General features: G+C 36.6%; 12 protein-coding genes across 20 annotated transcripts; 5 read left to right on the forward strand and 7 right to left on the reverse strand.

The window, feature by feature from the left end:
- Positions 1–74,839: 74,839 nt before the first annotated feature.
- LOC149926406 (fat-like cadherin-related tumor suppressor homolog) lies at positions 74,840–183,484 on the reverse strand. The gene is made up of 41 exons (XM_090159486.1): positions 183,278–183,484; positions 177,529–177,680; positions 173,141–173,182; positions 171,877–171,969; positions 171,707–171,802; positions 168,137–168,280; positions 166,810–166,935; positions 166,562–166,727; positions 165,403–165,518; positions 165,147–165,336; positions 161,372–161,505; positions 160,266–160,416; positions 160,071–160,204; positions 158,669–158,974; positions 154,848–155,180; positions 150,426–150,716; positions 149,053–149,203; positions 148,296–148,441; positions 147,694–147,847; positions 142,820–142,962; positions 137,858–138,005; positions 135,857–136,005; positions 131,743–131,890; positions 123,131–123,267; positions 117,847–118,003; positions 116,446–116,585; positions 114,983–115,136; positions 111,791–111,921; positions 110,766–110,907; positions 108,468–108,604; positions 103,896–104,073; positions 103,710–103,826; positions 100,927–101,075; positions 99,224–99,406; positions 95,286–95,365; positions 94,711–94,809; positions 92,633–92,701; positions 91,564–91,779; positions 85,837–85,914; positions 85,668–85,760; positions 74,840–76,686 (listed from the first exon to the last, which is right to left on the reverse strand). Exons 1-41 carry the CDS (start codon positions 183,402–183,404, stop codon positions 76,005–76,007), a joined length of 6,582 nt encoding a protein of 2,193 aa, XP_090015612.1. The 5' UTR covers positions 183,405–183,484; the 3' UTR covers positions 74,840–76,004.
- An 8,506-nt stretch (positions 183,485–191,990) lies between these two features.
- Positions 191,991–195,088, forward strand: SMSr (Sphingomyelin synthase related). 2 transcript variants are annotated; one of them, XM_090158120.1, is made up of 9 exons: positions 191,991–192,134; positions 192,202–192,250; positions 192,320–192,511; positions 192,572–192,796; positions 192,860–192,996; positions 193,060–193,164; positions 193,912–194,029; positions 194,094–194,244; positions 194,307–195,088. In XM_090158120.1, the coding sequence occupies exons 2-9, from the start codon at positions 192,248–192,250 to the stop codon at positions 194,624–194,626; spliced, it is 1,251 nt and encodes a 416-aa protein (XP_090014246.1). In that variant the 5' UTR covers positions 191,991–192,134; positions 192,202–192,247; the 3' UTR covers positions 194,627–195,088. The 2 variants fall into 2 exon arrangements, with proteins under 2 accessions (XP_090014246.1, XP_090014247.1); XM_090158121.1 differs by having other exon boundaries at positions 191,991–192,130.
- Positions 195,089–195,624: 536 nt separating this feature from the next.
- On the reverse strand, positions 195,625–196,750 carry LOC149926408 (glutaredoxin-2, mitochondrial-like). Its single transcript, XM_090158243.1, has 4 exons — positions 196,561–196,750; positions 196,387–196,425; positions 196,094–196,317; positions 195,625–196,025 (listed from the first exon to the last, which is right to left on the reverse strand). The coding sequence occupies exons 2-4, from the start codon at positions 196,397–196,399 to the stop codon at positions 195,900–195,902; spliced, it is 363 nt and encodes a 120-aa protein (XP_090014369.1). The 5' UTR covers positions 196,400–196,425; positions 196,561–196,750; the 3' UTR covers positions 195,625–195,899.
- Positions 196,751–196,958: 208 nt separating this feature from the next.
- On the forward strand, positions 196,959–201,466 carry LOC149926409 (non-selective voltage-gated ion channel VDAC2-like). The gene is made up of 8 exons (XM_090158460.1): positions 196,959–197,116; positions 198,303–198,374; positions 198,455–198,710; positions 199,325–199,435; positions 199,977–200,093; positions 200,162–200,312; positions 200,385–200,442; positions 200,913–201,466. The coding sequence occupies exons 2-8, from the start codon at positions 198,311–198,313 to the stop codon at positions 201,002–201,004; spliced, it is 849 nt and encodes a 282-aa protein (XP_090014586.1). The 5' UTR covers positions 196,959–197,116; positions 198,303–198,310; the 3' UTR covers positions 201,005–201,466.
- Positions 201,467–202,388: 922 nt separating this feature from the next.
- LOC149926410 (uncharacterized) lies at positions 202,389–205,352 on the reverse strand. 2 transcript variants are annotated; one of them, XM_090158759.1, is made up of 12 exons: positions 205,262–205,352; positions 204,595–204,842; positions 204,420–204,524; positions 204,004–204,103; positions 203,801–203,946; positions 203,655–203,738; positions 203,433–203,592; positions 203,331–203,379; positions 203,121–203,268; positions 202,886–203,057; positions 202,741–202,824; positions 202,389–202,684 (listed from the first exon to the last, which is right to left on the reverse strand). In XM_090158759.1, exons 2-12 carry the CDS (start codon positions 204,624–204,626, stop codon positions 202,496–202,498), a joined length of 1,269 nt encoding a protein of 422 aa, XP_090014885.1. In that variant the 5' UTR covers positions 204,627–204,842; positions 205,262–205,352; the 3' UTR covers positions 202,389–202,495. The 2 variants fall into 2 exon arrangements, with proteins under 2 accessions (XP_090014885.1, XP_090014886.1); XM_090158760.1 differs by lacking the exon at positions 205,262–205,352 and having other exon boundaries at positions 202,389–202,657; positions 204,595–204,806.
- On the forward strand, positions 205,003–209,053 carry LOC149926411 (uncharacterized). 5 transcript variants are annotated; one of them, XM_090158761.1, is made up of 9 exons: positions 205,003–205,113; positions 205,471–205,534; positions 205,799–205,819; positions 205,875–205,924; positions 206,341–206,437; positions 206,805–206,977; positions 207,041–207,258; positions 207,333–207,483; positions 207,550–209,053. In XM_090158761.1, exons 1-9 carry the CDS (start codon positions 205,067–205,069, stop codon positions 207,647–207,649), a joined length of 921 nt encoding a protein of 306 aa, XP_090014887.1. In that variant the 5' UTR covers positions 205,003–205,066; the 3' UTR covers positions 207,650–209,053. The 5 variants fall into 5 exon arrangements, with proteins under 5 accessions (XP_090014887.1, XP_090014889.1, XP_090014890.1 ...); XM_090158763.1 differs by having other exon boundaries at positions 207,564–209,053; XM_090158764.1 differs by lacking the exon at positions 206,341–206,437 and adding an exon at positions 206,122–206,161 and having other exon boundaries at positions 205,902–205,924.
- Positions 209,054–209,092: 39 nt separating this feature from the next.
- Positions 209,093–217,895, reverse strand: SPARC (secreted protein, acidic, cysteine-rich). Its single transcript, XM_090158520.1, has 8 exons — positions 217,777–217,895; positions 214,125–214,210; positions 212,485–212,608; positions 212,285–212,412; positions 211,483–211,621; positions 211,207–211,414; positions 210,886–211,034; positions 209,093–209,426 (listed from the first exon to the last, which is right to left on the reverse strand). The coding sequence occupies exons 2-8, from the start codon at positions 214,194–214,196 to the stop codon at positions 209,368–209,370; spliced, it is 879 nt and encodes a 292-aa protein (XP_090014646.1). The 5' UTR covers positions 214,197–214,210; positions 217,777–217,895; the 3' UTR covers positions 209,093–209,367.
- A 7,253-nt stretch (positions 217,896–225,148) lies between these two features.
- Positions 225,149–229,258, forward strand: LOC149926413 (protein O-glucosyltransferase 2-like). Of its 3 annotated transcripts, XM_090159085.1 has the most exons (9): positions 225,149–225,967; positions 226,031–226,230; positions 226,297–226,505; positions 226,571–226,648; positions 226,893–227,187; positions 227,245–227,303; positions 227,366–227,665; positions 228,888–228,986; positions 229,051–229,258. In XM_090159085.1, the coding sequence occupies exons 1-9, from the start codon at positions 225,696–225,698 to the stop codon at positions 229,081–229,083; spliced, it is 1,545 nt and encodes a 514-aa protein (XP_090015211.1). In that variant the 5' UTR covers positions 225,149–225,695; the 3' UTR covers positions 229,084–229,258. The 3 variants fall into 3 exon arrangements, with proteins under 3 accessions (XP_090015211.1, XP_090015212.1, XP_090015210.1); XM_090159084.1 differs by having other exon boundaries at positions 225,157–225,967; positions 226,893–227,303; positions 229,051–229,257; XM_090159086.1 differs by lacking the exon at positions 227,366–227,665 and having other exon boundaries at positions 225,154–225,967; positions 226,893–227,303.
- A 3,437-nt stretch (positions 229,259–232,695) lies between these two features.
- LOC149926414 (opsin Rh3-like) lies at positions 232,696–235,462 on the reverse strand. Its single transcript, XM_090158259.1, has 4 exons — positions 235,071–235,462; positions 234,435–234,550; positions 234,354–234,368; positions 232,696–233,571 (listed from the first exon to the last, which is right to left on the reverse strand). Exons 1-4 carry the CDS (start codon positions 235,310–235,312, stop codon positions 232,796–232,798), a joined length of 1,149 nt encoding a protein of 382 aa, XP_090014385.1. The 5' UTR covers positions 235,313–235,462; the 3' UTR covers positions 232,696–232,795.
- Positions 235,463–236,764: 1,302 nt separating this feature from the next.
- LOC149926415 (uncharacterized) lies at positions 236,765–239,641 on the forward strand. Its single transcript, XM_090159154.1, has 5 exons — positions 236,765–237,309; positions 237,380–237,574; positions 238,273–238,473; positions 239,099–239,274; positions 239,356–239,641. Exons 1-4 carry the CDS (start codon positions 236,983–236,985, stop codon positions 239,231–239,233), a joined length of 858 nt encoding a protein of 285 aa, XP_090015280.1. The 5' UTR covers positions 236,765–236,982; the 3' UTR covers positions 239,234–239,274; positions 239,356–239,641.
- Positions 239,642–241,147: 1,506 nt separating this feature from the next.
- Positions 241,148–245,825, reverse strand: LOC149926416 (zinc transporter ZIP10-like). Its single transcript, XM_090158701.1, has 11 exons — positions 245,770–245,825; positions 244,391–244,842; positions 244,235–244,329; positions 243,981–244,170; positions 243,386–243,555; positions 243,136–243,318; positions 242,895–243,078; positions 241,940–242,350; positions 241,796–241,876; positions 241,536–241,723; positions 241,148–241,467 (listed from the first exon to the last, which is right to left on the reverse strand). Exons 2-11 carry the CDS (start codon positions 244,782–244,784, stop codon positions 241,327–241,329), a joined length of 2,037 nt encoding a protein of 678 aa, XP_090014827.1. The 5' UTR covers positions 244,785–244,842; positions 245,770–245,825; the 3' UTR covers positions 241,148–241,326.
- Positions 245,826–255,203: 9,378 nt separating this feature from the next.
- LOC149926417 (uncharacterized) lies at positions 255,204–259,797 on the reverse strand. The gene is made up of 2 exons (XM_090157694.1): positions 259,231–259,797; positions 255,204–255,236 (listed from the first exon to the last, which is right to left on the reverse strand). Exons 1-2 carry the CDS (start codon positions 259,795–259,797, stop codon positions 255,204–255,206), a joined length of 600 nt encoding a protein of 199 aa, XP_090013820.1.
- Positions 259,798–280,737: the final 20,940 nt, after the last annotated feature.

Raw genomic sequence — 280,737 nt, forward strand, 5'->3', positions numbered from 1 at the left:
GCTTATTTTACCGGTCAACACAGAGTGAAAAGAGAGGTGCGCTTATTTTACCGGTCAACACAGAGTGAAAAGAGAGGTTCGCTTATTTTACCGGTCAACACAGAGTGAAAAGAGAGGTGCGCTTATTTTACCGGTCAACACAGAGTGAAAAGAGAGGTGCGCTTATTTTACCTCTCAAAAAAGAGCGAAAAGAGAGGGTCACTTATTTTACCTCTCAAAAAAGAGCGAAAAGAGAGGGTCACTTATTTTACCGGTCAACACAGAGTGAAAAGAGAGGTGCGCTTATTTTACCGGTCAACACAGAGTGAAAAGAGAGGGTCACTTATTTTACCGGTCAACACAGAGCGAAAAGAGAGGAGCCCTTATTTTACCTCTCAAAAAAGAGCGAAAAGAGAGGGTCACTTATTTTACCGGTCAACACAGAGCGAAAAGAGAGGAGCCCTTATTTTACCTCTCAAAAAAGAGCGAAAAGAGAGGGTCACTTATTTTACCTCTCAAAAAAGAGCGAAAAGAGAGGGTCACTTATTTTACCGGTCAACACAGAGTGAAAAGAGAGGTGCGCTTATTTTACCGGTCAACACAGAGTGAAAAGAGAGGTGCGCTTATTTTACCGGTCAACACAGAGTGAAAAGAGAGGTGCGCTTATTTTACCGGTCAACACAGAGTGAAAAGAGAGGTGCGCTTATTTTACCGGTCAACACAGAGTGAAAAGAGAGGTGCGCTTATTTTACCGGTCAACACAGAGTGAAAAGAGAGGGTCACTTATTTTACCGGTCAACACAGAGCGAAAAGTGAGGAGCCCTTATTTTACCTCTCAAAAAAGAGCGAAAAGAGAGGGTCACTTATTTTACCGGTCAACACAGAGTGAAAAGAGAGGTGCGCTTATTTTACCGGTCAACACAGAGTGAAAAGAGAGGTGCGCTTATTTTACCGGTCAACACAGAGTGAAAAGAGAGGTGCGCTTATTTTACCGGTCAACACAGAGTGAAAAGAGAGGGTCACTTATTTTACCGGTCAACGCAGAGCGAAAAGAGAGGAGCCCTTATTTTACCTCTCAAAAAAGAGCGAAAAGAGAGGGTCACTTATTTTACCGGTCAACACAGAGTGAAAAGAGAGGTGCGCTTATTTTACCGGTCAACACAGAGTGAAAAGAGAGGTGCGCTTATTTTACCGGTCAACACAGAGTGAAAAGAGAGGTGCGCTTATTTTACCGGTCAACACAGAGTGAAAAGAGAGGGTCACTTATTTTACCGGTCAACACAGAGTGAAAAGAGAGGGTCACTTATTTTACCGGTCAACACAGAGCGAAAAGAGAGGAGCCCTTATTTTACCTCTCAAAAAAGAGCGAAAAGAGAGGGTCACTTATTTTACCGGTCAACACAGAGTGAAAAGAGAGGTGCGCTTATTTTACCGGTCAACACAGAGTGAAAAGAGAGGTGCGCTTATTTTACCGGTCAACACAGAGTGAAAAGAGAGGTGCGCTTATTTTACCGGTCAACACAGAGTGAAAAGAGAGGTGCGCTTATTTTACCGGTCAACACAGAGTGAAAAGAGAGGGTCACTTATTTTACCGGTCAACACAGAGCGAAAAGAGAGGAGCCCTTATTTTACCTCTCAAAAAAGAGCGAAAAGAGAGGGTCACTTATTTTACCGGTCAACACAGAGTGAAAAGAGAGGTGCGCTTATTTTACCGGTCAACACAGAGTGAAAAGAGAGGTGCGCTTATTTTACCGGTCAACACAGAGTGAAAAGAGAGGTGCGCTTATTTTACCGGTCAACACAGAGTGAAAAGAGAGGGTCACTTATTTTACCGGTCAACACAGAGTGAAAAGAGAGGGTCACTTATTTTACCGGTCAACACAGAGCGAAAAGAGAGGAGCCCTTATTTTACCTCTCAAAAAAGAGCGAAAAGAGAGGGTCACTTATTTTACCGGTCAACACAGAGTGAAAAGAGAGGTGCGCTTATTTTACCGGTCAACACAGAGTGAAAAGAGAGGTGCGCTTATTTTACCGGTCAACACAGAGTGAAAAGAGAGGGTCACTTATTTTACCGGTCAACACAGAGCGAAAAGAGAGGAGCCCTTATTTTACCTCTCAAAAAAGAGCGAAAAGAGAGGGTCACTTATTTTACCGGTCAACACAGAGCGAAAAGAGAGGAGCCCTTATTTTACCTCTCAAAAAAGAGCGAAAAGAGAGGGTCACTTATTTTACCGGTCAACACAGAGTGAAAAGAGAGGTGCGCTTATTTTACCGGTCAACACAGAGTGAAAAGAGAGGTGCGCTTATTTTACCGGTCAACACAGAGTGAAAAGAGAGGTGCGCTTATTTTACCGGTCAACACAGAGTGAAAAGAGAGGTGCGCTTATTTTACCGGTCAACACAGAGCGAAAAGAGAGGGTCACTTATTTTACCGGTCAACACAGAGCGAAAAGAGAGGAGCCCTTATTTTACCTCTCAAAAAAGAGCGAAAAGAGAGGGTCACTTATTTTACCGGTCAACACAGAGTGAAAAGAGAGGTGCGCTTATTTTACCGGTCAACACAGAGTGAAAAGAGAGGTGCGCTTATTTTACCGGTCAACACAGAGTGAAAAGAGAGGGTCACTTATTTTACCGGTCAACACAGAGTGAAAAGAGAGGTGCGCTTATTTTACCGGTCAACACAGAGTGAAAAGAGAGGTGCGCTTATTTTACCGGTCAACACATAGCGAAAAGAGAGGGTCACTTATTTTACCGGTCAACACAGAGTGAAAAGAGAGGTGCGCTTATTTTACCGGTCAACACAGAGTGAAAAGAGAGGGTCACTTATTTTACCGGTCAACACAGAGTGAAAAGAGAGGTGCGCTTATTTTACCTCTCAAAAAAGAGCGAAAAGAGAGGGTCACTTATTTTACCGGTCAACACAGAGTGAAAAGAGAGGGTCACTTATTTTACCGGTCAACACAGAGTGAAAAGAGAGGAGCCCTTATTTTACCTCTCAAAAAAGAGCGAAAAGAGAGGGTCACTTATTTTACCGGTCAACACAGAGTGAAAAGAGAGGTGCGCTTATTTTACCGGTCAACACAGAGTGAAAAGAGAGGGTCACTTATTTTACCGGTCAACACAGAGTGAAAAGAGAGGTGCGCTTATTTTACCGGTCAACACAGAGTGAAAAGAGAGGGTCACTTATTTTACCGGTCAACACAGAGTGAAAAGAGAGGTGCGCTTATTTTACCGGTCAACACAGAGTGAAAAGAGAGGGTCACTTATTTTACCGGTCAACACAGAGTGAAAAGAGAGGTGCGCTTATTTTACCGGTCAACACAGAGTGAAAAGAGAGGGTCACTTATTTTACCGGTCAACACAGAGTGAAAAGAGAGGTGCGCTTATTTTACCGGTCAACACAGAGTGAAAAGAGAGGGTCACATATTTTACCGGTCAACACAGAGTGAAAAGAGAGGTGCGCTTATTTTACCGGTCAACACAGAGCGAAAAGAGAGGGTCACTTATTTTACCGGTCAACACAGAGTGAAAAGAGAGGTGCGCTTATTTTACCGGTCAACACAGAGCGAAAAGAGAGGGTCACTTATTTTACCGGTCAACACAGAGTGAAAAGAGAGGTGCGCTTATTTTACCGGTCAACACAGAGTGAAAAGAGAGGGTCACTTATTTTACCGGTCAACACAGAGTGAAAAGAGAGGTGCGCTTATTTTACCGGTCAACACAGAGTGAAAAGAGAGGGTCACTTATTTTACCGGTCAACACAGAGTGAAAAGAGAGGTGCGCTTATTTTACAGCTCTAAAAAGAGCGAACAGAGAGGAGCGCCTATTTTACCGCCCAAAAAAAGAGCGAAAAGAGAGGAGCGCTTATTTTACCGGTCAACACAGAGTGAAAAGAGAGGTGCGCTTATTTTACCGGTCAACACAGAGTGAAAAGAGAGGTGCGCTTATTTTACAGCTCTAAAAAGAGCGAACAGAGAGGAGCGCCTATTTTACCGCCCAAAAAAAGAGCGAAAAGAGAGGAGCGCTTATTTTACCGGTCAACACAGAGTGAAAAGAGAGGTGCGCTTATTTTACCGGTCAACACAGAGTGAAAAGAGAGGTGCGCTTATTTTACAGCTCTAAAAAGAGCGAACAGAGAGGAGCGCCTATTTTACCGCCCAAAAAAAGAGCGAAAAGAGAGGAGCGCTTATTTTACCGGTCAACACAGAGTGAAAAGAGAGGTGCGCTTATTTTACAGCTCTAAAAAGAGCGAACAGAGATGAGCGCCTATTTTACCGCCCAAAAAAAGAGCGAAAAGAGAGGAGCGCTTATTTTACCACTTGAAAAAGAGTGAAAAGAGAGCGCTTATTTCACCGCTGAAAAAAGAGCGAACAGAGAGGAGCGCCTATTTTGGGGCTCTATAAAGAGCGAAAAGAGAGGAGCGCTTATTTTACCACTCTATAAAGAGCGAAAAGAGAGGAGCGCTTATTTTACCGCTCTATAAAGAGCGAAAAGAGAGGAGCGCTTATTTTACCGCTCTATAAAGAGCGAAAAGATAGGAGCGCTTATTTTACCGCTCAAACATGTGTGAGCGTGAGTGGATATTAGGCTAGCGAGTGCGAGCGGTGACTTAGCTGAGTGGCTCTTTGACGAAAATGCCCAACACTGGCACACAATTGACATTTTAAGGGGGATGGTAATATAGCCTTTGCATTATCGGGTTTTGCGCCACCAGAATGTAACATCTTATTTACGCTATATAGAATCAGCGTAATTTTATTGATAATTCTTCTTATATTTTGTGTATTGTATTTTATCCGTTGTGTTTGTGAATAATTACGTAATGCCTATGGTTGACCGGTTTACGACTGTATATGTATTCAACTTACAATACACCGCTGGAGATTTAAGGGGGATGGTACTATTGCCTTTGCATTAGCGGATTTCACCAACATAATAGAACCTTTTATTTGCTCTAGTAGAAATCCCTTTAATTTGTGAATAATCTATTTTTTAAATCCTATTATTATATTATATTATTTTTATTTGATGTATTATTATCTTATTATGAAAATATTATATTTATTATTAATTCTATTTTTGACCTCTTTTCGCTTGTAAAGGTATCCAACTACACGGTTAAGTAAACATTGTATAGTTATGGGCTAAGGAACGTTCATAGGGGTAGCAAGATTCCCTACCAAATATTTTCAGAGCTAGCAAATTTTAGCGATGCGGTCGAAATTTTTTTTGGAATTTTAAGTTCCACCTTAGAGTCCACATAAAACAATTGGTTTTTCATTAAATTAAGTGTATTGTACAAATTTCATTGGACGAGCCTTTACGCTGAACGTTTTACAGGCGGGGGGGGGGAGACAATTTCCGAATTTTCCCCTTCCGACGGCAGCAGGCGCTAAAGCGTCTAACCAATGAAAACTGTACGCAAGAAAATGCACGACTTTAGACGGGTTGCGTTCTCCTTGTGTGGGGTGCTGTGTTTGTTGCTACTAGGTTCACAGGGGCAGTGTTTTCCTGATTTTACCGCCGCGAGCGCGTTGGGCTCCACAAATCAGCGAGCGTTATATAACGCCTTCTTTCAAAGATATTCAAATTCGCTCTTTATATCATGTGACAGAGTAAAGCTCACTGATTGGTCGAGTGCTTCAAAAAACTGGGTTAAGAAAGTAGAGATATTTCCATATTTTTTCCGCCGTTTTCTCGTTTACCAGCAGCGCTCGCGGTGGTAGAACCCTGCAAATTTTGTCCGTGTGCACAGTCGTTTTCCCGTGCGCCAGATAAAGCTAGAGAAAATCAGGTAAACACTGCCCGTGTGAACCAGCCTTTAGGGAGCAATGAGATTTAAAAGTCGTCTCAATGTAGCCTTTTTCTCTATATACATTCCTGCCATGTATATAAATTATCGACCAAGATATAACCTAGGTAGTTTTCTTTAGTCACCACGTACACAGCTTTTAAAGGACCTACACCGTGTGTAAAATGTTATGAGATTTCTTTGTTTTAAGAATCCAAAACACGCCACGGAAATATGAAAAACTAATATTAGTTTCTTTCTAATGGAAAGCTTCTACTTGAAAATAATGTTTTTTTTTGCAAAATCAACAAATAGACAAAGTCTACAAAACTAGACGATAATATATGATAATTCCTAATAATACAGGGTGTATACTAAAAAAAGATCCAGAGCTAATAATTGAAAAGCTTTTTTCCTAGGATCAGATCGCATAGGATGATAGAAAACTCAATGACCTTGATCCATTCCCCAAGGTCATTCAAATCTATCTCGAGAACCTTTGGGCTTAGAGACTCGGTTTCAATTATAAAGGTGTGCGCCATTCCATTTTTTACTAAATGGTCCCTAAGCCAACCGATGTTAATTGGCCAATAGGAAGCTAAGAAAATAAAGACCAAAAACAAAAAAGGTTATAAATAAAAATGACCAAGATCAGGCTTAGGGGTTAATAATTGAGAGATAACTTGTGCTACGGCACCGACATTTTCAGGACACATTAACTCTGGTAAGATATTTTAGGCTATTAAAATTCGGTTGACCTTGAACCATGTCTTCAAGGTCATTCAAAGTGTATCTTGAAAACCGTTACGTTTGGAAGGTCGCTTCCAATTCGAAAAAAGTGCGCCATCCCTTCTTATATCCAAATTGACTTCAACCGACCTAATTTAAATACATTTTTATGTTGATAGTTCGACATTGAACGTTTTTTATGACCATTTTGTTTTTGACCAATTTTTATTTCTTTGGCTTCCTATTGGCCAATTTACATCGGTTTAGAGCCACTTGGACATAAAATGCGATGGCGAACACCTTTCTGATTGGAACCGAATCTCCAAGTCCAAAGGTTCTCGAGATAGATTTTGAATGACCTTGAGGACATGTCTCAACGTCATTGGGTTTTGTATTATCAAAGAACCCTAAGCGTGCTATGTGCTAGGCGATCGAAAAATATCAATATCCTAGGAAAAATAGCTTTTCTTTAGCTCTGGATCGTTTTTTAGTGGACACCCTGTATACATAGATGTATAAAAAAGTACTTCAACACAAAAACTATGTTGAGATAAGTTTTAGCGTTTTCGCGTAAGCCCGATATATCACATTGGTTGTTTGGTTCCGTAAAATCGTAAGTGCATGTAGGTGACGTTTTCCCTACTCTCGTGCCAGAGGAAAATCGATTATAATGTCCACTTATCGTCTCAACATAGTCCCTAACTACGAAATAAATATATTATTGATTCAATTAAAATCCAAAGATAATTAAACCAGAAGTAAATGAACCGAAGTTATCAGACTGCTATACTCCCCCATGTTGGAGGCGTTTTCCTTATGAAGTTACATTTTTACCTCGAATTTGAAATTTTGCACGCTCCTAGGCCGAAAAAAAGTTTTGGTTTTTATGAAACCATTATTTATACATAGAAATAGCTATACCCACAATTCCCAAGTGCAATTTATCGCGTCAAAAGGCGGGGATGGAAATTAGCTTTTATATGACTCGATTTTCTCAGAATTTTCATAAGGAAAACGCCCTCCGATTCTGAGCGCCATTTCGATAACTTCGATTCATTTACTTCTGATAAAACTAACTAAAAGTATTTTATAGTAATGTAAACTCAAAAGTTCAAAGAATTTTTTAATTTAAGTAGTTAGTCAACTTGCTGTAAAAACTCGCGAAGATTTTCAAAAGTTATACTAGACTTACTTGAGTTTTTGAGCTTAGCTTTTGGTACATCATAAAGAAAATAATTGTTTCATTTGTTTTTCATTCTTGGTTGTTAAAAATTAACTAATTAACTTTTGAGTTTTTTATCTTGTCCATCCTTTGTAGGAAGCCCTTCAATTTTATTCAGAAGATCGGCTGAAGTTTTACAAATATAGAGAGGTTAAGCGTACTCTAGAAAACGAATAGGTATAACGTGTACGAGTGTAGATGTACAGACTACACTTCTAGGCGTTCTCAATCAATATTCGTTTTCTTGAGTTCTTTAATTTAAAAAATAAATTTCGCAAAAGTTCAGTGTAAGTAAAAAAAGAAAATTTTCCGTATTTATCCGAAAAAATTTAAAAAAGTTTTCATTCCATGATTTGTCTAATAAATTGTTTGCAAATTTAAATAAAGCGGCATTTTCGCCTAAAGTCGAATCTAAAAGTAAAACTAAACTGTAGACTAGTTTAAACTGATTAACAATGTAACACTATTAATGTTTTGTAGGATGTTTACTGATATTAAACATTTTATATCGTGCTCCGTGTGAAAGGAGAAAAGATTTCGACAACTTGTTGGCCACACAAACGCTTTGGTCCGTCAAGTTTCGAAGAATGGTCGGTTTTACGATCGAGGCTTAGCTCAAATATTGAAATGTAATAATTTTGCTACACATCTTTTTGTTATACAAAACTAAATAATAATAATAATAATAATAATAATAATAATAAGCAATTTTGACATCCTGCATTTAACAGCGATACAGGGGAATTTAAACCGCGTGAAAGGTTTGTGACTAGCTCTGCCACAGATTACCACTAGCGTCCCTACACCGAAGTACTCGGAGGAAAGCCCATTTGAAAGATAGGGAGATAACTTGCAACCCCAACGCGGCAAGTGTTGTTCGGAATTATTACCCAGTGCGATATCCTGGGATCGAATCCGGTCTCCTCTTACTGCGAGGCGAAAATGCTAACCACTCAGCACCACTCTAATGCTAATATTAATGTTAAATACCTTTATTAATATTAATGTTAAATACCTTTATTAATATTAATGTTAAATACCTTTATTAATATTAATGTCAAATACCTTTATTAATATTAATGTTAAATACCTTTATTAATATTAATGTTAAATACCTTTATTAATATTAATGTTAAATACCTTTATTAATATTAATGTTAAATACCTTTATTAATATTAATGTTAAATACCTTTATTAATATTAATGTTAAATACCTTTATTGATATAAATGTTAAATACCTTTATTGATATAAATGTTAAATACCTTTATTAATATTAATGTTAAATACCTGTATTAATATTAATGTTAAATACCTTTATTAATATTAATGTTAAATACCTTTATTGATATCCATGTTATATGCCTTTATTAATATTAATGTTAAATACCTTTATTAATATTAATGTTAAATACCTTTATTGATATTAATGTTAAATACCTTTATTAATATTAATGTTAAATACCTTTATTAATATTAATGTTAAATACCTTTATTAATATTAATGTTAAATACCTTTATTGATATAAATGTTAAATACCTTTATTAATATTAATGTTAAATACCTTTATTAATATTAATGTTAAATACCTTTATTAATATTAATGTTAAATACCTTTATTAATATTAATGTTAAATACCTTTATTGATATCCATGTTATATGCCTTTATTAATATTAATGTTAAATACCTTTATTAATATAAAATGGATGTGTACGAAAACGATTCGATTTGAATGCTTGTAGCTAAGCCTCATAAAAACGGGCTGTGCTTCAAAACTTGGCCAACATGTGGAGGAAATGTTGGATCGACTGAAAAATAGGCCTTTGAGACAATGACGTAAAATTAAAACCAGAAATCCCCGTTACTTTTAAGAAAGGCATATCATTTTCCGGCTCTATTTAGAAATGCAATTTTCGATAAATCTCTTTCCTATTAAAAAAGATTTAAATAATTCGATTTAACAAGAAATATAATAACATCCTAAAAGGAAGCCCTTATTTCAAAGTTCTTTATGTATGCAAGACCTGTTCAGCAGACTAGTGAAAATGAGTTAATGCAGTCTACTTCTAAATTTTGCTTCTCTTTTAACGTCTGGTCAGTGTTATTCAACTCTTACGGCAATAAATCTAAAATATATGGAACTTCATCCTAAATTTATGACAATCAATCCTAGATATCTGGTAATAAATACTAAATATATGGCAGTAAATACTAAATATATGGCAGTAAATACTAAATATATGGCAGTAAATACTATAAATATGGCAGTAAATACTAAATATATGGCAGTAAATACTAAATATATGGCAGTAAATACTATAAATATGGCAGTAAATACTATAAACATGGCAGTAAATACTATAAACATGGCAGTAAATACTATAAACATGGTAGTAAATACTATAAACATGGCAGTAAATACTATAAATATGGCAATCGATCTTAAATATATGGCAATCGATCTTAAATAGAGGGCAATCGATATTAAATAGATGGCAATCGATCTTAAATAGATGGCAATCGATATTAAATAGATGGTAATCGATCTTAAATAGATGGCAATCGATCTTAAATAGATGGCAATCAATCTTAAATATATGGCAATCGATCTTAAATATATGGCAATCAATCTTAAATATATGGCAATCGATATTAAATAGATGGCAATCAGTTTAAAATATCTGGCAGTAAATCCTAAATATCTGGCAATAAATACTAAAAATATGGAACTTAATACTAAATATTTGGCAATCAATTTTAAACATATGGCAATCAATCTTAAATTTATGGCAATCAGTCTTAAATGTCTAGCAATAAATACTAAAAATATGACAATAAATTCTAAATACTTGGCACTAAATACTAAAAATATGACAATAAATTCTAAATACTTGGCACTAAATACTAAATATATGGCAATCAATCATAAATTTATGGCAATCAGTCTTAAATATCTGGCACTCAATCCGAAATATCTGGCAATAAATACTAAACATATGGCACTAAATACCAAACATATGGCACTAAATACTAAATATATGGCAATCAATCTTAAATTTATGGAAATCAGTCTTAAATATCTGGCAGTAAATCCTAAATAACTGGCAATAAATACTAAATACTTGGCATTAGTTCCGAAATATCTAGCAAAAATACTAAAAATATGGCATTCAATAATAAATATTTGGCAATAAATCACCATCAGTGTAAAGGTATATTCCATGCAGGTTATAGTATGCTATCAACGTTTTAACTCTTATCTCTACGTATGCCGTAATTAAATATTGATTCTCAACCGAGCGTTGAGGCGCCTTCGATTTTATCGATACGCTCCAGACAGTTAATCGTGCGAAAAACTACGAAAGATATTTTTTTATATAAAATCTCCTGGAAGGTGGATCCATTAGATCCATTAGATATTGAGTATTAAAAAACTTCAAGTAAGGACTTATTAACACGAGCCAACAGTTTTCGAGTTGAGATCGCCAAACACACAAAAAGTGGTCGATATTTCGCGTTTTAACCGGCTAAGAAAAATACTCGTAATTTAAAAAAATACAACCCTATATACTAGCATAAAATATGTCAATTTACCTTAATAAAGGAAATTTATATTTATATTATAATTTAGATTTGTACTAAAATTATTAAAGACTTACATATTTGTTATTAAGCCTCGGTCACCAAAACTGGCCGTTCTTTAAAACTTGGTCCCCCAAAGCGTTTGTGTGACCAACACGTTTCAGTGAAAAATGTTTTACAATATGTGTAGCTTTAATTCTTTAAAAAACAGCTCTGTCAATTTAAATGAATCAAAATGAAAAATAATTATATTATCATTTTGTTTGGTTCAATTAAAAGGGTATTTACGAACATTATCTGATTTTAATATTTGCAGCTTAGCCTCAGTCATAAATAAAAAGAGTGTGAGTGGCCAACACGTTGTGTAAATGTTTTTCTCAATTGGTGGATCTTAAAATTAATTTGGCGCGTGAAAATACGCCGCCATCTTACGGTATAAAAGCGGATAAATAAATAGGTCAATTCACACGGAGCAACATGTTGGCTGGTGTGAATAGGCCTCATGGAAACGCCCTAAGACACTCCTCACACATTAAAAAGTAAGTTTTATATGAAATCCTTTTGGAAATAAGGGATTTCGCTTTCGGGAAATCCCGGAAGAGCTTCTGATTCTTGGAAGGAGCTATTTCCAAATAATGGCAAAAAAACCAAAATATTCTTCTTACAAGGGCTCCGGAATTACCCATTCATGTCTAAGACTGTCGGCTTACCTCGCTCCAGAAAGGACTGTTGTCCGGGACAGAGCCATAATCGTGTTCTTGTATTATTTTTCCACTTCCGTTAACGTGTACCGCGGGTCGCACTAGAAGAGTTTCCCAACTTTAGGAGGTTATATTACGAAAGCTTGCGGATGGCGCACGTAAGCCGTACTTAATATTTCCCCCAAATTCCCCCTCTTTCATCGTATTGCACGGCAGCGACATCTAGCAAGTGTCTGCTCGACGTGTACTAGCTCTTTTTTTTTAACAGATGTCGCTAGCGTCGAGCTCAAAACAAGATGCTTAGGCTACATTTTGACACAAAAGGCGAGACTTAAATGTACCCCTCGCGTTGATTGGCTGGTTTTTAAATTTGATAAATACTTAAATTATAGTAATTTTTAGCAATATATTTTATATGGGATATTTAATTTAGGTTAAAGTTCACTAAGTTGTCCAATTATAATACTCTACAATGGTTCTCTGACGACGTTATTGTTTCGTTATTTTGAATTTTAGCTTATCGTGCTATTAATAGATGGCACCACGCTCTCCCGTAAAGTCTTTTTTCCGAAGAATCGGATAGATTTATTGGCATCTAATAATAAGGGCCTTATCAAAATTATACCGAAGTAGATTTTTTAGAAAGAAAGCATTCTATCGCATTCTTCTTGTCACGCGGTTTTGCAAACTATTTGAAATACGAAACTATTTTGCTATAACCAAAGATTTTTTGTAAATGACTTTGAGTAAAAATATCCATATTTTTAAACAAATATTTACTGAAAATATTTATATAATTTTTAAGTTATAAAAGAAAATTTTATTAATTAATTTTCTTCATAAATGGACGCCACAATTGTTTCCTTATATTTCACGAGTGTATTTTAAATTGCAATAGAGGGCACTTTTGATCAATCTACAATAACTCCCCATCCTTTTTATTATTCAGAGACGCTCGTTTCTATTACTGATATAGCGCCCTAATCTAACCTCCTAAAGTCGAATAACCCTGGAAGAAAAGAGAAAATATTTAGCTAACGTCTGAGAATTAAGTTCGGGTTCGGGTCGGTCAGAGATATAAAAAGCGAATAAGAAAGATAACATTATGACTTCTCTGAAGAGGCACGGCAGATTAACCCATTCTTGATCCAATAAACCGTTTCTTTTCGATTTCAATTCGGACTGTCTTTATAAGTCGGTTTCTATGACAACGAAATTCAGAAAATAACAAAAATTCGGTCTATATTTCCTCTCTCCACTTGTCTAGTCAAGGGATTAAAGGGAGTGATTTTATTACCAGTCTATCATTAAATATCTGCATCTGACTGGCTTAAAATTTGTCTAAACGCTTTGAGACTTTTAAAATAGAGTTAAAGTATCCAGATTATTAGATTTTGGTGGTAATATGTCTGAATATTGGGGAAAACCCCTATATTATTTCTGCAGTATAATAAACGACTAAAATGAAAAAGTTTAAAATGTTTTATTTGCGTCACCCAAAGCGGCCGATGCCACACCATATTTCAGAAGCGAGCAAAACCGCCGCATATTTCAAAAGTGGCCGAAGTCACCCCATATTTCAAAAGAGGCCGAAACCGCCCGATATTTCAAAAACGGCCAAAACCGCACCATATTTCCAAAGTGGCTGAAACCGCACCACATTTCAGAAGTGGCCGAAGTCACCCCATATTTCAAAAGAGGCCGAAACCGCCCGATATTTCAAAAACGGCCAAAACCATACCATATTTCAAAAGTGGCTGAAACCGCCCCAAATTTCCAAAGCGACCGAAATCGCCCGATATTTCAAAAGAAAATAAAAAAAAACAAATTTTCATTTTTCCACAAAAATAACCGAAAATTTCGTCGAAGCCACACAATATTCAAAAACAAAACGGCAAACCCGCCAAAAACTAGCTTATCTTTTTCGTCGCATCGCGTGGGGCTTTTGTTTTTTGTTTGAATCTTTGTTATAGGAATGGAAAATGAAAAATACTATACACAACAAAAGAAAAGGTAGGTTTGTACCAGAAGTGTATTTTAAACCCCTGAAGTGTGGAAGTATCTAACTACCGATTCCGTCGGTGGTTAAAGACGTGTAACAAAAAGGCGAATTACTGATTTAGTACTAGCATAATCTTGTAATCGATTTATAAGCAGACGCTTAGTTTGTTTACCTTGTGAAAGTAGATCCTCAGGTCGTATGCTGGTCTATATCTGATTAATGGTTTTTTTCAAGAGGGTAAATTTTCGGTCACCTCTTTTCGCTCTTACGAGAAGTGGAATTTTTACTCCTCTCCTTTCGCTCTTTTTTCGAGAGGGGGAATTTTTCCCTCTACTTTCGAGTGGGGGAATTTAAGATATCATCTTTTCGCTTTTCTTTGGAGATTGGTAATTTTCGCTCCCATCTTTTTGCTCTTCTTTTTAGAGGTGGAATTTTCGCTCCCCTCTTTTTGCTCTTCTTTTTAGAGGTGGAATTTTCGCTCCCCTCTTTTCGCTCTTCTTTCGGGAGGGGGAATTATCGCTCCCCTCTTTTTGCTCTTCTTTTTAGAGGTGGAATTTTCGCTCCCCTCTTTTCGCTCTTCTTTCGGGAGGGGAATTTTCGCTCCCTCTTTTCACTCTTCTTTCGGGAGGGGGAATTTTCGCTCCCCTCTTTTTGCTCTTCTTTTTAGAGGTGGAATTTTCGCTCCCCTCTTTTCGCTCTTCTTTCGGGAGGGGGAATTATCGCTCCCCTCTTTTTGCTCTTCTTTTTAGAGGTGGAATTTTCGCTCCCCTCTTTTCGCTCTTCTTTCGGGAGGGGAATTTTCGCTCCCTCTTTTCACTCTTCTTTCGGGAGGGGGAATTTTCGCTCCCCTCTTTTTGCTCTTCTTTTTTAGAGGTGGAATTTTCGCTCCCCTCTTTTTGCTCTTCTTTTTAGAGGTGGAATTTTCGCTCCCTCTTTTCACTCTTCTTTCGGGAGGGGGAATTTTTGCTCCCCTCTTTTTGCTCTTCTTTTTAGAGGTGGAATTTTCGCTCCCCTCTTTTCGCTCTTCTTTCGGGAGGGGGAATTATCGCTCCCCTCTTTTTGCTCTTCTTTTTAGAGGTGGAATTTTCGCTCCCCTCTTTTCGCTCTTCTTTCGGGAGGGGAATTTTCGCTCCCTCTTTTCACTCTTCTTTCGGGAGGGGGAATTTTCGCTCCCCTCTTTTTGCTCTTCTTTTTAGAGGTGGAATTTTCGCTCTCCTCTTTTCGCTCTTCTTTCGGGAGGGGAATTTTCGCTCCCCTCTTTTTGCTCTTCTTTTTAGAGGTGGAATTTTCGCTCCCCTCTTTTCGCTCTTCTTTCGGGAGGGGAATTTTCGCTCCCTCTTTTCACTCTTCTTTCGGGAGGGGGAATTTTCGCTCCCCTCTTTTTGCTCTTCTTTTTAGAGGTGGAATTTTCGCTCCCCTCTTTTCGCTCTTCTTTCGGGAGGGGGAATTATCGCTCCCCTCTTTTTGCTCTTCTTTTTAGAGGTGGAATTTTCGCTCCCCTCTTTTCGCTCTTCTTTCGGGAGGGGAATTTTCCCTCCCTCTTTTCACTCTTCTTTCGGGAGGGGGAATTTTCGCTCCCCTCTTTTTGCTCTTCTTTTTTAGAGGTGGAATTTTCGCTCCCCTCTTTTTGCTCTTCTTTTTAGAGGTGGAATTTTCGCTCCCTCTTTTCACTCTTCTTTCGGGAGGGGGAATTTTTGCTTCCCTCTTTTTGCTCTTCTTTTTAGAGGTGGAATTTTCGCTCCCCTCTTTTCGCTCTTCTTTCGGGAGGGGGAATTATCGCTCCCCTCTTTTTGCTCTTCTTTTAAGAGGTGGAATTTTCGCTCCCCTCTTTTCGCTCTTCTTTCGGGAGGGGAATTTTCGCTCCCTCTTTTCACTCTTCTTTCGGGAGGGGGAATTTTCGCTCCCCTCTTTTTGCTCTTCTTTTTAGAGGTGGAATTTTCGCTCTCCTCTTTTCGCTCTTCTTTCGGGAGGGGAATTTTCGCTCCCCTCTTTTTGCTCTTCTTTTTAGAGGTGGAATTTTCGCTCCCCTCTTTTCGCTCTTCTTTCGGGAGGGGAATTTTCGCTCCCTCTTTTCACTCTTCTTTCGGGAGGGGGAATTTTCGCTCCCCTCTTTTTGCTCTTCTTTTTAGAGGTGGAATTTTCGCTCCCCTCTTTTCGCTCTTCTTTCGGGAGGGGGAATTATCGCTCCCCTCTTTTTGCTCTTCTTTTTAGAGGTGGAATTTTCGCTCTCCTCTTTTCACTCTTCTTTCGGGAGGGGGAATTTTCGCTCCCTCTTTTCACTCTTCTTTCGGGAGGGGGAATTTTCGCTCCCCTCTTTTCGCTCTTCTTTCGGGAGGGGAATTTTCGCTCCCTCTTTTCACTCTTCTTTCGGGAGGGGGAATTTTCGCTCCCCTCTTTTTGCTCTTCTTTCGGGAGGGGGAATTTTCGCTCCCCTCTTTTTGCTCTTCTTTTTAGAGGTGGAATTTTCGCTCTCCTCTTTTCACTCTTCTTTCGGGAGGGGGAATTTTCGCTCCCTCTTTTCACTCTTCTTTCGGGAGGTGGAATTTTCGCTCCCCTCTTTTCGCTCTTCTTTCGGGAGGGGAATTTTCGCTCCCTCTTTTCACTCTTCTTTCGGGAGGGGGAATTTTCGCTCCCCTCTTTTTGCTCTTCTTTTTAGAGGTGGAATTTTCGCTCTCCTCTTTTCACTCTTCTTTCGGGAGGGGGAATTTTCGCTCCCCTCTTTTTGCTCTTCTTTTTAGAGGTGGAATTTTCGCTCTCCTCTTTTCACTCTTCTTTCGGGAGGGGGAATTTTCGCTCCCCTCTTTTTGCTCTTCTTTTTAGAGGTGGAATTTTCGCTCCCCTCTTTTCGCTCTTCTTTCGGGAGGGGGAATTATCGCTCCCCTCTTTTTGCTCTTCTTTTAAGAGGTGGAATTTTCGCTCCCCTCTTTTCGCTCTTCTTTCGGGAGGGGGAATTTTCGCTCCCCTCTTTTTGCTCTTCTTTTAAGAGGTGGAATTTTCGCTCTCCTCTTTTCACTCTTCTTTCGGGAGGGGGAATTTTCGCTCCCCTCTTTTTGCTCTTCTTTTTAGAGGTGGAATTTTCGCTCTCCTCTTTTTGCTCTTCTTTTTAGAGGTGGAATTTTCGCTCCCCTCTTTTTGCTCTTCTTTTTAGAGGTGGAATTTTCGCTCCCCTCTTTTTGCTCTTCTTTTTAGAGGTGGAATTTTCGCTCCCCTCTTTTCACTCTTCTTTTTAGAGGTGGAATTTTCGCTCTCCTCTTTTCACTCTTCTTTCGGGAGGGGGAATTTTCGCTCCCTCTTTTCACTCTTCTTTCGGGAGGGGGAATTTTCGCTCCCCTCTTTTCGCTCTTCTTTCGGGAGGGGAATTTTCGCTCCCTCTTTTCACTCTTCTTTCGGGAGGGGGAATTTTCGCTCCCCTCTTTTTGCTCTTCTTTCGGGAGGGGGAATTTTCGCTCCCCTCTTTTTGCTCTTCTTTTTAGAGGTGGAATTTTCGCTCTCCTCTTTTCACTCTTCTTTCGGGAGGGGGAATTTTCGCTCCCTCTTTTCACTCTTCTTTCGGGAGGTGGAATTTTCGCTCCCCTCTTTTCGCTCTTCTTTCGGGAGGGGAATTTTCGCTCCCTCTTTTCACTCTTCTTTCGGGAGGGGGAATTTTCGCTCCCCTCTTTTTGCTCTTCTTTTTAGAGGATGAATTTTCGCTCTCCTCATTTCACTCTTCTTTCGGGAGGGGGAATTTTCGCTCCCCTCTTTTTGCTCTTCTTTTTAGAGGTGGAATTTTCGCTCTCCTCTTTTCACTCTTCTTTCGGGAGGGGGAATTTTCGCTCCCCTCTTTTTGCTCTTCTTTTTAGAGGTGGAATTTTCGCTCCCCTCTTTTCGCTCTTCTTTCGGGAGGGGGAATTATCGCTCCCCTCTTTTTGCTCTTCTTTTAAGAGGTGGAATTTTCGCTCCCCTCTTTTCGCTCTTCTTTCGGGAGGGGGAATTTTCGCTCCCCTCTTTTTGCTCTTCTTTTAAGAGGTGGAATTTTCGCTCTCCTCTTTTCACTCTTCTTTCGGGAGGGGGAATTTTCGCTCCCCTCTTTTTGCTCTTCTTTTTAGAGGTGGAATTTTCGCTCTCCTCTTTTTGCTCTTCTTTTTAGAGGTGGAATTTTCGCTCCCCTCTTTTTGCTCTTCTTTTTAGAGGTGGAATTTTCGCTCCCCTCTTTTTGCTCTTCTTTTTAGAGGTGGAATTTTCGCTCCCCTCTTTTCGCTCTTCTTTCGGGAGGGGAATTTTCGCTCCCTCTTTTCACTCTTCTTTCGGGAGGGGGAATTTTCGCTCCCCTCTTTTTGCTCTTCTTTTTAGAGGTGGAATTTTCGCTCTCCTCTTTTCACTCTTCTTTCGGGAGGGGGAATTTTCGCTCCCCTCTTTTTGCTCTTCTTTTTAGAGGTGGAATTTTCGCTCCCCTCTTTTTGCTCTTCTTTTTAGAGGTGGAATTTTCGCTCCCCTCTATTCACTCTTCTTTCGGGAGGGGAATTTTCGCTCCCCTCTTTTTGCTCTTCTTTTTAGAGGTGGAATTTTCGCTCTCCTCTTTTTGCTCTTCTTTTTAGAGGTGGAATTTTCGCTCCCCTCTTTTTGCTCTTCTTTTTAGAGGTGGAATTTTCGCTCCCCTCTTTTTGCTCTTCTTTTTAGAGGTGGAATTTTCGCTCCCCTCTTTTCGCTCTTCTTTCGGGAGGGGAATTTTCGCTCCCTCTTTTCACTCTTCTTTCGGGAGGGGGAATTTTCACTCCCCTCTTTTTGCTCTTCTTTTTAGAGGTGGAATTTTCGCTTTCCTCTTTTCACTCTTCTTTCGGGAGGGGGAATTTTCGCTCCCCTCTTTTTGCTCTTCTTTTTAGAGGTGGAATTTTCGCTCCCCTCTTTTTGCTCTTCTTTTTAGAGGTGGAATTTTCGCTCCCCTCTATTCACTCTTCTTTCGGGAGGGGAATTTTCGCTCCCCTCTTTTTGCTCTTCTTTTTAGAGGTGGAATTTTCGCTCTCCTCTTTTTGCTCTTCTTTTTAGAGGTGGAATTTTCGCTCCCCTCTTTTTGCTCTTCTTTTTAGAGGTGGAATTTTCGCTCCCCTCTTTTTGCTCTTCTTTTTAGAGGTGGAATTTTCGCTCCCCTCTTTTCGCTCTTCTTTCGGGAGGGGAATTTTCGCTCCCTCTTTTCACTCTTCTTTCGGGAGGGGGAATTTTCACTCCCCTCTTTTTGCTCTTCTTTTTAGAGGTGGAATTTTCGCTTTCCTCTTTTCACTCTTCTTTCGGGAGGGGGAATTTTCGCTCCCCTCTTTTTGCTCTTCTTTTTAGAGGTGGAATTTTCGCTCCCCTCTTTTTGCTCTTCTTTTTAGAGGTGGAATTTTCGCTCCCCTCTATTCACTCTTCTTTCGGGAGGGGAATTTTCGCTCCCCTCTTTTTGCTCTTCTTTTTAGAGGTGGAATTTTCGCTCTCCTCTTTTTGCTCTTCTTTTTAGAGGGGGAATTTTCGCTCCCCTCTTTTTGCTCTTCTTTTTAGAGGTGGAATTTTCGCTCTCCTCTTTTTGCTCTTCTTTTTAGAGGTGGAATTTTCGCTCCCCTCTTTTTGCTCTTCTTTTTAGAGGTGGAATTTTCGCTCCCCTCTTTCTGCTCTTCTTTTTAGAGGTGGAATTTTCGCTCCCCTCTTTTCGCTCTTCTTTCGGGAGGGGAATTTTCGCTCCCTCTTTTCACTCTTCTTTCGGGAGGGGGAATTTTCGCTCCCCTCTTTTTGCTCTTCTTTTTAGAGGTGGAATTTTCGCTCTCCTCTTTTCACTCTTCTTTCGGGAGGGGGAATTTTCGCTCCCTCTTTTCACTCTTCTTTCGGGAGGGGGAATTTTCGCTCCCCTCTTTTTGCTCTTCTTTTTAGAGGTGGAATTTTCGCTCTCCTCTTTTCACTCTTCTTTCGGGAGGGGGAATTTTCGCTCCCTATTTTCGCTCTTCTTTCGGGAGGGGAATTTTCGCTCCCCTCTTTTTGCTCTTCTTTTTAGAGGTGGAATTTTCGCTCTCCTCTTTTCACTCTTCTTTCGGGAGGGGGAATTTTCGCTCCCTATTTTCGCTCTTCTTTCGGAAGGGGAATTTTCGCTCCCCTCTTTTTTCTCTTCTTTTTAGAGGTGGAATTTTCGCTCTCCTCTTTTCACTCTTCTTTCGGGAGGGGGAATTTTCGCTCCCTCTTTTCACTCTTCTTTCGGGAGGGGGAATTTTCGCTCCCCTCTTTTTGCTCTTCTTTTTAGAGGTGGAATTTTCGCTCTCCTCTTTTCACTCTTCTTTCGGGAGGGGGAATTTTCGCTCCCTCTTTTCACTCTTCTTTCGGGAGGGGGAATTTTCGCTCCCCTCTTTTTGCTCTTTTTAAGTGAGGGGGAATTGTCGCTCCAATCTTTTCGCTCTTCTTTAGGGAGGGGAATTTTCGCTCCCCCTTTTCACTCTTCTTTCGGGAGGGGGAATTTTCGCTCCCCTCTTTTTGCTCTTTTTAAGAGAGGGGGAATTGTCGCTCCAATCTTTTCGCTCTTCTTTCGGGAGGGGAATTTTCGCTCCCCTATTTTCGCTCTTCTTTCGGGAGGGGAATTTTCGCTCCCCTCTTTTCGCTCTTCTTTCGGGAGGGGAATTTTCGCTCCCCCTTTTCACTCTTCTTTCGGGAGGGGGAATTTTCGCTCCCCTCTTTTCACTCTTCTTTCGGGAGGGGGAATTTTCGCTCCCCTCTTTTTGCTCTTTTTAAGAGAGGGGGAATTGTCGCTCCAATCTTTTCGCTCTTCTTTCGGGAGGGGAATTTTCGCTCCCCCTTTTCACTCTTCTTTCGGGAGGGGGAATTTTCACTCCCCTCTTTTTGCCCTTTTTAAGAGAGGGGGAATTGTCGCTCCAATCTTTACGCTCTTCTTTCGGGAGGGGAATTTTCGCTCCCCCTTTTCACTCTTCTTTCGGGAGGGGGAATTTTCGCTCCCCTCTTTTCACTCTTCTTTCGGGAGGGGGAATTTTCGCTCCCCTCTTTTCACTCTTCTTTCGGGAGGGGTAATTTTCGCTCCCCTCTTTTCACTCTTCTTTCGGGAGGGGGAATTTTCGCTCCCCTCTTTTTGCTCTTTTTAAGAGAGGGGGAATTGTCGCTCCAATCTTTTCGCTCTTCTTTCGGGAGGGGAATTTTCGCTCCCCCTTTTCACTCTTCTTTCGGGAGGGGGAATTTTCGCTCCCCTCTTTTCACTCTTCTTTCGGGAGGGGGAATTTTCGCTCCCCTCTTTTCACTCTTCTTTCGGGAGGGGGAATTTTCGCTCCCCTCTTTTCACTCTTCTTTCGGGAGGGGGAATTTTCGCTCCCCTCTTTTCACTCTTCTTTCGGGAGGGGTAATTTTCGCTCCAATCTTTTCGCTCTTCTTTCGGGAGGGGAATTTTCGCTCCCCCTTTTCACTCTTCTTTCGGGAGGGGGAATTTTCGCTCCCCTCTTTTTGCTTTTTTTAAGAGAGGGGGAATTGTCGCTCCAATCTTTTCGCTCTTCTTTCGGGAGGGGAATTTTCGCTCCCCCTTTTCACTCTTCTTTCGGGAGGGGGAATTTTCGCTCCCCTCTTTTTGCTCTTTTAAAGAGAGGGGGAATTGTCGCTCCAATCTTTTAGCTCTTCTTTCGGGAGGGGAATTTTCGCTCCCCCTTTTCACTCTTCTTTCGGGAGGGGGAATTTTCGCTCCCCTCTTTTTGCTCTTTTTAAGAGAGGGGGAATTGTCGCTCCAATCTTTTCGCTCTTCTTTCGGGAGGGGAATTTTCGCTCCCCCTTTTCACTCTTCTTTCGGGAGGGGGAATTTTCGCTCCCCTCTTTTTGCTCTTTTTAAGAGAGGGGGAATTGTCGCTCCAATCTTTTCGCTCTTCTTTTTAGAGGTGGAATTTTCGCTCTCCTCTTTTTGCTCTTCTTTTTAGAGGGGGAATTTTCGCTCCCCTCTTTTTGCTCTTCTTTTTAGAGGTGGAATTTTCGCTCTCCTCTTTTTGCTCTTCTTTTTAGAGGTGGAATTTTCGCTCCCCTCTTTTTGCTCTTCTTTTTAGAGGTGGAATTTTCGCTCCCCTCTTTCTGCTCTTCTTTTTAGAGGTGGAATTTTCGCTCCCCTCTTTTCGCTCTTCTTTCGGGAGGGGAATTTTCGCTCCCTCTTTTCACTCTTCTTTCGGGAGGGGGAATTTTCGCTCCCCTCTTTTTGCTCTTCTTTTTAGAGGTGGAATTTTCGCTCTCCTCTTTTCACTCTTCTTTCGGGAGGGGGAATTTTCGCTCCCTCTTTTCACTCTTCTTTCGGGAGGGGGAATTTTCGCTCCCCTCTTTTTGCTCTTCTTTTTAGAGGTGGAATTTTCGCTCTCCTCTTTTCACTCTTCTTTCGGGAGGGGGAATTTTCGCTCCCTATTTTCGCTCTTCTTTCGGGAGGGGAATTTTCGCTCCCCTCTTTTTGCTCTTCTTTTTAGAGGTGGAATTTTCGCTCTCCTCTTTTCACTCTTCTTTCGGGAGGGGGAATTTTCGCTCCCTATTTTCGCTCTTCTTTCGGAAGGGGAATTTTCGCTCCCCTCTTTTTTCTCTTCTTTTTAGAGGTGGAATTTTCGCTCTCCTCTTTTCGCTCTTCTTTCGGGAGGGGAATTTTCGCTCCCCTCTTTTCGCTCTTCTTTCGGGAGGGGAATTTTCGCTCCCCCTTTTCACTCTTCTTTCGGGAGGGGGAATTTTCGCTCCCCTCTTTTCACTCTTCTTTCGGGAGGGGGAATTTTCGCTCCCCTCTTTTTGCTCTTTTTAAGAGAGGGGGAATTGTCGCTCCAATCTTTTCGCTCTTCTTTCGGGAGGGGAATTTTCGCTCCCCCTTTTCACTCTTCTTTCGGGAGGGGGAATTTTCACTCCCCTCTTTTTGCCCTTTTTAAGAGAGGGGGAATTGTCGCTCCAATCTTTACGCTCTTCTTTCGGGAGGGGAATTTTCGCTCCCCCTTTTCACTCTTCTTTCGGGAGGGGGAATTTTCGCTCCCCTCTTTTCACTCTTCTTTCGGGAGGGGGAATTTTCGCTCCCCTCTTTTCACTCTTCTTTCGGGAGGGGTAATTTTCGCTCCCCTCTTTTCACTCTTCTTTCGGGAGGGGGAATTTTCGCTCCCCTCTTTTTGCTCTTTTTAAGAGAGGGGGAATTGTCGCTCCAATCTTTTCGCTCTTCTTTCGGGAGGGGAATTTTCGCTCCCCCTTTTCACTCTTCTTTCGGGAGGGGGAATTTTCGCTCCCCTCTTTTCACTCTTCTTTCGGGAGGGGGAATTTTCGCTCCCCTCTTTTCACTCTTCTTTCGGGAGGGGGAATTTTCGCTCCCCTCTTTTCACTCTTCTTTCGGGAGGGGGAATTTTCGCTCCCCTCTTTTCACTCTTCTTTCGGGAGGGGTAATTTTCGCTCCAATATTTTCGCTCTTCTTTCGGGAGGGGAATTTTCGCTCCCCCTTTTCACTCTTCTTTCGGGAGGGGGAATTTTCGCTCCCCTCTTCTTGCTTTTTTTAAGAGAGGGGGAATTGTCGCTCCAATCTTTTCGCTCTTCTTTCGGGAGGGGAATTTTCGCTCCCCCTTTTCACTCTTCTTTCGGGAGGGGGAATTTTCGCTCCCCTCTTTTTGCTCTTTTAAAGAGAGGGGGAATTGTCGCTCCAATCTTTTAGCTCTTCTTTCGGGAGGGGAATTTTCGCTCCCCCTTTTCACTCTTCTTTCGGGAGGGGGAATTTTCGCTCCCCTCTTTTTGCTCTTTTTAAGAGAGGGGGAATTGTCGCTCCAATCTTTTCGCTCTTCTTTCGGGAGGGGAATTTTCGCTCCCCCTTTTCACTCTTCTTTCGGGAGGGGGAATTTTCGCTCCCCTCTTTTTGATCTTTTTAAGAGAGGGGGAATTGTCGCTCCAATCTTTACGCTCTTCTTTCGGGAGGGGAATTTTCGCTCCCCCTTTTCACTCTTCTTTCGGGAGGGGAATTTTCGCTCCCCCTTTTCACTCTTCTTTCGGGAGGGGGAATTTTCGCTCCCCTCTTTTTGCTCTTTTTAAGAGAGGGGGAATTGTCGCTCCAATCTTTTAGCTCTTCTTTCGGGAGGGGAATTTTCGCTCCCCCTTTTCACTCTTCTTTCGGGAGGGGGAATTTTCGCTCCCCTCTTTTTGCTCTTTTTAAGAGAGGGGGAATTGTCGCTCCAATCTTTTCGCTCTTCTTTCGGGAGGGGAATTTTCGCTCCCCCTTTTCACTCTTCTTTCGGGAGGGGGAATTTTCGCTCCCCTCTTTTTGATCTTTTTAAGAGAGGGGGAATTGTCGCTCCAATCTTTACGCTCTTCTTTCGGGAGGGGAATTTTCGCTCCCCCTTTTCACTCTTCTTTCGGGAGGGGAATTTTCGCTCCCCCTTTTCACTCTTCTTTCTCGAGGGGGAATTTTCGCTCCCCTCTTTTTGCTCTTTTTAAGAGAGGGGGAATTGTCGCTCCAATCTTTTCGCTCTTCTTTCGGGAGGGGAATTTTCGCTCCCCCTTTTCACTCTTCTTTCTCGAGGGGGAATTTTCGCTCCCCTCTTTTTGCTCTTTTTAAGAGAGGGGGAATTGTCGCTCCAATCTTTTCGCTCTTCTTTCGGGAGGGGAATTTTCGCTCCCTTCTTTTCACTCTTATTTCGGGAGGGGGAATTTTCGATCCCCTCGTTTTGCTTTTCTTTCGGGAGGGGGAATTTTCACTCCCCTCTTTTTGCTCTTTTTAAGAGAGGGGGAATTTTCGCTCCAATCTTTTCGCTCTTCTTTCGGGAGGGGGAATTTTCGATCCCCTCTTTTTGCTCTTCTTTCGAGAGGTGGAATTTTCGCTACTCTATTTTCACTCGTTTTAAGAGATGAGGAAGTTTTCGCTCCCCTCTTTTCACACTTCTTTCTAGAGGTAGAATTTTCGCTCCCCTCATTTTGCTCTTCTTTTGAGAGGGGGAATTTCCCTCTTTTCACTTTTCTCTTGAGATTGGGAATTTTCGCTCCCCTCTTTTCGCTCTTCTCTCGAGAAGGGTAATTTTCGCTTCTGTCGTTTCACTCTTCTTTCGAGAGGCGGAATTTTCGACCTTCGGGTTTCACTCTACTTTCGATAGGGGAAATTTTCGCTCCTCTTTTAATAACTCTTTTCCATTTTGTGCTATTGGAAAAGATAATTTAGCTCTCTATTTCACAGTAGACAAAACCGCTCAAAATGAGAGGAGCGCAAGCGTCACTGGTTTTGGGGGCTACCATTTTATTTTCCTAATCCTCTAATCTGCCATTAAAATACAGACTTTGCCGCTGCGGTTTTATTTTATTTTATTATTTAACTTTTGTTGTTTTACGTCATAGATGGACAATTTGTAATAAATCTAGAAAAAGAATTTCAATCATTATTTTGTGATCAATCCACTTGAGGGAAGATATTTGCGGTACGAGTCTGAACTAAAGAGTATAGAAAGCACTTTGTTTGGTTATGATTTTACTACATCCTAATTAGGCTTGGATAAAAGTGACTATGTGTATGTCCTGCTTTAATTATTATTCCCAAATTGCCACGATAGTTTTGTAATGCATACGCTAGAGGTCGGGGATGATTAACTTTTATTCAATAGATAAATCTCTCAAAATTATTCGTAAAATGTTTTGATCAAGTAATTTATATTTCTGTATTATCCGATTAATTTTTTGATAAATTTGTAAAATTAATCGAAAAAACGACGTTTTTTTCGTTCAAAACTCAAATTTTACGAATAATACATGTTTTTTAATCATTTTCCGAAATATTAAGCGGTAAATTTCTTTGTTTACATTTTTTCCCCAAAAAAATCAATTTAATCATGGATAATGATTAACCGTTACCGACCTCTAGCATACGCACTTTCTGTTGTATATAAATCCGTTGACACACCATTTGTCAGTATCTTTTGACGTTTATGTCCACCGTCGTATTTCAAACGTAATACCAACCACACTGCGCTGCAACAATATCCCTCGCGTCCGTACTCTTAGAGTCCTACGTGAAGACTGGAATGTACTGCAACGGCTTCCACTGAGACCGCGCTTCAACTCTTACCAATGAGAGATTTACCGACTTCTCTTCGGGCCGCGCTCTACTATAAGAGGGTGAGCCGGACCAGTAAGATGAATATTGGAGAATAATCCGACGACTCTCACTACGACCACCAACATGTGCATCAGATTTGTAGCCCGGTGTACTGCAAACAGAGTGCACACCACCGGAGGTCCTCATCATAAAGCTCTAGGCCAGCATCCACAGCCGGTCAGGTGACAGAACAGCCAAGGCAGTGAGAGAATCCTACCACTGACGGTTGCACCTTCGACGCAAGCCGCTCAACCCAGCAGAAGGTGCAACAATGGGGTGACCAACCCCTCAGGCATTCAGCCCGAAACCCTATTCGCCTCGTACTATTACCTGCATAGTTTATAATTTAAAAACCCATTAAAATAAGCAATCGTAAATAGTCCCGCTGTGGGCGCCACGTACCCTCAAATATATTTCAATTTTAATACAGGACAAAGGCGCGGAATTCGAATCAATACTGAGAAAAATGTTTTTTTTTCGCGTTTCTACAAAATAAAAAATAAGAAAGGAATTTCCCCTGACCGAAAAATTCTTTTTGGCCCAAAATATAGCGTTTTATGACGGTTTCCACAGCTAGTAATAAAAGTTGGCCCTACTGGCAGTAATATAGGAAGATACTCTGTATGGAGAATATTTTCGTGGTCTCATGAAAACAGAGGATGGAATTTCTATTAAGCCTTTGCATAGATGAGGTAGTAGGTAGGTGGCATTTCCCAAAATTGGCAATGGCCAAAAAAATCGCTCAACAAGATTCTACGACACGTTGAACATCGGTTTCAACGGAAATAAATTTTCAGAAAACGGTTGCTTCTCCGTTAAATCTTATTGAACGCAGCCTTAAATTGTCGTCAAAACCATTGAGTTGCATTTCATGGCTGGGGGAACTTTCTTGAAATCACGTACAAACCGAAACAGTTATCATTAGTCGGTGGCGTCATCTATCGCAAGTCAGCGGTGATAATAATATAAGCTAGTGGCGCTATCTTCAGCTAGGGGTGAACAGAGTATGAGCTGACGATATTAAAAAAAATGTATTATGTTAAAGATAGGTGACTAATGATAGATGTGAGCGTCGATACATGATTTCCAGAAATTGTTCCTCGTGACCCCAACCTCAGCGGATAAAATTGGGTAATATTTCAATCGCTAAACCTTCTAACAATATCACAAGTCATTAACTACAGTTCACTGGTATTTATCTATAAATCTATAAACAATGAGACACATAACGAATTTAATTTCAATATCAATACTCTATATGATCTTCGAAAAAAAATTGCCTTTTAATAACCCAATCAAAACTAAGTAATAGAATAAATTCCATTTTTCATAAAGGTGTAAATCTGTTTAACTCGCTACAAATAGACCACATAAAAACTCTAGCAAGCTTTAAAAAGATCTCGAGAGATTTCGTTCTAAATTTTATATAAATGAAAACACGTAACTGCTACTGTTGTTTATTAAATAACGCTACCACTGTAATACTTTGATCTGTCCTTTTTTGGATTTATGATTTTTTTTTACATAATTTATTTTGTATTTTTTTTTATTTAAGTTAATCTTATTTTTCTTTTTTTTTTTTGCTTGTATGTTTGTTTACTAAAATTGTTAATAATATTATTTATTTCTGGTCAATATGTATCTCGATCGTGCTGTCATCTTAAGCCTACTACAGTATAAATTTTAATTAAAAATAGTTTAAAATCTATTCATACACTATCGTTTACTTTCTAGCAAAGCAGTCGTTGAGGTTATTGAGTTCATCTTCTCTATATACGCGAATTTATTTAACATGGAAATTCGATTGAAGAAATAACCTTTTTTATTTGATTCAGCGTGCTATTTAAAAAACTTCCTTTGCAAGGATCGATTTAATTTAAAATCTTTTCCAGAATATATAGTGTATATTTCTACTGTCGGAATAATGACTATGTTTAGACGATTTTGAGCGTTGTTCCCAATCCCTGTCATACTCGAAGAGTAAGCTCCCTCCCCCTTTTGGTCAATCAAATCAACCCGGTATCTCATTAGTTTATAAAAGATGACGTTCTGCGACGCGACGACGCGACTAAAGCTCATGTCGCTGACGTTTTCCCTTCCTTCTAGGGTTGGGGTGGGGGGAATTAGACCATGATGCCCAACATCGTTATTTCCACCTAGGAGCAACAAACCGGGGATAATGGTTCTAGAACAAACACAAGGAGAACGCAGCTAGCCTTTAAACACGCTAACGCAGTGTTGTGTACAAATTTCATTGGACGAACCTTTACGCTGAACGTTTTACGGATATGAGGAAGACAATTTCCGGATTTTCCGCTTCCGACGGCAGCAGGCGCTAGAGCGTCTAACCAATGATAACTGTACGCAAGAAAATGCACGACTTTTGACGGGTTGCATTCTCCTTGTGTGGGGTGCTGTGTTTGTTGAATATCTCAAAGTACAAATAAATTCTTTCTTGGTATTTTATTTCGTCGAAAGCTTCGTATTTAGAGGATAATATTTACATAAAGAACTGCACTCGCTGTAAATTATTTTCATTGTACTCTTACGCAGTCTAATCCCGCCACATTGAAAAAAGACAATATCGGATTGGTATTATTATTTTTTTAAAGGTCCTTTTTGAAAGCGGTTTTATTGCTTTCAACCGATTCTCAGATACCAGTTATATGAACCGGGAAAATTATTAGATAACAGTTTATCTATTATGCTCAAATACTATTAGATCAGATAGTTTAAACCGAAACTAATCTGAAATCATTGTAAACCGATAGATATAAGGTTCCAAATTTCTCACAGTAATTGATTTTACATATCCAGCAATTAAATTATTTTAAAAATTTATATCACTTTTGGTTTTGATTTGCTTCCATATATTTACTAAATGTATAAGTCAGGCAGGCAGTTCAGCTAATTGAATCTATTGAGATGAATTATAATGAAGCAGTTCAGATTGGTCACTTGGGATACAATTCGATATCAAATTGCTGCATGAGTGAAGATCAACCTTCTCTGACTAACTGATTATCTTAAGGGGGAAGACTACAGTAACCATTGTCTACTTTCGCGCTATTTCAAACTGGATTCTTTTAATTTTGCATTTTCGCTTAAAAAATTAATATCTAAGTGTAGAACAGCCTCTTGTTTAGTGACTAAAATAATTTTTACAATTTTAAATTTAAAAGTAATTACGTTATTACGTTTTAATTCGGACCCCCGGAGCTAAACAATTTGGGCAAGTGCCCAAACTACCCTTTAGTTAGGACCTTATATCTCGTTAACTATTAATATTAGAATTATCAAAATTATTTTAAGCACTGGAGGAAGGTTCAGCCTAATAAGAAAAATATGATTCAATCATGTAATTGTTAAAACAGAAACGTTCAGCTTGAACGAAAAGTGGCTTCCCCCTTAAGATATCAGAAAATAAGTACCTGAGTAACCTGAAGCTACTACATACTTTTCATCCTAATAATTAATCAACAACGCACCTAGAGTCCTAGTGGACAAAACATTAATTTCGTGGATCCACAATTGAACGATCTATACTTGCTAGGTGGCAATATTCTCGGTTAGGTAGGCTTTTGTTGTACTCAGCGCCATCTAGCGAATTTAGAATAACAAAGGGAAAGGATGAATGGCTTTTTACAAAACAAATTCTTCTTCACAAGGCGGAAACGTGTTGCGGTGATTCTTCAGTAAACATTTCTGAAGACTCTGTTGTTTCGTGTTCAAGCACTCTTTTCCGCTTTGCGCAATGTTTCTTTTTGTTCTTTGGTAAACATCCCAAGTTTCTTTGACTTTTCAAACTGTCGAAGTTGCCGTGACCCAACGTAAATTATCTCTTTTACAACGTTGTTCGCTTGTTGACTTGTCGGAGTTTTCCCGGTGCTTTTTAGAGACGCAATCGCGCTTGTTTCCTAATGAACTGACCGAACTAAGCTTCGAGGATAGTTTACTGATAAAATTGTGAAAACTTTTACGCGGGTTAATTTGCTTCGAAAACTTCCGACAAAGTTAAAACACAAATGTTTTAGTAGTTAGGTCTCGTAATTATTATAGAATTTCGAGTTTCTTTATTTTAATTAAACGAATTTGTAATTTGATTTGATATTTTAAAACTACAACGAGGTTAGGAAATATTCGCGGTACATTATCGAATATCAAATCGACTATTCAACTTTCGAAATACTCGAACTTGATTTCACAATACAGCGGCCAAACTTTTCATACAGACTATAGAGCTAGTTCAGCAGGACTAAAAACTTTTGTTATTCTTTGGCTTAAGAGAATTCAGCTTATGTCCTGTCTTTATATGAATATTTTAGAGACGTACCTTTAAGGAGTTGTAGGAGGGACCCTAGGTGTTGAAGTATGTTTGGGGTTAAGAATATTTTCATGATCTAAGTTTCTTTTTCAACCCGTGGATTTGTCACTAGTATTTTGCTTATTTGCCATCATACATTTATTACAAAAATCATTTAAAATAAGAAAAAACGGCTTGAAAAGCTGGAACTAGTGAAGCCTAGGCTAGCAACTACGCTACTCCTAAAAATCGACTGCTCTCAATTTCTTACGGGTTTGCCAGATAAAGATTTTTCTCTCACACGAAAAACCGGCCAAACTTTCACCTCCTCCGAACTCAAAAGGGGGAAAGCACACCACACAGTTTTTATAGAACGCTCTATTGCGTAAAACCAAATTTATGAATATAATCGGCGTTTTAATCATGTATTCGGTTGAGTATGGTAGCTGGTAAAGGCTTTATTTTTATCTCATTAACGGTGATCGCAGATTTAGCTGTAATTTAAAACTATATTATGCGAATGATTAGTACTTGGTAATATTCGTATAGCACAAATTCCCTTAACCCTCTGTTAAACCACCCCTTGAGTTTCAAGTTGCCTAAGGTTCCGCCAGAACCTCCCCTTGAATATCGAACGCCAAATGTCATATTGTGTTTCGTTTTGCAGGCCAAAATGGAACCCCTAAAACCGGGGCGTTCGGAGTAAAGTCGAAGGCTCAAAACTACACCATTTTAAACATGGGTTAGTTAAACTTTATCAGACAACTCACATCACAAGTCCTTCCAAAATCGGAGGCCTAAAATCTATTATTTAAAATAAGGACGTTACAATTTGAATTGAATTGAATTCATTTTCGACCGTATCCTGGGAAATCATTCGATTCGATTCGCGATTCGAAAGTCACTACTGGTTCGATAATCAATTTGACCATTAAATTCATTCGATTTCGATTTGACCGTTAAATTAATTCGATTTCGATTCGACCGTTCAATTAATTCGATTTCGATTCGACCGTTCAATTAATTCGATTTCGATTCGACCGTTCAATAAATTCGATTTCAATTCGACCGTTAAATTAATTCGATTTAGATTCGACCATTAAATTCGTTCGATTTCGATTCGACCATTATATTCATTCGATTTCGATTCGACCATTAAATTCATTCGATTTCGATTCGACCATTAAATTCATTTGATTTTGATTTGACTATTTTGATTTATTTTATGTTATACTCGGGCTTCTTTCTACTTCCAATTTTATTCGATTTGATATCCGAATTTCTCGATTCACATGGCCCTAATTTAATATATCGATCTTGATGAATCTTCGGCGGCTGGAGGTAGATTACAATTTCTAAATTTAGTACCATGTTTTCCCTCTTGAGACATACGACCGTTATTATATTAATCTCAACCCTATTTAAAATTTAATTACATTTTGATTGAGCTTGTGTACACGTTATATTAAAATAATTTAAATCTAAGTCAAAACACAACACTCCGCATTGTGCCGAAGCAATCAAAATACACCTGACTATGTAAAATGTAAATAATATAATTTGTAGCATAAGCCACATAACAACAATAAGTATGGCACTTCCTATTGTTTTAATGCTAATTTTCTTAACGAACGTTTTATCAACTTTTAAACTCTCGCCTAACTCCGACTTGGACTAAACTGAAACTTAACAACTAAACTGTATATATTTCCCCTTGGTCATATTAAGACACTAGGACTGAGCTCAACGTTAATTGCGCTAAAGCTCCAAAAATCAGTTCGTTGATATTTTTTTGCAAATTGCCATACTTAATGTTAATATATATATATTTATGTTCGGAGGAAAGTAAAATAAGCTATCGGTACTACAAAATTATCACCCACTTATGCAGAGCACTGCGGTGAAATATTTGGTCCCAGGGTCAAATTAAGTCATCAAGGGCCTTCTGATTGATATTTTCTTTTTTAACTTACAGTCACCGAAACAGTAAATACGGTTTCCTAATTACAGTAATGTGTGGTTTAACTGGTTGAACAATACTTAATAGTGTAGCTTACAGCTTTCTGTGGTTTTTGAAGAAAACATGCATCTACTTTTAAAATTAAAAAAGTGCGGTTTTTAAGATAGTTGATACTGTAATAAAAACAGTAAGAAACACTATTTTGCTGTTTCACTGCAGCTGCACAGAAACAACTATGTTTAGAATCTAAACATTTTTCTAAACACGAAAATGCAACGGAGTTTTGAACACGTAGAAAACCTGAACATGTTTAGCCCTTAAACGTTTAAGTAGTGAACATGTTTAGTTGTTTATCTGTTTAGTCCTTAAATGTGTTGTTTGCCTAATGTTTAGAGGTTTAACATGTATGTTTAAAAAGAAACGTTTAGCATGAAACATTTAGCTTTTCAACATTTGAAATTTAAAATGTTTAGATTTATACGTTTAGCTTTTCAACATTTTAAATTTAAAATGTTTAGCTTAATACGTTTAGGTTTGCAAAATTGCAATAAAAAACAATATTTGTATTTTTTTTAAGATTGCGGCTATTGATAACTATAATTAGTATTATATGATAATGTTTATTGTTTAGCTACAAAGGTCAATTTACCACTCGTTTCTGGTTTATAAGGTTAAGAGGAACCACCTATGAACTGCATTGCAAAGTTTAACACTGGTTTATTAGGCTTATAGGATTACACGTATAGTAATTGCTACTCTCACTAAAAATTGTAAGTTTTCCTAATAACTTAAATAGATATTGTTGCTAGTTTAATAATTTTTACCATATATTTTCAATTAAATGGGGGAATTGTTTGACGTGATATCTTGAAGCATTACCGTTAACTGAAATAATAATAATAATAATCAGCGAGGCTAATACCCAAGGCACCACTTTAGGCCCAAGTCATAGAGCGACATTTATTGTCTTTAAACAGGTGGCCGGTTTACAATGCGTAGGAGGGTGGCGGCAAGCCCTTCAAGCCACGCGAGCCAACAGCTCCCTACACTTACTATTACCGTTAACCTCCACAAGTTTTTATAAAAGGAGAAACCGAAGAGCTTGGGGGAACCCCTTTAATAATTTAAAATGTGTAAAGTTTGTCTCCTTCCATATCTAAAAAATGTATTTCAAAATTAACGATAAATTATTTCAAAATATTAAATGACACATTCTTCAGAGACAAGATTTATAACAAAATTAGTCTAGGTTAATTTTTAAATTAATATCTACACTCTTAGAAAAAAGGGTTTTGGGAGGGTTTTTCCTAGAACTCCCGGGTTCTTTGTAGAACTTTAATGAGTTTTTAGTCATCGAAGAGGTGGCTTATACAACCTTAGGGTTTTATTTTTATCCTTTGGGTTTAGCATATAACCTTCGGGTTTTATCTTGGCTACACTGAGAGAAATTCCTGTAGTTTTTACAGTGGTTTTTTTACAGTTTTGAATTGTAAATAACTTTTACAGTGTTTTTCTGTAAGAAAGAAAAACAGGAAAGTCGTTTTTACCGTAATACAATGAACGTCTGTAAATCTTACCAATGGGACTGTTATTTTCACTAAATTGTGTAAGAATTACAGAACTTTTTCTGTTATCTTTAATCCACAGTTTTATACTGTTAATATCACATAATTATTTTACAGATGGACTGTATTGTTTACTAGATAAGTACTGTAAAAAATACAGCTCCATTTTTTTCTTCGTCAAAGCGTTTTTTTTTCTGTAGATTTTACGGAAACATTGCAGGCACTAATTATTTATATATATTTATTTGACTTGTGAAATAAAATGATTTCGAACTTATTCGGAAGTTATGGCTATTTATTATAAGAGGGGCGCCACTTCCTTTTAAAATTCTTTTGGTTGCCTTAAAGAAGTACTTTTTAAAATAAATTTATTGGCACAAAATTCTATATTTAGCGCAAATAATTTAAAGTATATATGTAATCTAAGTTTAATAAGTACTTCAGGGGGAACAAAAATGGGGCGAGGGAACGATCCTTGATTGTTAGGAAACCCTAGTATGATTAACATCAAATCTGTACCTTTGGCAGTATAAAACTTAAAATCGTTAAATAATAATTAAATTTTTAGACATGATTATTAGGACGTTTTATAGTATACCACTCAAAAAGTATTTATCCGTAATTTTACAGTGGGAAATCGGCCAACTTTACATGCAATGTTTGTTAATAAATGAAACCCAATTTCATTCTTGACCAATACTCGCAGTCACTGTCAGCTTACCTGTAAGTCTATTTGTAAAGGGTATGAGACCGTTCCCTCCCCGCGTTCACTAGTCTCAGATAACACACAAACACAGCGCGTAACATTTGTACTTTTTTAATACGTTTTGTAATTTGTAATACGAAAATACGTTTTGGTTTTATTTATTCGTATTTAGTACGTTTTAAAAATGTATGATATAAAAATACGTTTTGTTAGTTTTTGGCATATATTTAGTACTTTTTTAACACTTCAGTATCCCTTTAATTTATTTTTTTTTAAATTCAAACTTCGCGCCAAATTTAAAAAACAACGAAAATTTGTTACATAGATGGCGCACTAAGCGGAAATCGAAAAGTACGTTTTTCCAAAAAAAATACTTGGAAAGTACGTTTTGTGATTGGAGGAAGTACGTTCAAAAAACGGCCGGAACAACACGTTTTTTAAATATTTTCTCGGTAAGACGTTAACATAGTAAAAGCATCTCCTTCGGTTCCATTCGGCTGATAAAACGGTAAGTAATTTATTATTCTATTAGTCCCTTTAGTTCATATGAATACGAATATAAATTATATAATCTACTATAACAAATTAACTTTGGTTTTTCTTTGTATTTCTAAATAAATTTAAAAAAAATCGCGTGCCGGTATCGAAGATTTTTATACATCAAAAGCAATGATCTAAATTTACGGCTGGCTTGGATATACTACGTTAGTACATGATATAGAAAACAAAAATTTTAATTTTATTATGTAAGAATAAGACCTATAGTGCCGATTAGATCAGATACTGTTTTTACACTCACCGCCAAGTAAAACCTGATATTATTTCACAAAAATATACCAAATGGTCTTTAGAATTCTATACGATTTCATAGAAAGTTTTGTACGACGGATTATAAAATAGTGTTAAATGTTTCTAAATTTAGTTATAAAGGCATGTTGCTATAGTGGGTGAAATATCTATCCCCCTTATGAAGTGAAGACACACCCCCCTAATTCGTTTTTTGTTCCATTATCTCGAGCTTAAAGGAAAAGTCCAGGATGGTTTATTTGAAAGATCATGTTTAAACATACTAAAAAATACAAGCCTTATCTTATCTTTTTTAATGACGATAAATTAATTTTTAAACGAGCCAGGAAGAAAGGGGGTGGGGAGAAAGTCTGGAAATTTAGTTTGTTTTTAGTTTTTTATATATGGTAATAATATTTATATACTTTATATTTTGTTCTTGAGTTAATATATTACGTAAAATGGTCTACATGGCTAGTTTAATAATATTGATTTTTTTTTGTAGATGCATCGCAAGGATCGTCCCAGAAAATCGCACCGATGTTAATACAAAAGTCACATTTCTGACCCAAATTTTTTTTCAGTTTGAGTGGATGTGATTATAGAAATGAAAAATAAAATGGATTTTGTAACAAAAATTTAAAAACCAAATAAAACTTTCAGTATAGTATACTCGTTGTATTTATATAAGAACAAACAATTATTAACAGAATATAAATCAGTGAAATTAAAACAGCTCAAAGCTGTGAAATGTACTATAGTTCTGAAAAAACGTAAGAAAAAAACACAAACACATGTAAGAAATGCAAATAAAAACAAAATTTATAACTGTATCAGTAAAAACCACAGAATAACAACACAAATAAAAACAATAAAATTTACAGTTGTTTCTGTCAAAAACACAGAATACCAACACAAATTAACACTAAAATTTACAATTGTTTCTGTCATAATCACAGAATACCAATACGATAAAGACACTCAAATGTGCATTTGTTTCTGTAAAAAAAAAAAACAGAACACCTACACAGATATAAATGGTACAATTTACAGTTGATACTGTAAAAAATACAGAATACCTACACAAATATAAATAGTTAAATATACAGTTGATACTGTAAAAATACAGGTTTGAAAAACAGAAGCCCACAGTAAAATCTGTAGTTGATACTGTAAGAAATACAGGTTTGAAAAACAGAAGCCCACAGTAAAATCTGCAGTTGATACTGTAAGAAATACGGGTTTAAAAAACAGAAGCCCAAAGTAAAATCTGCAGTTGATACTGTAAGAAATACAGGTTTGAAAAACAGAAGTACACATTAAAATCTACAGAACATTTTCTGTAATTTGGAAAAAACGGCACATCGGCTTATTATACAGTACTTTTCTGAAAACTCTACTAGCAGTCTTAACAGTAAAATTTACAGAAGTTTTCTGGCATCACGTGCTGCCAGAAATTTTCTGTAATTTTAGCAGAATTTTTTCTCTCAGTGTACAAAGGGTTTTATTTGGACCAGGTAGGGTTTTTTATAACACGTAGGGTTTTTGTTTGACCATGTAGGGTTTTCGTTTGACCGCGTAGGGTGTTTGTTGACCACGTAGGGTGTTTGTTGACCACGTACGGTGTTTGTTGACCGCGGAAGGGGGTGTTTGTTGACCAATAATGGGTTTATTCTAGATCTTCAAATATTTAATATTTGAACCTTTGGGTATCTCAACAACTTAATGCTATTTATTGTTGAAGTTTAATCTAGATCTTAATCAAGTTTCCATTTGACCCTTAAAGTCGAATTGACACCACCCTAAAATTGACTAAAAATCATTTAAATGGATAGAGGACTTCCGAAAATGGTTATACAAAAATTTCATGTTCATATTTCCAGTATTTGATTTATTATTAACAACCAAATTTCGTGTTTTATCCCCCCCTACCCCGACTACCGCTTGGTGGAACCTACCCGCCGGGCCATCTTGTGAACGAAATATTAATTTCCCCGGTTTTATCGTTTTTCGGGCGGAACTGTCGTCTGCTACGACATTCTCCTTGGCTATTTAACCGAGTTATATTCGTAGATTGTAGTTTATCGTGTTTTTAAAATGCCTTACACGCCGCACTTTCTCAAGTTTTTTGCCGCTTCAATGGGTGGTAGATAAAACCTAGGAAAGATATGAGACCAACCTTTGAGGCTACTAGATGGAACCTTGAAGGAGGTAGTTAAATTTGTGGATGGATTGAAATAGAACCCATGACGGGACTAGGTAAAACCTTAAAGGTGCTACGGAGGATTAACTAAGCACCTAGGTTGGAGTTACATAGAACTTTCTATAGTTCCAATATAACCTAAAAGGGTTGTTGATAAAACCGAAAGAAGATGTATGAAAAACTCCTGACGGTACAAGATAAATGCCTTAAATGGAAGATAATCAAACCCCTGGCCGTGCCAAATGAAACCTCAAAACAAGGGCCATACATAACACCTTTACGGGTTGAAAATAAGGGACATCGGTAAAAAACCCTTTTTCCGGTTACATAACACCAATTTTTCTAAGAGTGTACGAGTGTTTTGAAATGGTTTATGCCACCAGCAGATCGGTAAATAATTCCATTAACAAAATTTAGGTCTTGCATATATAAATTCAAACTTATTAGCTAACTAACTAACTAGTTGATACCTCCGCTACATAGTTAGTAAATTAAATAATAAAAGTTTTTAAATGGTTATTAAATTTATAATTTTTTTATTGGATAAATGACATACCAATTAAATTATTAGGTTAGAATATGACTTAAACACCAGTTTGTAGTGAATATTTTAAAAATTGTTAATAGTAATTAAAATATATCCGAATATATTCCACGTTAAATCAAATTTCACAAATGAAAATTAACTCATATATCGTTGGATAACTATTTATTAAACAATAAGTTCGTCGAAACTCGTATTAGATAACTACTATACCAAATATTTAAGTATTTTATCTATGATATTTTTATGTTCATATCTCAAAAGTGGACTGGTTTCATGAGTGTCGTGCATGAGCTTTAACTTTTAGGAGTTGTGTGATAGCATAAGTAACATAAGTATGGCTTTGAAATATTTTGATGAATTATAGTCTGTCGCGGAATTATTGTGTACTAAAAGTTTTCACAAGAGGAAATAGTTCTTTTTATAAAATAACCTAGGCCATCTGTTTGAAATGTTGCCTCCCCGCTTCAGCTGTAGATCCGTTTTCTCTCCCACTAAAGAGCTTATGAACTCATTCTTAGGCATTGGCTGAACTATTCCAGGGCAACATTTCAACAAGTTAGGCAAGCGTAAAGACATTTTATAGAATCAACTATTGGTCCTCGTTGAAAAAAGTACTGTGAAACTAAAGTGATAGAGGTAAATGAGAACAAAAACCACTTAAGCCTCAAAGTTTAAAATACCTATTATAAGAAACGATGTGATGATTTATAATAGTTAATTCAATGTTCCAATTCTTTAATTTATCGGAGTGAGCCAGATAAGCTTCCTTTTAGGATCAAAATTGTAAATTTGTTAGTGACCGCATCATGAAAAAACGACTATCACTTTAATTCTGATTTTCTTTCTGGACATCGAGATCAACAGTGACCAAGGCTTGGGTGATAATAAAACAATTCCAACAAGTTAACTGAGGACTTAAATATGTGAGTTCTGAGACCGCATATGTGAATACCATAACGAGATATTAAAAAAATCATAGGAAGCTCCGAAAATTATAAATTGCCGTTTTGTTTGCATTGTTATTAACTAGGCGGAGTGGTTAGCACTTTCGCCTCGTAGAAGAGGAGCCGGGTTCGATCCCAGCTTGTGGCACTTGGTGAAAACTCAGAACAAGTCCTTCTGCGTTGAGTTTGATATAAAATCAAAAAATTACTTGGTCACATTCTCTTTTGGCTCTAATCGGATATAAATTAAAAAAATTACTTGGTCACATTCTCTTTTGGATCTAATCGGATATAAATTCAAAAAATTACTTCGTCACATTCTCTTTTGGATCTAATCGGATATAAATTCAAAAATTTACTTCGTCACATTCTCTTTTGGATCTAATCGGATATAAATTCAAAAAATTACTTCGTCACATTCTCTTTTGGCCCTAATCGGATATAAAAGCACAAAACTGCAAGTTCTCTCCCTACTTCTTTACGGAGTTTTACCCCAAGCTCTTCGGTTTCCCCTTCTATAAAAACTTGTAGAGGTTAACGGTAATAGTTAGTGTAGGGAGCTGTTGGCTCGCGTGGCATTTTCAAAATTTATGACTATTCCTGTTTTACACTAATATATAAATGCCTCAATTCGACCGTGTTTAACCCTTTTAATTATAGTAAACTAGCCAAATATTTTTCTAGAACAACCCATATTTTAGATACGCCATTTGCACGAACTGAAAACGAAATGAACTCCATATTTTGTAAATCAGTTAAATTGTTTAACACGATTAATCCTCCAACTAATATAAGCCTAAATAGCTATAAACATTGTATTCGCGACTACTTAACTAGCCATCTTCAAGGTTTAAATATAACTATAATTACGAAGCCATAAGTATGTACAAATATGTTGGAAAAATTAACATTATTATTATTTTTATTATTATTATTATTACTATATACTTATGTTGATGGCTATAAAAATTATCTTATTTGGAAACTAACATCACTTTTTAAGAATTTATGCTCAAAATTAATTGAAATTTGTGCAGGATAATTATTATGAATATAGATTCTAAATAATAAAATTTCAATTATTAACTGGCTTAGAAATAAAAGTAAGTGACGAACTGTCTAACGGTTTTTAAATTCCTCAAATTAATATCTGTTTGAAAGATTCACAAACCAGAAAATAAATATTCATTTTTAGCGTCAAGATTTAAATTAATGTTAATTTTTTAAGTTAGAATAAAATGGTGAGTGTCGTTTATATCTTTTAAAAATAGACAATTTGTGGAAGACTGTTTATTTTTTAAAAACCTTTTTATAGACTAAAACTTTATATTTTACAAAAACTGTTCTAACGAGCTAATATTACTTGACAGTAGTGCTCGGAATTGTTTATTCTTTATCCACAAATTTTCCGATTTATTTAAAAAACGTTGGTAAAAAGAATATCATTTTAACTTATTTAATTATATTTTTAACGCAACCAAGCATTTATTTGAATGAAAGTGGTATTTATTTAAATAATTGTTTGTTTTGTTTAAATAATAGGCTTATTCACTTTCGATTTTTATTCAACTATTGGTTATTTAAATAAATATTATTTAAATATCGCCGAGCTTATTTTATTCATGGATAAAAATTAATCGAATGCCGAGCACTACTTGACAGTAAAAGTATTCCTACTAAAGGTCACATATCAATGGAAAGCCCAACATTACTCTCTAGAAAACGGTAATGTCCATTAACTAGAGGTAAGAATACTATTTGTATTTATAAAATTAAATTATTAAGCCGGACTGAATTAAGTGATTGTCTAATAATTTTACTACGATGCATTTATCTATAAGTTATTTAATTATAGGCAAATACTTTTCAGATGTTTTAATATATAATTTTTATGGTTTTTTTTCGAGTAGTAATCAGTCCGGTTAAGACAAACATAGAAAACAGGCTGGGAAAACTATTTTCTGTGAACACTGCATTTAATAGCCGTTATAAATAAAATAAATATTAAATATTTAAAAGAATATTTAAATATTAAATATTATTTTCATAAAAAAAATTAAGCATCCCTTCTCATTTAGGTATGCGGCCGAAATCAATCAAGTAAACAATAAATCTTCCAAACACCATTTCAGTGGAATCGGAGCGGTTCATGACGAGCTGGATATTGATTTTTAAAATGCTGATCGTATAAATTTGTATTTTCAACGAAGGAAATAAAATTACATCGAAAAAGGGTATATTTGTCATTGCCTGTTTGATTTTGTTTAGCTGAAAGCTAAAATGTATATTTGTCGGTGCTGGTTTCATTTTGTTTAGCTGAAAGCTAAAGTTAAATTTCCTACCCTAAAATAGTTTAATATCAACAAAAAGTATTTAAAAAACCGCACTTATGAAATATGGGCATAACCTTAATTATAAGTCTGACCATAAAAAACGTTCAAGATAATTATAATCCACAACATTTATCCTTACATTCAATAATGTGTAGCATACGCAAGGTCTTTCCGTTAAAAAAACCAGCAAAAGAACCGATTTCTACGTTATTGTATCGTATCACATACATTTACTAATACTTTAATAGAACAGCAAGAGTTCTGGTGATAACATGTTTTTACCATATTAATTACGTCTAATATGAAGGTTAAAAAAACAGCAAATATAACCATTGTCAGACCACGGACAGTAAATTAAGAGGACAAGTTTTCGATACCCGTTCACAGTGCATTTTATTTATCCCCCGTATCAATCAGCTCGAGAGACTCCCAGGGAGTCTTGCAAGGTCGTTTGTACCCCGTGATCTTAAAATTTCAAAATGACAATCTAATGCGGTTGATATCATTACGTAATTTTTTGCTCTTTATATTTTAGTAATTTTTAATTTTGTTTTTTTAATTCAATAAAAACTATCAACTGATATTTAGTATATCATATTTAATCTATAAAAACGTGAAAAAATCCCTTTTGGCGTAAAAATGTACTTCGTGTTTATCTTTTTTCTTTATTCGAACCGTATCGTCCACTCTTAGCGACACTTGTTTTTTTTCAAATAACCTTGGACGACTCCCTTAGTGTGATTGGTTTACGGGGGCTAAAAACCAGGCTTTTTACCGATCCTCTAAAATCTACTATCCATGGTCAGACAGTATATTTCTATAGTGTTTAAGCAGTAGATACTGCTTTTTATTTAACAAGAAACGCGACAATAAACAATATAGCAAAGACGATTGTGAAATTAACGGCCGTTGCTAACTTTTAATTTCACAGCATGCTACTGGCATCTATGCTGACCGCAGCTTACTGTAAAATTTACTGCAATATTTCTCTATGTGCCTTTGCAGAGCCCTCTTGTGAAGAAACTCCGCGAATAAACAAAATAACACAATTAGACTTGAAATGGGCGAAAGTGAACTTAGTCTACCCCTGCCACCCACCGGAAGTAATGGCTCGCGGGAAATAACCTTCAGCGTCCGACAGAGAGCGGAAGAGAGAAACCGGAAAGCGAAATCCGAGACTCGCAATTTCCTCTATCTCTATGTCGTTGGCGTGAATAATCTGTCAGTACAAAGGATGAGGTGAGACCTCCTTTCGGCTGAAGAAATGAAATCCAAGGATGTGGTATCCTTGGATACGTCCCTTAAGAACCTTCTTTGGGTTGCCATGATGACGAAGTTAGCTCAAAATCGATTAAAAATTGTTGAAATAGAATAGACTCATTTCTACTTCTGAAGAATGATTGTGTTGAGATGATCTGTATCGTTGCTCCAAAACCCCTTTTTGCTCTTGAGACGATATTGATCGTTGCTCCAAAACCCCTTATTGCTCTTGAGACGATTTTTATTGTTGCCCCAAACCTCTTTTTGCTCTTGAGATGATCTGTATCGTTGCTCCAAACCCCTTTTTGCTCTTGAGACGATATTTATCGTTGCCCCAAACCCCGTTTTGCTCTTGAGACGATATGTATCGTTGCTCCCAAACCCCTTTTGGCTCTCGAGACGATTTTGATCGTTGCTCCCAAACCCCTTTTTGCTCTTGAGATGATTTTTATCGTTGCTCCAAAACCCCTTTTTGCTCTTGAGATGATCTGTATCGTTGCTCCAAACCCCTTTTTGCTCTTGAGACGATATTTATCGTTGCCCCAAACCCCGTTTTGCTCTTGAGACGATATTTATCGTTGCCCCAAACCCCGTTTTGCTCTTGAGACGATATGTATCGTTGCTCCCAAACCCCTTTTGGCTCTCGAGACGATTTTGATCGTTGCTCCCAAACCCCTTTTTGCTCTTGAGATGATTTTTATCGTTGCTCCAAAACCCCTTTTTGCTCTTGAGGCGATTTTGATCGTTGCTCCAAACCCCTTTTTGCTCTTGAGACGATATTTATCGTTGCCCCAAACCCCGTTTTGCTCTTGAGACGATATGTATCGTTGCTCCCAAACCCCTTTTGGCTCTCGAGACGATTTTGATCGTTGCTCCCAAACCCCTTTTTGCTCTTGAGATGATTTTTATCGTTGCTCCAAAACCCCTTTTTGCTCTTGAGACGATTTTGATCGTTGCTCCAAACCCCTTTTTGCTCTTGAGACGATATTTATCGTTGCCCCAAACCCCGTTTTGCTCTTGAGACGATATGTATCGTTGCTCCCAAACCCCTTTTGGCTCTCGAGACGATTTTGATCGTTGCTCCCAAACCCCTTTTTGCTCTTGAGATGATTTTTATCGTTGCTCGAAAACCCCTTTTTGCTCTTGAGACGATTTTGATCGTTGCTCCAAACCCCTTTTTGCTCTTGAGACGATATTTATCGTTGCCCCAAACCCCGTTTTGCTCTTGAGACGATATGTATCGTTGCTCCCAAACCCCTTTTGGCTCTCGAGACGATTTTGATCGTTGCTCCCAAACCCCTTTTTGCTCTTGAGATGATTTTTATCGTTGCTCCAAAACCCCTTTTTGCTCTTGAGACGATTTTGATCGTTGCTCCAAACCCCTTTTTGCTCTTGAGACGATATTTATCGTTGCCCCAAACCCCGTTTTGCTCTTGAGACGATATGTATCGTTGCTCCCAAACCCCTTTTGGCTCTCGAGACGATTTTGATCGTTGCTCCAAACCCCTTTTTGCTCTTGAGACGATATTTATCGTTGCTCCAAACCCCTTTTTGCTCTTGAGACGATATTTATCGTTGCCCCAAACCCCGTTTTGCTCTTGAGACGATATGTATCGTTGCTCCCAAACCCCTTTTGGCTCTCGAGACGATTTTGATCGTTGCTCCCAAACCCCTTTTTGCTCTTGAGATGATTTTTATCGTTGCTCCAAAACCCCTTTTTGCTCTTGAGACGATTTTGATCGTTGCTCCAAACCCCTTTTTGCTCTTGAGACGATATTTATCGTTGCCCCAAACCCCGTTTTGCTCTTGAGACGATATGTATCGTTGCTCCCAAACCCCTTTTGGCTCTCGAGACGATTTTGATCGTTGCTCCCAAACCCCTTTTTGCTCTTGAGATGATTTTTATCGTTGCTCCAAAACCCCTTTTTGCTCTTGAGACGATTTTGATCGTTGCTCCAAACCCCTTTTTGCTCTTGAGACGATATTTATCGTTGCCCCAAACCCCGTTTTGCTCTTGAGACGATATGTATCGTTGCTCCCAAACCCCTTTTGGCTCTCGAGACGATTTTGATCGTTGCCCCAAACCCCGTTTTGCTCTTGAGACGATATGTATCGTTGCTCCCAAACCCCTTTTGGCTCTCGAGACGATTTTGATCGTTGCTCCCAAACCCCTTTTTGCTCTTAAGACGATTTCTATCGTTGCTCCCAAACCCCTTTTGCCTCCTGTGGCAATTTGATCGTTGCGCCCAAACCCCTTTTTGCTCGTGAGACGATTTGTTTCGTTGCTCCCTAACCCCTTTTTGATCTTGAGACGATTTTGATCGTTGTTCCCAAACCCCTTTTGCCTCTTGAGACGATTTCTATCGTTGCTCCCAAACCCCTTTTTGCTCTTTAGATATTTCATTCGTTGCTCCCAAACCCCTTTTTGCTCTTTAGATATTTTTAACGTTGCTCCCAAACCCCTTTTTGCTCTTAAGATATTTTTATCGTTGCTCCCAAACCCCTTTTTGCTCTTGAGATATCTTTATCGTTGCTCCCAAACCCCTTTTTGCTCTTTAGATATTTCATTCGTTGCTCCCAAACCCCTTTTTGCTCTTTAGATATTTTTAACGTTGCTCCCAAACCCCTTTTTGCTCTTTAGATATTTTTAACGTTGCTCCCAAACCCCTTTTTGCTCTTAAGATATTTCATTCGTTGCTCCCAAACCCCTTTTTGCTCTTAAGATATTTTTATCGTTGCTCCCAAACCCCTTTTTGCTCTTTAGATATTTCATTCGTTGCTCCCAAACCCCTTTTTGCTCTTTAGATATTTTTAACGTTGCTCCCAAACCCCTTTTTGCTCTTAAGATATTTTTATCGTTGCTCCCAAACCCATTTTTGCTCTTGAGATATCTTTATCGTTGCTCCCAAACCCCTTTTTGCTCTTTAGATATTTCATTCGTTGCTCCCAAACCCCTTTTTGCTCTTTAGATATTTCATTCGTTGCTCCCAAACCCCTTTTTGCTCTTTAGATATTTTTAACGTTGCTCCCAAACCCCTTTTTGCTCTTAAGATATTTTTATCGTTGCTCCCAAACCCCTTTTTGCTCTTGAGATATCTTTATCGTTGCTCCCAAACCCCTTTTTGCTCTTTAGATATTTCATTCGTTGCTCCCAAACCCCTTTTTGCTCTTTAGATATTTCATTCGTTGCTCCCAAACCCCTTTTTGCTCTTTAGATATTTTTAACGTTGCTCCCAAACCCCTTTTTGCTCTTAAGATATTTTTATCGTTGCTCCCAAACCCCTTTTTGCTCTTTAGATATTTCATTCGTTGCTCCCAAACCCCTTTTTGCTCTTAAGATATTTTTATCGTTGCTCCCAAACCCCTTTTTGCTCTTTAGATATTTCATTCGTTGCTCCCAAACCCCTTTTTGCTCTTTAGATATTTTTAACGTTGCTCCCAAACCCCTTTTTGCTCTTAAGATATTTTTATCGTTGCTCCCAAACCCCTTTTTGCTCTTGAGATATCTTTATCGTTGCTCCCAAACCCCTTTTTGCTCTTTAGATATTTCATTCGTTGCTCCCAAACCCCTTTTTGCTCTTAAGATATTTTTATCGTTGCTCCCAAACCCCTTTTTGCTCTTTAGATATTTCATTCGTTGCTCCCAAACCCCTTTTTGCTCTTTAGATATTTTTAACGTTGCTCCCAAACCCCTTTTTGCTCTTAAGATATTTTTATCGTTGCTCCCAAACCCCTTTTTGCTCTTGAGATATCTTTATCGTTGCTCCCAAACCCCTTTTTGCTCTTTAGATATTTCATTCGTTGCTCCCAAACCCCTTTTTGCTCTTTAGATATTTTTAACGTTGCTCCCAAACCCCTTTTTGCTCTTAAGATATTTTTATCGTTGCTCCCAAACCCCTTTTTGCTCTTGAGATATCTTTATCGTTGCTCCCAAACCCCTTTTTGCTCTTTAGATATTTCATTCGTTGCTCCCAAACCCCTTTTTGCTCTTTAGATATTTCATTCGTTGCTCCCAAACCCCTTTTTGCTCTTTAGATATTTTTAACGTTGCTCCCAAACCCCTTTTTGCTCTTGAGATATCTTTATCGTTGCTCCCAAACCCCTTTTTGCTCTTTAGATATTTCATTCGTTGCTCCCAAACCCCTTTTTGCTCTTTAGATATTTCATTCGTTGCTCCCAAACCCCTTTTTGCTCTTTAGATATTTTTAACGTTGCTCCCAAACCCCTTTTTGCTCTTAAGATATTTTTATCGTTGCTCCCAAACCCCTTTTTGATCTTGAGATATCTTTATCGTTGCTCCCAAACCCCTTTTTGCTCTTTAGATATTTCATTCGTTGCTCCCAAACCCCTTTTTGCTCTTTAGATATTTCATTCGTTGCTCCCAAACCCCTTTTTGCTCTTTAGATATTTTTAACGTTGCTCCCAAACCCCTTTTTGCTCTTAAGATATTTTTATCGTTGCTCCCAAACCCCTTTTTGCTCTTGAGATATCTTTATCGTTGCTCCCAAACCCCTTTTTGCTCTTTAGATATTTCATTCGTTGCTCCCAAACCCCTTTTTGCTCTTTAGATATTTCATTCGTTGCTCCCAAACCCCTTTTTGCTCTTTAGATATTTTTAACGTTGCTCCCAAACCCCTTTTTGCTCTTAAGATATTTCATTCGTTGCTCCCAAACCCCTTTTTGCTCTTTAGATATTTTTAACGTTGCTCCCAAACCCCTTTTTGCTCTTAAGATATTTTTATCGTTGCTCCCAAACCCCTTTTTGCTCTTGAGATATCTTTATCGTTGCTCCCAAACCCCTTTTTGCTCTTTAGATATTTCATTCGTTGCTCCCAAACCCCTTTTTGCTCTTTAGATATTTCATTCGTTGCTCCCAAACCCCTTTTTGCTCTTTAGATATTTTGATCGTTGCTCCCAAACCCCTTTTTGCTCTTAAGATATTTTTATCGTTGCTCCCAAACCCCTTTTTGATCTTGAGACGATTTATAAAAGGTTAATCCAAATATTGCTCTGAACAAATTCGACAGTAAATTTCATAGTTATATCAAAAATAAACAAAACATTCTGCTACTAAAAACCAAATAACAGAGAAACTGAAACCATATATTACCTAAATCAAATACTTTTCGGCAGTTAGCAAAATGAAAAGTTAACGATCTTTCTATGAAGCTATTTTGTATAGTAAATATTTACTAACTGCCTGTAGAAAATATGGAACAAAACAAAGGATAAAGGTATTTACTCAAATACGCTCATAGCGGGAAACATTAAAAGTACTTGTTTGAGTAGAAAAACAGCAGAAGAAAAAGATTTATACTTTCGTCTAAGATCTTTATTAAATACTTCTGATTATACTTATAATAGGTAGTTTAAGGATAAACACGAAATAGATTAAAAGTAAACTGACACGAAATTGGTCGACGGTTAAGTAAACGACGTTTCTGTTCAATATTTTCCACTTTCCCAATTAAGAGCACCTTATTAACTTACTACTGTTTCCTTTGTAACTCTTCTTTTTCTAAAACTTCGACTACTATGCATTATTATACTACACTTCGATCTTAGCTTATTAAGTTTCCACACTTGTTTTATACTAAGCTAATACGAAAGAATAATACAAACAACGAAGAAACTTATTATTAATTTTCAGAAAAAAAGTTTTGTATTTGAGGTCATTTGTTTTCTTGATGTTCAAAATATACTACACTTTGATCTTAACCAAACTCTGAAGAGGCTCATTATTAGTTTTCAGAAAACATTTTGTATATGAAGTTTCTTTGTGTTTTATGCGAATATAGACTTCACTTGGATTTTATCCCAAATGACAAATATGAAATATGAAATAAATTATGTTCATTTTAAGAAGTCATCTACTTTGTTAATCCAAAAACATACTACACTTTGATCTTATACATAACCACGAAGAATCTCATTTTTAAATTAAATAAAGTATGTTCATTTTAAGAAGTTATCTCCTTTGTTGATCCGAAAGATACTACACTTCGATCTTATTCCAAACGACAAAGAATCTTATTTTTAAATTACATAAAGTATGTTCATTTTGAAGGGGAACGGTCAAGCTTTAACCAGTTAGATAGCCCTATAGCCCATTAAAAACTAAAATTTATGGCGAAAACCGCATCAAAAAATATTGAGTGGTTAATTTTTAATAAAATAAAGAATTTTCGGGAAATCGAAAAGCGCGCGTACGCCGCGACATGTTGTCAGAATTTATAGCCCGCTGTACCGGTAAAATCAAGAAACCACACCAGCGGAGGCCTATCATCAGAATGCCCTACGCCAGCGTCCACAAGCCCGGACAGGTGACAAAACCCTGCGCCGCGACACCTGCTGAGAAGTCGGTGAGACAGAAAAACAACGTAAAAGCGCGCGCTGCTGAAGACTCGAAAAATATGTTTCGCACGCGCGGCGCGTTCCAGTTATAAGAGACCTAAGCCTAAATTGCCCGATTTTAAAAGTTTGGATAGTTCGCAAATCGCTCATACGCGGGTTAGGGGCGCTGGCGGCAGCCCCTAAGATGGCGGCGAAAATTCAAACCCAAACACCGGGCGTTATTTTTCGTTTCAACTTTTTGAGCCAAAAGCTTTTTTTTTCACGACAAAAAAAAGGTACGTGTTAATATATTGAACGTCTTGTTAATCTTTTGATACGGAAATAAGGCCATATTTGGAAAAGCTTGGCCGTTCCCCTTTAAGAAGTCATCTACTTTGTTGATCCGAAAAGATAATACACTTTGATATTAGCGACACGATTAACAAGCTTATTACTAAATTTCCATACTTGATTTATACGAAGTTATCTCTTTTGTTGATATGCAAAAGATACTACACTTTGATCTTATATCAAACGATGAAGAGATTTATTATTAAATTTAAAATATTCTTTTTCAGTCAAACATTGTTTTGATGTGAAAAGATAACCAAATTATGAGTAAACGTATAATTAAATTTCAATAACATTGATTTATACAAAGATTTTCATGAGTAATTATCCATACACTATTTAATTAAGGCACACGCGTAGTAATACATTTACAGCTGTGATGCGGAGTAATTACTTATTGATAACCAAACTAAAAAAGGCATTAAAGGTATGAGCAATAAGATAATAAATATTTAAATGTTTAAAAGATATATTGAGATGAAATTAAATACATAAATGGTGTTTGCATGGGTCGATGACAGAACAATGCTATTGGTAGTATACGCATATATGAAACTTTTGAAAAAATATTTGTACCTTTATTACCGAATTTTTTCAGTTTGAAGATTGGATACTGCAAAAGATCATTCTATAAAATACTACTTATGTGGTTATTTGATTTTGTGTATAGAGAGGCTGAAGGCTAGGCCCGATTTTTCATGAACCAGAGAGGCTCATAAAAGAATTCTTTGGCAAATCTACCAACCTAGTTGTCTGGATAAATAGTGGATTTTTTATCATAATCCTACTCATTTAACGTTTATAGTTTTATACAAACCATTATAAATAGTTAATTAACTATATCTCATTGATTTTGTAAATAGTTCAGTTAAGGACTTACTATATTTTGAAATATTCTATTTTCATGTAGGCTACCTTAGCTATATTTTTAAAATCGACTTTACGGAGGATACCAATCTAATGGGAATGAGCATAAGCAGAATACTTGAAACTAAATTATAACTGTTTGCAAGTATAACTGAAATAACGCTAGGTGTTCTTGGTGAAAGTGTTTGGCCGGCTGAGATAGGAATTTATAGAAAGGTCTATTATTTACTGATATAGAGTAATTTCTTTTCACTCTGTATTGAAAATATTATGTATTTCATACTGGACTGTTTCCTTACTTATTATCATGAATATATCTAGCTATGAATATCCAACCCTACGATATAGCCCTTCTATCATGTCGATTTGATTTGGGTGGCAACTTTCGAGACCAGTGAAGCGTTTTCAGTCAATCAGGAGACTGAAGGAAATGACGGCATGCTCCTCACTCGGTTGGAGCAGATGTGATTGATCACGTGACTAGATAAGCCCCACCTAAATTTTAGTGGGAGGTTAGAGAGGCTATTGCTATTGTATATTCATAGCTAGATATATTCATGTTATTATTCAAAAGGGAATGATATGAATATTTTTATCAAAAAATAGATACTATAAATACTTCTGATATTATTTAATTTTGAAATTTACGACACTTCTTATTTAAAATAATTTCAAAACAACTTGATTACGCCAGTTTTCTTGAGTCATCTCCGATAAAATTGATGGTAATATTCGAGTGCTCTTAAAGCAAAATCTTATCTTAACCTACTTTTTCTGCAGATATTTATCAATTTGCGAGCAAAACTTTTGTTAATGCCATCGAACTATAAGTAACGTTTAGCCCATAATGTCTTTGCTTTTAAGAGAAAACTCAAAATCCGATTATTTAAACTATACAAAGTCGGCAAGTCCCATAAAAATTTAATAGCTATTCTTGCAAAAATTGTTTAACTTTATTTTCCAGGTTAGAAGACATTAAGGACCAATTTACGAATAGAGTTGAGTCGGTGTTGGGTCGATGTCAGGTTAGCCTGTACTTATAATAATAAAGGACACCCGGTGCTTTATTTTAAAGGTATAATCAGAAGTAAATAAGTACACTTTTACAGAGAAGTGCTGGTAATGTTATTCGATTAAATCATGTATCTTTGAGGTTCCCACTGATTTCTCGAAATGCATTTTGGAAGAAAAAATAGTAGCTAGTTACATTAAATAGAAATTTTTAGTAATGTTAATTTTCAGGAAAAATAAAATGCGGAAAATTTTCCGAATTGCTGAAAATTTTCCAGAAATCGGAAAAATAAAATATAAATTACTTTTTAAGGGTTTTTAATATTTTTAACTTTTTATAGATATAAAATGTCTATTAACAGTAAACATACTACAAAACATGAATAGTGTTACATTGTTAATCAGTTTAAACTAGTCTAGAGGTTTAGTTTTACTTTTAGATTCGAAAAAATTAGGCGAAAATGCCACTTCATTTAAATTTGCAAATAATATATTAGACTAATCATGGAATTAAAACGTTTTTTAATTTTTTTCGGAAAAATACGGAAAATTTCCCGGGGAAAAGGGCTCGGTCATTATCCGGAAAATTTTCCGACTTACAACACTAGTAATTTTTACATGAAAATAATTTCAAATGAAAATATAGCTCTATAAATAAGCGCATACCCTAAAACACACCCTCTCATACTCTGTAGCGAAATTCGTCTGCTTGAATATTCCAAATATGTTTACGTTTTGTGATTAAAATTATCCGCAGAGTATCTTTTACATTTTGCACCATTCGGCGGAGTAATAAACGCGGGTAATTTTCGGTGTATTCTTCCACGTTTTGGCGGATAAATAGTCCCCTTTCGTAACCCGCCTCGATCCCGTGAAGGTGCGCGTTTTATCTTTACGCGTTATCGACGGTTACTTCTCTCTTAAATGCTATATTATATATTTCTGGTATCATTGTATTATTTTGGGTGAAGTCACATCGGTGTTTGGTAAAAGGGGCGTGTCTTTCTATTTCAAAAGCGCTACCGTTAGCTTGTAATGAGCGATTTAATTACAATAATTTGGATCTTCGAACGCGTTCAGCGTGTAATTGAGCGTCGTGGGCTTTTATAATTATCGGTAAGAAAGCCTTCACAGAGGGCGACACGTACCGTCATAAGGCCACTTTGGCCTCTCTTCCTGTAAGGGGCCAATTTCGGGCGAGATCAATTAGCGGGAGATGATTTGAGTTTAATGTCGCTGCAAATTGATGTTCAGAGCGTTGTCGATTCGTGCCTTCGCTACTAAGCATTGGGAACCAATTTGAAGCCTGTCTCCGTAAAATGATCAATTGTTTGGTTGGCGTTAATTTACGCGACTGGATGTAATTCAGGGGGTTTTGTTACGCGTCGTTCTAGGCTCAGACCACGTATTCCCAATGGGACTCGTACGCTTCGTTAAAAATAGTCGTGACCTTACGATAGAGGATAAACTTTGGTGGAGTCATCGTTTATCCGTTAATGAAAACTTTTTAAAGGTTCCTTTTAAATATTATTATTTAAAATATATAATTATTATTATGAAATATTATTATTTAAAATATATAATTATTATTATGAAATATTATTATTTAAAATATATAATTATTATTATGAAATATTATTATTTAAAATATATAATTATTATTATGAAACATTATTATTTAAAATGTATAATTATTATTCTGAAATATTATTATTTAAAATATTTAATTATTATTATGAAATATTATTATTTAAAATATATAATTATTATTATGAAATATTATTATTTAAAATATATAATTATTATTATTAAATATTATTATTTAAAATATATAATAATTATTATTAAATATTATTATTTAAAATATATAATTATTATTATTAAATATTATTATTTAAAATATATAATTATTATTATTAAATATTATTATTTAAAATGTATAATTATTATTATTAAATATTATTATTTAAAATGTATAATTATTATTATGAAATATTATTATTTAAAATATATAATTATTATTATGAAATATTATTATTTAAAATGTATAATTATTATTATTAAATATTATTATTTAAAATGTATAATTATTATTATGAAATATTATTATTTAAAATTTATAATTATTATTCTGAAATATTATTATTTAAAATATTTAATTATTATTATGAAATATTATTATTTAAAATATATAATTATTAATATGAAATATTATTATTTAAAATATATAATTATTATTATGAAATATTATTATTCAAAATATATAATTATTATTATGAAATATTATTTTATAAAATATATAATTATTATTATTAAATATTATTATTTAAAATGTATAATTATTATTATGAAATATTATTATTTAAAATGTATAATTATTATTATTAAATATTATTATTTAAAATATATAATTATTATTATTAAATATTATTATTTAAAATATATAATAATTATTATTAAATATTATTATTTAAAATATATAATTATTATTATTAAATATTATTATTTAAAATATATAATTATTATTATTAAATATTATTATTTAAAATATATAATTATTATTATTAAATATTATTATTTAAAATGGAGGTAAGTGTGATCAGGGGGAAAGTGTGATCACCCCTTATTATTTCCCCAAATATTATTATAACAAAATATTTGATGAATGGATATTGAAATATACTTAATTATACACATTTTGTATATTTTCAATATTAATTTAAATTAAATTTAGTTTTTAAAAATTTTAGTTGAAAAAATGTTATACTCTTCTACTCGTGTTTAGAGATTTTATGCCCATAAGAAAATTTCTGCAATTTTTTTCCTAACTGATAAATCGTTTTTATATTTTGGTATTTTGTAGTATGCTTAACCTTTTACCTGCTAGGAAAATTTGGTGTTTTTGCTAATATTTTGAGATTTTCAAAATTTAATCTGAAAAAAGTCTTTCAAAATTTGCGGTGCGGGGTAAGCGTGACAACACGAAGATATTATTTTACAGCTACGAAAAAAATATAGCTTTATTGGGACATCATATTTATCCGCTGTATGCAATTTCATTGCGATTGATCAAGGATTTCACAAGATCACAATTAACTAACCTCCCTGATTTTTGGGGTAAGTGTGACCACACGAAGATATTATTTTATATCTACGAAAAAAATGTAGCTTTATTGGGACACCATTTTTAACCTCTGTAATTCTGTATGCAAATTCTTTGCGATTGGTGAAGGATCACAATTACGCCACCCCCCTATAACACTTGCCCGCATTTTGGTATCACAGTTAAATTAAATAATTAATATTTATATCACTATTTAATTGATATTATATTTGATTGCGTGGTTGTGTAGGATAAAGTGGCCGTATTAATGGTACCAATTCTTAAGAGGGTGCTATTTTTAGTTACGAGTAATTTCAATTAAACGCCCAAAAATATTTTGATCACACTTACCTCCATTGACCATTTATAATTATTATTATTAAATATTATTATTTAAAATATGTAACTATTATTATTAAATATTATTATTTAAAATATGTAACTATTATTATTAAATATTATTATTTAAAATATTTAACTATTATTATTAAATATTATTATTTAAAATATGTAATTATTATTATTAAATATTATTATTTAAAATATGTAATTATTATTATTAAATATTATTATTAATATATTATTCAAACATTTAGTCTATGAACTAAAAATATTATTCAAACATTTAGTGTATAAACTAAATATATTATTCAAACATTTAGTGTATAAACTAAATTTATTATTCAAACATTTAGTGTATAAACTAAAAATATTATTCAAACATTTAGTGTATAAACTAAATATTTTTATTAAATATATTACTCTAACATTTAGTGAATAAACTAAATATTATTATTAAATATATTACTCAAACATTTAGTGTATAAATTAAATATTATAATTAAATATATTACTCGAACATTTAGTGTATAAACTAAATATTACTATTAAATATATTATTCAAACACATAGTGTATAAACTAAATATTATTGTTAAATATATTATTCAAACATATAGTGTATAAACTAAATATTATTATTAAATATATTATTCAAACATATAGTGTATAAACTAAATATTATTATTAAATATATTATTCAAACATATAGTGTATAAACTAAATATTATTATTATATATATTATTCAAACATATAGTGTATAAACTAAATATTATTATTAAATATATTATTCAAACATATAGTGTATAAACTAAATATTATTATTAAATATATTATTCAAACATATAGTGTATAAACTAAATATTATTATTAAATATATTATTCAAACATATAGTGTATAAACTAAATATTATTATTAAATATATTATTCAAACATATAGTGTATAAACTAAATATTATTATTAAATATATTATTCAAACATATAGTGTATAAACTAAATATTATTATTAAATATATTATTCAAACATATAGTGTATAAACTAAATATTATTATTAAATATATTATTCAAACATATAGTGTATAAACTAAATATTAGTTTAATAAGAAATTCCAAACCTTTTATTAATAATAATTCATACAATATTTAAGTTTAAATATTTTATATAAATTGTGATATTGTTTTATTCACAATAATTTGTTAAAATAATTTTCTAAATAAATATTAGTTTAATAAGAACCTTCAAGGCTTTTTTGTTCATAATTCGTAAAATATTTTATATATTAAATAAATTGTAATTTACTAAACACCTGCATAGCTAATAGAAACTGATAACAGATGTCACATCATTCGACTTTTAAAATAAAATATCCACGTAGGATGTAGTTTGCCCATCGACAAATAGTAGTAGTTGGTCGATGGTTTGCCTATGATCCACGCATCAACAAACTACTACAGGACTAGTATTACCTAGAAGGCCAAAAATATTTAATATTAGTTAAACTATGGTTTAAAGTTAAGTATTAAGTAAATTTAATTTTTTCCAGGCTGTTTTCCCCTTTTAAAAATTCCAGCTCCGTTTCCATGGAGGCTGCCATCTTGTACCGAATTTTTAAATTCCAAAAACTACACTGGGTGGCGTTGCGCGTTGTCATAAAATTGGCCGTGACAGTATTTGGACCAAAATGTATAGGCTTATATTACATAGTCCTGGGTAGTATTTTGTCGATGGTTTCAATTGGTTTGCCCATGATCCGCGTTTATTCAACGATAATTTCGCTATAGCAGCATATAATATCCTGTTGTTTATAAGTAGTCTGGAAAGCAGATTGCAATTGGGAAATATACAAATGGTTTATGAAACTAAAGATTAATATAAATTTCGGGTTTAATTTAAAATTATTTTATTTTTAAAGTCCTGTTCACACAAGCAACATTTTTATCGAACTTCGTGTGTGTTCAGTTTTCATCTGAAGTACGTCAAACATATCTCACGTTAAAGGGTCGTAGAATCGTTTAAATAATAATAATTTTTTTTTAATAATAATCAGCTAGGCTAAAGTAATCTAGCGACTTTTAATGCCTTAACCAGGTGGCCGGGTTACAATGCGTAGGAGGGTGGTGGCAAGCCCTTCCTGCCACGTGAGCCAACAGCCCCCTACACCCACTATTACCGTTAACCTCAGCAAGTTTTTATTAGTCTCCAAACAGTCGAACTGTAAAATCCCAAAATAAGTTTGGTCGAGTCCAAGGTCATGAGTTGCGGAAAGGGATAAGCTATATAAAATTATTATTTTTCAAGTTATTCTTACAAAATGGTTTTTCCTACTACAAAATATTAAATAATAATATTTAATAATATTAAATTAATAAAAGTATTTAATTGTGTGTAACTAAATGTGTAAGGAAATACTTTGATTAAAATATTTGGAGCTAAAGGCTATAGGCCTTAAATCAGTCAGTCTTCAAATCTAATCCAACGAGTCGCAAACTGTTTTGCTAACAAGGAGAGTACCCGAGGTGTTTATTTCCGATTTTGTTCAAAGTCGGCCATAATGTAGACCTATATGAGGTATGAAATTTCCCAAAAGGAGACGTCGCACTACCCATTCGTTTTGCCATGGCAACCGAAAATGTTTTTGACCACTTTAAACTAAAAAATCTCCATTTAAAAAAGCATGGGATTTTTTCGGTTTTACCTACGAAAATTTAAAAAAAAAATTAAAATCATGAAATGGGTAATTTGGACTACATTTAGGAAAATTTAATCAAGTTTGGGTAAATTGGAACATTTTTGGGTTAAAATTGTAACAATCTTTGGGTAAAATAAGGAAAAAATCTTATTTTTGTTATAAGTGGTCAAAAACATTTTCGGTTGCCATGGCAAAACGAATGGGTAGTGCGACGTCTCCTTTTGGGAAATTTTATACCTCATATAGGTCTACATTACGGCCGACTTTGAACAAAATCGGAAATAAACACCTTGGGTACTCTCCTTTGTAAGTGTGAATGGTGAACATATATTTACACAACGTCAACTCATTTGTTGGCCAAGGTTTTGTCACCAAGGCTTATTTTCAAATATGTTTATCTAATAATATTTGTACACATATTTTCGATTGAACAAAATTAAATGATAATATGAATATAAAATACCTTTATTAAAATAATTTGACATATTTTATATTAGTAGAAGTACTTTATTAAGAATAAAGTAATTTCATTTGTCGAATAACGTTCAAAATCTCGACAACTCTACGACGTGCAGAGTGTAAACGCTAATAGTGAGTGTATTGAGCTGTTTGCTCTTAAGCAAATAAACCCTGCCACCGAGGATAAAGGCATTAGAAGTCGCAAGATGACTTGGCCCTAGAGTGGTGGCTGGGGTCCAAATATTGGCTAGTGTGAATAGGCTCTCATTTCTTTTGTTGCATTGCCACATTTATTTTTATCCTTTGATATTTGTTCAGTTTAAATAAATATTTGGAAAAACGGTCGACTGAAGAAAAATAACATTAAGCCCGAAGGAGGTTTTTTGAAGTTCACATTGGCTTCCTTCTATTCTTCAAATGCTTCTTGTTTTGACAGAATGAAAGGCTCGGATGATCTTGTACGGTCTCCATTACAGGCTTCGGGATATGGTAGAGAAAACGATGCTCTAAACCTAATTCGAAACAATGTAGCATCGATAGTTACAACAAACACATAAAACTTTTACGGAGAACCCGAAGATTTCGCAAAATTCAGTACACGAATGGTATCATAAGTATATAATTACAGTTATTACATAGGAATATAACATAAATGTATAATTAGAGGCTATCATAATTATAACCATAAGGATATCATAATTATAACCCTAAGGATATCATAATTATAAACATTATGAAATCATTATTATAAACATAATGATATCATTATTATAAACGTATGATGGAATCATTATTATAAACGTATGATGATATTATAATTATAAACATGAAATGAAATGATTTTATTTACAGTGCATATCAACAGCGCAGAATGCCCCAACTAGGATATACACTTTGGAATAGGTTACAAAACATTTTGTGTACATAAAACGAAATTTAAACAACACAGTATTGCAGGAGAGATAATGATATCATAATTATAAACGTATGATGATATCATAATTATAAACATAATGATATCATAATTATAAACGTATGATGATATCATAATTATAAATGTATGATTATATCATAATTATAAACGTATGATGATATCATAATTATAAACGTATGATGATATCATAATTATAAACGTATGATGATATCAGAATTATAAACGTATGATGAATTAAATAGCCCTCGAGCTAATTAAGCTTTGATATAGTAAGATAAAATGCTTACGGGAGTTGTTTTCATACTGAAAGGGACCACCACTGATTTAGCAGGATTTATTGGTAAATTGTTAACTGAGCACCAAGTCGATATCGTGTTGAGATCGCGTTGAAGTGAGTGACAATCTGCTTAGGTATTAATAGTCCGACAGACCTTGCTGTCGTCAAGAAATTTGAGATATTTAGATTGAATTGGAAGTCATATATACATATTGAAAAGTAGGGGGCCTTGTGAAAAACCCTAAATTCTAAACATCTGATGAAAATATAATTCTAAACATCTGATGATAATGTAGGTCTAAGCATCTGATGATAATATAATTCTAAACATCTGATGATAATGTAAGTCTAAGCATCTGATGATAATATAATTCTAAACATCTGATGATAATGTAAGTCTAAGCATCTGATGAAAATATAATTCTAAACATCTGATGATAATGTAAGTCTAAGCATCTGATGATAATATAATTCTAAAGATATGATGATATTTACCAATACTTTTGTTGGTTAGCAATCGTGACCTTATTTAAGAAATGTGCCTCCAATAGACGCTTTGCAGAGGCTTACACTGTTAAAAATAAAGATTTATAAAACGACTAAAATTGGACTTTTAATTAATTACTATAAAAGGTTCAATACTTTATTTTAGACCCATTTTACTCTTTCATGAGTAATAGAATACCTTTTGGCGAATTGAAATGGAATTAGCCCTAAGACTAGAATTTATCCAGTCTTTGTAGTTAAGGTATAAAAAAGGCATGGTCTTACATTTAGTATTTTTGAATACCCATTGAATTCCCTTAAACGAAGAAAAAATTATGTGGACCAACTTCGAGACTAGTATTTGAATACTACGTTATTTAATTTTTGAATATTTTCTTTAAATATTGGAATATTTAACAATAGTTAAGTCTTTAAAAAAATTACTACAGATTTTAAATATAGGATAGGGGATATTGATTAAGGTGTTAAACTATACGTATAGCGGTACCGAAGAATTTTCGTTATATCTTTATCAAACATCAAAATACTTAAAGGCCTAGGTTTTCTTCTGCCTGTCCCCCTTTATATTAGGCCAACATGTTCAGCGGTTGGCCTACCACCAGGGTATTTGTGCTCCACTAAGTTAATTTAAAGGGGGACAGGCAGAAAAAAACCTAGGAGTATAAATGATATTTTACGTTTTGCAACCAATTTATTTTCCCTCCTTTCAGGGACGTTCATTGGGCTATTTCCCCTGCGCGAAAATCAGCTTCATCTGACCACGTTATTGGTTAATATATTAAGTCGTATTGAATAATTAAAAAAATTAAACTAAATAAGTGCCTATAAAGGACTGAAAATAGAGTTTATGAAGGAAAATTGATTACAATAGTGTAAAATATTTCCACAAAGGGACAGAATGGTCTTAAATATTGGAGAAAGTTTTAACCACTTTAGAGGTCTAAAATGAAACCTTTATTTCTAAAAGTATTTTTTCTCCAAATAGGCTCTTTGTAGATGCTTAATTGGTATATTAATAGACGCTTTGTCGAGGCCTAATTTGTCTTGAAATAGACGCTCCTTAGAGGATTAATTTGCATCTTAATAGACGATTTTCAGATACTTAATGTGTCTTTATTTGTCTTGAAATAGAACCACTGTAGAGGCTTAATTGGTCTAAAAATTGACCCTCTGTAGAGGCTTAATTGGTCTAAAAATTGACCATCTGTAGAGGCTTAATTGGTCTAAAAATTGACCCTCTGTAGAGGCTTAATTTGTCTAAAAATAGACACTCCTTAGAGGCTTAATTTGTCTCCAAATGGACGCCTTGTTCCAAATCTACGCTCAATAAAATCACTCCAACACGGACTTGCCCCCATCACTAGCATGCTTCCAAAAACCCAGAGGTTGATTAAGCCAATTAGAGGCCCCTGGTGGGTAAAAATTTCGAGACCCAAGGAGATTCGGGGCAGCTCAGGTCCGCCAGCCGCTTAATCCGACCCTGCAAAAAACCATGAAAACGAAACTCCTAGTTTTGTCAATATAAAGAGAAACCAGAGACCAACGACCTCTTGAACGTCCAGTCGCGGTAGTACAAACTTTTAAATATTTGGCTTTGATGGAATTTATTTGAAGCATCTATTCCGGGAGAAGGCATTGAATTGAAATTTCTATTACACACTTCGGTGTAACATTTCTTATTGGACGGCAGACGAAACCAAAATCAGAACGGCTTTTTCTGGTCGTGTTTACTCTATGATTGCACTCGATCAAAAACAGCCTAAGCCTCGGTTGGGACTTATAACGGAACACACTAAATCGCTCCTTCGGGAGATTACATTTTATGGACCCGGGTTTTCTCTACGACAAAGAATTTATTGATTTATCGGGTTTCCATCCCACAAACTCTGACGTTCACTAAGCCGACACTGCATTATACGGGTATTTTTGCCAGTTCAAAAGTTTACTTTTCAAACTGTTGTCTTAACTGAGATTTAGTTGAACTACCGTCTACGATACAATTATTAATGGGGCGGAACAAGTAAGTATTGTCTACATAGTTTCATTTTTAAAAGTGGATGTGGTGACATATATGTTTAACAGATGATGCGATGAGATACTACATTTTGATCTTAGCCAAACAGAGAAGAATCTTATTATTAAATTTGAGAAAATGAATTTTATTCCAAGTCATCTATTTTGTTGATCCGAGCTAAATGACGAAGAAGCTTATTATTCGATTTCAAATAAATTGTTTTATAGGAAGTCAACTATTTTGTTGATGTGAAAAGATACTACACTTTTATCTTAGCCAAATGACGACGAAACTTAATATTAAATTTGATAAAACTATTTTATCTATTTTGATTATGTGAAACAATACTACACTTTTATCTTAGCCAAATGACGACGAAACTTAATATTAAATTTGATAAAACTATTTTATCTATTTTGATTATGTGAAACAATACTACCCTTTAATCTTAGGCAAACGACAATTTTTGAAATTTCAAAAATGTTATTTTATACGAAGACATATTTCGTGTATGTGAAAAGATACTACACTTTGATCTTAACCGAACAACGACGAAACTTATTATTAAATTTGATAAAACTATTATCTATTTTGATTATGTGAAACAATACTACACTTTTATCTTAGCCAAATGACGACGAAACTTAATATTAAATTTGATAAAACTATTTTATCTATTTTGATTATGTGAAACAATACTACACTTTGATCTTAGGCAAACGACAATTTTTGAAATTTCAAAAATGTTATTTTATACGAAGACATATTTTGTGTATGTGAAAAGATACTACACTTTGATCTTAACTGAACAACGACGAAACTTATTATTAAATTTGATAAAACTATTTTATCTATTTTGATTATGTGAAACAATACTACACTTTGATCTTAGCCAAATGACGACGAAACTTAATATTAAATTTTATAAAACTATTTTATCTATTTTGATTATGTGAAACAATACTACACTTTGATCTTAGCCAAACGACAATTTTTGAAATTTCAAAAATGTTATTTTATGCGAAAGCATATTTTGTGTATGTGAAACAATACTACACTTTGATCTTAACCAAACGACGACGAAACTTAATATAAAATTTGATAAAACTATTTTATCTATTTTGATTATGTGAAACAATACTACCCTTTAATCTTAGGCAAACGACAATTTTTGAAATTTCAAAAATTTTATTTTATACGAAGACATATTTTGTGTATGTGAAAAGATACTACACTTTGATCTTAACCGAACAACGACGAAACTTATTATTAAATTTGATAAAACTATTATCTATTTTGATTATGTGAAACAATACTTCACTTTGAACATAATCAAACGGTGACGAAATCTAATATTAATTTAAAAAAAATTATTTTATAGAAGTGATCTATTTTGTTTATGTGAAACAATGCTACACTTTGATCTAAGCAAAACGACCATGAAGCAATTTTTTAAATTACAAAAATGTTATTTTACACGAAGACATATTATGGCTTACGGTGACGATATTTAAAGTCCAATATGCTAACTTTATTAAAGGAAAATTTTTGAAGACACTTACATTTTCATATTTATTATTTAAAAACAATATTTCTACTACGCTTTCATCTTATCCAAATGATGAAGAAGCTATTTATGAATCTTCAAATAATTTTTACCTCTCCGAGGGGACTTTGTACCCTAGGAGGGGTTATACAACCACCGTGTCTGTCTGTCTGTCTGTCTGTGGGTCTGTCTGCCAGGCCTGCGAACGCGTTCGCATTTTCGGGGCAAAGGGTAATCACTGCGTACGCAGTTTCTTAGAATCGGGGAAAAGGTTTTTCCAAAAGCGCCCTCTTTTTGTCATTGGGTGTAGTATAATTTTTTATACGGCCGGGATTTGAACCTGAGCCCTCTTGAACGACAGGTGAGCTTCACTGATAATTAAAAACTCTTCCGAGGAGAGGTATATTTTGGCTTGCCAACTTGTTTTTTTTATGATGTCAAATATTTTGTACAAATCAAAATATCTACACAAATGTTTTATAACAAAGATTATAGTATTTATCGCTATGAAATTTATTAAGAATATTTTCCGTAAGGAAATAGCTTTTGGAATAAAGTGCGATTTAATCTACATATTTCGACGATGCAGTTAGTAATTTCCTTTGGGTGTTAGCTAAAAGCTTGAATAGGCATCATTTTCTGAGGGAACTAATTTTGAATTTTCATAAAACTCTCTCAATAATCCGTCTATATTTTGTGAAGACCTTTTTGGTGTTTGGCTCCCCTTTGATGTTGTAAATATCTTCAGATAAGCGTAATTACTGGAAACTTAACCGTATTAATTAAGGATAATGCATTCGCAAACTAGCTTCAAATTAAGTATGATGAATCTAATAAGGTTTATTTGGTCGTTTTCCGTGACTGCCTACGCGTATGTAAATTAAACATTATGCATTATAAAGAGAAGACTTTTATCAATTTTGTTTTTAAAATCTTACCAAGAATATAATTAATTTAATTATTTATACCATAAGTAACATAATACCCCTAAGTATGACATTAGGAAAATGTTCTACTACATCCTTTCTTCACAGTGACGTCAAAAATGTTTCGAAATAGCGCCACTCGTTAGCGGCGGCATGAACTAATCTAACCCAACTCATTTAGTTTACGAATATTTTATTACAATTTCTTCCAAATTTTTGCTATTTTAATTTGAATATACTTGTATTTTGTACCTGGATGAATGCCTGGTTTTGTCCGCTGTGATCAAAATAAAAATGACTTGATGAATTAAAATGTAAGAATTAACCTTTTTCAAACTTCTGGAATAACTTTTACAATTGCTAATTACGCAATAAAAATATTTTTTTTCAGTTCAAACTTTGAAAATGACCCTAATAATATTAAGTATTTAGGTATAATTTTCCGATAGAGTTAGGCCTAATAAGCCGCCTACCATAACGGCCATTTCATTTCTTACATTTCGTACCTCATAATATTTTGTAGCGCTATATGATTGGCTAAATTTGAAGTTTGACTCCTTTTCGATGACCAAAAAAAAATCAAATCCTTAAGAGTATTAAACTTCCGGGCTACAGAGCTGCTATAGTCGTTTTTCTGATTTATCGTTGGTGAAGAAAGGATATCGTAATAAAAAATGCACGAGCAAGGCTACAAGTGTCATACTACATACTTAGGGGTATTATGTTACTTATGTTAGGGTGAGCGCGACTACGTGCATTGTGGTCGAATTTTTCCCCGACACGAGAGGGGTAAAACCCCAGTTTTTCGGCTAAAATTACACACCGTGTTGAATTGATTTTTTAACATATTTACTAAAAATAAATGTATTCCTGAGATAACTCTCAATTATAAGGAGGTTCAGTGGCGTAACTAGGGTAAATGTCGCCTATAGCAAGCAAAGAAATCGCGCCTTGTCTGCAAGGGCGTATTTAAGGGGGTTTGGGACCAGGGGAGTTAAAAATGACGTGTTACCATACGCACTGGGGGTTTCTACTTGGGAGAAAGGCGATTAATGAATAGTATAAGCAAAACAATAGATAATCTTATTATCTCTTGTATTGATGTCAGACCAACATGTGATATTTCTTGAAGAGGCTAAAACGTTTACTGAAGATATACACTTTTTAAAAAATCTTTCTGAATTTTTTCATACTACTTTTTTTGATTTTGGCCAATTTGCACTCTTCTCAAAGTGGCGCCCATGGCATGTGCCATGTCTGCCATACCCTAGTTACGCCACTGAGGAGGTTAACGATAATAGTGAGTGTGGCATGAAGGGCTTGTAGCCACCCTCCAACGCAATATAACCAAGTCACCTGTATTAAGGGCATTAAAAGTCGCTAGCTAACTTGGGCCTAACGTGATGCCTTGGGTATTAGCCTAGCGGATTAATTAGTTTGTGCACTCAGAGTTTTAACAGTAGCGGCTATAAGTTTCCGTACTTTCACAATACTTTGTCAACGTTTCGTCAAGCTAATTTTATAATTTTCCTATGACCAAAAGTGTATGATTATAATCCACGAGTTAATAATTACTAATAGCAGGAATTCATACCTCTACTTGGAATGCTTATCCCGGCAGATTTTCGTCTCGATGTGGCTGACGGTTTTTTTGACGTCATATGTTTACTTAACAAACCACTATGTGAGAGGGGAGCGCGCGCAGAGGGCATTTTTTTATCTGGTAGGCGGGGCCAAAGCCGTCAGAGATAATTTTCCGGAAAATTAAAATGCGGAAAAATTTCCAGAAAATGTTCTGGAAAATTTTCCGCAAATCGGAATAATAAAAAAACTGAACCATAAATTACTTTTTAAGGGTTTCTAATATTTAAATCTTTTTATCGATATAAAATGTCAAATATCAATAAACATACTGCAAAACATTAATAGTGTTACATTGTTAATCAGTTTAAAATAGTCTAGAGGTAGTATTTACCAAGTTATCAGTGGAGTGTACCCCTCCTATTGCTAGGACTCATAAATTCATAACAAAAAAGGGAGCGTCCATTAATTACGTGAGGTGGTTTTGGGGATTTTTCGACCCCCCCTCTCCCCTTGGTGAGATGTCGTGAGATTTGGCTTGACCCCCTCCCTCCCCCCTAATATCACGTGAGATTTTTCAAAGTGTGTATTTTTGGTGTAAATACGTTAATCTGTGTTTGATTGCGTTGGATTTATTAAAAAAAAACATAATTTGCTTAATTATTTATATTTAAGACTAGTTAAGACTAGTATTTTAGACAGAACGTAGTCTAGAATCACAGTGAGAAAATCGAACAATAAAATACTTAACTTTTAACTTTTAAGTATTAAGGAACTACTAAAATTCGTAAATGAATATTCATTCTATTTCAGTCCACGGGGACTCATGTGTGGTCTCAAGAGTGACTACTGGAACCAACATGTCCCTGTGATTTACAGAAAAATGATCTGCTCCTTCAACCTCGCTCTGATTTAGCCACTTTAAACCGTTGTCGCTTGCACACAGAAGCTCACTAACTCGGCGTGTCACACTCCGTGAAGATCACACTTTGCACGCTGGTGCAGGTGGTGCTCTGCAGCTCTTGTGACGGATAAAAAGTAGATACCGCATGTACTGCAGTATCTCTTTTTCAAATCACCACGTACACTTGGGCAATAGAGGTCATAGGGCATGCTGATGAAGGTGTGTAAGGGTTGAATTACTTAATTTAACCCAGTTTTAACGCAATTTTAGACTTTTTCTTGCGGAAAAAAATTACGTGATATTGGCCGAAATCCACCTTCTCCTCCACGTGAGATTGGATGAGATTCAGCTTGATCCCCTCCCTCCCCTAAACGCCCCACGTAATTTATGGACGCTCCGAAAACTTAGACATTAAAAATTACCATAAAAGTATTGGAGCCGGTTTGAAACACTCGGAGCTGGAGCCGCGGCTCCAGGTCCGAGTCCGGCCTTCACCGGAGCTGACTGGAGCCGATAGGGTTTAAGTCGGGGCCGGAGCCGTATTGGAGCGGGAGCCGGAGCTGGAGCCGGAGCCATGCGGAGCACTATTCATAAAGTTGATGATGAGTTTTTCGTCACGGAGGTCGAAGTGACGTAATTTACTATATTTTAAAATAAAAACCCAACTAAATTCTGTGGAAAACTGTTCTGTAAAAATCAAAAATGAAATAAAAATTTCGATCCGTCAAAAATGGCAATGCGCACGTGGAGAAAGGGCGGATATCGAAATATCAAACTATCGATTGTGTAATTTCAATTTCAAGTAGTGTGTCAGAATTTATAGCCCGGTGTTCCTAGTAAAAAAAACCACATCACCGGAGGTCTATCATCATAGTGCCCTACGCCAGCGTCCACAAGCCCGGACAGGTGACAAATCTAGCATGGTTAGTAGTACCCTACTACTGATGGTCTCACCCACTCATCAAGACAAAAGGCGCAGCAATGGGCCGACCAACTCGCCACTTCGCACACAGCAGTGGGATTAAGAGTGGATGCTATAGCAACTCCAGCCGACACCCTACCTACGTAGGTAGAGAGCCATTACCTTCAGAAAGAGCTCCTAAAGGGGAACGACGGGCACACAGCGGTCCACATAACAATTTTAAGTAGTGGCAGTATGTTACGCTATATCCTGTATTTTAGTCCAATCATAAACTAAATGCTTAAGTGGACGTAAAATATCGGTTTATTTTTAGTGCCCAAGACTTAAATTGGTACCATCGACCGTATGTCGAAACATTTCAATAAAATCACTTACGTTGGCATTACAGACCTCCACGATTTTCAATTTGACCAATACTATCGATAGCAACATTTGTCATTTTTGATTGTTACGGAATAGCCTTCCAGGTGCGCAATTAAAAGTTCAATGATTGAAACACGACCCAGGTTTCGGTAGCCTTCAAGGTACCATAATACCATTAACTTTTATTTGTGCACCAGAACATTTCGTTGTGTTTTTAGTCTAAAACATATTATTTGGCGCAAGTTTAAGCTAATCTTCAATTTCGACGTAATTTACGTCAAATCCCACGAACAACGTTTCATTAGAGAAAATGCTTTTATGGGATGATTTTGAGTGATTACGTTACTAGGTGTTAAAGTCTTCCATCTGTTCTTACCAAGTTGTTGAGGACACTGATGAACATTGCTCCTGGGTGGATAGTCAACCACCCAGTTGAAATCAAATAGACCATTCTATAAAATACTACTTATGTGGTTATTTACTTTTGTGTATAGAGAGGCTGAAGGTTGGACCCGATTTTTCATAAACCAGGGAGGCTCAAAAAAGGATAATCTGGAAAACCTGCCAACCTGGTTGTCTGGATAAATACTGTATGTTTTATCAAAATCCTACTCATTTAACGGTTATAGTTTTATACAAACCATTATAAATAGTTAATTATATATAGTTTATTGATTTTGTAAATAGTTCAGTTAAGGACTTACTATATTTTAAAATATAATATCTTAACATAGGCTACCTTAGCTATATTTCGAAAATCCACTTTATGGGTCTTCAGAAATTACCAATCAAATAGGAATGAGCATAAGCCAAAATTTTAATACCAAAGAATTAATAAAATTACATGTCCTGCAAGAGTAGCCTGTAAGCCTGTAGTCTTTGTGAAAATATTTGGCCTGTTTAGCTAGGAATTTGTAGGAAGGTCTATTACACGCACTATTTTTCTTACGCTTACAAAAACATTAAAAAAGTCTATTAGAAATGAGCACAAGTAGGGATAATCACCAAGAATAATCTTTTGCCTAAAATAGCACTATGTATACTTCGTTTGACCTGGTTAGCTAGGAATTAATAAAGAGGTCTATTGAATTAGTTCATTTAATGAGTGAGAAACGTTTTACACCAACTAAGCAGAAGGTGGCGTTACACAACGCTAGTAGGTTTCCCCGTCTCTATTTAATAAAGGCACGCGGCGCATGCTCTGCTTAAGCAAAAATTCACTTACTTGGTCCATGGATAGTAGATTTTAGAGGATCAGTAAAAAGCCTGGTTTTTAGCCCCCGTAAACCAATCACACTAAGGGAGTCGTCCAAGGTTATTTGAAAAAAAAACAAGTATCGCTAAGAGTGGACGATACTGTTCGAAAAAAGAAAAAAGATAAACACGAAGTACATTTTTACGCCAAAAGGTATTTTTTCACGTTTTTAGTTCCACATCGAGATATATATATCGAAGTGGGACTATTGCTATGGACGGATTGTCGTTAAGTGTTGTTGTTTGTGTGAGTGTTTGTGTGTTTGTTGTGGAAAAGCGACGACACGGTAGATGGAGCTGCGAAAAATAATTTATTATTATATTTTATATTGCTGGCCTGGCCGGGGCACGAACACAGACAGCCGCTCGCGGCGTAATCGCTAAATCCCACGGCCGACCAACCTTGCCACGCCGTCTTGTATAACCATTCGCTTGAAATTTTACCCTTGAACAGTTTTTTTCTTCCATTGGGGGCGGGGCGAAATTTTGCGTTTATTCAAAAGCGGGGCAAGTAGATTGTGAACTAATAGTGCCCGTAAAGGCAGGAGAGCGCTGACGGTGCAGTCTGCGGATCGGACTGAGGATTTGCGGACAGCCATATTCCGTTCTGTTTTCGAATCACATAGGCTTTTTCGCCCGTCAATTTTCTCCCTCGCCCCTGAATCGCGAGGCCCCGCTGACGGTGCGGTCTGCGGGTCGGACTGGGGATTTGCGGACAACCATATTCCGTTCTCTTTTCGTATCACATAGGCTTTTTCGCCCGTCAATTTTCTCCCTCGCCCCTGAATCGCGAGGCTCCGCTGACGGTGCGGTCTGCGGGTCGGACTGGGGATTTGCGGACAACCATATTCCGTTCTCTTTTCGTATCACATAGGCTTTTTCGCCCGTCAATTTTCTCCCTCGCCCCTGAATCGCGAGGCTTCGCTGACGGTGCGGTCTGCGGGTCGGACTGGGGATTTGCGGACAACCATATTCCGTTCTCTTTTCGTATCACATAGGCTTTTTCCCCCATCAATTTTCTCCCTCGCCCCTGAATCGCGAGGCTCCGCTGACGGTGCGGTCTGCGGGTCGGACTGGGGATTTGCGGACAACCATATTCCGTTCTCTTTTCGTATCACATAGGCTTTTTCGCCCGTCAATTTTCTCCCTCGCCCCTGAATCGCGAGGCCCCGCTGACGGTGCGGTCTGCGGGTCGGACTGGGGATTTGCGGACAACCATATTCCGTTCTCTTTTCGTATCACATAGGCTTTTTCGCCCGTCAATTTTCTCCCTCACCCCTGAATCGCGAGGCTCCGCTGACGGTGCGGTCTGCGGGTCGGACTGGGGATTTGCGGACAACCATATTCCGTTCTCTTTTCGTATCACATAGGCTTTTTCGCCCGTCAATTTTCTCCCTCGCCCCTGAATCGCGAGGCCCCGCTGACGGTGCGGTCTGCGGGTCGGACTGGGGATTTGCGGACAACCATATTCCGTTCTCTTTTCGTATCACATAGGCTTTTTCGCCCGTCAATTTTCTCCCTCGCCCCTGAATCGCGAGGCTCCGCTGACGGTGCGGTCTGCGGGTCGGACTGGGGATTTGCGGACAACCATATTCCGTTCTCTTTTCGTATCACATAGGCTTTTTCGCCCGTCAATTTTCTCCCTCGCCCCTGAATCGCGAGGCCCCGCTGACGGTGCGGTCTGCGGGTCGGACTGGGGATTTGCGGACAACCATATTCCGTTCTCTTTTCGTATCACATAGGCTTTTTCGCCCGTCAATTTTCTCCCTCGCCCCTGAATCGCGAGGCCCCGCTGACGGTGCGGTCTGCGGGTCGGACTGGGGATAATAAGTGTGGCACTTTCTTATCGAAACCGTGTTTGGTCAGAAGTAATAAATGTGGCACTTTCTTATCGAAACCGTGTATGGTCAGAAGTAATAAATAAGTGTGTCACTTTCTTATCGAAACCGTGTATGGTCAGAAGTAATAAGTGTGGCACTTTCTTATGGAAACCGTGTATGGTCAGAAGTAATAAATAAGTGTGGCACTTTCTTATCGAAACCGTGTATGGTCAGAAGAAATAAATAAGTGTGGCACTTTCTTATCGAAACCGTGTATGGTCAGAAGTAATAAATAAGTGTGGCACTTTCTTATCGAAACCGTGTATGGTCAGAAGAAATAAATAAGTGTGGCACTTTCTTATCGAAACCGTGTATGGTCAGAAGTAATAAATAAGTGTGGCACTTTCTTATCGAAACCGTGTATGGTCAGAAGAAATAAATAAGTGTGGCACTTTCTTATCGAAACCGTGTATGGTCAGAAGTAATAAATAAGTGTGGCACTTTCTTATGGAAACCGTGTATGGTCAGAAGTAATAAATAAGTGTGGCACTTTCTTATCGAAACCGTGTATGGTCAGAAGTAATAAATAAGTGTGGCACTTTCTTATCGAAACCGTGTATGGTCAGAAGTAATAAATAAGTGTGGCACTTTCTTATTAAAGGGAGAGTGACCGAAAAAAAAACAGTTGGTCTCATTCGATAGAACTCTTTAACGCGCACGCAGTGCCGTTAATTTCCGCCCCCTCCGACCAACCCCCTTAAAGGGAGAGTTACCGGGAAAAAAAGTTGATTTCATGAGGGTGGGCGGTGGCCACTCTTTAACATAGGATGGTGAATTTTATTTCAAACAATAGGAAATCACATGGGCCCAACAGATTTTTTATTAGTTTGCCCACCCGGGTCAGCTGATGGTGGGCGGCATCCACTCTGTAACTTAGGGTGGCAATTTATTTATAAAAAGATAATAAATCACGTAGCCTCATTAGCTTTTGTATTAGTTTGCCTACCTGTGTCTACTAAGGGTGTATATATTTGTCCACTCTAATACACTGATGTGGAACTAATATTACGGCCTGGGCCGACTTGTTATAGATTAAATATGATATACTAAATATCAGTTGATAGTTTTTATTGAATTAAAAAACCAAAATTAAAAATTACTAAAATATAAAGCGCAAAAAATTACCGCATTAGATTGTCATTTTGAAATTTTAAGATCACGTGGTACAAACGACCTTGCAAGAGTAGCAAGACTCCCTCGGAGTCTCTCGAGCTGATTGAAAAGCGGGGAGAAATAAAATGCACTGTGGAAGGGTATCGAAAACATGTCCTCTTGTTACCTTTAATAGTAATTGGAAAACCCGCTTCCAAACATATCCTTTTCAGGGCAACCACGAAAGAAACCACTTTATTTCAACAGACTGATCAATACTACTGCTCAACCCTAAGTAATTACAAAGCTTACGAATTACTCTTACCAGTGGCGTCGCTAGGGTGTTTTAGGCGGCGCTTGAGCCACCTGTCAAATTTCTGAAGCGCCACCTAAAATTTCCGAGAAGCGCCACCTAAAATTCCCAATTTTTCCAATTCACTTGTCGAAAAGTTTCTTTGAACTTAAAAATGGGCATCAAAAATTTAATTTTTCATAGTCGGCCTCAATATTTCAACTTTAAAAACCTTTTTGGGAGCTCCCCCCCTTCCCCATATCACTCACTATAGGACGCCCCTGACCAGTGCTAATGGCTTAAGCGCCACCAGTTTGGAAATCCTGGTGACGCCACTGACTCTTAAAAATTGTAATTCGTAAATTTACTTGTTTAGGGTTTCGATATTTTTGGCTTTCTGTTTATTATCGACTTTTCTACCTTTTCTCGTGTTTCGGCAGTTTTTGCATTGCAGTCCAAAGGTGGTTGGAAACGCAGACCCTATTGTTGTGTCCTAGTGTCTTGAATAGAAAGTCAGTGGGCTAAAATGTCGTTCCCCTATCTGGTGAAGACGCACATCCTTAACGTCATAGCATCGTCATCCCTTAAGGGGCCACGGAACAGACGACGTTATGACGTCAGGGATGACAGTTTTCTTAAATGACCTTCTATAAAGTACCCTCACTAGCACCCACGTCACTCTTTCACAAGTCTACGCATGCCCATTTATCGTCCATATATTTTGACCGTTTTACGTCTTTTATAAATGTGCGAGTTAGATAGTTCCCTAAAATGAAGTTTATTATAAACGTTTGACTGTATTTATTTGTTACGCGCTAGAGCCATGACCAAAAGTGAATACATAGTTTTCTTTCTTTTAAATCGTTTGAACTTTGGGTTTCGATGGGTTAAAAACCCTGAGATAACAGCTTTGTCCAAAAACAGTTTCTGCTTAAATTTCCAATAATTTACGTGCAAAAGTCGACGAAAGCTTTAAAAATTCACAAATAGATAAAACAAAAAAATTGAAAATTCCTTTATGACTTATTCATATTATGGCTTAAAACTGTATATATTACGTCACAGCTAAGCAATATTTATACATAATATCAGAAGTATATAAAAATTTCTTACGAGAAGTATCCATTATCCATTAGGGATATTACCTGTAGAGGTTAATGGAAATAGTGAGTGTAGGGAGCTGTTGGCTCGCCACCACCCTCCTAGGCAATTTAGACCGGTCACCAGTGCCGTATTTCCACCTAGGCCAACCTAGGCCGTGGCCTAGGGGCCCATCTTTGGAAGGGGCCCTCCAGTGACCGTAATTAAAGTATTCGAAGGCATAAATCTATAATATCAATCGTAATTTATATTAGAGAAATTCCTAGGTAGAAGATTTTGTTTTAAAATTACCAAAATTTCTGCCTGGCAGTTTACGGACGCAGCCTTAAATCGCAATGTTGCATAATTATCGCGTATTTAGTCGACGATTGTTAAGAGCTTTTATTTAGTAATATAAACGTAGAGCTCAAACTTCTACGATGACTTGGGCCTAAGGTGGGTGGATATTATTATTATTATTATTAATAAATAAAAAATGTACCTTCGAAGGATCTAGGCACGTTAAAATGGTATCGATATTCCAGTCCAAGCGTCCAAGAATACACGGCATTTATCTAACAATGTAAAATATTAAATTGTGATTAAATGTAAAATATAATAAGTAGAAGTATTGACTTATTTAAAAAAATAATATTTTATCTATGAAATTGTTTTAGAACAAAATGAAAAGAGACTTAAAACGGTTTTAAAATTCACAATTTATTTATTTAAAAAATGTTCCTCCTTCTTGTACTATATTGATAAATTTCTCGTTCACTAATTTTTCTTCCGAAACGAATTTTGGAAACATAACGGGGACCTACAAAGGAACACATTTTCATTATGGGCAATCTTTAGGAAATGGCGGATTCGACTTGTAAGCCATCACGCCCTTGAAATTGGTGATTTCGACCTTCAAAATGTCTATTTCTAAAATAAACCAAAAATAACTTGAATAAACAGGGCGATACCCATCGTGAAAATGTTAATCTCGACTTTCCACTTCGACTTTCAAATTGGAATTTTGAACAGCCCTGCATTGGTAGTATATGGAGATAGATACTTCTCTAAAAGATGGATATTATTTACTTCTGATAATATCAAAACAGATTCTCGAAGCAAAAGAAAATAGAAGTGCCCTTATCTACATTTTCTTCATTTCGGTGACTGCTTACAGGAAAATGGTTTTTTTCCTTCTGAAAAATAGGTGTCAGGTGAAACAATACGACCTATATTGCGGTGCGCATAACCAGCTGAAGATCAAAGCGAACGATAAGTCCCTTCCCCGTCCACCCTAAGACTCATCTTTTATTCACAATATTGCCCAGATACGGTTTTGTTTGATGCTATGGAAATACCGCTTGCATTATTGAATTAGTAAAAAACGCATTGTATTTTTTTTGTTTATCCGGGGAATTTTGACGTTGAAGAAATAGTAAATCACACTGTTTGCTTTTTAAGTTTATTATTATAAAGATTTTACCTTTAGATATTTATGAAAATAATTTACATTATTTATCTGAAAAAACGACAATATACTTTTTATACATCTCTCTTCGACTCGAGTATTTGCCCACCTATTAATTTAGAGAACATTGATTTTCTTTAAGTTTTAAACATGGTCGGCAAGTTCTAAAATCTTTAAAACAAAGGTTTCATCATTTTTAGAAAATATTCAAAGGAATTTCGTGAATTTTTTAACGGGGTTAAATATATCTAAAACAAATGTTTCAAATGTATTTCAAAAATTCTAATTTCTATAAAAAGAATTTCGTTAATTTTAGAGTCGATAAGATTTAAAGCATTTAAAATTGATTTCAAATACATTAATTTAACTTTATTTTTTATTTTTTAGCAGTATTGGTGAGTTATAAACAAAATATTTATAACAAATGTTTAATACGTGTTTTAAACAGTTTAAAAATATTTTAAAATATTCAGAAATGTTCTAATTCAAATTTTATTTCTACGCAAAGTATGGAGAGGCGTTTGAAACAAGATATTTTGGTTTTAAACAATGTAAAGTGTTTTAAGCCAAAAAACCAAAAATGTATTAAGCAAAAATAACGAAAAGTGTTTTAAGCCAAAAAAATTGAAAAGTGTTTTAAGCCAAACCATTGAAAAGTGTTTTAAGCCAAACCATTGAAAAGTGTTTTAAGCCAAACCATTGAAAAGTGTTTTAAGCAATAACAATAAAGTGTTTTAAGTAATAACAATAAAAATTTGTTTTATACTCTGATTTTAAGGTCAATTTCAAAGGCTGCAACTGAGTCTACTTTGTTCCTAATTGAAACTATTAAATATATCAAATCCAGAAACATTCAGTATTTTTACAAATTTAACTTCTGTCTTATAAAAATGCATATCTTTAATTTTTAGTTAAGGTAATATTATTAAGGCTTCTTTAAATTTAAAAATTTCGGAAAATAAATATTTTCTGTTGTAGGGCAGAGCAGCTGACCTTGTTTAAAAATTGTCTTTCTGAAATACTTTCAAATATACCTATCTAAAATTAATTTTTTGTCTAGCGGGGTTTACTCGTTTTCAATGTCGTTACACAGAGTTCTTCATCAGTCTGAAAAAAGTCTTTTTCTAACAACGTGACCAAAAATTACGGAATGACTTCGGTTCTGTCGCTGAACGTGACAACGGATTTGCGTTGAGGTATTTGGGCCATTTTTCGAATCATAGCTTCCTCCTCGTCGTCCGATATGTCTTCCTCGACGTGGATTTCAATGTGCTTCCGGTGAACGTGGGGAGTTCCGCCTGGTTCCCCCGTGTCCACGTCTTCGTCGTCTATCAGGTCGTCGTTGAAGGCTTCCGGAACTTCCGGTCCCGCCTTGGACGTCTCCTCCTCGATATCCAACCCGAAACTGTCCTCGCGCGTCACACCTATCCGGGAACTACTTGGCGCCGCTTCCACTTCCGTCGGGTAGTCGGGTTCCACGTCGTCCACCCGGTTCGTGTCGGGCACTTTCAGTTGGTTTTCAGTCGGTAGCGGTACTCGTAACAAGGCTTCCTTTTTGCCTTTGTCCTCCCGTTCCAAAGGAGACGGCGCTTCCTCGATGGTCTCCATCAATTGCGGATGCTGAGGTGACGCGTCCATGGTCGCTGGTGAGGCGTACAACGTGGCGGGAGGTAAGTCCAATTGCTTCTTTCGTACTTCGGCCACTTCGACGCTTGGCACGTCGTTGCTCACTCTTTTAAGTTCGTCCTCGTGGCTGAGGGTCGTCACCTCTTCTTTGAGCAGTTTGGTTTCGCTCAATGCTGGTAAGCTTCGGTGCGGTTCCGAGCTGCGATGATAAAATAAGAAACAATGTCAACTCAAATCGAGTAAGATAATATAACAGTCAAGCGCTATAGAGAGAGAGTGTGTTTCAAACTTAGCCTCGCTATTCCGTTGCGCTATCAATCAAAGTCAAAAGCACGTTTTGCCTCAGAGAACACTCTAGCGCAGCGTATCTTTACGCCGTCTTGTCCGGAATGTGATGGACGACGTGCGAAAGTCGGAACTCCGCAATTTATCGCTTTATTTGGCGCTTGACCGTTCGGCTGACACCAAAATGTAATCGGAAAACAAAGAAATTGTATCCCCGTTCCTTTCCCCGAGTGGACAACGTTTACAAGCGAGTTTGTTCAGCCATTATGCAAAATCTCTACCGCGGCTAATAGGCGAAACTATAAAGTCCAGGGGGGGCTGAAAAGATGGTAGTCACGTGATTTTGTGGAGAACTGCAGCGCCATCTATCCTAACAATGGTATAAATTTGGATCGATTCATCTAAATTATATAATTATTATTTAAAACATTTTGAAATAGAAGGCTGTAAGTTAATTAGCTGTCTGCCGTATCTGGAAGGAATAATTTTTTCTTTACCGTCGCACGGCCAACTATGAACACGAGTTACGGAATCGAAGTTGGCTGTGAAATGGTAGTCACGTGATTTTGTTTTCCCATTTTAACAAGTTGTTTAAGACCAAATTTACTTTATAGTTTCGCCTATTGTTCAGTGGTTATCCTTATTAAGTATGTCCACAATTTGGCACTTTTCTCGGGGTTACTTCTATCAGACGTATATAATCTTCCGCTTACGAGATAAGTGTCCATCTCTTTCTACTGCTTATTTTTTTTAAATATAGCTTTTAAAAAACCAAATTAAAGGCTACATTTTGAACCGTGTTACACATCTGCGATTTGAAAAGAGATCCAAAACCGGAAAAAAGTGGAAAAACCTCTTCAGGCTAAATTAATCATTGATATATCTATTAAGTGACTAATTTGGTCATTGCAAATACGAGAGATGAAAAAAGGCCAGAAGAAGAGTGAATAGAATAAAGAATATACTACTTTTATTATTTATTTTTTATTGAATTTTGCCACTAGAGGTGGAAAAAACCATGGAAGTACGATTTTCCACACGGTTTTTAACAGGAAAACAATAGGTGGAAAAAACCGCGAAAAAATCTAGTTTTTTCCACCCTTGGCAAAATTGTGCCAACCCTGTAATTAGCAGTAACCCAAAGTAAACTAAACAAATGTTAATTCCGTAGATTTACGATATTTAAAATAGACCAATGAATAGGCAGGAAGGGTATCACCTTAAAAGATGGGGGTGTTTATGAAAACAAACTTGGATAATTCTAATTGCCTATTCGTTAAAGAATTAAATTCTTTACAGATGTCAGTCTTAGCTACAAACGGAAATTCCTACAACAGCATCGGATAATCCTAACATTTGTTCCAAAACGAGAGACACCAAAAAGATTAAATTTCCAAAAACAAATATTTTAAAAACCTATTTTGTAATTTTAAAAATTAATAGTTTTGGAAAATATTTATGGTTTCTAGTTTTTACAGTTAAATCTAATTTCAATGCTTATTACCAGAAGAAAATATGGGAAGTAGATTATTTGGGAATTGGGATATTTCGAATTTTCTAAACCCGGGGGTCAAGAGAGTTTGGGATATTTCGAATTTTCTAAACCCGGGGGTAAAGAGAATTTGGGATATTTCGAATTTTCTAAACCCGGGGATAAAGATAATTCGGGATTTTAACGCGCATTAACTCAAGAGAGACGTCTGAAGAGATAGTAAGTAGTTCTTGTATTAAATTTATTCATTTTAAGTTATTAACGGTTTCATTAAATTAAAATTGGTACTAGCAGATCCAAAAGCAGACTCCAAAAATGGTATTTCTACAAGTCGTCAGACTGTTACAGGGGTGTCGGCTCTTCAAAACCTTCCCACTCGCTGAACTATTTTCAACTTCTCCTGATTGGCTAGATTAAAATTTTAGGGGTGGTAGGAGATTTGACTATTGTTATTCCGAGCTATGAGACGACTAGCATGGCTCAAAGCTTCACTAATCTACTTCCCCTAGTTGCTTCTGGCTTTATCGAATAACTACAAAACAATTAAAAAAGGTAGTGAAGTTGTTAATTTTCAGGTAAATTTTCCGAATTGCGGAATTGTTCCGCAAATCAGAAAAATAAAAAATTGAAACATAAATTACTTTTTAAGGGTTTTTAATGTTTTTAACTTTTTATCGATATTGTTAATCAGTTTAAACTAGTCTAGATGTTTAGTTTTACTTTTAGATACGAAAAAATGTGGCGAAAATGCCGCTTTATTTCAATTTGGAAACTATATATTAGACTAATCATGGAATTAAAACTTTTTGATTTTTTTGCGGGAAAAATACGGAACATTTTCCGGAAAAAAAGGCCTCAGTCTTTAATTTAATTAAGTTTTAATTTAATGAAAAGAAGCCACCAATGGTCTTTGAATTACGAATAAAATTAAAACAATTAAGATTTAAGTCTAAATTCTTAAACCACCTCGAAGGCATATTCTACCGAAGTTTAAAATTAAAGTTTCAATTAGCATTGTTTTACCTCATTTGTAAGTTAGTTTACTTACTTTTTAAAATAAGGTACACGACACCCAAATTAAACATCTTAAGAGACCTAATTTTTGCATAAATGCGACGTTAATATAACACGCGATTCCACCACGGTAATCAGTAAATCCTTGTCTAATTAAAACTCATCCCGCAAGCTATATTTCGCTCATTTGATTCAATTAAGTACCAGGTAAAAGCTTTCCTTAACGAGATACGCTACAAACTTGAAGGTCCAACAACCTTTAGGCTCGAAAACTCGCGATTTGCGTAAATTAATTAACAACCTCAAGAATGGGGATTTCAATTAATATAACCGCTACGAATTATCCGGTTCGTAATTAATCTTGTACAAATCTCACCTACATTTCATATAGTCCAATAAATGAGGAACACTGTAGGTACTAGACTATCCAGATTTCAGGTATTTGGCGAAACGCGCACTTTGCAGTCGTTTATTCGACGCTGTCCGTATCTTTAGAGGCCTCGCGTGAAAATCCGCCAGCGCTGGAGTCTAAAGACAATTGGCAAGACATAAACCGTTTGTCTTATCACGTGATGGTACAGGCGCTCTCCGTTTAGTACTTTGAAAAATGGCCCTCACGCTTTTTTGGGATAAGATAGATGAGAGTCTAAACCCCCGTTATTAGGGCCCACTTTACGGCGTCTTATCACGGTGTGTCGAAATCACTATAGCTGGCTTCCTTCCAAGCCAATCTATAAGCTGCCTATAATCTGAAAAAAGAACTCTAATGGTGCTGGCTAGCCAAAATCCAACGAACCAAATTATGGTTTTTCATAAATTGTGCCTGATTGGCGAGAACTCGATGAGCCCCGTTTAATAGAAATCTTCAAGAACACGTCGCGCAGCGTATCTTTACGCCGTCTTGTCCGGAATGTGATTGACGACGTGCGAAAGTCGGAACTCCGCAATTTATCGCTTTATTTGGCGCTTGACCGTTCGGCTGACACCAAAATGTAATCGGAAAACAAAGAAATTGTATCCCCGTTCCTTTCCCCGAGTGGACAACGTTTACAAGCGAGTTTGTTCAGCCATTATGCAAAATCTCTACCGCGGCTAATAGGCGAAACTATAAAGTCCAGGGGGGGCTGAAAAGATGGTAGTCACGTGATTTTGTGGAGAACTGCAGCGCCATCTATCCTAACAATGGTTTAAATTTGGATCGATTCATCTAAATTATAAATTATTATTTAAAACATTTTGAAATAGAAGGCTGTAAGTTAATTAGCTGTCTGCCGTATCTGGAAGGAATAATTTTTTCTTTACCGTCGCACGGCCAACTATGAACACGAGTTACCGAATCGAAGTTGGCTGTGAAATGGTAGTCACGTGATTTTGTTTTCCCATTTTAACAAGTTGGTTAAGACCAAATTTACTTTATAGTTTCGCCTATTGTATAGTGGTTATCCTAATTAAGTATAAGCTTCGAGCTTAGGAAATATAGCGCCATCTGCCTTAATATCCGTCAACTAAATATTTGAATAGCAGACGACTTAAGAATTTAAATTTTTTTTCTGTTGAAAGTTTCAGCTGTTGTGCAGAGAGAATTTTGAACGAGCAGACAGCTTTCATATATTCAATTTAAAACTGGGTCGGTAGGCGGCGATACTTGTAACCATAATTTAAACTAAGCACGAAGTGTAATAGACCATTCTATAAAATACTACTTATGTGGTTATTTGATTTTGTGTATAGAGAGGCATAATCAAATTCCTACTCATTTAATGGTAATTATAAATACTTAATTAACTATATCTCATTAATTTCGTAAATAGTTCAGTTAAGGACGCACTATATTTTGAAATATACTATCTTCACTTAGGATACCTTAGCTATATTTTGAAAATCCACTTTATGGGTGACGCTTCAGAAATTACCAAAAATACCAATCAAATAGGAATGAGCATAAGCCAAAATTTTAATACCAAAGAATAAATAAGATTACAAGTCCTGCAAAAGTAGCGTTTTGTTGTCTTTGTGAAAAAATTTGGCCTGTTTAGCTAGGAATTTGTAGAAAGGTCTATTACACGCACTATTTTCTTCCGAAACGTATTTGGAAAAATAAACACGAGCCAGCGAGGGGACATGCTTCAAGTAAATAATAGTATGGGGATATAAATACTTCTTTCTTAAGATAAATATTTATTTCTGATGTTTCCTATCGTTGAAGAACAGAATTGCTAATCTACATTATGCAACAGATAAATGTCAACATCTTTAAAGGAAGTATACACATCCATACTTATCATAATTTATGGTGGCTCTCCTAATTTCCAAATTTTACCACCAGGCTTAACTGAAGCTTGGAGTAAATGGTGCTGGTGTTAGCAGAACATATTTCCATTTTGAATATAATCCATTTAAAATATTCCAGGGCATATTTTAATTCATAGTTTTACCAAGAATGTATTGAAGTTACTAAGAAAATTGGACTACAGGATTCTGATTCCCATCCTCGCAGCCTTTGTAGCTTAAATTCGTCTGCTTTCTCATTCAAGTTTGCTATATGGTATGACCTTGAATGCGCCTTAAATGCAGACGAACTTTCTCCACAAAAGCTGTGAGGATGGTACCAGGGGTTAATGCTATGCTGAAAAATTCTTAGTAACTTCAATACATTCTTGGTTTTACCGTATTGGGGTAGTTCGGAACTTCCCATTTAATTTTGGTTTTATTATGGCCAATTTTGTTAGTTCTAAATTTCGATTTTCATATAGAGGTCTAGTCATTTGGGTAATTATAAATTATGACTTTTTTCTATAGAAGGCATTTTGCGCACATGCTATTGGGTGATTCTAATTTTTTTTCATAAAAGGTATTTGGAGCACGAGCATTTTGGGTAATTCAAAATTTTAGTTTTTTCTATGGAAAGCATTTGGCGCACAGCCATATTGGGTAATTCTAAATTTCGGTTTCTTCTATAGAAGGCGTTTGGCGCACAGGTATTTTGGGTAATTCTAAATTGTGGTTTCCTATAGAAGGCATTTGGAGCATGAGCATTTTGGGTAATTCTAAATTTCGTTTTTTCTTTAGAAGGCGTTTGGCGCATACGCATTTTGTGTAATTCTAAATTGTGGTTTTCTATAGAAGGCATTTGGCACACAGCCATTTTGGATGATTATAAATTTTGGATTTTCAATAGAAGGCGTTTAGAGCACGAGCATTTTGTGTAATTTTAAATTTCGATTTATTTCTATGGAAAGTATTTGGCGCTCAGCCATTTTGGATAATTATAAATTTCGTTTTTTCAATAGTAAGGCATTTGGAGCACGAACATTTTGTGTACTTAAGCAAAAAACTTGAAATATTATTTATCACGATGGTGAGCGAACAGTTCGTTTATTATGAGGTCGAACCAAAATTAAACATTTAGTAGAAACCAAAGCAAACGTTTATTATCGGCATAACGGAAGAGGGGTTTGTTTCGTAAACATATTGGCACGCTTTAAATTTGTGATACGATACCCTAAAGCTATTCTGGGAACGCTTTTAATAATTTAACTCTAGTGAAACGTTCAAAGTTTTAAATCCATCAGCGGTCCCAAGACGAAACCTAGTAAACGCCAATTTTGAAATTTTAGAGTTAATAGTAAATTGAAGTATAGATGCGAGTCGCAGTGGCGTAGGCAGTTGGAGCACGGGATGGGGGGGCAAACGTATCGTTGTAAGTTAATTTTCTCGACTTCCCCCCCCCCATTCGAACCATATTCCACTGGTTAATTTTACACCTTTTGTATGAGAATGGCAGTAATTACCAAATTCCTTCTCGTAAGAAATAACATAACTCTATATAAAAAACTGAAAGGGAGTAATAAATGGTGGATCTTCAAATTTCTCATTTCCACCACCAGGCTTAACCAGCTAGAGGTGTAATTGGAGCTAGTTACGTTAAAAACAAGTGCGATATACCAGACGATTTGTCTATTTAGTTCATATTCCCTTTAAACAAAAGCAACATAAGACCAAAATATTTTAAATTTAAAAATGAGTTCATACTCCCTTTAAATATTACTATTAACATAAGTGTATTATTATATTCTATAAATGCGTTAGTTAGTCGAAAGAGGCTATATATCGCTTGACGTAGAATTGACGTCATACCAAAAAAGATAAGCGACGTTAAAGGAGAGAAATATACCTTGACACGGTTTACCACGACGATGAGGCAACATAGAGCGCTTGATGACTTAGTTCGAAGTCCATAAAAAATTTTAAATGACTATCAGCATAAGTAACATAATACCAATAAAAAAGACAATTACCAATTTACAGAGTTATTACGCAATCAAGGATTAGTTCTCAGCATAAAGCCCCCTCGTGTCTAAATATGGCGAAAGATACTAAATTACCAAGGACGATAATATACTTCTCAGTTCGGTTGCAAGTCCAAGTGTAAGTGTTAAAAAGGATAGGTAATAAAATTAGAATAAAAACTATAGGCAAAAGTTGGCTCGCGTGGCATTAGTGCTCAGCATTCGATTAATTTTTATCCATGAATAAAATAAGCTCGGCGATATTTAAATAATATTTATTTAAATAACCAATAGTTGATAAAAATTGTAAAATGTTTAAATAATCGAAAGTGAATAAGCCTATTATTTAAATAAAACAAACAATTATTTAAATAAATGCCACTTTTATTCAAATAAATGCTTGGTTGCGTAAGAAAACATAATTAAATAAGTTAAAATGATATTCTTTTTACCAACGTTTTTTAAATAAATGGGAAAATTTGTGGATAATGAATAAACAATTCCGAGCACTACGTGGCATGCAGGGCTTGCCACCACCCTCCTACGCATTGTAACCCGGCCACCTGAATTAATGGCTTTAAAAGTCGCTTGATGACTTAGGCCTAAGGTGGTGCCTTGGGTATTAGCCTAGCTGATTATTATTATTATTAGTTAGTGTAAGGTGCTGTTGGCTAGCGTGGCATGAAGGGCTTACCACCACCCTCCTACGCATCCTAACCAGACCACTGGTAATTGGCTTTACAAGTGGCTAGTTGACTTGGGCCTATGGTGGTGTATCATAATAATAATCAGCTAGGCTAATAGCCAAGGCACCACCCTAGGCCCAAGTCATCTAGCAACTAATTTATATTACGTTACTGATGATTTGGGTAAAAATTGAGACCTTAAAGACTATGAACAGTTGTACATGTATGAAAAATAATTATGAACTTATTCTATTTAGATATTTTTACGTCAATTTATCCGCAATTTCTATTGTAAAGTTACGATACTATGTAGCAATACGATGGATAATAGGATGTGTACTATGGCGTAGGTGTTATCTGAAAAGTTTGGCGCGTTAAATAATGGGACATTTTAAACAATGACGGTGTAGCGAAGTTTACGATCTTAATTGAAGGAATTTTTCCTCCGTGTTCTTATTGGCGCTGTTTCAAATTTGGAAATTTCTCTGGCGTTGTTAGAAATACTCCCTGCATAATTGAGTCTCGTCGAAGTTAATTTCCAGTGAAATTAAAAATAATCGCCAATTTTAACCAAATTACAAATTGGGGACTTGGGGACTGTTGACATTTTGTCAGAGTTCACTGGCCCTTTTACAAACTATTAACTTTTATTTTATTACTTAAGTGCGTTAAACAAATTCATTTACGTCTGAAACGTTTTAATGTAGATTAAAAATTCCTTAACAAATTTTGTATATACATTTCGAAGAATGCCTTAAGAGTTACTTCGATATTTTTAGGTCTTTAGCCGTTGGATACTTCTAAAGATAATTCTTTAGAAAGAGTTATTTTAAATTGTTTCTACAGTTAATAGGTTATTCAAAAGGTGTTATAAAACAAATTACTTTAAAAAACGACCCTTATTATAGAAATTGACTATCGAAACAACTAAGAATTATCTTTCTAGAGTATTAATTTGGTAATTTCTTAAAGAACCAATTAATTGCCCTAATCATTCTAATGGGAAAGATTTCAAACAATGTTAGGATAAATAATTTCATAATATATTAATAACATAAGTCAATAATAATTATGCAATAAGTCATCGGATATATAAAATAGATTACGTGAGACAACGGGGCAAGTGAACGCAAAACAGTGAAACACTCTTTGAGTTAAAATGTTGCGTATATTAAAGACTTGTGGTAATAATTAAGCCTTTTCATTGTACACAGCGCCACATAGTGGCCAACGTGATAAGTGAATAAACTGCTGGAATTTCCTCTGTTAAGCAGACGATTTATAAGTATAAAAGGCAAAGCGTCTGCTTATCAGACAAAATATCTAGCATAATATAAGCTTCACGCGTTGACCGTGGCTCTTTATGATCTGAAAAATCTAATTGAACTAGCGCAATGCGGCAAAATAGACTTACGTCTCGTTAAGTAGAAATCCTACGTTATCGTACGACGAGGATCTAGTGGATTTATCGTAACTTCCATTTAAAGATCCGTTGTTAATAGCCCTCCTAAGAAAGAAACGACGTAAAATGTGTTTCATAACATTATCGGCGTTGTAAAAACCGTCATAACGATAATCCTTACCTTGAAACGGGCGGCGTAAGCTTCGAGCGGGAGTCGTTTTCGTCCACTTTATTCCTTATCTTGTCTAGCAAACTAGGCCTGTTATCAAACGAGAGAAATTAAGAAAATGATGCCCGTAATTATTCTCTTTGTCAATGTGATATAACTAGGCGAATTCCTCGGTTAATTAACGACAATATAAAGTACTTTCTAAAGCGTACTTCCGAAATGAATATTAGCCAGACGCGTGATTAGTCGAGCGGACTGGGAAAACGGTTTTGAGGACGCGTGGAGATAATTCTTCGTCGAGTGTTGAGTGTGGGCGTTCAAAGACAGGTTCTCTAACGCATTCTAATTCGACGCGAGGCCGGCCCACCGTCTTTGTGATATCACAGACAGATACAAACTCAGCCTGAGGTCTACCCCCGAAAGTAATCGGAATTCGAGATATCTGTCTTACACGTAAATGTGCCAAAAGGGGGGAAACGCGCCTACACCGTTTGCCGCGTGCCGGATAAATCTAGTTTTTTCAGAGGGTTAAACCATAAGTGTATAACCTTTTTTCGTTGGAAAATATTTCTTTCGACCAGTAACAAGCGCCCCCTGTACCCCTGGTTAGGCTTCTGTTTACGAGATAAGTGTTATGCTAAAATTATTCACTAGCGACAGGTACCTTTGCAGGCTTCCGCTGATTTTTCATAAAAGGTTAACATATTGTACACTAACTTTATAATAATAATAATTAGCTAGTCTAATACCCTTGGCACCACCTTAGGCCTAAGTCATCAAGCGACGTTTAAAGCCAGTAATTGAGGTGGCCAGGTTACAATGCGTAGGAGGGTGGTGGCAAGCCCTACAAGCCACGCGAGCCGACAGCTCCCTACACTAACTATTACCGTTAACCTCTATAAGTTATTTTTTTTTAAATGAAGAGCTCGGGGAAAAACCCCCTTAACCAGTGGGGAGACACCTTGCAAACTCAACGCAGAAAGAGTTGTTCCGAGTTTTCACTCAGTGCCACAAGCTGGGATCGAACCCGGCTCCTTTTGCTGCGAGGCGAAAGTGCTAACCACTCCGCCACCCCAGAGTTTATTAAATTATTACATCGACAAAAATGTGGTTTTTATCCTACATTTTACGTCGATAGGCTAGTCAAAGAGTGACGTCATCAGAGTCAGAAAGTCGCCCCCTAGTGAAGAGCTATCAAAGCTAAAATGGGGCCTAAACCCGAAATAGGGTTTGTATCGCGAATAACTCACAGTTATAGATGTGGTTGAGAAGAATAAAGAGTGTCATACTTATAACAAAATTTTATATACTTATGCGTATACTTGTACACTCTTCAATCTAACTGTCACGGATATATTTTGGGTTGATTTTTATAATTGGCTTGTTACCTTATAGCCAGGCATTTTTTCCCGGATTGTATTTCATCCCCTGCCGTATCGCGTCGCTTTCGTAATAAAGAGTTATTGATCTGGAATTCCTAAGAAAGTGTTGGATTTCTCAACTGGCTTTTAATACTTCTACGCGTATGGATAAGAAAGGGGTTAAGTACGCCTACAGAAAACGTGTACAATATGGGGCTTCTTCAAAGCATTTTATTAGCCTAACGTCTGCTACTTGTGTTATCGTAGAAGAGAAAATGCGTTCCTTTAAAAATGGAATAATTTATCAATATTTTCCCGACGTAAGCTTTCATTTTCTATTTTAAAGCGTTTTAAAATTCCCTTAGCATTGGTCTCCAATCGCAAACGATTAGGGGAGATTTCAATTCCGGAAGTATAGTTCGCAAAGTCGCTACCGGGTGGCGCTATTGAGGAAGATTTTTTACTCCGACTACGCTGAAGATGGCGCTACGTAATAAAAGTTCGCGATGCACACTCCGTGGCACGTGTTAATTGGAACGTGCCTCTGAGCATGCGTCAAGCACCGATATTAAATAGAAGAGTGTTCTGTAGCTTAGTGGTAGTAAAAATAATCTTCATTTTGGAAAATATGTAGCAAAACCCCAGTGTCATACTTATGTTTTCTTTGTTACTTATGGTATTACGAGTAGTCTGTAACTAATAGCTGCACATTGTAACGTTTGTTAAATAACTTTAATTATATAAGTCTTGCAGCCTCTTCCTGGGTGTTAAACAAAGAAATTATAATCATTAGCGAAATTTATCTGCTCTCTGTTTGCGTTTAGCGTACCGTGCTTAACCGCTTTATTTTCCTACGGTATGTTTACAACATTTCTCTTGTGCTTAAAATAGGTTTTGGTAATTTGAGTAGAATACTTAATGAGATATAATGTCATAATTCAGGGCTATAGTTTCGCGATAATACAGATCCGTTAAATCGCTTTTACTAAACTAACAATTAAATTAGAAGCAAGCACTAAGGGAGTGTATTTTCAATGGGTGACCCTGTAAAAATTGGACGTGGAAAGTAACTAAAATTAAAATATTTATCAAAGATCTCAAGCTCCTGATAAAAAATCACATAGTTAATTTACATAGAAAACTCGCTTACAAGTTTTTAGATAAAATTTAAGTCTGTGTTACATATTATTGCTGAAAAAATGGATTGTTAATATTATTTCTACACACTACGAGAACGACTTTAAATTGGACAGAAAACATTTAATCAACAGTCCGTCAATTGCGAGGTCGTTGTTGCACAAATAGAATTGTTTTTTTAGAAGATACGAATGCACTGGTTCAACCTTAGTTCCAAAACCAGGTTTCTCAAAGTTTATCAAAAATTATTTAAATTTAAAAGTGGTAAAACATCGATAAGTTTGAAAGTTACGGGTACTGTTCCATATTTTTTGCATAAACAAATCGTCACCTGAGAGACAAAATCATGCAACTAAAAAAAACATTTTGACAAAAACTACGTTTTTAGATTTATTTAAATAATAATTGCAATATTTATCTAATAATTGCAATATTTATCTAATAATTGCAATATTTATCTAATAATTGCAATATTTATCTAATAAGTGCAATATTTATCTAATGATTGCAATATTTATCTAATAATTGCAATATTTATCTAATAATTGCAATATTTATCTAATAATCGCAATATTTATCTAATAATTGCAATATTTATCTAATAATCGCAATATTTATCTAATAATCGCAATATTTATCTAATAATCGCAATATTTATCTAATAATTGCAATATTTATCTAATAATCGCAATATTTATCTAATAATTGCAATATTTATCTAATAATTGCAATATTTATCTAATAATTGCAATATTTATCTAATAATTGCAATATTTATCTAATAATTGCAATATTTATCTAATAATTGCAATATTTATCTAATAATTGCAATATTTATCTAATAATTGCAATATTTATCTAATAATTGCAATATTTATCTAATAATTGCAATATTTATCTAATAATTGCAATATTTATCTAATAATTGCAATATTTATCTAATAATTGCAATATTTATCTAATAATTGCAATATTTATCTAATAATTGCAATATTTATCTAATAATTGCAATATTTATCTAATAATTGCAATATTTATCTAATAATTGCAATATTTATCTAATAATTGCAATATTTATCTAATAATTGCAATATTTATCTAATAATTGCAATATTTATCTAATAATTGCAATATTTATCTAATAATTGCAATATTTATCTAATAATTGCAATATTTATCTAATAATTGCAATATTTATCTAATAATTGCAATATTTATCTAATAATTGCAATATTTATCTAATAATTGCAATATTTATCTAATAATTGCAATATTTATCTAATAATTGCAATATTTATCTAATAATTGCAATATTTATCTAATAATTGCAATATTTATCTAATAATTGCAATATACTAAAACGAAGTTTACTTGAAAATTAAGTAATGAGTCAGTCTAATGGTAAAATACTCTTTTCAAAATCACGTATCTCGACTTGCTTGACTTTTTCTCTAAGGCAAACTTAGCCAACCAAATTCTTAAAAAACGTAAAAGCAAACTCACGTAAATCGAGTTACCTCAATAATCTCTAAGATAAAATAAAATGTATACTTTTATCTTTAAGAGAAATTTGAAAGAAAAACTAAGATATCAAATAAGAGTCAAACTGTAAAAAAAAGTTGTAAGCGTATCTAACGTTATTTTTTAATAAATTTCTGATATTTCGAAATTTATCTCGTGGTTCAGAAACTAAAATGAAAGTAATTGCTTGGAAACTGATCGAGTATTGGGTCTCGCAGCGTGATCCTTTTAATCGGTTTTTTGCAACGTTGCATTGGGTTATAAATGGGGTTAGCCCACGTAAGAGCGAGCGGCATTCTCTTCAGTGGACATCGATAGATTCTTGTCGGCCAAAAGAGGTTAAGTGCCCTCAGCGGGTGAGAGGCAATAAAAACCCGGAATGGTATATCACTAGGAAAAAGAAAGCTCGACTGGAATGAAATTTATGCTCTCACGGATAAACCTCCCTTTAATTTCGTCGTCTGTAATCTATTTCCTCTCGAGTAGAGCATGTTTGCCAGATAACTTGTTTACCCCCAAATTTGGGCTTATTTAATTATAGTGTGCTTGGGAAAAATAACTAGTTACTGTTAAAATTTAAATTGTATATAATTTCTTGCGTGCGTATACTTTCTTGTGTGCGTGTATACTTTCTTGTGTGCGTGTATACTTTCTTGTGTGCGTGTATACTTTCTTGTGTGCGTGTATACTTTCTTGTGTGCGTGTATACTTTCTTGTGTGCGTGTATACTTTCTTGTGTGCGTGTATACTTTCTTGTGTGCGTGTATACTTTCTTGTGTGCGTGTATACTTTCTTGTGTGCGTGTATACTTTCTTGTGTGCGTGTATACTTTCTTGTGTGCTGTTTTAAACATTTCAGACGAGATACTTCATACTTCGTTTAGTAAACCAAAGTTTAAACTTTTTTTTTGAAACCCGATTTTATAATCTTCGTCTGAAAAGAAGAATAGATGTTATGTGACGCCATGGTTACTGCTGCAGCGACTGACGTCACAGTATGGAAATGTCACAACTCCTATGCCAATTGCCGATTAATTAGTGCGCGTTTTTCGGAGAGAAATAGCAGTATACGTTGTTTTACTGGCCTGCATAATGGAGCTCCCGTATCGAAGTTAGTGAGAACTAAAAGCAACAAACACAAGGAGAACGCAGCTAGCCTTTAAACACGCTAACGCAGTGTTGTGTACAAATTTCATTGGATGAACCTTTACGCTAAACGGTTTACGGGCGGGGGGAAGACAATTTCCGAATTTTCCCCTTCCGACGGCAGCAGGGGCTAAGGCGTCTAACCAATGAAAAGTGCACGCAAGAAAATGCACGACTTTAGACGGGTTGCGTTCTCCTTGTGTGGGGTGCTGTGTTTGTTGCTCCTAGGTGATAATACTATTTCAGGCCAATGAAAGAAGGGTGGAAGCCGGTACCAATTATTCGGGACCCGCGCAGTCTGGGGCCCCGGGTCTGTACGAAAAATAGGAACGACTCCCCAAATACTCGCTTTCCAAAGGTTCGGGGTCGCTCTAGAAGACCCCTAACTTTAATTAATTCGATACGGGCGGTTTAAAGTCCGTTTTCAGGCGGGAACCGCTAACTTGATCTGGCAACGTGGTGTCAAGGTTCATTCTCCTTGGAACTCTAAAGACAGTGACTCGAGCCTTGATTTACGAGGAGCCCGTTTAAGAGAAATTGAATGGGGGAATTAAAAGTTTCTCTCCGTTACTGACTTGTATTTCCTGAGGGCGAAAAAGCCGAGGATGACCATCAGGAAGAGAGCCACTAGAACGGAGAGCACGGCCACGGCAGCCACGAGCCCACCGTTGTCTCCTTCCTTGTAGACATCTCGATATTCCACCAGTTTTTCTCCCGGAACGGGATCCGCGAATGGCGCCGTTTCGAATTCCCCGATACTTTCGCTGATGGTCTCGTCTTTCGTTTCTTTCCTGCCACAATAATGCGCCGCGTTATTTATTTCAAGGACGTCCCAAGAATGTATTGAGGTTAACGGAGAATAACTAGTAGTCAGCCTGACAAGTGAGCCTCCTATCTTAATTTATTTTAGTAGTCACTGACTAGTGGCGGTATAAAAACCAGATGGACAGCCAACATTTTGCTCTACCCGTCAGAATTAAAATAGGAGTTTATTATCACTTGAGTTACGTGACCTTGGCCGATCACAATTTTTTCACGACTTAGAGCCTAGTTTAAAATATTTTCATTGATAATATCATCAAATGACGCGTTAATTTGAGATGGATATTCTGAATCACAACTTGTATGACGTGCAGTGGACTCTCAGGACTACAAGCGTGTTGTGATATTCGTCATTATTTATGAATAAATTGACTAGTGAGCCACCAGATTTCGATTAATTTTAGAAGTCAGAGCATTTATTTTAGCAGTCAAATGCCTCAGCTATAGCATTTCAATTCAAATAAATATTTGAGAAACTATAATTAAATGTTCGTTGATTAATTATAAGTATTTAAAAAATACGTTTCTTTAAAATTCGCACGTGTAGAAACGAAACAAAAACTATAAAGGTCCAAGCTAGCTTGTAAAATTTTAAATTAGGCTGCATCTCAGTAATGCGATGTAGTTGGGGAAAACCCATAAGTACCAAGCGCGCCATCTATTTGCCACTTTTTCTTTAGCCAAACGCTTCTATGGTAGAATTGCTAAGTGATCAAACCATCTCTCTACAACTCTGACAGGAGGCTGTCTCCGTATTATCCATTAACTTCATACATTCTTGTTCGTTCATTTTGTAAGGATGCGCGTAAATTTGTCTCTTACTTGAAAACGTCGTGTGTCATCGGCGTATGATCGTCTTCGCGCTGGAAAACGACCACGGCGAAGTTGGCTCTGAAATGAACGGTATTAAATATGAAGAAGTAATTAAGTGGCAGGACGGAAAGGAATTCGTCCACAATTCACCACTTGTATCTACTATCGACAAAACGGAAGGCTTAGTATGTAATTTCCTTTTCTCCGAAATAGTCGCTGCTTTCGAAATATTGCGCTAGATAGCGCAACAATATATATTGAAATGGCATAACACTTTGAGGGTTTCGCCATAAACTATTAAATTAGGGCTCTGAAGATAAATACAATGACGTTTAAAAACAGAGGTGGGCGCGCTCTGAGCTCCTAAGAGTGCGAGAGCTATTATTGAGCGCGAGATCCACTCTCCGGCAAAAAAAAAATAGAAGAGCGTGAGCGCGAGCTCCACTCTCGGGCCAAAAAAAGAGAAGAGCGCGAGCGTGAGCTCCACTCTCGGGCAAAAAAAGAGAAGAGCGCGAGCGCCGCCATCGAGCTCAATATTAAAGAGCACGAGCTCGGAAAATTTGGTTTTTGCCCATCTCTGTTTATAAAGGAATGCTTTACTTTTGCCATCGTGGCGACATCTCCCGTTGCGTATTTTAGTCGTTAGAGTATTTTTAAATACACAAATTTTGTATTTATTTTAATAAAAAACTGAAAATGAAAAGAATCGTGTTTTTATCGCCAAAATAAAGTTTTAAAGAGATTAAAAAAAAAAATTACAATTTTTCAGTCTCGTCAGCGTGAGGATTCGAACCCGCGACCTACCATTTGCTAATTGGAACTGCCCGCTATTGGCCTTTCCATAAAATATTTAAACATGCTTTCACTGTTTTTTCTAAGTCACACACCACCAATTTCGGTAAGATTAAACAATAAGTTGATTGTACTTTTGGCATTTTGCGGTAAGATTTCTCCAAATATTTTACACGGAGCTCGGGTTAGCATAGTGACATCGGAGTTCCAACTAATTTTAATTTATTTTCGATACTAATTAAATGAATTATTATTGCAATACTCATATCAACTCTGTGAAAGTATTGTTAATACTTAGATACTTATTAGCTAGAATTTTATGATAAATAACAATCTTTACCTGTGACTGTCAATGAAATATTAAACCTTAGTTAACAAGGCTATAAACTGATAAACATTATCAAAACCGTACTAAATGCATCGTTATTTTAATTATTTGAATCCTCTTCTGTCGTTAAGTAAACGAAATACTTTTATACTTTAAACATTTGATATAACAAATTTAACAATATCACTCGGATTAATTTTAATCCGCCGTGTTTTGTAAATACTTACACTCGGTAGCAGATCACATACCGAGCTCAAGAGTCGAGCGAGAGTAAAAACAAGGCGTAATATATATAACGTTGATCTAAATCATCCTTACAAAAATAGTTTTCCTTCCCCATCTTACCGTAACGAACATTTTATGGAAAGGTCTAATAAATATAATATGGACAGTTTCCTAGTGTTGTGTAGCGCCATCTTAATCGTAAAAATCTTCCTCATTAAATTGCACCATGGTGGAACTCTGTTGTTATTCGATTTGACTAATAGCGTTTTCCCTTTGATTGCTCGAGATTCGCTCCGAATCTGTCTCTGACGTCATAGATCACGCCCTAATCGACTCGAGTAAAACCGCAAATGGAACCTTAAATTACCATATTCCCGCACTTTGTTGTTTTTCGTCTGCTAGGAATTTGAATTTTCGCGTCTTGGTCTGCCATTTTGTCAAAAAGTCTAAAATGAACACGCTAAAATTTGCTCCGATATCGATCTCGATCCGTTGATCTGTCAAAATCGGCAGATCGGTTTCGGGCGATCTCGAAGCACCCTAGATCTGGAAATGGAACACGCGAAACTTGATCGGAGCAGATCCGAGCACGCAAATGGAACATAAAATGTTGATCAGAGTGATCTTGAGCGCTCGAGAGCAGTCAAATGGAAAACGCTATGAGCTTTCATACTCCCACCTCACGCAGGAAGGGGTGAATTAAAGACTTCTGGGCTAACTAACAATTTGGCAAATATCTTACGTCTTTTGGCTTTCCGCGTAGAACAGAACTCTGGATTCAGTTTCCGTTTCGTAGTAGCTCAGCAAAAGTACCTTGAATCCCGTGGCGTTCCTGAGATCACTATAAAACACACACAAACGAATCATTACAGCATTGTCTCTTCATCGGTGTTAAGGGGGAAGAATACAGTAAAAGCCTCTTTTTCGTTCAAGCTGAACGTTTCTGTTTTAACAATTACATAATTGAATTATATTTTTCTTATTAGGCTGAACCTCCCTCTAGTTCATAAAATAATTTTGATAATTATTATATTAATAGTTAACAAGATATACGGTCCTAACTAAAGAGTAGTTTGGGCGCTTGCCCAAATTGTTTAGCTCAGGGGGTCCGAATTAAAACGTAATAACTTAATTACTTTTAAATTTAAAATTGTCAAAATTATTCTAAGCACTAAACAAGAGGCTGTTCTACACTTAAATATTAATTTTATTAGTTCAAATACAAAATTAAAAGAGTTCAGCTTGAAATAGCGCGAAAGTAGACAATGGCCACTGTAGTCTTCCCCCTTAAAATCGTAAACAGCAAATCGCTCTTACTCTTCGAGTCTGGTAAAGTTCAAGTCCGGTTTGGTCTTCGCCGTGAACACAATGGTTTCTTCTTTGAGCAGCCTGATAATCTACATACATTTGGTGGTTATAGCTTAAAGGTTAAAACCAAGAACCAATTTATTATAACTGAGAACGTACGATTGGGCGGTATCAATAAGTTATATTAACTTATATTTAAAATATCAGCGCCATCTGACGAGAAATATTATAATCTCGTTTTATAATGGTCTTTGTTGAGATAATCCCTAACAAATAATTTCTTTAGCAAATCTAAAGTGCCTTTCAGAACTCTATAGAGACTTCACGGAGCTCTACAGCCTTTAGAGTGTTCTACATATCTCTCTAGAAAACATTTGCAGAGAAAGAAATAGTTTCTTTAGATAATACCTAAGTTCTTTTATATTTGTATTGTAAAGCAAATACGTTAAGTAAATTGTCCAATTCTAATAGTTTAAATCGTTAAATGCAGCCTTAAATAAAGTTACATAAACCTAATTAGCTGTTAAATAGATCTATTCCCTAATAATAGGTTAAAACTATTCGTAAGTCCTGAACCATTCGATGAGTCTTCGCGCAAACTATTCGTCGAAAAAAACTGTTCAAGCAGTACCATCAAGAACCAAAGGCTGAGCTCTCTTAAATTCGTCTGAAATTGTTTTTTAGACTAGTCAACACGTGCTTTTAAAGGGAATATAACCTGCAAAGCAATCTTTATGGAGACCTCTTCAATTTTTCAAATTTTCCTGTACAGTGGCGCCAAACATTTTTAAAGCCAAAGGCAAGAGTGGCCAGAGCTGCAAACGTTGGTGTTCCACACCAAATACCTGAGGTTATATTCCCTTTAAGATGGAATTCAATCTATTCGTACAACAAGTTCTGAACTGTCCGGGACGTTTTGGTGACGTCATAGCTTAGTCCAAATCAGTTCTTTGAACGGTTCCGGACTTACAAATAGTTTTCACCTTATGTATGATAAATGTTCTTTCCAGATGGCATTATAGGGTTGGGTGGCAAAATTGTTTTTTCGTTTAGAAAGAGGCTTAGGTAAGACCCGAAAGTTCTCAGTAGTCCTAAGTACGTTCTTTCAAAAGTGCGTAATATATATCTTACAAGATAGGTATCCATCTAAGCCATTATAATGAAACATGTATTTTCACAGGCTCGAAGCAGATTGCAATGGGCCCTTTCATTTTTAATACCGATAGTACTCCGCGAATGAAGGATAAACTAAACCGTATAGGAATGTTTTCCTTTTAATAAACCTTATTTTTCCGATGTAATAGTTTTAGCCAGAATATACTAATTTAATATTTGTGGGGAATTACTCTGTTGAGACCTAAAACTTAGTATTCCGACGCGGCATGAGCCCACGTCTGTCAGTTTTGGGTAGTATTTTAAATACATTTTTAGTATTTCGTATTTTATTTTAAGTAGTTTTTTGATAAAGTATTTAGTATTTTATTTTATATACTTTTTGATCAAATCTTCTTAAATATTTGAGAGTAAGTGTTAAGGGCTATGGTTAATTTTAAATTTAAATTATTGGTGATTTTGTATAAGGTAATGTTACGCATATTTTGCTTTATAATCACACGTTCATACTTTAAGAAGAAATTTACTGACCAATAATCATTTCGAGCAATTATTCTTACTTAAAACATATGCTCCTAAATAGAGTATTTTGTATTTTAAATAGGGATGCACCGATATATCGGTATATTTTTCTAATATCGGTAACGGCCAATATCGGCTTAAGCGAAGCCGATGTTGGCCGATACCGGTATTAGAAAAACACTTTCAGAAAAACATTTCAAAATAAGAAAATTCTCGATAACATTTTTTTTGATTGGTCTCGCCACGTACGCCAGACTTCAGAAGCTAGATCATACCTTTTTTAGACCGGGGGTTACGAGTGTAAACAAAGAAAAACCAACGATATTCGATTTGTGATAGAAAATATGTATTACGTAAAATGAAAAGAAACATATTCGGATATGCTCTTGCAAACGTTTTTCATGAAAATTTTGAATAAAATGGTATAACAGTGCACTGAACCAAAGAGTATAAAACTACGTAACCTAGAGATATAATGACGGTCGAAAGCAGTAAAGGAAGTTGTAGCAACCGGGGGGGGAAGTCACTCAGTGAATTTGCACTTCAAATTTCGGAACCGCAGCGCCACTACGGCAGTTTTAAGAGTCAATCATTTTGATTTAGTTCAACATTCTTGAAAATTCCTTAAGGAATTGGTTACCTTTAGGACTTGGCAACGTTAGAGAACAAACGCCTTTTTCTTCACTTTTTGAAAATAAACACCGAAACAACGAATCCACAAATTCTAACTAAAAAAAATCACGAAACAGTAACCAATTACTGTCACTTTTTTGAATTGACAGATATTAGACAATTAAATATCCAAAATGCCAAATTTAGCACCTCCGCAACACCGTAACTGCCATTTTTCTCCGGTTTTATTATTTATTGTACTAAATACTGCCGTAGTGGCGCTGCGGTACCGAAATTTGAAGTGCAAATTCACTGAGTGCCTTCTCCCCCGGTTGCTACAACTTCCTTTACTGCTTTCGACCGTCATTATATCTCTAGGTTACGTAGTTTTTATACTCTTTGACTGAACCGTCTTTTACAATGATTTTATCATATACACTACTGTTATGATAGATAACTTTGTTCATATCGACCACTATTACCGCCGATACATCGGCTGTACCGATATCGGTGCATCCCTAATTTTAAAATACTAAAATAAAGCATTTTCTTTCAATTGTTTTTCCAAAGAATATTTAGAATTTTTTTAAATACTTATACTAACAAGTATTAGTATTTTAATTAAATACTGAGAACGAAGTATTTCACCCAAAACTGACGCCTGTGACGTTTTTCTTATCCCTCTCGAGCCAATATAGTTATTATCTCAACTCGGGGGATTGGTAGACCTTCAAAACTGATCAACTTTTGATCAATTTGAGGTCAAAATGCCATGTTATTTTCAATGGGAAAATTTAATATTTTGTGTTGTCAAAAACATTTTTCGTTGCCATGGCAAAACGGTTGCCCATTGAATAAATTCCCTTTAGGATTTTTCATGATACATGAAGAGCCACCAATCCCCCGAGTTTGAACAAAATCGGTGGGTCACACTTCGGGATGTCTCCTTGTAAGTATAACTAAATAGATTTATTAAGTAACTGTATAATATATTTAGCTCTACATTATATTTTTAGTCCGAAACGTGTTTTGAAAAATCATCGGGACTTGCGAAGGTGCGTGTTTCAAGGAGATTGATATTCTCGTAAGATATACATTATATCACAAGTAACATAATAACAAAAAGTATGACAATTAACGAGATTTACAACAAAACTGATTTTCATAGCTATTGCGCAATCAAGATGTTTTGTCAGCACAGAGCCCTCTAGTGTCTTAAATACGCGAGATAGATAGACGAAACATTAGGCTTAAATTATAAAAATTAAAAAAGTTTTTCTCGGCACCACGAGCTCATGTTTTTATCACGCGTAATTCGCACGCGGGTTTCAAAACAAAGCCAAAGTCCCTCGCGACTCCAGAACGTGCTCTCCGATATTAGGCTTAAATTTTTATCAAAAAGTAGTCATGGAAAACGGTAAGTCGCGAGTCCAAGTCACAGCTTGAATTAAGAGTGTATCAGTGCCGAAAAAAGGTTCGGTTAGAAAATTAGCATTAAAGCAATAGGAAGTGTCATACTTATTGTTATTATGTTACTTATGATTTTATTAGGTTTCAGTGTATGTATATATATATATATATATATATATATATATATATATATATATATATATATATATATATATATATATATATATATATATATATATATATTATTATGATATATATATGATATTATTAGGTTTCTGTTGGAATAGTACCTCCACTTCCAACTCGGTTTTCAAGCCTCGATCTACGCTGGCAACCACTATCAATTTGAATCGTCTGACCTCCGTTTTCGTCACGTCTTTTTTGGGAAACAGCGTGCCGCTTTTCTCGTCAATGGCGAAGAACTCATTCGTCTCGCTCAGCGTAAACTTGAGCGGGCCTTCCTTCGATTGAGCCTGTGCAAAGGGGTCCAAATAAATCGATGCATTTGGCTTTATACCTTGGTACGATATTTTCCGAGGGGTCGGACATTTGTACAAAATCCCGTACACTTCTCCGACGAAATCGCGAAATCTCATGAAATCGCGAAATCTCTGACAAAATCCCGAGATCTTTGACGAAATCGCAAAATCTCTAACGAAATCGCAAAATCACAGAGATTTCGAAATCCCGTACGCTTTTTTTTGGGAATGTCCGACCCCTCGATATTTTCCCCATTCATTTTCTGGTTGGAAAAAAGCCATTAACGCGTCCAGAAACTGAGATCGCTTAAAGAGAGTATAACCTTTCCACAAATTTGGGACAATACATAATTCCCTCCCCTCGTTATTCTAACCACGTGTTAAACGTAGTGAGAATTGAGAAATACCGTGTTTTTTGAGGAATTATCCCACTGAAAGTATCCCCGCTTACGTGGTGCCGTAATTTCTTATATCTACTAGAACGTCTTTCATGAATCTAAAACCACGTACCTCATTATTAAGAAATTATATTTTAATAAATATCCAAACTATAATGGCAATAATTAATTTATAGCTCGGATATTGTTGTTTAGATGTTAATTAAGGGTGCATTTAAAAAATAAACACTAAATAATAAAATAATAAAGGTTCCAAGTGATAAAACCTCTTAGGGGCTGGCACGCATCCTCTAATAGAAGAATTGGGTGTTTCTACTATCGTTCTAGACTAGCGCCATGAGCAAGAAAAGAGAGAAGCTATGGCGCACCCTACCAAACAAGGAGGCCTCTACTCCCTTTAAGCCTAGTTTTCATTGGACATAGCGTTCCAGAGATCGTAAACGCTTGTATTAGGTTTGGCGGAAAATCCATTAACGAATATTAATATTAATATTAGATATTTTCGGAAATTAATAAATTGTTTTGCCAAGGCTTACCTGCAAATGTTAGATTTCCAAATTTATTTAACCTTTCATAATTTATTGCTAATAATTATTAATTTTATAGTTATAATTTTAATAAATAAATATTAAAACGTTCGAATTTTCTTATACCTTTATTTTTGCAAGCAAAATGGCTTTTTAATGTGCCTTTTAAACTATTTAGTAGTCTGCATCGCTGCCCAAAATTTAATGTCAAAGTTAAAAATATCCCGAAATGTATTCAGAAACAATAAATAAAAATAATTGAACGTTTCGGGTTACGTTAATGCGTTTCCGCCGTTTAAAAAACTACCGCAGCGACACCTCAAGGACCGACTTCAAACTAAAGAATTTTATTAGAGAAAGGTAAAAAATGGCTTCTAAAAACACTTAGCTACGCTATCATTAAAATGGGGTTTGCTTATTGGTTGACGGTGAACGTAGGATATTTTACGACGTAAAACGTTAAAACCTTTTCAGTTCATTTTTCAATCGTGTACCTTTGCGTTTACGTTTCAATATTTTTTCCGTACGTGTGCTGAAGGCTTTAAGGTTTCAAACTTTAACCCAAAGCCAAGTAAGAACTGAGCTTTACCTTGATATTGATGACGTAATCGCTGAGACTGGCGGTGGGCAAGAAGACTTTGAGTAAGGGCGAGGGTTCCAGGAAGACAGGAGTTTGCGACTTGGCCACGATGATCAACGCTTGGCTTTCCTTGTCGATATCCGGGATTTCTTCCAAGTCTTCGAGTAAAGAAAAATGGACATTGATTAAAAAGGGGTTGCATCGTTTGAGTCTAGCGCCAAAAAGTGGACGTCGCCAGTTTGATCAAACCAAGAACGGAAACACTGCCATCATGGTTATTTGTATATTTGTACTCACAAGGAGACGACCCGAGGTATAACGCAACAATTTTGTTGAAACTCGGGGATTTGGTAGAGCTTCATGTTACTTGAAAAACCCTAAAGGGAAATGTCTCCGTAGGCAACCGTTTGGCCATTGCAAACAAAAATGATTCGAAATTGATTAAATTTGTTACAGGGGGTACCCATAAAATTGGTCAGATTCCCATGTTATATTCAAAGGGAAAATTTCCATTTTGTGTGGTCAAAAACATTTTTGGTTGTCATGGCCAAACGGTTGCCTATGGAGACATTTCCCTTAAGGGTTTTTCAAGTAACATGAACGTCAACTAAACCCCCGTATTTATATAAAATTTTACGGCGTAATTGATAAAATTGTTTTTTGGCTTTGACAAAATTGTTTTTTGGCTTTGACTAAATCGCCACTCAGAAGGTTTATATTTTTAACATAGCTAAGGTACCCTACGTGATGTGAGTATATTTCGAAATATAACAATATTATAGATGGAATATTTACACAAGAAATATGAGATATCACTGTTTCAGTGTACACAATGTTGTCTTTAAAAATTTTAACGATAAATGAGTAACGTTTCGTACTCATCTCTAAGTAATTCAAAACTAGACCAAACTTCGCCGATATTACTCAAAAGGGGGGAAAGTGTGTCAGTACGGTATAATGTTTAATGAAAGCTTGTCGCCCAGTAAAAAGAGTGGTTGGGAGAGGGGGTTAAAAATATTTATCCGCCCCAGCGCCGCCGAGTGAGGCGTTTTAGAAAGTATGTCTACGGCGAGGGGGAAAGAACTCGCTGAAAATGTGTACACCAGATTACAAATTTCAAGAGATTACTTAAAAAATTACAGATTACCAAAAGTTACGCGGGATTACATATTTCGAGTAATCCAAATAATATTATTAGATATTATTATGAGATTACGCGAGATTACTGAAGATTACTAGAGATTACTAGAGATTACGCGACATTACTGGAGATTACTGATATTATGCGAGATTACTGAAGATTACTAGAGATTACGCGACATTACTGGAGACTACTGAGATTACGAGATATTACTGAAGATTACTAGAGATTACGCGAAATTACTGGAGATTACTGATATTACGCGACATTACTGGAGATTACTGAGATTACGCGACATTACTGGAGATTACTGATGTACGCGAGATTACTGAAGATTACTAGAGATTACGCGACATTACTGGAGATTACTGATGTACGCGAGATTACTGAAGATTACTAGAGATTACGCGACATTACTGGAGATTACTGATGTACGCGAGATTACTGAAGATTACTAGAGATTACGCGACATTACTGATGTACGCGAGATTACTGAAGATTACTAGAGATTACGCGACATTACTGGAGATTACTGATGTACGCGAGATTACTGAAGATTACTAGAGATTACGCGACATTACTGGAGATTACTGATGTACGCGAGATTACTGAAGATTACTAGAGATTACGCGACATTACTGGAGATTACTGATGTACGCGAGATTACTGAAGATTACTAGAGATTACGCGACATTACTGGAGATTACTGATATTTCGCGATATTACTAGAGATTAATTAAGATTACTGATATTTCATTTGATTCATGATGATTACTGGATATTTCGTTTGATTCATTATGATTACTGGATATTTCGTTTGATTCATTATGATTACTGGATATTACTGATATTACGCGAGATTCAAAGATATTACGTAATCGCAATTCATTATGATTACTTGATAATTATTACTGATATTACACGAGATTCAAAGAGATTATGTCATCGCAATTCATTATGATTACTGGATAATTATTACTGATATTACACGAGATTCAAAGAGATTACGTCATCGCAATTCATTATGATTACTAGAGATTACTGATTACGGATTTTACCTGAGATTATATTGGAATTACGGATTTTACTCGAGATAATTATGGAATTAGAGATATTACTATTTTCTCCTGGAATTACCGAGGGATTACGTAACGAGTGTACACCAGATTACTCAAGTTATTTCCCCCTCGGCCTAAGGGCGAGTAAATCGAAGAGATAAAATCGCGCCAGACCATAGACTAAATATATCGTTGCTAGTACTATTCCATCTAGTAGGCTATGTAGTCTATTGTGAGACTAGCTCTCGGTAAATATTTTAAGGGCGCAAAGGTAGAGTTGACACACTTTTGTATCTTGCTAGGTGATAGGGAAATGGTCAGAGTCGTAGCTAGGGGCTGGCCAGACGGGCGGCTGCCATGGGCGTAACCTTCAAAGAGGCGCACTTTGCAGACCCACAGCCTGTAGGCTACTTTAATTAATTACACTTTCAAAGTTATTGTGTCATTTCTCTTCCTAGAAAATAAGTATTGGGGGGCGCAAAATTCAAATCTTGCCAGAGGCGCTCATGACCCTAGCTACGACGCTGGAAATGGTGCCAATGGAGATTTGGCGAATCCACCGTTTGGGAGCGAAACAAAGTCTGTATATTTACCAAAATAGTAAGGAACGGTACTCGGTACCGCGTGAACCTGTAAGAAATACAAAGACTTATCCAAATTTGTGGCATCCGTGTTCAGACGAAGCTCTCCTGTTTCGCTAAGTGTGAAATCTAAACATTAAAAGTTTTGATATGTTCATATCATTTTTCTTTTAAGATTCAGTTTGGTTCCTTCGGTACCTTTCTGCGTTCCGATCAGCATATATTTGACTGAAATGCCAGGCGGATTCATCGCGGCTAAATTCAATTTCGAGTTGGCCAGCGCGTTATCTGGAATTTGAACTTTATAAACAGACCGCGTGAAGAGAGACGGCTGCACCTGTCCGTTTCCGGAGCATTTTCCGACGTGGAAAGTCACCTGCGAAAACAAACATTTTTTAATATCCTATCACTCAAGTCGGGTGCGAAAAAAATATTTTTAATCTCTCGCAGTTTTTTCTTTAGATTATCGATTCAGCCTAAATATTAATTCCAATTGGCCTCAGGAGAATCTTCTCTCGGTACAATCGAGAACGCAAAAAAATAATTAAGAACTATGTACGATAATATTATCCCATGCTGCCATACTTCTCAGAATGGAAACGCCTTAAAAATCTGTCTATAGCGCCATCTGGAAAATTAAAAAGTGGGATATTTTTCCACGTTTTGATTGACGATTCAAAAACGGAAAGATAATTTTTTAATTTGCATTCGCTAACTGAAGTGTTATACTTCCTAATTATAAAATTATAATAATAACAATCAATAATAATAATAAATTATAATTTGTAGACTCAATATTTCACAAACTAAATGAAAATGTAGGCACTAGAGGGCGCCAGTCAATTCCTTGAGTTTGGAAAATATAACTTCATGGTGACAGGCTGCTGCTACATTCAATATTTTCATAGTTCGTAGCTACTTCTACGCTTTCTTGGTAAAATTGATAATTTTGATTTAAATGCAGGAAAGGTCAAGCTCTCATCATTGGGAGTTAAGAGCGCCAGAGAGCTTCAAAGTGTGGCCTACTAGCCCCTGGAAGTAGGCTGCAACAAGTGCAAAACCAAGCAGCAGGGAAATGCGAACATTAAGGTTTTTTGTTCGTGTGATAGGTAAAAAAAACTTTGTAAACAAATCTAGCCTATCTAGGTAACCAGCGTCAAACAGTAAACTTAAACAGTATTTAAAGTCCGTGCTGCTTCATTTTGGGCTTGTTGTAGCCTACTTCCAGGGGATAGTAGGCCACACTTTGAAGCTCTCTGGCGATCTTTTAACTCGTCGTAGGAAAATGGGAAACAAACAGGCATACTTCTCAACTCACCCCCTACAGTTCCTTAAAGGGAAAATAACCTGCAAAGCAGTCTTTATGGAAGACCCCATGATTTTTCAAATTACTGGCGCCAACACAAAATGTGGACGGCCTTGTGAGGACGACCAGCAATCCCCCAACGGGTGGTTGTCATACTTCCGCCACGGGTGTCCCGTCCCTATTCCCAAGCTTACCCCCGTTGACCAGTGGCATTTACACATATCTCACCCCTGATTAATAAATTAATTGCCTCATGTATACTAAAAAAATTTCCATTTGGGGTTAGCTATATAGTATGGTGACGACCTACCAAGCCATGCCCTTTCATTGATAACCCATCAAGTAGTACACATTTTTTTAAAGGTCCAATAAGATACATCGCTTAGTTTAAAAATAACTCGAGCTTAGGTCGGCCATTTTATTACTAATTGTTGATTATTGATGGACTACAAAATAAAACCAATTAGGTCAGAACAATAAGGCTAAAAATGTGTCAGCGGTAGAAGAAGGGGGAGCTTCAGAAAGCGACTGGAGCGAAAAGATTGCTGTCCGTCGGAAGCCAAAGGAGTTGGGGGAAAGGGGGAGCTTCAGAAAGCGACTGGAGGGAAAAGATTGCTGTCCGTCGGAAGCCAAAGGAGTTGGGGGAAAGGGGGAGCTTCGGAAAGCGACTGGAGGGAAAAGATTGCTGTCCGTCGGAAGCCAAAGGAGTTGGGGGAAAGGGGGAGCTTCGGAAAGCGACTGGAGGGAAAAGATTGCTGTCCGTCGGAAGCCAAAGGAGTTGGGGGAAAGGGGGAGCTTCAGAAAGCGACTGGAGGGAAAAGATTGCTGTCCGTCGGAAGCCAAAGGAGTTGGGGGAAAGGGGGAGCTTCGGAAAGCGACTCGAGAGAAAAGATTGCTGTCCGTCGGATGCCAAAGGAGTTGGGGGAAAGGGGGAGCTTCGGAAAGCGACTTGAGAGGAAAGATTTCTGTCCGTCGGAAGCCAACGGAGTTGGGGGAAAGGGGGAGCTTCGGAAAGCGACTCGAGAGAAAAGATTGCTGTCCGTCGGAAGCCAAAGGAGTTGGGAGAAAGGGGGAGCTTCAAAAAGCGACTGGAGCGAAAAGATTGCTGTCCGTCGGAAGCCAAAGGAGTTGGGGGAAAGGTGGAGCTTCGGAAAGCGACTGGAGGGAAAAGACTGCTGTCCGTCGGAAGCCAAAGGAGTTGGGGGATAGGGGGAGCTTCAGAAAGCGACTGGAGGGAAAAGCTTGCTGTCCGTCGGAAGCCAAAGGAGATGGGGGAAAGGGGGAGCTTCGGAAAGCGACTGGAGGGAAAAGATTGCTGTCCGTCGGAAGCCAAAGGAGTTGGGGGAAAGGGGGAGCTTCAGAAAGCGACTGGAGGGAAAAGATTGCTGTCCGTCGGAAGCCAAAGGAGTTGGGGGGAAGGGGGAGCTTCGGAAAGCGACTCGAGAGAAAAGATTGCTGTCCGTCGGAAGCCAAAGGAGTTGGGGGAAAGGGGGAGCTTCGGAAAGCGACTTGAGAGGAAAGATTTCTGTCCGTCGGAAGCCAAAGGAGTTGGGGGAAAGGGGGAGCTTCGGAAAGCGACTCGAAAGAAAAGATTGCTGTCCGTCGGAAGCCAAAGGAGTTGGGAGAAAGGGGGAGCTTCAAAAAGCGACTGGAGGGAAAAGATTGCTGTCCGTCGGAAGCCAAAGGAGTTGGGAGAAAAGGGGAGCTTCAGAAAGCGACTGGAGCGAAAAGATTGCTGTCCGTCGGAAGCCAAAGGAGTTGGGGGAAAGGGGGAGCTTCAGAAAGCGACTGGAGGGAAAAGATTGCTGTCCGTCGGAAGCCAAAGTAGTTGGGAAAAAGGGGGAGCTTCAAAAAGCGACTGGAGGGAAAAGATTGCTGTCCGTCGGAAGCCAAAGGAGTTGGGGGAAAGGGGGAGCTTCGGAAAGCGACTGGAGGGAAAAGATTGCTGTCCGTCGGAAGCCAAAGGAGTTGGGGGAAAGGGGGAGCTTCAGAAAGCGACTGGAGGGAAAAGATTGCTGTCCGTCGGAAGCCAAAGGAGTTGGGGGAAAGGGGGAGCTTCGGAAAGCGACTCGAGAGAAAAGATTGCTGTCCGTCGGAAGCCAAAGGAGTTGGGGGAAAGGGGGAGCTTCGGAAAGCGACTTGAGAGGAAAGATTTCTGTCCGTCGGTAGCCAAAGGAGTTGGGGGAAAGGGGGAGCTTCGGAAAGCGACTCGAGAGAAAAGATTGCTGTCCGTCGGAAGCCAAAGGAGTTGGGAGAAAGAGGGAGCTTCAAAAAGCGACTGGAGGGAAAAGATTGCTGTCCGTCGGAAGCCAAAGGAGTTGGGAAAAAAGGGGAGCTTCAGAAAGCGACTGGAGCGAAAAGATTGCTGTCCGTCGGAAGCCAAAGGAGTTGGGGGAAAGGGGGAGCTTCAGAAAGCGACTGGAGGGAAAAGATTGCTGTCCGTCGGAAGCCAAAGTAGTTGGGAAAAAGGGGGAGCTTCAAAAAGCGACTGGAGGGAAAAGATTGCTGTCCGTCGGAAGCCAAAGGAGTTGGGGGAAAGGGGGAGCTTCAGAAAGCGACTGGAGGGAAAAGATTGCTGTCCGTCGGAAGCCAAAGGAGTTGGGGGAAAGGGGGAGCTTCAGAAAGTGACTGGAGGGAAAAGACTGCTGTCCGTCGGAAGCCAAAGGAGTTGGGGGAAAGGGGGAGCTTCGGAAAGCGACTGGAGGGAAAAGATTGCTGTCCGTCGGAAGCCAAAGGAGTTGGGGGAAAGGGGGAGCTTCAGAAAGCGACTGGAGGGAAAAGATTGCTGTCCGTCGGAAGCCAAAGGAGTTGGGGGAAAGGGGGAGCTTCAGAAAGCGACTCGAGAGAAAAGATTGCTGTCCGTCGGAAGCCAAAGGATTTGGGGGAAAGGGGGAGCTCAGAAAGCGACTCGAGATAAAAGATTGCGGTATTAACACATAGGTCAAGTTTCAAATAAGATAAGCAATAGCAGGGTACAGATATTTCCGATTTTTATTTTGTTTTATCTTTGCCAAATAAATAGTAATCTTTGGTAAACTAAATTATTTCTCCCGCTTTTCTTTCTCTACTTGGGTTTAATTAATCTAAGCCTAATTAACCACTGGATTTGCAGCTCGCTCCGCTCAAGTCTTTGTTGAAAATGCCGTTTTCGGTTTTTGCGACGACCTAGTAAATACTATAGAATTTTTCATTTGCTCATTTTTTTTACTGTAAGCCTTCTTCCACGAAATTATTTGGTTCTTTTAGTTATAAATAAGCCAGAATTATTTTTTTCGGCGGTGGCCCTACCTGATCAAAACTAATTTTTTTCGGGGATAGCTTAACCCCGAAAACCCCCGATATTTTTCACCGAGCAAGACCCCGACTTATTTTTTTGCTTAACCCCGACCCCGACTTAATTTTGACCCCGTACGAACGCTAACTTCCTCTCAAGATAAATATAATAAACTTTCGATCTAACTTACCGTAATGCTGTCCACTATGGGAGGGGTCGTATGTGAAGTGGCCTTGATCCGTATAACGTACTCCGCGCCCTCTTTCAACTCTTTAATAACAATCACTTCTTTTCTGGTTTCATTCACTTTGAAAAATTCCTCTCCGCCTATTTTAATAAAACCAAGTAGGAAATTATTATGAAAGGACCAATAACTGTCATTCGAAAGTGAATATAGCGGGTGCTGCTTTTCCCCTTGAACCAGTAAGTACTTCCCCGTAACACGCCGGTGTATTGTAGGTTCGAGGAAATACACTGTGCCGTGAGTGGGAATTAATTTTCAATGCTCAGGGAGTGGGATTTATACAGGGGAGCCAGTGGTGATATGAAGGGGAATAGCTATTCGACGCAGACGTTGGACGATACACCAGGGGCTAAAATAAGGATTTTTTAAAACTGCCCAAAATAATTACGGCGAGCGATCCACTTTATACAAACTAAACCCCAAAACATTATTTCAATGAATTATAAAAGCAGTTGGAAGTTGGAACCTGGGAATTATTTTATTTTTTACCGCCAGAACTGCCCAAAAATTCCAGAACTGCCCACTATTTTAGGCCCTGCGATACACCCAGCCTGAAGTACCTTGAGGGGGAATCAATATTGGTCGCTCAAAGAGGGGGGAAATTAGACAGAGCCTGAGGTGCCATGAGGGGGAATGAATATTCGTCGCGCACAGAGGGGGGGAATTAGACAGAGCCTGAGGTGCCATGAGGGGGAATGAATATTGGTCGTGCAGAGAGGGGGGAAATTAGACAGAGCCTTAGGTGCCATGAGGGGGAATGAATATTGGTCGCACACAGAGGGGGGGGAATTAGACAGAGCCTGAGGTGCCATGAGGGGGAATGAATATTCGACGCGCACAGAGGGGTAAAATTAGACAGAGCCTGAGGTGCCAAGAGGGGGAATGAATATTCGACGCGCACAGAGGGGGGAAATTAGACAGAGCCTGAGGTGCCATTAGGGGGAATGAATATTCGTCGCGCACAGAGGGGGGGAATTAGACAGAGCCTGAGGTGCCATGAGGGGGAATGAATATTGGTCGTGCAGAGAGGGGGGAAATTAGACAGAGCCTTAGGTGCCATGAGGGAGAATGAATATTGGTCGCACACAGAGGGGGGGGGAATTAGACAGAGCCTGAGGTGCCATGAGGGGGAATGAATATTCGACGCGCACAGAGGGGTAAAATTAGACAGAGCCTGAGGTGCCAAGAGGGGGACTGAATATTCGACGCGCACAGAGGGGGGAAATTAGACAGAGCCTGAGGTGCCACGAGGGGGAATGAATATTCGACGCGCACAGAGGGGGGAAATAAGACAGAGCCTGAGAGCCATGAGGGGGAATGAATATTCGACGCGCACAGAGGGAGGAAATTAGCCAGAACCAGAGGAGCCATGAGGGGGGAATGAATATTCGACGCGCACAGAGGGAGGAAATTAGTCAGAGCCAGAGGTGCCATGAGGGGGAATGAATATTCGACGCGCACATAGGGAGGAAATTAGCCAGAACCAGAGGAGCCATGAGGGGGGAATGAATATTCGACGCGCACAGAGGGAGGAAATTAGTCAGAGCCAGAGGTGCCATGAGGGGGGAATGAATATTCGACGCGCACAGAGGGAGGAAATTAGTCAGAGCCAGAGGTGCCATGAGGGGGAATGAATATTCGACGCGCACAGAGGGGGGACTTACATCCTGAGTCAGAGGCTCCTTGAGTGGAATGAATATTGGACGTGCAAATAAGGGGTAAATATACAAGGAGCCAGAGGTGCCATGAGGGGGAATAAATATTTAACGCGCGGAGGGGATAGCTTACACACCGAGCCAAAAGAGGTTTCACGGGGGAAATTAATTTTGGACGCCAAAGGCTTGGGACTGAGACGCCGAGCCTGAGGCACCTTGAGGGGGAATTCCCACGAATATATTTGACGCGCGATAGAAGAACCTTTTTTGGCCAGTCAGAGACTAGGTTCCACCTTCGTTCGGTAATAATGTTTACATCCAAACCTCGCAATACCCCCTCGTGATATGGAAAGCGGAAGCTAGTCATAGGATCAACGCCGCACCCTGTATTTTCGTCAGCAAAAATCATAAATCTGCCTTCTGCTTATAAGCACTGACGTTTCTTATTGCCAAAAATGGGATCAATTTGCGTGTCTAGGGACGCCCCCTCGCCTTTTAACCCATCAGTGCCATCCTGGAGTTGCAATAGGATCGGACGAAATATAGCCGTTATAAACGAAAAAAAAACCCTGGATATATCCAGATTTACCCTGTATTTCAAAGGTGGCATCCCGGTTGGTTTTGAGTTCCAAAACGGCGGTTCCTGGCGGCGTCGAAGGCGCAACTTCGATAGACTGATCCCTCGTTGTAAAAAGCAGGCATATCTCCGAAGCTACGGCTTGAAATATGACCTGTTAGAAAACCGACGAAAGAAAAAAGGCATTTCTTTAGAAATCGCGTATTTTCTTTGGCTTTTTTTTATTTTTGCTTCCTAAGGAACGAATTTTCCCGTCTATTCATCAAATATATCAGGTCCTGAATTTCTATGGAAGTTCGCAACCGCGGGTTTTCTATTTTTAAGGAAAGCCACCGGTTTTTCCTTAGGCATGCCTCAAGACATCAGATATTTTTGTAATCTGAGAGTATTGTGTAACTTCAACTTTAGTAATATGGTAATTTGAAATTAAAAACAATTTTAATAAACAAACAAATTTTTGCCATAATTATTAGATTTGTGTATAATATGAATTACGAAAATATTATCTAATGATAACCAGAAGTAAATAATTCATCTATTTATGTCCGGCGTTCATTTAGATAGGGGTGTAGGGTATTAGAAGTTCGTAGGTTTGGCCATGGCTCCCATGTTTATATACATTTTTTAACTATAGGAAAACGTTTGGGTGATGTGCTATGACGTCATAGTGCCAAGTCCCTATTCAACTTTGTATTTCGTCTATGAAACGCGACTGGATTGTGGGTAAAATTTAAATGTACCTGATAAAATGTTTGGAGCGTAATAGTCACTCTGACTTGTTTATTTGTTTATAATTGTATTTGTATTTGTATTTATATTTATCGTAATTTTATTTTTGTGTGCGTTTTCCTGCCTTTAGTTTTGCTTTTGCACGATAGGTAGCGCCATGGAATGCGTAGATTTCTAATCAAACTTAAGCTTTACGGGAATTGCTACAGATTTAGCTCGTCCGCGATGAAACGGTAGTGAAATACCACTGCTATCTGGATGAATACTTCCTCGTAAGTGACGCGTAATATACTTTTGATATAAAGTACCTTAGTTATATCCTGATGTTTATCTTGGGTGGCTTTAACTTCTAAAACGTATGTTTGACCCGCGACCAATGGATCCGACAATTTGACCTCTCCAGTCGTATCATTCAGTTTGAAAAATTGCGAAGGTCCTCCTATCAGTAAACGAGAAAAAAGGTTAAATACATTGTATAAAATCTAAAACGGATTTCTTTCTAGTTGTGGATAATGAATGTGTTGGCACGATTTTAACCTTTGCTCCCAATCTCCCCTTCATGCTCGAACCACAATCTCCTTCCCCCTTAAGAAATTTATTCAGCCCGGTGTATCATTGGTTCCCCAACACTGACGTGATTGATGCGCACGCCTGTGACGTTTTTCCTCCCCCCCCCCAACCCATTCGTGCCAACAGAAAACTCGACCCTGATACCCGTGGACAGTGATGGGCACCGCTCCTCTTATTGTGAACGCTATTGTTATTATGAAAGAAATTGAGCGTCAAATTTTTTTTTTAAAAGAGCGCGAAACGAAAATGAGAGGAGCGCCAAATTCTGCGCTCAAAAAAAACGAAAAGAGAGAAGCGCCAATTTTACCACTCAAAGAAACGAAAAGAGAGGAGCACCGATTTAACCGCTCAAAAAAGAGCGAAAAGAGAGGAGCGCTTATTTTACCGCTCTTAAAAGAGAAAAGAGAGGAGCGCTTATTTTACCGCTCAAAAAACGAAAAGAGAGGAGCGCTTATTTCACCGCTGAAAAAAGAGCGAACAGAGAGGAGCACTTATTTTACCGCTCTTAAAAGAGAAAAGAGAGGAGCGCTTATTTTACCGCTCAAAAAAATGAAAAGAGAGGAGCGCTTATTTCACCGCTGAAAAAAGAGCGAAAAGAGAGGAGCACTTATTTTACCGCTCTTAAAAGAGAAAAGAGAGGAGCACTTATTTTACCGCTCTTAAAAGAGAAAAGAAAGGAGCGCTTATTTTACCGCTCAAAAAAACGAAAAGAGAGGAGCGCCTATTTCACCGCTGAAAAAAGAGCGAACAGAGAGGAGCGCTTATTTTACCGCTCTATAAAGAGCGAAAAGAGAGGAGCGCTTATTTTACCGTTCTATGAAGAGAGAAAAGAGAGGAGCGCTTATTTTACCGCACAAAAAAAGCGAAAAGAGAGGAGTGCTTATTTTACCGTTCTAAAAAGAGCGAAAAGAGAGGAGCGCTTATTTTACCGTTCTAAAAAGAGCGAAAAGAGATGAGCGCCGATTTTACCGCTCAAAAATTCGTGAGCGTGAGCGGATATTATGCTAGCGCAGCGGTTCCCAATTTTATTGTGCTATGGAACCCTCAATTATCGACCTAATTCTGGCGGAACCCCAACTCATTTTTTTTACTCATCTTAAACTCTTGACACAAACAAAGATGGCCGCGCTGCGAATTCTCGGAACCCCTGTGACCCTTTTACGGAACCCCAGGGTTCCGCGGAACACCTTTTGGGAACCACTGTGCTAGCGAGTGCGAGCGTTGAGTGAGCTGAGTGGCTCTTTGACGAAAATGCCCAACACTGCCACGGATCTTTTCAACATACTTATTCTCTCTAAGTATAAATAAATAAATTCTTGGTAAAAGTAAGTAAAATAAATTGCATCAAAGATTATCTTTTGTGGAGATCTTAAATCGATCCCGAACGGAGATTGATATTAAACGACTTTTTAGTTTAATTTAAAAATTGTCCTTTTTCCCCAGACACAAATGTCATTGACCTTTCCACCCGCGGTTCGGATTTCTATTCTTTTTTTATTTTGACAAATGAAACTTAAGATGAACTTTTGATTATTTTTATTTCTGACAAAAATTCCAAAAGAACATCCAAGTTCTTCTAAACCAAATCTCCGCAGGGTGCCAAATGTTTACGGAGTAATAAATATTGAAAGCTTTCCAATATATGAACAACAGGGAACGTTCCTCTAATATATTATTTCGAAAGATTTTTGACGTTACGAGTGTGCCATTTTTCCGTATTCTTGATAAACGTTCTTCCCATCGAACGCTTGGGCACCCTCACCAAATTCAATCTCACCTCAAAAGTGGCTCCTACTAAAAATACGTCTTTAAAGAGAGACCTTGTGAATGTCACGATTTATGTCCTTGCCGTTTTTTGCCAGATTAATTATTTTTTTTTAAATAAAGCTACGATAGGTATTATCAATTTTGTTTAGAGAAAGGTTTTTATTAATAGAGTAGTATCGGCGTGACGTATGTCGACGTCACCCATGCTTTTTCCTATAGATAAAAAACTGTCCTCAATTATGAAATACATTTTTGTGAAAATGGAGTAAGAAAATTCCATGGGGCTTGTTTTATTTTGTGAAAACAATTTAAAATCTGTTCAGATAACATTTCTAATTTAGACCCTTAAAGGCCTAGGTTTTCTTCTGCCTGTTTTCCTTTAAGTTTACTTCCCGCCGCGCAAATATCCTGGTGGTAGGCCAACGTGTTTTGGCAGAAGAAAACCTAGGCCTTTAAGTGTTTTATACCTTGTTACTTCAAATTAGCTTTTTTAGTCATACTTATTCAATATTATTAATTAGCACTTCTAAACATATTAAAAATTTAATTTTTTAATTTCTTTATTTTGCGGTCGAGATATGATTGACTTTTGCCTCTGGTTGGAGGCAATTTATTTGAGCGTTACTCTAACAATGCAGCGCGATGCCGACGGAGCCCTTACCCCATCTGGTTGAAGAAAACGTTACTTAACATTTAAGAGTAAAAATAAAATAAAATTATATTTAACTAAGCTCACTTCCCTTAGAAACGTTTCTATTCCTAAGACTATATGCTTATAATGACCTGTCACATATATATTTCGTATTGTAAATTAGTACTTGGAGCTATTTTTAAAATTACCAAACATTTTTTTCGGATTTCAAACTAATTCAACACGCCTTTGTCTAGACAGGGGTGTGGTTTTTCTTTCAGGGTGTTCTCTGTTGACCCGAATACATTCTGGTTTCGGATATTAGACACTTATGGAACAAAATTACAAACTTATGAAACGAGTAATGTAATATTTGCTATTCTAGAAAATCTCACTAATTAGCAGCTAAGTGAACAGCTCGTTATTTCTTTTAAAGTTAACCAGTTATTTTGATCCTAAACGCTCCATTCTGCTCGAAAATGAGCCCAGCTTGCCCAGCACCGCGTTATCCAGAACTTCGAACGACACGAACCTGTAATTTGGAAAATGGCGTTTTTTCCTCCAATAGTTTCAACGCTGAAAATTGTTTCTCCAACTTCTTTGCATTCTACAACGGCCACTTCGTATCGTGATTTAGTGAATATTGCGGTGAACGTTCTTTTGACCTCCACACCATAAAAGTGAACCTGGGCGAGATGAAAAAGGCGTGAAAGGTGATTTGACCACTTATATCGCAAAGGCTGGTTTTCATCAGTGCTAAAACGACGCAACGGTGAGAGTGGACTACAAAATTTTAGCGAGCGTAATAATGAATTTTTCTGTACGCGCGTAGAATCGTTCGTTCCAAAGTTGAGATTCCCGTCGATACGCCCGCTAATGGCAGCTAAGCATTAGCCTTAAGTTTAGTTTCCACTAGCGCACGCGTCATAGTGTGTTTTTCAGCTTTGGCAAGAAAAAAGGCTTTTAAGGTTGTAATAAAAATAACATTATGACGGGAGCTAGTGGAAATTAAGCATTCACCCTAAAGTTTAGTTTCCACTAGTGCGCGTAACGGTGCGATTCTGAGCTTTGACACGAAAAAAGGTTTTTGACAGTGTAACAGAAATAATAATATGACGGGAACTAGTGGAAATGAAGCATTAGACCTAAAGCTTAGTTTCCACTAGCGCGCGTGATGGTGTGATTCTGAGTTTTGACACGAAAAAAGGTTTTTGACAGTGTAATAGAAATAACATTATGACGGGAGCTAGTGGAAATTAAGCATTCACCCTAAAGTTTAGTTTCCACTAGTGCGCGTAACGAAGCGATTCTGAGCTTTGACACAAAAAAGGTTTTTGACAGTGTAACAGAAATAATAATATGACGGGAACTAGTGGAAATGAAGCTTAGTTTCCACTAGCGCGCGTAATGGTGCGATTCTGAGCTTTGACACGAAAAAAGGTTTTTGACAGTGTAATAGAAATAACTTTATGACGGGAGCTAGTGGAAATGAAGCATTAGACCTAAAGCTTAGTGTCCACTAGCGCTCGTAATAGTGCAATTCTGAACTTTGGCACGAACAGAGGTTTTTAAGCGTGGAATAGAATAGTGGGAACTAAGCTTTAAAGGGCCACATCATAATTTGAAAATTTCATTCCGGATTTTAGATAGCTCCTCCTCTTCTGTACTTTTCAATAGCTGATGCGACAAATTATATTGTCTTTTAAACCACCGCATTTTCAGAGACTAGCGGGTCAATCTAGCGATTCGGTGGCCCTTTCTCTAGCTTCAAGTCACTCAACTTCGACACGTACATGTATTTATGCACGTAATGAAAAATAAATTATACCGTGCGCTAGTAGAAACTAAGCTTTAAGAAAAAAAACTCATTTTATGCTTGGTTTCCACTAGCGCGTGTAACGGTGCGTCACCCAACTTTAGAATGTACGAGCGTTTTTGCCTAAGCGAAAAGCAGCCTTTGTTGTCGATTAGGGGGAATGGCGCTGGCCATCTTACCGTCGTTACGTCGGTTAGTGCTTCTGGCTCGCTAACCGAAGCCGTGATTTGCAGGTCGTAGCTTTTATCAACTTGCAGCGCTTGCTTCAATGAGACTCCTCCATTTGGATCCACGTCAAAATAGGTTCTGTCTTTTCCACCTTGCGAAAAGATAATTGTGCTATTTACTTTCTTATTTATACATTGAAGCCCTTACTATATTTCAATTTATTTTCACGAATTTACAGGGTGTATAAAGTGTTTAGTAAATCTGGCAGTCGTATTAATGAGCGTAAGGACAGCATTTTAACTTCAAATCACCAATTCATACTCTCACAAAGAGGGTAAATTTTTGGAAAGAAAGTCTGCTTATGGGCGCCTACAGATTTTTAACCCTAAAGAGCACTCAACAACCGCTGCGCTCCTAGTGGACAAAACTATATTCGTTGATCCATTATGGAAAATCCTACTTCATATTACCTTTAATTTCGAATATGTTGAATTTCATTTACCATGGTTTTTAATTGATTTAAAATAATAACACTTTAAGACGACGGATACTTCATGGTAGTAATTTTATTTTAAAAACACTTACATCTATAGGATGTAGAATTTCAAATGGGAATCCTTTAAGCGCTTGAAAAGGGTCTCCGGCCCGAAAGCTCGCAAAGTGTTTTTAAAATAAAATTACTACCATGAAGTATCCGTCGTCGTAAAGTGTTATTATTTTAAACCTTTAATTTATTTTAGAACCATATGCTCCTGAAGCCTACTTTTCACCCTAAAAGTCAATCAACAGCACCCCTAGTGGCCAAAACGTAAAAATCATACTCCTTTTAATTGGTTTAAGTGCTTAAAGAGAGTATAACCTTTCCAGGAATTTGTGGCAATACATAATTCCTTCACCTCGTTTTTCTAACCACGTGTTAATCGCAGTGAGAAATACGGTAGTTTTTGAGGAATTATCCCACTGAAAGTATCCACGCTTTCGTAGTGCTGTAATTTCTTATATCTACTAGAACGTCTTTCATGAATCTAAAACCACGTACCTCATTATTAAGAAATTATATTTGAATAAATATCCAAACTATAATGAAAATAATTAATTGATAGCTCGGGTATTGTTGTTTAGATGTTAATTAAGGGTACATTACAAAATATACACTAAAAAGGAAATAATAAAGGTTTCAAGTGAGAAAACCTCATCAGGGCGGGCACGCTTCCTCTAATAGAAGGATTGGGTGTTTCTACTATCGTTCTACACCAGCGCCATGAGCGAGAAAAGAGAGAAGCTATGGCGCACCCTACTCTTGTAAAAGCATTGCAACAGAGTGGGGCAATGCTGACATTCGGGGGATTCCCTTTACCGTTTCTAGCCACAAGTCAACTATAATTAGCTTTTCAGTCATCGATAGTCATTACCTGTCGCTGAATAGCTAATTTTCCAGTCAGGTTTCGTTTGTACTTGAGGTTTGAAGAAGACCGCGGTAATCTCCGTGTCGACCGGAACATCAACATGGCTGACATCCCTTTGGAAGATCGTCGTGAAGGATCTCTCGAGATCCACTTCAAACAGGAGCTGAAGCGGAAAGAACAAATATAATAAGATTATATTACACCTTCAGTAAAAAGAAACCACCCTTGAAGCGACTAAGGCCTATTTGTCATTCATTTTCGAAGTATTCTGGCTCTAGGTTCCTATATTTTTAGCCCATCTCATCCATCACGTATAAGTGCTTTTTAAAGGCTACCCCCGAAATCGGTGCGGGGGGAAATGAGACCCTAATTAAGGGAGCCGTCCTATCTGGAGGCGGGGCTGAATGACCTTCCTGAGATTCCTGTCATCGATATTCTAAAGGATGACACACGAAGATATTCTTGGTGTGAATAAGGCCCGTGATTTCGTTGAAAGTTGCGTTTTAGTTTATTATAATCGTCTCGTCTCTGAGAGGTGGTTGGTAGGCCTGTACATTTTCAAGATATTAGCGGAAGTTTATTATTTATTTTCGTACATTTTCAAGATATTAGCAGAAGTATAATATTTATTTTTTTAATTTTCAAGATATTAGCAAAGGTAATATACTAATTTTCGTACCTTTTCAAGATATTAGCAGAAGTATATTATTTACTTTAGTAATTTTCCAGATATTAGCAGAAGTATATTATTTACTTTAGTAATTTTCCAGATATTAGCAGAAGTATATTATTTACTTTAGTAATTTTCCAGATATTAGCCAAAATATATTATTTATTTTCGTACATTTTCAAGATATTAGCAGAAGTATATTATTTACTTAAGTAATTTTCCAGATATTAGCAGAAGTATATTATTTATTTTCTTACATTTTCAAGATATTAGCAGAAGTATATTATTTACTTAAGTAATTTTCCAGATATTAGCAGAAGTATATTATTTATTTTCTTACATTTTCAAGATATTAGCAGAAGTATATTATTTACTTTAGTAATTTTCCAGATATTAGCAGAAGTATATTATTTATTTTCTTACATTTTCAAGATATTAGCAGAAGTATATTATTTATTTTCTTACATTTTTAAGATATTAGCAGAAGTATATTATTTACTTTAGTAATTTTCCAGATATTAGCAGAAGTATATTATTTACTTTAGTAATTTTCCAGATATTAGCAGAAGTATATTATTTACTTTAGTAATTTTCCAGATATTAGCAGAAGTATATTATTTACTTTAGTAATTTTCCAGATATTAGCAGAAGTATATTATTTACTTTAGTAATTTTCCAGATATTAGCAGAAGTATATTATTTACTTTAGTAATTTTCCAGATATTAGCAGAAGTATATTATTTACTTTAGTAATTTTCCAGATATTAGCAGAAGTATATTATTTACTTTAGTAATTTTCGAGATATTAGCAGAAGTATATTATTTACTTTAGTAATTTTCCAGATATTAGCAGAAGTATATTATTTATTTTCGTACATTTTCAAGATATTAGCAGAAGTATATTGTTTACTTTAGTAATTTTCCAGATATTAGCAGAAGTATATTATTTATTTTCTTACATTTTCAAGATATTAGCAGAAGTATATTATTTATTTTCTTACATTTTCAAGATATTAGCAGAAGTATATTATTTATTTTCTTACATTTTCAAGATATTAGCAGAAGTATATTATTTACTTTAGTAATTTTCCAGATATTAGCAGAAGTATATTATTTACTTTAGTAATTTTCCAGATATTAGCAGAAGTATATTATTTACTTTAGTAATTTTCCAGATATTAGCAGAAGTATATTATTTACTTTAGTAATTTTCCAGATATTAGCAGAAGTATATTATTTACTTTAGTAATTTTCCAGATATTAGCAGAAGTATATTATTTACTTTAGTAATTTTCCAGATATTAGCAGAAGTATATTATTTACTTTAGTAATTTTCCAGATATTAGCAGAAGTATATTATTTACTTTAGTAATTTTCCAGATATTAGCAGAAGTATATTATTTACTTTAGTAATTTTCCAGATATTAGCAGAAGTATATTATTTACTTTAGTAATTTTCGAGATATTAGCAGAAGTATATTATTTACTTTAGTAATTTTCCAGATATTAGCAGAAGTATATTATTTATTTTCGTACATTTTCAAGATATTAGCAGAAGTATATTGTTTACTTTAGTAATTTTCCAGATATTAGCAGAAGTATATTATTTATTTTCTTACATTTTCAAGATATTAACAGAAGTATATTATTTATTTTCTTACATTTTCAAGATATTAGCAGAAGTATATTATTTACTTTAGTGATTTTCCAGATATTAGCAGAAGTATATTATTTATTTTCTTACATTTTCAAGATATTAGCAGAAATATAGTTTACTTTAGTAATTTTCCAGATATTAGCCAAAATATATTATTTATTTTCGTACATTTTCCAGATATTAGCAGAAGTATATTATTTACTTTAGTAATTTTCCAGATATTAGCAGAAGTATATATTATAACCTTTAAAGAGAAGTATCCATCTCCTTATACTGCGAATGTTATTCTTTTGAAAATATGGCTTATAATTATTCAGACATCCTGATGCAAATAATGTATCATTATAGTCCACATGGATACTTCTATAATAACAGATATATAATAAACTTGTAATATCAAGAATAGTTTTAAGGGCACTCGACTCGAGACTTGATCGAGTACTCGACTCTAATCGAGTAATCGCACACCCGTACATCTTCCGATACGATTGAAGTATACGCTGGTGACGGTTTTCCTTGCCCCCTCTTGTGACGTTGGAAAACTAGACCATGATGTCTGTGGATAGTCATTTCCCCGAAGTACAAATAAATATATTCTTCGCTCTATTCAACGAAAACACTCGATTTTTTCCTATTATAAAACGCCATCTATTATCCGTCGTAAAAGCTATTTTTATCATTCCATTCTTAATCAGGGAAAATTTCGAATTATAATTTGGTTCGTTCAACTTTAATTCAAGCTGAACTTTAATTGAAGCTTAAACGTCAATCCAAGGGGTAGGGCACAGGATGGCGGAAACATTTTGACATAATAAATTATCGAGGGGTCGGACATTTACCAAAATCCCGTACACTTTGTCTAAAATCGCAAAATCTTTTAACTCTCTCTATGGTAAATTAACATTGAAGTCCCAAAATCACTTCAAAACGCTTCAAAAAGTAATAATAAAATCGCCAAAATCTCTACGAAATCCCGAAATCCCGTACAAAATAATGGAAAGTGTCCGACCCCTCGTAAATTATTGTAATTCTAAAGGGGATAGCCTTTAAATTATTGTACAACGAATAAATATTTTTATTATTATATTACTATACAGATGGCGATACTGTGCCAAAACTAAGCACCGCCCACGTTTTACTTCTCAGACCGAGAACTGACCGACTCTTACGTTTCCGGCAATCCTAACTATGTTATCGGTCCAACTCGGACTGCAATGTAGACGCTCTGAATCTACGGAAGTTACATATTTGCGCCATATAGCAAAGAATAAATAAGAAAACCTTTCGAGCGCGACAAACGAGCCTCCATATAAAACAGCAAAAGCTCTTCCGTAAGGGCTGCTTTTTCACCAGAATACATACGACACGATGTCCATGGTCAACGCAAAAAAACTATAAAGCTTAGTTTCCACTAGCGTGCGTCATAATGTATTTTCTGTACACGAATAAAAAAGGTAATACGTGTCGAATATGAGATTTGCCCCGTTAAGCTAGTTAATGGAAACTGAGCAAAAATATATATTGTTCATGCTCCTAGTAGCGAGAAAAAATGCTTAAAATTCACTTCCGTTAAAAGGATTTTCATTTTTCACGTCGATCTGTTCTATTTCCTCTTGGAAACCCTCTGATTTTGAACTAGCTATTTTATAAACTAAAGTGAATGCATATCGAACTATTTAATTTTGCTTTCAACATCACGACACAGAGATTTATTATAATGCTTTTGTCACGCGCTAGAAACTCTGTCGTTGCTCGTAGGATTGTTGAAGTTAAAATATGACGTAGGCTGGAATCCATACCTCAACTTGGAATGCTTATCGGGGCAGATTTTCGTCTCGGTATGGCTGACTGTTTTTTTTTTGACGTCATTATAGCCACGGTCACACTAGAGCTTAAAACCCAGTTTAGGTCGGTTTGAATACGTGTTTTGACCGCCGACGGTAATTCTTGGTTCACACGTGCGAAATCGCTTCACCCCGGTTCGTTTATAGCCAAGGCTTAATGTCATTTCAAATTATGAGCAGAATTATGAAAATAGTAAAATGTATTCCATGTAATCATGTTTACTATAAATACAGTAATATTATTTGACATTATTTAGAATTTTATTCCCATTATTTTTGAAATTATGAGCAATTTGACTTCTCCGCCTTGTCGTTTTGAAAGCGATTCTAAGCGAACCGACTTTGACGAGTTGCTTCCCGAACCAACACGAAGCGATTTTTCACGCTAGTTTTGAAAACTAGTTATCTAAAACGAAGCGATTTTAGGGCTTATGTTAACTTAAGAAACAACAACGTGAGACGGGAGCAAGCAGAGGGGATTTTATCTCTCGTAGCCGTCAGAGTGATCTTACCAAACGCGATACGGCAGGATAAGCATTCCAAGTAGAGGTATGGATTCCTGACGTAGGGGATAACATTTTCTCCCTAAGTCCCCTTAATAAAATCAAATAGAGTTAATTAATATGGCGGCGTATTTGACCTTTTGAAAAATGAAAACCAGAATTTAAGCCTAACGGAGATTGTTAGTATCGACGCTCGCCATTTGGGCGTATTTAACCTTTGTAAAAATTAAAATCAGACTTAAGCCTAACGGAGATTTTTGGCGTCGACGGTCGCCATGGCGGCGTATATATTTGACCTAAGGGTTGGTGTTAACTAAGACAAAATTCCTAAGACGGCGACCGATGACGCAAAAAAAATTATATTAGTCCCAACTGAGAATTTTGGAACGACGCGACGTTCGCCATTGCGCCGAATTTTCCCTAGTGAAAACGAGCCCTAAATCGGTAGCTAAATAAATTCCCGCGGGTATATGAAGCTCCAAAACTTGTAACTCTTCGGGGCAAAAGTTTCTATCCCCCCCCCCATAAGTGTGTGGGAGATGATGGACAGTTTCGGGGTGGCGTCTTCCCACCTCGGACCCCATCCTCCCCTTTCTCCGTCTTCGATCAATCTTACTTGGGCGGTGACACTTTTTTTCGGGTCTTCGGTCGATTCTACCAGGACGTCGAGGTGGTAGTAGACCAGGTTCAGATCTTCCTTCAGAGATATCTGCCCGTTTTCTTTACCCACGATGAACTTGTCTGCATCGCCACCTGCCAAGAAGCGCGAATCAATATATTAGCTCTTTTATATGCTAATGATATATTATTGATGAGGGATATGCTACAGCTATTGGCAATTTGAGGAGAGTTTCGCTATCTCGTGAAGACGTTTAATGCTTCAATCGACTATCATTAGAAGCTACTTTGTTCCAGAAGTATATAAGTCATCTCTTACGAGATAAGTATTTTGTCTCTGACCAAAGAAGTACTTTGTCTCTTACGAGAAAAGTAATTCGTCTCTTACGAGAGAATTATTTCGTCTCTTACTAGAGAAGTATTTCGTCTCTTACGAGAGAAGTATTTCGTCTCTTACGAGAGAAGTATTTCGTCTCTTACGAGAGAAGTATTTCGTCTCTTACGAGAGAAGTATTTCGTCTCTTACGAGAGAAGTATTTCGTCTCTTACGAGAGAAGTATTTCGTCTCTTACGAGAGACGTATTTCGTCTCTTACGAGAGAAGTATTCGTCTCTTACGAAAGAAGTATTTCGTCTCTTACGAGAGACGTATTTCGTCTCTTACGAGAGAAGTATTTCGTCTCTTACGAGAGAAGTATTTCGTCTCTTACGAGAGAAGTATTCGTCTCTCACAAGAAAAGTATTCGTCACTTACAAGAGAAGTATTTCGTCTCTTACGAGAGACGTATTTCGTCTCTTACGAGAGAAGTATTTCGTCTCTTACGAGAGAAGTATTCGTCTCTCACAAAAGAAGTATTCGTCTCTCACAAGAAAAGTATTCGTCACTTACAAGAGAAGTATTTCGTCTCTTACGAGAGAAGTATTTCGTCTCTTACGAGAGAAGTATTTCGTCTCTTACGAGAGAAGTATTCGTCTCTCACAAAAGAAGTATTCGTCTCTCACAAGAAAAGTATTCGTCACTTACAAGAGAAGTATTTCGTCTCTTACGAGAGACGTATTTCGTCTCTTACGAGAGAAGTATTTCGTCTCTTACGAAAGAAGTATTTCGTCTCTTACGAGAGAAGTATTTCGTCTCTTACGAGAGAAGTATTCGTCTCTCACAAAAGAAGTATTCGTCTCTCACAAGAAAAGTATTCGTCACTTACAAGAGAAGTATTTCGTCTCTGACGAAGGAAATATTCATCTCTTACGAGATAAGTATTCATCTCCATATACTGCTAACGTTATACGCTTGAAACATGTACCCGTGCAAGCTCCCGTTAATTTTTCAAAATACGTTTTGGTAGAAAACATCATATATGTATTTTTTAAGACTATCACATCGAGAAAATGTGATTTATAAATCAGTCATTATTGTTAGTCAATGCAATTTAAAACAATCATAATTAGGCGGAGTAGCACATGCAGTAAATTTTCATCCGAATTAGGGTGTATGCTTCCGCGGTTTGCCAAGAAATTCGAGCCGATAGAAAATTGATCGAGTTTTATGTCGTAGGTATACTCCTTTCGTAACAGATTTTTATAAAGCTTTGTTGTTACGCTTTACATTTAACCACTGCTATTTTATCTTGATGTATTTGCAGCCTTGGAGTGTATATATTTGGTAATTTCCTGGCAATACTAATTTAACCATAAATAATATAATATCCATAAGTATGACACTGATCGATTTGGGTTAATATGATAGTCTGTCACGGATTCACTACGTAAGCGGAAGTTACGAAACAGGAAACCCGTCACAATCTACTCTCTTCGTTGGCGAAATTACTACCAGGTTAGTGTGATGGTGGTTAATATTTAACGTTAAACGAGTTCAGATCTTAAATTCGAAAATAGCTACTTTCTAACAATCCTAATCAATAATTCATCATTATTTTTCAAGAGGAAACGTGGTTTTTACGGTTAAAAGCGTTTCAATTCTCAAATCCTTCAAATATGATGTCGTTTTAGATGTCTTGGGCCCCGTTAATAATAATCAGCTAGGCTAATGAAAAAGATCCAAGTCAATTGTCATCGAGCGACCTTTAATGTCGGTGGCCCGGTTACAGAGTAATGATCTATATATAGTCAATGGCGAAACAGATTATCATAAAAAATAGTGTCAGATAAATAGGAAGTTTCATACATTATTATTACGTTACTTATGATGTAACCAAAAGTTTGCACTGATAATCTTGAAATGTACACTTCTTCAGTTTTGCTTCAAGCTTCAAACTGCTTATATACGATAAAATTGCAAATAAAATTTATGGTAATTCTTATTTATACAGCGTGTTTTTCTTTGTTCGGACAAGTGATTTATTTACGAAAAACTACATAAGGTAGAAATTTGAAATTTTTGTGGTTAAGTAAATGCACCGGGATACATTGATTGGTTAAATTTAATTGTTTTCTGAAAATATTTTCAAACTTTTAGAAAAATTATTTTATTTACGACTAGGTGCTAGATCAATTTTGGTCAATTGAAAATTTGTAGAGCATTGATCATATGAAACCTACGAATTCTTTCGGTTCGATGAAAAAATTGACATGTAGGGCAAGGTATGTAGGGAATAGAGCGCTTGACTAAAATAGCATTTGTTAAAATAGCGTTTTCAAAAGCGCGTTTTTCAAAACAGCATTTTGTTGCAACGGCGCTTTGTTAAAACAGCGGTTGTTGAAATAGCGTTTCTCAATACCGCGGTTTGTCGAAAGAGCGTTTTGTTTAGTCAGCGTTTTTTGGTTAAGCGTTTTTCAGTAGAGCGGTTTGTCAAAACAGCTTTTTCTCAAATTAGCGATTTTGAAACAGCGGTTTTGGTCAAGGCAGCGGTTTCTTAAAATTTATATGAATTGACGATGGAAAATGTATAACATACATATGAACTTCAGGGGTTAGGTTAGGTTAGGTTAGGTAAGTTTGCAATACTAACTATCGGCAGAAACCATTAGGTAATGAAATTTGCCGAAATTCCAGAAAAATATGTATTACAATAGGCCTATATTAATAGTGCTATAGAAAGCAGCGCCGTTTTGGGAAACGCTGTTTCGACAAAATACGGTTTTGAGAACCGCCGCTATGACAAAGCGCCGTTTGAACAAGTTGTTGTTTTGGGAAACGCTGTATAAAGAAACGCTGTTATGACAAAGCGCCGTTTGAACAATTTGTTGTTTTGGGAAACGCTGTATAAAGAAACGATGTTATGACAAAGCGCCGTTTGAACAGTTTGTTGTTTTGGGAAACGCTGTATTGGGAAACGCTGTATAAAGAAACGCTGTGATGACAAAGCGCCGTTTGAACAATTTGTTGTTTTGGGAAACGCTGTATAAAGAAACGCTGTTATGACAAAGCGCCGTTTGAACAATTGGTTGTTTTAGGAAACGCTGTATAAAGAAACGCTGTTATGACAAAGCGCCGTTTGAACAATTTGTTGTTTTGGGAAACGCTGTATAAAGAAACGCCGTTATGACAAAGTGCTATTTTGACAAAACGCTGATTTGAAAAACGCTGTTTTGGAAAATGCTGATTAAACAAATGTTGTTTAGGAAAGCGCTGTAGTCCCTACAAATCGTAGGGCAACCCAAAATAAACTTTGTGATCATGGGAATCGACGGAAACCTCCAATTAAGGAATCACTGAACTAGTTTTTAAAAAATGTAAATGCCACACGCAAAATAATTTGCACGTTCAAAAAGAGTAGTCCGGTCTTATTTAAACAATAATTTATTTCAAACACACTAAATAACTGTTAACAAAGTGGGTTCAATTATACCCCCATCGGCTGCAACGAAAGCTTGAGCTCGGACAATCATATCATCAAATCATCATTTTTGGTGTTACTTCTTAACAAGCAATTTCAATTCTCCGGCGAAGTTCGGCTCTCGTTTCAATAGGCCTTTCCATAAAATATTTCTACGCGCTTGCACTGTTTTTTCTACTTCACCCACTACCAATTTCGCTAAAACTAAACAAAAATTTGGCTGTACTTTTGTCATTTTCCGGTAAGATTTCTCCAAACATTTTACACGGAGCTCAGGCTAGGCTTAGTGAGTTCGGAGTTCAAACTGATTTTAATTTAGTTTTGATACTAATTAAATGAAATATTATGGCAATACACGTATTAACTCTGTGAAAGTATTGTTAATACTTAGATATTTATTAGCTATTATTTCACGATAAACAACAATCTTTACCTGATACTGTGGCTGTCAATGAAATGTTAAGCCTTAGTTCACAAGGCTATAAACATTAACTGTAAACTGTTAAACATCATCGAAACCGTGCAAAATTTTTCGTTATTTTAAAATCCTCTACTTTTATGACTAGTTAAGTAAATAAAATACTTTTATACTTTAAACATTTGACATAACAAATTTAACAATATCACTTGTATTAATTTTAATCCGCCATGTTTTGTAAATACTTACACTCGGTAGCAGACGACATACCGAGCTCAAGAGTCGAGCGAGGGCAAAAACAAGGAGTAATATATATAACGTTGATCTAAATCATCCTTGATAAAACAGTTTTCCTTCCCCATCTTACCGTAACGAACATTTTATGGAAAGACCTATAGGAATTGCGTAAACCCTTTCTTAGATAACCCCCCCCCCCCCAGAAAGAAGTCTAGCGGTGTCAGTCTGTCAGATAGGGAGACCTCGCAGGCCAAAGAACTGGACCATTCTTGGATTTCGGCCACCTTCACCAAAGGACCGGGCAACAATTTCCGCCTTGAATCTCCGCTCTTGAATAACGAACCATAACTCCAAAGATTGACGATCTCGATGATGTTAAACAAAAAGTGACTTCCATTTAAATAACAAAAATGTACGTTTGCTTTAACTATTTATGTCAAAAAAATCCTTTTCCAAGGTTTTTAAAGGCTATATAACGTTCGCAACAAAAAAGGTTATCGAAATTTTAGATGAGTAAGCTATGCTTTCGTAATTTAGTGCATCAAACAAGTTTATTTTGGGTTGCCCAACTGGTCACGTTTTTCAGTGAAAAAAAGGTCTTTTCCCATCGAACTAAAGGTATTCGTTGGTTTCAGATGATTCTCAATTGACAAAATTGGTCTAGCACCTAGTGGTAAATAAATAATTTTTCTGGAAGTTGGAAAATATTTTCAGAAAACGATGAAATTTCACCAAATAATGTCCCCCTGGTGTAATTATTTAACCATAAAATTTACAATTTCAGCCTTAAGTAGTTTTCGTAAAAAATCATTTGTCTGAACAGAAAAAGCACCCTGTATATAGCTCGGTTTATATATATCTACTTGCTGAAATACGTCCTATCTTGGTCAAAAAGCAGCTGGAGGTGCTTATAAACTCCCGTACACGCGCCTGAACGTTATACATTCAATTTTCGTAAAAGGTAAAACGTGCGAATTCGCCTGAAAACGTGGGCCCTAAATTCCTATTACGGATGAATGTAAAATCGTGACGAGAATGTACAAATTGGCCTTTCTTTCGACCGCTTTTTGAGATCTCGAACCGTAGCATGGTCCGACCTTATTTCAATTACATTTTCTATCAACCGAAGTCCATAATAAATCCACTCCTAGGGGAAGTCTGCAAGCTCCTATACACTAACCTATTATCAATTAAAATCACAATCTATTTAATAACGTTTAAAGATAAGATTTAACTGGCGGTTGTTGATTAAGATATATTTATTTTTAATTTTTGTTTATTTTTAATTTCTTATATTTGTTTATTTAACAAGCGTTTAGATGGACCATAAACATTATGTATATTTTTACTGTATAATAAATTTATTTTTGTTTTTAAATGTCGTTGTAAAAGCAGTATCTATTTCTTTCAATGTTTTGGTGACATCGAACAAAAATTGTATTTGGAGAAAACTTTAAAACACGTTATAATGTACAATATTATAATTATAATATTGTTTTATTACAAAAATAAACTTATTTTAGACTTTTTCCATTACGAATAATGATCGAGGGCTCCGACATTGGCCAATTTTGCGTACGGGACTTTGAATCTCAAAAGTGATTACAGAAATCAGAAATTTATTTTGATATTTCAGAACACGATTTTCGTGTTGATTACTGGTTTTTACACACAATCCCTAAGGGCCCACATTACTTTCCAAGAATTAGGCTTAGAAGGACTAGGGATATGTCAAATCGAAAGCACATATATCATGGTAGCCTGTTCTAAATTTTGTAAATCTGAGCCCAAGAATTAATCATTTTTCAACATTAGTGTTTTTTCGCGATTTTCGACTTTAAATCTACATACTTTTTTACATTAAGATCGACTTGATTGAAAATAATTTTTTTACTCACTTTTGAACTACGATTTCGGTTGCATTAAGAAATTTTAATTTTAAGTGAGATTTCTAGCTAATTCCCGGGACCCCAAAGCCCGCGTACGCACTTTTGTCAGATTTGAATTTCGTACCAATTGATACAGGCGCCATCTAACTCCAAAAAACATTGGCGTTTTGATACCATATTTCTGGGCATGTGCGAGTACTCGATTTCGTTCGAGTACTCGCACATGCCCAGAAAAAAAAGATTTTCGAGCTTCGAGCCGAGTACTCGGCTCGAAGCTCGAAAATCTTTTTTTGAAAAGCCCGAAAATGGTTCGAGCCTCAAATCGAGGCCTAGGCTTAAATTTCGAGTACTCGAAACTATTATTCTTACCAAGGCACTACTCGCGAGTCGCGAGCTTGTAAAAATGGCGGGAAAAGCTACAAAATTCTATAGTCCCGCCTTAAGATTTCTTATTGGGTGAGGTACAAGTCCTAGTTGTTTCTGATTGGTCACCAATTTTAAATGTAGAAAACGAAACTAAAACCGTAAGTTGCATTACGTATAGTGCCCTAGCTGTTTATTCTTAGTTTTTTGGCGGTTCATCAGTCCACTATTTTATTGTTGTAATCCCTTGTATGGCCAGTTATTAATTTAGACTTCTCAAATATGGCTTCAAATAAACGTAAAAGCTCTGGCAGTAATTATTCTTTTATTGAAGAAATAGTAGAACCTAGTGATGAAAGTGAAGATTCTAGTTTAAATGATTCTTCTGATCAAAGTACAAGCTCAGATGAAATACAGCCCAGTGGCTCACAAGATACAATCAGATATTGAAAAATAATAGTTGTTACTAGTTATTTCTAGTCAATAAATATAGTTTATTTTTGAAAAATGTTTTACTTAATAAACCCAATTGTTCAGAGCCTTTTTAAGCTAAATCTATCACGGAGTACTCGAAACCCCTTTCATAAAGCTAGGTCTTAGTAATTATTCAAGTACTCGGAACCCTCTTTTTAAGCTAAGCCTAATTCTTCGAGTACTCGAAACCACATTTTAAGCTATGCCTAAAAGCTCGAAAGCTCGGTAAGATTTTAAAGCTCGATACTCGAAAAGTGAAATTTTTAATACTCGAAGCTCGACTCGAAACCCAAAAATCAAGGCTCGCACATGCCTATTTATTTCCAAAACCAGGTAACTTTAAAAATGCAGTTTGACTAAAAATTAAATTAAATTAATGTATTCGTGGTTCACTACCTTATTTACAAAACCAGGTAACTGGAAAAATTCATTTTCGATAAAATTCCTCTTCGGTTTATTAAGTTAATGTACAGATGATTGGAAATTTGTTAAAATTTAAATTCAATATTTAAAATATAGTTAATACATTGGGCTAGAGATTGGGGGGGGGGGAGTTTGTATGCCATTGACATCTTGTTTAGACTGATTTTGAGAATTTAGAACTTATTTTCGCCCAGATTTCGGGATTTTCAAGTTGATTTCAAGTTTTCTAAAATCATTTTTCTCTATAGTGTACGGGATTTGTACGAATGCCGGACCCCTCATAGTCCAAGAGCCCATGACAAAATAAGCATGTGATAAGGTACACGGTGGGTCAATATATTTTTAAATTAGGTTAGTGATTTGTAACAAAGAACTGTTGGTCTTACGGGTCAAAGTGGGGGCTTTCCGGAAATACGAAACACGTGACGTCACTTCCGGTGACCTTGAAAATTGATATGAACTGATATTGGTATCATTCGATTGGTCGCAATGTGCTCTTACCATTATTTTGGTCATGGGCTCTTGGACTGTGGGGTGGCGGAGTGGTTAGCACTTTCGCCTCGCAGCAAGAGGAGCCGGGTTCGATCCCAGCTTGTGGCACTGGGTGAAAACTCGGAACAACTCCTTCCGCGTTGAGTTTGCAAGTTCTCTCCCCACTGGTTTAAGGGGTTTTCCCCCGAGCTCTTCGGTTTCCCCTTCCATAAAAACTTGTTGAGGTTAACGGTAATAGTTAGTGTAGGGAGCTGTTGGCTCGATCACGTGGCATGCAGGGCTTGCCACCACCCTCCTACGCAGTGTAACCCGGCCACCTGAATTAAAAGGCTTCAAAAGTCGCTTGATGACTTAGGCCTAGGGTGGTGCCTTGGGTATTAGCCTAGCTGATTATTATTATTATTATTATAACGATTCTAAATTTCCATGGCCATTATTGTAAAAAATGAATTTTTAGGGGTAGTGGCCTTAGCGAGCTATTTCACGGCACGACTTGTTTCGCGGCGTGAAAAATATACCTTTGGCTTGGTAAGTGGATTTCTCCTTTGCTCGGATTTCAAATACGATATCGCCTTTCTTCTTGTCCGCTGGAACCTTGACCAAGTGGGCGGCCTGCTCCAGGTCTAGCAAGCCACAGTCTTCGGAGTCCACCAATTCGAAGAGGACCTGTTCAGGGAAAACGAAACGGAAGTGGCCGTGGATAAGTAGCGGAAATGTATCCGGTCCTCTTCCATTTCAGATGGAGACAAAATTAATAGGAAAACGTTACGTCCCTTAACGCGGCTCCAGCACCGAAACTTTGCATCTTACCATAAGTCTGTAACATCGTTCCGTAAGTCTGGGGCGATACACTCTGCGCCTCTAGCCACCCAACGGCCACTTAAAGGGAAACGGTCAAGCTTTAACCAGTTAGATACCCCTATAGCCCATTAAAAACTAAAATGTATGGCGAAAACCACATCAAAAAATATTAAGTGGTTTATTTTTAATAAAATAAAGAAATTTCGGGAAATTGAAAAGCGGGCGTCCGCCGCGACACCTGGTGACGAATCGGTGAGACAGAAAACCAACGTAAAAGCGCGCGCTGCTGAACCCGCGAAAGATTGGTTTTGCACGCGCGGCGCGTTCCAGTTATAAGAGACTTAAGCCTAAATTGCGCGATTTTAAAAGTTAGGATCATTCTCTCTAAGTATAGAAATTCCGGGTCTCGGTCGGGTATCTTAGTCTGGGTTTCGTGACGTCAGAGCTTGTATAGAGAGCAAACTCCAGAGATAATTTTTTTTTAATATTTCGGCGGAGGCGCCACCGAGTGGTCAAGACGGCAACTAAAGGGGTGTTTATTGAACAAAACTCTACCCTTGGATCTGAAACTGACCTTGAACAAATATGGTACAGGTTTTTTGGGGGAGAAATTCGATGAACCAACCCCCAAAATTTCTCTCTCTCGGGCCCTCGAGACACGTTTCAGACGTGAAACGTACCATAAGAGATGTAAGAAACGTTACATTCGGCAGTATAAATTCAGAGTGAAGTTGAGGTGATACACAGTATAGGACGGTTATAAAGGGCTGCCAGACTGACAAAGACTCTAGTCATAGGTAACATAGCGTTTTCCCTTTTGTCTACTTAGAGAGAATGATCCACTTATGACGAGACCTAAGCCTAAATTGCGCGATTTTAAAAGTTAGGATAGTTCGCAAATCGCTCACTAAGGTGTTGCTGGCGCTGGCGATACGCCTTAAGATGGCGGCGAAAATTCAAACCCAAATACTTGGCGTTATTTTGCGTTTCAACTTTTTAGGCCAAAAACTATTTTTTCAAGACAAAATAAAGTACGTGAAAGTATATTGAACGTCTTGTTGATATTTTGATACGCAAATAAGGCGATATTTGGAAAAGCTTGGACGTTCACCTTTAAGCGTATCTATTTATTGGCCCTTAGCATCGTGCATGTCCTGGTCGTTGCCCCATTTACCCATACGTAAAGTCGACCCTACCGTAAGTCTGTCAGTTAATGGAGTGACGCAAAGTTGACGTTATACTACAAAAATCATTGCCATCATCATTGTAAAATTTAATTATTAATATAATTGCGTCAGTTAGTCGGAAAAACTACTGATAGCTATGCGCGGAGTGAGGCAAAATTTATGTAACATTCAAATAATCGATCGCAAGTACCTTGTAGGAACAAAAGGGGGAGTAGCGATCGGGTGGTGATTTTGGTTTCACCTGTAGGTTCACAGCCGCCAAAGCTACGCATCCCCCCCCCACTTCCGTAATCTGGGTTACTTACACTTCGCGCCATCTGTGTGGGAATAAAGCAAATATCCACGAATTCGACATTTTTCTTATCTCATAACGGTAATAGTTAGTGTAGGGAGCTTTTGTTGCGCGTGGCATGAAGGGCTGGCCACCAACCTCCTACGCATTGTAACCCGGCCACCTGTTTAAGGCATTAAAAGTCGCTAGATGATTTGGGCTTCAGGTGGTGCCTTGGGTATTAGCCTAGCTAATGACAACGAGGCAAACTCACAATGACGTAACCCGGAAGGTCACCAAAATATGGGGTTTTTCTAGAAGAAGAACTCAGGGAACTGACACACTTACTTGGAACGTAATTATAAACTTATGGCGGCACCTAAGCAATTGATAGTACCAACGAGTTTCGGTCGCTGGTTACGGAAGTGAACTTATATACGTTGAAGGCGAAAGGTACAGCGTCTTGGCAGTATTGTGTTCAGCATTTATAAATTTCCCCTTAAAATTAGTCACGCATCAAATAATAGGTTAGGTCCCAAGTTACTGTCATAAACAATTTTGGCAATGAGGGATTATTGAATTGCTGTTACCAGGGACGAAATTTCAAGGTCACCAAAGCAAATATTCCAACCATCTATCTTTCAATAAGGTCGTGAAAAATATATTGTAGATTTCAGCAACTGTAAATTCCAATCATAACAGACGAAATTTTGTAATTACATCTTATATTTTGCTTGGATTCCCGAAATCTTTCTTAATTAATTAAGTGATTAATTAATATAGTGACGGTTGTAAAATCTAGCAATTTTTAACATTTCACGTAACTCTATTGATATAATTCCTCATTACCATTTGAATGTAATATGTAAGAGTTGCATTCACATCCAACATTTTTACCCAGAAGCGACTTTAGAGGGATCATGATTTCGTGTACATTTATATACAAACACAACCAAACGTTACAACGTTAGCTAGATGATACAATCACGTTAGTAGACATGAAAAAATTTACTTGAAATGAATATTATTGGAAGAAGTAAATGATATTAGAAGAAACGTATGATGTTAGTAGAAATAAGTAATGTTAATTTAAATGAATAATGTGAGGAGAAATGTATGTTAATAGAAATGAATAATCTTAATTGGAACGGAAATGTTGTTAATAGAAATGAATAATGAATTGGTTAACGGTAATAGAGAGTGTAGGGAGCAGTTAGCTCGCGTGGCATAAAGGGCTTGCGACCACCCTCCTACGCAATTTAAACCGTCCACTGGTAATTGGCTTCATAAATTACTAGTTAGCTTATAGGCCTGCGTCGTTTCTTGGGTATTAGATTAGCTGATTATTATTATTATTATTAATAGAAAAAACTATGTAGACAGAAATGATGTTAGTAGAAATAAGTTATGTTAATAAACTTTAACAGAAATTATGTTAAATAGAAATGATTGTTAATAGTAATGAATATTGTTAATTAACATAAGTTAATAACGTTAATAGAATATAAATAAATATAAGTAAATAATAATTATGTTAACCGAAATGATGTTAAATAGAAATGATTGTTAATAGAAATGAATTATGTTAGTATAAATTTATCATCTTAATAGAAATGAAGGTAGGATAAATTATCATGTTAATAGAAATTAAAAATGTTAATAGAAAATAATTGTATCAACAGAAATGATGTTAGTAGGAATTTTTCATCTTAATAGAAATGAAGGTGGGAAAATTTTTTCATCTTAATAGAAGTGAAGGTAGTATACATTTATCATGTTAAGAGAAATGAAAAATGTTAATAGAAAAGATATGTATCAACAGAAATGCTGTTAGTAGGAATGATGTTAGTAGAAATTTTTCATCTTAATAGAAATGAAGGTAGGATACATTTATCATGTTAAGAGAAATGAAAAATGTTAATAGAAAAGATATGTATCAACAGAAATGCTGTTAGTAGGAATGATGTTAGTAGGAATTTTTCATCTTAATAGAAATGAAGGTAGGATACATTTATCATGTTAAAAGAAATGAAAAATGTGAATAGAAAAGAATTGTGTCAACAGAAATGTTGTTAGTAGAAATGATGTTAGTAAAAACGAAAAATCGGCAAGCGTAAAGTTCCAATAAAAACTTTCGACGTGCGTGAAAAATCTATTTCTCAAAAATGAACGCAATGTGCGGATCGGAATTTGAGCGAAAGTGGAGTGTGACTCGTGTTCGACGACATTGCGGGAAGCGGATTATTTTCTAGTCGGATGTTTTGGAACTGGAACGAAAAGCGACACAAAGCCGCGTTCTTTCCGGCGTGGAAGGGGAGAAATCTTTTATGGAAACATTGATCGAAAATAGAATAGCAAGTGGTACGTAGCGACCTGGATGTTGTCGTAAAACCCTTCCGAGGTGTTGGCTGCCAGAACGAGCCCGAAATTTCTTTCAGCGTTGATATCCAATCGCTCTTTTAAGCGGATCTCCACCGTCGCGCCATTCTCTGCCTTTTCCACTGAGAAGAATTCTTCGCCCTCTTTTGTGAAATCGGAAGAGAAAGATAAATTGAGAGGATGAAATCGAATTCCTAAATGCGTACAGGGTGATTGCGGTTACGTTCCATTTTCTCATACGGCGCTTTTAAAGAAAGTATCACCTTTTCAGGAATTTGGGGCAAAAAATAATTCCCTCCCCTCATTTTTCTAACCACGTGTAGTGTAAAATACAGATTTTTTGAGGAGTTATCCTATTAAAAATATCCATTTTATAATGCTGTAATAGGCACTTAAATAAACCCCTCTCTGACTGTCTTGCCCCCCTGTTGAGAAATGCTGCCAGATCTATGAATAGAAAATTATCAGCTTTGGCAGTATAGCGAGAAACCATATACACACCAGTTATATGTTGAGTCGCAGCAGCACAAGCTATATAATCGGCTATGAATGATCTTTTATTGAAAGGACTCTTTATTATATCTACTAGAACATGTTTCGTGAATCTAAAACCACGTACCTCATTATTAAGAAATTATATTTAAATAAATATCCAAACTATAGTGGAAATAATTAATTCATAGCTCGGATATTGTTGTTTATATGTTAATTAAGGGTGCACTGAAAAATTATACACTAAAAAGGAAATAATAAAGGTTTCAAGTGATAAAACCTCTTCAGGGCGGGCACGCTTCCTCTAATAGAAGAATTGGGGGGTTCTACACTAGCGCCATAAGCGAGAAAAGAGAGAAGCTATGGCGCACCCTACCAAACAAGGAGGGTTCTACTCCCTTTAAGTAAAGGTGCTTTTTGTTTTTTTTTATTGCTACTGGGGGTTTTCGATTGCTATTCTATTTTTAAACTAGAATCAAAAGTATATAATATACTCTTACGAGATAAGTATTCGTCTTCCTGTCTCGCGAATGTTATTTACTCAAAACATTTACCTACGCGGGCTGCCGTTGATTTTTCAGAAAAAACGTTTGGGGAAAAACCGTATTAATTTTTTAATACTATTTCATCGATAAAATATGGTATATTTATAAGTAAATATCCCTGTGCGGTGCATCTTTGAACGAAGTAATAGACTCGATATATTTTGAGCCGTAATCAAACCTTCTGACCGAATTTCACGTAGCTTCCCCCCCTTCCGTAACTTGTGTCTCGATCTCTCGAGCCACTTAAAGGGCCACAAAATCATTAGCTTAATTCTGTTCTGGGTTCCTAATGATATTCTTTCAAGGTGAAATGACATTAATGGCATATTATTTTATATATTTAATTAAATAGATAATTTATTAAATTATCTGTAAAATATTTATAATTAATATAAAATTCACAAAAGTTTTTTAACTATATATTTTACCACTAAATTTTAACTTTAGTGGCTTGATGATACAGTAGGGTAGTGCTACCAATTATTCAAGTAGTTATTTTCAAAAATCTGAAGGTAATTAGTTAGTCAGGTTTTTATATTTCCCTCACCCAGCAAATTGATCGTAAATTGTTACTGATTAATTATCTCAACCGAACTGAACAGATCTGCTATAATTAATATCATCACATTACATTATCTGAACAGTTATCTGACTTATACTTTTAGTGTATATAAATAATCTTCTTGAAAGCAAACCGAAATTAATATTTTCAAGGAATTTAATCGAGAGAAATGTTAAATCGATAAATGTAAGGCGTCTGAAATCATTCTATTAGTTTCGGGTTCAAAATGTGTTTGAATTTTGAACAATATCATCTGATCTGATAAAATCTGAGCGAAAAATGCGGATAATCTGATATCGTAATTATTAACTCTGTTACCTGGGAAAGGTTTGGCTCAAATAAAATCACCCTGTACGCCATCCTGGAAATATATTAAAGCAAAATATCAAAACTCACTTTCGATAGTAACTTGAGCTTCTTTGTAACAGCTCAGACTGTAAAGTAGATCGCCCTTTTTAGCGCATTCTTTCACATCAACTTGGTACGATGCCTTTTCGAAGAGCGGGGTCAAAGGCCGATCCACGTCTACCACGTGAAAGACAACCTGGAGTAATTGGACCGGGCGTTAAAAGTAATACTTTCTATGATTTACTTTTAAGTGTACGTATTGCCAGAAGTAAATAAAAAAGCTTACGGGAAAAGTATCCATCTCACTACACTGCTAATGTTATTTACTAGGGATGCAACGGATAACCGGAACCGGAACCGGAACCGAGTAAATTCTAGGAACCGTAACCGAAACCGGAACCGATAATATAAAAATTTGATAACCGTATCCGGAACCGGAACCGATATTTGTAAAATAATGATAACCGAAACCGGAACCGGAACCGAGTTTTTCATTATTTTAAACGGTTCTACAACTTTATTTATCAACATTTAACGCATGTTGAAATTTAGTAATTAAACTTCCTAATTGACTATTAGTTTTTCATATAAGCTCATCTTTATCCTATCTCAGATAACTCAATGTGGGTTTCAACGTAACTGGCAACTGACACACCCTTACGTATTCCCAATTGAAAATGGGCTCGTCCTCCAAATGTTTGCTTTAAAAACTGGCATCATCCGGAAATCCACGATAGTTTTAGTTTTATTTTCTTCAGTCGGAAAACTCGACACAATTTCACAAATGTAGAAAAGGCCACAAAAAATATTTGTCGTCTACTGCTACTAGTGTGCCTTCCGAGCAATTATTTAGTGGGGCAATGGGCAAGCATAACGGCAGAAAAGCCAGTGGCGTAAATAACGCCTCGGTAGAGTCCGCAATGTGGGGGGGGGGGCTTCCATCGAGGGCCCCCCAAATTGCCTATGGGACTGTGTACAGTCCAACCGCGCGAGGCCTCTAGTTTTTTTCTCTTGTCAGCTCAAGTTAATGTTTTACTTGCTTCAAATATTTCGTTATGTTTCAACAGGTGCGCCCAAAACTTTATAAATACAACCACAATAACCGTCGCATAAATATAGTTTTTGTCTAGAAAATTTAAAATTTCAATTTATTCATTTGCTTACATTTCACAAATGACAATGCTTATTGAACGAAATAATATGGACTCCATTTAGAACGATATACTCAACTGAAATCAAAACTAGTCATAGAAATCTCGTCTTTATATTTTTCAATGAAATGTCGAGGCAGGGGCGTAGGAACCAGGGGGACAATACCCCTCCCTAGAATCTTGCTGGGAGGGGCAACTGATGTTATTGCCCCTTCAGCTTTTTGATCAGTTGAAATATTCAAAAGCTCAAATTCTCAATTTAAAAGCATATAAAGCTTATAAAAGCTCAACTGTGTCTTTTCCCGCCAATTTACATAGTAGTTAAACAGTAACACTTGCATTCGGTGAAGCTACACTCCTTTAAAAATTCAAAACCATTATCATTTTATTATTGTGGATTTGTGTATCTTAAATTCATAAACGACTCTAAAGACTAAAATACACTTCGTATGATAACTGTTGTTACTGTGAATGCCTTAATGACATTCGCGCCCGATTTCTCACTCTACATCGGGGGCTTAGCTCCTAGACCCCCATTTCGTTTCTCTTTGCCCCCTCCAACTTCTAAAACGTTCCTACGCCCCTGAAATGAGGAGCGGAAGGGAAGGCAATGTCTCCCCAAAACTTGAAAGTACATCATTTCCACCCCCCCCCCCCCCATCTTGAAACGGTGAAACCGTGGGAATTTTCAAACAGATGATTTCATTTTTACCCTACTGTATTGAATAAACAAATAACGCGCTTACGTAAGTTCCCTACGAGAGAATAGTAGCAATATTTTTTTAATTATTTTACATTAAGTCATCTAGATCGTGATTCTGGTCGGACTTGGGAGTTTGAACTCCAGACTTGCAAGTTCTACCAGAACCTTTGTTATAATGCTCCAGACGCTGATTGCCGGGATTTATCTTAATCGTTTCACTAAGGGCTTAAAGCCATTTTTAAGCGTTTTATATATTTAAATCTAATTGTAGAAGGCGATACATGTTAGCCCAAACTCTAGATGGCGATAATCGCGACTCGGCCCTAAAAGGGACCCCAAAAACAGTTTCGCGGGAGGACCCCGAACCCATTGCTACGTCACTGAGAAAGCTACTATTTTTTAAATATAATTTATCAAAAACCAATTTTATTATCTAAATAAATAAATGTGGTATATTTTATTTCTCTTTAACTTCATTTCAATGGCTTGTGTATTCAACTTTAATTAATACTAAACACACTGGAACCGTATAGGAACCGTTTAGGAACCGGAACCGATCGGTTCTAAATGTTGAGAACCGGAACCGAAACCGGAACCGATAAATTGAAAATTTTAGAACTGGAACCGGAACCGGAACCGATAAAGCAAAAATTTAGGAACCGGAACCGGATCCGGAAACGAGATAGTCCAAAAAAGTGGAACCGTTGCATCCCTATTATTTACTCGTAGCTCGTACCTTCGTAGGCTCCCTCTGATTTGCGATATACAGCATATTGAGACTTTTTAAAACTATTGCATTGTCAAAATAAAGTTTACAGGGGCGGAGGAACGTTCTAGAAGATTGAGGGGGCAAAGATAAACGAAAAGGGGTCTGGAGAATTAGTTTTTAATTTTTAATGGAGTGTAGCTCCTCCGATTGCATGTGTACTTTTTACTACTATGCAAATTGGCGGGAAAAGTCTGAAATTTAAACACAGATTTATATGCTTTTAAAATGTGAATTGGAGCAATTTGAATATTTCAACTGACCAAAACGTTGGAGGGGCAATAACATTCTAGAGAGGGGCATTTCCCCCCTACCTCCCCCTCCATGGTTCCTACGCACATGATAGTTTCTATAATCTATATAAGTAAATATCTCCACCGAATGTAATGGCTACGTTCAGCGGGACTCAGCGGACTCAGCGCTGAGGTCAGCGCTGAGCGTTGAGCTTACTGTACGCTTTTTTGAACTTCCGGTTTCTACGTCATGTTGCTCAACGAAGTCAGCGGTCGGAGGAACAGGTTTTTCCGTTGCTCATCGGTGTCGTGACGTCATTCGACAAAGTTAAGGGGGGGTAGCAGACGATATTTTGTTCGTTAAGTCAGCGAACTATGAAATCGTACAACAACTTTTAGATTTTTGTGACGTAGCGTTGATTAAAAGAACTCAACGATAACTCAGCGGTTTTTCTCCGTTGATAGTTGTTGAACGCAGCCAATATTTACATTTTGCATCGTTAAGCTGTTGTAAATATCATTGGAATAGCTAAGGTTGTTTTATTTGGGGATGAAATGGGGGAGGTGTTAGCCAAAGGCTTCGGACTTCGAAACTTAAAAGAGGTTGCTATTTATATTTCATCAAATGAAGGTTTCAAACTCCAGAAACGTCGGTGAGGGCCGCCCCTTCTACCCCCCAGGCTACGGCCTTGTTTGGAAACGGTTTCAATCCTGCGAAGGTATTAAGGTAGACGTTTCATTTTAATAGCCTACACTCTCAGAAATAAGGGTGTTAAAAGGTGTTAAGAAAGTGTTTCACCTCGCTCACACCGTTTTAACACTTCCAAAAGGGAGCTACTTTTTAAGGGTGTAAAAATAGTGTGACTTAACACTATATAAATGTTTAAATGAGATAACACCATTTAAACACAATTAGATGAGTCGAACCCTAATTCAACACCTTTACCAAACAATTAAAACCATTTTAAGCACTCTCCACAGTTAGTGAAAGAAAATATATCTAATAACATGTAATATTACACCTTCAACAGTGTGTAAACGTACTTTTAATCAGTTATGACGCATCTTCTAAGCGTTAAATCATACCATTAAAAGTATTAAATTTACTCCCTTTTTTAGAGTTAAATACTACTTTTAAATGTGTTAATACGCCCTTTTTAAAAGTTAAATCACACTTTTAAAAGTGTTAATAGGCCTACGCCCTTTTTAAGAATTAAATATAGCATCTTTAAAGGTGCAAATAGGCCCTTTTGTTAGAGTTAAATAACACCTTTAAAAGTGTGATTTAACGCTTACAAGGTGCAAAATGACTCTTTAAAGGTGCGTTATTACGCGGTTATTGGAAATTTTTTGTGCCACAAACTGGGAATAGTGTTTAAAAAGTGTCTATTGTAAATGTGTTATTACGGAGATTGATAGCACTGAAAAGTGGGTAATAAAACAGCCTTAACACTGTCAAATTTCGACTCATCAAAAAGTGTGCAAATGGTGTAAAAACGGTTTCTTAAAGGGAGTATAACCTTTTCAGGAATTTGGGCCCATACATAATTCCCTCCCCTAATTTTCAAACCACATGTTATACGTAGTGTGAAATACAGTGGTTTTTGAAGAATTATCCCACTAAAAGTTTCCTAGCTTTGGTAGTGCTTTCATTTATCATAACGACTAGAACGACTTTCGTGAATCTAAAACCACGTACCTCATTATTAAGAAATTATATTTTAATAAATACCCAAACTATAATGAAATTAATTAATTTATACCTTGGATATTGTTGTTTATATGTTAATGAAGGGTGCATTTAATAAATTAACACTAAATAAGAAACAATAAAGGTTTCAAGTGAGAAAACCTCTTCAGGGCGGGCACGCTTCCTCTAATTGAAGAATTGGGTGTTTCTGCTATCGTTCTAGACTAGGGCCATGAGCGGGAAAAGAGAGAAGCTATGGCGCACCCGACCAAACAAGGAGGGCTCTACTCCCTTTAAAGTGTAGTCGGTTACTTTTCTCGTAAGACATACATTATCAACTTCCGTCACTCGCAGAGTCTCTAGCGTGACAGGTCAGCGACTCTCGCTAGCCCAGCCACCCCGAGTGGTATTTGTATGGACTGTCAACTGCACTCATTTGACCCGTTTTGAAGGGTTTGATCGCTAACCTTGACGACGTCCTTTATTTCCTGGGAGATCGCTGTAAGTTGGATGGAGTAGATTTTCTCCGGGCTGTGGAGGATACTTTGCGCCAACAGCAGGGACTGCGTGCTTGAGTCTATCTTGAATTTCTCTCGATCGACGCTGCCATCTATCGTTTCCAAAGAAGAGTGTGTAAATATTAGTTTCGTATGGCCCTAACCCGAGAGTGGGAGGATGCAAAGAGCCGGTTCACGTATTAGGTCAACCGAAAGTAATCGAAACTACCCTCCTACCTAGTAATCTCGGAGCAACAAACACAATACAAGGAGAACGCAGCTAGCTTTTAAACACGCTAACGCAGTGTTGTGGACAAATTTCATTGGACGAGCCGTTACGATGAGCGTTTTACGGGCGGGAGGGAAGATAATTTCCGAATTTTCCCCTTCCGACGGCAGCAGGCGCTAAAGCGTCTAACCAATGAAAACTGTACGCGAGAAAATGCACGACTTTTGAAGGTTCGCGTTCTCCTTGTGTGGAGTGCTGTCACTGCTGTGTTTGTTGCTCCTAGCTGGTAACCAAGAGTAATATATGGAAATAGCCCACCCGCTAAATTACCTAACATATACTCAAATCCTCCTCAATTAACGTCATCAACCTTAAAATTATCCCTTTTCTTTCAAAACTTTGCCTATTTATTTTTGTTTTACCTCGAGAAAACTATTAACAAGAAGGCCTAGTCACAATGTTAGTTTCACATTGAACATTTTTACGATTTATGTTCGTGTATAAATATAAAATTATTTTGCGAGATGATAAGGTTTTAATCAAAACAACAGAAACACGCTAGTCAACCCATGGACTAATTAACAACAGGGACGGCCCAGATCTATAACATTTTCCTATAAAGACCCCAAAAAAAGTGTTAACGCGTTCAGCAGCGTTGCCAGGCAAATATTTTTAATCCTAGTGATTCAAACGTCATCAACTGGAAACTGATTTTTAACGGTTTTAACGGTTGTGATTTGAATTTTCAGATTTGTTGTTTACAATGGAAACCCCAAATGTCTCTCATAACCATCCATGTTATCACGTTAAATAACTATAATTATAGTTATTATTTTAGTATAATCGGTATAGTTAAATGATACGTTTTCCACCTCCGATTCTAAAATAGATTCGAAATTATTCATCACAAAAAAGGTAAACAACTATTAAGCCTTGGTACAATCATTTATATTTACGAATAATATTATATTATGATAATAATAATTACCGTAACAAATTTGGGAATTGCTTCCAGACGGTAAGCAGAATATTTTACTGTATGTACGATCGGAAAAGCTCGCCATTCTAAATTTTTACGACTGTTAATAGACCCATGATAAAAGTTGGGGGGCCGAAAATTAACATTTTTAACTGGCAACTCAGCATTTGGACGGAACATTCGTTTCCTTACTTCCGCCTGTATATTTCAATGGCGGTCACGTAGCTCAGAACGTCACAAACCGGATTTTCCGTCCAGAGGTCTCACTTAAGCCTCGTCTGCGGCCCCTCTTTTGTTATGGGTCTATTTAAAAGACTAATGTCTTTTAAATTCCAAGCATTCCAAGGAAGCTTCTTTCCCTATTTTACTCCCCTCGGTTATTTTGAATCACCAGCCTGTACAAGCATTTCCTGTTATGCCCACGAGTACCGCTAGAGTGCGTCGATGCTTGTTCTTTTTACTTTATTCCAGTGCCGGACCGTCCCTGTTGTTAATTAGTCCATGTATGAATTAATCTAAGCGTTTAGATATAAGCTGTTGCGCGTGTTCCTGTGGTTCCGATTAATCATTTACCCAATTGCAAAGTCTCACAGCGATGTCTCAAACTGGAAAAGAAAAACGTCAAAGATACGCTAAGCCTTTGCAAAAAGAAAATTGGTTATCAGAACAACTCTCAAACTAGATACAAACTCTCAGCGTGATGTCTGAAATTTCAACTATCCCCGTAGCTCGAGATTGACGCTACCTAACTAAAAATACAATTTCCAATTAAATTGAGCTTCAATTCAGAAATACGTCTAGGGTTTTTTTAAATGCATTTTGAAAATGCAAACTACAAAATATCATTTTGCATTTTGAGCTAGAAAAAGTATTTTGCATTTTGGTGGGTTTGATGTGTGGAAAACATTTTCAAAATGATTTTACTCTGGTACCATCATCGCAGCTCTTGTAGAGAAAGTTCGTCTGCTATTTACTTCCAAGTAATCATAGATGGCAATACTCAGTTACTCACTTACTTAGAAGCAGACGAACATTCGTACAGTGCCACCGCTTTATTTCCCAGGCTGGCTGCGAGGATGGATATTAGTAATTACTAATTAATTAGTAATTAAATATTAATTAATTAGTAATTAAATATTAATTAATTAGTAATTAAATATTAATTAAATATTAATTACTTATTAATTAATTACTTATTAATTAATTACTTATTAATTAATTACTTATTAATTAATTACTTATTAATTAGTAATTAATTAATTACTTATTAATTAATTACTTATTAATTAATTACTTATTTATTAATTACTTATTAATTAGTAATTAATTAGTAATTATTAATTACTTTTTAATTAATTAATTATTACTAATTACTAATTACTAATTAATTATTAATTATTAATTAATTAATTATTACTAATTACTAATTAATTATTAATTATTAATTAATTAATTATTACTAATTACTAATTAATTATTAATTAATTAATTATTACTAATTACTAATTAATAATTAATTAATAATTAATTAATAGTTCTTCGTTATTTAAAAGTATATACTAAAATAATTTTTACAAATATTAGTCTTACATTAAACACTTTAAAATATTGATATAAATTTATATGCGACTGCAGATTATCTCTTTTTAAACGGACACTCAAAATATTTCATTGTCATATTTCTAGTTTTTTAATATTACTACTAAATATTGCTCCTTAAAGTGTTGGTTGCACGAAAAATCGATAGTAATAAAAACGAATGAATGCGGGCTTGTTTTGAAGCCCAGGACGTTTTCTTTCCGAAAATGTCATTGTCGAAACAAATTTCCAAGCCTAAGTGTATTAACTTTGAGTCCGAAACTGACCTTTTTCGCTCCCCAAAATACTGAAATTTTCGGCGAATTTTCTCCTCCGTAGCACGAGCAATTTGGGGCAAATCAAAGCTGTAGTTTTATTCCTAAAATAGAAGGAACTGAAGTGGAGGGATTCTGTTTACTTGTAGAAGTTTTCAAACCAGACGTTTTTAATCATAATATTAGGCTTATTATCGAAATAAAAAATATTTTTTTTACGCGCGCGCTACGCGGCGCGCGCGACCCGACGTTTTAAGAAGAATTTACAAGGAGCCTTCGGTTTCATATCGTTTTTCTACTACGTAGGCTTGTGTATGCCTATTTCAATTACTACTGCGTAGGACTTTTTCCTGGGTGTTAAATCAACCTGCTTTTAATCCCAGATGTAAAGAAATGTATTACAGACAATTAGCCAATGATACGCTTCGCATTTTCTGACGTCATGGGTGCCGAGAAGTCTGGAAATTCGCCGAAAAACTCGATTTCCACCATTTCGACTTCTTTTTATAATAATACAAAGACCACGTAACCGATTTTGATGAAATTTTCTGTACTTGCTATAAAATGTTTGCTCTTTCTAATGAACCATTAATTAGCCATAGCTAAAATTTCGTGCAACCAACACTTTAAGATAACACTCAAATTACTATCGCAAAATATACATTATTTAACCATTTTATCGATAAGAAATTCCGTAATACATAAAATCTAGGTAAACACATTCTTAATTTTCGAGCCAAATTATTTTCCACACTAAATAACCTCGGTTCTATTCCGTTTAACGTAACTAGCGCCAATTTGTTGAAGTTTATACTCCATTTAACGCATTAATAATTTAATAACTTCAACTTGATATGGTACGTTCTGACAACTTAATCAATTTGACAGTAGAGACGTTAAGCCCGCGTTCGAAAACCTGTAGAGGAAACTTGTAGGCATGTAGACGTCGCTTTGGACCTACAAATTTCCCCGTTGACGTTTTCGAGGGGTGTCTTAACCTGTCTGTTACCTTATCGCCTACGGCTAGCTCTATTCCCGCTAAAATATAGTATATGAACTAAGTTTGAGGAAGATAGTTGGGAAATCAAAGCTCCCCGTCTCATCGACACGATAGACCGATTCTCAAATTGCTTAAAGGGAAACAAACAATTAAAACGAAACCCTTAAGAGGTTTGCAATTTATGCTTTAAATTATACTAGATTTCAAACGTATTGGAGGGAAGATACAAAAATACTGAATTATTACGAAAAAATAAAAAATTTCAAGAACTTTAAATTTTCTACGTTGTTTTGATAAGACAGGTATGATCTTAAAACAATTATTACATCGAAAACGTGCTAAAATCATGTTAAATCGTTGTCTATCCATGGATAATATCCACAAATAAACAGTTAACCAAAATATTTACGATTAATCGAAATTTTGTCAGTTAATGTATCTGTTACGCAGAGCTCTTTCTCGAAAATATACTAAAATCTTATAATAAAAAATCACTATTGTAAACCGGGAGATATCGACCTTGAAAACAGTGATCTCGACCTTCAAAATGCTCATCTCGAAAATACACTAAAATCTTATAAACAGGGAGATCTCGAACTACCTTCAAATATCGATCTTTTAAATAGAAAATTTGATAAGACTTCGAGTATTTAAGAATCTGCCTGTAATGGCATGTGCATATTGGTCTTATAGGATTAAACGGCCCCGCAATAGTGGCTGCCCCATAGATCTCGTCACTGGCTCGAGCTGCACCCCCGAAGCGAAAGAAGAAGGAACGCTTACCATCGGTGATTTGTAATCGGACTCCGTCTAGCAGAACATCCGGCACGAAAACCTCCTTCTCTTTTGGCGTCCTTTTCGCCAGGTCCAAGTGAAAAATTGATTTGGAGAAAATGGGTGTGAATGGTCGCTTACTCTCCACCACCATCAAGCTGACCTACAAAATCGTTCACTTCCTTTTAGACGACGCTTTTCTAGTTTCCAGACTAAGGTGTGTGTGTGGGTGTCGCGGACAAAGTGTCTTAAGGGGACATACGGCTTAGGCCAGGCGCTCACTGCCCTTCGTAACGTCTCCGTCCTAGCTTTCACAAGCCTTTGCATCGTAACGGAGACAACGCCTTGTGGAAGGCAGGACGGATACGAAACGGAGAGCCAGTGGGCGCCTAGCCTTAGGTTTAAGCGGTCTTTTGTTTATTCCTTCTAGAGATAGGTAGGTGTCTTAGACAAGACCCATTTATCACCCACCCACCCCGCTTATGGTCAAAAGAGATGATTTTCCCAGGCTCGTTTGGGTCATCAATTTGGTTTTCTTTTAAGCGAGTATAAAATGTCTTGAAAATACTAAATGTGTCGATCTACGTATAAAGATTTAGCTTGGTTTTTACCTTTGTGGTATCCTCTCTGGATTGGGCAAATCCCGCGATAGTTATCACGAATTCACTAGTCTGACGGTCCACTAAACCCTGTAGAGTAATGATTCCCGTGTCTTCGTTCAAGCTGAATTTATCCTTGCTCGTTTCCGGATAAACACCTGCAATTCGATACATTTTAATTAAAATCTTTTTAAAGAAATTTTTACACGTCGAAGAGTATTCTATTGTTGAGATTTTTGTGCAAACATTCAATAATTATAATCAGCTATGCTAATACCCAAGTCATCAAGCGACTTTTAATGTCTTTATCCCAGGTGTCCGAGGTTTTTTTTTATATACACAGAATCATTTATATGGGGCCCACACCTATGAGTGCGCCACTGATCAGAAGAATATGATATATATCGTACGAGAGTAGTGACCATATACAGGGTGTTTCAATGGGTTATGTAAAATTTTTCAGGAGTTGTAGGGGGTGATTCGAGTAGCATGCCTTTTTTTTCCCATTTTCCTACGATGAGTTAAAAGAGCGACCGAGAGCTTCAAAGTGTGGCCTACTAACCCCTGGAAGTAGGCTGCAACAAGCGCCAAACCAAGCAGCAGGGAAATGAGATCATTAAGGTTTGGGTTCGTGTGATAGGTAATAAAGGACTTTTTAAACAAATCGAGATAACCAGCGTAAAAAAGTAAACTTAAACAGTATTTAAAGTAACATAACGACGAAAATTAGTGCCTAAAAATTATAAATGTAATTATATTTCTTAATTACTTTTTATCTTCATTTTGACATCCTTAACTTCGGTTTCAATTTTGAAAATTTCTTCTTCAACTTTGGTGTCCGACATCAAATCAATTCTAAAGTGGTTTTTCGAAAATAAAGGCTCTGGAATTTTCCGAGGTTTAATTACTCTAATTTCTACCTGCCAATGAATTACAATTAGAATCGGCATAATAAATAATAAAATACTACCATAAGTAACGTAAAACCCATAAGTATGAAATTTCCTATTGGTTTAATGCAAAATTTCTCACCGAACTTTCTTTCGAAACTGACACTCTGGCCCAGCTCGGACTGGGACTTGTCACCGAACTGACAACGAACCGACCCGAGGTGTAACGCACCGATTTTGTTGAAACTCGGGGGTTTGGTAGATCTTCATGTTACTTGAAAAATCCTAAAGGGAAATGTCTGAATGGGCAATCGCTTTGCCATGGCAACCAAAAAGGTTTCTGACAACACAAAATGAAAATTTTCCCATTTAATATAACATTAAAATTGGTCAGATTCTCATGTTATTTTCAATGGGAAAATTTCCATTTTGTGTTGTCAAAATAATTTTTGGTTGTCATGGCAAAACGGTTGCCTATCGAGGCATTTCCCTTTAGGGTTTTTCTAGTAACATGCAGGTCTACCAAATCCCCGAGTTTGAACATAATCGATGTGTTACACCTCGGGTCGTCTCCTTGTGAGTAGTATCATAAGTGGCATAATTACCCTAAGTGTGCCAATAAGAGCCTTTCCCATAGAAATTCATCAATGAGAGCTTGTTCTACACGGACCAAAGAAACGTAGGACACGCGAATTAAGATCTAGTACCCTATGTGGTCTTTGTAATGTTCCCGCCAATTTCGTCCCCGAATAAGTGACGTAAATTTCGTCACTGGAAAAAAAGATGTCATTTACGTCATTTCCGTTAAACAAGGTATCATTGTAAAATTTATCTTACTGACACACTTAGGGTAATTATGCCACTTATGGTAGAATCAATAATATATTGATTCTGGGACTATATTATTGTCTTGGCTAATATTATTTGGCTTTGGGCATATTTATACACTAGAGGAATTGTTTTTGATTCGAAGATCTATTTGGTCCGAGTTTCCCGTTTTAATTTTATTCTCGAAGACCTATTGGTCTGAGTATTTAGTAAGTTTTATCATTACTTTAAATTTGTTAGGGTTTAGCTTTTTTGCCGCCTTTTTATTATGGACGTTTCTACCTTTCCGCGTATTTTAACTAGAGTGATCTGTGCCGAATGAAAAATTGATTCAGGCAATAGCTCCGAAAATTAGTTCGGTCATAATTTTTACAAAGTATCATACTAATTGTTACTTATGATATTACAAATGTAAAAAGAATACTTCGGTAGAGTCGTATCTCTCTTCGAACGTTCCCTTAATCTTGAGTTTATAAATGTCTTTTTCAAAATCACCTATTAGCGTGACCACACCGTTAGATTGGTTCAATTTAAATATCTTTTGAACATTGTCTCCGACATTATCCAAATATTCGAAGGTCATTGATTTAAAGTTTGTTTCTAGCTCCAACACGACCTCGTTTTTGCCGTGATCCGAACTGATTTCAACTATTTGGCGTTTTACTTTGAATAACGGTGTTGGTTTGACCATAGGTTCGACGATTTGTATCGTAACCTACACGCGAAAATTATAATTTGTTAGTGCAACCAAAAGTGTATAATATATCTCTTAGAGAGAAGTTTCAATATTAGAGATTTACAGCAACCCATTTCTAGACGTAAACGCGAACTTCTAAGTCTCTTCCCGATGTTCAAGTAAAAATTTCGTTCAGCAAAAATGGTTTAATTTTTTTACGTGAAATACAGCGCCATCTATGCTTCAACATCTTTCTTGATTTGAAAAAAATGGTGTGAAGGTCACGATGCCATATGCACCCAATAAAACTTCGTTTAGGAAAAAAAGTAATACGCAATATTTTGTTTGCTGTACGATTAAAATAAATGAACTTTGTTTCACTCGTCGTCTGCAAATGCCGGAGTCCCAACGTCAGATAAATTTCTAGGATCTGGCGTAGACGTTCGCGTTTACGCCTAGAAATGGGTTACTGTAACTGTCTATCAATGTTAATTGATTCAAACGTGTACCTTCTAAAGAAAAAATAGCGCGACTAAAATTATCTGTGATGGTAATTTCTAAAACCTTTTCATAGAAAAAGTAGGGTTTCTAAATAATTAAATTTCGCTAATACACGCGGCAAATTTGGCATCGTGATGAGGTGTATGCAACACTCTTTAAAAAAATGGTTCATTTTCAAACCTTGAAGGGTTTTTTCTTGTCTCATATTTAACACCTTAACAGGTTTATAAAGGATGCAATTCTATATATTATATTGCATTTTTCCTTTTGGGGTGTTTATTTACACTGTTTGGGGTGCTTTTGTCTTCCGTTTTGGTCCTTTTATTACACCGTTTGTGATATTAAACTTAACTACTCCCTTTAGGGTACAAGACTACTCCTTTTTGGTATATAAGACTACTCCTTTTAGGGTACAAAACGACTCCTTTTCGGGTACAAGACTACTCCTTTTTGGGTATAAGACTACTCCTTTTTGGGTATAAAACTACTCCTTTTAGGGTACTAAACGACCCCGTTTAGGGTACAAAACTACTCCTTTTAGGGTACTAAACGACTCCGATTAGGGTACTAAACGACCCCGTTTAGGGTACAAAACTACTCCTTTTAGGGTACTAAACTACTCCTTTTAGGGTACTAAACGACTCCTTTTAGGGTACTAAACGACCCCGTTTAGGGTACAAAACTACTCCTTTTAGGGTACTAAACTACTCCTTTTAGGGTACTAAACGACTCCTTTTAGGGTACTAAACGACCCGTTTAGGGTACAAAACTACTCTTTTAGGGTACTAAACGACTCCGATTAGGGTACTAAGCGACTCCGATTAGGGTACTAAGCGACTCCGTTTAGGGTATAAAACTACTCCTTTTAGGGTACTAAACGACTCCGATTAGGGTACTAAGCGACTCCGTTTATGGTACAAGACTACTCCTTTTCGGGTACAAAACTACTCCTTTTCGGGTAAAAGACTACTCCTTTTAGGGTACTAAACGACTCCTTTTAGGGTACTAAACGACCCCGTTTAGGGTACAAAACTACTCCTTTTAGGGTACTAAACTACTCCTTTTAGGGTACTAAACGACTCCTTTTAGGGTACTAAACGACCCCGTTTAGGGTACAAAACTACTCCTTTTAGGGTACTAAACTACTCCTTTTAGGGTACTAAACGACTCCTTTTAGGGTACTAAACGACCCGTTTAGGGTACAAAACTACTCCTTTTAGGGTACTAAACGACCCGTTTAGGGTACAAAACTACTCCTTTTAGGGTACTAAACGACCCGTTTAGGGTACAAAACTACTCCTTTTAGGGTACTAAACGACTCCGATTAGGGTACTAAGCGACACCGTTTAGGGTATAAAACTACTCCTTTTAGGGTACTAAACGACTCCGATTAGGGTACTAAGCGACTCCGTTTATGGTACAAGACTACTCCTTTTCGGGTACAAAACTACTCCTTTTCGGGTAAAAGACTACTCCTTTTAGGGTACTAAACGACTCCTTTTAGGGTACTAAACGACCCCGTTTAGGGTACAAAACTACTCCTTTTAGGGTACTAAACTACTCCTTTTAGGGTACTAAACGACTCCTTTTAGGGTACTAAACGACCCCGTTTAGGGTACAAAACTACTCCTTTTAGGGTACTAAACTACTCCTTTTAGGGTACTAAACGACTCCTTTTAGGGTACTAAACGACCCGTTTAGGGTACAAAACTACTCCTTTTAGGGTACTAAACGACTGCGATTAGGGTACTAAGCGACTCCGTTTAGGGTATAAAACTACTCCTTTTAGGGTACTAAACGACTCCGATTAGGGTACTAAGCGACTCCGTTTATGGTACAAGACTACTCCTTTTCGGGTACAAAACTACTCCTTTTCGGGTAAAAGACTACTCCTTTTAGGGTACTAAACGACTCCTTTTAGGGTACTAAACGACCCCGTTTAGGGTACAAAACTACTCCTTTTAGGGTACTAAACTACTCCTTTTAGGGTACTAAACGACTCCTTTTAGGGTACTAAACGACCCCGTTTAGGGTACAAAACTACTCCTTTTAGGGTACTAAACTACTCCTTTTAGGGTACTAAACGACTCCTTTTAGGGTACTAAACGACCCGTTTAGGGTACAAAACTACTCCTTTTAGGGTACTAAACGACTCCTTTTAGGGTACTAAACGACTCCGATTAGGGTACTAAGCGACTCCGTTTAGGGTATAAAACTACTCCTTTTAGGGTACTAAACGACTCCGATTAGGGTACTAAGCGACTCCGTTTATGGTACAAGACTACTCCTTTTCGGGTACAAAACTACTCCTTTTAGGGTACTAAACGACTCCTTTTAGGGTACTAAACGACCCCGTTTAGGGTACAAAACTACTCCTTTTAGGGTACTAAACTACTCGTTTTAGGGTACTAAACGACTCCTTTTAGGGTACTAAACGACCCGTTTAGGGTACAAAACTACTCCTTTTAGGGTACTAAACGACTCCGATTAGGGTACTAAGCGACTCCGTTTAGGGTATAAAACTACTCCTTTTAGGGTACTAAACGACTCCGATTAGGGTACTAAGCGACTCCGTTTAGGGTATAAAACTACTCCTTTTAGGGTACTAAACGACTCCGATTAGGGTACTAAGCGACTCCGTTTATGGTACAAGACTACTCCTTTTAGGGCACTAAACGACTTCTTTTAGGGTACTAAACGACTCCTTTTAGGGTACTAAACGACCCCGTTTAGGGTACAAAACTACTCCTTTTAGGGTACTAAACGACTCCTTTTAGGGCACTAAACGACTCCTTTTAGGGTACTAAACGACCCCGTTTAGGGTACTAAACGACTCCTTTTAGGGTACTAAACGACCCCGTTTAGGGTACTAAGCGACTCCGTTTAGGGTATAAAACTACTCCTTTTAGGGTACTAAACGACTCCGATTAGGGTACTAAGCGACTCCGTTTATGGTACAAGACTACTCCTTTTAGGGCACTAAACGACTCCTTTTAGGGTACTAAACGACCCCGTTTAGGGTACTAAACGACTCCTTTTAGGGTACTAAACGACCCCGTTTAGGGTACAAAACTACTCCGTTTAGGGTACAAAACTACTCCTTTTAGGGCACTAAACGACTCCTTTTAGGGTACTAAACGACTCCTTTTAGGGTACTAAACGACTCCGTTTAGGGTACAAAACTACTCCTTTTAGGGTACTAAACGACTCCGATTAGGGTACTAAACGACCCCGTTTAGGGTACAAAACTACTCCTTTTAGGGTATTAAACGACTCCCTTCAGGGTGTTACACTATTCCCTTAAGGGTTCGACAATACACCCTTTAAAGTGTTAAACTACTCCCTTTAAGGTACTAAATTACTGCCTTAAGGGAGCTACACCATACCGGTTGTTAAATCATTCTACATACGGTGTAATATAGCACCGTTTATACACCTTTTCAGGTTTTAAATTTGGGACAAAAAAACCTTGAATGATTAACCCTAAAGAGTGGTTTTTATATATTTTATTCCCTAAATATACCATTAAAAACCCTTTTTTTAAGAGTGTACCGCGGTAAGACCGTGAAATATCTCCCATTGAACCAGTAAAGGTACACGTTTCATTTTAACAGCCAAGACGCGTACTTCTTTGACGAAATGTTTACTTGTTTGAAAAGAAGACCTTACCTCGATTTCTTCCGATCTTTTTTCTAAAGTTAAGGTTTCGGCTTCAGAAGCTCCCACGTACAATCCAACAATAACTAATTCGTAGTTTTTCGCATCTTTCCCTAAATCTCCAGTGAGTTTGACCACTCCTTTGTTCTTATCCAGGGTAAAAATATTTTTTAAATTTGGGTCCATATTGTTCGAATACTGGAAGGTCATTGAAGATGGGAAATTGGTCTCTAATGTCAACACGTCCGTGTCTTTATTTCGATCCGAACTAATTTGTACTATTTGTGACTGTCTTTTGAACAATGGCAATGGCTTTTCTTTGGGTTTGATGATTTTTATTGTAACCTTAAAACGAAAATTCACATTTTAAGTGGAAATTATACCAGAAGTTAATGAAAAGAAGTGATCAGATGCATTGTTCCTACGCGCCACCAAGAAGGTATTTTATTATACTTACGAGGGGAGTACCGGAGGTGTTTATTGCCAATTTTGGTCCAAGTCGGGCGTAATATGAGGTATGAAATTTCCCAAAAGGAGGCGTTGCACTACCCATTCGATTTGCTATGACAACCGAAAATGTTTTTGACCATTTAAAACAAAAATAATAAATAAAAAGTAAATTAATTTTCCTTATTGTAGCCAAAAAATGTTCCAATTTACCAAAATGTAATTAAATTTACTTAAATGTGGTTTGAATTACCCATTTCGTAATTTTCAAATATTTTAAACCGAGAAATTCCCATGTTTTTTTTTAAATGGAGATTTTTTTGGTTTTAAATGATCCAAAACATTTTCGGTTGCCATGGCAAATCGAGTGAGTAGTGCAACGTCTCCTTTTGGGAAATTTCATACCTCATATAGGTCTACATTACGCCCAACTTTGAACAAAATCGTCAATAAACACCTCGGGTACTCCCTTTGTTAGTTAGGTATAGGGGTCGAATATCCCATGGCACTAGAAAGGTAAGGAAAAACGCCACCGGGTGGCGCTTCAAAGGTTTAGGGAATCATTGAGATATCGAGCTGATTTGATTTTTTTAAGGGAAAAGGCTTAATTTTCGAGAATGAGGATAATAGGCCTTTCTATAAAGTAGCATTTGCGTTATTGTTTTGATGTTACTACTGCGTCAAGGGTGACGTATTAATGACGTTTTTCTACGAAAAGCCCAGGGGAGGGTCAAAATTCTTAGAAGGAATTCTTCTCTTGAGAAGAGTTCTTCGCGAGAATTTTTCCCACCGTAAGAACTCGCTAGAAAGCGTCAAATGTAAAAAGATTCTTCTAAAGATGGCGGCTTACGAGAATGCCACGAACGTTGTAAACTAAGCCTTTGGCAATACATATTTTTTACACGATTTAACTACAATTATATATGAAGGAAGAAAACATTTTATTTTTAATTTAAAAGGAAATATTTCATCGGAAATTAACTTAACATTCGGTTTTCTCTTAAATTCATTTTCACCCACAAAAATATCATAATGTTTATTTTCTTCATCATCTAAACTGATAAGAATATTAGCTGCCATTTTTATTTATAATTTCCCCTTTTTTGACCAAGATTACGTCACTTCCTATGAGAAGGACCGTCAAAATTTTGAGAAGTGAGAATTATCACTATCAAAGGAAGAATTCTTCAAATTATGTAAAATCAACGATTTGGGTACATTTGTTCGAATTTCATTCGTCCGAACGGTGGTACAAATGTCCGAATGATCATTTGTCCGAATGCCGGAAAGCAGGATCGTATGTCCGAAAACGTATTTCATTTGCCCGAAAAATTTATCACAACTTTTGTTGGTGATTTAGTCGTTCAATTTATGTTAACTTTACTGGCGAATTTCATTTGTTCGAATAATCATTTGTCCGTTTTTTCGAACATTAGGAATTGGTTGTTTTTTTTAAATATTGTTATTATAAGAAAATAGTAACATTAACGTGAACCTAACCTAACCTAACCTAAAATATCCACAACATTCAACGCAATTCCCACTTACTATATCGGCCAAAGGAAAAATGGACATAATAGGATAAAATTATTAGACATTATAAAAAATCCGGACCAAAAAAAACAGCAATAATAAATACTAATTTAGCGACAGAATTCGGACAAGTGATGCTACCGATTCGGACGAATGAAACAAACAAGTTGTCCAATTCGAACAATTGAAACATTTGTTAATTCGGCGGTTCGGTCGATTGAAATTCGAACATTTGTTAATTCGGCGGTTCGGTCGATTGAAATTCGAACATTTGTTCCACCGTTCGGACGATTGAAATTCGAACAAATGTACCTACCCCAAATCAACGAGGAACCCTGTTTTTAAGTATAAACTGAACTTCTACGTATTTCGTGACGAATGAGTTACATAAAAACAAGTTCAGCGAACGTAGCTTTTTTTATGGAAAGGCCTATTGGGACCAAGGCTATAAAAAGTCTATACATAGTCATTCTCCCGATTAATATATTTATATCTACAAGTTTAACCACGTTTAACTGAATCTATGGTTGGTTATCGCTAGTTACGGTAATAAATAAATCGTAGAGGGTGTTACAGCTAGGAGCAAAGAACACAGCACCCCACACAAGGAGAACGCAATCCGTCAAAAGTCGCGCATTTTCATGTGTACATTATTAATTGGTTATACGCATTAGCGCCTGCTGCCGTCAGAAGGGGAAAATTCCGAAATAGTTGATTTTATAAAATAAAAAGTGGTCTTGCCCAACTTGTTAAAATGTGGCTTTTACGTCACAAGACATAGCTTTATTAGTATATTTTGCGCACGAGCGATTTGCACGCGCCTTAGAAAAAGCTATATTCCTCTGGCGACTGTAGCGCGCGCTAGTAGGCTTGTGAAAGTAAGACACTGTGACGTAAGAGCAACATTTAAATCAGAAGGCCACGTTAGTTTATAAAAAGAACTATTGTCTTCCCCCTTTCCGTAAAACATTCAGCGTAAAGGTTCGTCCAATGAATTTTTAACACAACACCGCGTTAGCGTGTTTAAAGGCTAGCTGCGTTCTCCTTGTGTTTGTTGCCCCTAGGTGTTACTAAGTTAGTAGAAGATTTTTCAATTTAGTTCATATTCCCTCTAAACGCCTGCCGCAGAGAGAATCCCAAGCTTAGGAACCAGGGCCGTCTTAAGACCTTTTCGGGCCATGGGCTAAATTATTTCTTAAGACCTTTGCGATCCCCAATGGTCAGCCTTTGTATGTCCGTTTTCTAAACTCAACTACACAATAATCAAACCAAAGCTTTTAATTTCAAAAGTATAACATAGTCCTACTGAAAATAAGATTTTTACTGACAGTGACTCACTGTTTGGTTTTAGAAGTTGTTGGTACCGTATGATTCGCGATGTGGCAATGAGTCAAATTACTTTAGACGTAACTAAAAGATACATAATATTAAATGAGTATAAATAATATTTTATTAACTAATCGCTTATCCCTAGAATAGAGGCGGTATGGATGGCCTTTCCGGGGCCCCCAAACTGGCTGGAGGCCCTGGGCTGTAGCCCACTTAGCCCATGCCTTAAGACGGCCCTGTTAGGAACGTCTTTTCATTAACTTCTGCCAGGAATCCATACCTCTACTAGGAATGCTTATCGCGGCAGATTTTCGTCTCGATGTGGCTGACGGTTTTCTTTTTTTTTGACGTCACTATGTTAACTTAACAAACAACAATGTGAGAGGGGAGCGCGCGCAGAGGAGATTTTTTCCCTCGTAGTCGTCAGACTGATCTCATCATACGCGAGACGGCAAGATAAGCATTCCAAGTAGAGATATGGATTCCCGCTTCTGCTTATACTGGTTCCAAATACAAGAACTTACCTTGGTTTTTTCCGTTCTTTTTTCCGACTTCAAGAATCCGGAAATAAATAAGTCGCAACTGTCACCGACCTTCTCTAAACTGCCCGTCAGTTGGACCACTCCGCTGTTCTTATCCAGACTGAAAATATTTTTGATATTTTCGTCCATTTCGTCCGAATACTCGAAAGTCGCCAATGATTGGAAATTGGTTTCTAAAGCGAACAAATCCTCATTTTTTGCCTGATCTGCCGAAATTTGTACAACTTTTCTTTGCGTTTGGAACAGAGGTAACGGTTTCAGTTTCGGTGTCACTACTCTGATGTCAATCTAGTATTATGAAAAACGTTCAATATATATATATATATATATATATATATATTTATACAATTTGAAAAGTAAGTATAGTTTTGCATACAACCCTATTAGGGAAAAATGTACGTTATGGAATGGGGTAGCTGTAGTGGAAACACCTTCCCTATAGAGTGGTATGTACTTTAGCGCAAGTGGCGGCTCCAAAACAAACCACTTTAATGATTTTTTGTCGTACACCGAAAACGGCTCCGTAAATTATCGCCCCTTTTGGTTTTAATTAAAATATTTTAATTAAATTTAATATAAGTTAATTAATTTTAATACACTAGTTTTTATAAAATAATCTTTATTGGTACATTTTTATTAATTTTAATAAATCAATTTAAATTGATAAATATTAAATAATTAATTTTAATTAATTAATTTGGATTGATAACTTTCGATTGATAAATTTGGATTGATTAATTTTAATTTTAATTGATTAATTTTAATTTTAATTGATTAATTTTAATTTTAATTGATTAATTTTAATTTTAATCGATTAATTTTAATTTTAATTGATTAATTTCAATTTTAATTGATTAATTTTAATTGATTAATTTTGATTGATTAATTTAATTGATTAATTTTAATTGATTAATTTTAATTGATTAATTTTAATTGATTAATTTTAATTGGCTAATTTTAATTGATTCATTTTAATTGATTCATTTTAATTGGCTAATTTTAAATGATTAATTTTAATTGTTTAATTTTAATTGACTAATTTTAATTGACTAATTTTAATTGACTAATTTTAATTGATTAATTTTCATTTTCATTGATTAACTACTGGTAATTTTTGTAAATATGACTAGCAGCATAAGTAACATAATAAATAAGAGTATGACACCTTGCTAAATAATTTGCTACATCCTTCCTTAGTAACTTAGAAATAGCTACACTATCCCATTCTCGTCTATGATTTTTTTGAAACTCTGCACTCCCGCCTGCCTTCATACTAGGTTTAACTCACTGGCGACATCAATGGAGCCGTCGCGTTACTACACTAGAGCCGCCAATTGCCTTAAACGCTTAAGGAGTAAGCCGCACTGAAGAATATATAACGTACTTTCGTAGTATCAATATCATCATTTAAGGTCGCTTCTATTGAAAAACTATAATCAGTTTTTTCCGGTTTTTTCGCAAGCGATATTTTCCCGGTGCTCTTATCGAAAACTAAATCGTCGGAATCCGGAGATAGTTCTGAAAACAATTTCATTAATTAATAAATAATTAATTATATTCGATAATTAGCAGGTCTTACCTATTTTGGTGTACGTAACTCCAACTTCCAACGGAGTTAACTCGAAAATGGGTTCATTAAGAACGGTATCACTCCAAATATCCAAATTATAATTTTTTCTCGCGAATAATGGTTTTTGTATGGTTTTCACGGTCACCACTTCAAACGTGAGCTAATTCGGTTACAAGTTTCATTAATATTAACTCGGTATTAACTTTGATTCGATTTAATTATGTAGGTTTAAGGATGGAACCATAGGGTATATTCCCGTTGGATAGAATTCTATTGGCTCGAATTCCCGATGGATCGAATCAAAAAATATACTTTCCCAATTGATCGAATTCTAATTTCGCAATCCCTTTGGGTCGAATCCCATTTATTCGAAATTCGATATAATGCAAAGGTCAATAAAGAAAGCAATATAAAATTGAAATCTGTCTATTTCGTTAGGTTAGGTTAGGTTAGGTTAGGTAAAGGTTAGGTTAGGTTAGGTTAGGTTAGGTTAGGTTAGGTTAGGTTAGGTTAGGTAAGGTAAGGTTAGGTTAGGTTAGGTTAGGTTAGGTTAGGTTAGGTTAGGTTAGGTTAGGTTAGGTTAGGTTAGGTTTCATGCTTTCACTTGTGAGCAAACAAAATGTCGGTCGAATGGGACAGTCGGTCGAATGAGAACCGACCCAATGGACCAAAAACAACCATAGTTGTTAATAAGTATGTGAAAAAAGTATGACCTTTAATCGGTAACTCATATTCCTCAAGAAAGGTAACGAGAGACGAATATATCAAATGACACGAAGAAAAGTTTCATGACCCTCTAAAGTCCTTCATTTGGTATTAACGCAATCCCAATTAGGCTTAGTTTTTAGCTACTTTTCCCAATTATTTTATTTTATTTTTTTGGCATGTTTCGAAGATGACACCACATATAGCTGAAACATCTTCAATTACCCATTATTTTTAGAGGACCCTTCCCAATCTTGCTAGCAGCCTCTGGACTGGGTCCAAGGAAAAGATTCGCTCGGTTGAGTTGAAATTAATTGGAAAATCGATTAGAACGCGTCCCCCAAAAGTTTCCGCGAAATATTTGGAAATATGTCGACCAAAAAAGGCGTTCGAGAGAAGGCTCTTCTTACTTGAATCTTGCTGGAAGTGGCGGTCAATTTTCCTTCTCTCCTAACATTGATTTCCGTTTCCAAAGTCTTCGTGGATTCGGGAATTTCACGTGCCAAGTAAATAGTGTCTTTTTCCAGACGGAGGAGATCGTTTGCTAAAAATAGAACGAAAGTGAGAGAAGGAAACCAGAAAACGACCACGCTTTAGATCCATCGATATATTTGACCTTAGTTTTCGCTTCTAAAATGATGAAATTGGTCGGAAAATGTGCCTTTAAACAACGAAAGGTCTTTCCGAAACTATAGGTGGAAACAGAAGTACATATAATGTATATCTTTATCAGAGGTGACTTTACCCCCAATTTACAAGATTGCAATTTTGAAGGTCAAGATCATTTCTATATTAACTATAACTAGTTTTATGATAAGATTTTAGTTTATTTTCGAGATAAATATTTTGGATATTTTAAATATCTACATTTTCAAGGTCAAGATAGTTAGTTTCAAGGTCAAGATAGTTAGTTTCAAGGTCAAGATAGTTAGTTTCAAGGTCAAGATAGTTAGTTTCAAGTTCAAGATAGTTAATTTCAAGGTCAATATAGTTAGTTTCAAGGCCAGATATTAAGTTTCAAGGTCAAGATATTTAGTTTAAATGTCAAGATAGTTAGTTTCAATGTCAAGATATTTAGTTTCAAGGTCAAGATAGTTAGTTTAAATGTCAAGATAGTTAGTTTCAATGTCAAGATATTTAGTTTCAAGGTCAAGATATTTAGTTTCAAGGTCAAGATAGTTAGTTTAAATGTCAAGATAGTTAGTTTCAATGTCAATATATTTAGTTTCAAGGTCAATATAGTTAGTTCCAATGTCACGATATTTAGTTTCAAGGTCAATATAGTAGGTTTCAAGGTCAATATAGTAGGTTTCAAGGCCAAAATAGTTAGTTTCAAGGTCAATATAGTAGGTTTCAAGGCCAAAATAGTTAGTTTCAAGGTCAAGATAGTTAGTTTCAAGGTCAAGATAGTTAGTTTCAAGGTCGAAATCTCAATTTGGGCACGACTCCCAAGAATGCATCTATATCTCAAAATATGTACCTTCGGAGAAACGTGCACCGAATCACGACCAGGGTTGGACATAAGGCACTTGTCACGGCATTTGACTACTAAAATAAATGCTCTGACTAGTAAAATTAATCGAAATCTGGTGGCTCACTAGTCAATTTGACTAGTGAAAAATTTACCTAAATATTCATAAACAGGCCCGGACTGGCCATAGGGCAGATCGGGCAAATGCCCGATGGGCCGGTGTGGTCAAAGGGCCGTGAGGCCATCTAGCCAGCATGACAATGTAGTGTTTTTGTGGGAAGTAGGGGCCGACGTTTCTAAAATGCCCGGGCCGGTTTTAGGTCCCAGTCCGGACCTGTTCATAAATAATGGTGAATATGGCGTATCATAAATTCATCATTCATCAATCCCATTACATTTAAAACAAATAGTGAGCGGCCAATGTCATGTAACTCAAGTGATAATAAATTCCTATTTGAATTCTGCCGGGTAAAGCTAAATGTTGGCTGTCCTTCTTGTTTTTATACCCCATTTTTACCCCCACTAGTCAGTGAGTTCTAAAATAAATTAAGATAGGAGGCTCACTAGTCAGGCTGACTACTAAAAGAAATATCCTTATGTCCAACCCTGATCAGATGTTTAAACTCAGGGAATTAGTAGACCTTACCGTAACTTGAAAATTATTAATATGAAAAGTTAGGCTGGACTATCGTTTTGCCATGGAAACCGAAAATGTTTAGAAAACACAAAATAAACGTTTTTCTACGTGATTTGCATGGGAAAAAAAATTAAAAAACTAAAATTTTTAAAAAATATAAAAAATTGTAATTTTTTTAATTTTTGGGTATTAGAGACTATTTTTGGGTGAATGCGACCAAATTATGGTAAATTCCAATCCATTAAAGTAAGTTCAAGTAATTGTGAATAAATGTTATTAAAAGTAATACAATTCAATTGACTAAATTGGACAAAGCTTAATCAGTTGTATAAATACTAGAAAATTAAGAAAAAAATGAATATAAATCAAGGATAATACGCATTAAATTCGGTGAGATAAAGTTAGGTAAATGGCGACTTATTTGGGTTTATTCGACAAAATTGGACCAAGTCGACTAAGCAGTGAAAATATGGTAAGCTCGATAAATGCAAATAAATTATGTAATATCGAAAAAGGTGGATAAATTTAAACTAATTTGGGCAAATTCGAATACATTGGCGAAAATATGAAAAAAGTAAGATAAATTCGAGATAAATAGGCAAGACCCAGTACAGTTGGCTAATCGCTAACTAATTGGGGTACTTTTCAATTAGATCTGGGGTATTTTAATTAATTTTTGGAAAATGCATTGCATTTGCGAACTGCGAATTTATACTGTAGAGCTGAAATCCAATGAAATAGTTGATGTTAATTAATCAGGTAACCCAAATACGTCGCAATTAACCTAATTTTATTTTACCGAATTTAACTCGTATTTTCTTTAATATATTAATATTTTTCTTTATTTACCAGTATTTACACAATTGATAAAACTTTGTCCAATTTAGTCGAACGAACCAAACATTATTTAGATTTATCTTACTTAACTTACTGAATTTTACTCGTATTCAACTCAAATTATTCGAATTTACCAGAATTTTCAGTACTTTTCGGTTTTTACCAATTTTTTGAACTTGGTCCAATTTAGTCAAAATTACTTAAATAAAATTGGATTTTGTTACTATTAATAACATGTATTCCCAAATACTTAATTGTTTTGAATTTACCCTAGTCTGCTCGGATTTACCCAACGACAGGCCGGTTAATTCACCCAAAAATAGTATCTATTACACAAAAAGTCAAAAAAACAATTTTAATTTCATTGTTTTAACACATATGATTTTCCCATGCTAAATCCCATAGAGAAAATTGTTGTCAAAAACATTTTCGGTTGCCATGGCCAAAAGATAGCCAGGCTTAGCTTTTCCCATTGGGAAATTCCAAGTTACGTGGTCTACTAATTCCTAGAATTTAAACAAAAGCAGTGGGTTACACCTCGGGGCGTCTCCTTGTAAGTACTTTACTAGTATTATATACTTCTAATTTTACCATACGTTGTTCACGGTGTCGCAATAACTATGGAATTATTATTCAAAATCTTATCAGTTTTCGAAGCCTTCTCGATAATGTTTTATCAAAAGTGTTATTTTGAATATCCTTTAATATAATTTTAAAACGGGTAACTAATTAAAGCTAGTGTTCGGAATTGTTTATTCATTATCCACAAATTTTCCGATTTATTTAAAAAACGTTGGGAAAAAGAATATCATTTTAACTTATTTAATTATGTTTTTTTACGCAACCAAGAATGTATTTGAATAAATGTGGTATTTATTTAAATAATTGTTAGTTTTATTTAAATAATAGGCTTATTCACTATCGATTATTTAAACATTTTACAATTTTTATTCAACTATTGGTAATTTAAATAAATATTATTTAAATATAGCCGAGCTTATTTTATTCATGGATAAAAATTAATCGACTGCCGAACACTAATTAGAGCGATAAATTACCAAGGGCGTATCCAGGATTTTATTTCAGGGGGGGTTTGAGGGAAAGTTTCAAGGGGGGGGAGTGCTGACGGAAGTTTCACTGTTTTTTATTAGGCACCCCCCCCCCGGTCATCAGCATTTCGGGGGGGGTTGAACCCCCAAACCCCCCCCCCCCCTTAAATACGCCCATGTAAATTACTCACGCTTCGATAAAGTGACAATCTCGTTTTTATATTTTTCGACAATTTCGAGCTGGTAAAGTTTGTCGTTTGGTTTTGATCTTCGAAGAATTTGGATTCGTTGTTGAAAATACAACTCTTTCGGAGCTGGTAGGTGAATTTGGAAGGTAATCGCTGCCAAAGCCCATTTGTTTTTATTGTCAATTTGAGTCGCCTGCAAATGTTTCAAATCACATTATAACGTCTTTACACTCGATGATAGAGCCTCGACATGTTGTACCTTTATCAGTAAACTGACAGATTTCTGCTCGAAAAATGTCTTATCCACTTTACGCAGAGATAAATTTTGGTCAGCGTCAATTGTGAAATATTCAGCCCATTTAGGATTTTCTCCATCTACGTTAACAATTTATTATCAATATATCATAACATATTAATGTAATGTGTGTACATTTTAATTTTAAATGTCCATAAAAACTTGTCTAGGTTAACGGTAATAGTTAGTGTAGGGAGCTGTTGACTCGATCGCGTGGCTTTGCCACCACCCTCCTACGCATTGTAACCCGGCCACCTGAATTAAGGGCTTCAAAAGTCGCATGATGACTTAGGCCTAAGGTGGTGCCTTGGGTATTAGCCTAGCTGATTATTATTATGATTATTATATACAGGATGTTTCAAAAGGTTATGCAAACATTTTAAGGAGTTGTAGGGAGTGAGTTGAGAGGTATGCCTGTTTTCCCCATTTTCCTACGATGAGTTAAAAGAGCGCCAGAACTAAAATTTGACGTGGAACACTTTTATAAGTGAAACCATTTTTGTATCTTTAATGATTTTCGAGATAAATTTTAAATGACCTTGAAGACGTGGTTCAAGGTCATTAAAATTTTCCGTTTCAAATGTCCCCTTGCACGATTTACGCGACCTAAAAATTTCAAATACGTACTAAAATCAAATTTTTGATTATTAGAACTGTATCGATATTTTGTTTACACGCTATCAAAAGTAGCATAAGACGCAAAAGTGTGTCAGCTGTACCTTCGCAACTATTAAAATTTCTAGTGAGACCTAGTCACACTATAGGCTACATAACCTACTAGTTGGAATTGTACTAGCAACATTATAATTAGTCTACCGTAGACATACGTTCTAAAACGCCTCACTCGGCGGCGCTGGAGTACCTCGATTTTCATGACGTATTTTCCAACCCCCTTCATTTTCCTTTTTTACTTTGCGGTAAACCCTCACTAACTACTATACCGTTCTGACATACTTTTGGGTCTTATGCTACTTTTGACGCTATAAACAATTCATAACGATTTTTACTAAACATTTGATCAGTGACCTTTAATCTTTACCCACAAACTAATAGGACAGAAACGAAGTCGGTTCACTGTCTGAGCATATTTCTAACTCAATTATAGGCTCACGATTGTACGTACCACGGGGTGAGACCAATTCGTACGTTAGTTTCTGGTTGATTTGAATATCTTGATCAAAAGCGTGTATTTTTGTTCTCGGTCTTAGTTTCTTAATTTCGTATCTGCTTCCAATATCAGTGCCCACAGTCGTAGACTTATCTTCCTTGACCAAAATGACGCCATTCAGCTGCGTTATACAAAAAAAAAAACAAAAAAGCATCAAATCGAAACCACCTTTCTCAACGGTACACCTTGTTTTTATCCATTACGTCTTCCTCGAAGTACAGGTCACCGTTATAATTTTGTTCTTCGAAAACAGGATCTAACATGTCAAGAGGAGTCACTTTGATTGTGACAGTTGCTTCTGATGTTAGCGCGCCTGATGGTGAGTTATCCTGCGAAAACAAACAATTTTTTAGGTGGCCGTAGTTTTTATTTTTTATAGGTAGCGATTCGCCAATTGCGTACAGAAAAACAAACATCGATAGCGAAGACCTTAGAGGTTCAATTTTAATGATTTAATTTACGCTAGACGGCGCTAATTAAAATCTTTTGGCGGGGAGGGAACAAATATTTACTTATTTATTACAAAAACCACTTCTAACACTATTTTCGAACGATATTTTTTTAAAACCAAAAGTTCAACTCGCGGGAAAAAAAAGTCGACTTAAAAAGAAATATGAAAAAAAAATATTAATGATTTTTACCGCCATTTACCAAGATGGCTGAAGTAAAATAAAGTTTTTAGGTGTACGTGAAAATTTTGATTTATTATATTTTATGACGTTTTAATAATAACATACAAATTATACACCTTGTTTTACGCTACATTTTAAGCTCTATATCAAAGCATTCGGTTTGGTAGAACTCGAATTAGCCGTTTTTTGAATTATTTTGGTGCCCATTTTCTAAGATGGCGAAAATATAATCAACGGGTGAATGTGGGAGATCTCACTGTACTAAAATATATCAAAAACCTTTCTAAATATTTCAATTTGACTAATTTTGGTCTGAAGTTCCTGAATTAACTGATGGCACCATCTTCTAAGATTTCAAAATCTACCTCTAATGGCGTCACCTCCGCGAAAGGATCTTCTCCCTTGACAATAGGCCTTTCTATAAAGTAACATTGGCCATCTTGTTTTGCGCTGCTGCTGCGTCACGGGTGACGTATCGATGACGTTTTATTACGAAAAGCCCTGGACATAAGCGAGGCACCCTGTTTTGAAGCATAAACTGAACTGAACTGAACTTCTACGTATTTCGTGACGAATGAGCTACATAAAAACAAGTTCAGCCAGCGTAGCTTATTTTATAGGCTTCGTGCGTAGGTGAAATTTTAGTCTTAAGTATCGCCGCCTACCGACCGAATTTTAAATTTAATATATGAAAGATGTCTGCTCGTTCCAAATTATCTCTGCGCAACAGCTGAAAGTTCAACCGAAAAACAGAGACATTAAAAATCGTCTGCTATTTCTTCACATATTTAGTTGACGGATAATAAGGCAGATGGCGCTATATTTCCTAAGCTCGAAGGCTATAGAGAGGCCTATTGTGTATCGGTCTATTTTCTAAAGATGTAAAAATGTAATTTACCGTGGCGAAGAGCGTCAAAGTGTAGTGACCATTCTTTGGCATGATATTAACGTTTTGCGTTTGAAGCTGAACTTTTATTGTTCGAACCTTCGAAGTACTTATGTCTTCTTGTACCAATTTGAAAGCGTCGTTTTCATTTCCCGCCTATTGTCGTACGAAATTGATTACTTATTTATTTCCTTTGGCGGTAAACGCCACTAGGAGTCGGACATTTGGAATAAAACGCACGGGATTTGTAAATCCAATGCATCATAAAAATCACAGATTTGTGCATTTTGATATTGGTTTTTTCTTCTATTTTGTCGATTTTTCAAAAATTTACCGTTGAAATACGCGGATTTATATTTTTTGGTAAATTTGCACATTTTTCTTTTGCATTTCGTGAATTTTCCTCAAATATTTTCCGGATTCGGGGATTTTTCTAAAAGCCAACTGTATTAAAAAAAACAAACTTAAGTTTTCAAAAAATACAATTCTATTTTTTCAAAATTCCAAGTGTATTTTTTCAAAAACCCAACTGTATTTTGAAATCAAATCCAACTGTATTTTTTCAAAAATCAACCTGTATTTAAAAAAAAAAAACATTTTTTTTTAAACCAATCCAACTGTATTTTTTAAATAAATCCGAATGTATTTTAAAACAAATTCAACTATATTTAAAAAAAAAAACCGCATTTTTTGTAAAAAACAAAGGATTTGCATTTTTTCGTGAATTTGTGGATTATTTTTCGGTTTTATGGAATTCTGATATGGGAATATTTATCGGTATTTGTGGATTTTTCAAAAATCCATCCGTATTTGTGTGTGAATTTTTCTGTGAGTGTACGCTAAAGTAAATATTGGGGAGAAAGTCTTGCACTGCCCCCTTCTTGTAGCTTCCACTGTGGTTGCTAGGCTTTTAAACGGACTGGAGAACATTTGAATCAGAAAGCCTTTTTCTTAAAAAATAGTGCTCCTCTAGAGGCTTCTGGGTAGGTATTTGAAGCGAGTGATTTTCTTCGTGGCATCCGCTTCGTTTGTCCAGTACTCGCGGGTCGACTGTGTTGTGTAGATTCGTTTCATTGTTTATAGTACATTTTATTTTTTAGCTTATTATAAGTATTAACATACGTAACATAATTATCCATAAGTATGCCACTAGCTCTATTTCTTCACTAACGGTTTGTTTCACAGATATTGCGTCATCCGTACCCTACGTCATATTTGACGTCATGGAATCTCAAATGCCGATTATGCTGTCGCTCAATTAGCTCTACGTCTGATAAACCGACGGCCATTATTTTAGTAAACAAACCGGTTTGAAAAACCAAGGCTTACGAGCTAAAATGAACTACAATATATTGTCAAGTGCGGTTAATGCAATTAATAAAGTTTTCGGAGACTCAAGTTCTAAAATAAATTTGCATTGTCAAATAAAAGAAACAGGTTTATTCAAAAAATTGTTGAAATTCAGGTTGAGTTTTTCTGTGGCATCTACAAGATTGGAGTCTTCGCAGATTCTTTTGAGCCTAGGCCTAACTCTTCTAGGCTTGGTATGGGTTTTAATAAAGCTGGTAGAATTGACGGATTTTGAAATGACGTTTTAGCGCGCGACACTACAGGTACATGTCTTGGGCACACAGCCTTCTTTGCGTGCTTTTTTTGATCATAACATGTAGAGGTATTTTCACGCGCAAAATGAATTTTAAAAGCCGTCAATATCCCACTTCGACGACTTGTTCCATTTTCTGAAACCGATCTCTGAACCGAACCGTATTGGTCATTTTTCTTTTTCTAAACTACTCATTATTTAACTTCATCCGCACAAACCGAGCGACTTTATAAATTTCAATAAAGCTACATTGGGATGAATAAAGTTCCGACGCAAAAAATTCCTTCTCAATTTTGAGGTTTTCCATTGATTTAAATAAATATGTTAGTAGCCAATAGTGTGACTCCCAAAATTACTAGGATTAATAAAAAGGTTAAAATCTAACGTAGTTCACCTTTTTACTGGTTCGTGGTGAAACAAATAGCATATGTAACATAATCACTCATATGTAGGCCATAAAAGTATTTTCGTTAAAGGGAATATAACCTGCAAAGCCATCTTTATGGAAAACCCCTTCAATATTTCAAATTTCCCTGCACAGTGGCGCCAAACATTTCTAATGCCAAAGGCAAGAGCGGCCAAAGCTGCAAGCGTTGGTGTTCCACACCAAATACCTGAGGTTATATTCCGTTTAATGAAACCTTGTTCACGGGATATGACGTAAATTACGTCACTTACAATTCCGTGACGAAATACGCGTCATCAACTTTACTGATGGGAAACGGAAGTTAGTGAGAATTCCTCGCGCGTTTCTGGCTTTGCCCATGTCAAGTTTAGCTCGAGTCTCGCGATCACGAGATTTTGTTTCCTTGGTAACCTTTCAACAGCACAAGGATTATAAGCATTTTGGCATTATTGGGTCCGCTTAATGTATGTTCCGCGTGAAACAAGGTCTCATTGAATTTTTTTCAATGGAAATGTTATACAGTGGCATACTTATGAGTAATTATGATACATATGGTATTAAAATTACACGAAAAAAAACCGCTTCCACCGTTTTCTCTTAAGGTATCACAACTTGATTTTAAATCTTCATCCAATATAAAAAAAATCATCATTATAGTTATCCAATAGTAATTCTACACTTAAGCCTTGGCTAGCCATTTCCAAGATGAAAATCACGTTTTCCCTAGTAAGAACTGTATAATGTAATTTTTTAACTACTTAGAAATTTAGTATTGCCTGAAAAAAAGCCCAAAAAGAACGGAACAATTTTTCTGAGGCGGAGTACAATGTTTTAAAAAAATCGCTGTAAACCGAGGGGCAGGTCACTTCCTTGATTAACGACGCACCCCTACAAAGATTGAATCCAATTTAACCGTGATTATTTTGCCTAAATTTGATTTAATCACGATTATGTTGATTACATCACTTTAAATCATGTTCAGAATTTTTAAATCTGATTTAATAATGTTTAAATGATTAAATCGGATTTAAATGATTAAATCATGATTAAAAAGATTAAATCATGATTAAAAAGATTAGATCATGATTAGACTGCTTAAATCACGTTTAATCATGGTTCGAATGTTTACATCTGATTTAATCATGATTGAATGATTAAATATGATTGAAATGATAAAATCTGATTAAAATGATAAAATCTGATTAAAATGATTAAATCCTGAATAAAAAGATTAGATCATGATTAGAATAATTAAATCACGTTTAAATTGTGTTTAGATTGATTAAATCGTGATTAGATTTTATAATCTCGATTAAATTTTTTAATCTTGATCACCCTGATTTAATCACTATTATCCTGATTAAATCATTTTACTATGATTAAGACGCACCCAAAATAGAAGTGATCTGCCCCTCGCTGTAAACACGACTGGGGGATGGAAGCAAATTCTTGAAAATATTTTTGCCCCTCAAATAAGTCTTCGCGCTAAACGACCCAAGTCCAAGACTTTCTCCCAAATATTTACTTTTGGTTTACGTGAGTTTTTTTAATGTCCGACCCGTCGAAACACAACCTTTATGGACACTACGACTTTGGAATCTTCGGCATCCGTGGTATCTCGATCGGTGACAATTATAATCAGCTCCAAAATGACACCAGGCGGCATTATCTGTGCAAAATTGTAAATCATTACTCTAGTTATTCCGCGATAATAGCAGTTTACGCGACTCAAAAATAGTTTACTTGCAAGACTGTCGTTTCGTAGTTACTGCTGTCGAAAGTCGGCGTCTGATCGTTGACTGAAGTGATTCGCAGAATAACAATGGAGGTTGTACCCTTCGTAACGATTTTATTCATTATATATAAATATATATAGATAATAGATATATATATATATATATATATATATATATATATATATATATATATTTCGTCGTGACGTAAATAAGGTATCAATTATAAGTAAATATCTCGATCATTGAATTGGGAATAGACTAGTACCGCTAGAATGACAATTTCAATCTGCCTTTCGCGACACAAATTTTTCAAAATTAAGAACTCTATCATTTGTCGGTGGCGCCATCCGCTGTTGGCGGTGGGAACTATATACTATACAATTGAATTAATAGTACTAATGTCCTTTGAAAGTGATAGATGGCGCCACCCGTATAATGATAGAGTTGACGGCAGTGCCTCGACTCGAAATTTCAGAATTTGTTTCGCGAAACCACGACTCTCGAACGCGCTTATGTCATTCTAGCGGTACTATTCCCAATTCAATGTTATGGTTATACTCGATTCATATGAAATCGATGTATCATATTTATAAGCGAAATTATATTATATAATAAAAAAGTCTATTATAATTCTAAAAGTCCCAAATAATTCTAAAAATTACCAAATAATTCTAAAAATTTCGTAATCATTCTAAAATGCCAATTTCGTAATCATTCTAAAATGCCATAATAATTATAAAACTCTATTCGCGACTGAAAACTATCACTACGCCCCCTTTAGTTCGCCATTGAAACCTAGATAGATCGCGGCTTTTTGTATATTTGACTTTATAAATAATGATACTTGCATTTTGATATAATTTTTACATCGTTTGCTTATATTTTGATAAGTTTATTTAAGAATAGCCGCTCTTTTGAGTTTTTAATTTTTCTGTAGCAGACGCTAGATCATAGGCGCAACCTCGGAGAAGCAAGCGCCGTTACGCCACCTAAACTCGTTTCGGACACGAATAATAATCCTAAAAATCCTTTAATATATAATAAAAAATTCTAAACACTCTATAATAATATAATAAAAAATTCTTAACATTCTATAATAATATAATAAAAAATTCTTAACATTCTATAATAATATGAAAAAATTCTTAACATTCTATAAGGATATAATAAAAAATTCTATAATAATATAATAAACATTCTATATAATAATATTGGCAAAGAAACCTGATAATTCTGTAATAATATAAGATAATATTATAAAAATAACATACCTCGCAATCTATACTGATACTTATACTAGTTACCGCTGTCTCCTGGCGAATAAAAATATTTGTTTTAAATACATGTTCACCCCAAGGACATTCTATTACCGGGATGGATAACTGAATTGAGTCGCCTATGTTAATACCTTTCTCCTTGTTTGTCTAAAAATCTGGTAGCTCTGTACCTTTTTTTATCCGTGCTGAACCACGGCCAACTTTTATCACGCGCTGTTCGCGCTAAAGCGGCCTACCTATTCGTCGAAATTCCGTGAGCGAGAATTTTCCCGCTATAACGAGCGTGGCGCTGAACTCATACAGTTTTTTATATTGGCTTCAATGCAAACCGGGTGTTATTAACGCATCTTATACGCTTAATTTAAAATATCACATAAATATCGGCAACTTTGGCAATTCAATGGTAATAATACTTGTTACTTTATTAATATTTACAAGTTTTGTCCAAGTTAATTGCGTAAAAATGACAATAATCCAATTTTCATATATGAATAAGTTTAAATTCCCCGCCTTTAGTCTGTATAAAGAAAACTATTCTGAACAAAATATTCCGATAGATACAGATATCTTTTGCTCGTAGGTTCACATAAAAACTTCAACGAATGGGTTGGCCGCTGTAGCGCGAACAGCGCGTGATCAAAGTTGGCCGTGTCTGAAGAAGCCTGAAAGGGGAGTCGATGTAGACCATAGACATAATAAATCCTATAATAAAAAGGAAAATTCCCCTTTGTGTATACAACATTTATTTTTAAAATCTTCAAAATTTAGAAAATAGGACGACTAGTTTCGCCAGCCCATTCGGGGGCTTTATCAGGTCGAAATTCAGCGTCATTTTCGCAGTTATTTATATATATCTCTACTCCGTTAGGTTTTTTTTTAGTAAAAAGTAAAGTATCAATGTAACTAACATTGTATCAAAAAGCAGTAAAAAACCAAGTATCAAAGTAACAAACAGCGTATCAGAATTCAGAAAGCAGTTAAGTGTCAAAACAACGTATCCTATTTATTATGTCTATGATGTAGACTAACAAAATGGCGGAGCCGAGGGTTAAATAAGAGCGCTAGCAGTCTTTGTTGGGAATTCCTTTGATTTTCGCTAACTAAAGAGATGTTACGATTGTAAAGATCACAAATTCTAATTTTTTAAATTTCTAAACACGCTCTCGAAAAATTGACGTCACGGTTTGTTTACATCGTCTCCCTTAGACTCTGAATGTGCGAAAAATGATGCATAGAAAACCAAGACATTTAAGGCGCCATTTATTCGAGACTGTCTCTCGTCCTGGTCATAGAATGTCCATGTTAACTTAAAGTAACGACTTTGTTTCACGCCAAAACGCCATTTCATCTTACTATGTACGCCCTCCATTCTACATCACCTGCAGGGGCAGTGCTATTGCGAAACGCCAACCATATTCAGGGCCGGACTTAGAGATCCTGCGCCCATAGGCAGATAAGGAGTCTGGGCCCTCTTTTCACCCGCTGCATTTACTCTTATTCCTGGAACTAGGCTGTGCCTGAATTTCCCTGATCCAGCGTAGAAATCTGAGCTCTACGGTTATATTGCTAAATAAAAGCTCGTAACAATCGTCGACTAAATGTGCAATAATTATGTAACATTGCGATTTAAGGCTGCGTCCGTAAACTGCCAGGTAGAAATTTTGGTAATTTTAAAACAAAATCTTCTACCTAGGAATTTCTCCAATATAAATTACGATTGATATTATAGATTTATGCCTTCGAATACAGTAATAACGGTCACTGGAGGGCCCCTTCCAAGTATGGGCCCCTAGGCCACGGCCTAGGTTGGCCTAGGTGGAAATACGGCACTGACCATATTCCTACAGACCAGAAATACATTCATGTATTTCTGTACAGACTTCTAGAGGGCTCTCCCAGACTCCTCCTTTAGTGTATGAAGGAGCGAAGGTTTGGAGAGATTTTAAATATGGGTGGTGTTACTCATATTGGTAAAAATTATACATATTGTAATCTAAGAGCAACAAACACACCCCACACTCGTACATGTACATTTATCATTGGCTAGACGATTTAGCGCCTGCCACCGTTGGAAAGTAAAAGGTCAGTATATGTCTCCCTCCGCCCGTAAAATTCTTTGCCAAAAGGCTTATCCAATGAAAATTGTACGCCAGATTAGGGCTAGGGCGTGTAAAGGCTAGCTGCGTTATAATTGTCAGTTTGTTGCTCCTAGCTGCAATAACGATATCCCCTTGACAGTGGTGTAGTCCTAAAGAAAAAGAACCGGGGCACTACCATAGAAATAGAAATGAGACTAGAACCACTGCGCTATCCGATAATCTCAAGGAAGCTAGAAGGCTGCCATGAGAGTGGAATCGCTACTAATCCACGCAGGAGTGCCCCATCTATTAAAAAAAAATTTAAACTTTAAATGTTTTTAATAGATGGCGTGCTCCCACAAAGAATACTGGCGATTCCACTCTCATGGCAGCCTTCTAAAAAAACTCACAGAGTTTACTAGAGTCAGTCTAGAAACAGCTGTTACTGTTACCAAAGTGACATAATGGTATTATACAGTAGGTAGATGGCGATAGCATCTCCACAGAACGACGAAAAATCAAAAAATACACTAACTTTGACCAATGCTACTTAGTTCCTCCGTTCCTCACTACGAGGCGTTATTTGTTGGTTTTAACTTCCTTCCCTCCCTAAGGCATACTTTCCCTTCTAAACCTCCCAACTTGTATTTCGCTCGTAACAATTATTAAGAAATAGTTCCGATTGACACACTTTTGGTAATTATGTCACTTTTGCTGTTACGGTAACCGGACGCTTAAACACACTAGAGTGACGGGGTTTATATGAAGGCTTGCAGTAAAGTAGGAAACGTGAAGAAAAATTAGTAAATTGATAAAAGGTACTAAAAATCTGTATTGTTAATGAACAAAGAATTTATATTAACTAGTGAGCATGTCGCAGTGCCAATGATTTACGAAATAGAAGCATGGCGCGCCCAAGCAAGATGGAAAAAAGAGGCAGGGCGCGCCCAGGAAAAACGGAAAAACCAAGGCGGGGCGGGGCCCTGCCTCTGAAAAAAGCACCGGGGCGGCGCCCTGGCCCGACTACACCACTGCTCCTTGATTGCGTAAATATCCCATTTATAATATTGCTTTATTGTGAAATATACTCCCTTTCATGTAGATCACCTTAGCTGATTAAACTAATTAACTACGAAACAACCAAATAAAGAGAGTAGAAGTATGTTATTTGTATAAATTTAAACATTTAAGTATCCACGAATGTAACAATAATCAGTTTGGCTAAAATCCAAGGCACCACCTTAGGCCCAAGTCTGCCAGCGACTCTTAACAGTGGCGTAGCCAGGGGTTGTACGACAGTGGAGTAGCCAGAGGGGACATAGACTAATAAATTTTTATACCCCCGTACCGTATAGCCAGAGGGGACAGGGGGTACGTACAAATCGTTTATTTTTAACCTCTTTTTTCCATGGTGTCCCCCTCCCACCCGAAATCCTGACTACGCCACTAACGTTTAATGCTTTTATTTCAGGTAACCGGGTGTACACCAGTGGCGTAGACAAGGGGAGGGTTTCCATGTCCAAACCCCTCCCCCTTGGGTGTAACTATGTCTTTACTAAACTTTCACCGCCTTGTCGCCCCTCTCAGGTATTTTACATAGTTTGAACCCCTCCCTGGAAGGATTTCTGGCTACGCCACTGATGTACACTAACTATTACCGTTAACCTCAACAAGTTATTATGGAAAGGGGGATCGAACCCGGCTCGTCTTGCTGCGAAGGGAAAGTGTTAACCACCTATTTATTTATAATTGGGTAGAAGGTGGGACATAAAAGTACCCATCGCGTTGATTGGCTCGTTTTTAAATTTTACAAAAACTTAAATAATACTAATTTATTGCAATTTATTTTATATGGGTTATAATTTAGTTTAAAGTCCACTAATTAGATATTAAGTTGTCTAATTATTATACTCTACAATGGTTCTCTGACGACGATATTGTTTCGCTATTTTGAATCTTAGCTTCCTGTGCAAATAATAGCTGGCACCACGCTCTCCAGTAAAGTCGTTTTTTTTTTCGACGAATGGGATAGATTCATTGGCATCTCTAATAACAAGGACCTTATCATAATACAGGTGGCAATGATAGAGCCGACAGTTGCTTTAATCATACCATTCTTTGTCTATGCTTTAATGCTAACTTCCCGACGGAACCTGTTTTCAACACTGACATTACCGTCAAACTCCAGCTTGGACTCGCACTCGAACTGATTAGCGTGTTATCATCCTTGGTAGTAGGCGGGGCCTACATTATGGCGTGAAACAAAGTCTAAACCCTGAAAAAAAAAACGTTTTGAAGTCTTACCCCATCCGGTAGGTCGTGCAGACTTTTTATAATTTCAAAATTGATGGTCTCCTTAACTGTAACCTTAAAGTATTCTAGAAACATTTCGTCTTTTGGAAATGTAATCCCTTCAAATCCAGCTGAAGCCGTGTTTTTCGTCTTTATGATGGTTCCTAATCCAACAAATAAACAGCTAATTTTGTAATCAATAAAATACCAGGGTCGCTGGAAAGCCAAAACTACGTAACACCATGAATATATCTAGCTATGAATATACAATAGCAATAGCCTCTCTAACCTCCCGCTAAAATTTGGGTTGGGCTTATCCAGTCACGTGATCAATAACGTCTGCTCCGACCGAGTGAGGAGCATGCCGTCATTTCCTTCAGTCTCCTGATTGGCTGAAAACGCGTCACTGGTCTCGAAAGTTGCCACCCAAATCAAATCGACATGATAGAAGGGCTATATCGTAGGGTTGGATATTCATAGCTAGATATATTCATGGTAACATGAATTTCGTGTTTCCTGCTTTAAAGGATAACTCTTCAGCAGAGTTACTGCTTTAAGAGGTTTTAAAATTCTATCGCATATAGTTCGGGGAAAATGTACTAGCTCGAGTTTCGAGTATCGAGTCTTTTAAAAATGTACTCGCCCGAGTCCTGGAGAAAATGTACTCGCTCGAGTCTCGAGTCCTGGAATAAATGTTCTCGCTCGAGTCTCGAGTCCCGGAGAAAATGTACTCGCTCGAGTCTCGAGTCCTGGAATAAATGTTCTCGCTCGAGTCTCGAGTCCCGGAGAAAATGTACTCGCTCGAGTCTCGAGTCCTGGAATAAATGTTCTCGCTCGAGTCTCGAGTCCCGGAGAAAATGTACTCGCTCGAGTCTCGAGTCCTGGAATAAAAGATCTCGCTCGAGTCTCGAGTCCTGGAATAAATGTTCTCGCTCGAGACACGAGTCCTGGAGAAAATGTACTCGCTCGAGTCTCGAGTCCTGGAATAAATGTTCTCGCTCGAGTCTCGAGTCCCGGAGAAGATGTACTCGCTCGAGTCTCGAGTCCTGGAATAAATGTTCTCACTCGAGTCTCGAGTCCCGGAGAAAATGTACTCGCTCGAGTCTCGAGTCCTGGAATAAATGTTCTCGCTCGAGTCTCGAGTCCCGGAGAAAATGTACTCGCTCGAGTCTCGAGTCCTGGAATAAAAGATCTCGCTCGAGTCTCGAGTCCTGGAATAAATGTTCTCGCTCGAGTCTCGAGTCCTGGAGAAAATGTACTCGCTCGAGTCTCGAGTCCTGGAATAAATGTTCTCGCTCGAGTCTCGAGTCCCGGAGAAAATGTACTCGCTCGAGTCTCGAGTCCTGGAATAAATGTTCTCGCTCGAGTCTCGAGTCCCGGAGAAAATGTACTCGCTCGAGTCTCGAGTCCTGGAATAAAAGATCTCGCTCGAGTCTCGAGTCCTGGAATAAATGTTCTCGCTCGAGTCTCGAGTCCTGCAGAAAATGTACTCGCTCGAGTCTCGAGTCCTGGAATAAATGTTCTCGCTCGAGTCTCGAGTCCTGGAGAAAATGTACTCGCTCGAGTCTCGAGTCCTGGAATAAATGTTCTCGCTCGAGTCTCGAGTCCCGGAGAAAATGTACTCGCTCGAGTCTCGAGTCCTGGAATAAATGTTCTCGCTCGAGTCTCGAGTCCCGGAGAAAATGTACTCGCTCGAGTCTCGAGTCCTGGAATAAATGTTCTCGCTCGAGACACGAGACCTGGAGAAAATGTACTCGCTCGAGACACGAGTCCTGGAGAAAATGTACTCGCTCGAGTCTCGAGTCCTGGAATAAATGTTCTCGCTCGAGTCTCGAGTCCCGGAGAAAATGTACTCGCTCGAGTCTCGAGTCCTGGAATAAATGTTCTCGCTCGAGGCTCGAGTCCCGGAGAAAATGTACTCGCTCGAGTCTCGAGTCCTGGAATAAATGTTCTCGCTCGAGACACGAGACCTGGAGAAAATGTACTCGCTCGAGACACGAGTCCTGGAGAAAATGTACTCGCTCGAGTCTCGAGTCCTGGAATAAATGTTCTCGCTCGAGTCTCGAGTCCCGGAGAAAATGTACTCGCTCGAGTCTCGAGTCCTGGAATAAAAGATCTCGCTCGAGTCTCGAGTCCTGGAATAAATGTTCTCGCTCGAGACACGAGTCCTGGAGAAAATGTACTCGCTCGAGTCTCGAGTCCTGGAATAAATGTTCTCGCTCGAGTCTCGAGTCCTGCAGAAAATGTACTCGCTCGAGTCTCGAGTCCTGGAATAAAAGATCTCGCTCGAGTCTCGAGTCCTGGAATAAATGTTCTCGCTCGAGACACGAGTCCTGCAGAAAATGTACTCGCTCGAGTCTCGAGTCCTGGAATAAAAGATCTCGCTCGAGTCTCGAGTCCTGGAATAAATGTTCTCGCTCGAGACACGAGTCCCGGAGAAAATGTACTCGCTCGAGTCTCGAGTCCTGGAATAAATGTTCTCGCTCGAGTCTCGAGTCCCGGAGAAAATGTACTCGCTCGAGTCTCGAGTCCTGGAATAAAAGATCTCGCTCGAGTCTCGAGTCCTGGAATAAATGTTCTCGCTCGAGTCTCGAGTCCTGCAGAAAACGTACTCGCTCGAGTCTCGAGTCCTGGAATAAAAGATCTCGCTCGAGTCTCGAGTCCTGGAATAAATGTTCTCGCTCGAGACACGAGTCCTGCAGAAAATGTACTCGCTCGAGTCTTGAGTCCTGGAATAAATGTTCTCGCTCGAGACACGAGACCTGTAGAAAATGTACTCGCTCGAGTCTCGAGTCCTGGAGAAAATGTACTCGCTCGAGTCTCGAGTCCTGGAATAAATGTTCTCGCTCGAGTCTCGAGTCCTGCAGAAAATGTACTCGCTCGAGTCTCGAGTCCTGGAATAAAAGATCTCGCTCGAGTCTCGAGTCCTGGAATAAATGTTCTCGCTCGAGACACGAGTCCTGCAGAAAATGTACTCGCTCGAGTCTCGAGTCCTGGAATAAAAGATCTCGCTCGAGTCTCGAATCCTGGAATAAATGTTCTCGCTCGAGACACGAGTCCTGCAGAAAATGTACTCGCTCGAGTCTCGAGTCCTGGAATAAATGTTCTCGCTCGAGTCTCGAGTCCCGGAGAAAATGTACTCGCTCGAGTCTCGAGTCCTGGAATAAATGTTCTCGCTCGAGACACGAGACCTGTAGAAAATGTACTCGCTCGAGTCTCGAGTCCTGGAGAAAATGTACTCGCTCGAGTCTCGAGTCCTGGAATAAAAGATCTCGCTCGAGTCTCGAGTCCTGGAATAAATGTTCTCGCTCGAGTCTCGAGTCCCGGAGAAAATGTACTCGCTCGAGTCTCGAGTCCTGGAATAAAAGATCTCGCTCGAGTCTCGAGTCCTGGAATAAATGTTCTCGCTCGAGACACGAGACCTGTAGAAAATGTACTCGCTCGAGTCTCGAGTCCTGGAGAAAATGTACTCGCTCGAGTCTCGAGTCCTGGAATAAATGTTCTCGCTCGAGTCTCGAGTCCCGGAGAAAATGTACTCGCTCGAGTCTCGAGTCCTGGAATAAAAGATCTCGCTCGAGTCTCGAGTCCTGGAATAAATGTTCTCGCTCGAGACACGAGTCCTGCAGAAAATGTACTCGCTCGAGTCTCGAGTCCTGGAATAAATGTTCTCGCTCGAGTCTCGAGTCCCGGAGAAAATGTACTCGCTCGAGTCTCGAGTCCTGGAATAAAAGATCTCGCTCGAGTCTCGAGTCCTGGAATAAATGTTCTCGCTCGAGACACGAGTCCTGCAGAAAATGTACTCGCTCGAGTCTCGAGTCCTGGAATAAATGTTCTCGCTCGAGTCTCGAGTCCCGGAGAAAATGTACTCGCTCGAGTCTCGAGTCCTGGAATAAAAGATCTCGCTCGAGTCTCGAGTCCTGGAATAAATGTTATCGCTCGAGACACGAGACCTGTAGAAAATGTACTCGCTCGAGTCTCGAGTCCTGGAGAAAATGTACTCGCTCGAGTCTCGAGTCCTGGAATAAAAGATCTCGCTCGAGTCTCGAGTCCTGGAATAAATGTTCTCGCTCGAGACACGAGACCTGTAGAAAATGTACTCGCTCGAGTCTCGAGTCCTGGAGAAAATGTACTCGCTCGAGTCTCGAGTCCTGGAATAAAAGATCTCGCTCGAGTCTCGAGTCCTGGAATAAATGTTCTCGCTCGAGACACGAGACCTGTAGAAAATGTACTCGCTTGAGTCTCGAGTCCTGGAGAAAATGTACTCGCTCGAGTCTCGAGTCCTGGAATAAATGTTCTCGCTCGAGACACGAGTCCTGCAGAAAATGTACTCGCTCGAGTCTCGAGTCCTGGAATAAATGTTCTCGCTCGAGACACGAGACCTGTAGAAAATGTACTCGCTCGAGTCTCGAGTCCTGGAGAAAATGTACTCGCTCGAGTCTCGATTCCTGGAATAAAAGATCTCGCTCGAGACACGAGTCCTGGAGAAAATGTACTCACTCGAGTCTCGAGTCCTGGAATAAATGTTTCGATTTATTTGATCTATATGCAGTTTAAAATAAAAATCAACTAAATTTACTTTTGATTATTACTAAATAATTACCTTTAATAAATGATTACAACGAAATGTTATGTTATTATAACGGAACTATAATAATTTTTGTTTTCTACGCATTTGACAAAAATAATAAATTGAACAAAATTTATTAATACTCAACTATTAATTTATAAGATTTTTTAATTTAAAGCTGTACTATTTGCACCAAAAAACCTCCTCGCGGAGACTTGGGGGGGGGGGGGTGCATTTCACCCTGTTTGACAGACCGGCCCTGAGTTACATTAAAGCAGATAGAAATCGGTATGCAAAAATAGTGACACCATAATTTTGTTAATTTAGAACATTTCGCAGAACGTTTAATTAGAAATAACTCAGGTCACAAATTCGGCTTTGTACGATGTTTCATTTGTTTGGTTACCATTATTTCATATATTCAAAATTAGCTGTCAAATACTTCATGACACATATCAAAGTAATTTAAATATGTGCAAAATATGTGTTCGAGATTTTATCTTGAAATAGCGTAGCATGTCGTAACAAATATTTCATGACACAGAGTCAAATTAAAAGTCAAGACTCACCACGAAACGTAAAACATTGAATTGTACATATATATATATGCGTAATATTTCATACACGTCGACATGAAAAATCTTGGGTCAGAGGTTAAAGGGAATGTAACCTGCAAAGCAATATTTATGAAAGACCCCTTCAATTTTTCAAATTTCCCAGCACAGTGGCGCCAAACATTTCTAAAGCCAAAGGCAAGAGCGGCCAGAGCTGCAAACGTTGGTGTTCCACACCAAATACCTGTGGTTATATTCCCTTTAAATCTTAAACTTTTTCACGACACGCGCCACATTACATTGCATTCGACCTCTGTATAAAATATCATGCATATTGACCAAGTAGATGTTGAGATATTTAATTGACATTACAAACCCCCACTGAACACCATCTCTAAAACTCTACTAAAACCAAATATGTATTATCATTACTTATTGTTCATTCAAAAAAGTGTATCAAAATAATTATATTTAAATATTGGCTCTAAGCCTCGGTCACAAACAACCAACTATATTTGGTTATGAAAGCTGTTTATGTGCCTAAACTACGTGCTGGTCAACAATTTTTTTCAATAATGAAATTAGGTTTTTAGAATAAAATATTTTCTTCTTATCCACGATTTCAAGAACTTTAACTTACCGACTTCACTATCTTCTCTCACAGTAAATTCAGTTTGGCCGGGTGTTTTGCAAATGTCTATTTGAGCATTTGCCCCAAAAGCACAGAACAATGTCACCCATAAGACGTAGCTCACTGCGTTACACATTTTTTAAAATTAAAGATTCAGTTTAATTTTCGTCGTTGACTTTCTGGTTCATGTTTCAAAGCGAAGTTGCTTCCCATCGAAAGAGTTTGACGTCTAAAATGGTAAGGGCATTTTGGATAAGAATTCGACTAAAACACCGTGACACAAAACCCGATAAGATATAAAGACTTCATAAGCATATTGTTTTATTATGATTAAAATACATAAAAGCATATAATGTCAATGTGATAAGGTTTTTTCTTTATCAAAATACCATTGCAGAATAACCTGTACAAGATTAGTTATAGCACATTCTCTTTGACTACGGAATTATTTTCAATTCTTCTAATCTTTATTAACCAGATAAAATGAAATTCCTTGTGTATTGGCCACCATCCTCCAATTGCCCAAGCATTTTTTCCGCCATTGTGCCCTATCAGTATTTCATTTCCCTTTAAGATCTCGCTTTTCTTCATTTTGAAATTTCGCGGTTGTTTCTTCAGTTTTTGAGAATAGTGCGCCATCTACTATTTATTTATTTATTTATTTATTTATTTATTTATTTATTTATTTAGAGAGGTTATCTCATTGAATATTAATCTAGAGGTCAATCAAAACGTCGGATTTCAGTATTTCGTGAAACAAGTTTTTAAAAAATAAGAATACTGCCGTTTGGTCCCATAGACGATAAAACTTTATCATTCTACCTGTGGCGCCGTCTATCTCTCAATGGTTCGTTCAAAAAAGATGCGATTTCCGGCAAAAGGTTTTTTCTTTCATAAATGATGGATGGCGCCACGGGTCATATGATAACGTTTTCTCGTCATTTTAGAGGAGACGGCACCAATGTTCGTAAATCGTGCAGGCTCTAACTTGTAAGTGAGACGGCACATACGTAATTTTCAAAAACTTGTTTCGCGGGGAGCAGATTTTATTGGATCTCTAGATTAATATTCCCAACTCAATGGGTTATCTACAAAGCCGCGGGATTAAAAATGAACAGAATATAAATTATTTAAAAAAAAATAAAAAAAAATAATGAGATCCATACAAATAACTAAAAAAGCAAAGCCAACATTAAGAAAACAATGAACAAACGAGAGAAAAAAATTATAATTATGAGATCATGACCAGGCAGATAAATGTTTACATAATAAATAGCAGAATTTGTGATAATTAGATTGCATAACAATATTAGCTGCCAAAGCATTCCAATCAGTAATGACACTATGAGAAAAAGAATTTAGTCGCGTTGTAGAGGCGGCGCGCGGTTTATACCATTTTAAAGAATGGCCACGAGTACGGGAATTTATTTGAGGGGTGAAAAACTTATTAAAGTTAAGATCCAAATTATTGTAAAATAATTTATGTAGCAGACAAAGGTTATTTATTTTATGACGCGAGTCAACAGGCTGAATTCCAAGGGATTTTAAACGAGAAGGGGCAGGCAAATTTTGCAATTTAGTAACAAGTTTAGTTACGCGATTTTGTGACTTTTGTAGGGCAGATAGGTACGTAGTTAAATGAGGGGTGACAATAGGGGAACAATAATCGAGAATAGGGAGCGTGAGGGAATTGTAAAGTTGCTTAATTAAACGTGGGGAACGAAAGTTTAAGTTACGGCGAATGAACCCGGCAATAGTCGATAGACGTTTGGTAACCTTATTAGTGTGCGTAGAGAATAGTTGATCTTATAAAATGTCTTTACGCTTGCCCAACTTGTTGAAATGTTGCCCTGGAATAGTTCAACCAATGCTTAAGAATGAGTTCATAAACTCTTTAGTGGGAGAGAAAACGGATCCACAGCTGAAGCGGGGAGGCAACATTTCAACAAGATGGCCAAGGTTATTTTATAAAAAGAACTATTTGAGGCACGGATCGACAATAATACCTAAATCCCTCTCAGAGAGGGAAGAAGAGAGTGGGATACCCTTAATGTAATACGTGAAGGTGGGGTTCTTACGACCTAGGTGGAGGACAGGACACTTCTTAACATTAAAGGAGAGACCACTGGAATCGGCCCAGCCATCCACCGCTTTTAAGTCTTTCTTGAGCGAGTGACAATCCGAAGAATACTTGATTTTATGGAAAAGCTTAGTGTCATCAGCGAAAAGCAATACCGAAGCGATCGACACAACAGCAGGCAAAGAGTTAATAAATATGTTAAAAAGCAAGGGAACAAGAACAGCACTCCAAGAAGAGGCTTGACCCTGCAGAATAACTGTCTGCTTACGACCAGAAAGGTAGTTGGAAAGCCAAGATAAGGCTTCGCCCCGAATACCAGCAGAGTGTAGGGCCTCGAGAAGGTAGTCGTGTGGAATGGAATCAAAGGCCTTGGCGAAATCTAGGAAGATGACATCCATACTAAACCCTTCATCAATCCAATGAGACCAAGTGTTACTGGCCTGCAATAAGATCGTGAGGCAAGACCGCTTATTGAGAAAACCGTGTTGCGAGGGAGAAAAGAAATTGTTGGCGCCGAGGAAGGAAGTAATTTGAGCATGAGCGAGTTGTTCGTTAAATTTAGGCACCTGGTCTAAGTTACTAATAGGGCGATAAGTAGATGGATCAGCCCTGGAACCATGCACTTTTGTGAATGGGGTAGCATCCTTGCTGGAAGAAGGAAGTTCACAATTGGCCAAAGAACGAGAAATTAAAAGGTATAAGGGAAAAGAAAGGACACCAGTATGCTGCTTGAGAAGAAAAGGGTGGATACCGTCAGGGCCAGGAGATTTACTGGTTTTGATTTTAAGTAAAAGAAGAATGTCAGATGGTTCGCGAGTGAATTTCGATAGAGTGAGGGCAGTAGCAGAGACGTTATTAGTAGGCAATGGATTAGTAGGTAATGGATAAGCAGGTACACCAATAGACCTAACAGTGGAGGCAAAAAAATCGTTGAGAACTGAGGCCGCCTCAATCACGGAAGTGGTAAAAGTACCGTCAGAATTTTTGAGCTTGGAAATGGGAGATCTGGTAGCGTGGAAAAGGTTAATGTGTGACCAGAAGGCTTTCGGATTGTTCGCGGATATTGTAAGTTAACGCAGCCTCAAATTTCCTACGGGCCAAACGATATTGTTTAAGGAGGTTATCTAACACCTACGGGGAAGCACCCCGCCTTTTGGATTTAAGAAGTCTGGACCAAGCAGCAGACTTAAAATCTCTACTACGAACAGTGTGAGGGTCAGGCATATCGGCACGGGGGGCCTACGTAACGGGACAAAATGAATAATACCAAAAGATAAATCATTCAGAAAAGCCAACCAAGAGGTAGATATATCGGCAGAGTCAATTACAATAGACCAGTCAACCTGGGAAAGGTAGTTAAAGAAGGAGGGGTAGTCACCTTTTTAAAAATTAGGCCTAGGGGTAAAGACGGGAGAAGGACCAAACAGCTGCACATTAAAAACAACTAAGGCATGATCACTTTTACCAAGAGCTGCCGACAAATCAATTTCAGGATCAAATGCAAGGGAAATATCTGAGGTTAGAACTAAATCAAGCACATTATCCTTACAAAATTGGCCTCCATTTCTAGTAGAGATAATTATTAGTAATACAATCAATAACAGACTTAGTAAACCGACAGGATGATGTGGGAGTTAAAGAGGGCCAAAAGATGTAAGAGTACTTAAAATCACCCAAAAGTAAAATGGAAATTTTTTCTTCAGACTGTAAGAATATACCGAATTAACAAAAGTACATAAAAGATCGTGATTATTGTTACATAGAGAGCACCACCGCCACATAGTTGCTGGAACCCCGAACTTGGCGAAAGAGGGAGTATCCCGAAATTCTATGTTCAGCATCAGAGTGATCTGGGCCCCACTGAGTTTCAGTAATTGCCACAAAAACTGGATTATGCACCTTTAGCAGGTGGGAAAGTTGAAAATGTTTGTAGACAGAAGTAGGCCCTTGGGCATTAGTGAGAAGAGCCGTGGAAGAGGTGAGGGTAGGGCACATGCATGGACTGGGGACGCGGGGGAAACACAACTGCAGGTAGTAGAGGAGGAAGGCAGTGCAAATAAGTAGAAGAACTGGGCCGGTATGAAGGGGCATGCACATTAAGAGTGCATAGACCAGTTCCGATAGGGCTGCGGGCCTTGCGCAAGGAAAAGGTCATCACGTGACCGGGGTGGGGGACCACAATTGAATTGATGATAAACAGCTGGGAAAGGTGAAAATGATTAGGACTAGGAGGCTGGGTAGACCCGGAAGAGTTTCCAAGTAAAGGAGGATGCAAATGAGGGGGAGACATGTGCACTAGGAGAATTGAGCACCGTGGGATTCTGCACGAAAGAGGGAATGCGGTTGTCTTGCCACGGGGAAATAGATAGAGGGCTACGCTTAGTAGCCAAAAGCGAACGCGAGTAATCATGTTTAGGCGCACGCTTACTAATCTAATTCTGATTAAACAAAAGTCGCTTTAAAGATGTCAAGAAATCAGCGTTGGCGGCGAGCTAAATTTGGCCATTTAATCTTAGGCGAAATAGAATTTTAGTTCACCGATGGCGTAACTTTCGTTGCCAGCCAAACGAAAAGCATGGGCCAAAGGCAGGGTTCTTTAAAAGTTGTAATCGGACCACGCGACAAAATTTCAAAAATCGTTCTAGTTTGTTATCCGATTTCTATGGCAGTAGCCAGCGTTAGAAAAGGCCGTAAGCTCAGATTCTAGGATAGGAATTTAAAAAAATCTCAGTTTGATGAGTCTCAATGTCCGATACAATGGTGGGAATTTTAGAGATCTGGTTGCGGTGAACCGTGAGCTCAGAAGATTGGGCATCAACCTAATATAAAAGCTCTTGTGACACAGGAGTAATTGTAGAAACCGAGCAGAGTTTAGCATTAAGAGTTTCTAGCTCAGTTGCGTGTGAGAGCAGAGTCCCCAGAAGGAGAGATGAGACCATTGTCACTAAAATTTTTTCTTTAGAAGCAATGTTTCACTTCGTAGAACACAAAACTTGCAGTCTAGAACGGCTTGATCCTGAACAAATACTATCCAAGCAGAACATGATTCACAACATTGAAAAACTAGTTTCGTCGCAATATTAGAAACGTGAACATGAAGTGGGCCTTGGCCATAGAAATCTCATAGGTAACTAGAATGCTGCCGTGTAACTGGCAAATGGACCAAACGTCGTGGCAGACGATAGCCAAATCTCAGCCAATCAGAGCTCAAAGAGTAGTTCTGCCAAGAATTTAATGTCACCAGAGAGAATGACGTCACCTAGCTCCCGCGATAGTAGTTGAACCAAAGAGGATTATTATCCTCCTTGGCGGAACCACTCTACGGCCTCTCATTGGCTGAAGGTTCAAAACGAACTGGCGACAAGCTCGGCCGTAGGCGGCAGCATTCTAGTTACCTATGAGATTTCTATGGCCTTGGCTACTGGAATCATTAGCGTCTTTTACACCCGTGACGGCCGAAAAAAAAACGAAAATTTACGAGTGAATTTGAAATATAAAACAACTTAGAAATTAGCCGAAAAACCTCAGAAAATAAGCTCAGTTAGTTGTGAACAAGACTATCGACCACAGATTTATTATGACAAACCCTGATTATGCATTACGTACGTGGCTTTAGATGTGCATGCTACATTGTGGATTTCTATTCTCAACTGAAAACTATCACTATGTCATCTTTCGGCGTTTGTTGAAAGATGGCGTAGTGATAGTTTTCAGTTCAATAAGCCTGTCTATAAGATTATCCAAAGGATTAGTATGTCTCTTAAGGAAATATATTTATCATGGACATTCGCAAAGCGACGTCATCAAGGAGGGGAAACAGCCTATCTAGCGATATCAACCATAGAAATCTTATAGGAGTATAAGATTTCTATGATATCAACGCTCTCTCGAGCCACGCTTTATTTAATTGTGCGTTTTCTGGCACGTTCAACTTAGATCTGTTCTCACTACCATAGAAATAGAAATTAGACTAGAAGCACGATTGGATTGGGTGGGGACGTACCAGATAGAAGGCTGCCATCAGAGTGGAATCGCGATAGTCGCGCCATCTCATAGTAACAATTTAAACTAAATAAGTAAATATGGTCACGTGGAATAACATAAAACAGATCGTAAGAAACGTATTAAAAACTTTTTTTATTTATCTGACATTATATTAAGTTATTTAAACAACTTTAGGAAAATCATAAAAATCTCAAGAATCTATTATATCTACCGTGTCACCCTTAAATTCCCACGTTAACATTGCACAATCATTGTAAGTCTGAAATACCACAAATCATCACAGTTAATAACTAAATTTTAATTATTTTAGTGTGGTTTAGAATATGCCTACATGAGATTCCAAAATCTTGGTTTCACCTAGGAGCAACAAACACAACACCCCACACAAGGAGAACGCAACCCGTCAAAAGTCGTGGATCTTCTTGCGTACGTTTTTCATTGGCTAGACGCATTAGCGCCTGCTGCCGTCGGAAGGTTATAATTCTTAAATTGTCTTCCCCCCCCCCGCACGTAAAACGTTCAGAGTAAAGGCTCGTGACGCTCGTCCAATGAAATTCGTACACAACCCTTCGTTAGCGTGTTTAAAGGCTAGCGGCGTTCTCCTTGTGTTTGTTGCTCCTAGCTTTCAGTGTCTTTTAAACTATCATCAGTATTAGCATATGTAACATAATTACTCATAAGTATGCCTCTGTATCACATTTCCATTGAAAAAAATTCAATGAGACCTTGTTTCACGCGGAACATACATTAAGCGGACCCAAAATGCAAAAATGCTTAAAATACTTGCGCTATTGAAAAGGTTACCATGGAAATGAAATCATGTGATCGCGAGGCACGAACTAAACTTGACATGGGCAAAGCCAGAATTTTCACTAACTTCCGTTTCCCATCAGAAAAGTTGATGACGTGAATTTCGTCACGGAGTTGTAAGTGACGTAATTTACGTCATATCCCGTGAACAAGGTTTCATTAACGAAAATGCTTTTATGGCATACTTATGAGTGATTATGTTACATATGGTATTAGTCAAGTCAAATTGAGTGGTTTCCGGTAGTTCACTTTTTCCGTAAGTTTTCTGAAATAACCTCGGATAAATAGGGAAACTAAATTACAATTACCAAAATCAATAAATATGCATACTCTAGAAGATATAAATATGCTTTGTTCTGGAATAGATATTTTTGGGAGCTCTTTCAAATTCTTGTTTTAGTAAAGAATTATTCATATTTCAGTTAGTTTTTTATTTCAGAATGTATAGGGTAATTTTTACTTACTTACTTTCAAATGGTGCCTTCCATTTTGAAAGTAAATTTCATCCGGCAGAAAATGTTTACTACACACAAAGTCATATGAAGTAGGCCTAATTGAAGATGGAATCCAATTTTCGCGATTTACCGCTAAAACCCATTTCCTAGTAATTCAGCATTTCTCAGAGGAAATCTTAGTGTAAAAAAATCTCTTATTCCGAAATTATTATAAAATATTTACTATAATATTACATACTTATGAAATTATATTTTATTTCTTTCCCAGATCTCTCTTTACAATGTGAAAAAGGGCAGTTTGTAACCATTTTTGCGGATATGCTTTTAGACGCAAAAGTTTAAACACGAAAAGACCGCCGCTGCGCACGACGTGATGCGCAGTGGATCGCCTTTTTTTATCCCTCTTCGAAATTCGCGTCGTAGCCATGGCGACAGTGTTTAATGCGTTTGTCAGATGGCGCGTACATCGCGATTCCACCCTAATGTCTGCCTTCTAGCTCGCCTGTTTCCCTTGGGATTGGCGGAAAGGGCAGTGCTTCTAGTCTAATTTCTATTTCTATGCTCACTACACTCGGTGAGTTGGCCGTGTTTCTGGCAACCCTGACATGTGTTTGTTGTCTAATCCATAGAAATCTCATAGGTAACTAGAATGCTGCCGCCTACAGCCGAGCTTGACGCCAGTTCGCCTTGAACCTTCAGCCAATGAGAGGCCGTAGAGTGGTTCCGCCAAGGAGGATAATAATCCTCCTTGGATCCGCTACTATAGCGGGAGATAGGTGACGTCATTCTCTCTTGTGACATTAAATTCTTGGCAGAACCACTCTTTGAGCTCTGATTGGCTGAGATCTGGCTATCGTCTGCCACGGCGTTTGGCCCATTTGCCAGTTACACGGCAGCATTCTAGTTACCTATGAGATTTCTATGGTCTAATCAAGGAGGATAGGAAGGGAGGCGAAGTAGGAGGGATGAACGCGCCAGCATCCTTGTTAGAAGTTTAGCGCTAAACTTCTTACAGGGATGCTAGCGCATTCATCCCTCCTACTTCGCCTCCCTTCCTATCCTCCTTGGTCTATTGACCAGTCAGACCATTGAATTGGGAATAGTACTGCTAGAATTACATAGGTGCGTTCGGGAGTCGTGGTTTCGCGAAACAAATTCTGAAATTTTGATTCGGCGGACTCAAGCCGCAACTCTATCATTATACCGTGGCGCCATCTATCACTTTCAAGGTGGAATATTGGGAAAAGTCATTTTCATACGATATAGTTCCCACCGCTAACAGCGGATGGCACCACCGACAAATGATAGAGTTCCCAATTTTTAAAAATTTGTTTCGCGGAAGGTAGATTTAAATTGTAATTCTAGCGGTACTATTCCCAATTCAATGAGTAAGACTTGACGCTTGGCCCATGCTTGACGTGTAAGATGGGCCTTTCAATTTTAAATTTTGGCATTTACAAAATCGTATACTTTGCGCTATTGAATTCCTAAAATTATATTTAAGCAAAACATGTATGTATTCGGGACTCAATAAGTGCATAGCACTTTCTCTTCCTGATAAATATAATTATTATTATAACAAGGATGTGAAGAATTTTGCCTAGAATTTATTTCTCTTTTCGGTCTAGGATGGTATGTATTATCTGTAAATTGACTTTTATTAATTAATGCAAAATTTAACTTGGGTATTTCTTTTTCTAGGTTCGTGATAAAAATGCAAAAAAATCCATTGCTAAAGTTGAAGATTGGACTGTGCAAAACGTAAGCCAGTGGCTGGAAAAAAATGGGTTTCGGAAGTACAAAAAATTATTCTGCGAAATTCATGAAATTGATGGAGTTGCTTTATTGGCTATTAACGAACACGATCTTAAGGCGCCTCCAATTGAATTAAAGGTTTATTCTACTTAACACTAAAAAAAGATTAAAATTTATACTTAATTAAATTATAAATAGGTCTTAGGAGATATTAAAAGATTGTCACTCGCTATTCGGGAGCTACAATTTAAAAGTCAAATTGTATCCTCGCCAAATGCATTTGCAGTTGATGGACCGATTTCACATCATCATTCGCACATATTGAATAAAAAACGCCAGAAAAACTACAATAGTGATTCTTCAGAATACGGAACGAGTGACGCTAGTGCAGAAGATAGTTACAGCTCTGGTAAACACAAAGAGGTAATTTAATAAAATAAAAGTTTTATGTTATTTGCACCTCCAACATAATCTGTATTTTCACAGTTAAAACCTGAAGTCTGGAAAACTTTAGTCGCTTTGTTTTATTTTGTGACTGTAACATGGATTACAGCTATTGTGATGGTTATTGTTCACGATAGAGTCCCTGATATGAGAACCTATCCACCACTTCCCGATATCTTGTGAGTTATTTATTAGACACAGAGTTTTAGGTAATTTTAAATTAAATGCTTTTTCATTCGTAGTCTAGATAATGTACCCCTCATTCCATGGGCGTTTGCAATGTGTGAACTATCTGGCCTCGTTCTATTTCTTAGTTGGTTTTCGATACTCATCCTTCATAAACATAGGTATGTTGCCTTAATTTTCCTTCAAACAAGCAATTAGTTCTTTTTTATTGCGTACTTTAACCTCTTCATGGTCATAGATAAGTTTTTAATCTTGTGTATACACTTTTTCTCATTATCTATGAGCAAACTGTGTCAAGAGTTTGTAGTGGCATTGAAGTTTGGAAATTATCAATTTTTGGGGATTTTTCCACAGTTTTGTGTTTGCTCAATTTATATCATACAAAATACATATATTTCAACAACAAAATTACATATTGTAAATGTACATTCACAACAAATTTTAATGTATATAATAAATCGTAGCTAGAAATTCCTATACTGCAAATATTATTTCTTTTTCAAAATGAATTTCATAAGAAAAAAATAAAGACAAAATGAGTTATAATAGAGACTGTTGAAAACTATTACATCACAAAAATGTGGTTCATAATTTAGTAAATATCACCTTATTTTGAGCCATGATGCAGTTTATGCTTCTGCGGTAATGAGGGGTAACACCCATTGACTCCTGCCCCGAGATACTTGTTTAATGGATATCTACTTGTGAAAGATATATTATACATTGCGCTATTCACCAATTTCAAGTTTTTAACACATTCTGTTAATTTGAAGAGGTTAAATTAGAAATAAATTTTCAAGTTTCCTTAATTTTAGGCTAGTGATTGCCGTAGTTTGAATGTAGAATGTAAATTAACCTTAGAAATCTTTTTTTGTTTTGTTTCTTTTTTATATTGTCCAAAACATAAGATTCATTCTACTACGTCGTATGTTTGCGCTTTTTGGATCAGTTTTTCTTCTTAGATGTGTCACGATGCTAATAACCTCGCTTTCCGTTCCTGGCAAACACTTGCAATGCAAAGCCCGAGTACGTTAAAAGCTATATTCTATCTTTCAACTTTAACAATAACCATAACCTTAATGCTCCTTAGCCGTATGGGAACTGGAAAGACAAAATTTTACAGGCATTCATAATATGGCAAGGGGGAGGGATGTCGATTCAAGGAGTGCGGACCTGCGGTGATTACATGTTTAGCGGTCATACTGTAGCTCTAACGCTACTAAATTTCTTCATCACAGAATGTAAGACAACCGTTTAAAGCTTTTCTCATTAACAAAACCTAAACGAATGATAAATTTTCCAGACACTCCAAGAAGAATGTATTATTTGCATACGTTCACTTGGGTATTCAACCTTTTTGGAATATTTTTCATACTAGCAGCTCACGAACATTACTCGATTGATGTTTTTATCGCTTTCTACATATCAACTCGACTCTTTCTGTACTATCATACCTTGGCTAACAACCGCGCCCTTTTGCAAGAGGACAATAAGCGAACCCGTATTTGGTTCCCGCTGTTTTATTTCTTCGAATCGGGGGTTGATGGCATAGTGCCAAACGAATACGAGTGGCCCTTAAAAATTCCCAAATTTATTAAGAAATTTGCTCCAAAATCTAGTTGATTATACAAATAGTCCCGTATAACTTTGTTCAAGTAGTTATAACCAAGACATATTATTTTTTTAATAGTTAAATGAATTGGTTAGCATTGCTCATTTTGTATTATGGAAGTAAATTGGCTTTACATTCCTTATTTAATTGGAAAATTATAGTGATCTCATTTTCCTTTAAATAGGCCATTCTCATTTAAGAATAAGTATGGCAGCAGCCGTTTTTAGTCATGCCAACTTAAACTCTCTCTCAAATATTGTTATTATTTAATTTTTTTTTGTTAAAATATTTGACCATTATTTCAGTACTCTGGCTTAACATTATGGTTCCCAATTTTCCATAACTGCCATGAAAATGAAATAGTAAAATATCAGTTGAAAACTTAAAAAAAGCTTGAGGTTAGAAAGCTTGTAAAATTTATCAAAGTACAGTGCTACAATACTTTTCCAAGGCGTGTATTTTATATTACATAAAAATTGCTTCTGTGATAAAATCATAAATGTTATATTTTCCAAGACTTAAATATATAAAACTTATGCGTGTAATTTTTCTATCAACTTTTTTGCAACTAGGCATCACAACTTTTGTCTATGAATGAAATGTAAATTTGAGTATACTATTTACTTTCAGGATTTGCGTATCTTAATAAATTACTTTAAAAATTTTATCTAATAGGCGCTTAAATAAACATCCTTCAAGGAAATCACCAAGAAGTAATATTTATGATAGCCAGGACTTGCAAGTTCTGTTTATATAGTGCTTGTTAATTTTATAATGGAAACTTTTCACTGTAAACAGAATGACTTGTTTTTGCTAAGTTTTATTATGTCAAAAAAAGCTACCTGGTTAAAAGGGGATACCTTTTGCATACCATGCAGGTGAAAAGTTTCCATTAGTTTAACAAGTACTTTATAAATAGTGACTTGCAGGTCCTGGCTCTCAGAAATATTACTTCTAGGCAATTTCTTTGAAGATGTTTTATTGAAGCATCTATTAAAGGAAATGAAAGTTGGAATCCTCACCAAATTTTTATTATCTTTAAAAGCTATTATTTACAAATATTCTTAAAATTGGAATAAGCCAAAATGAAATGGCTTTTAATTACAATTTGCCACAGTTCGTAAAAATACGGCGTTAGTTTAAAATGAAAAAAGAGTGGATTTTGGTCTTTCATAGTGAAAAAATAGTTCAGCAAATAGCAATGCCACTGCAACGTATTTTAAAAGTGTTCGTTTAAAGTCAGTGTTGAGAAAACATTTTTTTATAATACTGAAAGAGATATCTTCATAAATCCATCTTTTGCACCGCGTCACAACTCAAAATTAGTTCACGCAATTTGTTTTCTTCAAATAATTTTTTGGTTTCTGTTCCACCACCAATGCACTGTCCATTTATGAAAACGCGGGGTACCTTTCAAATTAAAAGAGATTTATCAATTATAAAGCTAACTTTGCAAATAATGTTAAAAATCTTTTTACAGTGCGTGCGCCAGTCATGTCCTTCAGTGCATCTTGAATTTCCATTCCGTCTTGCCTACTGTCCAACTCTATGGCTTTATAAGCTACTTTTAACTCTTCAAATACTTCTTTGGCCATTTTGCAATAAGGGCAGAATGATTTTGAAAATATCACAATGCAATTTTGCTTGATAACACTTTGAATAAATAAGAATACTGGAGAATCTGGATTTATCGGTTTTGTACCTGTGTAAAATTTAAATTTTAAAACGTGATTGTGTACTTTAAAATCTATATACTTATGATCGTACTCACCAGCTGAACCCATTTTAACAAATGAATTATCGAAAATCGCTAAAACCACGAAAAGATAAAAACCCGTTAATTTAAAAGCGATCATGAAACATGAATAATGTATCCAAATAATTCGCACGCGATTAAAAATACTGGGCTTCGTAATAATCAAAAGCTTTAGCGAAAAACCCGTACCTCACGATTTCACTTCCGATGAAAATTTACAGCACACTTTCGCCTTTTTTTTTCTGGGGTTAGGGGGTCAGTTGGATTGGTCGCGTGGGTAAAAATTATTTCACCGACAAGTTATCATCATAGTATTTGGATGCTTTGCAGGGTTTTGAGTGCCGCTCCTTTACTTTTATCTTTGATTTTATATGGCGTTAGATCGAGGCGTGGCGTGACTCTGACGTAATAAGGTCGTACGGTTAACGCCGGTTTCGTCACAATAAGCGAATACTTTTGGCTTGCCTTGGAGTAGCTTACGGCCAATTTCGATCTTTACATTCGAAGAGGCTGAACGATAAGAGTTGCTATTGGTGTAGTTCCGGCATAGAGTATAGAAGAAGCTTCTTCTATACTCTATGGTTCCGGAGAGCGTAGGGCAGTCTAATAGTTTCAACTAGATTCGTGTGCAAGAGAGGTTTTTTCCTCGAGCGTGATTTTACATTTACGGACCCCTCCAAGGAGAATAGCCAGAAGAACGTGGTCATTTTCACCCTTTGGGTCAAAGTTCATTCCATTTAAATAGGTGAATTAACTTTTAATATTTCTCATTTTATTAAGTAATTTTAGTGTATATTTTGTTGGTCGGGATTTGGGTAAGACAATTCTATTCCGGGTTATTTGGTCTTGCCAAAAGTTGGCTTCGTACATTGGGCAAGGCCCTCAGTAGGGTAGTTGTTTTTGGGCCTACTTTTACCTTATTTTCCTATCCAGTTAAAAAAATTAGGTCTAACCGTGTAATACGAACCAATCGTTTATCTAAATAAAAGTAAGATCTCTGAATATATAGTTTGGTAACCATTTCGAAGGTGTGGTGAAAGTTGACCTTGAGGAGTAAGAAAATTAAATGCCAATGACCTTAAACTGACAAAGCATCTTGATCAAATTACTTTATGCATTATAGGAAAAGGTTTTTCAGTTTTATTGTCATTAATGTTGATTGGTGGGAGGGGCTTTAAATATTTCTTAGATTTATAACTTGGTAACTGATACGCCTGGTACTTTTAATGTGCTTTATAATGAATGGAATGACCTACACGATCTTTCACTTCCTTGATTTTTAATTTATATATTTATGGGTATTTTTATTGTCATGAATCTTGTGCTGTAGTTTAATAAAACTACAATGCTTTTAAGTGAATGACCATGCCAGTTTTATGTAAAATTTAATTAGTGGCATTTTCTGCTTAACTGAGGGCGTAGTCACTGTAATAATAAGGAATTATCTAGATTTTGCAACCATAATAAAATTGGTTTGGTTTCTAAATTTTGGTTGTTGTTAGAAATCTTACAAAAATAATTAATTTAAGAAATTTAGAGAAAACCTTAGTTAGCTTAAATGAATGTCTTTGCAAATTTTTTTCAACGAGAAGAATCCACCAACAGTCATTGAATTATGATGGTAATAGGACCATTAATTTTAATTAGAAAAATGTAGTACAGAGGCAGAATATGCCTTCAAGAGGTGGTTACAAAATTAACCGCCTCAAAAGTATATTCTGCCAAAGTACTGGGTTTTTTCTTATTAACGGTCCTATAGAGAAGTATAGCTCTGTAGCTTTAGACTATGGCCGCCATTTTGAGGGCAGTTTTTTATCTATAGGAAAAAGCATGGGTGACGTCGACATATGTCACGCCGATATTACTCTATTACCATTGTTTTACTTCACTAAGTCTGTTCAAAATAGTAATTTTTTAAATATTTTTCTTAGTTGTTGCAATGGCACCACCATCTTATTCAGACTTGGGAAAACAAGCTAAGGACTTGTTTAACAAAAACTACCGTAAGAATTTTTTCTTTGGGGCTCCTAAAACGTCTTTCAATATTATATTTGCTAATTGGCAAGATACATATATTAACTAGATTTTGGCTTGGTGAAATTGGACTGCAAAACTAAAACACCTTCTGGGGTTGAGTTCACTATTAATGGAACTTCGCACAACGATACAGGGAGAGTCAATGGCTCACTTGAAACAAAATACAAAGTTAGCGAGTATGGGATGACTTTGAAGGAAAAATGGAATACCGATAACACAATAGCTACTGAAATTTCGGTTGAAGATCAACTAGTCAAAGGTTTGAAGTTGGCATTCGATGCCACCTTCGCTCCTCAGAGCGGGTAAGCTGTTTCCTAATTAATAGACAGGGAATGAAAATCCTCTTTTTTTGGGATAACTGAAGCTACTTTACAGGGTTGGCAGATTTAAATCATGTGAGTTTAATTTAAAAAAATTATGATTTTATAGCCAAATGACAAAAAAATTTAAGTTGAATTACCAATACCAGCTAATTAAATTAGGAAAAAATTACAACCCTGTTACATTATTGGAAGGTAGTTAATAACCCTACAGTGTGTAGTTTTTATATTTTATAACGTTAGTTGGAGTAATATATGTGGTACATTTTGGAGCGTAGAAAAGTATTGTGAACCTGCAAAAGTACACGTTTCAAGTTGGTTTAGAGTGATTATTTATCACTTATTTTATTTCTGTTTTAACAAAATTTTTGTGTGGTGAAAAATTACAATATCAAATGTCAATCTGCGCAGGAAATTAGTATTTTCATTTTCCTCTATTTTGCGTTATATTTTGGCAACTATTTTCAAAAAGGTTAAAGGGTTGGGGAGGGGAGTCCTTCTACCGCACGTTTAGATAAAAAATTATCAGTTTCATGGAGAGGTCAAAGGAAAAAGAAAAGAGAGTCATTCTCCGTGGCATTTGCTTTTAATTCTAGAAAAAAAACTGGAACTGCAAAGAGTTCTTACAAGCTTGATCATATCAATTTGAACACTGATGTTGATTTTGATTATGCTGGTCCTATTATCCACGGCGCTGGAGTTATCCAGTTAGTATTATTTTCTCTATAGTATTAGCATAAAATTTATAATTATTTTTTCGTGTCAGTTCCTCATTTTTCAGGTGTAAAACTGTTACTGAGACCCAAATCATTAGGCCCTTGCTTCATTCTTAAATTGGCAGCTTTCATAATTCGTTTTGCATGTGAAATACCTCTGTTATGGTCAACAATGCAGTTAAATTTGGCTGATAGCTTAAGACATGCAGTGTCGATCTCAAAAGCATCATTTCAAATTCAGTTTATATATGTGAAAGCTGTACCTTTGAAATTGTATATTTGACGCTTCAGAGGCGATTACATTTTAGGGTATGATGACAAATCTAAGTCAGTTAATTTTTAATCGGTAATATCCTGAATTAAAGGCCTTAAAAAAATCGCTGGCTGACTTGGTCTCAATTTGGTAACTTGCATATTAGCGTAGCTGATTATTATTTAAACTAACTGACACTTAGCGAAAATAATTGTAGACTTATAATATAGTTAAGTCTTCATAAGTCAATTGTGAAGGAAAATGGTTTTATTTCTACAGCTACCAGGGGTGGTTAGCCGGAGCTCAGCTCTCTTTCGACACTGGTAAGAGTAAGCTTACCAAGAGCAATTTTGCTGTTGGTTACCAAACACCTGAATTTGTTCTACACACAAATGTGTAAGTTTATTGGTAATTTTCTAAGCTTTTTTACTATTTTAAAACAAAAAAATTCACACGGGCTTTAGAAATGATGGCCAAGAGTTTGGTGGCTCAATTTATCAGAAAGTAAATGACAAACTAGAAACTGGTATTCTCTTAAATTGGACTGCTGGAAGCAACGCCACAAGATTTGGGTTGGGGTGCATTTACAAGCTCGACAAATCCTCCTCTGTTAGGGTAAGAAATTTTATAGGCTTTTCTTCAAATACGGTTTTGGAAATATTATATCTTGCTTATTATTAATTATAGGCTAAAGTTAACAACTCGAGCCAGATTGGATTAGGATTCTCTCATAGGCTAAGAGATGGTAAAATTAAATGCTGAATACATCTTTAGATTAAACAATTAGGGATTTTCATTGAGAAACCACAATTATAGGGACAAGGCACTTGACGCCATTTTGAGGGAGGGAAACGTCACGACATCGTACCGTTATAGCTAATTTCGCGCGCTTTTCCCCCAGTGGGTGGATTTTCAGGAGTGTGAGATAGAGCGTAGTGACGTTCTACCTCCCCCAACTGCCTTGTCCCTATGTTTACCATAAATCTGAGGTCCCTTATATCAGGTTAAAAGTGAAAAAGGTTTAGGTTGAAAATATTGATTAATAGTCAGAAGAAAAATATTAAGTAAAATATTTTCCAAAAGGTTTTATTAAATTTTGGGCAATTTTTTTAATTGGCAGGTTTCAAAAATTGAAAATCCAATTGTTTTCTATTCATCAGTCAATTTAGAATTTATGCATTGATGTTCTTTAATTCTACTATTTATTTTTTGAAGGTGTTCAACTGACACTATCAGCTCTAATTGAAGGCAAGAATATCAACCAGGGGGGTCATAAATTAGGTCTGGGATTGGACCTGGAGGCGTAAAAGTGTTGGTTCACGCATACTTATAGAGAAGGAGTTTATCCGTTAATAATATTCCCCATGAAACAAATTCAATTCTTTAGCCATGTTTCTAGTTCTTCAGTCGATCCTTTCTCTTTAATTTTTTCCTCTTTTCCTCGTGATTGCATTCAAGTGAAAAATTTCTGTAAATTAGGTTCTTGTTTTGAAAAAAATATTGAAGCTTACTCAACAAAGGGAATGTCTGTGTCGAGAGTATTGTAGGTTTTTTTGGAAATATGATACTTAGAGTTAGTCGGATACAGACTGTTTCCAAGTTCCCAGTTGATATCGCAGCTATATTGATATAATGAACACTATCTTTAGGTTTAAGCTAAATTTGATTTGTTTTTGGAAGGAGGGAATTGCCACTGTTCTTAAGTAAATGGCATTTTCTTTGTAGCGATATTTAAAATTGAAAGTAAAAAGGAAAAACAGTTGACTGTATTTTTTATCATTCTTCCATTTCCTACTTCGTAGAGATCATATGAGGGGATATTTTAATCGGGGATGGGGAGAGAAACTTATTGAGGGCCATTAAATTACTGGTAAAATACATTCTAAATATTTTATCCTTAAATAATACTTTTAATTTCAAATGACCAGATTCTTTTTCTACCAGAAGAAGAAGAATATAGGTCTGTGCGAGTACTTGATCAGCATCAAGTACCCGTTGAGTTTTGAGGTCAAATACTCTTAACTCTAATAAGAAAATTGTAAATACTCTTCAATTGTAGAGTATCAGAAATTTGCCTTAATCAGGTACTCTAATAAACCACCTGTAAAACTCGCCGAATGGTTTTCCTGCCGACAATATTCGGGTACTCTACAATAATTTTTGTCATAGCCAGTCACCTGTGTAGGAAAATGGAAATAAATCCAAACGAACATCCCTTTATTATAAGTTTTTTTTTAGTTTTGGTTTTGAGAGCTTAGAATTATCTCTGCTGCGAGTGCCTGAGTAATGTTCTTTAGTTTAGCGTTTTGTAAATCATTTTTAACTTGTTAGTTGTTACCTAACATCCATTTAAGTAGTAACTAGTAGGCTAATTTAAATTTTTCTTAATTACTCGCTTACCTGAATAGAACTCTTCGATTAATCAAGTACCCGAACGATTTTTTCTGCTAGAGTACCTGAACAGGTTTTTCTGACTACTTGACTAGTCGAACAAGGAAAATTTTGAAATAATCGAATACTCTACAACACAATTCGATCAAAATATTACCAGACTCCACTACCCGATTCAAAATTTATTAATACTCGAAAAGTTTGTAAATTTTGGGAAACTACTCTATATATTTATCTAGTCTGGGTTATGATTCTTCTTCTAATAAGCAAACAATTTATCACTTTTACTATCAGAATGACTTTAATATCTCATAGATACGGGTTAAACTCTTTGAAGTTGACTCTCGGAGAATATATTTTCTAGTATTTGTACATTATCTTACAAGTAATGCGAAGTTCAATCGTTTTCATTGAAGATTCTGAAAATGTAAACGCGAATTGGCCATCTTGGCCAAGGCACTTGATCTTGGACTTTTCAAGTTAATCGCTGGAATAGGTTCTTCTCTGATTGTATTATTTCTGAACCTCCCTGTTCCTGGTCTTGAGCTGGTGACAATTTGTTTGCCAATCTGGGATGCGATACCAAACCTTATAGTCTATAAATTCAAACATTAGATACACCGATGCTTCTAAAAATTGTTGGTTTCCTTACTTTGTTGGTGTTAAAAGTGGGAAATTCTAAATTGTGTGAGAAATCTTGGGTGGGCGATGATATATCGGGAAGAATAGATTTATTCTGAAATATATTTTAGCTTTGAACTCTTAAAAAATTCAAGAAAAAAATTATTACGACTTACATTTACATGGTCTTGGAAAAAATAAGTTGAATCTGGAGTTATTGGTGATAATTTAGGTACAGCCATTTTAGATAGGCGTTTGGAATTATTATAAAGGGAATTTCTACGATTTTCACGCAATCCTGAGATGCTAGATGATGGACGATATTGAGGTACAATTGAACCCGTTGATCTAGGTAAGATAAGTATTTTTCTTATGATAAAATAATAAAATTTATAGTCTAAGGTTTCTTACTTAATTTTCCTATCTTGCAAAACTTTACTGGAAATGGTCAAAATGCCTTGTAGTGGTTGAGATAATGGTGATACTGGTGGAAGGAACTGTCTGCTTTCGTCAGCTGTCAGTGGACGCAAGCTTCGTTTGATTCTTGGAACTGCAGAATCTAAATAATGTGAGAACTGTTGTTTATCTTCCTTAGAGTAGAATTCCTATAGGGTTTCTTACATGGTCTGACTGTGTTGGCGTTATTTAGAACACTCTGCCAATTTTGAACCTTTAAAATAATTTTTTACTATTTTAAAGCTAGGATTAATTTATTTTCCTTACTTTTGTCATTAACCTCTTCACTAACTCATCTAAAACCTTTTCTTTGAGCATACAAATATCCCATTCGTTTGATTTTTTGAAATTTTCTTCCAAATTAGTTTCGTTTAATAACAATTTTGTGCTTAGCTCATTGTCTTGTGCTAATATTTCTTCATGGAATCTGAAATACATTTTATACTGTATGTAAAATCTGGTAATATACAAGTTTGCATCACAACTTACAAATCCACTGAACCTTTTTGCGATTCACTTTGTTCATGCAACTCGTAACAGTTGTAACTGTCTTTTGGATTTTTTCCAACTATTCTATTGGGAGATATATGTGTCAAAGATACATTTTTTAGCTAATTAAAGTTTAAGAGTCAAACCTTAAGTGAGGAAACTCTTTGGCCCAAATCTTACAATCTTCTATTATTTCTTCACCAACAATTGTTGGGTATTTATCCTCATACAAATAGTCATCTATTGCTTCTAAAACTTCTTTCAATTTTCCACTATTAGCTGTGTCTATGTCCTAAATAGAAGACAATCAAAAAAACAATTTTCCAATAATATCAATTTATTAATTTACCTCTTCCCATGAGCAAGAACTATTGGATCTATCCGTATTTTCGGATACATCTGATAGCAGTGAACCAAAACTAGCTTCTCTTTGCATTGATATTTTATGGCTATGGTTTGAATAATGATATTCAATCTATTTAATTCTTAATTCATTCTTATCAATAATGCTAAATTATATAGATTTTGGTTGATTTCTTATACTTAAATTTTTTTTTAAATTTAAGCCCTTATGCAATTTTACAGTCATAACACAGCTGCATACGAACGCAAAGTTACCAATTTGCTAAGGTTTTTAAATGTAAGAATTGTCTTGATATTTATAAATGTAGCTTCTAAAGCTATAATATTTATTTAAGATTTTAGAATAGAAGATAAATATTTATGTACTGATTCTTTATCTTGATATGCAATTAAGCCACTTACTTAATGTGACTTGGCTTTTGTACCAAATTGAAGCTAATGGCTTTTTCTGTTTCTTCATCAGGATGGGGAGGGATAAATTTAAGGTGATTATCCACCGTTGTTTGTCTGTTAATGAGCAAAATAGGTAATTAACTCACCTAGGCAATTTCTTTAAAATTAAGCGAATTAATCTTACGTGTCGAGTTTACGTATTATCCTTCTGCTCATTTTATTTTTTTTAATTTATCATTAAACTTTCCATAATATTTTGTTAGACATAATCACGGTTAGTTTCCATGACACCATCGTGATAGTGTGTAATGAGATTTTTGGTTGACATATTGCTCAGTTCCACTCTGTTTATTCGAAGCAGGGGCAGAATAATCAATATCCCTTAGGTGGGTTGCATGGAGCAGCTGCAGTTCCAGGGAGAGGGCAGGCTGACTAAATAATAGGACTGTCACAAAAGTCACCAGGGCTGAGAGGGGGGCCCCTTTATTTAAAGGGAAAGCTTATTCTGTCCAGGGAGAGCATCATAATGATTCAGAGGCTCCGTTGCTTCAGGGCATCCCAAAGGGGCCTCCAATAGGCCTCGAGTAAGTTATTTACTATGGACCTTTTTAGTTAATTCAATAAATTACTCAAAAATGATCGACGCTATATAAGCTATGGGGCAGTTTTTAAGTTGTTGCTGTGGTTGCAAAAGCTTTCAAAAGTAAGCAATCTTTTAAATTTTGTTCTGTCAAGCCTTGGCTTAAAACTATAAGTTAACAAACTTCACAATATATAAAATTTAAGGGTTTTTAGAGCTTTTTTTAACTTTAATATTGTTTTGTTAAGATTAATATTAATTTTACATTTACCTGTTTATAAGACTTCTTACATATTTGTTTTCCTAAGATTTCGTTTATCAGTTATGATAAAGGGGAAGTTATCTTTATTCTTATCGGAGCTCGAATCTTGTTTCGTACAAAGAGCTTAACAAATGTCTTAATTTTCACCTAACCAAAATGTCGCTAAAGGAATATGTTGAAAATATTGTTCCTTATTGCTCCTACATTTTGCCGTTTAGATGTTGGAGTGTATGTAACTATTCAAATAGAAGAACTAGATTTGAATCTGGGAGCCTTGTTGAAGTAAATTTTCTTTCAATCTTAAACTGTGTAATTATGAACAAGATATACCTATCATTAGCTATCTAATCAATTAGACCCGAAATCATAATGCTACAGTCTTTCAAATGGTTTGGTAATTATTAGGAGATAATTTAAAAATTGATCGTAGCATGTAATTGTAGCAATGTAGATGTTGAAAGTTTTTAGATATTATAAAATTGTAATATATTGGGTCTTGAACAAATGTGAAGCTAGATTGTAAAAATGATACTTCGTATTTTTCAGTTTGAAACCTTGATTGATGAGGTAATATAAATGGCATAAGGGCTACTTTAAATTTAATTGATTAGTTCAAATTAAGGTTGAGTCGATTGAAATTCTGTTTCAGGTAGAATATAGGCAACCAACTAGGTAAGCTAGTAAAAAATCACATAGTTGGTTTAATTCAAAGAAAACTGCATGGCATGAAAATTTTATTTTCATTTCATTAAATCGGCACGTTAAGCTTCTATAAATTTTTTATAATCTTTCGTTTAATTTATTCTATCAGCTATTTATTTAAAAACTGAACGGGAATTTTTTCAAAATATTCCAACCTTTCCTTTTAGTATTTCATCTTGGCTAAGTCTGAGACGGAATAGGAATAAGGTACGTTCGTAACCTTCAACACAAATTCTAATTCTATCCAATGGCAAAAACTACTTTTTCCATTTTTTACACACTCGCTTAGCTTAAAAAGAAAATCGGGATTTTCATGTTAGCAGTTTTTTTCACATTTTTTGTTTTTCTATACACTTTTTGTTTTTGTCGCAACATTTTTGTTTTAGTATTTTAACCAAGCGTGAAAAAGAACTCCTTAAAGTCAAAGAGTTTGAGCTTCTCCATAATGAGCAAGTTTTAAATGATGCAGAAATTGACAAACAGGTAGCTCAATTAAGAGTATTATTTGTTTTTTTTCCTTACAAACTTCCATTGTTTTTATATATATTTTCATATGCATCTTGATTTTTAAGCACTAAATTGACTGTAGCTTTTGTTAGTTTTTTATTCTTGGTTCCTTATTTGCATAATTTTTATCATTGCATTGGCATTCACATTTTTTAGCATGTTTTTAATGATCTGTTTCAGAAATAACACACTTACACTAGCTTATTTGAAGGGCCTACAAAATACAAAATTTGAAGTGAATTTGAGGTTGACTAATGAGACATTTAACATAGCAATTTGAATTTTGTTACATTTTACGTAAATTTTTCTCCCATTATCTAATTAGTAATGTATGTTTTTGCAGTTGGCTCAACAGGAGGAAGCATTAGAGTTAGAGGAAGAAGCGGCAATTGAAGCCAGGAGGGAAGCTGCTAGAGTGGCTCGTATTGTACAGTCTCCTGAGATCATCGATCCAGCCAAGCTAGCTTTCACCACTAACCCTAATGCTTGGGTCACCTCAGAAAATGAAAACGAATGGTAAGGTTACAGGTTTTTTTATTCATTTTAGGACTGGCAACTGAAATTCAAAATGGTTTGTAGGGCTGAATGTATTCCCTCTCGCCAGCAGGCCAGGTTTATGGATATAAACAACGGCCTTAAAAATTCAACGAATCCTAATGACGTAGAATATCATTCCAAATACCCAAACTTAAATTTCAAACTAGAACAACCCGCACAAAGTAGTAACGGTGTCCTTAGGGAGACCACCAATAGCACTCCACCTTCTTCCATTGATCTCGAATGGGAAAACGAAGAGGGTAAAGTAGTTATCACAACAATTTTTTACTTTTGAACAGCAAAATGTTTCAATTAACACTCGTTAAAAACTTAGGATTGACACCACCAACTAATATAGCTGCTTCCATAACTGACGATGATGATTTAACGTCGATGGCAATCACGTCAACTCCTAGCAATGTTTCTAGACGATCTACCCCATTATCTAATGGCAATGAATTAGAATGGGATGGAGATTTTCACAGGTCAGTTTCGACCTTGTTTGAGATAGTGACATTAAAAATTTATCCATTGAAATACGGTTATTTTAGCACCGAAATTACAGATTTGGACACAGAAACGGAACAGCTCATTTCTGAAATTGAAATGATGACATCAAAAGCCTTATCCGAGACTGACCCTGAAAGATGACAGTAAGGTCGTTGGTGTTTTAGGTAACAGTTTGTAGGCATATATTATCACAAAATGAGGAGTTTAGAGTACGGAAAAGGAAGTATTTAAGATGAAAGATTGCGACAGATCAACATTGACACATCATTATTAGGGGCCTTGGACTTTAACCAAAAACTTTGATTTAAAAAAAAGTGAACGCCCCTCTTACGTTTACATCACTAACATCGAGCACAATATCATCGATTACGCTTCAAAAATATGGCTCAGGCAGACTTAATGACTCTACCTTTTGCCTAAATGTAATTTTAAATTGGCTCACCGAAAGCGAAGAAAGTCTTTCATAATTTGTATAGGTGTACAATAATGTATCATAGAAGGATAAATTGTTCTTTTGTAAAAGGTTGTGTACACTAGGATAATTATCTTCCATTTTTGAAATCGTACAGCTTGTCAGAGCATATCCCTAGTCATTAGTTTCTAAGCTGAATTTCAAAACTAGTGCGTGAGAGATAAGAATGTTTTTATATTAGATGAATAGATGTGCTTTCAGTTTTTCAAACCATTTTAGTTTTTTTTAGCATTTCAAAAACTCAATCCTATATTCTGTTTAAATCACCCCATTACTAAACTTTGTTTTAAAAGTTTGAAATTATCAAAAGTAAAATTTAATAAGACTCAAAAATACGGGCACAAAGTTCTAAAATTTAGTATAAATAATCGTATTGTGGATTATTTTAAATAAGCAATTTAGTAAAAGAAAATAAAACAAAATTTTAGAATTTCAGTAATAAAATGCCCTCAAATATAATTAATAATAATAATTCCGCAATATTAGGTAATGTCATTAAAAAAATCATTGTATAAAAAAACTGCATATTCTAATTTTATACACAGAGCTCTATATATAAATATATCAAAAATTATGAAATGTTATTTTGCGGAGTATTAACTTGGGTCTGCAAATATTTATGGAGAAAAATTAACTTGGAAAGTGTTAGACGCTGCCTTTACAAAAAAAAAGTAATTAATAAATTAAAAAGCTTTGTCACTTTGGTCGCAATATTTTTGTGATTAACTCAATGTGGTAGGAACAGCGGATAAAAAGTGCCCATTTTTTAGGAGTGGAACTAGTCAGTTGATTTGGTCTCGTGAAATTCTAAAGCTGTTTGAAATAAGTTTTGTAATTTGAGTCTCGCAGATCGAAGGAATGTACGACAACTGTGCCAATGATTTGGAAATGATCTTGAAAATCAGTTTAAATAAGGTTTTCTGTTAATGCCCAGGACTTAGAAGAAAAAATATTCTAAGTTGTTCGTAATATCAGTAAATTTCTAATTTAGTGTCAGATATATATATAAAAAACCAATTGCAGCGGAATATTTTTCATACTGTGGAACATAAAAACATTTCAATTTAACAGATGGGAGTGTGTTATGATCAAAACACAATAAAAACTAACAATTTTGATGTCAAAAAGAATCTTTATTGTTTTTCCTCCATTAGTGGCAGTGTTTTTTCTCAAATGAATATAAAAATGTAGGGAAGGTATTAAGTTTGAAGCAAACAACTTTTGAAAAATGTGTGTAAACACTTTTTTTTTGGCAATCTTGCACATTTTATTCTTAAGTTGCAGTTCTTAAAGCACTAACCCGATTTCTCATAAAGGCACGTTGAAAAAATATTACATTAATAGTTTCATTGGGCGGCGGTATAACATGGGTTTTTGTATTAATATTTTAGGAAGATCTGGTTTTAAAGCTTCCTCTATATTTTATACACTTGTCTTCGATTTCATCTGAAAGTGTTTTTTTTTCGGAAAATGCCGATTAGATTTTTAATTTTATTCTGGGGACGCAGGGTTAAAAACGTAGAAAATATAAAAGAGGAATAACAACTCTAGCTTCGGCAAGGCTTAAAAAGGTATATCGAGGTTCTAAGGCACGCCCATAGAAAACTCATAGGTAACTAGAATGCTGCCGTGTAACTGGCAAATTTCCCAAACGCCGTGGCAGACGAAGCCAGATCTCAGCCAATCAGAGCTCAAAGAGCGGTTCTGCCAAGAATTTAATAGCTGAAAACTATTCGTGAGTTCTGAACCGTTAAGAGAACGGCCTAGGACTGAGCTGTAACTTCACGCAAAAGTTCTGGATAGTTCAGAACTTTTGTACGAATAGTTGTGATTCGTACGATTTGACGTACGCAGCCCGATGTGCAGACGAATTTTAGAGATTTCAACCTTGAGTTCCGGCCAGTACTTGCTCTTGAGCAGGTACCATTTAGAACGGTTCAACAAGAGGTTCTTGTCTGCGAATAGTTTGCATTTGGGTAGTTCTAGAATTTTTTTTGCCGAATAGTGCGCATGGGGACTGGTTGAACGGTTCCAGAACCCACGAATAGTTTTCAGCTAATGTCACCGGAGAGAATGACGTCACCTATCTCCCGCTATAGTAACGGAACCAAGGAGGATTATTATCCTTCTTGGCGGAACCACTCTACGGTCTCTCATTGGCTGAAGGTTCAAGGCGAACTGGCGTCAAGCTCGGCCGTATAGTATAGTCACGTTTTATATAGTGCTTGTTAAAATAATGGAAACTTTTCTCCTGTAAACAAAACGTCGTGTTTTTTCTAAGCCTTAATACGTCAAAAAAGCTACGAAGTTAAAAGGTAACGCTTGTTACATACCGTTCAGGTGAAAAATTTCCATTATTTTAACAAGCACTATATAAAACGTGACTTGCAGGTCCTGGCTCTGGGCAATATTACTTCTTGGCGATTTTCTTGAAATTGTTTTATTGAAGCGTCTATTTAATTAAACAGCACGATGAACTAGGCTTAGTCATCAATTCGCTATTTTTAATGAACCGAAAAAGAAACAAGATGATGTAATCCGCAGTCGATGAAATATGGATCCCTGCTAGGTTTAGTCCCTTTTGTTTGCGCGTAAGACCCCAACCTCCGCAACCAACCACTTAGCAACCAAAATGTCAAAAGCCATAGGGAAAGTGGCAGATATACTTCCGATTATATTCCCTTTTAATCGTTTAGACTTTAGGTACTCCTCTTCCGTCACGATACTCAGGCATACATTTTTACATCCCACAACACTTAATTATGTAGACCCACCCTCAAAATTAAAACGATTCCGTGACCCCTTTAAGTCATGACAATACCGGAGGTTACAAAACCTACAGTGCTCCGAGACGATAAATCCGTGAGTTTCTATTCCTCTTTTAAATTTTTTATATAAAACTTACTTTCTTCCAAGCCCAAACACTGGCCCCATTCAACTAAGCTTATGACGTGATCGTCATTTGCGTCACATCCGTCAAGGAATGGTGCTATACAGTGTTCCATGGCCAAAAGTGGTGCCCTGATTGGAAAAAGTTCATGACGGGACACGGACCTGTTGTTTGGTAAACAAACGTGGTTTAGAGATACATTTTATACTTCCGGTTTAATGACGAGGTAATGAGAAACTTTCGCCATTAGTGGAATTTCCGTGTTAAAGGTCTTCTAAGCTGACAGCACCTTTTTATTTCATTAGTAATTTGTTTCTTATGTCCCAATTCAATTACCTATCATGAGGATGAGTGTCCAAATCGCAGAATTTCCAGATGACGGCGTTGATCCATTTTTTATCCATTTTTTCAGCTTCCTTTTCGAGATGTATGAAGGCTTCATCGAGTTCTGCTCGTCTGGCCAAATCCTGCATAACGTTGAAGAGCCACTCCCTCATTCTTCTAGGAAAGTCATTCATCTCGTCCTCGGCACATTGAGGTATGTCTGTGGGTGTGAGAAAACGTATCATGCATCGAATTTCGTACGAAACGTTAACGTTAATTGGAACTTACCCCGGCATACGCCGTAGTAATTTACATGATGGTGTTCATATTTCTTGTTTTGGCAATCGCTTGATCCCTCATTGCATAGACACCTCATACGATATACGTGGCAATCGCTGTCGAACGTTTCATTGTGATTTGTGCATACCTATCAAATACATAATTTATTTCGCATTCGTTATCCTTCCTATTTTCCTAATGCCTTCGAACTCTGGCGTCGACATGATTACTACACAAACGCCTTTCTCAACAATAGCGTAGCCAGGATTTTGTTCAGCGGGGGGGAGGGGAGGGTTTACAATGGAAATAAATCAAATCAAACAATTGTAGCCAAGCCACTGCTTCACGACGTTCTAATGTCTTTGCCAAGTCATCGCAATTTCGATTACTTTGCAAACGCCTTCGAACTATCGCGACGTCCTTATTATTTTGCAAACACTTTCGAGCTCACGCGACGTTCTTATTATTTTGCAAACGAATTCGAACTATCGCGACGTCCTTATTATTTTGCAAACACTTTCGAGCTCACACGACTTCCTTATTATTTTGTAAACGACTTCCTTATTATTTTGCAAACGCCGTCGAACTATCGCGACTTCCTTATTTTTTTTTGCAAAAGTCTTCGAACTATAGCGATATAACTATTTTGCAAACGCTTTCGAACTATAACGATGTAACTTTTATTTGGCCAACGCCTTCGAACTCTCGCGTCGTCCTTATTATTTTGCAAACGCCTTCGAACTCTCGCGGTCTTCCTATTATTTTTCAAACGCCTTCGAACTCTCGCGATGTGTACTACTTTAGAACTTGCCTTTCTCCTGTCGTCAACTTCATCGGTACAAGATTTGACGCATTGGCACTCTCCTTCCTGCTTGTCGTTCACGACGCACTCCTTCCCAGCACCACAGTGCACCTTAGCACAAGGGTCACTCGCTGGTTCTATCAAAATGACAAATAATAAAAAAGTAATTAGACCATCGCACTTCTGCAAATAAACTTTACATCTGATACCTTTCTTTTCTACTTTTTCCTCCTTGATATCATTTTCATTCTCTTTGGTGTCATCATCTTCGGCTATGAGATCCAACTCGTCTCGCGGTGTCTCCTCTTTCTTAATATGCTTCTTTCGGTTGTGCTGCCACATTAACGAAACCCAAAATTAGGGGCCCGATGGCAAAAATATATTATTTTTACCAGAAGTTTATAATATATCTATTATAAGAAGTATTCATCTTGAGATATTTACTTAATCGATTTATTTATTTATTTACCGACAGGGCCGTCTTGACCTTTCAGGCGCAATGGTAGAGATGGGCCAGTTTACCGATGTCGCAATGTACAGGGTGTTTGAGAAATCTGTATAGTAAATTTGAGGTGTTATAAGGGTTGAGTAATGATGTACGACTGTATTGGTCGCAATTCTCTGTGACGAATTGGAGAAGCGCTAGTGTGTTTCAAAGTTTGACCTAAAACGCCTAAAAAGTAGGCTACCGCACGAACGCAAGAACCCAAATTAGGAAAGCCAATTTTAGGGGTAGTAGGAAAATTTTACTCTACAAAGTATGAAAAACAAAATAGTGTGCGAAACATTAGTTTTATTAGTTTCGCACACGATTTTGTTTTTCATACTTTGTAGAGTAAAACTTTCCTACTACTCCTAAAATTGGTTTTCATAATTTTTGTTCTTGTGTTCGTGCGGTAGCCTACTTTTTAGGCGTTTTAGGCCTTTTTAGGTCAAACTTTGAAACACACTAGCACTTCTCCAATTCGTCACAGAGAATTGCGACCAAAGACAGTCAAACATCATTACTCAAATTCACTGTACTGATGTCTGAAACACCCTGTATATGATGTGTTTCAACCCGCACTATTTTTTAGTCCGAAACGTATTTTGGAAAATCAATGGGATATCCTGCAAAGGTACTTGTTTAAAGCATAGACAAAAGCTTCTCCATGACAGTCATCCTCTCCAAAACTAGTCTTCTCAACGTAACCCTCCACTACTAGAGCCACCTTTTGTTGAAAAAACTGAATTGGGTACAGCTTACGTCACGGATTTTTTATGTATTTTTAGTCCAACGAATATTAATCATCAAAACAAGCCGGATATTTTATCCAATTCCGGTCTATCCCCTTCTTCTCCCCCAAGTGGAAGGTTACGTTGAGGATAGGACAATTTTAGAACGGGCAGCGTTGCCAGACGTATGATAATTATCGTACACGTCGATAATTTCGAGATAAGTTTTGGGACTTTTTAATTTTAATTGCGTACTATATAGTACGCACTTTTCGCGTACGATAATGTACGATAATATTTTTAATTGGCTGAAAACCAGTTAAAACCGCGGCTTTTAAACATAAGTTTTCAATCGGTCTTACTTTTAAGTATTATTAAGTTTAACGTCACTATTTCACACACAATTTAGATCTACCACCAGTTTTCAGGCATACGATAATTTTTTCTGAGATCGATAAGTTTTGGGCTCTGGAACGATAATTTGTGTCTCAGGAACTGGCAACGCTGAGTACGGGCAAAAGGGATAGCTGCTATCCTGGAAAATATTTTGTCTGATTCAAACAGTAAAGTAGATGGATTCTTATCTCCTAAGATTATATTATAAACTTCTGCTTTTATTTATAATTATAATTACCCTGCTTTTGGACGTCGCTAGGTCTGCGACCAGAAAAACGACCACAAATAGCAGCAAGTACGAAAGCTTCATGATTTGAAGCGGAACTGTATGTAAGAATCAAGGAAACGAAAAATTAACGTAATTTAATCCGTCACCGCACTCTCATCTTATCGTTATTTATTTGGCGATCTATTAGGTCCTTGATTTAAAGTTCCTTGAAAGATACGTATTCGGAAATGTAACTCAATACCGTTGTTTATAAACCGCAATCGCGATTTTTCAAATTCTTGATTCTCTTTTTAGGCATCTTTAGATATGTTGGGGCCTCTTAGAATAAACATCTAATGTTTGGCTGGTTGAAATTGGCCTCATAAAGCAGACACATTAAAGGGAATGTAAAGTGTTTTCATTTAGAAGGTTTAGAGATAAATAAATTCTATCCTTTCATGGCGTCTAGCACGTGACAACCGAAAACGTGGTGCCATCTCTAGATTCATCGCGGAACTATTTTTCAGAAAGACTTTTGATTCTAGAAAGGGTCGTCTTCTAAATGGTGATTTAGCAACGAATCTAGAGTTGGCACAGGACAGTGTAATCACACCTTTTCGTCTACTATAATATAATTTTACACTTGGCTTAATAACTGTCATCTATATGAAAGAAGAAATAGCCGAAGTCCTTTGGATTTGAATTTTGAGGGTAACCCTACACGTGTTTTCGGGTGTAGGAAGGTACTCCCAATTCACGTGACGGAAGGGAATGGTATTCGATCAGACTTTTTCAAACGTTCCTGTAAATTTTTCTAGGATGAAACTTTTAAAACTCGGCCGGCGATACTTCTGACCGAATAGACGCTTAAATCGAGGGGCTGATCACTCCACGTAATCGGTGTACAGAGCCGTACCTTTGACTGTACTAATGGGACTACGCGTAATCTTTGAAGTCCCTGCCTTTGACAGTGGTAGTCTAAGCGTAATCTGGTGTACAGACTTTCTAAGAGTGGTTAGCCCCTCGGCTTAAATAAAACCTGTTCAGCGATTTGCCTAGAAGTAGTAATATAAAGAGCGAGGACATAGTAGAGTTCGACGCCGCCGCTGTTCACGCCGCTACGCCGACTTTTCCCTTATGTTCGGCGCGCCGCCGCTTCTTCTGCGCTACGCCGTACTATTTTCCAATTTTTTTTTTAAATCCCAGGGCTCTTACTCTAGTCATTATAATTATTGTTCAATAAATGATTTCTAGCAGAAATTCTATGAAAGAGTATAAATAAATATATTTTAGTTTCTGGTCTCTCTTGGTGTATTATATTTTTTACATTGTTCGTGGGCCAATTTAATGATTTCGCTGCAGTGGTGAATACAGAAAAACTCAAAGGGGCGCGAAATAACATTTTGAGATGAGTGTAATAACATCAAATCACATGCAAATCTTATTCCCCCCCCCCCCACTGCATCCGCCACTGTTACGCCGGCAAGCGCCCCCGCCGCTGGTTAAATTATACTTACGCCGCCGCCGTTGAAAATTTGTCGACTCTAGGACATAGTTGTAAAAGTCTTTTATTTTAAAGGGCTAGCGGCTTAATATTTCCATATAGAAGGGCTCGGTCAATTTCGCACCCGCCTCCTGAAAACAATGCGCGTGCGCTATCAACTTTAACCTTACTAATAAAACTAACATAAACACCTGACTAATTTTATTCAGTGACTCGCGCATGCGCGTAGGGGAGGGAAGATCAAGAGTGGCATTTATTGAAGCACCTATTGAAACTAGGTACGAAGTCTATACTACCATAGGAGTTTTCCAAAGTTACGCAGTGACTGTGAGTCGTTTAGTAGAATCATTCTTCTTCGAACGAATAATTTGCAACTAAAGGCTGCTACCTAGGAGCATATGTAGCATAATCACTCATAAGTATGCCATAAAAGCATTTTCTTTAATGAAACCTTGTTCACGGGATAAGACGTAAATTACGTCACTTACAACTCCGTGACGAAATACGCGTCATCAACTTTACTGATGGGAAACGGAATCTAGTGATAATTCCTCGCGCGTTCCTGGCTTTGCCCATGTCAAGTTTAGCTTGTGCCTCGCGATCACGTGATTTCATTTCCATGGTAACCTTTTCAATAGCGCAAGGATTATAAGCATTTTTGCATTTTTGGGTCCGCTTAATGTATGTTCCGCGTGAAACAAGGTCTCATAGAATTTTTTTCAATGGAAATATTATACAGAGGCATACTTATGAGTAATTATGTTACATATGCTAGGAGCAACAAACACAAGGAGAACGCAGCTAGCCTTTAAACACACTAACGAAGGGTTGTGTACGAATTTCATAGCGCTAATAGCGATGAAAATGTTCATTTCGTGGATAAAGTCCCACTTTTATACTCCTTTAAATGTTTGTCTGATTAAAATAGGCCCCAAACCGAGGGGTCGGACATTTACCAAAATCCCGTACACTTTGTCTAAATCGCAAAATCTTTTAACTCTCGCTATGGTAAATTAACATTGAAATCCCAAAATCACTTCAAAAAGTAATGATAAAATCGCCAAAATCTCTACAAAATCCCGAAATCCCGTACAAAATAATGGCAAGTGTCCGACCCCTCGCCCCAAACGCAGACATATTAAAACGTTATTGTCATTGAAGGCTCTTTAAATCTACTTGACGCAAAACGAGGTCTTTCTGGTAGTAGCTTTTTAATTTTTTGCCACTTGAAGTGTGCACTTGGCCGTACTTTTGACGGCAAAAACGCGTCATAACTTAACAAATATCGCGTTCGGTATTCCATTTCTCAGTTTAAGATTACTATCAAAACCTTAAATACAGTTAGCCCCTTTGAAAGCGTCTAAATTAAGAACCGTACGGGGTCACGGTCGTTAAATTATGATGTCCTCATGGCCCGAAACGTTTACGCATTTCAACTAATTGGCGTATCCATGTGTGCGAATACTTTCAGAGACAATTATTCACTTTCTATAATCTTAACTCTCGTATCGAGCAAGTTCTGTGTTATTTTATTAACAGCAAAAAAATTTCTTAATGTAAACCATCTGAAGGATATGTTTAAAGATGAAAGAGAAGGGTGAGACGCCAGGGTAGATGTCATCCATCCATAAATGGGAATTATTTATTTTTTTATCGTCCCCGATTTTCTACCCAAGCAACAGCAGCTGTGAAAAGGGTTTTTCAAACTAAAAAGGCGTGGGCTGAAAAACTTCGAATAACGTTTCTAGCTTCGAGCAGAATCAGCGAAACTGTTTTGCCTACTCCCAAAAAATAACCAAACCTACGCGAATAAGCAGAGGCAAAAATGGATTAGATTTGGAATGACGTCGATTTTGATTTATTTGGAGATAATGTGGTTATACAATTTTATAAATATTCTTGAAACGATTTCGATTTAACTTTTGTTTAATTGTCGTCCGAATTGAAATTCCGTAACTTTTAAGAAGTTTCAGACTGGACTCGAAACATTTCCAAAAAAACTAAACTTGGAAATTAGATTCGAAATTGGCGAGATGTTCTGTAATGTTAGCTCATCGTTTTTTCAATAATTTTAAAGTTCGTTTCCATTTGTTCTTAACTCGTATTATGATCAAATCCGAGTTATTTGAGTGACCAAGTGTTAGTCAGTAGTTCGAACGAGAAAATGTAAAAACTCACCCAACCAGTTGAAGTCCTTCCTTGTTGGCTGCCTCGTCTGCTCTTGCTTGTCTGAGGGATGGGTCCCCGAGTCGTGACTGCTTCCCCTTCCCGCCGATTCCACCCTCCCGCTTCCCAAGCTTCTTCTGATATTTATTCCAAAGCACACGTTTTCTCTGGCATCATACGTGAACCCCCCAGCTTTGGGTATCTTTCCCACCCTCTTAAAGAAAATATGTACAAGTTCTCCTTCGTCGGCCTCTGCATTATTTTATACGAAACCCCCCACCTTACGCGAGCCCCAAATCTTCGGGGGTCAAGTTGTGCTTCGGATTTTTAATTCGCGGTAAAAAGCGCGGGCGTTGGCTTCGAATCTCCGATTTCGACTTTACTCCTCCCCCCCCCCCGGTGCTCCTCCCCCCCCCCCCCCCGGTGCTCGTAACGCCATAAAATGAAGCTTAAAAGAACGAACCGCGAAAGTATACATCTTATAATAAGGCATTCAAATTTCAGTTCCTTGTATAGCCTTAGAATTATTTCGTTAGATACATAAGTCTATGATATTTTTTCCATAAGTATAACACTTCCTATTCTTCATATGCTAAATGTTTTGGGAACGTCTTGCGACACCGTCTCTGTAGCGTAAAGATACCTGTTGCATAAACCAAGGGGATTTTAAATTTGAAGTGTGTGATCATGAGATTGGTTTTCGTGTCCAAAGCCTTTTTCGACCCATCCTAAACTTTAAATAGTGTGAGCCCCCCCCCCCATGGCGAATATCTGGAGCAGGCGCGTAGGAACGTTTTGGATTAAGGGGGGTAGAGCTTGGATGCTAAATTTGGCGCCCCCTCATCGGCCGGCTTTTTGCGCCCCTACTAAATCAATTTGGAGCCCTTTTCAAACCAATTTGGCGCCCCTTTAAAATTTCAAGGGGGGTACATTGTACCCCTGTACCCCCCGTTCCTACGCCACTGATCTGGAGATGGCTCTGCGTGTGGGCTTTCATTCAAATTTGCGACCATAACTGTCACCCTATCACCACTATTAAACGATAGAATACTTCATAGTAGTTAATTATTCAGTCTAAACAGATACCTAAAAAATTCTGGCTTTGTCATGACCTAGTAGGTTGATATTTATGATTATGCTAAACATTTTCTCATTTAAGTCGGCCAATGTCCAAGAGACCTACTTATTTAAACATTGTTATAGACTTTTGATTCATGGCTCCCCACCGGAAACTGTCTTCTCAGGTCACCACCGAAAAATGCTATTCTCGGGACTATAGTTTAAACCGGAAAAGCTATTTACGGGACTCCATAGTCTCCAACGGAAAAGCTATTTACGGGACTCCATAGTCTCCAACGGAAAAGCTATTTACGGGACTCCATAGTCTCCAACGGAAAAGCTATTTACGGGACTCTAGTCTCCAACGGAAGAGCTATTTACGGGACTCTAGTCTCCACCGGGAAAAGGTAGTCTCGGGACTCTAGAGCCACGTTCACACTAGAGCCTAAAACCCAGTTTAGGTCGGTTTGTATTCCAGTTTTGACCGCCTACGATAATTCTTAGTTCACACGTGCGAAATCGCATCACCCTTTTTCGCTTATAGCCAAGGCTTAACGCCATTTCAAATTATGACTATAATTTTGAAAATACTAAAATGTATCCCCAAACAATTAGTTAATCATGTTTACTATACATATAGTAATATTATTGGACATTATTTAGAATTTTAACCCCATTATTTTTGAAAATACGAGCAATTTTACTTCCCCGCCTTGTCGTTTTGAAAGCGATTCTAAGCGAACTGACTTGGACGAGTTGCTTCCCGAACCAACACGAAGCGATTTCTCACGTTGGTTTTAAATAGGGATGCACCGATATGGGTACAGCCGATATATCGGCCGGCCGATATTAACAAAGTTACCTATCACAATATTATGCTTTTTTGTTTACTCTCGTAACCACCTGTTAAAAAATGATATGATCTAAGGCTTTTGGAGTCTAAAAACCACTTATGATTCCTGACTGTTTTGGACGCGAATAATTATTTCCTACAACAGCGATCAAAAAGAAACACTAGAAAATGTTTTTCTAATACCAGAAATATCGGCTAATATCGGCCTCGCTTAAGCCGATATTGGCCGATACCGATATTTGAAAAATTAGCCGATATATCGGTGCATCCCTAGTTTTAAAAACCAGTTATCTAAACGAAGCGAATTTAGGGGTAAGTGTGAACGTAGCTTAGTTTCCCCCGGAAAAGGTAGTCTTGGGACTCTAGTCTCCAACGGAAAAGGTATCTCAACTTGAAGATCAGGTCTAAGGTCTCTAGTTTCAGTAGCTGCTACACACCCCTTTTCGCCCCAAACTTTACCTATCTCAATTACCTTGCGGGGTGTCTAGTCCAGTCTAGTCTAGTCTAGTCGAAGAGATTGGAGAATTGGGGAAAACTAAACTTGGATGCTCCCAGTGTATTGGTCTCCTGTCTCCACCTCAGAAATCGTAAATCTACTATCTCATAGATCGGAACATGTAATAAATAAAATTCGGTGTGTTTTATTTTGTCTTCAGTCTATTCTGGAAGATTTAGTTTCCGGTCTCCCAGGTCTTCAATCTCTACAGTTCTCATAAGTATTTTTGCGTCACAGGCCGGATATGGAATCCGGAGGCCGCATCCTCTCTCAGAAATATAATATTCTTCTGACATTAGTAATTATTTTGAGGAAACTCTTGTCCTCTCCTAATTATTTTACAGCGAAACTTAATTGCGCTTTGTTTTACATTTGTGGAGGGATACGTAGCTAAGATTATGATCTAGGTGTGGGGTCCTTCCTTCCCCGCCTAATTATTGAGGGGGGCGTAATTTTCCGGCCTCTGTTTTCTACCCTGGAAAAAGTAAGAACAGATGGGTGGGTTGTCATAATAGCCGCAACGTTTAGAATTCCACGTCACTTATTTATTTTTGAGGCAGCGTAGCGGCGCTCCAAGCTTAGGGCACGATGTTGAGTCTCTAGCCCCCGTGCAATGTGATTTTTGCTCTTTGAAACTCAGCCAAAATTTGTCGATCTACGACTGATGGATTATGCATTTCTTAATTTCCTAACCGTTGTTAAACTAAAGTTCAAGTCAACATTATTACCACGGTCAGAGTTGACACTTTTTGGATTATTTACAATAAAAATCAGATCAGTCGTAAATTATATGTAAATCGATTTTATTTCATTGGAAAAGATTAATTATTTAAAAATTAAAGAAATTAAGTCTGATTGATGGATACTTTTCATTTATCGATTACTCAATCTAAAATTAAATTAAATTACTCAATCTAAAATTAAATTAAATTACTCAATCTAAAATTAAATTAAATTACTCAATCTAAAATTAAATTAAATTACTCAATCTAAAATTAAATTAAATTACTCAATCTAAAATTAAATTAAATTACTCAATCTAAAATTAAATTAAATTACTCAATCTAAAATTAAATTAAATTACTCAATCTAAAATTAAATTAAATTACTCAATCTAAAATCAAATTAAATTACTCAATCTAAAATCAAATTAAATTACTCAATCTAAACTTAAATTAAATTACTCAATCTAAAATTAAATTAAGTTACTTAATCTAAAATTAAATTAAATTACTCAATCTAAAATTAAATTAAATTACTCAATCTAAAATTAAATTAAATTACTCAATCTAAAATTAAATTAAATTACTCAATCTAAAATTAAATTAAATTACTCAATCTAAAATTAAATTTATTACTCAATCTAAAATTAAATTACTCAACCTAAAATTAAATTTATTACTCAATCTAAAATTAAATTTAATTACTCTATAACCTAAAATTAAATTAAATCTAAAATTAAACTTAATTACTCTATTACCTAAAATTAAATTTATTACTCTATAACCTAAAATTAAATTGAATGTAAATTAAATTTAATTACTCTATAACCTAAAATTAAATTAAATCTAAAATTAAACTTAATTACTCTATTACCTAAAATTAAATTACCGTATAATCTCTAAAATTAAATTACCGTATAATCTCTAAAATTAAATTACCGTATAATCTCTAAAATTAAATTACCGTATAATCTCTAAAATTAAATTACCGTATAATCTCTAAAATTAAATTACCGTATAATCTCTAAAATTAAATTACCGTATAACCTCTAAAATTAAATTACCGTATAATCTCTAAAATTAAATTACCGTATAATCTCTAAAATTAAATTACCGTATAACCTCTAAAATTAAATTACCGTATAATCTCTAAAATTAAATTACCGTATAATCTCTAAAATTAAATTATCTGAATAAATTAAATTACCCTATAATATCTAAAATTAAATAATTTTTATAAATTAAATTACCCTATAGCCTCTAAAATTAAATTATCTGTATAAATTAAATTACCTTATAATCTCTAAAATTAAATTTAATTACCCTATAGCCTCTAAAATTAAATTATCTGTATAAATTAAATTACCTTATAATCTCTAAAATTAAATTTAATTACCCTATAATCTAAAACTAAATTATCACAATAAATTAAAATTATAATTTAATTACCCTATAATCTAAAACTAAATTATCACAATAAATTAAAATTATAATTTAATTACTATATAATCTAAAATGTAATTACTAAATTAAAATTATAATTTAATTACCCTATAATCTAAAACTAAATTATCACAATAAATTAAAATTATAATTTAATTACCCTATAATCTAAAACTAAATTATCACAATAAATTAAAATTATAATTTAATTACTATATAATCTAAAATGTAATTACTAAATTAAAATTATAATTTAATTACTAAATTAAAATTATAAATTAATTACTATATAATCTAAAATTTAATTACTATATAATCTAAAATTTAATTACTATATAATCTAAAATTTAATTACTATATAATCTAAAATTTAATTACTATATAATCTAAAATTTAATTACTATATAATCTAAAATTTAATTACTATATAATCTAAAATTTAATTACTATATAATCTAAAATTCAATTACTATATAATCTAAAATTTAATTACTATATAATCTAAAATTCAATTACTATATAATCTAAAATTCAATTACTATCTAATCTAAAATTTAATTAATATATAATCTAAAATTTAATTAATATATAATCTAAAATTTAATTAATATATAATCTAAAATTTAATTAATATATAATCTCAAATTTAATTAATATATAATCTAAAATTTAATTAATATATAATCTCAAATTTAATTACTATATAATCTAAAATTTAATTACTATATAATCTAAAATTTAATTACTATATAATCTAAAATTTAATTACTATATAATCTAAAATTACATTTTAATTAAATTTAATCAATTTATAATCTAAAATTACATATTAATTAAATTTAATCAATTTATAATCTAAAATTACATATTAATTAAATGTAATCAATTTATAATCTAAAATTACATATTAATTAAATTTAATCAATTTATAATCTAAAATTACATTACATTTTTAATTAAATTTTACGATTTAATATTTGTGATCGCTAAGATTTCCTTTTAATAGGAATGGTTTAAAACCTATTTTATCCCAATTTTTCTACTATGTGATTTGATTATTTTTAAATCACTATTTAAATCGGCCAACCCTGGTTACCACACCGAAAGCTTGCCTAGCTGATTATTATTATTATTAAAGCCAAAAATAACACTAATATTTTATGATTTCTAAGAATTAATCTCGAAACAGTTTTGATTTTGATTTTTTGAACGTCGATAGTCCGTGACTATTATTTTGATTATAAATCGTATTTGAAAGAGGGTTTTCAGTTCTATGGTGCTAGTTTAGCAAATGGTGGTTTTCATGGCTTGGTTCCAACTAAAAATAAGAAAATGAACATCATAGAGGCTTCCTTCTTCTTCCTAGTATAAACAAACTTGGAAAAATAGAGGCGCTAATACCCGGAAGTTTCCAAATGGGTTTAATAGACCCTGTATATTTATATGTACAATTTGAAGACGCGGTTTTTAATTAGCCGTGAAATTTCGCCATGGGTACGACTCAATTTCAATTTAGGAAGAATTCGAAGAACGTAAGCGATTAAATGAAAACGCCATCTCCGTGTTTTGAAAAAGGATAATGTTGTATCATATTTCACTGCAAATAAAGTTAAAAACTATGGTAGGAATAGCGCAAAGGTCAAAGTAATTTCGGATTTAAGACAGACAACGAGTTCGCCCTCATAAGTCACAACTTGGGTTTAGGTTTCGAGCCAAAGCGCTGTAACACATTTGGGCCCGCATCTGCCATCTATTGTTGTTACTCGCTAGAACAAATTTTGTAACTTATAGGAAATATTAATATCGTTCATTGAAGAATTGATTTGAAACATAATTTATATTATGAAATTCTTTAGTTACTATTTGGGTCGAACAAATATGTATCATAGACGGAAACGACCATTAATTTCTTCCAGTGATACTTGATGGTTTGTTTTTACACTGCTCAAGATGTCTTTTAGCACCCCCCCCCCCTTGAGATTTTTCTGTATCCGCTACCAGTGGCGGCGCTAGGGGGTAGGCCAGGTAGGCCACTGCCTACCTTAAAATTTTGAGGGGCCCAAAAATCATCCTATAAGAGGCCCCAAATTGTCCCAAGAGATAAAATTATTTATAAATAACAATGAAACAATTGTCGATAATGTATTTAGAAATTTTTGAGTTATCTCCTAGTAAATAAAACCAGTTCTGTTATATTTGAACTCGTTTTACTGTTGTTAGAACTTTTTTGTTCGTCATGTACATCACTACTTTATTTTATTGAAGCATTTCGTTGAGAAAAGGGGGGTCCCGGGTCGGGGGCCCATTTATTTGGTTTGCCTACCCTCGCGAAAATTCCTGGCGCCGCCACTGTCCGCTACTGATTTATTCATATACAGTTGAATTGACGGCTTTTAAAATTCTTTTTGCACGTGAAAATACCTCTACATGTTATGGTCAAAAAAGCACGCAAAGAAGGCTGTGTGCCCAAGACATGTACCGGTAGTGTCGCGCGCTAAAACGTCATTTCAAAATCCGTCAATATGAATAAATTCATTGTTTCACAGCTAATGCGAAGATACTACACTTTGATCTTATCCCAACGACGACGAAGCTAACTAATAAACTTTAAAAAATATACATTTTATCAGACGAACTTCTCTTTTGAACAAAACAAAATATTTTAGAGTTGCATATCTGCACATAAATTAATTTAAGTTTTTAAAAATTGTTACAAAACTACAACACAAAAAAGGTATATCAAAGGATGTCTCGCTAAACTTTCACGTTTTCTAAACATATCTTAGTTATCAGTTTATCACGTCAAAATGAAACACCCAAAAATGTAATAAATTAATTTTTATATAATACCATACTAAAAACGAACAAAAATAAGTTAGAAACATGACTGGTGAGTGGTGAAGCATCTCCGAGCCTCCGAGGGTCAAAATGTTTCCTGTGGTGAAATTTTGGGGGGGGGGGATCTCTATGTTTCGTACCAAAGAATTTGGTCGTACCCGTTCGCGCGATGGGGAAGAACTAAATTCTTTGGGAAGAGGGAACTGGCGCTTTTATCTTTGTTGAATGGGAGGGAGAGACTAGAAAACTGATGATAAAAATTACCGTGACGCGAAAGCTTTCCACTTCAGCGGAGAAGATTCTGCTCAAGACGTCTTAGAATTTTTGAAGAAAGCGATGTAAGGGTACTTTTCGCGAGAGAAAGTTTAAGTTGAGATGCTAGTTTTTCCAGGGCGCCGTGTTGGCCTCGTTTATCTGGTCACTTCTTTTTAACGGGTATGAGTATGGAAATGATTATCGCGCTGAAGACATTCCGTTTTGTTACTTATAATAGTACGTAGAATACGTTTCTTTCATCAAAATGTTTATTGTTTTGAAAGCTTCGGTCGCGTTGTTAGCCCTTGGTCTTGTCATTTTGGCCGAAAATGAAAGTTTGGACGCGGGAGCCGCTGGAAAAAGCCGAAAATGTCAAACGGATTGCGGCCCGACCGATTCCAAAGTACCCGTCTCGGTGTCTTCCCCCGTGAAAGTGTCACCCGAAAATTCCATTGTGTTCGGACCCGGTTTAAAACCGCACTTCACTGTCCCGGCTCGGTATTTTTTCGTTCAACTTGTTGATGATTTTGGAAACAAGTAGGTTTAATTAATTTAGCCGGTTTAAAGGTCATACATTTAAAAAAATAACATATTTTGTAGCCTCACTAAATCTCCATTGGGAGAACTGAAAGCCAAAATAACCCAACTGGGCAAAGAAACTCATATTTGGAGCCAAATACTTAATCGAAAAGATGGTACTTACATAATTAGATTTAAACTCTTCCAACCCATGAATGGGTTCAAAATTAACGTAACTTACGATGGACTTTCTGTTGGAAAATCACCGTACGTAATTGAAGGTGTGTTATTTTGTTAGATAATTATGAATTTAGAGGTTAACTCTAAATACTTTTCCTTTATTAAAGGGGTTCAAAACCACGAGCTTTGCTTCTGTCCTAAGCCGTTCAAAGAATGGTTGGATACGATAAACTGCTCGACGAATTACAGTCAAATTGAAAAAGATTTGAGCATATTTAATAACGTGGATATGGATTTAGTTTTGGAGGATGCCAAAAAAAGATTCAACATTCCAGGAGCTTACAGCTTTTGTCATTATAGCATTATTGACAATCGTGTAGGTCTTTTTGGTCTTTTTAAAGTACCACTAGTACTTTCATTGAAGAAACTATCATTTTGTAGCTGTACAAAAAGTGTTATGGCCAGTATGTGGGTTTCAGTATGTTCATGGAGGAAACCATATTGTCCCTAGCCCGAAAGGTGATTTTATATATAATTTAACAAATTATTTTGGCCAGATTTGCACAATTTCCAAAAAAGGTCTAAAATAGCTTTATCACTCTCGTGGGCTATTTTTGTCCAATTTTTGGGCCAAAATAGCATACCCCTCTAACAGTGGGATTTTTGGGCCAAAATAGTCTGAAGCTAATTTCGCCCAAAAATCGGGCCAAAATAGACACGGCCATAATTTAATGGCAAAATATAATAAAGACAATTTTTGTAGACACTTCTACCCGATGTAGAGTTCCTTTCAAATCTCGGAGATTGGCCGTTAGAAAATAAAGCCAGTCACGAAAAACCAATTCCAATCTTCAGTTGGTGTGGCTCAAAAACTACCAAAGATATTGCAATGCCAACATACGATTTGACGGAATCATCTCTAGAAATGATGGGGAGAGTTATGTTAGACGTCTTATCGGTGCAGGGTAATTCGCCATTAACGTGGGATGACAAAATAGAGCAAGGATTCTGGCGAGGAAGAGATAGCCGCGTTGAAAGACTAGACTTAGTTGCGTTGGGTAGGAAGAATCCTGATCTAATCAACGCCTCGCTCACCAATTTCTTCTTCTTCCAAGATAAAATTAAAGAGTACGGACCCAAGGCCACTCACATATCTTTTTTTGATTTCTTCAAGGTAATTTGTAATAATTTCGTGTTAAATTTGGATAGTAATAATTAACCATTTATTATTTCTAGTACAAATATCAAATCAATATCGATGGCACAGTAGCCGCCTATCGTTTTCCATATTTATTAGCCGGTGATAGTGTCGTACTTAAACAAGACTCTGATTATTACGAGCATTTTTATGAGCAGCTTCAACCCATGGTTCATTACGTACCATTTAAAAGGGATCTTTCTGATCTTGTGGAGAAGCTTCAATGGGTTAAAAATCACGATACAGAAGCTCGACAAATTGCTCAAAATGCTCGAAATTTTGTTAATGAAAACTTACTGCCACCCCAAGTATTTTGTTACTATACTCATCTACTTAAGGTAATTTTTTAGGGAGTATTGTTGACTGATATTGTAAATCAATCGATACTGATTTTTTACTGATATGGCAAATCAATGGCAATACGAATTATCAACCTATATTTACTGATATTGATTATTTAACATAGGCAAAATCGGCTGCTAAACCTGATATGCTATGGGGAAGTTTAAAGTTGAAATGGCAACAGAATCGTTCAAATGTTTCAATAAATGCTGAATTATAATTGCTTGATCTATTATCACGAGCTTCATGGTTGAATTTTTAAAATGATTTTGAGGCCCTTTAAACATTATAAACTATCACAACCCAAGCGCCATCTATTTGAAACTCGGACTCGGAATACGTAATTTTATTACTCGCACGGGTACCCGATTCCCACGAAAAGGGTACATAATTACCCGGCGAGTCTAATATTACCTTGGAGGAATAAAACAAGTATACAGGAGTTGCGGAGAGCTGCGAAATCGGTTTCGTCAGGACCGTGAACGCGCGCGAGACGGAGGGGTTCAAACGCGACTAGCGCCAACTGCATACGGAATTTTTAAACTATTCTCATTTTATAGCATTGTTTTCGCGTCGTCTGGTTTGTTTTATTCCTCCAAACAAATACGAGTCATTTTGGAAAAAGGCGCAAGGAATTTAGAAATGTTTCAAAACAAACCAGACGACGCGAAAACAATGATATAAAATGAGAATAGTTGCAAAATTCCGTATGCAGTTGGCGCTAGTCGCGTTTGAACCCCTCCGTCTCGCGCGAGTTCACGGTCACTGACGAAACCGATTTCGCAGCTCTCCGCAACTCCTGTATACTTGTTTTATTCCTCCTCGGCGAGTCCATTATTATTGGGCAAGATTATTTAAACAGCGGCAAATAAATTTCAGACGAATTGGCCACGATAACTTAGGACTCGAATTGAACTCGATAAAAATTAGGACTCGAATTGCACTCGTTAAAAACATTCCGGACTCGTATTGGACTCGAAAGCTTTAAACCTAATTCTTTAGGACTCGAAGACTCGATCAAGTCCTTAATATTTGGACTCGAGGACTCGCGAGTCCAAGTTTCTAAGACTCGAGACTCGACTCGAATTTCAAAAAACAGGACTCGCACACCCTTAGTAAAAATCGGTATCGGTAGTTTTACCGATTATCCTATATCCAAGAATATCGGTTTATGCCCGTCATTAGTTGGGAATTAAATTGAACTCTTTAACTTCCAAGGAGTTTTCTACAAGACTGATAAAGCCAGTTGCAAAGAGAGATGATATGGAAGAGGTACCTCAGCCTGCTGGGAAAACCGAGTGCATTTGTGATCAAAATGTAGGTTTAACTTAAAAATTTTGGGTAATTTGAGAAAGCTAATGGATTTTTCAATTTTCTTTAGCCCACCAAAAATCGTCAAAGTGACGAGTTATAAAATAGCTTTTTTTCTACTGAATAATTTTACCAATGATTATCAACGTTCCTTTTTATACAAGCGACTATGTACTTAAAATATGTGTACTTGTTTTATTACTGAACATATATTCTTGTTTCCCAGTATTATACTCATTAAGCGCTTTGAAATTTGTTTGCAATAAAATGTTATATTTATGCAAATATTTTTAATATTTTTCCTGACGAGGATACCCTAACACAAATCAAAATATGTAATAATATACATTTTTTATACACATGAATATAGCTTCACTACGATGCGGCTGTCGGAGGGGCAAAACGCTATAAACGACATTCCCCAATAGAGCAGGGGCGTATTTACCATTAGGAGGAGTAGGCACGTGCCTAGGGCGCCAAAATTTATGAAGCCCCATGGTCGAAATACTTAACTTCCCCTACTTAGCGAACCAGACCGTTATACAATGCCAAGTGGCGCCAAATGTTTCTGTGCATAGAGCCACCGAAAGGGTTAATCCGGCCCTGCAATAGAGTAATATAAAACAATAATAATAATCAGCTAGGCTAATACCAAAGGCACCACCTTAGGTCCAAGTCATCTAGCGACTTATAATGCCTTTAAACAGGACGCCGGGTTACAATGCGTAGGAGGGTGGTGGCAAGCCCTACAAGCCACGCGAGCCAACAGCTCCCTACACTTACAATTATCGTTAACCTCCAAAAGTTTCACACTTATATTGGTGCTTGGATTAATTAATTAATCCAAGATAGGTGTATATGAATAAATTCATGCTCTACCTATCTTTAGTGCTTAAAGGGTCAAAGACTCATTTTAATTTTGTGTTCCTGGGGATACATAACCCTAGAAATACTACTAGCGTTGAATGAGAACCAATCTGCTGGCCCACACGACGTGTTGCTCCCCGTTCATAGAAGTATGCAACCATCACACCTATACACAAGGCTGGTGTACGTTCAAACCCGTCTAACTATAGACCAATTGTAAAAATAGCCATATTTCCCGTGTTGCAGAACGGCTTGCGGGTGGCCCTCTTCGATCTTTCCTAGACGATACCAACTTCCACCATCCTGCTCAACATGGTTTCCGCTCTCAACGATCATGTACATCGAACTTACTGTCCGCTACAAATGATTGGTCCTCCTGGTTTAACGATGGAAAGCCAGTTGACGCAGGAAACTATATAGGTATACACTTGGAATGTCTAAGAAATATTTTTACGGCCGTGATGAAGCTCGTAGAAACGGGCGTGTCTTAAAGGGGGAAAACTTACGAGAAAACTCTCGCGCCTCGCTACCCTAATTCGACGAAAACTCGTCATTAAGCCTAGTCATGGTTATTATATTATTAGCTTACCTGAAATTAGGTATCACTACACTTCTTTCGCGAAGAACATAATAATTACTTCAAAATATTAAGTACGATAAGAAATTGAGGTTTTTAAATCCATTGTTTTATAAGCCTTTTTTGCGCGGGAAGATCGTCTATTTGTTACCATGACGACGCATTCTTTTGGCGTCAAACCTCGAGCCAATCAATTTGAAATGTCATGTTACACTTGACGTAGTTAAGCCCCGCCTTTTCTCGACGCGCGTTCGTATCACCGTCCCAATGGAACCTTAGACATTCCAAGTGTTGACGTAATATACCTCGATCTTAGTAAGGCTTTTGACACCATCCCTCACCATGTTAGTAAGATTTATAGCCGGGTGATCCTGGGATCAAGCCCTTTTCACCAGAGGTCATCATCATTATGCCCTTCAGAAATGGCTCCGAAAGGTGAATGACGGGTACACTGCAACCCAGCGCAACCCGGCACAGCTGGAACCGGTGCCCCGGTGTGACTCCAAAAGTCTGGCAAGCAAGGGACCCTCTCCGGTAGCCTGTGCCGAAACCCAGTTTCCAGGTATTGTACACTGTGACCCCTTAGGGTCCACCCTCCCTCACCAGGGTGTTTTTGATGCACTTACGGTTGCTGTAATGCCTGGAAATGGCTTACGAACTTCATTGCAGAAAGACGACAGGCTGTTAATTGTCCTGCAGGGCTGCACGTCTGACTCACCCTCGCCTAATAGTGGGGTCCGCCAGGGTAGTGTCCTTGATCCGATACTTTTTCAATATTTATAGATACCCTGCCAGGTGTCATCCACAACTCCCACCCCTATCTATTTGCGGATGACAACAAAATTGACCATCCAAGCCCTGCAGCGAGACTTAGATGCAGCTGCCTTATGGGCAACTGATCATGGTATGAAGACCAACGTCTTGAATAGCGGAGTCAACCATTTGGGACGAAGAAACCATCGCTATAACTACACTGTTGATGGAAATACTCTACCAGTCCATCAACTCTAGCCATCAAACGACTAAAAATGTTAAAAAAATTTACTCATTCACGGACTTAACCAGACTGTCCTTCTTCAGGTCCCAGAAACTCAGGTGCACCCTCTACTAATCAATTGTACTTCCACAAATTAATAATGCTTCTGAGCTATTAGATCAAACCCAGTTTGACAATATAAACAATTATCTATTGTTTAATTCTACTTTATACTCTCCATTGCTAAGCTTTAAAATTATTATTACTGGTTTGTATTAAACAAATACTACTGTACTCCGTTAGTTTCCACATAACTTATTTTCTAGCTAAGCAATCTATTTGATGATAAATAAATAAATGTTTTTGGAAGCGAGAAATGGTATACATGAGTCACGTGAGAGAAGAGGAGGAGCTTCGTGAAATCCGATTAGAATGTTTCAAACGATTCTGCGAACCTTTTACCGAAATCTAAGGGAGTCTGCGAAGGTACATGCTTCAATCTAAAATGTAGTTATACCTCTCTGGAGAATGTTGAAGCGATTTACAGATTTTATCCCAATATACCTCATGGTCTATCTGTATACTTTACGCTTAAAAGTCAATCTAATCGGAGTGGTACTTCATGGGTATTTCTGTTTCTACCCACCATTATTCTCTCGCCTACGCTAACACGCGCTACGATTTTTTTTAACGTAAAATCTTGGACATAATTACCGCCAATATTCCTATAAGCTACTGGTAAACCGGGTTTGCAGAAATGTGAAATTCGTTGATCCATCATAAACATGGAAGTTCGTGCCATAGAAATCTCATAGGTAACTAGAATGCTGCCGCCTACGGCCGAGCTTGTCGCCAGTTCGTTTTGAACCTTCAGCCAATGAGAGGCCGTAGAGTGGTTCCGCCAAGGAGGATAATAATCCTCCTTGGTTCCGCTACTATCGCGGGATTCGCGGGAGCTAGGTGACGTCATTCTCTCTGGTGACATTAAATTCTTGGCAGAACCACTCTTTGAGCTCTGATTGGCTGAGATCTGGCTATCGTCTGCCACGGCGTTTGGTCCCATTGCCAGTTACACGGCAGCATTCTAGTTACCTATGAGATTTCTATGGTTCGTGCTCCCTTTAAAGGACAACACCGCCATTTGATTTATAGAAGTTTCTGCGCAAGCTCTGGAAATAGGGCAGAATGTGATAGGTCAGATCCCGCTATCACGAGGTCCAGAAAGGGAGGATCTTGATGATTTTCACGTCAATTTTTCAAACGGCTGTTTTGCTTAAAATTAAACCATACCAAAGTATTTGAACATAATTTTTTATTTATTTCCAATTGGACACACTTTCCTTGAATATTATTTATATAAACAAGTCTAAAAATGCCCAACTAAAATTAGGGTATTTACTCCTTCGTTTCCTTGGTAACCGATATCTCGGTTTTGGAGCTCGACAAGGAGATATTCTCGTGAATGGGCTCGTTAATACACAACCAGGGTAATTTCCTCTGAACTTCCAATCGGAATTTCGGGTGATTGATAGCGTAGACAAAGGGATCGAAGCAGGCGGAGGCCTTGATGGTCATGGCGGGAACCATGGAGATTAGCGGCGAGATCATTTTGGACGACTTGGGGGTGAAAGCACCGATAAAAGCCACCAGGATGTACGGGACCCAAGAAATGAGGAACAGCACGATAATTTGGAACGCCACCTTCGCCACTTTCACTTCCGCCTTGCTGTCGGCCTGCGCTTGATTCCCTCGAAGACTTTCCACGTTCATTTTCCTGGCCTGTTCCTTCAACTGGTTTTCGTTGTTGCGAACTGTCTGAAAGATCTTGTAGTAGCAGAAGACAGTGGCGCAAATGGGAATGAACCAACAGAAAAACCAAATGCAAAGGATATAAGAGCGACCGTTGATGTCATGCTGGAAGAAGTCGGCGGTGCAACTAGTCAGGTACCCTTCGGGGACGAAGCGATTCCACAGACGCATCGCTGGTAGAATGGCGAACGGCGTGATATAGAGCGTAGCGAACATTATCATTAGAAATGCTTTCTTGTGGGTCATCTTGCTGGAGGCGAAAGAACCGGATATGACCTTGTATCGATCGTAAGAGATCATGGCGTTGCAAAAGGCCGATCCTAAGCCGGAGTAAACCCCCAGAGCGCCGTAGATGTCGCAACCTTTGAAAACACTTACGTTATTTAATGCGATAATCATGAGTCATGAGTTAATAATTTTTCATATACTTGTGACACCTCTGCGTGTTCCGTTTTTAGTGAGAGCCATTTCTAGAATGACCACATTTTTTGTGGACTTCTAACTAAGCCATTAAACCTAATACGTGCTCTTTGCCTCTTCGTCAAACTGAGCGCGTGCAATAAATCGTGCGTAATTTTCTCCTTAGAGGGGCTTGTTTTTTTTGGGTATGACGTTAATTTCACGTCACTCCACACGTAGTCACCAAAAATTATTTTGACTAATCAGCCCTTTCAATTTATAGAGAGCCAACTAGTAGCCAACGCGAGAAGCTTTTTAATTTTTGGATTTCAATCTGCTTAGCAGACAATATACACTTAAATAAATCCTGCTCAGTGAATTGCCTATAGTACAATTATAATACAGATAGTCAGGACATACTTGTAAAAGAGTTATATTTTAAAGCGCCCGCTGCTTAATATTTCAATATAGAAATATTTTGCACGCGCCTCATGAAAGAAAAAAAATGCAAGTGCGCTATCAACTTTAGCCTTATAAATAAAACTAACATAAACACTTGACTATTTTATGCGCGTAGGGGGGAAGTAATAAATAGCGGCATTTATTGAAACACCTAATACCATTTTTAAAACTCAAATGAACTTATCGCGTTATGTGGTTTTATGTAAACTGAAAAGTTTAATTGACACTCTTATGGAATATAATTATAAACTTATGATTATATAGTAAACGTATAAGTTATTACCGAGTTGTCCAAACACTGAAATAAAAAAAACCAAATTGCTTTAGTCTTATGATCATTTTCCAGCGTTAATGCACTTATCACCTGGTCCCAGATGGTAGGAATTGTAAATGAAAATCGGCGTTTTGGCCATCATTAAGAAATCCGTCACCGCCAAGGTCACTACGAACATGTTTGCCGGAGTCCTCAATGATTTGCACCTAACGAAATAATTTAAAACTAAGAGTCATATCTACCGAAACACTATATCTAGGTACAGAAATCCATACCTCTACCTGGAATGTTTATCCTGCCGTATCGCGTATGGTAAGATCACTCTGACGGCTTTGGCCCCACCTACGAGATAAAAAATCCGCTGCGCGCGCTCCCCTCTCAGTGTTCTCACCAGTGGTGGCGTAAGAAGGCTGGGTGCCGGGGGCGGCAATGTTTTGTGACACCCCCCAGGACCCAAAAAACATTCTTCAAGTTTAATCGTTTTGATTTGCACCCTCCCCCCTCGAGCTTCTCCGATGGAACCCCTGGCTACCCTGGTACCCGGGGCGGTCCGCCCCCCTCTCACCCCTTACGCCGCCACTGGTTCTCACGTTGTTGTTTTTTAAGTTAACATAGTGACGTCAAAAAAACCGTCAGCCACATCAAGACGAAAATCTGACGCGATAAACATTCCAAGTAGAGGTATGGATTCCTGCTAGCTATGATGGATGTTGTAAGATTACTCACGTTCCGAAAACATAGATTACGATGGAATTACCCACAACAGCAACGGACATCAATCCAATGTAGATAGTCCCCAGCATGTATTGGATGTAAGGTTCGGGATTTTCGAATTGGTTCCAATAACCGTTTATTAAGATTTCGTTGTTGCCTTTCCATCCTACGAGCTCTTCAGGGTTCCTCTCTACCAGGGCGGCCGTTTCCGCTACAAAGGTGGAATAGTTGGCGTTCCCAGTCCTCATTTCCATCGCGATAACTTAGCTTATTTCCCCTGTTTAAAAGGGACAAATCCTCAAGTTGAATACTTAAAACTTGAAACGAAAATGGGTCTGGTCGTCCGTGGTCTGCAACTTTCGTACCATCCGAAGATAGTACTACTAGATTTCAGATTCGCGCGGCCCCGATAAAGTGTTCTAAGGTTGCCCATAAGCCTCCCTTATATATACCATGGTCCCTTTTGTGGAAATAAATATTGGAGGTCAACTCGGATGACCCGCTAACAAGATTACTGAAATCCGACTTCTCCGTGAAATTGCGGATTAATTCTGGGTTTCGGATGCTAATAAAATTAAAATGATAACGGCGCTCAATTCCCGCTCGTGTCTGGGTCAAAATGTCAAGCTGACACATCAAAATTCATCCCTCTACTCTTTCCTTGAATAGTGATTTAGCCTTACGCTATTTTCTAATACTCTGTAACCGGGAAATTATTTCTTGGAATATATACATTGCCACTGAGCTAGGAATGCGCCCAAAGAAACAGGCGGGGCTTAATTTACGTCGAATATAAGACGTCACGCGTATTTTGAATGGTATTGGCTGGCTGCCGTCGCTAAGATGCCGCTGCAACATCAGAAAAAAATTAAGACGCTCACTCGGAAAATTAACTTACCAGAAAATGGATTTAAAATCCGGATGAAACTGGTATTTAGATTGTTAAAAATATAGTAAATGAGGTAAGTGAACTTGAATTCGGGATAAACGTAATGTCGAATCGATGCCACGTTTTGCGAATTATGGCGTTAGCAAAAATCTCAGCTGAAAACCACGCCCTTTTTAGGAAAACCACCTATGGGTCCGACATTCGCAAAAATCACGAACACTCTAGAGAAAAATTATATTAGATATCTTGAAATCAACATGAAAATCCCGAAATCTGTTCCAAAATCTCGTAATCATCGTTAAAAACCAGAAATCAACACGAAAATTGTGCTCTGAAATCTCAAAATCAGTTTCTATAATTAATTTCTGAAATTACTTTGAGATTAAAAATCCCGTACGCAATATTGCAAATGTCGGACCCCCCGAAAACCAGTCTCCCTTAGACCATCTATTTATTTATATATTTAACTGCCATAACAAGCTTTAAATGCAAATTCAGTGTCAGATAATCGATAATGCGACTTATGGTTTTAATTTTTGTACGATATGATTCGGGGAGGTCACATTTATATTGGATTTTTTAGTATTTAATTAAATGCAGCGCCAAAAGGTCTTCGGTCACTTGCAGACCGATATAAGTCTTATTAACTTATGATATCACTACAAATTGTGTGCATAGTTTTATCGAAAAGAGGATAGTTATAAATAAATTATTTATTGATCTACTTAATAAGTAAATGTTACAGAAAAGATTGTATGAACTGAAATCATCAGCCTTTTTTTAATAAAAAAAAGGAGGTTTATTTTTAGTAAAAATGGATAGTCGTTTGGGAAGCCGGAGATGAGATTATTTTAACCAATTGGAAACCGGCAAAGCCATTTAAAGCCCAAGTTGGAATTTGATACGTCGCAACGTGCTTGGCTTTCCGCTGGTCCTCCTCGTATCTTTTTAGAGCTTGCATTCCCGCAATTTATCGACCACGCTTCGCTTTCCTGGAATTTTTATATCAAACTCTTCGTTTTATATCGTGTACTAATGAGTAATGCGGCGAAAGAAAGCGTGAAGGAAACGACCAGCGGCGGGGAAGCCGCGAAAAAAGAGGAACCGGTGGTAGAAGCCAAGGCCGGGGCAGATGCCTCAGGGACTCCCACCATCACCATCCATGAAGCTCAAGAGGTTGACCCCGATCTACCCTTGGACATAACCAATAGTCCAAATGTTTCCAATGATGCCAAAACTAACGCGATTGAAGAAAATCAAGTCCACAACGCCAATACTGGAGCTCCAAAATTTGCCATTCTTTTATCTTGGAATTTGGGCTATTTTAAGACGTCTGTCGGCCTACTAAGACTGCTTTTTATGGTATAACGTTTACAATAAGTCAATTATCATTATTCCTATTTGAAATTTCTATTATTTTCCTTATAATTAGTTATGCTGTATTCTGAGCTTAGTATGTCTGGCAAATGCAGGTACTGATGACATAGATGTCTTGGAATTATCGGCTTTTAGCAGAATTCGTTTTCACATATTTTGTTGCATCTTGGTGCTCCTTGTTAGCACCTTAATCTACATCCTAGAAATAACGTCTTTGAAGAATTCTTTGCCAATCAATTGGTACCTGGCGGTAAATAATTATCATTATTGATTTTATCATTTTCATAATAGATTAACTGTTAATAAAAAGCATGATACTAAAACCTAACATTTTGTTTTCAGTAAATGTTTTTACGTTGTAGGATGTAGTTCCTTGCATGTTGCAGATTGATTTGAACAATGCACGGAAATGCATGACAAAATCTTTATAAGCTGTACAGTCATGTAGGTATTATACTATTATTCTTAGGTATGTCATTAGTATTTTTTATTGATAACATTAGGTGGTTTTTTTTTCGCCTGTTCTGGGTTTTTTGAGCAGGTTAAAAAGTGTAGCTATATGACATCATTTTACTTCAATTCTGTCTTGACGAAAAAAACGAGTTGGAGTAAGAAGGGAGAGGTTAAAGGTTATTTACAAAAGGTTTGCCTCATGTGAAGATGTCTAAACGAGTCATGTTTTCGTTTAAGCAGACGACAAAGCTAGATTGCTCCCTCTACACATGCTCTACACCTCCTTTCGAGGAGGAGTAAAAAGTGTAACCTTAGAGCTCTGGAACAAGCGAACAAAATTCGGGACAGGGTAAATCTTACCCCGAGAACAGGCGAATAAAACGTTTTAGGGTAAAAAGTTTACACTTTTTGTCCCCGGACAAGCGGAAAAAAACCACCTTTTGTAGTACATGTTTTTTCTTTACTAGCATTGGCACATTATCATTTATTTTTCAGGATATATTTTCAACTTTCATCCTTGGAACACTATGCATTGTCACTTCCACTCTGCTACTACATGCTGGTAGGGTCACGTTTGATGATGACGATGATGAGGATGGAGACACGGATGATGACGACGATAACATTAAAGATATTCTTCACAACACTGATGAATTGATGCCTGGATGGTCCAGAGCTTTACTGGCATTAGCTGCTGTAAGATCAGTTTTTTAAATCTTATTTTAGTAGGGTTAATGTTTTGGCCATCGATATCAACTATTGTTATAATTTAACTAGCATTTTATTAAATAAAAATTGATTCTCATTGATGTAAAAGTAAATCTAAGTAGTGGGCCTCTTAAAAAGTACTTAAAACAACCATTGTAATATTAAATACTTTTTGGTCTAAAACTAAATTTTACAAGGGGTAATGGCATAGGAAGCTAAAATTATATTTAATTATAATTAAACAATTTAATATCTAATTAGTGGACTTTAACCTAAATTATATATCCCATATAAAATATATTGCTAAAAATTACTATAATTTAAGTGTTTGTCAAATTTAAGAACAAGCCAAGCAACACGAGGGGTTCTTTTGGGTCAAAATGAAGCTTGAGCATCTTGTTTTGAGCTCGACGCTAGCGACATCTGTTAAAAAAAGAGCTAGTACACGTCAGCTGACACTTGCCTTAAACATACCCCAATATTCCAATTATTTTTAAATAATATATGGTAGCAGAAGTTGGCAATAAACCCCCTTCTGAGATGCTTTTTATAAAATTATGATTGTTTTTAAATTTTCTATTTAAAAGTGTTTTCTTGTTCATTTTATACATAGGTTTTTGGATATTTTGCAACATTAGTGTCCGTTTTTCTGATTGTCTTCAAATGCTTCAACCGTCAAGGAACTTCGACATCCACAAAGCATCCAACCCAAGTGCAGGAGGAAATTATGATGTCAGGAACGAGTTAGCTTATATTATACAAATTTTAAATTTTATGGGAAAGATTAAGGTAATGTTTTGTTATTTATTTCGGTATTGGGAACGTGTTGATCCATTTAAGAATGGCTTTTAAAGAAAGTGGTTTTTACAGATTTATAAGCCTAAAAATCTACCGTATACTCTTGGCATCGTCTTTTTTATGCAAAACAAAAACCAACCAACGATAATATAGTTGTAAAAGCAAAATCCAATTTTTTATACGATCATTCTTACATAATTTTAGTAACTTTTATGGGTGTTCCTATCCCTCCCAACCCGTCGATAATGTGAATGATAAATGTGATCTCTGCCGCAAAGTTTTAAGGATTGTTATATCAAAGTATTATTTGGCTCAAATTTTTAAAATCAAATGAAAAATAAAATATATATATTAGAGACCTATTCTTGAAAGTTTAGGTGGTTAAAACTAACTCCTGCATTATTTATTTTGCAATAAACCTGTACAAATTTTTGTAGAAAGGGGATATTTTTACTTATACAAAACTAGGCCAATTTTAATTTATTTTTGGTCTAATATAATTTTATAGTGATGGGTAAAAACCGCTATTATATCGGAAAATTATCTAGTCTTTCTTCGATGGGCATTCAGAAATTTCAGATCCATCTGATTGGAAGCGTGACGCCAAAACCGGAAATTGTAAAAACCCCTACAACAACTTTTTTTCATCAGATGCCTTTTTTTTGAGTTTTTAAAAGCACCCCTGGGCTGCTTTGTTAAGTTTTTCATCAAAAATGATATAAAAAGAAAATTTAATATCGGTATTGGAATCTGTTAAATTACAATATTGGACGAAGAAAGTATTTTTACAATGACTATATTGAGACGATCCGCAGGCATCCTGGTGGAATTTTCTTTCTTTTGGCTGAAAGGGGGGAATGAATAACGTCACCAGCATGTGCTTCAATCGCTGTGTAAAGTGGAACCTAGGAACCAATGAGAGTTTAGGGGGAAGGGCTTTACTTTTATTTAAAGAGCACAACATCCATCGGTGCTAGGAGGTCTCCAAAGGAAAACGATATTAGAGAATACCAGAGTTGGTTATTTTTTGCATTGCTCTCATTCTGTCTATGCATAAATAAATTCATTGTTGATTGGTAGGTATGTGCAAACCTTGATTTTTGGGGTTTGAGCCGAGCTTCGAGTATGAAAAATTACACTTTTCAAGTATCGAGCAGAGCTTTAACTTTCTATCCAGCTTTCAGGATTAGTTTAAAAAGGTGTTTCAAGTACACGAATAATTAAGCTTAGCTATATTTCATCAGAACTTATAGAACTTGTACTTTCATCAGATGAGGAATCATTTAAACTAGAATCTTCACTTTCATCACTAGGCTCTACTATTTCTTCATTAAAAGAATATTTACTGCCATTTGTGAAGTCTAAATTCAAAACTGACAATACAAGGGATTACAACAAGAAAATAGTGGACTGATAAACTGCCAAACTGACAAATAACAGCTAAGGCACCCTACGTTATGTAAGCCAAACTGACAAATAACAGCTAAGGCACCCTACGTTATGTAAGCCAAACTGACAAATAACAGCTAAGGCACCCTACGTTATGTAACCCAAGGTTTTGGTTTAGTTTTCTACATTTAAAATTGGTGACCAATCAGAAACAACTAGGACTTGTACCTCACCCAATAAGAGATCTTAATAGGGACCTAAGGGAAGTTTTTTAGTAGCTTTTCCCCCCATTTTTAATGTCCCTAGTAAGAATAAGTTTCGAGTACTTGAGAGTTAAGCTGCAATTTGAGGCTCAAACCATTTTCGAGCTTCGAGGTGAGTACTCACACATGCCTATTGATTGGACAAAAACAAAGGTGCCATTCAATCAGTCAAAATTTTTAATCAAAAATTATACTGTTAAAAAAGGTACAATTAGTAGATTTTTTTCTATCTACAATAAATTAACCTAAAATGTATATTGACTTAATACAAACCAACAAAAAAATTAGTAAAGCTTAGGTTTTTTCTTTCAATATTTTAACATAAGACTTAGTAAAACACGGCAAAGTCAAGTTGTAAGAACTAGAAAAGTTGCTTCCTTGGCATCTTTTTTTAACTTAACAAATGTCTGAGATCGTGCTCGTAAATGGCAATAACCAACATAATACTAATTCCACTTGATATCCCTAAAGCTTGCAAAAGTAAATGTGAAAGTCCGCTAGATTCTTCTTCTTGAGTAGTTAGTTCGGGCAGCTATTAGGTTAAAAATAAACCAATTAGACAAAAATATCTACATTTCCCAATTGAAATTTTGTTATTACCATATCGACCAAAGCTATATATAGAAACATTCCAGCAGCCCCAGCAAAAATCCAAAGCGTTGCGGTTCCAACATTTCCTAATAGGACACCTACAATCATTCCAACGAAGCACAAGATGGACGAGAGGCCATTGTAGATTAAAGCTTGCTTAACCGACATTCCTGCTTTAATAAGCATTGCAAAGTCGCCTGCCAAAAGAGAATAAGACATTTTAATTGTCTGGTAAGTAACATTTTATAGTTTACACAATATTATAATACCAAGTTCGTGAGGCAATTCGTGGCAAAAAACTGCTATAGTTGTACTTATTCCGCTTGATAAACCAGCCGCAAAAGCTGCACCTGGAAATTATACTTGGATAGTTCGTCACTTTGGTAGAGGAATTTTTATAAAAGAGTTCTTACCTATGGCTAATCCATCACAGAAATTATGTAGGCTATCTCCCATTATCACCATCCAGGCAACGGACGAAATTGTCCCAGAGCCATTTCCAGGCGTAGTTAAGTGGCTGTGGTGGTGGTGGTGGTGATGATGATGGCTGTGGTGGAAATGTAAACTACTGGCACTTCCTCCAGCCACATTTCCATGCACCGCTATCATCAAAGAACTCCGATCCTTTCCATTTTTCTTCATCACAAGCGTTTCGTTAGCACCACTGTCATCTAGTTTCCCCGATTTGCTAGTAAGACTAGCGGAGAAGGCTTTGGTCGGTAGTTCATCCATCAGATCACTTTCTTTTTCACCCAGAATTTCAGAATCACTGGCCGAACGGTATTCAGATTTCATGTTGTCTTCTTTGGTGGATTCATTTAGTTCTGGGGAAAAATTATAAATTTTGTTTTATCATGATGCAAACTCTGCTTGTAAACAGACATTCATAATAAACACCATTCAGGGAAGAAGTATTTAACTACACATTTTCCGTGTAACATTTTTGGCAAGCTGACTCTTTGATGTGCACATTTTAAAAGATCAAAAATTAGCATGTCAATAAATTATTAATTTTCCATTTTCTTAGCACTTACATCATTCTCAAAATAATCCGAAATCAGGCTGATGAAAAAGGAAGGATCGACATTTTTCAAGGGAAGACTATTATGCCATTCTAATGATTGCTTTAGTCATTGCCATAAAAAAAGGATGTATCTACTAAAATAGGGAGTTAGATACTTCTCTCAAAAAGGGTTTACTATTAACTTCCGTAATAAGCTACTGCATTATTATTTAGATCAAAGTACAGTTAATTTTTCGTACTAAATATTGTGTCTGGGTTATTTATTAATATTGATTAGTGCTGCTTTTCCAAAGTGTAACTAGCGTGGCCTTTTTTGTTAGTACGAAAACTATTTAAATTTATACTTTGCATATCTTCCATTTCTAACTGGTCGAAATTAAATCCATATGAACCATGTTTGTGATGAGATAATTTCTCCCCCACAGTTCGACTCTGTTCAGCATCAATTTTGTGAATAGCTTGGGTTTTCCTTGGCACTTTCTCCGGTTTCCTAGCAACACTTTTGGGCAAAGAGTCTTTTCTTTCACCCTAGGACAAAATTCTATTAGATTAATTGTTCAATCGCAGCTACACTTACAAATTTACCACATTTTTTTTGTAACAAGAGCTAATTCTAGTTAACAATCTTTCAGCTAAATAGAAGGCATAAATTCCCAATAAGGCAACGAGTCCACGCCACATGTGAGATTCAGTTTCAGAGTGATCGCCGTGACCATTTCCGTGACTAGAACTGCCTTGATGATCGTGATGATTTAAACCTGCCATAGCCTATAAAATGAGGTACAAATTAAAATCTGAACCTTAATAATATTGGTTTAAATGTCTTTATTCGTACGTGGGGTAAGAGGTGAAGTAGCGAGTCGCCTGATAGACTGCCAATAGCTAAACCAACTAGAAATTGTAGGACAGATTGGTAGAAAACCCTTTGAATTAAGGGCACCATTGCAACGCTAAATAAACCACACAAACTGATGATTATCACTGCCCCAATAGCAAACAGCCACACTTGGAAAAATAAAATAAATGTCAAAATATATTATAAAACCATCATAGTTAAAAAAAGAATCCATAATGCTACTTAGAATGATAATGCAGTAATCTTTCTATACCATTGTGGCAGAACTTTGTGGATTTAAAGAGCTGCGGATCGAAGGGTGGGACCCATCTTAATATGCGAATAAAATAAAATTCATAAAAATTTAAAAAAATAAGTTAATCAAGAGTTTCATAAATACATTTTGTGGCGCGTTTTTTACTTTTTCAAAAGCCAATTTAAAGTTTAGAACTTTGATATCATAAAATTTTACACTATTTAGCAATAACTCACAATTGTCAGTGTTTTGAGACAAAATACTAACGGCAATAAGGGCAGATCTTAATTCCATGTAGCATTATCATTACGGATGTTAATCAGTTAATGGTAGAACTACCTTCAACTCCAGGTTGTTTATATATAATCTGAGCATGATCTTGTTCATGGTCATGATCCTTGTTAATTAAACAATTACTATGATCTAAATCAAAAATAATTGCAGGGCAAATATACATGAAATCGTTGGAGGTTAAGGTTGGTCTCTGAGCTAGTTTATAATTGTACAATGTTTCGGTGGCTGAAAGACACTGCGTTCAGAAAAAAAATGTTATTAAAATCTAGAAAAAAGGATTTATCTAAAAGTTTACGTACCTTATTTTTGGAATTCAATTTCAACAACTGAGATTCGTTAAATTCTCCTGATGTCATTTCATTTAACAAGTTAAATAATTCTTTTTGGTGAGAATCTAACCATAAAATTTCAATATTAACACCAATATAAATGATTTTATTAAGGTAAAATTTTACCTCTATCTACATGAGAAATTTCATCATGATTGTGGCTTTCATGGGGTAAAGGCTGCCCTAAATTATCACCATCATCGAGCTTTGTTGCAACTTCATCGTGTTCGTTCTTTTCATGATGATGATGCTCGTGATCTTCGTGATGTTTCTCTAATTCTAGAGCCGAAAATACTTTAACTAATCCTACATTGTGCAGTAATTCTTGAAAACCATCAAAGTTCATTGATCCATTATTGCCGTATTTTAAAAATATGTGCTTTAAAAATATCAGCTCATCCGTAATATTGATAGAATTAAATTTCTCCACATCTTCAGTATGCTTTGATGCGCAACAACTGCATTTCAAAAGCCCCACTAATATACAAACGCAAAAAATTCGAGAGACGCAAAAACACATCGCAAAAAGTGTAGAAAAGTCACTTTTAGACTTGCATCTAAGACTGTTTTTCGTTTTGCTATAACAATAAAAAAATGTGTTCCTTATTAAATATATGGGTCAAGACATTGTGATACGTGGCTTTAGTAAAAGAGACAATTGTCAATGCGATTTAAAAGATATACACTTAACTTGACAACTACGTAAATTTAAAGTAGTAGTAGGTTTAAACAACTTTCAAGGTTTATTTGTTTAGTGAATTTACTTATGCTCAAAGCACGTACCTACCAGTGTATTGGTACAAGTGGAATGATTAATTTTGTTTTAAAAAGCTTGTATCACTCAAAATTAAATAAACTATACAGAATTAGGTTTCACTAACTTACATTGTTTATGATTAGTGGTGTTAGCACTCCGAAATCACACGGAGATATTTTATACTCTACTTTTGCACTTTAATCATGATTTATTTGAAAATATTTCATAGAAAATAAAGCCAAGGCTTAGTGTGAAATGCGTAAAAGTAGCATTTAAGAATAATTTGCATAAAGTTATGATTGCAATATAGTTCTATAATCCATCAGCTAATTTCCATATTAAAACTACTTCAAGCGTTTCATTTGGTTTAAATAATTCAATCACCTCTATCCAGTTTTCACTGTCTCTAAATATTATTACACCGATTACTGAGAAGGTTGACAACGCGGGTTGATCGCGCGCATTTCCTAAGCGGTTGAACAATAGACATGTCAGATCTATGGGTTAAAATGGTTGAACCATAGACAGTAGATATCCTAAATCTACTGTCTATGGTTGAACCTTGGATCCCATGGGTGCGTAAAAATTCTGAGAAGGAATTCTTCTCTTGAGAAAAGTTTTTCGTGGAAATTTTTATCTCCGTGAGAACTCGCTAAAAAGCGTCAAAATTATGGACCGAAACGACTCAACGAGTTTAGGTGGCGTAGCGGCCTTAGCTGTTTCTCCCAGTAAAAAAATATTTACGAACCTTGAGCCTAGAGATCTTTCAAGCTTGAGCTTCTCCGAGGTAGCGCCCAGCGTTGCCAGCTCATGAAGCTCAAATTATTGTCTCCTGCTTAAAAATTATACTAAAAGTCACCAACAGATGGTGTCTAAAGACTACGGCCTGCGGAAAGGTCAAGCACTTAGTACTAAAATGCTAAGAGAATTGCGCTCATGGTCACGTGCCTTCCTCTGTTTCTGCTAGGTGTCAATTCCGTATTTTATGTTAGGCTTAGACGCCCCGAAATTTATCTAGACCTTTATGTACATTTTTATATCTATGGCTGCCGCCATAGAGGAATAGCCCTGGAGTGGTATTGATAGTTCTGATTGGGGTAAGCACTGACATTCCTCTTCAGAAATCGCGTAAAGGGGGATGTAGAAACGGGGTGGTATGTCGAGGTAGACTTTTATCTATTCATATATTCCAACAAAGGCAGCGCGATCATGGCGTGATCTACCGGTTAGGGTTTGAATTCTTTAAAAAGTCTACCTCGACTTTCCCCCCCTTTCCCCCCCGCCTCGAACTGGCACTAAGCTGTCGGATTTAGCGTCTTCTTTCCTTTCCCCTCCTCTACTATTCTTCCATGCTGCCGCCTACGGCCGAGCTTGTCGCCAGTTCGTTTTGAACTTTCAGCCAAGGATCCTATACGTTAGAAGGATAGGTAGCCTTCCGGCCAGCCCGTGTTTTCAAAACGCCGGCAGCGCCGTCGATATTAAGAGAGCCTCTAAACGTGGGACGTCTTGTTTCTATTCACTCAAGGATAAATTTTGACGTTGCTTCCTCCATGTTTTGTCCTTGACGGAATCTAAAGACGGATTCTCTATCGCGCATGCCCCACCGATGGCGCTGCAATTTTTCGTCCCTCGCCTCATATCCTTCTAACATATAGGATCCTTGCTTCAGCCAATGAGAGGCCGTAGAGTGGTTCCGCCAAGGAGGATAATAATCCTCCTTGGTTCCGCTACTATCGCTAGGTGACGTCATTTTCTGGTGACATTAAATTCTTGGCAGAACCACTCTTTGAGCTCTAATTGGCTGAGATCTGGCTATCGTCTGCCACGGCGTTTGGTCCATTTGCCAGTTACACGGCAGCATTGTAATTACCTTTCTCCTGGATAGCAAGTTTTTGGTGTTAGCTATACCGACTATTGTAAGAACTTCTAAAATTTTAGGATCTCATATGTTCCTTAATTTGATTAAATTTTATTTGTAATTAAAGTTTTGGGAAAGACAACGCTATACTTAAGTTAATATTCGGTATTAATTTGAAAGATACCGATTCAAATAAATAAAACACTGCTAATAAATAATATAAGTGTTTTATACCAAAATTATATATTATTTAGTTTTTAAAGTCAGAAAAATTTATTTTAGATATATTTCTGCATAATATAATTAATATATATTTTTTAATGTGTATGAGACGCTTGATAACAGTCAGACCGTCTGTTGGGCCGACTACTATATGAACTTTTAACATGTTACAATAAAAGCTGCAACATTTTTCCTAATTTGAGTAACTTTTAATTGTAATGCATATTTTATATTAAATAAATTTATTTGAGAAAGATTTATCTATAATAATTAATATTGTTATTATTTATAATGTGTGTGAGACATAATCTTGGAAGAGAGAAGGGTTTATTTTTATTATTATTCAAGGAAGAAAGGGCTGATTTGAGTCTGAGAAGACCGCGAGCCCGGTGAAGACACCATCTGTTTAAGTAGGGCGAGATATGTGTAAAGGCCACGCCAACGGGGGGATACGTGAGGACAGGGCTGGGGACACCCGTGGCGGAAGCATTCCGACCACCCGTTGGGGGATTGGTGGTCGTCCTCACACGGATATCCAAAAACTCTGCCTCCCGGACGCCTGGGATTACAGGAGTGAGCCACTACTCCCGGCCAGAGAAGGGGTTCCTGGAGGGGAAAATATGAAAACCATAGCTCGGGACGTTTTTTTTTGGTCGGACTCTCGTTAAATGTTGCCACCATTGAGGGGAATTTGGAACTATATTATTATTTTTTTCCTATTTGACCTTGACCAACAACACAGATCGCGACTAATAGCAAGCTTTTTAGGATGTTGATCGGAATGTTTTATACACTTTTTGATAACGTTATAAACTTAAATTGGAAGATGAAATATTTTTAAAGTCGGTTGTTTATCAAGAGCATAATTACTCCTGTATTTCCATTTTTGTTTACTTCAAATTAAAAAAAAACTGGTTGCTCATCACGCGTAACATCAATAGCCTCAATTGGTTTTTGAGATGGATATGGATATGGGTTTTCTTGGGTTGGGCCTCGTTAATCAATTAAATGCAAATTGCAAACATAATGATGTTTTTTTAAAGTTGATGCAGTAATGGAGTTTCGGTTAATAGTAAACATCCATTTTTGGGTGAGCTCTAATTTAGCATTTCTCTTTCCGGGTGTAGGTACTGGAGAAACAGTAGCGGCGCCAGGATTTTTAGGGAGGTAGGCCAACCATTTGGAGGCCCCCAAATTATGGTGGCCCATCCACCACAATTTTTTCAAATCCATCCACGTAGATTATTTAATATTTTTAAGCAATTTTTGGGTAAAATGGGTACGCGATGAAAAAATTAGAACTAATATCACTTAACAAATGAGTGGTTATTTACTTATTTCTACGACTGAATTCAAGTCTATCAATTTACATTCATTCCTTCGGTACTTCGCGTGTACATCCCATACATCAGAACTTACAACTTTACGAAAATGACTGTACATAGCTAGTAAGTTTCAGAACCATTTATTTGTAAAGATAAAATTAAAGATACAATTTGGATATAGTAGCGCTCACCACAAATTAAAACTAAAAAATACACTACTGTCAAAGAAAAGTTACTCGAACCTTTGAAAGGAAAAAAAAAACAGCAGCGTCGTTAAGCAACTCACTCGCATTGAATATTGAAAAATTAATAAATAAATTATTTCGCAAACAGATTACAGAATTTAGAGTGCTAGCTTAGTGGCAGTTGATGCGTTTTTAAAAGTTAGTGACGTCACAGCCGTAGCTTCCGTAATGGTTGTCATGAAAACTCGCGTTTTTTCTCAATAGACGTTTAACATTGGTGATGTCACAGGGTTTCAAGCTGCTGGCACTCTATACGAAGAAAAAATCCTATCTTGAAGATGTGATGAGAAATGTTGATGGGTCATTAGAAAATGACGGTTTGCCAACAGGTCAAGCACAAAATCATAGTCCAAATGACGAAGAAAGCAGCAATAGTAGATCATCGACCGATAGCGATAGAAGCAATACTTCAAATGACGAAATTGATTCTGCTACTGATAATGATGTTGTCTTTAATGTTCCTGAAGTTAGAGCTAATTTGTCAAGTCCAGACGACACAGATGATAGGGATTCCAAATACCAACTTAAAGTATTTCTTAGATCACTTATTTTTGGTAAGGGTCTTTTTTAACTAGCTTTATTAATTTAATTTAATGCTTCTAAATGGTTTTAGTTTGGTGAAGTGATCTAACTGGCTTAGATGATTCTAATTTTTTTTCATCTCTTCAATATGCTCTTCTCTAATAGGAAATTGTTTTTTATCATAAAGCCTGGTTTGGTGAATGTTTTTTTATTATTATCAAGCCTAGTTTGGTGCAGAGATCTTTTCTTTTTATTATTATTATTATTATTATTATTATTATTATTATTATTAATATCTGTTTTTGTTTTTTCTTATATTTGCTTAAATTTATTAATGGGTTATTTAGCATAGTTTTATAAATGCGTTCTATCCTTACGCTACTTGTATAATAAGATTATTAAATAAAAGCAATAATTCGTGCTTTTATTTAATAATCTTATTATGGGTTATTTAGATTAACTGCAATTTTATGAGTACGCTTTGCACTAGATCATTTTAAAACAGATTATATCTTTTATCAATTAAATTTAACTTGTTTATGAAGGATAAGGATAATCACTTAACCTTAATTGTATTACGCAATAAATAATTTTCCTAAAGGATAAATTGTAAAATTTTAAAACTAGGTCAAAAGTATAAAATTTAAGCTATAAAAACACGATCTAAAGTTTTTTTCCAGGAGAAATCTAAAATCATGCTGACTGGTGATTTCTATCTGGAGCCTGTAGTTACTTCACCACGTTCGTTAAAATATCTATCTCTCTGAGTAGTAAGAAATTTCAATCTTTTTAAAAAACAAAGTATTTGTACAAGATTAGAAGAGTATTGTCTATATAACGTCTTTCTCAAATCTAAAATTTTAATCGAGCCATATGGTTTAAAGGTCCCTTTTTAGACCTACGTATAAACTAGACCCCTTATTATTTATTACGCCCTATTCTTCAAGAATTGGGCAAACACAGACAATTTGTTCGTTTTGCGTGCAAGATAAAACTTTTGAATGTGGTCATCCGGGAATCGCGTACGATGGACTATTGTTTCACAGCAAAGAGATGTTATGCGGTTGGTTTAGCTACAAAATTCTACGAATGTGCAACAAATATATGAGACTTTTCCGTAATGCAAACCAAATTTCGTGTTGGAAAAAAAAAAACAATTTAAAAACTTTCAGTTCGAACTTCACCTACTAGACCAAATTCAACATGTTGGCTCTGTCCAAAATAAAGTTCGCTCCGTTTTAATCAATTCAGATGTTCTTGAGATGTATTCTTTAGAGGCGATTAAAACCAAAAATAGTGTTTTTGTCCGCGCAATTATGCAACAGCAAGATAATTTTTTTATATTGTTTATTTTAACAGATTAATTAATATTTATAAATTCTAGCCCAAATTTCAAACCCGATACATCAGTTTGTAGAAAAACAAAAAATTAACTTCTACGGATTGACGTAATTATAATTATTTTTAATTATATCCTTATAATATTTTTAACATTGTAATTTTTTTATATATTCAGCCTTTATATTTTCTTTATCCCTTTTATTAATTCTTTATTGATTGTTAATTTATTTTGTTAGTTTATAATATTTTTAGTTTTATTTGATGTATAATATTTATTGTATTGTTTATTATTTTTTAAAATAATTTATTGTTTGTATAGAATATAATGATTATTAAACAATATAATAACTAATTGTATTTTATTTTTTACAAAACAAGTTTAGCATTGTTTAAAGATAAAGGTTTGCAATCTATTTACTATTAAAATTTTAAAAAAATGAAAAACAAATGTGTGATCAAAAGTAAATAAGCGTAAGTAATTTTTTTATCGGTGGGGGTCAGGCATGATCGCTTATATCTCGGCTCGATCGTGTCCAAACTTGTCTGATAGACCGAAGCTTAGGGGTTGGGATCAAGCATCAAGGTCAAAGGTCATCTTCAAGGTAAAATTTGAGATCAAACCAAAATATGTTTTTCGACCTTTCCTGTGGCTGTGGGGGGGGGGGGGTGTTTTTGAGGTTTTTGACGTAATTTTGGCGGCCATCTTGGAAAAACGTCGTTTAAATATGATCCAACTCTACTTCAGTTTCCACTTGATTATATTCACCGTGTGTGCCTTGGTGTTACTAGGCGCTTACTAAATTAGTGGGTGAAGAATGGCAAATTTAACGTTCGATTGAGCAGCCATTTAACCAACTCGATATCAACTAGACTTCAGAAATACCGACACTTCATTCCAAGGGATTTTAGCCGAAAGCCTCGATCACTTAAATTTATTGACAGATGGAAAGCCACCGAGCTGAGGCAGTTCCTTTTGTATACAGGCCCAGTAGCGATAAAAGGCATTCAATCTGACGAAGTATACAAACACTTCTTTTTGCGTAGCTGTGTTATCAATATTTTAGCAAATGTTGAACTTTTTGACCAATATTCGGAATATGCGGATTCACTATTGAGAGAGTTTGTTATAGCTTCATCAGAAATATACGGGAAACAGTTTGTTGTTTTGAATGTGCACGCTCTTTGCCATTTAGCTGCAGATGTTCAAAAGTTTGGGCCTTTGGATTCTTTTAGTGCTTTCCCATTCGAAAACTATTTACAATATATAAAGAAGAAAATCAGAGGAACAAACAAACCGTTACAGCAACTCGTAAAACGTTTAAGTGAAAACCCATTGCCACCACAACATGAGTCAAAAGCCAAAAACAAAAGTAATTTAAGACAACCGCTAAAAGGATTTGACCCCGATGTTCCGATAAATGCCTCATTTTACAAAAACGGTCATTTTTCTGTTTCATTGAGTCAAGGCGACAATTGTTTTAAGTTGACCTCAGGTGAGGTTATAGTTGTTAAAACAGTTTGAGTTTATTTGATCGAATTGCATTTGATCGAACGAAATTTGATCGAAAGCTACTGTAGGGTAAAACTACAAGTTTTTGGGAGTAAATCGAAAAGGCAACATCTAGTCAGAAGGAGATACAGTAGACTCTATGAATAATAATTATTTCTTTAAACTGTACTAAATAAAAATAACCATAGTACTTCTCCATAATAAGAAACTAAAACAAACAACAGAAATATGTCTGAGCGCAGTGATGTAGAAAACAAAATATTATCTCGGACATAATTAATTGAAAGACCTATTAAAAAAACGAACTCTGTACCTAATTTTTAGCAATAGAAGGGCCGTGAACGTGGTCAGACCCTTCGTATACAACGGTGCATACGCGCCTACGGCGCGCGTACATCAATCTAACCTAACCTAACCTGACCCTATTTATATATATCAAAAACAACGGGCCGTTATCATCGATGTCATAAAAAATCCATCATATAGTGTATAAAGTAAAATTATCTTCATCTTTGTGGCTTAATACAGTTAAAGCAATGAATTATTCCATCATTATTCCTTCTGCACTTAAGCAATTAATTATTCCATCATTATTTCTTCTGCACTTCATATTGACATTCGGTAAAATAAAAACATACCAACTGGTACTATAAATACTTTTGAATTCGATCAAATAGTATTCGATCATTTGAAGGTTCGATCTTATGAAACAAATGACAAATGGGATTCGATCAATTGGAATTTCGATCAATTGCAACGTATAATGATCGACTGTCGATCACATATTTTTCGATCAAATGGACCAACACCGTTAAAATATTTATAAACAAAACTTGGAAGTGTTTGTACGTGCTAATTTGTGTTTATTTCGTAAAGAGATTTATGAATACCCATTAAAATCGTCTGTATTGGGAATTTTTGAAGGGGAAATTTCTCGAGCTACCAATGTTTATCCATTGTCTATGTTAAATCCAAAATGTGCCAATTCAGAAAAGACACGTCCCTGAAAAACATACCCCGTGGATGACAACTAACAGAAATCAACAAATACATATTCGAGAAAAGATAAAAACAAAAAGTAAAAACGCAGCTACGGGTCATTACTTTATCGAGTCATATAGGAAGCAGAGAAATCTGGTTACGAATTTAATCCAAAAGGCAAAAATAACTACTTTAAAGATAACGCGAGGAAGGAAAAAGGCACCAAACATTTCTGGAGAATTCTTAAGCCACACTTGAAATTAGAAAATAAAAAGATAATCAATAAAATATTACACGACAATAATTTATCATCGGACCCTCAAGATATAGTAAATGACATGAGCGATTATTTTATTGGAATGGCTGAACAACGACTGTCTACCATGAATTATAATATTCCATTAAACAACGATTACAGTGGTAAAAATAATGATGGATGTAATAGAGCAGGCTTAAATAGTTTTACTCAAATAACAGAAGACGATGTTTTTAAAGTCCTTAAAAGCATTAAAACAAATAAAGCTACCGGAATGGATGGTCTATTCCAGGACCCATACTATTATAAAAAACCTAGCAGCACCTATTGCAAAATTTGTAACAGACCTCATAAACCTCTCCTTTTCGAGTGGAGTCTTTCCGGATGAATGGAAGATTTCAAAAATAGTACCAGTGTATAAAAATGGAGATGACAGTGACCCATCAAACTACCGCCCTATTAATGTACTGGCAACTTTATCCACAACATGTGAAAGAATAGCTTATACGGACATATACCAATATTTAGAATCAACGGGTGGCTTTTATGAAAATTAGTCTGGTTTTAGAAAGGGTTTTTCTACTACTTCATCCATTTTTAACATATATGATCATTTAGAAAAAGGTCGATATGTAATCATAACTTTTATAGATCTCTCAAAAGCATTCGATACAGTTCAACACCATCTCTTATTAGAAACACTGAAAAATGCCGGGATTGATGGGAAAGTACTATCGTGGCTTCGGTCGTATCTGAGTGACACAAATAGTCACGCATAATGGGTTCTCATCAAAACCAATGAATGTAAAGCACGGAGTACCTCAAGGCAGTGTCATGGGTCCTTTATTATTTAATGCATATACAGCTGACCTACAGAAATCACTTGAAAACTCCCTGGCAAATGAATATGCAGATGATAACGCAATATTAGGAGCGGACGAAAATCTTCAGGTTGCAATAAGGAATATGGAAAAAGACCTAAATAATATAAGCATTAAACTCCTTACAAAAGGACTTTGTTTAAATAAATCTAAGACAAATTTCATAATCTTTAGTCCAAATAGAGAAATGAAAAAATTGCATCAGAAATTGCCAGGGTACAATCAAGAGAACAAGCTCATTCAAATATCTGGGTCTCTGGATGGATGAGAATTTAACCAAGGATTCTATATTTTTAGAAGGATAGGAAGTGACTAGGTTCTCCTGTATAAACGGCCTGGCGGGAAGAGCGTGGAGTTTTACAAAAGAGTGACGTCACTTTTACCGCTTTTACTCACCCCCAAGGCCAAATCACTCAACGGCGAAATGGGCTTTGACGCCTTCACGGTAGCGATATTTGACCTTGGCTGGGTAATTTTTGGAAGGAGCTACTGCGCAGTCACGCGTTTTCTTCCCGGCGCGAAAGCGCCATCACTTCCTATCCTTCTAAAAATATAGAATCCTTGATTTTACATGGGCCCCACATATTGACTACACTGTAAAGAAAATTAAGACCAGACTATGGTTATTAAGACCACTACAAAACTCACTATCCACTGAGACTCTTAGAATGTTATATAAAGTACTAATTAAACCAATACTGGATTATGGAAATATATTCTACGAAACAGCCAAAAAATCCACAAAAAAATAGATTACAAAGCCTATTTAAAATGATAGTAAAACTTATCGCAAAAAAATCAAAATATTCTTCCTTGTCAGAAGCTATCGAAATAGCGAATGTAACAAATTTGCAACAAAATTACGAATTAAACTTACTTCTCTTTATATTTAAAGTTAGGCAAGAAAAAGCCCCGCCGTGCATTTTGAAGTGGTATAAAGCAAAACATATTAATGATTCTGGACTAGCTACCCGGGGTCAAAGAAATAATTTCCATGTAAAAAAAATTGGAAAATTTTGGGAAAAAAGTGTAAAGAGAAATTCAGTTACTATGTGGAATAAGATGAACGATGAACTAAAAAGTATAAATTCATACAAAGATTTAAAAAATAAAATAAATGTTTTAATATGTAAAAACCAGGAAGTGCTCAATTGAGCCATAATTTTGTTCCCACCCCTAAATTATGTTTTAAATTAATGGACGGTGGACCCTTTTGTAAACAAGTGTAAAACTTAAAAGGTGTTCCAATAAAAAGCATTTTATTATGATTATTATTATGTTTAGCTCTTCCTACTGGTAGTCAAAATGAAAGTTATGTTTACATTTTTCCTAGCCTAGATGCTTATAGCTGCTTATATAGCTATACAATTTTAATTCAAAAAGGTTTTGAAGACTTTTAGAAAAGATAATTTGAGCTTACCGAGGACCGAGTTATTGATTGAAAGAGTTAATGTAGAATAAGTAATAGTTAAATTCTCGTAATTATTTTTTTGCTTTATTGGTTAATTATTGTAGAGTAACAGCCGATACCATAGTTTCGTATTCTCAGAATTATTTGTATAAAGAATCTTCAGAAATTCACAAACTTGACTGCAGTCCAAAATTGTGCTTTTGGGTTGTAAAAGTTATCGGTACTAAGCTCAAATTGTTTTTGATGTTCGCAGTGGTTTCATTTTTAAAAGAAAAAACTGTAGAAGTCGTGGAACTTATTTGGTGCATTGCTGAAAATAAATTTTTATGGCCTCCGACATCGGGAAAGTGCGACATATCAAAAATTATTAAAGATTGTAAGCCACCAGGTGAAAAGTGGAAAGTATATGGCCGCAAAATTCTCTATAGGGCTCGGGGTTTTCTGATCATTTCGATCGAAAAATTCAGTGAACTATAAATAATCGGACAATTTACAGATAATTTTCCGAATAAATGTCTCGCACGTTTCTCCGATGACATTTTAGTTCAAATAAATTTCATATTGTTTAGCTGATTAAGTTTTTATGTATATAAATATAACTGGTTTTTTAAACATAATAAGTTTATCATTTCCTATGTTTTCGAAAATATATTTTACCCGAAAAACCACGAAGAGCTTTAGCTATTTAATTTTGTAACTATTATTATATTTTTTAGATAAACCAAACAGATTATAGGTTCGTAATAGAAAGAAATTGAACATATTTTCGAGAAAATAAAACATCGTCTTTTTGAACAGATTTTACCGTCATTAATTAATCAAAAATATTTTTCAAATCAAATAGAAAGAATGCTATTTTAAACGAACAACAAAACATATGTAATTATCCAAATTCTGTATTACTCGACTAAATTTATTTCAAATAAATTGAATAAGTCGGGTAATAATAATCTAAATTCAATATTCTTCGGCTCAAAGCATATAACATAAATTCCAATTAGAAAGGCTAGAAATGAAATAAGATGTATGTACTTTGACACATTTCCCTTAAATATTGGGTTATGAAAACGAAGTCTTTGTCTTTGGAGACATTAGAACTTTCTACAGTTTTAAATACTGAACACCCACCAAATTAATGAAGCAGGTGTCGTGTTAAAGTGGCTGAACTGGTCTGGAAGATCTGCAGACCTGAAAATTAGAGACCCTATCATATCCTAGGGCCTGGAGTCAAATATAAATGTATCGAGAGGGTGGGCATCTGTACTTGTACCGGTTGAAGAAACCAGATGGTACTTGTACCGGTTGAAGAAACCAGATGGTACTTGTACCGGTTGAAGAAACCAGATGGTACTTGTACCGGGTGAAGAAACCAGATGGTACTTGTACCGGTTGAAGAAACCAGATGGTACTTGTACCGGTTGAAGAAACCAGATGGTACTTGTACCGGGTGAAGAAACCAGGTGGTACTTGTACCGGTTAAAGAAACCAGGTGGTACTTGTACCGGTTAAAGAAACCAGGTGGTACTTGTACCGGTTAAAGAAACCAGGTGGTACTTGTACCGGTTAAAGAAACCAGGTGGTACTTGTACCGGTTAAAGAAACCAGATGGTACTTGTACCGGTTGAAGAAACCAGATGGTACTTGTACCGGGTGAAGAAACCAGGTGGTACTTGTACCGGTTAAAGAAACCAGGTGGTACTTGTACCGGTTAAAGAAACCAGGTGGTACTTGTACCGGTTAAAGAAACCAGGTGGTACTTGTACCGGTTAAAGAAACCAGGTGGTACTTGTACCGGTTGAAGAAACCAGATGGTACTTGTACCGGTTGAAGAAACCAGATGGTACTTGTACCGGTTGAAGAAACCAGGTGGTACTTGTACCGGTTAAAGAAACCAGGTGGTACTTGTACCGGTTGAAGAAACCAGATGGTACTTGTACCGGTTGAAGAAAAAAGATGGTACTTGTACCGGTTGAAGAAACCAGGTGGTACTTGTACCGGTAAACCAGGTGGTACTTGTACCGGTTAAAGAAACCAGGTGGTACTTGTACCGGTAAACCAGGTGGTACTTGTACCGGTTAAAGAAACCAGGTGGTACTTGTACCGGTTAAAGAAACCAGATGGTACTTGTACCGGTTGAAGAAAAAAGATGGTACTTGTACCGGTTGAAGAAACCAGATGGTACTTGTACCGGTTGAAGAAACCAGATGGTACTTGTACCGGTTGAAGAAAAAAGATGGTACTTGTACCGGTTGAAGAAACCAGGTGGTACTTGTACCGGTTGAAGAAACCAGGTGGTACTTGTACCGGTTAAAGAAACCAGGTGGTACTTGTACCGGTTAAAGAAACCAGGTGGTACTTGTACCGGTTAAAGAAACCAGGTGGTACTTGTACCGGTTGAAGAAACCAGATGGTACTTGTACCGGTTGAAGAAACTAGATGGTACTTGTACCGGTTGAAGAAAAAAAAATGGTACTTGTACCGGTTGAAGAAACCAGGTGGTACTTGTACCGGTAAACCAGGTGGTACTTGTACCGGTTAAAGAAACCAGGTGGTACTTGTACCGGTAAACCAGGTGGTACTTGTACCGGTTAAAGAAACCAGGTGGTACTTGTACCGGTTAAAGAAACCAGGTGGTACTTGTACCGGTTAAAGAAACCAGGTGGTACTTGTACCGGTTGAAGAAACCAGATGGTACTTGTACCGGTTGAAGAAACCAGATGGTACTTGTACCGGTTGAAGAAACCAGATGGTACTTGTACCGGTTGAAGAAAAAAGATGGTACTTGTACCGGTTGAAGAAACCAGGTGGTACTTGTACCGGTTAAAGAAACCAGGTGGTACTTGTACCGGTTAAAGAAACCAGGTGGTACTTGTACCGGTTGAAGAAACCAGATGGTACTTGTACCGGTTGAAGAAACCAGATGGTACTTGTACCGGTTGAAGAAACCAGGTGGTACTTGTACCGGTTGAAGAAACCAGATGGTACTTGTACCGGTTGAAGAAAACAGGTGGTACTTGTACCGGTAAACCAGGTGGTACTTGTACCGGTTGAAGAAACCAGATGGTACTTGTACCGGTTGAAGAAACCAGGTGGTACTTGTACCGGTTGAAGAAACCAGATGGTACTTGTACCGGTTGAAGAAACCAGATGGTACTTGTACCGGTTGAAGAAAACAGGTGGTACTTGTACCGGTAAACCAGGTGGTACTTGTACCGGTTAAAGAAACCAGGTGGTATTTGTACCGGTAAACCAGGTGGTACTTGTACCGGTTAAAGAAACCAGGTGGTACTTGTACCGGTTAAAGAAACCAGGTGGTACTTGTACCGGTTGAAGAAACCAGATGGTACTTGTACCGGTTGAAGAAACCAGATGGTACTTGTACCGGTTGAAGAAACCAGGTGGTACTTGTACCGGTTGAAGAAACCAGGTGGTACTTGTACCGGTAAACCAGGTGGTACTTGTACCGGTTAAAGAAACCAGGTGGTACTTGTACCGGTTAAAGAAACCAGATGGTACTTGTACCGGTTGAAGAAAACAGGTGGTACTTGTACCGGTAAACCAGGTGGTACTTGTACCGGTTGAAGAAACCAGGTGGTACTTGTACCGGTTGAAGAAACCAGGTGGTACTAGTATATAGTATATAATATCGGCTCGTACAACTCCAATCATGTCAATAACACCTTCTTGGGCAAATTTTGCACGTTTCTTAAATCCGTCGTTATCGGAAAATTCGTCAAATTTCCCGGCTTTGTCTTTATAGAATAGAGACGCGGTTAAGAAACTATCCTTGGCTGGCCCACCATATGTCAAGAGCGTTTGAATCATACTCTTGTAAGGATACTGTTGAGGGCATGATGTAACTGATCTGTCACCTAATGATACGTGAACTTCGCTAAAGAGACTATGTAAAAACAAATTTTCCGGACCGATTTTGTCCGCAGGAGTTGTGGTTTTAGATACAGCGTCGTAAATATCGGGTTTTGGTAGAGTTCCATCTGCTTTCACAATTTTCACTTGAACTTGAAGTAAAGTATTTTTCCAATCAATGTAAGTCTCCGAGTTTCCAGCGATATTAAAGATAATTGCTTGGTTTTCATTTATGTTCGATGTTGGATTATATTCATCCCATTGACTTCCTATTATACCAGTTTGAGTATAAGATACGTGAAATAAATCAAGTTCCGAGCTAATGCTGTTCTGCGAACTGGGGTGAGCTAGAGACATTGTTCAATGATGATGATTACGAGAATATATCAGACTGAAGCAGAGAACGTCTTTTCTTCTTCGTGGTTCGAACTGAACTGATGATGGGAGACGTTTTACGTTTCCTTTTACGTCCATTTCCACTAACGACGTAAGTTTACTCACTGCTTCGGCGGCTCTTCTTAAGGTTTCTTTCCCCACCTCTTTCCCCCGAGATTTTAACGCGTCTTTAATAGACACACCACTCGAGACGTCGGAAGCAATTTTTGCTCCGGTATTTAAAAATTTTCGACCAAGGAATGTGGCACCCTTTTTGAGTAAAGGCATGGCCGACCGAAATGCCGAGGCTAATATATTTCCAAGACCATATCCTCTTTGCACGGCTACTCCACGGTATACCGGAATTGATCCGTGTCCAATTTGATTTAAGTAATAGTTATTATAATCGTTTACAGAAACGTGATCCAGATTACGTGGAGACATGTTTCTCCTTTGACCCGCTAACCACAAATGAACAGAAGAAAGATTTTACACCTGATTTTATAGATAAGTCCATGTTCTTCGGGGTCTAAAATGAAGAGTGACGTGAACTTTTCCTCGTTCGAAATGTACAGGCTGACCCTTTTCACTCATAATATTAATTTCAATGGTTTGAAAATTGTTATGCGCAATAGGCATATAATGTGGTCGTGAAAACTCTTTCTCAACAGTATCTCCATCTTTTCCTTGAATACTTATAATACGTAATAAGGGAACATCTGAATCTCCAACCGATCGACTTTGTATAATGTCCGAGTATATGAACAGAGAATGTAACCCAGCGTCCATATCACAGCTAAAAGGTGCCGTCGTGGAAGTCACTAGAGTTACGTCTTTGCCTGGAGTTCTCGTGAATCCTAATATGATGGCGATTTCATGTGGTATGTAAACTTGGTTCATTTCATATAGTTCAACAATTACACGACGGTTTGGTTTGTTGTAATATAACTTGACTCTAGAGCTAATATTTCGCCCGTCATCATCAGTAGTCATTATTTCCAGTAAATCTTCAACTCCGTAATATCCTGGTGGTATTACTATATTAACGAAATCCATTACCTTGTTGAAATTTTCTATGTCAGTGTGTTTTCTCGGTGTCTTAGGTGTTTTAGTCTTTGATTCTTCTAAGGAATCCGGTAGAGAGATAGTTTTCCAAATTCGAACTACACACTCTTCTTGAACGTTATTCCAAGTTCTTGGGTAACTGATTTCAGCAAGTCCAACCTCATACGCTCCCTCAAGTTTCATTGGTTCCGGTAAATACGTTCTAATCTTGCTTATAGTATTGTTTTTGAAATAGCGTATAGAAGAGTCGGACGGTAACGTGATATAGAAACTCATAATGTGACGATTTCTTGCACCCAAGAGTCAAAATCTGGACCGTAACCACGCCAACGTACTAGTAGTTCTTTAGTTCCGTCTGGTTTTGTTCTTTTCCTTAGAACTTTTTCGATTTTAAATAAGCAGTTTTCGAGGTCTTTCCCGATTTTCTGTATTTCCTCCTTGTAGAACACACCCGAAATGAGCTCAGTTTTCAAATCCTCCAGCTTATATACCGGAGGGTCTCTTGGTATGCACTGCACTACTTTGAATATTTCCTCGGTATAATTGGCTTTGTAACCCTTTTCAAACGTGGTTTTATTCTTGCTTATACGAACCAAGTCACCTATTTCAAAAGGGGATGAAACGGGAGGGGAAAAATTTACTTTCCCGTATAAATTTTGCCACACTTGTTTCGAATTTTCATTCTTCACTTCAACGGGTTTCCATTTAATAGATTTGTGGTAGTTGTTATTATAAGCTTCCAATAAATCCGGTAATACGTCGATATATTTGTGCGTATCTTTCTCCGTAAAATATCGGTACATTCGAGACTTCAGTGTTCGATTGAATCGGTCTATAATACTAGATTTTACTTCGGAGTGCGTTGCGAAAAACTTGATTCCTCTACGTTTTAATTCACCTTGAACTTCTTTGCATAGAAACTCATTACCATGATCAGTCTGTACAACCTTCGGCTGTCGACCTGATTCTAAAATAGATTTGAATGACCCAGCAAACACAAACACGTCCTATGGACATCCGATAGACGTCACACTCGGATCTTGCCTTCGTCCGTAGGACATCCCAAAATCCGGGGTTGACGTCGGTTGGACGTTAAAGGACGTCCAAATGTCCGGTTTGTCTATAGCCGTAGTACGTCCCGGGGACGAGTTTTCGGACATCCAACGGCAATTACGGCGGTCGTCCCCTGGATGTCTTTCTATAAAACCTAGAGATGTCTTTAGGCCTTTAATTTGGTTCAATCATGGCTCAATAGGGATGAAACTAGGACGTTCATTGGATATCGTATTCTGAACAAATAATTTAAAAAGCCAAACTTGATATTAAAATATTATTCAAAACATTAAAATACAAGATAATGGAAAAAATCCAGCAACAAGTGTACAATTTGATTGTAATAACACGAACTCTGCAAGTATTAGCAGTTAACATATAAATTACAAAACTTGTATAGTTATTTAATTTTTATATAACAAAATAAATTTCGAACTAAACAATTAAAAAATTAAATAACCTTCCTTATACAAATGTAAAAAAACAATAAAATTAATTTTAAAATCAGAAGCAAAATAAAACTAAGCCATTTAATACTATTCCTTAAAAAAAATTAAGACTATCGGATGAAAAATGTACTCTAGAAATTACTGTTTCTCGAAGCTTAATTTTAATATTTATCCAAATCTTACTTTTGGAATTAAAATTTAACTATATAAAATATCACAGTATAAAATAAAGCTTTAGGCGAACCGTTCAGTGAGAGTAATGAATAATTAACTTAAAAAGTTAAATTGAAAAATGTACAGGTCCAAAATGAACTTTAAAAACAGCGAACCTTCCCTAACATTCGGAGAATTACACGCAAATCTTACTTTTGGAATTCCAAATTCAATATACAAAATATAACAAAATGAAATAAAGCTTTAGGCGAACCACTCAGTGAGAGTGATGAATAATAAACTTAAAAAGTTAAATTGAAACATGTACAGGTCCAAAATGAACTTTAAAAACAGCGAACCTTCCCTAACATTCGGAGAATTCAATGCAAATCTTACTTTTGGAATTCCAAATTCAATATACAAAATATAACAAAATGAAATAATGCTTTAGGCGAACCACTCAGTGAGAGTAATGAATAATAAACTTAAAAAGTTAAATTGAAACATGTACAGGTCCAAAATGAATAGACTTTGATCAAACATTATTTTCTTCCTACCTCTGTAAAAGACACATTAAAAAAATAGAGTTAAAATCATTAAAAAAATCAAACAGTTTTTTAATAAAATACTTACTCTTTTGATATATTATCAGCAATACTAGAGATTACTATGTTATAATCTTTAACCGTCGTTTGTGTAGAACGCATTATGTACTTTATGGTGACCGATTCCAAACTATCGAGTAATGGCGTCAGCGTTGCCAGACTTGAAAAATGAAATTATTGTATTCTTGCTTAAAAATTATTGATTCTTGGGATAAATTATTGCAATTCTCACACGGCCAATTTAAGCGTTAGCCGCAAAAATTAACTAGTGTAAATATTTAAATTTGAACTATCTACGTTATACTTATTTTACACTATAAGGCTAAAGTATAAGTATTGCAAAATTTATTGCACATATTTAAAAAATTACAAATATAAATTTTTAAAATAGGAATGCGAGTCTTAGAATGAAATATCTCTACATCTTAGGTCAGTTCTAGAAGGTACATTTTGTTATCACTTTAGTATTATTCAAAAATAGGACAAGGTTTTTTAAAAACACTTCTATTATCACAGTTATTTGAAAAATATAATGTATATCTGAAAGAACTCCAAACACAATGATAAACAAACGACGATAGGATTTGGCGCACTGAACAAGGGAACTGAGACCAGGGTGGGAAATAAGGATTCTTTGGAAAGTGAACATGTGACCATAGTCAATGGGCGAGGCCCGGGCTTACGGTCAAAGCCGAAGTTCTCCGATCAGCCATAACCAAATAAAAAACTGACGAGACTGGAAAAAACATCTTAAGCTTAAATTATTGAAATTATGGTACACAACTTTAAAATTATTGTAAATACGCGTACAATATTGTACAAGCCTAAAATTATGGTACGACCAAAATTTTGAGCTAAAATTATTGTTTTGTACAATAATTATGGTACGTCTGGCAACGCTGAATGGCGTCGTACAAAAGAAACTACAAACTGGGCTACCAGATATTTTAAAAGGACTTTAGCTCGGCCAACTTAGATCAGCTTTTTCGCAGTAATTGGCTGTGATTGTAGAAATAATTCATCAAATGAAAATAATGGAAATAAAAATTAAGAAAATAAGAAAATAATAATATAAAAAAATAATTAAGTAGTTTTGATTTAGCACGTAATTCCATTAATTCACTTTAAATAAACTCGTAAATTTAAATAATAATATTCTTAATAAAATTAAAATTTTGTGGTTAATCATTATCAGCTCAAATACAAATACAGGTGAAAAAAATTAAAATTAATTGCTGATAAACGCACCTCTAGATACTGATGGACGAAACATTTCGGACGAATAGTGGAGATCCATGCGACGTCGATTGGGCTGAATATCGGATGTCACGAAATTGGTTCTACGAGGACTAAAATGGGACGTCCGTTATTCGTCCCGTAGGACGAATTTTGGACGGGACCAAGCTGGGCTCTAAGGACCATGCTGGGACGTCCCAGGGACGATTTGTGTTTGCTGGGGACTTTACCATAGTTGATCCTTTCTTATCCTTGGTAGCCACAGCGAATGCGTATTTGCTAAATACATCGGTACAACATAAGATATATCGGTATCCACTATTGTGGTTTTTGATATCTTGCATGTCCGCCAGATCAAGTTGCCATTGTTTGTCTATCCCATACACTATCGTCTTGTTTCTTCGAAAATTGTGTCTCACTGGTCGGTGTAATTCTCCCACGTCGTTTATGTTAACTTTAATTCCCTTTGCCCGGGCAGCCCGATAAAGACCACGAATGCCTCCGTAACTACCGGCGTCCTTAACGTTGAAGTATATTTCCTCTAACTTATCCATTCCTCGTACAATTCATTTTCCGTTCGTGATACCAGTACGCGAAATCAAATAGTTCAAAAACGATAATAATAAATAATAACAAAAACGCCGTAATAACTTTGGGTGATTTGATATCGATAAAGAGCCTATCAACCCTGACGGAGTAGGATCGTTGCCTCCTTCCATGTTGAAGTCGAAAACGTAAGTGAAAGAATTGAAACTTGATATATGGTTATATTCTTTATTTCAAATTTATCCAACTCAATAATCCATTGCCATACATTGATTCGGGACTTGGGGGTAAATAATCTGAATCATCGTACACCTTTTCTGGTGAATCGTTAGAAATAATAGGTACATTTTCAATAGGGGATTCAAAGGGGAATTTATTTTTTACAAGTGATTTGGGTACATTTTCCATGGCCAACAATTCATACAATTTATCTAATCCGACAATTTCATGTTTCGGTTTGGTTTTGTATCCTTTAACTGATTCGTGTAAAATGTCCATGATATTAGATCTAACTATAGGGCGTCCTTTATAAATAAGTTCACCACTGGTAGACCATTCAATTTTACTGTTTCTTTCAATCCACTTGTACAAAGCAATGACGGGTTTTAAATGTGAATCTGGTATCGCGATAGCTATTTCCGAATACCAGTCTTTCTTTCTTTTCGGTTCTTCAACGAGTTTCGCTTTCTTAGTTCTTTTGTTGCGTTGTAATAAATGGTTGTACAACTCCACTTTTTGTGATTGATTAAGTTTCTGATTATTTAAAACAGTTTTCGTATCCAAGTTTTCGTCAAGTTTTGGTTGCGAATTGAGTCGTCGATACACGTCTTCGGGAACTAGTATCATCTTTCTAGCCATTTTTGATAGCTCTACTTATAGCCGCGCCTGCAGCAATGCTCACAATTGAAAGAAGTGGTGCTAAGAGTAACGGTAAAAATCCTCCCTTCTGTATTAGAATCTTTTTTCGTTTTGCGATTGTATTAGGTTTAGATATCTTCCGCAAAATATGACAATGTCACTTCAATCGCTTCTTATTATGATCATCTGACAACTTCACATTGCCACGCAGAACATTTATACAATATTCCACAATAGCTTTAATCGCGTCGTTCTTAGCATATTTGATGGCGGCATTTCTTTGGCACGAATTACACTTAGATATTTTAAAAACTCCTTATGATTATGAATTCTCTTCATTTTGGAATAAAAACGGCAGCCTCTTCTCCTGGTATAAGTCCGGTTCGTAGTCTGTGATCATCTGACGTAGTTGGTTTCAAATCCACCCATAAATATCCAAAGTCTCTAGCGATTGCTTGATGAAAGGCTTCGATGACGTATTTACTGTTAGTTGGGGAAATCTGTCTAGCCAAATGAAATATCGCCGATTTGTCACGTGGTGTCTTGAAAATTATCAGATAGTGCGCGTTTAAATTCAACGTTCTAATTTCCTTCCCAGGATAATACAAATTTTGCATAAGTACAAAAACCGACGTGTTTTTATGATGAGAACCTCTTATAAACAAATTCGTGACATCCTTGTTATTTGATATTTCACAAAGTAAATCATCAAGAATAACAAAATTCTTGACATTTGGGTCTAAAATTTTAACGTCTAATAATCCTTCGTGAAATTCAACTGTGGGTGTATCATCTAATACCGAATTAAACAGTTTGGGTTGATATTCCGTATACCACCAAATAATTCTCTCTGGTGGGGGTGAAATACACGTATCTTTATATTTGATAAGACTAGCCACGAAAAAGGATTTCCCAGACTGAGTCGCACCCACGATCAGACCGTTAAAAGGATGTTGCAACCTGAAATCCATTTTAAAGAATGACACATTTTTCTCAAATCAAATAGTTTTTATTCACAAAAGTTGTTTAGCGTTACAGACTATTCTGGCGACCATGCATTTACAAAATTCTTCATTTAAAAAGGTTTTTAAAGGAAAATTTTTATAAATCTCAATATAGTCAAGATTTCTTATCGCAGTGTCGTAGTTCATTTCAACACGCATATCCCAGTCTTCATGACAGTTGTGTTGAGTCTGTGACGGATGGTTCACGGTACAACCGTAGCAACACTGGCGGATATTAACACGCAACTGTTCCAAAATAGTGTCCTTTAAAAGGTCAAATATCCTATTTGATTCATTTAGGTATGTTACAACGTCTTTATACATATCCATTAGCACTTTAGTGAGAGCGTAACCAATGGCGAAACCCTTCTTGGTTGGGAAAAACTTGCCGTACAATTCACCGTACCCCGGAACCATCTCCCGGATATCCAAAATTTTTCGATTCTGATACGTTCTTAGTTCAACACGTTTCGTCTCGGAACCGCTGAAAAAGCACGATGAACCTGGGGCGTCATCCTTCTCGAAGAAAGCTAGTATTTCATCCTTCTTTCGGTGTAACTCATGAAAATCGGCTTCATCTAAGGTGATTCCCGTAGCACTATCTCGAAGTCCTAGACGTACATCTAGTGTAGACGTAACCTCGATGAATTTCTCTGACGAGACGGCGAACAAAACTTAGGCAAACATGCCTTCCACTGTCTACTCCCTGGGACCGGCTCGAAGACCCTACTTAAATAGTAAAATTAAAAATTTAAAAGACCATCTTTTAGGACGGGCCCGTCATTATACCACTAATTTACCAAGTTTGCCCAGAGAACTTTGTTCTAGGCTATAATGTATTTGGTTTAATATTTTACTATTTTCAAGTAAAACGAACAGTGATTTCAATTACTTTTTTTTGACAAATATGCAAACTATTTGGCTATTTGAAAACCGAATACGTCGAATAATTTGATATTCGAAATACTATTTGGTATTTGATCAGTTAACTGGTCTAAATTTTTGCCCTAAAAATATTAGACCAAATTATTGGACGTTATAAATATTCGATTTGGTATTTGCCGTGCTTTGAAAAAAATATTTGATATTTGATTCGATCCCCAAAAAATGGTATTTGCACACCTCTAAATGTCTTTCGCAATGGTGATTTCTGCCGAACGTTTTTGATAAGGCTTTAATTCATTCTTTAATCTTTTTGAATTTAGCGGCCACCCTTCTAATGTGAATTTCATTACTTGCGTTAACACTTGGTCGTCTCGTGTATCTGGAGCCATCTGTATAACGTTGATACATCTACTTAAGGCGTCTGCATTATCATTTTCAACACCCTTCTTGTATATTATTCTATAGTCGTAACCTGATAAAACTAAAGACCACCGCGGGAGTCTTGCAGCGGCTTTGGCTGGTATAGGTTTGTCATGTCCGAAAAGTACCAACAATGGCTTATGGTCAGTAACTAGATTAAATTTCTTTCCAAGTAAATAATTGCGAAAACGAGTGACACCAAAAATAATGGATAGAGCTTCTTTCTTAATTTGTGGATAGTTACGTTCTGCGCTTGTTAAAGTTCTTGAAGCAAAAGAAATTGGTCGCTCGTGACCATCAATTAGGTGTGAAAAGACGGCGCCAATACCAACTGGCGAAGCGTCACAAGCTAAAATAATGTCTTTACCTGGATCGAAATGAACTAAGACATTGGATGATCGAATGGCATTCTTAGCTTTATCAAAATGTTCTTTATGTGTTTTGGTCCATACGAATTTTACATTATTATGAAGCAGTTGGTTGAAAGGAGATAACAACGTTGATGCATTTGGTATGAATCGCGAGTAATAATTTATTAATCCCAGAAATAATCGTACCTGATCAATATTTTGTGGAACTGGTGCGTCCTGAATAGCCTTGATTTTTGTTTGTTGAGGATGAATTCCATCCTTATCTAATCTGTATCCTAAAAATTCTAAGGATGTTTGCCAAAACTGGCATTTCTCCTTATTTAATTTGACAATATCATCTTCAAATTTCTGCAGGAGCTTTTCTAACTTGTCAAAATGATCGTCAACATTTGTGCCACCCATAATGATGTCATCTTGGAAAGGTATAGCTGTTTTATGGTCTTTCAATAAAGTTTCGACATATCTTTGAAATATCGCGGAAGCAGAAGCGATACCGTAAGGCATTCTATTATATTCGAATAGTCCTTGGTTAGTGTTTATAACAATATATTTTCTAGATTTTTGGTCTAATTAGAGTTGGTTATATGCATTCCGCATGTCAAGTCTGGTTAATACAGTGTATCCATGCAATTTAGCGAAAATATCATCAACTTTAGGGATAGGATATTTCTCTGTGTATAAAATACGATTTGTTGTAACTTTAAAATCGCCACATATCCCAAGTGTCCCATTTGGCTTGAGTATAGGAACTATAGGTGCTGCATATTCTGCATGCATAATTGGGGTTATGATATTTTCATCCTGTAATCGCTGTATTTCAGCTTCAACTTTGTCTCGAACATGATATGGAACGGATCTAGGTTTCCAAAACTTTGGACTACTGATATTAGGTTGAATAAGAAGTTTTACTTGAACTCCCATTATATGGCCTCGACCAGGTGCAAATGGTTTGTTGTATTTTTTTAAAATGATTGATAGACGTTCGTGAGATGACTGCATATATAATACTTGATTAGTCGGTTTGAAAAAATCCAATCTCGTCCAAGTAGGTTACGGCCAGGTCCTTTGTATATCAAAAGTGGAAGTTCTAATGTCTTCCCCTTATAATTGACATTGACCATGATTTCTCCTTTATTCGGTACTTGATGTCCTGAGAATGATTTAAGTTTTATAGAACTGGGTTTTAGTTGTTCATTTAACTTGAGGCTTTCTTGATGAATATCAGATATCAGAGTATAAGCTGAACCGGTGTATACTTCAAAATTAATTTCAGTACCAATTATTGTACACTAGCCGAGAAGCCCGCCTTATAGGCGGGCCCTCAGCTAGTTGTGTGTTTCGAGGCACTCCACCCAAGTACGCCCCCCCAACCCTTTTTTCCCCATGGGATAATTTCCGTGCCACCCTTTTCTCCCTAGTCGAACCACCGCAGTAAGGCACCCTCCCCCTTTTACCCATGCGAGAATTTCCGTGGCACCCTTTTCCCCATAGTCGAACCACCCCAGTAAGGCCCTTCCTCCCCCTTTTCCCCATGTGATAATTACCGGGGTACCCCAGTAAGTCCCTTCCTCCCCCTTTTTCCCAGGTGTTAATTACCGGGGTACCCCAGTAAGTCCCTTCCTCCCCCTTTTCCCCATGTGATAATTACCGGGGTACCCCAGTAAGTCCCTTCCTCCCCTTTTTCCCAGGTGATAATTACCGGGGTACCCCAGTAAGTCCCTTCCTCCCCCTTTTCCCCAGGTGATAATTACCGTGGTACCCACCTCCCCTTTTTTCCATGTGATAATTACCGTGGTACCCACCTCCCCCTTTTTCCCATGTGATAATTACCGTGGTACCCACCTTCCCCTTTTCCCATGTGATTATTACCGTGGTACCCACCTCCCCCTTTTTCCCATGTGATAATTACCGTGGTACCCTCTCCCCCTTTTCCCATGTGATAATTACTGTAGTACCCTCTCCCCCTTTTCCCATGTGATCAGGGTGACCAGGGAAAGGCTGGGAAACTTTTATAGGAAAAATAGGAATTTTAGAGGCGAATTATAGGAAAATATAGGAATATAAATAAGCGAATTATAGGAAAATATAGGAATAGAAATAAGCGAATTATAGGAAAATATATGAATAGAAATAAGCGAATTATAGGAAAATATAGGAATAGAAATAAGCGAATTATAGGAAAATATAGGAATAGAAATAAGCGAATTATAGGAAAATATAGGAATAGAAATAAGCGAATTATAGGAAAACATAGGAAACTAAATAGGAAAATATAGGAATAAGGTAATTACTGCATATCAGTATACTTGGACTCGAATCACCTAGAATATTGATAATTTTTTGGACACTACTTTCTTGCATTATTGGATCACTTAGTGGATTTCAAGATTTTGTTCGAAAGTGGCAGTTTTTCACTACATGGTCTATGACACGTACTTAAAAAATTATCTCATTTTCAAAAGATCGTGAAATTATAGGAAAATATAGGAAAAAAGGTAAAAATAAAGGAATTTATAGGAAGGCATTAAAAATATAGTATAGGAAAATATAGAAAATATAGGAAGTCTGGTCACCCTGTGTGATAATTACCGTGGTACCCTTTCCCCCTTTTCTCCATGCGAGAATTTCCGTAGAACTCCCCTCCCCCTTTCCAACGCGAGAATTTCCACGGTATTCTTTTCCCCGCAAAATAACTCAAACTCGCAGTCGTACCAACCCCCCCCCCTGTACCCCTTTAAACCCCCGGTATCCAATGGCTGATGTATAAAGGCCACGGGACTAACGTACGCCGAGAGAGCCACGGGCGGCGTTCAACAACTATCAACGGAGAAAAACTAAAAGTTGTAGTAATATCGTCTGCTACCCCTCCTTTAACTTTGTCGAATGACGTCACTATACCGATAAGCAACGGTAAAACCATCTCGCTCAGCCTCCGAGGATCAACGTGACGTCAAAACCGGAAGTCAAAAAACCCGTTCAGCAAAAAGCCGCTGACCGTTGAGCTCAGCGCTGAGCTTTTTTAGAGTTGTTGAACGCAGCCACGGGACTTTCAAATCGGAACGACCCCGAAACCCCCCGCCCCCGCCTCCCACCTCCCCGTTTCCGAAACGCACAGTTCTGAAACTACCCCATACGATCCCCCCCCCCCCCCCTCCGAAATTCGCGGCGGAAACAGAGAGAAAATTTCGGGTGTATTTCGGGTTGGGACAAACACGGCCCAACTCTCAGGGGCGACAGATTTTGAGAAAATAGATAGTCGAACCACCTCAGTAACGCTGCGAAAGGCGGTCTCGGTTTCCCTCGCTTTTTCCTCGCCGCCCCGCCTTTGGCTTCATGACAGACTAAGCAAACATTCCTGAAAGCTGGGACGTACGACCGACGACGACCAACGTACCAAGTGCTCCTTATAATAGGTCGGTTTACAGTTCGTTCGACACCGAGTTTGCTTTACAGGGGTAAGCAAAAACTCAGATTTTTTTAGCTTCTTTCAATCGAGAGATGGCGCCAATAGTTGCTAAATGGTAGCGAAAACGTACTAGTGGCGCCACCTCAAGAACTTCTGAAATAAAAAACAAAATCCTAACATCGCCCTGCCCCTGTACGTGACTTACTACCCAGTTATACATCAGTAAACCCACCTATATAGATGAAAGTTTTATTGGAGGTGTGGAGTTGCCGGATTCGTTGATGTGAAATAAGTCATATTCGTATAGTTTATCTTCATGTGTTTGTTTATGATTTTCTTGATCAATATGGTTTGTGTTACTTCCTCGTCCGCTAGTGTGGTGTTGGCGTCCTCTATTATAATGTCGGCCTTGATTACTGGAAAACCCTCGGTTGTTATTATTACCTTTTTTTCGACCAGCTCTAGTAGCTATGTGCCCTTTAGTATTGCAAAAATAGCATATGTCATTTTTGAAATGGCACTCCCATTCTGGATATTGATAGGAATTGCAACGAATACAATTTATCTGTTGAGTATACGGAGTTTGAGCATGATGTAGATTTTGCTGAGTAAGTTGTTGATGATTTGATCGATGTTGAGAGCGACCCCCTCTATGGGTATTCCTTACTGGAGAATTGTTAAAGTTTCTCTGTAGAATACTCGGTTTGTGTGTTTTACACTTGTTTGAGTACATCTTGTTTACATGCTGGGCACTTGTTGTTGTATTATTTATGATACGAGCTTTGCGATCCACAGTTTCTATTGTTTGCGCTATATCTAATGCTTTAGTAAAATCTAACTGTCTTTCTGTAAGAAGCTTCCTTTTAATTTTATCATTGTTTGTTCCACCCATAAGGCGATCTCGTAACATGGTATCCAGTGTAGCGCCAAAATTACAAAATTCAGCGATCTTGCGTAGAGCTGCGACGTATGACGCAATAGATTCTCCTTGTTCTCTGTTCCTATGGTAAAATTTGTCACGTTCGACTACTTCATAAGGTTCCGGTTCCAAATGTTTATATAGCGTATCCAATAATGCTGCGTATGATGTATTTTCTGGTTTATCCGGAGCAAGTAGACCTCTTAATAGAGCGTTTGTCTGTGTTCCAATAGCTGTGATTAGAATAGCCATTTTTTTAATTTGCACTGCTGCAATAGCTGCTGTGTTTGCGGGAATAACAGTAGGGTCTGTAGAAGTTGTAACCGGTGGTTCTATAATATCTGTGGCAACAAAATATTGGTTTAATCGTTCCGCATAAATTATCCATTTTTCTTCTTCATGGTCGAACGGTGGAAATGTTCCAAAAATTGTAGCCATTGTTTTTTGACTTAGTTTTCTCTTGATGATTTGATACGCTTTTGTCTGGATAACTTGATTACTTGATATTCTGTTTTGTCTGGATAACTTGATTATTTGATACTGTTTTCTTTGTCTTTGGCTTGACGTCTTTTTCCCGTTGAGTTTTAGTTTTAGTTTGAGTTTCATGCTAAGCCTTGTGTTCTTCCATTTTCTTTGGACTACTTTCTTTTGTTTGAATTTAGTCTAGAAATTACCGTATGATCTCCGTCGCCATTTGTTGAGGTTGTTGTTCGTTTATGTTTTATGTAAACATCGATCCATTAATACGTAATATACTTTTAATGTGGAGACAAATTATACAGCTGCTGACTTTAGCATGACCAGAGAAGTAGTGGTTTCTTGCCACCTTCTTGCTACCCTCATTTACCCTGTGTCCTGTATATAGCGCCATCATGTGAATAATATATATTTAACATTTCTATATACCTTAGGAAACTAAAAATATTACAGCAAACTCTTCCAATAATGTAACTGGTTGGAAGATATATAACATTAAAAAGCTTGAAACTTCTTTTTCAATTGCAATGTTTTTTAAACCTTGTGATTGTTTGCTTAAATCAGCATGACAATATTAAATCTTTATATATATGAAAATGTTTTCTTAAATAACTGAGCATGGAGCCCTAATTTGAAAAAAAAAAACATATGAGTATTACACTTAATAGTGATTGATATTTACATTACCCTGTAAATATTTACTTTAATATACGGGTTGTCCATATTACTATACAGGGTGTTCACTAAAAAGCGATACAGGGCGAACAACTCAAAATGGGTTTTGGCTAGGATTTGGAATTTTTCAGGTCACATAGCACGAGCGGGGGGCCATTGGACGATGAAAATTTCAATGACCATTGGGTTTAGAGATTTCGTTAAAATTAGAAAAGTGGGCGCTACCACCTGCTACGTCTAATTGGTCAATTTGCATCGGTTAAAAGCTTATTAGACGTAGAATGTGGTAGCGCACACTTGTCTAACTGGAACGAAATCTCTAAACCCAATGGTTCTGGAGATAATTATGAATGGTCTTGGAAATTTTCATCGTCCAATGGCCCATTGCGCGTGCCATGTGACCTGAAAATTTCAAAATCCTAGCTAAAACCGACTTTGAGTTATTCGTCCAGGATCGTTTTATTGGATATTCTGTATACCTTTTTTAAAATTTTAATGGCTCAGAAGTTCCTTAAAAAGAAATTAACCAATTAATTTAATTTCTATTCATTTTTGTGTTATTTCAAACCAAAATTTAAAATTAATGATACAGCATACTAAACTCTGGCTATAATTGGAAAGGATATGGCAAAGTGAAATTCTCTTTACCATGTTCTTGGCATTTAAATTCATTGATTTTTGTAGTTGAATAAATTAAAAAGTAACTAAGTCAGCCTTAAAAAAGTCCCCATTTAATTACGCTACAACACTATCACACATTAGTCACCCGACTATGTCTGTCTGACTAATCAGCCTGACGATTGTGTTGTATTTTCTATTAAAGGGGCATGCCGGAATAATTATTTCGAAAACAATGAACGCCACTTTTTCAGGATTACTTAATTAAATAAATAGTTGTTAAAGTATTATTAGGGTGGTGAAGTGGCTAGCAAGTGGAACGGCGTTCGATCCCAGCTTGTGTAAAAACTCGCAACGAGTCCTTATGCATAGAGTTTGCAAGTTATTTCCCCCCTTGGAAAAAATGGTTTCTCCTTTCCCTAATCAGTTGTTGAGGTTAACGGTAATTCTCGACCAAAAGCTATTGCTACGCCCCCTTCGGTTCGCCATTGAAACTTAGATAGGTAACGGCTAAAGCAGACGCTATTACTTTTTCCTCATCGTTATTCGTAAATTTGGTATTTTTAGTTAGACGCGGTGGAGATGTTGTTACTGCCATCTAGGAGCAGCAAACACAAGGAGAACGCAGCTAGCCTTTAAACACACTCACGCAGTGTTGTGTACAATTTTCATTGGACGAACCTTTACGCTGAACGTTTTACGGGCGGGGGAACACAATTTCGAAATTTTCCCCTTCCAACGGCAGCAGGCGCTAAAGAGTCTAACCAATGAAAATTGTACACAAGAAAATGCACGACTTTTGACGGGTTCCGTTCTCCTTATATGGGGTGCTGTGTTCGTTGGTCCTAGCTGCCATACGCCAGTCAACGATAAGTTCAGGCTAAAGGTACGGTTCTAATCGGCGCGCACCGAAATATTACAAAATAATTACAAAAAGTGTGTCAATCTAACCTTTTATCAAAGTAAAGCGATAGCTTTACTGTTTATAGGTGGTAAAGGTTTAAAGGTTTTTATTTAAGCCGTCAATATGACTCCCTTTTGAAATAGGGCGGCTCTACAAAAAGTGAGCACAGCTATCAAAATACATTAATATATCAAATACATCAGGATGGATCAAAATGAACAGACTAGTAAGATAATAAACTAGTAAAATAAAAATTAAATGAAGTAAAATAAAGTAACATAGTACATAATACAAAATACTTCGGGTAGTCAATATATCCCAAAAAAACGTTCAGTGATTCAGTGTTAAATTGTCAAATTGTTCAACGGTTCAAATGGCCACTGTGGTAACTGTAGTAACTGTGGCCAGGTTTTCCGAATTTATAATACGTTTTCTCTTTTGCCACTTATTTAGTATCGAACATTAGGTAGTAAGATATTTATAAATACCCCTGCTCCACGGACAGAAAAGTCCATACTACAGGGGGGATGGAAAAAAGGGGGAAGGGAATAAAAAACGCAGGGGAGAAAAGGGCTCCAGAATAAATCAAGTGGAATCCAATCGTAAAGCTTTTTTCTCGTACGTTGGACGGCACACGAAAAATCGGGCACCTACCGCAATCCTAGAACTCCCTGATGGTCGGATAACAGGGAATTATGATACGATAGTAATCTACTCAGTGATTTCTTCCATTCGGTATTCCCCAAGAAACCACATCTTGAAGCTGCCTATCAGAGTGACTTCTCCTCCCTTACACCGACTTATTCTGAAGCAGAAACTTCGAAACCGATACTATTGACTGACTCATTGTTTAAACGATATCTCATTCAAACTAAGACAGATAAATACTCTAGTCCGGATGGCATTCATCCCCGTCTCCTTAAAGATGCTGCATCTATATACTAGCTGAACCATTACTTGTAATATACGAAAAGTCATTGGCCACTGGCGTCCTTCCAACCTTTTTGGAAAGGTGCCGATGAAATCTCTTTAAAGAAGAAGCCCGTAAGGCGGACGAATTACGCTCTATCAGCCGATCTTGCATTCCAAGTATGTCATATAAACCTGTGCAACATGGATTTCTTCTCAGGAAGTCATGTTTTACGAATCTCTTATCAACCTTTAAAGACGTTTATAGTGCTTTGGATGACGACTTCATCTTTCTCGATCTTCAGAGAACATTTGACACTGTTTCGCAATCGCTGTTGATGTCCAAATGGCGTGTACTCACAGTCCCGACATCTCTTAAGAACCGGATTAGCTCTTTTTTGTAGGATCGTCGTCAGCGTGTGTGCTACTAGTGGTTTAAATTTTTCTGGCATCCAGTATCTAGTAGTGTACCGCAAGGGTCGGTCCTTTTCGTAATTTGTATGAATGTCCTGCCTGTGGTGGTTAAAAAATCACTATTGCAACTTTTCGTGGATGACAACCAAATTGGTAATCGCGTTCACTCTCAATCTGACTGAAAAATCGTCCAAGGCGATTTTCGCACTGTAGAAGCTTGTACGAGTGAGATTTTGCTGCCCTCAATCCCCGCAAGACTTGGAAAAACTATCGTTCCAATGTTAAGAGTTAAGAGCAAAGTCAGTGGTCCCTAATAAAGCTAAAATGTTTCGATGTTGGAATTCACCATTTGGAATTTCCAAAAATAAAATAGTTTACAAATGTACTTCAACTATACCACCGTAAACTGCGATACACATCTGGGCACGGTAAAAAAGATTTCGAAAAGAGTCTTGGGTCGTTTCTGGAGTAGCAAGACGACATGTGGTATACGTGGGGGTTTATGAAGACCCACAAAAAAAAATCCAGAACTCCGGGAATCTAGGAAGCCAAAGATTTATTCCTTACCATCCATCGATTTCGGAATTCGTTGGTTAGCTGGCTCTCCGTAGTGCTGAAACCAAAGGCACCTGAAATCGTGCAGGGGAAGATCATCCAAAAGGTCCGCAACCTCGCTTTGAAGAAAGGCCATGTAATTCTGCCCATTAAGACAAGCCTATGGGTGCGTTGATCCCAATTATAACTTCCCCAGTAGCACGAATTCGTCGGGCCGACGTCGCTGAAAGTGCCTTTCCCGACCCGGTCGGCTTTTATTCCGCCAAAGGGTCAAAATGTCATCGTCGGCTGACTGTATGATTTTGGTCGGCTGAGAGTCACTACGTCGATGTCGGCCTGACTTATTACTGGACAGATGGCCCGCCCATAAAAAACCCAGCTTGGGAACCCTTATTTTACGACCAGAAGACTGTATATCAGTCGGCCCGACGGGTTTCTAAACAAACGCCCCCTCCTCATTTAACCTTACGGGCCGACTTGGTCGGCATTTATTCCGCTAAAGGGTCAAAATGTCACCGTCGGCCGACTGCATGATTTTGGTCGGCTGAGAGTCGCTACGTCGATGTCGGCCTGACTTATTACTGGACAGATGGACCGCCCATAAAAAACCCAGCTTGGGAACCCTTATTTTACGACCAGAAGACTGTATATCAGTCGGCCCGACGGGTTTCTAAACATACTCCCCCTCCTCATTTAACCTTACGGGCCGACTTGGTCGGCATTTATTCCGCTAAAGGGTCAAAATGTCACCGTCGGCCGACTGTACGGTTTTCGTCGGCTGGGAGTCGGTGTCGGCCCGACGTATTATTGGGCAGATGGCCCGCCCATAAAAAAGTAGCTTGGCAACCCTTATATTACGACCAGAAGACTGTATATCAGTCGGCCCGACGGGTTTCTAAACATACGCCCCCTCCTCAATTAACCTTACGGGTCGACTTGGTCGGCTTTTAGTCCGCCAAAGGGTCCTAACTTCACCGTCGGCCGACTGCATGTTTTAAGTCGGCAGTGAGTCGTAACGTCGAGGACGGCCCGACTTATTACTGAACAGGTGGCCCACCTCCAAAACATCAAGTCTATCAACAAATATTTCATGGCAGCATATTAATTGGCTCGATTTATTTCATTAAAGCCTACCCATAAAACAGTAGTTGACCCTACCAATATGCGTCATACTGATAGTTACTTGTAAATATGTTTCTTAAACCGGTTAGAGGCTAACTATTTTTATGGGTATATCGGTACATAACATTATATTTAACGTTATAATGCTTTAATACATAAAATGTTCAATATTTGTACAATCATGGCACATATATTTAAGTAGCCGCTTCAGAACTAAAACTTTTAGTTGCTCTATCACAAAATGGTCACCGTATAAAAATATGAAAATAGAGGATGAATATTACAGGTAATATTTTTCAATTTCTGTACCAAAAATGTTTAAATATAAAAATAACACATATTTAACTTCTAAGCCACTTAACTATTGAGGCTGAGAATCTTTGACCATAATTTTTTACACGTCTAAAAATTATTTTTAACACTCATACTTAAGAATTTTTCTTAAAACAAAAAGTTCTATAAAGTCACTATAATTACTGCATTAGTTAATTAAATATTCATTAACTTTCACTATTTGTACTGCAGTGTTAATTACATAGAGGCCACACACTAGGAACTATAATGCTCAATTCCTGTAGTACAAAATTATCACCATTGAGGCAGAGTGTTTGGCACTAAAATTTTCAATTACAGTACCACAAAAACTTTCAAGTTCAGAACTTAAATTATCACATGTTATGTTCTTGAGGCGTTATATACTTAGCACATATTTCTTAAGTTTCTTTAAAACAAATCTGAATAACAATAAGCTAGACTAGATTGTACTTTAACGATCCATACACTTCAAAAATTTTAAAATGCAGTATAAATGTCTATACGCTTTCAGCGACTTCATTCCACTTACAAATCGTTCTCATTCACTTTGGCGTTAGATTTTTGAGCTTTTAAATTTCTTTTAAGTCGCCCACCTTGTTGGTCTTTAGCGTGCTTGAAGCATATTCTTATGGCACTTTCTACATGTATATCTTTCACCACTTTCAGGTTCGTTAGAAAACAGCATCTAAATATAAATAACTTTAATCAATGGGTTCAACGTATAAATATTTTACTAAATCAATTATACCTATTATGACATGCTTTAATTGCATATCTTTGAATGTTATTTTCCCGCCACTCCAGTTACAAAGTAGAGAAACTTCATGGCAACAACAACTCTGTCACTGGCTTTTGAATCTACCCCTCCACCTTCTGTTGCCGCTACCCTTCTAACACCCTCCAAAGCTGTTCTATCTATTTCTATTTGTTCTTCTATCCCAATAACTTTATATAATCTCCTCTAGAATTCAAGTCATTGTTGTCTAGGGTAATACGTTGAAAAAAAAAAAATTTTGTGCCTAAGCCTTTGCCTCTTAGAAAGCTCGTTCCGGTCTTTATAAAGCGGTATTTTTCGTTTTTCGTCCATGCTTTTGCGCCTCGGAAAATTTTAAGCCTAGGCCTAACGTGGGTATAACATTTGTATTATAAATACTTTTCAATTACAAAAAAACGACATTTAAGATACAATTATTATTAATGAATTTACATACCTTCAGAAATATAAAAATCCTTTAAAAAATAAGATATTTTCCTTTAAAAACATGAAACTAACATGCACTCTCGACGTGCTAGCTGAACCTTGATCGTTCTCTTCGTATCTTTCGAATGAGTTGCCGCCCGTTTCTAACCAAGGCTGCCAGATATACGGCAAGCCGATTGTCAGGTATGCCAGAAAACACGCGTAAGGATTAAATAACACAAAAATCTAACTAAAAACTTAATATTTAGTTAAGAACAATACAAATCAAATGTAATTCCACCCCTTAATTATTTTGGTAGATAAAAATTAAATGAGCACCAGAATACAGACAATCAACGAATGTCCAACCCAACAATTGGCATTCCAGGAAAATTACCCTAGTGGAAACCTTCAGCGATTTTTTCATTAATTCGTTGTTTTAAGGCTGTGTTAAGCCTCTATTGACTTAAAATGCCATCGGCCCGACAACTGAATATGAAGATTTAGTCGTCAAGATGCGTTCAATCAGACCATGAAAAACCTAGAATACATACAGCTTAATTCTTAAATTAAATATAATTTTCCAGAATTTTACGTATATAAAGGAAGCAAATCAATCACTAGTCATCATTGGGGCCACAAAACGTCCACAACCCGACTGTAATATAAGCCAGAATTTGTTTTTTCTTTCGTTGGCCCGACTAGTACATCAAAAAAATAGATAAACAAATATTAGTCGGCAATCGGTCTGCATGACGTTCACAGACCGACTCCTTAAAAGTC

Source organism: Leiobunum rupestre, chromosome 9 (assembly GCF_980474605.1).
Source record: "Leiobunum rupestre chromosome 9, qqLeiRupe1.1.hap1, whole genome shotgun sequence".
Lineage (NCBI taxonomy): Eukaryota > Metazoa > Arthropoda > Arachnida > Opiliones > Sclerosomatidae > Leiobunum > Leiobunum rupestre.

Bases quoted from the DNA above. Each gene is read 5' to 3' on its own strand.
- LOC149926406 (XM_090159486.1), bottom strand. From the start codon at position 183,404: ATGTGTAACGCAGTGAGCTACGTCTTATGGGTGACATTGTTCTGTGCT. The intron at 149,204-150,425 runs GTATTCTTTTTA...ATTCATTGGCAG, and splicing joins AGAGATACGACTCTACCGAA to GTAGAAATTAGAGTAATTAA. The intron at 131,891-135,856 runs GTCGCTACGTAC...TTCCCTGAACAG, and splicing joins GGTTTTACGACAACATCCAG to GTCCTCTTCGAATTGGTGGA.
- SMSr (XM_090158120.1), top strand. The intron at 192,997-193,059 runs GTGAGTTATTTA...TTTCATTCGTAG, and splicing joins CCACCACTTCCCGATATCTT to TCTAGATAATGTACCCCTCA. The intron at 193,165-193,911 runs GTATGTTGCCTT...CCAAAACATAAG, and splicing joins CTCATCCTTCATAAACATAG to ATTCATTCTACTACGTCGTA.
- LOC149926408 (XM_090158243.1), bottom strand. The intron at 196,026-196,093 runs GTAAAAAGATTT...TTAATTTGAAAG, and splicing joins ACATGACTGGCGCACGCACT to GTACCCCGCGTTTTCATAAA.
- LOC149926409 (XM_090158460.1), top strand. From the start codon at position 198,311: ATGGCACCACCATCTTATTCAGACTTGGGAAAACAAGCTAAGGACTTG. The intron at 198,375-198,454 runs GTAAGAATTTTT...TATATTAACTAG, and splicing joins CTTGTTTAACAAAAACTACC to ATTTTGGCTTGGTGAAATTG. The intron at 199,436-199,976 runs GTTAGTATTATT...TTATTTCTACAG, and splicing joins CACGGCGCTGGAGTTATCCA to CTACCAGGGGTGGTTAGCCG.
- LOC149926410 (XM_090158759.1), bottom strand. From the start codon at position 204,626: ATGAGCAGAAGGATAATACGTAAACTCGACAC. The intron at 203,380-203,432 runs GTAAGGAAAATA...ATTATTTTAAAG, and splicing joins TGAAGAGGTTAATGACAAAA to GTTCAAAATTGGCAGAGTGT. The intron at 203,269-203,330 runs GTAAGAAACCCT...CACATTATTTAG, and splicing joins CGCCAACACAGTCAGACCAT to ATTCTGCAGTTCCAAGAATC.
- LOC149926411 (XM_090158761.1), top strand. From the start codon at position 205,067: ATGGGGCAGTTTTTAAGTTGTTGCTGTGGTTGCAAAAGCTTTCAAAA. The intron at 205,925-206,340 runs GTAAGCTAGTAA...TTTTTGTTTTAG, and splicing joins GAATATAGGCAACCAACTAG to TATTTTAACCAAGCGTGAAA. The intron at 206,978-207,040 runs GTAAGGTTACAG...AATGGTTTGTAG, and splicing joins TCAGAAAATGAAAACGAATG to GGCTGAATGTATTCCCTCTC.
- SPARC (XM_090158520.1), bottom strand. From the start codon at position 214,196: ATGAAGCTTTCGTACTTGCTGCTATTTGTGGTCGTTTTTCTGGTCGCA. The intron at 211,035-211,206 runs GTAATTGAATTG...ACCAAACAACAG, and splicing joins GACACTCATCCTCATGATAG to GTCCGTGTCCCGTCATGAAC. The intron at 209,427-210,885 runs GTAAGTTTTATA...AAACACTTTCAG, and splicing joins GTGTTTGGGCTTGGAAGAAA to ATGAAATCGAAGACAAGTGT.
- LOC149926413 (XM_090159084.1), top strand. From the start codon at position 225,696: ATGTTTATTGTTTTGAAAGCTTCGGTCGCGTTGTTAGCCCTTGGTCTT. The intron at 225,968-226,030 runs GTAGGTTTAATT...CATATTTTGTAG, and splicing joins GTTGATGATTTTGGAAACAA to CCTCACTAAATCTCCATTGG. The intron at 226,649-226,892 runs GTGATTTTATAT...CAATTTTTGTAG, and splicing joins TATTGTCCCTAGCCCGAAAG to ACACTTCTACCCGATGTAGA.
- LOC149926414 (XM_090158259.1), bottom strand. From the start codon at position 235,312: ATGGAAATGAGGACTGGGAACGCCAACTATTCCACCTTTGTAGCGGAA. The intron at 234,551-235,070 runs GTGAGTAATCTT...TTATTTCGTTAG, and splicing joins GTAATCTATGTTTTCGGAAC to GTGCAAATCATTGAGGACTC.
- LOC149926415 (XM_090159154.1), top strand. From the start codon at position 236,983: ATGAGTAATGCGGCGAAAGAAAGCGTGAAGGAAACGACCAGCGGCGGG. The intron at 237,310-237,379 runs GTATAACGTTTA...CCTTATAATTAG, and splicing joins TACTAAGACTGCTTTTTATG to TTATGCTGTATTCTGAGCTT. The intron at 237,575-238,272 runs GTAAATAATTAT...TTTATTTTTCAG, and splicing joins CAATCAATTGGTACCTGGCG to GATATATTTTCAACTTTCAT.
- LOC149926416 (XM_090158701.1), bottom strand. From the start codon at position 244,784: ATGTGTTTTTGCGTCTCTCGAATTTTTTGCGTTTGTATATTAGTGGGG. The intron at 243,556-243,980 runs GTAGTTCTACCA...TATTTTTCCAAG, and splicing joins TAAACAACCTGGAGTTGAAG to TGTGGCTGTTTGCTATTGGG. The intron at 241,724-241,795 runs GTATTATAATAT...CTCTTTTGGCAG, and splicing joins CGAATTGCCTCACGAACTTG to GCGACTTTGCAATGCTTATT.
- LOC149926417 (XM_090157694.1), bottom strand. From the start codon at position 259,797: ATGTCTCTAGCTCACCCCAGTTCGCAGAACAGCATTAGCTCGGAACTT. The intron at 255,237-259,230 runs GTACGAGCCGAT...TATACTTTTTAG, and splicing joins TTATTGACATGATTGGAGTT to TTCATCGTTCATCTTATTCC.